At 43.9% G+C, this 288,358-nt stretch overlaps 1 protein-coding gene across 2 annotated transcripts; it reads left to right on the top strand.

The window, feature by feature from the left end:
- The first annotated feature begins 61,879 nt into the window (after positions 1-61,879).
- On the top strand, positions 61,880-262,213 carry BAK1 (BCL2 antagonist/killer 1). 2 transcript variants are annotated; one of them, XM_086923188.1, is made up of 6 exons: positions 61,880-62,112; positions 87,684-87,813; positions 162,439-162,580; positions 179,441-179,581; positions 243,865-244,048; positions 255,070-262,213. In XM_086923188.1, the coding sequence occupies exons 2-6, from the start codon at positions 87,717-87,719 to the stop codon at positions 255,172-255,174; spliced, it is 669 nt and encodes a 222-aa protein (XP_086779314.1). In that variant the 5' UTR covers positions 61,880-62,112; positions 87,684-87,716; the 3' UTR covers positions 255,175-262,213. The 2 variants fall into 2 exon arrangements, with proteins under 2 accessions (XP_086779314.1, XP_086779315.1); XM_086923189.1 differs by having other exon boundaries at positions 61,893-62,112; positions 162,442-162,580.
- Positions 262,214-288,358: the final 26,145 nt, after the last annotated feature.

The raw sequence follows: 288,358 nt of genomic DNA, 5'->3' as shown, positions 1-288,358 counted from the left end.
TAAACATTTCAAACTCGCACGTGTCCTCATTGACTCCTCGTTCGGGATTGATATGTTAGTATAACGAAAGACTGTTCATGTGTTCCACGGTACCTGAGGTGTTCTAAGTCCATGTTCTGGGTTGTCTAAATCCAATGAGACACTGATAGCTAGTCTGGTAGGGGATTTTGGATGCTGAGGTGAGTTTTGGCACACCTTAATTCACTGAGGTTTCAAGTCTCTATGCACAGTTCTGTATATGAGCAGAAATCCCTGCTACAAGGCGCCCGATCGTTGGTGGTCTTATTACATGACACTTGAGTAGTACTTTTATCGGTCCTTAACACCCTTCGCTATTGTTTCCGGAAAACAGTGGTGTTGGATAAACCTGCCTATATTAATATAGGTCTATTGAAGCTTGATTCTTTTCAAAACGGTTTCCTTGAATTACTACCCAGTTGTGCTACGTACTTTTTGTTGTACCCTTTTCTTTCTGTGTCGCTATAGCCGTGATGGATATTCCGCAACATAGTCGCATTGCGGTGCGCAATCACTTGCAGAATTATCAGATTTTTTACTTATGGGTGACCTTCCCAGCTGTGAACGCAAATACCAATGTGTTCGACACGTACACTCCCACTGCTGTGCCTCAAGACTATGCTCCATATAGGACACAGGAAGTTCTGATTGATGCTTGGCAGCACCGAGTTTGGTTTACTGTCGTCCTACCCCACTCTTTAACAGCTTCGAGGTTAGGTCCCTTATCCTTTCTAGGCGCGATATTGCCTGTTTTGGCTGGATTTACACCTCATCCTCAGCACGGGGCGTGTTCCGTTGCTGAATTATGACGACTACATGTAGTTGCGATTAGCGTGATTAGGTCGTTAGTACAATACATTACCCGCAATCTCCCGGATAGGGCCCCAGAAGGTGCGGCGCTTCCTACTGGACAGGGTGGAATGAAACTTAGTCCTGTGATGGTCAACGCTGTGATGGTCAAGCGCCCCCAGGATAAGGATGAATTTCCTTTCTGGCTTGCCGAGAAGTTTGACCAGTTGGAAGCAATATTTCCTAACACGACTCCTGGTGAAAAGTCCAGGATTCTGACAATTAGCTTGCCTAAGGACTTGACCCCAGAAATTGGTGACTGTGAGTCGTGGGGAAAGATCTTTGCAGCAGTTTATGCGAGGTGCTTCGGCAGCGGTTGAATTTGGTATGCGCCTATGACGTAGTTTCCGATCTCATACTTGCGAATGTCAAGGGAGATGCAGTGAACTTTCAGGTGTCCAATGCATTGCAGGTGGTTCCCGATGCCGACAAACCCGATAGTTACAGAGGATTATTGTGGCGGCTTATAAGACCGTGGGCCGCAATAGCGTGGGAGTCAAGCCATTTTCCACTAAAGAGAAAAAGCAACCCCAGGGGCCGAAGTCAGAGAATGACGACCAGCCCAAGACCAAAAAACCAAATTGGCCGAAAAAACAAAAACAGGGTAAACAACAACAGCAGAAACAGGAGTCTCGTCCTGCATCACCAGTGCCTGCGCCTACGGAACGTATTTATGACTTGCACGATCGCGCGACGATAAAATCACCTAATCGTTTTCAGGTTTCTGAACAATGCTCTCCTCGTTCTTTTCAGGACTCATCTGACTCATCGACCGGTGGTGGAGGTGGCGGCAGAGGTCGGGGTGGCCAGCAGGGACGCAACCAGCCCCGCCCGAAAGACCGTAAAGGCAAGCAGGATGATTCAACACCGAAGAGACCCCAGATTCAGAAAAAGAAAGTTGCCACTTTAACAGCGAGATATGCCACAGATAGTGAGAACGCAGCTTCGGAATCAGACATGGGCTCTGACCTTGCTGGACAGCGCGGCAGAGATTACCATAGTGAGAGAGGCCCTGCGCCCGCTACTGAAGGTGACAGCGACTGATCGATATGTTGTCGTGGAGACGGCTGATACTAGAGTAGCTCCCCCTGATAGACTTTATGAAAAAGTCCTTTTAATTGAAGGTGAAATAAAACGTACAATCAAGGGGGTATTTTGGGAAAATCTTACGACTACAAATGACATTTTGTTAGCGGAGGCTGACTGGCCCCCACCTTTTGTGCTCGCAGCTCTGAGAGGGGAGGAGGTGATCCTCCCTAGTTTCGCGCACACGGTCTCGAAAGAGCATGCGCTGCATTTTGCAGAAGAGTGGGCTAAGGCTCTTGCGCCGGCTCTGTACTGTACACAGTGTGGTTGGGATACATTTTCCCCACACCACGAAATACCTTTACGGTCTATGCCACAGCCTCAACCTCAATATCCCATCCGACGTGAAGCAAAGGCTTCTGTCGCAAAATCCTTGAACAATTGGAATATCAAGGTGTGATTGAAACTTGTGTGTCACTGATAAATAACCCTCTTTTTACTGTGACCAAGCCTGACGGCTGGTACCGGTTGGTATTGGATTATCGGCATTTGAACTCGCATTGCCACACCTGTGCAGTACAGAATACTCACGGCTCTGCTCTTCTGGTTGGTCTTGTGCGTAAACGGTTTAAAACCACGCTAGACATATCCAACGTTTTTTTGCCCACAATTTGGACGGACTGAGTTCCCAGTGGACCAGTTTTACCTGTGGCGGCAAACAACGCCAGTATACACATTTACCTACGGGCTATAAGAGTAGTCCAGGCGTGTTTGCTGCCCGAATAGTCTCTCTTTTAGAGAGGATAGACGCTGATGCGTGTTCGTATGTGGATGACATTTATCTCACAGACGATGAGCTTTGGGCACATCTGTGTCGCGTTGACCGCATCATTTGTAACTTTGCGGACTTTGGTTACAAATTCAACTTTGCAAAGTCTCACATTGCAGAGTATACAGTGTTGTTCCTGGGCTACAAGCTCAACAATGAAGGTAAAGGATTGGCTCCTCAATTCTTGGAGAAATGCGTAAAACTGCGCGCTCCGACAACACTGGAAAAATTACAGTCCTTGCTGGGATTTTTGAATTTCGGGCGTACTTATATTCCCGAATATGCCCAGCGTATCAAGCCTATGTATGCTTTGATACAACCTACTTTTACCAAATCTTGCTGGCTGCTGGAACATTCAGCTATTTTGCAATCTCTGCAGGCTGATCTTCTAAAATCTAAATTCTTACTGACTCGTGATAACCACACCAACCTGGTGATAAGAATCTTCCCTGGGGCGGTGGGTTTCACGTACCTTACTTTCAACAAAGGAGACACAGTACCTATTGCCTATAAGTCACACTTGTACACTTCGGCTGAAATGCGGTTTTCCTCTGTGGAAAAAGTTTCGACAGCAGTGCAAATGGCGATTCTCAAGGAACGTGCGCTGTCGCAGGGAAAACGCATGTTGGTTGTAACCCCGTTTCCTACATTAGAGGCAGTGACGAAAGCCAGTGTACCAAATTCTAAAGCTTTGCACCCTCGGTGGATACAATGGGCAGCATCATTGACGTCTCCGGATGTCACGTTTATTTTTAATGCCTCCTTACAGTCGCAGGAGTTTTTGCAGTATGAGTTTGTTCATCCTGCCCCTTTGGCTATGCGGCCTTTGGAGGACTTCCATTGCATCATATACGCTGATGATTCAGCGCAGGTTGCGCATGGCTCTAAGCACGCATAAGTTTCCGCTTGCGCTATTGTGGTAGGTGCCATGGTGAATGGTGAGTTCAAGTCCAGAGTTGTGCACATGCAGACTCTTGGGGACTGCACTGCACAATTGGCAGAGCTTCATGCTCTGATGCTTGCATTGGAGTACGCTGATCCTGGTGTGACAACTCTTATTGTGAGTGATTTTTACTACTGTGTCCAGTCTTACAATGAAAACCTGTTCTTTTGGATTCAGAATGATTTTCGTGATTCCACAGGTAGCACAATAAAACATAAAATGATATGGTTCCGAGTGGCTGAGCTTAAAGAGCAGTTGCCCCTCGTGTTTGTGATTCATACTCTCGGTCATCAGCGCGTGGGAGCCAAAGCTGTTGGCAATTCGCTTGCAGATGAGGCAGCAAAATCAGCGGTATCGACATATTTGGTTGCAGCGGTTTCACGTTCCAAAAGTAAGATTAATGATGATATCTTGGCAGCTGTTGCTGCAACTGAGAAGGCAAGTAAATAGCCAAAAGGATTCCCGTCAAAGTATTCATACCACTTAAGTCCTGATAAAGTTCCTTATGTGAAAATTCCTGACGTTGGTCAGAGGCTACTTCCCAACGCGGAACGCAGGCCTACTCTGGATACCGCAGCCCATGAAGGTGTTGCGTTTGCGCATGCGGGCACTTCGGCTACTGTAGCTCAGTTACAACAACATTTCTGGTGGCGGGGGCTGTACAAACAGACGTGTGATTATGTCCTTCAATGTGACATTTGCCAGCAGATCAAGCCTTCGACTGATGCGCGTCCGCCCCAGACACAGTTGTACATTTCTACTAAACCCCTTGTGTGCGTTTATTTAGATCACTGCGGTCCCTTTTCTTCTGATACTGCGTAGAAGTACATCTTAGTAGCAGTTGATTCGTGCACACGCTTTGTGTGGGTCTGGCCTCACCGCAGCGCTGATTCCCGGACTGTCATAAGAGACTTATGTATCTTTGTAGCGATTTTTTCATGTGGTACCTTCCATTCGGATCAGGGTCCGGCTTTCGCCTCTAAGGCGTATAGGGATGCCATGACTTCCTTGGGGGTCCAAGTCAAGTTTTTGTCTCCATACAGACCTGAGGGTAATGGTGTTGTGGAACGGATGAACCGAGATTTAAAGCAGTCTTTGACAGCTCGAGTTATAGGCACTGGCAGGAATTGGCTGGCCCATCTCAATGGCGTGCAGCGTGCTCTTCATAATCTCCCTAGAAGGTCTCTGGGTGGGCAGACCCCATACGAAATGCTCTTTGGTATCAAGATGTATGTCCCGGACTTTGACTGTCTAGACTCTGTGGCTCAAGCTGCCTCCTTTGACATAGATGAACATTGCAATGTTTTACAGGATCTACAAAAGACAAGAGACAGTCTGGCAAAGGAACATTTGCCCTCCACCGCGGATGATGCATTGCGGATCCCGGTAGTTGGCTGGGTACCCCAAGTTGGAGAACTGGTTCGTGAGAAGATCGAGAACAAGAAAGAATTAGGTCCCTCTTATCGAGCTCCGGTTCCAGGCACAAGAACAGTCATTTTACCACCACTTCCAGGTCGTAAGGAGAACAGGTATATCTCCATTAACAATGTCAAGATACACAGAGTGGCCGATGGATTCTTCTTAGTATGACACCAGCGGCTTCATGACCATCGATTTTGAGAAATTCTGTTTTGGCCCCGGTTTCCAATCCTGTGCCTGATGTTGCTCTCGAGTTACCTGCAATTTCCAGTCCTTTATTGAGTATACTGCCTGGTACTCACCATGATGAAACTGATTATACTTATCCTACTGACTTATCGATGTCTGATTTGCAAACTCGCTTGGCTACAGAATCTAGATTTTCATTTGACACTGTTTCCCACACATCTAAAAAGTCCTCGAAGATTTCTGTTTTGGCAAGATTGTTTAAAAAGCATTTTTTGATACCTCCTTGGATTTATATTTGGATGGTGCTTTTTTCGGTTTACCTTTTTTATGTCAATTGGTTTTGTGTTTTTTTTTCTGTCTCGTTGATGGACACTATGTCGAGGAGATAACTTGCATTCAACATATCAATGGAACTTTGGCTCCCCATTCCTCATCACACAGATTGAAGAGAGACTTCGCCTTTGCTTGGCCTGTCTTAGATGGGATTGTATGGGATGCTGTTTGATTTCCAATTCATGGGCCCACTGAGGTTATAAATGTCCCTAATCTGCTTAGAGTGTCTATGGGGGATGTAGTTAAACAAAATATACGCTCTGATGATTGGGATGTTCAGGCCGTTGAATCATTGTTTTCTGATTTGAAATATTATGCTGCTTTTGATGCTGAAGATTTGTACTTGGAGTCTGCTAACTACGGTGATTTGTATTGTTATCAACATTTTGGCAATCATTACCTGCATAACGCTAATACCAGGAGGCTCACTGTAAATTACACCCAGTGGGAACACTGTCCAGCTCCTATACAAGGCAGTTCTGCTACCTTTTTAAAAAGGTTCACTTACTTTACAGATTTTAATCAATCTAATCCAAATGCCTTTCATTTTAAAATGGCTGAAAAGTCAATTTCCAAAGTTAGACTTACCGATACTAAATTATTGTATTCAAAGTCCTTTCTAGACCAATTGTATGTTGGGGGCTACGAGTTGTGGAAGGATACAATTGCCCTTAAATCAGTTTGGGGTTCTAAAAGCTGGCAAGTGCAAGGCACTGAGGCCTTTCACCGTGCATATTTCATCCCAAACCATATGTTGTTTTTGAATTCTACTATTTCACAGACAACATGCTTTGGATTGGCTACTCCTAAAAAATTAAATGCTACTTCTTTTCCTGTTTTAGAGGAATATTCCGGTTGGGGTAATACTACTAAATTTTCCGTGAGAGAGTTACAAACTCTATTATTGAATTCCTACTTTAACATATCCAGTTTGGATCCCGAAGGCTGGTTGCTCTGGCACAGAAGTGCTGATTCATGCCAGCATTGTTTTCTGGGTTTAGCTTATGGCTTTACACAGGTCAGGGTGGATCCCCGTTTTGAAAGTGGCCATTCTGTGACTAGCTATTCTGTAGGCAAATTGGGTCAGAACTGGCTCAGACATTCTACCTTGGCGTCAGCTAAACTGCATTTATCTAAACTGACTGATGATGTTGATCTGAATGATTTTATTAAAGGCCCGCCTAAAGGTAGATCTAAAAGATGGATATATGCTGTTTATAACGAATTCTGGAAAGCTTCCCAGGTTGAGGCGGCTACCCGCCTTAGGACTATAGATCAAGCTAATTTAGAAAAAGTGCTGGCAGTTGTAGATAACAGCATTAACACGCTCTCTTCTCGCATTTACACGTCAGATAATATTGTGTCATCTGTTGTAGATATTGTGCAAGATGAAGTGTCTGCTTTGTACCATGGTCAGAATCAGTTGCGTTCCATTATGCAATTTGCATGGACATTGCAGACCCTTAAGGCAGGAATAGTGCCGTGGCATTACATGAATAAGTCATCCTTATTTGCCACTTTTAATTTGACTGACAAGCAACGCGTACTATCAATGAAGGATGCTTCTTTTTCCATGTTACACATTGAGAGGTTAGAGCCTTTACCTTTTTCTGTGGCAGAAGCCAATGCTGCTACATGGCTTATTCACGGTTTAATAACTCTGCCGTTTCCTTTATTTGAATTTAAAAATTGTGTGAAGTACTTTGCCATTGGCAGATACGAGCCTCTTGGAAGTTCTTATCTCCATGAAGCCTGGTCGCTTCCTTTTACACATAGATGCCTTAGGGAGGGTAGAGAAGTTTATTTGAATGGTGAAGAATGCACTGAAACACCAGATCATTCTTAATGTGTCGACATATCCAATTACATGGCTCTTGCAACCAAAACAAGCCTTATTTAGCCTGTGTTTTGAAAGGTACACCCGTGCCTGCAATAGTTCCCACATTCACATTGCTGGCTAACGGGAGTTATATACTTTTAAACAATGAGGATTGTTGTGGGTTAATAAAAGGGATTGCTTATGTTGTTACAGTCAGTGAAGGTGTAGTTTGTTGCAAGAATGTAATGTATCCACTGCCACATGGGAAACTTGATGTTTCCATCTGGCCTAAGATTCCGACCTTGAAAGCAGAGTTCAATAAGATGTGTCGCATAAGAGCTCTATTGTCCCAAAAAGAAGTTGCCTTCACATCTGCTCGTGAAACATTTGTCCTTCACCTGGCTAACACCCGCACAGAAGTGCATGCCTTATTAAATACTGATTTTATCTTGAACTTCAGTGAGTTAATTCACACTATCTTTAATGCGTCCTCCACTTCGGGGCTGGCTCACTTTTTTAAAGTTGTAAGCAGTGGCTTAGTGACTTCCTTCCAAAAGATTTTCGGAGTCATTCCAGCTTTCTTCCATTCTCTTTTTTCCAGCCTGTTTGGTGGATTTCCCTTGCTACTGGCTCTTGCTGCTGGCGTGCTAATACTGTTCTGTCTATTTCAAAATGGATGCACATCCTGTGTTACAAGACGGGCTGTCTCGGCTATGGCTCCTTCGTGCCCGGATGCTTGAGTACTATGGTGTGCTGCCTCTTGCTACACTGAGTGCAGCTTATGGATTATCGTTTTGATTTTCCTACTTTACATGCGTTCAGCCTGTTGCCTTCGTTGCAACTTCGAATGGGCCCTGGATTTGTGCCTCTGCAATACGGTGTCTCCCGATTCGGATTATAATCAATTTATGAGTTCCTTAGTTACTCATGAATTGCTTTGTTCTGATAAAGGGATATGGCCTTTGCAGCGATGCATGGTATCCTGGGTCGTTGGAATGTGTTCGCAGCGGCGCAAGATTTCTTGGCTCGCAGTTTCCTCGTGATCCCACCGAGTTGTCCTCTGATGGTGCAAGAGGCTCCGGTAATCAAAGAGCATGTATGTTCTTTCCCTTTGAATTGGATGGCTGATCTATTTTCAGATGATAACAGTGACTTCCTGTTGGAGGCTGTTGATGCATATTTTGCATATTCATTATTAGGATGAACAATGTTTGCAGTCTCTGTTTTTTGACCTAAACCTCTCGTTGGATTGTTGGATTTGTTTTGGACTCTCAGACTTTTTCGAAAGGCTTGCCTATTGCCTTTGTCGATGTCCAATACTGAGTTTTTTCAAAACTATTATATTTTTTTGCTCTCAGGTTTTTTAAGTGCCAAATTAGAGGCGTGTGTTTGAACTATCGAACTTAAACTCTGCGTTCCTAAATTTGTTTCTTCATACTTGTCCTATCAGTGCTCGGATTAAAGGGAGGGTGTCTTGTGTATTGGTTTCACCTTTGCGCTGTGTTAAGTTAGCATGGGCAGGTTAGAAGTTTAAATGCCATTTTTCCTTTTCTGCTGCCTCTGCACACAACACATTTTGTTATTTTTTTATTTTTTTTATTTCCTCATTCTGCAATAGAGTGTAATTGGAGTTATCAGGGACCCACTTCTCTGTTTTCTGTTCCGTCACGGCCCCTGGATTATGGGGCATTCACGATTCATGATTTCAGAGTGAGGTCCCCTTGTGTCCATAATACTTTCAAAATCAAACTGGGGGAGCTGGCCACCCTGACCACTCACACAAGCATACTGTTTGTGTTTTTATTGCCATTGCATATTCATTGGAAATGTGCGGGCCATAGCATGGAATGGACTAAGTAACCTATTAATTTACAAACTGAGATCCTTCCCAAATCTCCCAATAATTATACTTCCTGCTGGGTTTCCCTTTTCTATCCCATTTATTTATTCTATTTATAGAGGCCACCCATTCCAAATGTGTGGGGGCAACCGGTTTTATCCACTTAATACAAAGTTCCCTACAAGCTAATAAGATCAACATGAACAAAAGATTCTGTTCTTTAGATGTTAGGGGGTTTACCCCCTCTTGCCTGTTGACCCCAAAGATAACAAGAGCCATATTTACAGTTATTGGTCTTCTCAATACTGCTTCTATGATTTTACTCACTTCCTGCCAGAAACCATCGATCTAGGTGCACTCCCGGAACATGTGCACATCATCCGCACCTGCTAAGCCACACTTGGGACACACTTTCATATTTGGTCCACTGAATTTGGATAGTCCCTTCGGCGTCCAGTAGGCTCTGTGAATAGTAAAGAGGTGGTTTCTCCTTAGAGTAGCAGATTTCGCAATGGCCCAGCATTTGCTCATAGATACTTGCCACAGATTCCGGAGATCCAGCGACGGCAGTTCTGTCCCCCAAGTTGCTTCTGAAATTAGAAGTTCTCCTCCCCTGCTTCAATAAGAGCCCAATACCAAAATGCTATTTCTTTTTTCATCTGGGAGCTCTTTATCATGGTTGTTTCGATGATCTTGTTTCCGGTGTTTTTCTCTTTCATTGTTTTTGCCCAACTAGTGAGCTGGTAGAATTTGAACTTTGAGAGGGATGTGTTTGTTTTTTCAGACAGAGTTTCCCAGTCTATTATGTTGTTATCCACCATTAGTTGGCCCCAAACTTGGAAGCCTGATGTTTTCAAAGGTGTAGCCAGCTTGTCCTTGAGGCATTCTGGGGTTCCTGGTGAGTCCCAAATTGGCGCGAACTCACTGTGATAGGGAATATTCAAAGTACTCCTTATTTGGTACCAGAGTTTTGGGGCTGATCTTAACGTCTTCAGTTTTACTTTCTTAAAGTACTTTGGATGTCCAAATTTGAATAGGAAGCGCCCAGTGTTTTAGGTCATTGCTTTAAGGTGTTCCGGATACAGATCATAATTACTTAGCAGAATCCTCATATGCTTGAATTGAAAAGCCCTATAATATTCAAATAGGTCAGGACTGGCAATTCCACCTTCTGCTTTTTGTCTTCGCAGTTTGCCCCAGGCTATTCGTGTGCTTTTAGACGCCCAGATAAAACTCGCTAATTCTCCTTGCATTTTCTTCAGGGTTTCCCTCTTAAATTCTAAGGGTATTGCGCTAAACAGGAATGTAAATTTGGGTAAGATAGACATTTTAATTAGATTAGATCTACCAAGGAAGGTCAAGGGGAGGCCTCCCCATGTTTTTAGCAGCTTTCTTACCTCCACAGTTGTCCTATCCATGTTTGTACTGGGTATCTTATCTATGTTTTTAACCAGTTCTATTCCCAGATATTTGATTTTCTCTCTGGAAAAGCTGCTATTTACCTGGGTATTCCAGCTCATGATTTCTGTTTTTGTTCGATTTGTTTGGTAACCTGATACCTTCCCAAAGTCTTTTAAGGATTCCTCGATTGCATTGATGGATCCTGCGTAATTGTCGGTGAAGATCATCAGATCATCTGCATACAAGGCTATTTTGTTTTCCCGTGCATGATAAGTAAACAGAGTTATTTCGGAATGAGCTCTGAGGTTGCTTGCCAGGGTTTCGATATAAAAGTTGAATAAGATTGGGGATAAGGGGCACCCCTGTCGGGTCCCTCTGTGTATTAGTATATTCTCTGTTAAGTTCCCATTAATTAGGACCTTGGCTTTTGGAGCTCGATAGAGTTCTTTAATTGCTCCCTGAAAGTTTTCTCCCAGATTATATTTATTTAGTGTTGCATTCAAAAATGTCCAGTTTTCTCTATCGAACGCTTTAGCCGCGTCTAAGGTTATTATGGTGAGTGGAATTTTTCCGGTTGTCGCTAAATCTATTGACCTGATAAGTTCTTGTGTTAGGTCTTGCAGATGCCTGCCCCTTACGAACCCTTTCTGGTCTTCATTTATCAGGTTTCCTGCAATTTTTCCTAACCTTTTTGCTAGAATACTTGTGAAGATCTTATAATCACAATTGAGTAGACTTATGGGGCGATAGGATTCACATTTTGTGGAGTTCTTGCCTGTTTTTAACAAGATGCTTATCGTTACGTCATTCCAGGAGTCAGGAAGTTTCTCTTTCTCTATATAGATTTTGTTTAACAGGTTCGTGAGTGGGATGACCAGCACCTCACTTAATTTGATATATAATACATTAGGGAGGGCATCCGGTCCAGCTGCTTTCCCTCTCTTTAAACCTTTCAATGTTTCTACTACCTCCTAATTGGTAATCGGGGAGTTCAACTCCAATTTTCCAAACTTGTTACTTCTGGGAGTTCCAGGTTTTCCAAGTACTCTTTCAGGTCCTCACTTGAGGGAGATATATCTTCCGTATATAGAGAAGAGAAGAAATCAACAAACTCTTTCATTATTACGGATTCTTCTGAGCTTGCGCTAGAGCCCTCTTGCGGGAGAATATTAAGTATCTTATTTCTGCTAGCGTCGGTCTTTGTTTTCCACGCTAGAAGCTTGCTGCACTCCTCACCATACTCATAATTAGCTAGTCTGCTCGCTTCCCATCTCTCTCTTACTTTATTCTCTAATAACCCTGTTAACCTTTCTTCTTGGATTCCCTTATCTGCTAGCCACTTTCTTTTTTTTTCTCAAGCTCAGCTTCTATTAATAGTTCCACGTTTTTGATATTAGTTTCCAGCGTTCCTATTTCTTGTTTTGTTATTTTTGTTTTGTGTGCCGCTAGACTGAGTATTTTCCCCCTTATTACCGCTTTGTAGGCATCCCATCTGACTTGCGAGGTTGCTCCCTCTTTATTATTCTCAAAATACTCAACCGAGTCTGTTTTAAGCGTTTCCATGATTTGCGAGTCGTTAAAAATAGTGAGGTCCACTGTCCATCTCCCTACCGCTTGTCCCTCACCCAGGTGAATTTTAAGAAGAACGGCGGAGTGGTCCGACAGTAGGGCTGGCAAGTGTTCAACTTTGTGTGTCTTATCAACTAACATTTTATCGGTCAGAAAGAAATCGATTCTGGATTGTATACCCAGTCTTTTATTTTTGAAGGTAAAAGGGTATTTTTTGTCCCCTTTCTCCTTCCAGATATCCATCAAGCCCAGATCTCTTTTATTGATTCCCAGCCAATCCCTCATTTTAAGTAGATTTACTTTTTTCATGGGGGGCCGACGATCTATCTTAGGGTCTGGAATTAGATTAAAGTCCCCTCCTAGTATCACTGGGGAAGCAAATGACAACAATTGAGTAAACAAATTTTGTAGTGGGGTGGGGTCATCTAGGTTAGGCCCGTAGTACCAGCTATGGTATACGGTGTATTATGGATTCTTACTCTGGTGATAGCCCATCTGCCTTTTTTATCTAGCTCTATCTGCTCAATTTTGGCTTTAGCAGATTTCTTAAAAAGTAAGGCGATTCCCTTTACGACACATTCCTGATCTGTGCATACGTAGCTATCCACCCAGTGTAGTTTTCGTATAATTTCTTCCTATACCTTCTTTAACACCACCGCTGCTAAAGAGATTTTCCTCCTGTGCTGAGTCTCATTTTTTCCCATTGTTCATGACGAGCTCAGCTCGTCATGAGCACAGGAGCACTGTACTGCATGACGAGCTCAGCTCGTCATGAGCATGGAAGGGGTTAACAAGTGAGTTTCTTGTAAGATTATAATCTCACTGTCTGCCACCCTCAAATACTCCAGGATTCTTCGCCTTCTACTTGGTAGTCTAAGCCTGTTAACATTCCAAGATATTATATTTACATTTTTCCCCATCTTTTCCTCTTTCTCTTGCTTGCCACTTTTCCATATTTTCCCGTTAGTGTATGTGGCAGCACTGATATCTCCTTTTTTCCTTCTTGCATTGCGAGGATATTTTTTCAATACTTTTTTTCCCTAATTTGCTCCCCACCCCTGTACATTTTTTATTTTTTTTATTTTGTCTTTCTTGTGTAGTAAAATAACCCTCCCTGGGGAAGCCTCCCTTCTTTCCTTTCGGGCTTTATTATTAGCCCCTTTTGAGCTCTGTGGTTGCCCACTTTTTACCAAAGAATGCCCTTTTGTATATGTATATATATATATTTTTTCCCCTCACATTTGAGTTAAGCTTTTGCCTTTAGTTAATGTCTTATTATTTTGACAGATTTTGGATCCCTCCTCTCCTTCTAGAATTTAAAAATCAGGAACACGCCCCAGACTCAATTCGCACTTGGTCCCTCATCTGTTCCAGGAAATTGGCAACTTCAGCAGGCTCTCTTATGTTGTGCATTTTGTTACGCCACATAATTCGAAGGGCTGCGGGGAATTTCATTTGTACTGTGGCCCCTAGACTTTTTATTTCCTGCATTTATTGACCTAATTCCCATTGTCTATCCTGGGTGGCTTTGGAGATGTCTGACCGAATCCTGAATGTCCAATTCTCTTTGGTATGGGGCCCGTTTTTTAGTGCCTCACCCAAGATTCTCTCTTTGAACGTATACGTTTTAAAATTTATCAAGATTTTCCTTGGGTTCTTTCTTTCCTTCTTCTTACCAAAGGGATCTCGGTGCACTCTTTGAATATCATCCTCTAGGCCTATATCCTTTGTCCACGAGAAGTGTTCCTCAAGGAGTTGTACTACAAATTTTTTGAAGTCCGTCCCTTCTTTCCCTTCCGAGACATTCAGTATTCTCAGGTTGTTTTTTCTGGCCTGATTCTCTAAGGATTCCAGTTTTTCATTCATACTCCTACCGCTCTCTTTTAGCACTTTTATGTCTTTTTCATTTTTTTCCTCCTTTTTGGTTATCCCCTTGACTACTGACTCCACCTCAGTAACCCGATCACTCAGAGCAACCATCTTGGTGTCTAGGGCTTCACAGACCTCATGGATTTTACCTTGATTTAGCTCGGATACCGCAAATTTTGCCCTCATTTCTTCCAACATTTTTTTCCAAAAACTGGTTTGTTGAATTCAACACCGGTGCTGAAGATTGAGCTTGAGCCCCCATGGGATTGTTGTCGTTGGGAAGTAGGGTCAATTGATTTACTGGAGGATGAGATTCTTGGGTTGGCTTTTCCTGCATCTGTGATGTGGGGGGCGTGACATTACTTTGGATAGGTTCCATGCTAGCTCCTTCTGCTATATCAGGCACTATTATGGATTTGTGTTGGAGAGGCTGAATAGGTTTCGAGTTATCTACTGAGGGCACACATATCATTACAGGCGGAGAAGCTGTTAAGAATGCGATTGAGGAAGCTACTGTTTTTTTTGCTTGTCCCTCTCCAGTTGGAGTCGCCCGATTTTGCTCCTGAACTTTAAAGAAGAACCTGAGCGATTGAGTTACTCGTGGGGGGGGGATCCAGTGAACTACCAATCTTCCCTGTTTCTTTTTGGGATTTTCCTCTTGGTGTAAAAGTTGTTTGGGTCAGACTTAGTTTGTTTCCTAGACTTCCTTTTGGTGCTACAAGGGGCAATAGCTTGTTTAGTGTCTGTAGAGGTTGTAGTGGAGAAATTGAGAAATTGTCTATTCCTCAGGCAATAGCTCGATCTCCTTTTCTCCTGTTCTCTCTTTGTTATTAATTCCTCACTTCGTGCCTCCTCAAGTTGCACTAGTGATATTGCCCCTCTGTCTTCTTTTGTTGAAGCACCATTTACCCCCCATTCTCGATTTTCTTTTTTACCCCCTCAGTTATAGTTATACCACTGGAGTTTTTCATCCACTATTCCGCTTTCGTTTGCGCAACAAACTGCTTTAATCCCTGTGTGCTCTCCCCTCCACGCATACAGTTCAGTGCCGGGACCCCTTCTGCCTTTTTTTCAAGTATGCTAAAGTTAGATCCTTCCATTTGGCTGTACCTTGCCCTCTCCTTGGGCGTTTACTGCTCTCCACTCCCCCAGTCAGCACACCAAGACTCACCCTTGCACCTTCCTTCCCGGTCTCGTCATTCTGTGTCTTCGGTTCGCCACCGCCGCTGCCTTCGCTGCTCCTGCCAGTCCGATGATTTTCTCCTCCAACCACCGGCAGTATACTGGCGCTGCCTCCTTCGCCCCGAAACAGGAAGGGGATTCTACTTGCGGCTCTCTGGCAAGCTCTGCGAGCCTCCCGCGCGGCACACCACAGCCCCGTAAGCGATCCGATGGAAACCCTCTGCTTTTCCCGGGGTTGGGGGGCTAAAAACCAGGATCGCAGTCTGCTGGCTGCCCAAGACTCCAAATCTGACACCCGCTCGGTGAGGCTCCGTGATTAAGCCTGCTTCCTCATGTGGCGGCATTTAAGTATAACGTCTTTTTTTTTTCCTAGCTCAAAGTCGAAAGTCGAAAGATTTTCCAACTGGATATGCAGGTTTTGGGTGGAAATTACTTAAGTCGCTGCATAAAAGAGAATGGATTTTAAAAGGAGAGCATTCTCGTAATCTGCTGGGCACTTTCTGATACTATTTCTTGGTCTTCTACTGGAGCCACCACGGAGTTCCCGACCTAGCTTCTTAGCCGGCTGCCATCTTTCCCGACAGACACATTTTGTTATTACAGCTTTTCGCCTAGTTAGGTATTTTGCTTTACACGAGAATAACATGTTTGCTTATAATATTAGCTTTGCTTGGTAAGCTATGTCTGTACAGTGAGTGCCGAGGACTTCAAGGTTGTTTCAACACAACGCTTATTGTTTGGATTGATCAGCGCACAGAGTAGACATAATATTGATGCAGCTGTGGCCAACTTTGGGTTTAGGCGCAATTAATAATGCACTGCGCAAAGCAGGAGACACACACTTGATGAATATCCGTATGCAGAGAGTTGGTGCAGGAGATGATGTGATCCATTTCTGCTGAACTCAAAGGTATGGGCCCGCCCTTCTAAACCCAAAGACACCTTCTGTACATATAATATAATATACTAGCTAGTGAGGGTAAACCGAGGTTCTATTTAGACCTGTTTCCTTTAGCATTTTAACATGCTTTCACCCTTTGTATTTTATGGAATAGTAACCATGCTGTTAACCTTGTTCCTTATAATATGTTTGCTTGTACTAGCTAAGATACTGCGGTTGAGATCACTGCATTAGAAATAAACATTTCTAAGGTGTACTCGAAAATATTGGCTAATAGGCTGAGCTCGGTAATCGGAGAGGTGGTTTCGCCCCGCCAACACGGGTTCATTCCAGGCAGGGGGACAGCCGATCATATTAGAAGGGTAATTACCTTGTTTGACGGAACGACAGCCTCACGAGACTCTATGTCCTTAATACTTTTGGACGCAGAAAAAGCCTTCGATAGGGTCTCGTGGGGCTTTCTCTGGACAACAATGTGTAAACTTAATTTCGGGCAAAAGTGTATAGGGGGATTGAAAGCATTATATAGATGCCCGGTTATAAGGGTTAGAGTAGCAGGGGAACAGAGTGAAAATATTAACATCAAGCAAGGAACTAGGCAGGGATGCCACTGCTCACCATTGCTCTTTGCCTGTTACATTGATTCTTTTATAAGACACATAGAAAGAAACAGGCTTATCTGTCCTATAGTTTTGAATGGTAATAAGACGAAAATCTTGGGTTATGCAGACGACCTAGCAATTATGTCACCATCTCCAGCAACAGCGATAGGGGAAATAGAAAAAGAGGTAAAAAAATATGGTCTTCTGTCTGGGTATAAACTGAACCAGACTAAAACACAGATAGTTATTAACCAATTTGCCGTAATAAATGATGAAAGAGTCACAGATTCAGCTGTCTACTTGGGCATAACAATAAGATCCAATTTATCTAAGCTGGTTGAGGAAAACTTGACTCCGGTGATTAGAAAGGCCAAACAATATCTGGATAGGATGGATAATTTACATCTTACAATAATTGGACGCTGCAATGTAATCAAGATGCTACTTCCCAAAATTTTATATTTTTTTCGAACTACTCCTTTAATATTTCACGATAACTGGTTTAAGGACATTGAAAGGGTCTGCAATCGATTTATATGGGCAAAAGGTAAAACTCGGAGGTCCATAAAAATGTTGGCACTTGCTAAGGAAAAGGGAGGTTTAACAGTTCCAGATTTTAAAGGATATTATCTAGCAGCAGCCTTGCAGTATCTTGGAGGACTTCTCGGGGGAAACATTAATGATAGGTGGTGGGACGGTAATGGTATACCAGATATATATGATTTACTGGTTAGAGATTCCAAAAAAGGATTACTTACATTTAAGGAGTTTAATTATTACAAAAGAACAAAGTTTAAGGTTTTCGCCGCAGCTATATTAGTGTGGTCTACGGTTTGGAAAAAAATTAAGTTAGGGCGGATGAGCTATTACACACCCCTATATAAGAATGAGCTCCTCCCTGAAGTGTTTCATGATCAAGTTATGAAAAGATGGGATAACTCTGGGGTGTGCACTATAGGAGATATTATAGATGACTCCGGTATAATTTCATTTGAAAGGGCATGCCAATTATATAAGCTAGATCATAGAGACTTTTTTAAATTTCTGCAGATTAGGTCAGTAATATAAAGGAAAATGCTCGGGGGAGTTAACTTTAAAAGAGAGGATCTGATGGAACACATTCAAAATGAGAAGGGTTGCTCAATCTCACAATTGTATGGGGTGTTGAGTGAATGTAAAGAAGATGATAGGATTAAAGTTTTTGATAAATGGAGGAGGAAGCTAAATTTAGCGGGAAATGAGGGGGAAAAATCGCTGCTGTTTACTAATTCTATTGTCAAAGTTGCTAATTTGCAAGCACAATGTTATAAAACTTTTCATGAATTATATTACACACCGCATAAAATAGCACAATGGAGGGGAATTAGTGGAACATCCTGTCCGAGGTGCCAAAGTGCACAGGCTGATACTATTCATATGTTCTCAGCATGCCCAAATCTAAATCCCCTTAAACAGGCGATTGAAATATTTCTTAGTGATGAACTAGGGATATCAATTAGTTTAACAAATGAGATTATGATTTTGGGTGTTGGGAGAGAAGGGCTGGATATCCCCCATCGAGAATTTATATTTATTGCAATGGCCATAACCCGTCTTTGTATAGCAACCCTGTGGAAGGATCCTAATCCCCCGTCATTTAACCAATGGCTCTTAAGAATGCTATCAATGTATACCCTGGAAAAATCTTTGTATGAAAAAAAAGGTCGTAAAGCGATGCAATTAGGTAAACGGATCTGGGCACCGGTAGAGAATTGGAAATCAAGAATAGAGGGGTAATCCATTCTATAATATTATAATAATTCTTATTTTCTCTTTTTCTTCTTTTTTTTTCTCTCTCGGGAATTTTTTCTTGTTTAATGAATAATTGGTTGGAACTGTGTGGAACTGTATTATCTGATGATGAATAATAAAAAAAATAAAAAAATAAATAAACATTTCAAACTCGCACGTGTCCTCATTGAATCCTCGTTCTGAATTGATATGTTAGTATAACGAAAGAGTGTTTATGTGTTCCATGTTACCTGAGGTGTTCTAAGTCCATGTTCTGGGTTGTCTAAATTATTGGGGTTTTGTAAGTACCAATGAGACACTGATAGCTAGTCTGGTAGGGGATTTTGGATGCTGAGGTGAGTTTTGGCACACCCTAATTCACTGAGGTTCCAAGTCTCTATGCACAGTTCTGTATATGAGCAGAAATCCCTGCTACAAGCTCATACAAATGGTATGTGAAGCACTGGACATTCGTCAGAGATTACCTTCTGCTTACCGACCTGAGGCTTCAGGAGAGGTAGAGCAAGTCAATGGAACAATTAAGAACAGAATTGCAAAAATGTGCCTAGCGACAGGATTAAAGTGGCCTGATGCCTTGCCACTTGTTTTGATGACATTAAGAAGCTTTCCTGATAGGAAAACTGGATTAAGTCCACATGAAATCTTGATGGGAAGGGTAATGAGACAAGCATATGTGCCAGTTGATAAATTGTTGACAATTAATGATGACATCATACTGGATTACTGCAAAAACCTGTCTGACGTGGTAACTTCTGTGTTCCATCAGGTGGGAACTGAGTCAAACACAAAAGAGAAAAGTCTAGCACATGATCTAGTCCCTGGAGACTGGGTGAGAATAAAGGTACACCGCAGAAGAAACTGTCTAGTACCTCGTTGGCAGAGACCAAGACAAGTTGTTTTGGTGAGCACTACTCCAGTCAAATGTGCTGGAGTAAAGAGATGGCTATACGCAAGTCATACCATCCGTGTGCCTGAACCTGAAAATCTAGACGAAGAAGGTGAAAGCACAACTGGTTCAGATTCTGAAGGTGAATCAGAGAAAAATCCAGATACTGAAGATCGACAGGAACGTCGATATCTGGAAGTATCAGATACTAGTTCAGCGTCTGAAGGAGAGGAGGAAAGTCTTGAGATACCGAATTGTGAAGATCAAACTGAAGATCGAGAATTGGTCAAGACTGACACCAGTTAAGACATTGAACAAGGTGAAAATAATACTGGTGTAGAAGAAAACAATCTTGGGGGACAGACTGGGAACTCTGGAAGAAGGAACGAAGATCCTGAGACTGGGAAGGAGGAAATAATTCATGAAGAAGATGAAATTCCAAGTACCAGCTATGGAAATGTTGCAAACAGAGTGAAAGAACTGTCAAAAACGAAAACTGACTCTGAAAAGGAGAAAGACGCTGTGAAAATTATTATCAACGAAACTGTTGAAGACACTGAAAGTGAAACTGATTAAAGTGCAGATGAAACTCCATTAAGAAAGAGCTCAAGGAAAAGGGCTTGGAGAGTGGAATATAATACCACGGAGCCTAAGACAAAGAGATTTTGCAAAGGAGATAATTGGGCTAAAGGAAATGATGGACTGAAACTTAAACTGTTTAATAAAGAAAGACAACAAGAAGAGCAGGTTAATGAGATAACAAGTCAAAAGGAAGCATTGGGAAAGAAAATAGAAGTTGTTCAAAGCCCAAAGAGAGTAAGAAGACCAAATCAAAAATATAAATCACCTGAATGGTCCTATATAGTGCTACCTCCAATTGAAGAGGTAAATAGTAGTCAAGAAAACTTAAATTGCCCAAAGACAAATGGGAAAAGTGAGTTAAGAACTGTGCTACAAAGGAAAGTGGTTATTAATCAAGAGGGAAAAAAGGAAAGTGAATCTGAAATACAGAAGGGAAAAGGAGAAGGGCATTGTAAGTAGAAAGAAAATTTTGTTAAGTGACACAAGGTCGAAGAAAATCTATTAGAAAAACAGAAGTTTGTAAAGACATTAGGTCGAAGAAAAATTGTTAGAAGCACTAGAACTTATAGGTGACATAAGGTAGAAGAAAACTTGTTAGCAAAACTCGCTGTGTAAAAAACAAAAAAAATAAAAATAAAAATGGTTACTAACGAACATAAAACAAAATGTTCTATTTTTAGAAAATGGTGTAGAATGTGCTTGTTTTGTACTGGACTATTAATACTGAAATGGATAATTTTAGCTATTGTTATACCTTTCCGAGATAACTTAATGAAGTTGAAACATAATGTGAGTACAAGTGAAAAAGATGTGGAATTAAAACCAAATAAGCAGCATGTATTAAGGCTAGAATTACATCAATATAGTTCAATAAGTGACTTCACAAAGAATACCTTTTCAAGATTATTAACTGAATATGTTAGGACAATGGATGCCAGTGACTGCTCTGTGTGTGTAAAATTGCCTGCATCTGTTTTTGAGGGAGTCACCTACCATCATCTCCCACTTACATATGGAATTACATGTAGTGTAATTGCAAGCTTGTTTTATCAAACAGGCAAGTTAGAGTATCATTATTCCAATGCAGAGGAATTGTTTGCAAGACTGAAAATAGATAGTGCATTAAATAAGAAAAAGCCTGCTACAGTTATGGGAGAACATATTTTAGAGGTAGATGAGTTGAGTCCTGGCTATGCATTTAAAAACAATTTAACCTGTGAGATGAGAGCAGAAGAAAAGGCGTTCTTAGACATGGTTGAAGAAAGACGCATTGCTTATAAACGTAAAAAGAAAATTAAGCATGAAAAATCAAAATATTGGACATTTAATGATGTAAATATTGACGAAAGAAATGTGAATGTAGCAATAAATATAGACACTCCATTGTTAGGGAAATTTAGTATCAGGAGAGACAATACTATGTATGACAATTATTTTGTGGGAGCAAGTCAATGTAAAGACACTTACCAAATCCAAGGGGGATGGGGATTTAAAGGAGGAAATTATCCTGTTTTTCCGGGTGTATGTTTCATATGTGGTAACAAAGCGTAGTATAGTTGCCTAACCATTGGTACGGGACATGTTATGTGGGTTTGGTATTTCCTAAAAAAATTCATGTAGATAGAGGTACTAATGGAATTCATGATATAGGTAAACCTTTAAGTCGAAGAAAAAGATAAAGTGTCATGGAAATAAAAGGGATCTATGACAGAATTTCGACAGACAGAATTTCGACCTACACAAATATCGGCGTAATTATATCGATTGCAAAAATATCGACGCCCTATGTACAACATGGTAAGTACCAAAATATCGAAAAAATAATATCGATGTTAAAAATATAGTTGTCAAATATATCGTTTTTTTTGGGTTTAAAATAACATAAAAAATACTGTAAATATTACTTATAAATTACTTAAACATATTTAAATATATTTAATAATGGTAAAAAAAATAATAACACATATTTAATAAAAAAAAAATATTTACAAATCATATATAATATATACTTACTTAACAATAATTACTATTCCCACTCCAGTGGGTGCAACAGTAGGGAAAACTGACCCTAAACCCAAAAAATATCCCTTTACCCAAGAACTGAAAACTGACCCTGAACCCTAAAAATACCCCTTTACCCAAAAACTGAAAACTGACCCTGAACCCTAAAAATACCCCTTTACCCAAAAACTGAAAACTGACCCTGAACCCTAAAAATACCCCATTTACCCAAAAACTGAAAACTGACCCTGAACCCAAAAAATACCCCTTTACCCAAGAACTGAAAACTGACCCCGAACCCTAAAAATACCCCTTTACCCAAAAACTGAAAACTGACCCTGAACCCTAAAAATACCCCTTTACCCAAAAACTGAAAACTGACCCTGAACCCTAAAAATACCCCTTTACCCAAAAAACCAAAACTGACCCTGAACCCTAAAAATACCCCTTTACCCAAAAACTGAAAATTGACCCTGAACCCTAAAAATACCCCTTTACCCAAAAAAAAAAAAACTGACCCTGAACCCTAAAAATACCCCTTTACTCAAAAACCCAAAACTGACCCTGAACCCTAAAAATACTCCTTTACCCAAAATTAATTAATATTACAATTAAATTACTTCCCACCCTATTCCCCTATAAACCCACAACCCGCTCCAGTAGTAAAACATATAATTTCGTTAAAAATATACATAAATTATCAATTAATTATTCAATTAATCAATTAAAATAATTCATTGCCAAATAATATTTAATTGCAAAATAAATTAATCATTAAAAAATAATTATTTAATTACAAATAAATTACTTCCCGCCCTATTCCCCTATAAACCCACAACCCGCTCCAGTAGTAAAACATATAATTTACTTAAAAATATACATAAATTATCAATTAATTAATCAATTAAAATAATTCATTGCCAATTAATATTTAATTGCAAAATAAATTAATCATTAAAAAATAATTATTTAATTACAAATAAATTACTTCCCACCCTATTGCCCTAAAAACCCACAACCCGCTCTGGTAGTAAAACATATTATTTACTTTTATATATTTTTTATTTATAAAAACATATTAAACACATATTATAACAATTAATTTAAATACTTAACTAAAATTCTAACACATATTAGTAAATCGAAATTACTTACATCGATATATATGCTATCGATATAAGTAATGTCGATATTACTTACATCGATATATATGCTATCGATATAAGTAATTTCGATATTACTTACCTTAGGGTCGATATTCTGGCCATCGATATTCTGGACATCGATATTCTGTCCCTTCGATATTAGCAACTCGATATAAGTGTAAGTCGAAATTAAAGATTCGATATTTTGACTGTATACCAAATAAAAGGGGATGTTTTTGGAGCACTGATACCAGCAGTGGGAATATCTTTCAATGCAAATCGAATTAGAAGATTGTCAACGATAGTAGATCGTTTGTCAACAAACACGGCTGGTGGATTCCTAATGGTAAACACCGAAATGATTGCAATGAGAACTATGGTAATGCAAAATCGTCTTGCGCTTGATATTATATTAACAAAAGAAGGAGGAGTTTGTGAATTTTGAAGGTACAGCATACATTCCAGATAAAAGTCAAAACATTGGAAAGTATATTACAAATATTACGGAATTGCATAGAGAAGTTGAACCACTGGAGGTTTATGGTATCCTTGAACGATTTGGTAAAGTTTAACAGCAATTAAACATTGGTTTCAAGAAATAGGTAGTTCAATTATAGGTAAAATACTAATTCCAGTAACAGTAATAGTATTAGTCATTTTAGTGATAAGGTTATGTTGTATATATAGAAAAAGAAGGAATTTTAGAAAGTCATTAAAAAAGATGGTCAAGGAGAAATGAGAAAGAGAAAGAGAAAAAGGTGATAAAGAAATGGAAGAGTTCCAAGAAAAGAGACAAGAGAAAAAGATACTAAAGTTTTGACATACTAATCTGAAGACTTTGAAACATGTTCCGAGATAACATTTTCAACATTTTGGGTGGTATTTGGTGAAAAATCACCAAAGGGGGGAGTTGATGGAGCAAGGTAGAGAAACAACATTTTGTGTACCCCTTGTGAAATCATACTTCAATAATTATAACTCGTACTAATGGAGTGCCAAGCATTTCTAACCAACATAGAATAAGAAATGCACCTACACAAATACACGCAGGATATTAATCTTGCTTATGTTGCAACTATAATCAACTAATTATGCGATTTTGTCATGTTCTAAACTAATGAGCAGCTTTAAAATAATGGAATACAGCATAAATGTGCTTTTGTTTATGTGTCTTTGTGACAAAACGTGAGGTTAAAGTAAGTATAGCGTGTTTAAGTGTTGCTATTTGCTAGGTAACTATTACCATGGAAAACCTTAGTAAAGGGGGAGGTAAACAGAAGGGTTAAATGATTTAAAATTAACATTTATTTGTGTTTGTTTCTATGATAGTTCCCATTTTGACTTGTGAGGCCTAAAAGAAAATGGAGTCACTCGATTATTGTGGTCAAGTGCGCATGTGTTGATAAAGCCAGAGTCTGAATGTGAGCTGCTTGTGCCTGGAGTGACTACAGTTCTAGGACGGACTGGCCTGGAAGTATAGATGGCTTCCAAAAGTATGAGCACAGTGTTTCAGAACGTGAGAAAGGAACCTGAAGTTACAACTAGGGAACAGGACTAGACCGGACTCATATTAAGAACAATGGACCCATTAGAAAGCTGTGAACGGAAGGAAAATTTTAATTTTCGATGACGAAATGATGCTCATCCACCCCATAATTGTCCAATCAGAACTCAAATGTAGGTTAAGAGTTACATTTTTAGTTAGATAGAGCTAGTGAAAAGGTATAAAAACGGCTGATTTTACTGAAGAAAAAACTTCTCTTCATTTCTCTCCGGGGATGCTGCTGGACTGCTGATTTTTCCTGATATGTAAGAACCTGCCTAACTCGGTTTCTTTTTACAGGGAAATGCACTTTATCTAAGAGTCTAGTGAGGGATGTTAGGGAAATAGATGATTAGTTCGGGAACTATCTGTCTTTTGCTAATATTTGATGTATAAAAATGAAATATCTATCATGGAGTATTCCTTAAATAACTGATGTTAGCTGTCTTGAATTTAAAATCTTTATGTTTAAATGTCGATTTTCAGAAAAAATAAATAAATTTAGATGAATAAATCTTAGACATGCTGAAGTTGCTATTATTAAAAATTAGATAAATAGAGAATCAAGCTGGTCTTGGGTTTTCCTACGCCTAATTTTTTACCAGCAGATCCATTGACTTCAATGGTGGTGTGTCTAGATAAATGTTGCATTTATGAAAACCATGGTAAACGCATCTAAACTGCAGGTGTAAATAGTATAAAAATATGCAAATTAGTTTTTAGATACTCCACTTCTTTGAATTTCACTGATCCATGAAGTAGAGAGTAAGTAGACATTGGATGATTGACAGTGTTATTGGCCCACTGATTGAGAATATGTTCGAAAATATACTTCAGGGAAAAGTGATATGATTTTATAAAATATTTCCTTAGGAGCGCTGCACCACTCTCAGACCGAAAACAATGATTGGCTGAAGATGAATATGGAGGTTAATACTTAATAGTAATAGACCCATTGTATAAACACTTGTCAAGATACTATCGAAATTTTCATTTTCTGGTTCCAACAAAGCATAGATTCTACAGTTTGGAATGTCCGCACTAGAGATCAGATTTATTTGGCAAAAAAAGTCACAATGGGAAGATATAACCTCTGCAATATCTTTTTTTGTGGAGTATTTATATAGCGCAAACTAGATCCGAAAGTATCAGAGGGTTTATATTAAACTGAATTTCTTCTACATATCTTTATTGTTCACATTCATACCATTGAGGTTTAGTATGTGAAGTGATGGGACCAGATATTAGTTGTGATTCATCAACCACCATAATTGTTTTTCCCGTATTTTTAGAAATTATTGCAACTTTATTTTTTTTACCACATGAGTGTCCATGGACTTACTAGTAGGCCCAGAATCTCTCATCACCGTACCAGGTATTTATTTTTTCTTTTCCGTGTATTAAAAGTATTGAGATTCAAAACATGTATACCTTTTCTAGGCATTGAAGGAGGGGGTTCTCAAGATGTTTTAAACATTGAACCCTCATGCAAATAGAGAAGGAATAGGAGAAGTGTGGCTAAACGGTTAGAGCGGCAGACCCTGATGCAGAGGTCTGGCCTGGGGCTAGGGTTCAATTCCCTGCCTCGGCGGGTCATGGGCTCAAAATTCCACTGACCTGATAATTCTCGCCTCGGTGCCTATTCCAATCATGGGGTCCCACTCTGCAACTCTGGGCAATAGCTTGCTTAATCCCCACAACGCTAAGGATGCCTGGCCTCCACCTTGGGGGTGCCCAGGGGTGGACGCCTCACAGGGAAAGCCAGGATGGGTTCCACAGTGGTATTCGTACAAGCCCCTTGAGACCTTTGCGGTGAGTAGTGCGCTATACAAGTATAAATTTACATAAACAAATATCTGTTAAAATATTCCTGTATTTAAAGGAATACAATCATGTCTTTTAATTTCCTAGTCTATCTGCTCAGCTGCTGGCTTGGCATTCATGAAAGTCAGCATAAAAAATCACTCACAAGAAGCACAATTTTCTCTATTTTCCGCGTTAAAGATAAAGGGCGTTAAAAAATAAATAGTTTCCTGTCTGTATTTATCTGTTAAAATGGAAATCTGGGACCCCTAATTATGATGCCTTGACACATACTTCTCCTTGGGAAGTGGGGCAGTTATTTATTTTTCTGGCCATGCAGTTAAAGATGATTAATGTGTGCAAGATAACTTAAAAGATCATTATTTCCTTGCCACACCGTGATTCTGTGTCTCCCAAAAGGAACAAAATGATAATAAAACCATTTTATTATAATTTTATTTTTCATTACTCCAAGCCAAGGTTAGGGCGGGGCGGGCCATCGTGACGGAGTGTCACAGTGGGGCCGAGTTTTTGGGCACTTGTAAGTGCACATGTTTATTTGGCCAGCCGTCTCAGGCAAGCCGGACAGACATGTGCACTCATGTTTCTCCAACTCATTTGTGTTGTACAGCCGGGTTGAATAAAAAAAAAACAGGCTCCCTGGGCCTGAGCGAGCATAAAGTCAGCCAACTTAGGCCAATATGGTATAGACAGCATGAGAGCAGTGCTCTGATTGCCCCCGGGTAGCCTGTGCAGCGTGACCAGGGCCGGAAGAGGAGCACCGTGGCAGCGGCTGCAGGAGCAGGTACGTTTAAAAAAAAAATTGCCTCACCTCCGTCTCCCGATCCCCCGCATAGCCTCACCAACCCAAGATTGGAGCAGCCGCCACTGCTTATCAATAGGGAAGGAAGTGGTCCTCCTATCAAAAAAAATTTCAAATTAGAGTTTAAAGTGTTTCCATTTGCATAAAATAGGGTCATCCTGCTTTAAAAGTGGAACTGTCCGTAAGGCAACATCTCCACTTAAATATGAAATTATGAAAGCAACTCACGACAGAGCACCAGTGAAAGCATTAGCACAGCAAGTGAAATGCTTGAGCTAAGAACATCATTATTCAAACCTTCGTAAGTCTCTCCAGGGTGGCCAGGAATACCACTGAGGGAACATTACTGAAATGGTTTGTGGTGCCAAGGCTGCTGCATATTAGATGAACTTAAAGGGCATTGTCAGCATCCTGGGTAAATGTTGAACAGTTGTAGTCCAGGCTGCAACATCTTGGTGTTGTAAATTGGCAGTGATGGGATAGCGTTAGCAGAAGCCATTTTGTATTCCTGGCAGCCATCTTGTCTGCCATGTGCTGCAATGTGCTTACCATGTGCTTTGTCCTACCTTCCTGTTAGCTGCACCTGAAGTCTGCCCAGTAACAGGATATATTTAGCCTCCTCCACTTTAACGCATGCCCAGACATGCCCGGTAGGGTCTGCAGCTGGTACTGATTAGTTTCAGATAGGAATGCGTTTACTACTTTCTGAAAACTGTTAGCTCCTCCCACTTGGTTGAACAAGTAGAACTTGCATGTCCATATTAAGCATTTGTGTGTGCTCACATGAGCCAGGACTGCCCTTGCATTTATGCTTACTATGTAACTCTAAAACATATATAAAGCCCCAGGTTTCTGCATTCTTCAGACTGCCTCATTCAGTTGCTAAGGCTTCTGTGTGACGTAGTCTCAACTCATGTGAGTTTAATAAATATTACTTTTGATATTGCAGTTTCTGTGCCAACTTTTGTTTAGCTTTTAAAAGGATCAGCTAGACCCCTAAGAAGGAGTTTTGATTTCTACATTGGGACACTAGCCAGAAATCTAATCGCGTGTGGCACTATGGTTCCTACGCCAGTGATCAAGGTAAAGAATTTGGGAGTCATCTTTGATTCTAAATTGTCGTTTGAAAATCACGTGAATCAGATCACCTCCGTCTCTTTCTACACATTAAAGCTCTTGAGAAAGATACTCCCATTTATTCCAGAGGAGCTACGCAAATTAGTGGTTTCAGCACTTGTCTGTCAAGAGCTGACTACTACAATGGGCTTTTTATCAATCTTCAGAAAATATGTTTGTCCAAGCTTCAGGTAGTGCAGAATGCTGCAGCCAGGCTTTTGCTGAACATCCCTAGACACAAATCTGTGTCAAAGGTGCTTAAGGACTTACATTGGCTGCCGATAAAGAGACAAATTAAGTTTAAGGCTCTTTGTATTGTCTTTAAGGCCGCACAGGACATAGCACCGAGCTTTTTTAAACGGAATTTGCTACCTTACATTCCAACACTTTGTCTTTGTTCATCCTCTGCCCATGATTTGATTGTCCCCAGGTTCAAAATATGCTCCTGGGGGGGTTAGAAGCTTTTTGGTGGGCACAACCAGGCTATTGAATTTTCTCCCAATTAAACTGAAACAAGAAACGCACTAATTTATTTTTAGAAAAGCGTTGAAGACGTGCCTGTTTAGTCTGCAAGGTGCATTTCAAACCTCCTAGCTTCCCTCATGTTTCTGTTGAGCAAGCGCCTTGACACCCTTGGGTGATTGTTTTGCGCTATACAAGTTTCACTTTCATTTCATTTCATTTAATTTCAGTGATGCAGTCGCCTCAGGGTGTCTCTGCCTCCATATGTCCATTAAGGTAACCTCTATAATGATATCATTGAGGGCAGTGTTTGATCTCGGGTGTAATTTGCCAGACCCTTCCTTCCTGTCCATGGCATCATCAACCAGAGCATTGAAGTGATCACCCCATATAATAGAGTCGTACCCCACCATGTTTATTTTGGCCCATATCTTGTGAAAGTATTCAGGCTTGTCCACATTTGGCCCATATATCGCCGCCAAGGTTACGTGCACTGCGCCCAATTTGCCTCCCAAAATCACATATCTCTCATCTTGGTAAATATGCGACACCGTCAACGACCAGGCCACCCCGCTTCTAATTAGTATGGACACTCCTCTGGCAAAGTCAGAGTATATGGAGGAGTAGATGGAACCCCAGCGCCTACTATTTAGCTTGGCGCGCTAGGTGCTATTTAGGTGTGTTTCTTGAGTGAAGCATATACCAATATTATGTCTGGCTAGGCAAGATTGAACAAGTCTGGTCTTATGATAATTGTTTAACCCCTTAATGATCCACGTAAGGAGGTTGTAGGTTGTCATGTCAGGGTAGTTTTAATGATCAAATACTTTGGCAGTTGGCTTCGTCCAGCTGCTTTTCTAGTGTACAGTAGGGCACTTTTGTGTGTTGTCAACGCCTATGAATGTGAGCATGATTCCTGGTGAGGGCCCTGTGTAGAATGAATCACGTTGCTTCCTATACTTGTATGTCGTGATGTTGTGCTGTCCTGAATAACAAACTTAACAAACCTTTCCCTCCCCCCACCCACTTCAACCCCCCAATTAGGTTGAGTACAAAACCCCACCCTTGCAAACAAACTGTGTGCTATGTCCCAGACTGGTGCCTGGGAACAAGTAGTGGGAGTTCTCCCTTGGGGCATGAGTATGCCGGCGTACAGCCCTGCCTTGCGGCGGGTGGCGGCCCTTGTGTGTGAGAACTTAACAATTTTACAACATGTTTGGTGCATTAGAGGCAGTCACGGCCCACAACTGTACTGCTGCTGTCTGAAAAACATCATGCTGCAGACAATCACAATTTGGGAAACTATAACAAGACCTGGCAGTGCATAGCACTGCAGATCAGTCATTGTCACCGAGTCCAACTTCCGGGGGGTAGCCTAAGGTCGTCTTAGTTTTTCGTTTTGGGGCCCCTTTGTGTTTAGCAAATTTAATGGCCCATTTAGTGTCAGTAAAGTGATGAACTGACCGCTCGTGGGTGATCTTCAGCTTGGCTGGGTATAACAGTGCATAAGACATTGCTGCTTATAGTAGAATCCGTTTGATTGGCACAAATTCATGCCTAGCTGCCTGTACAGCAGGTGTAAAGTCTGGATTTATGGAGATGTTGTTCCCCTTATGGTTAATACTTCCTCTCTCCCAGGCCAGGTGAAGAATAGTCTCCCAATCTCGATAATTCAGTAAAGGTGCTGGAATTGGTTTTGGGTGGCCCCGACTGGCGGCCTTGGTCTTAGTGCCGAAAGGGCCCTTTCCGCTATGAACAGTACTGAAAGCTCAGGGGCAAATAGTTCACTCATCAAGTCCTCCACAAATGTTTCCATCTTCGCAATCGCTGTGGTTTCCAGAATGCCTGTTATGCGGAGGTTATTCCTGCACGTTCGGGACTCCAAGTCTCCATTCTTAGCCCTGATAATGTTGAGTACTTTGTCCATTTGGAGCATTTTCTCTTTGGTTTTAGGTTAGAATGCGTGTACTTCGGTGGAACGGTTGTCTAACTGGTCCAGTCGCGTCTTATGGCCTTCTACCTGCTTCTTTATCTGGTCCAGCTGAGAGCTAAGTAGGTCCAGCTTGTTATTGACGGTTTTTAATGATGGTTTTTACACTGGATTTCATATCCAGTAGCAAGGCACGGAGATCATCACTGCTTCCTTCCATACCCTCTCTTACACCCTCCTCTGTATCTGTGTCTGCCTCATCATCTCTGTGCCGAGTGAGTCTTTTGTGCTTGAAGGGGAGTTTTGTTTGTTTAGTGTTGTGTTTCCCCGTGATGCACTGTTCAACCAGGTCAGACCTCCTTTGGAGAAGCCCATGTCACTTTTTAGTGGTAGCCCTAAAACTTGATTCACCCCTTTTGCAAATCCTCTGCCACTCGATGTTCAGCATTATGGATTGTTCCACTTCTAGGGTTGGGAGAGGCTCCCGCTCATCCACAGAATCCGCCCCAGCCACAGCTCTCACAGCTCTATGGATTCGTGCAGGCACCGAGGGGACATGAGAAAGAACTGCAGAGCAGACTGAATGTTGCCCGGGAAGTGGCGCCACTACACCTGCAGGATGATCTGGAAGGACTAGGCCTTAGCGGTCAGCCTCGCTCTCACTCAATTCTCCGAAGGATCTATGCAATGCACTGCTCTGTATTCCGGTGCCGGTCTCCCCCAGTCCCCGAGCAGCAAGGGATGTCCGCGTGCGGGCCCATGCTGCGGCTAGGTCTCTCACACTGTATTTCCAGGCGCTTCCTGAAGCTACTGCTGGGTTAAGGGCTTCTGTTACAATTTCCAGTATCCATACTCAGTCTCAATTTGTGGCCCTCAGTACTTGAGTCGTGGCCGACGAGCTGCTGATCCTTGAGATCACACACCCTTCACACGGGGCCTCACATCCTGCACAGGGCCTCTGCGCAGCGGGGCCAGAGCACCTTCACGCCCGTCGTCGCTGTCCACATCAGCGAGATTTGATCATGCACTGATCGCCGCCCGATTAGTATGCACTTTATAAATGTTGTCCGCTCACCTCAGGCTTACGTTGGTAGCACCTTGACTCTCAAGCGCAGGTCAGAACCTGCTTCAGCCGTCCTTCCAGGGCCATACACCAGTCGCGGCCAGGCCCAGCGTTGCATCCATGGAGCTGCGGGAGGTCCGCCCACAGTGCTTTGACCCAGCTTCAGGACCGACTGAGGCCGTCCAAACAACCGCTGACAGGCGAGTCAGGCTATTTCCGTTCTCAACTGCAAATGTGGTCCATAGCCACGCCCGACTTGGTGCATGATTAGGCAATCCCTGCAGGCCACGTAGCTAAGCCCCAGCCCCACTCCGGCTACCTGCTAATTTTGCCGGTGTCCACAGGCTTCACACAGCTTTTCATCTCTCCGCCAATGCCTGCCCATGCCGCACTCTTCCAACGCACTTTTTCAGTCAATTACAAGCTCTCTTAACACCAGGATAGTATAGGATTATGTTGCAGCCGGCAGAGCTCTCTCAGTGAGCGGCCATTTTGCTGCTTGGCAGGCCATGCCTCCGACCAAAACCATCTTTTAAAAAAAAGCCAAGCAAAAGGACTCAATTTCCATTCATCCATCCACACAGGAAGAGCATCACTGGATTTTCAATCATCCATCGGCACAGGGAAGTGACATAACTGATTTACTTACTATCATCCATTTGTCAAAGAAGTGACATCACTGGTTTTCTCATCATACCTCTGCACAGGAAGAAACATTACTTCCTGCCTTCTCCTTTAATCAACTCATCAGCAGGGTCCCATCACTCGGGTGCCACCAGCAAAGGATGGAAACAGTCAAGTGTCTCAGCTGTTTGGGTCTGCCATAGGCAGAGACAAGTGCATCACCTGTTTTGGCCTGTTAAGGGCAGACAAGGGTTTCACCTGTTTGGGTCTGTTAGGGCCAGGAAAGGCCTTGGGCCAGAACCCCTGTTCCACTGAAACTTATAAGGCAAGATAAAATCACTGAGCACCTCATATAGCTAATCCCCACAATCACAGCCAGATCTACACAACCCAGACACTCACCTAGCATTACCACAACACATAGACCCAACCTTGCACACATCCCACTAATGACTACGTACACTCAAACTACTGAAAACACATTTCATATTATACTCAGTAATTATCTGCGGTAACAAAGCACCAGCATTGCAGACTTCATCAGCTTTCAAAAGCTTGATGCCATTGTCACCAAATATATATGGTTCACTAATATAACCTTGCATATCTTAGACATCCTTCTTCCCACAATTTACAGCCTCCTTCATACGGACAATGCACATAAGATGGAAGGAGGTCTTGCTGTCCTCCATAAGTCCTCCTGGTCCTACACCCTCGGCAAGTATGTAATGCTCAAATCCATGGATCTGATGACATACCATTTCCCACTCTCTGAAATTCAGACTGCCTCCTTCCATTTCATCTATATACCTCCCAGGCAGAAAAGGACCTTATTAGTAAATTCTCAGAACTCGTCCAATCAACATCCCCACATTACCCTCTTGAGTAACATGAGACTCCCAGACAACGCAAGCTCAAACAAAACAAGAAACATTCTCTTTAACCTCATCAACATACTCCACGTAGAACAGCATGTCACAAAAGCACAGACGCTAATGACCATATCCTTGACCTTATCATCTTAACATCAGCAAACATCCAATGCAAACCACGTATGCCCCTGGACTATACCAATCACTTTTCAACTCCTATCGCTGTTTTCAGCATCATAACAACAAGCCATGGTCAACAGAAAAGGGAAGCCCAAACCTCCAGGTCCTTCAAAGACTTCTCCATGGACGAGCTAATGCTTGATCTAATCTGTCACACAATCAACTCCACGTCCGATACTAACACTTGACTAAATAACTTCAACACTCTTTTGGAAAACTATGTGAACTTTCGTGACCCAAATAAAACACGCAAGTGCAAACCGAAGTCTTCAGCACCCAGGTAGTCTAAAGACCCTGCGGACAATACATGATCCCTCTGCAGACATGAGAGAAAATGGAAGAAAAACAGAACTCCTGATGCCTTCATGAGACTTGAGTCTCTCCATGCTGCATGCAGACAGCTCATCACATAGGTCAAAGCAAATTAGTGTTCCCACACCGTCACTGAAGCCACCAACAGAAGCAGAACATTTCCCTCTGTCAGATCCACCTATTCCTCACTCCATAGAACAGTGTGATGCCATCAACCTCTTATTCAGTAAAATTTACAGAACATCCAACAGCACTAAGCCTGCCTGATCTTTAATACCCAGCCAGTCCCTTTAAATCCTGCAACTGTCAGCCATCAAAACCCTATCTCTTGCAGATATCACCAACAAATTCAACTCCCTCAAAGACACTTCTTATAAAGATGATTTCTTACCTGCAACCTTTATCAGATCTCTCTATGCAGATGCTTTCTCACCCATACTCATCATTGCCCATGCCTCCCTCACTCAAGGCATCTTCCCCAAAGCTCTCAAGACACACCAGATTCTCCCACACTTAAAGAAATCGGCACTAATCCAAATGACCTCTCCAAATACTGGCCCATCAGTCACATACCTTTCTTCAGCAAGATCAATGAAAAATCAGTCTATGTCCAACACCAAGATCACATCAATGATAACCATCTTCTGCATGACTACCAGTCTGGCTTCAAATCACACAGCAGCACGCAGACTGTTACCTTACACATTGTAGAAGATGCACTCCTGGCCACAGAAAAAGATGACCCCTTCTTCCTGATAATGCTGGACCTCTCAGCTGCTTTCCACTGATTTGAACATCCCACCCTCAGGTGCACCCTGGAGTCACAAATAGATTCACAGGCAATGTCCTTCTCCTTCTGCCTTTCCAATAAATACCTGTTTGTTCACATGAGCATCCCAAGGTCCCAAAATATTCCTATCACCTGCAGAGTCCTCCAGGATTCCATACTGTCTCCTTTCATCTTCAGCCTTTCAATTAGCTTTTTGGCTCTCTGCTCACAGATAGCAGCATCAAGTTTCACCAATATTCCTACGATATACAAGTCTGCCTGAAAAGCTCCTCTTCTTCAGACATCCAACACCTCAAACACTGCCTCCACATCATCCAGACCTAGTTGTTCAGCACTTACTTGAAGTTCAACCCAGCCAAGATAAGATTACTGTTATTTGCCAAGAAAAGCAAAACACTCCAAATCTGGCTCACTGACATGAACCTTGATCAACTTTCACAAAGTGCCAAGTCACTTGGATTTATCTTGGACACCAACCTCAGCTTCAAGAAACAAACAGCCAAAAAACCAAGCTCCCTCTTCTAAAGAGAAAACATGTTTTCCAGAAAGCGAATTCAGAACTGTTGTTCAAGCCCTTGTACTCTTCTCATCTGGACGGTGGCAACCCCATGCATGGCATCCCAAACTGCACATTGGTATCTCAAACGAGCATCCTACATGCAGCATGGTGTCTCATTCAGGGCCTGAAGAAACATGATCACATCACCCTCATCCTACATGAACTCCATTGGCTCCTCTTGCAAGCCCACTGCAAACTAAGAAGCCTACAACTTAAAAAAACAAGGCAGCATTCCAGTTCCATCTATGCACCCAGGATCAAGAACAACTTCCCAATATCCCTTGGGACTACCCCAACGGTGCTCCAATTTAGGAAAGAGCTGAAGACTTACCTCATTAAAGAACAGTACTTCACAATGCATTAATGGTCCATAACCCAACTATCTCACCTAATACTTGTTGACTTTATGCTAGTCTTTGACCCTGTACAGCACTAAAGTGCCTTTTGGTTAGATGCACATCATAGAAATGAATTTTCATTTTTTTCTACACAGGTACTAAGAAATCAGTGCTACCTATACCTTGTAATTCAAAATCCAATGACTTCCCATTGTTCGACTGGAGATGAGTGGAAAAGCTGAGCCTCTACGAATATATTTTGGAATGGATGGTTACACCGATTGACAGCCTGCATAGGTAAAGCAAACCATTATAGTTCAAAAGTCAAATACTTTGTATACAGCACTGTATTAATAAACATGAATTAACATTGCAAGAAGTCATAGCTCAAACTTCAAAACAAGGAATTAGGGGCCAGATGTACGACCGTTTCTTGCGGTTGAAAATAAGAAATCGACCTGTTAGCGACCGCAAAATAGGTCTGTGCAAGGTACAAACCCTATTTTGCGAGTAGGTAACCTAACAGCGGCTATTAGGAAGTGGCGTGCCAAGGGGGGCAGATTTGTTTGTGACCGCAATGGGGGTTGCAAAACACTTGCAGTTTAACACTTATTTAAAAAAAGTGGTAAGCCACTCGCAAGCACGCCTTCCCCTTTGTGACTGGCACCGAAAATATTTTTTAAGAGCAGGCAGTGGTCTCACAGACCACTGCCTACTCTTAAAAATGAAACAGCTCTTAAAAAATGAAACAAGGAAGTTTCATTTTTCTTTTTCAAATGCAGCCCATTTTCCTTTCCGAAAAACAGGCAGAATTTTTAGGAACCACAGAAAGGAACAAACCCCTTTTTTGTTGTTATATTTCCCAGTCCTTTCTGGGTTTGTTTGGGAAAGCTCTCTCCTTTTCTCTACAGACTAAATAAGACATACCATGTAACAACAGAAGTAAAAGGGGCAGTCCTCATAGTGTGTTACAAATGAAGACAAGGTGGTACTAAGGAGGGACTAACAAGCCTATTAACGAATCAGAAGCCAGCATTTAAAAAGGACAGTGACACAAGCCAATGAAAAATATGGGCGGAGCTTCAAGTCCATACTCCATTACAACATTCCTTCACAGCAAAGCATGCGCTGCCCAGGCTCGACCTAAAAAACAGAAGCCAAAGAAGCCTTGACAGGAGATTAGATCGAAACAACCGACGGCTCTCCTCAGTGCTTCACTGCCACCAAGTGGTTTTATGCTAAACCAACAGAGAAACTGCAGCTCCTTCCTTTGCTTTCAGAATCTCTAGAACAGTGAACCTGAGCCGCCGGTCTAAGGTCTGATTTATACCAGGTGTAGTCCAGGGTGGCTTCCGCGCTGACTTGCATCTTGAAATCCATTCTTGTAAAACCTCCATCCTAACAATCATACGTACGTTTTTTTTTTAATGTACTTGTTTAGCAGTTCAAGGGGAGACCCAGGAGGAGCTGGGCGTGAGCCGGTCTCCCACTGGGTTGTTTCGCGCAATGGAGCGGGCCACCCAGGTTCAGGGATAGGGTTATTCGGTGAGGTACCGGGCAAGGGAGCCAAAGGTTATTTATATGGGTCTGGCAGGCGGGAAAATCACTGTGCTAGAGGGAGGCGGGAGGCAGAGGTTTTCAGTTTTGTTGGGGGCTTGCAGGCTCGCAGGGAGGGGCGGCGTGTGGTGTCTCAAGAGCGGTGCCTGCCTGTCTGTCACCCCAGCCCGCGGAGGAAGAGGAATGCGTTGCGGCTGTGTCAGAGGTGTTTGAGCAGCGGGAGGTATCTGACCGGGTAGAACCTCTCGTCCCCCTTGAGACGGCCCCTGTTTCTGTGGAGGTAAGTGTCGCGGCCCAGCTTGCTGTTGACGGGCGGCACGCTGAGGTGTGCAGGAAGAGGGGGAGGTCGCTGGGTCGGACCGGGAGGCTGCCGGGAGGTGTCCTGGGACTGAATACCTTTGGGAAAAGTAGCGGTAGTTTTATTTGATTCATTTATTCATTCTGGCGTTTTTTATATAACGCAGACTTTACCTGAGGGTGGCAGAGTGCTTCCCAATGGGGACAGTGATGATACATGAGGAGAAAATTACAAGTGTACTACTTACAAAGGCACACGTTAAGTTACATTAGAGATAACAGTGATTGCGGGGCTTGGGTACGCACAGTTGCTTAACGTGCAAGGGCAACATCATATTTTAAGCCCTGCCCCAGTGTTGTCAAATTTGTGCCCCCCAGCTGTACACATGGAGCCCCCCCCCAAGAATGTGGTACAGGAGCCCAGGAGAGGCCAGCGGGTATGGGTGGGTAGTGGAAGCGCGGCCAGAGTGGTTTATGGTGACAGGATTGGGGGCACAGGGGGTAACTCCGGGTCATGGAACAGTTAAGTCTGAGCGGCTTGAAGGAAAAGGTGTCATTATCATCAACAAGGACAGCGGCTGGCACAAGTCAGCTGGGGACGGAGCACGCTGCAGCTACGTCAGGGGGGCTGCGTGAGGGAGGGAGATCTGGAGCGGATTTTCCTTCTCTTATGTGGTAACCACGACTGCTACAACAGATATTCAATGGCAGTTTTTTCCGATGGAGGGGTTGGTGATGGGGAACTGCAGAGGGTAAGTGGGGCAAATAAGGATGGGGATGGTGACTCATTGGTATTTGTAACGGCAAGCTGTGACATGGAAGAAGGGGAATTGAGAGAAGGGGATTGTGGGGACGATGGGAAGCAACTTTTGAATTCAGTGGGGAAAAGAGGGGTGTTTTGGGGCCGACTGGTGTTATGAGTTTTTTGCAGAAGTCAAGTGCGGACCTTGCAATCTATGACATGGGAGAAGGGGAATTGCGAGAAGGGGATTGTGGGATCGATGGGGAGAAATTTTTGAATTCAGTGGGGGTAAGAAGAGAGGTGTTTTGGGCAACCAGTTATGAGTCTTTTGCAGAAGTCAAGTGCGGACCGCGCAATCTATGACATGGGTGAAGGGAATTGCGAGAAGGGGATTGTGCGATCAATGGGGAGAAGTTTTTGAATTCAGTGAGGAAAAAGAGGGGTGTCTTGGGGCAAACCGCTGTTCTTAGTCTTTTGCAGGAGTCAAGTGCGGACAGAGCAATTGTACAGGAGGCTACGTCTGTCCGTCAACAACAGGTTGACCCTCAGGAATTCCTTGAGAGAGCATTTCAGTTACCACAAGGTAAGGAAGGATGGTGGTCAGTTCGGCTGCATGGGGGTCCACTGCAGAAAACGACTAGGTCCATTGGCGTTTGGGGGTGAGAAGGTGGGGGATAAAGTTCCTGCTGGGGGCTGTGCACCAAGGTAATTTACAGATGGAGTTAAGGGAGGAGGTGTCTCCGCCAAAGGTGTTCCAGGAGCCAAGGAAGTTGCAACAGAGGATGAAGAGACGGTAGAGGAAAATGCAAATACACACAAAATATGGCCTTACATGGTGATTGGTATGTCATTAGGCGCTCAGGTGTTGGAAAAGACCAAGAGCGGAATTTGGCGTCATGTAGGTGTCGATGTTTTAAGTTCTTACATCGGGATATTCAGGCCGAAGAAGGCTCAAGGGAGGAGGAATGGGTATTGGCCAGAAGAACTAGGGTCCACATAACTATTGCGAACTGGACATCTTCCTTTCTTCTTTACGCTGGCATTTATTGTGAGAAACATCAGGATAGAGCGGTAGTATTGTTTCAGTACGTGGATATCATATGGAAAGCTCAGAGTTATTTTTGGGGGTTATGCTTGGTTGTCATGTGACGAGGAGTTAGGGCTCAGATGACCGTTTTTTCATTATAGATCCTGGGGTGATGTGGACTTAAATTTGTGGCTACGATGAATGGCGTCTTCTCAGCCGCCTACTACCACACGTACTGCAAGTGGGTTATCAGTATCTTATTGCCCCCCTTTTAGTATCATCCCGCCCAGTCTGGAGTTGGGTTTTTTAGCGACAGGGGTCGATCAATGGTTTTTCGGTGCCTGTTGGAACTTCAAAAGAAGGTTTTGCAGTTGACAGTTCTGCAGGTACAAGCCCAAGTGCTCCCAATGTGTTTGCAGGCATCCCCTCACACAATGTTTCGCAGGTCAGTTTTGGCGATTACGGAAGGGGGCAGAGGGGTAGAGGTCCGGTGTTCCAGTTTGTAGCAAAGGGCTTCTACACCTATTAGACTGGAGGTTTTGGATAACTGGCTGGGAGCATATCCAGTCACTGGAGTTGCCACCAGATTATTTAGGGGTTTCAAGGACGGGTTTGAGATGGGTTTACAGGGTCCCCGTCAGAGCAGGTGGTCTGGCAATTTGAAGTCAGCTAAGGAGTTTCTACAGGTTGTTCGGCTGAAGTTACTGTCAGAGGTAGAAGCAGGCAGAGTAGCAGGTCCTTTTGTTCATTGTCCCATGCACAAGTTCGAGGGGCATTCCATGTTGATAAAGTTCTTCCAATGGGGTTTCGGTATTGTGCGCTATTTGAAACCTTCAGCACTTGCTTATATTGGTGATTTCTTACCTACATTAGTGGACATGAGGTCATTTGTCACTATTTAGACAACTTTTGGTTCATTGGTGTTCAGGACTCAGGGCAGTGCCAAAGGCTTTACAGAATTCAGACTATAGCTCAGGAGCTTGGTGTGGCGTTGCCACCTGACAAAACGGAAGGACCTAGTACACATTTGACTTTTTGGGGAATCGAAATTGCCACTGAGGAATTGGTCGCACGATTACCAGCGGAGAAAGTGAAGGAGATTTCTGAATTTTGTCTTTGGTGGTTGAAGGACGTCAACTAGCACTCAATAAGGTGCAAAAATTGTTGGGCTACCTAAACTTCGCTTGTAGGGTGTACAGGGCTGGAAGAACCTTTTGGAGGTGGTCGGGAATGTCTATGTCAGGTGAAATTCCACAGGCTGGCTCTTGGGGCAGAATCTGGCAAGACTCAGATCTCACAGTGTGAGAATTATCGATGTGGTAGAGAATTCAGTTGCAGTCTCTACAAGAAAAGCTATCAACAAGCCTGGAACAAGTACTTAGTTATGGTAGCACGTTCGACACTAATGGGAGGACGGCGGATGATGACGAGTTTTTATTAGGTTTTGGTTACGCCTGATAGATAAAGGTTTTTTCCATCATTACTATTTCTGGCAAATTAGCAGGGATTCCATTTTATCGTCAGTTAAGGTGGGGGACAGATCCGTGGGGGGGGGGGGGTATTAGTGAAAAGGTTTCTTAGAGATTTAAACAGAGAACAGGCTGGGAGCAAACTGCTGCATGAGCCGGTGACATTTGAGTTGCTGCAGAGGATGCTGTTGCAGCTGCCTTCTTGCTGTTATAAGGAGTTTGAGTGTGGCAAGTTTTGGTTATGTTCTTATGGTTGTTTTTTTGGGGGGGCATTTAAAGCATCTGTGTTTCTAGGCTTACACATTAGAGCGGGCATAAGCAGTGATGACGTTTTTGCAGAAGGTCAAAGGCTGAGAATTTGGTTGAGGGCTTCTCAGTCGGTCCAAGTGGGCAGGGGAAGAATGTTTTTTTTCCTGAATAGGAGTGTGGTGGGGTTCGTGCTGCCATGTGGGGGAATGAAAAGTTTTTCCAGGTTTTAGTTTTTTCACACCAGGACGCCTATTTTGTCATGCACAGGGGCGACTGATTTCCATTGCTCCGTTGTAGGCAGTGAGGAGGAGGGCACTCATTAGTTTAGGTGAGAATCCGCTACGTTTTGGTACACACTCCTTCCGGATTGGGGCAGGTACGGAGGCTGCGAGTTTAGGGTGGTCTAGGTCAGACATTCGTTAGGTTTGGGAGATGGGCGTTCAATTGTTGCGAAAAATATGTTAGGACATAATTTTCAGTGAACCATTTGTACTCTTGTTAATGTTTGTTTTTCTACCTAGGTCAGATTCAGAGGCTTGTAAGTTTGAACGAGACAACGTGGATTGTAGGACACTCCTTCATAAAGTGGGCTGCTGTTTACGCTGAGCAACAGATTTGTGAGAGATCGCTGGGACTTACAAGTGTTAGCCATGAGGTGATATGGTAGGGTAAAAGGGGAATGCTTTGGGGGGGGGGGGGCTTGTTTTCTTTGTTGGGTCTGATGTGTTCTATGGGGAGTCCTCCGGATTTGCTTGTCATTCACCTCGGTGTACATGATCTAGTCGACATATCTGGCCTGTCTCTAATAGAGTTAATGAACTTGGATCTAACAGTCATCAAGTCTAATTGGGAGGGCACCACGGTGATTTGGTTAGCATGCATACCGCGGCAACATTGGAGAGGAGCAATAAACCACAAAGCTCTAGAGAAGGCGGGTAGAAAGCTTAATCGAGTCATGAGACTCTTTTGTGGGGAATTGGAGTTAAGGTTCTAGCTCACCCTAACATACTAAGCACTGGGGGCATCTTTTCGTGCGGATGGGGTACATTTGTCACAGATGGGGGCAAGCTTTATGACTGGAATTGAGAGACTGGATCGCACATATGGAAGGGAAATATATGGTGCTCTAACAGAATGTCCTGAATTTTTTCTCATGGGCGGGGCAGGAAAACTCTTTGAGTTTCCTAGATGGTGAATTTGTTCTGGGAGGTGGGCAGTCTTGAGCAGGATTGTCCATCCTCAAAGGGAGGAGGTGGGGTACACAGTCACGTGGTAAGGAAAGGAAAATGAAGGGGATATATCAACAGGAGTCAGTTCTTCTGGGTTTGCTTGGCTCAACTTTGTGGGGGTTATGTTTTCGTAAGATATGCTAAGTTAAAGTTGGGGATTTGCTTTATCAGATAATTGGCTAGATGTTTTTGAGAAGATATACTTTGCACCTGTCTTAATAAAGTGGCCTTTTTTGCTAAATAAAGAAATGTGGAGCGTGAGTTATTGCGCGAGGGGGGACCCAGGGGGAGCTGGGCATGAGCCGGTCTGCCCCTGGGTTGTTTCGCGCAATGGAGCGGGCCACACAGGTGCAGGGATAGGGTTAATCGGCGAGGCAGTGGGCGCGGGGACCAAAGGTTATTTATATGGGTCTGGCAGGTGGGAAAATCACTGTGCCCGAGGGAGGCGGGAGTCACAGGGTTTCAGTTTGTACCACCCACCCTTCCCTCTTTTTAATACGTTACAATTTTTTCAGGTGTTAATTTATAGTCATCCTTGGTTACTGCCAGAGGTATCCTACTTTTTCTGCCACGATAAGACAGGTTTAGTTTAGCTTTTAGAACTGGTAGGCAGATTTTTTCTAGGGGGTGGGCAGTCTTGAGCGGGATTGTCCATCCTCAAAGGGCGGAGGTGGGGTACACAGTCACGTGGTAAGGAAAGGAAAATGAAGGGGAAATATCAACAGGAGTCAGTTCTACTGGGTTTGTTTAGGTCAACTTTGTGGGGGTTATGTTTTTGTAAGATATGCTAAGTTAAAGTTGGGGATTTGCTTTATCAGATAATTGGCAAGATGTTTTTGAGAAGATATACTTTGCACCTGTCTTAATAAAGTGGCCTTTTTTGCTAAATAAAGAAGTGTGGAGCTTGAGTTATTGTGCGATAATAATAATTTCATATTATAAATGCTTCTCCTGAATTAACAAACGTTGTTCCTTACCATTAAAACTTCCCGGCTCTTAGGGACGCCTACACACTTTAGAAAGGATATTTCATTATATGCTTATAGGGCCTGGGCCAGTGTGGCGGGGAGGTTAGTAGAATTTATTTTGGAAGCTCAAGTAGTTTAGGAGCCGGAGAACATGACCGATATGGAGTCGGTTCGAGGTGTTCAGGAATACGCCAATGATGCAAGCAAGACACACTCATTTAGGAGATGGCTCGCATGCAGTGTCAAGCCAAGGAGTACAAGAAGAAGCTTATGATAAGTTTCTTTTTTTATTTGTAACACAGATTTGACCATGGCTCGAAATGATCTTTATGAGAGGTTTTAACCTTTCGACATGTGTTTAATGTCCGAGACCAATGTCATCTGACGATGGCACCTGCGCCAAAGGAGAAACAGGACTTCCGTCCATGCACCACTGTTGTCCATGGTCAACACCAACTCACTAATAAATCCAGGGCTTTAAGTGGGATAAAAAAACTAGACGGTGGGGGTCTCAAAGGGGTATTGGCCAATGTAATTAGGCGTGTGGCTTAAAAACATGTTAGCTAATTTATTTATTATTTTATTTATGCAATTTATATAGCACACAAATACCCTAGGGTGTCTCTTCGCTGTGAAATGATAGAAGAGCAGTGGAGATGAGTGATTACTGGTTAAAGAGCCATGTTTTTACTAGCTTCCTAAACGTCAGGAGGGTTGGAATGGCCTTGATGTGGAGAGGGAGGGTGTTCCATAGTCTTGCTGTAGCAACTGTAAAACGTCTATCTCCCCATGATGTTTTCTATGTGCGAGAAATGATGAGAAGGCGAGCTGAGGAGAAGCGCAAGGGTCTGTTGGGGGTGTACGGGCAAAGTATTTTTTTAAGAACTCAGGTCCAGAGTTATTAATCACTTTGTTTGTAATGCAAAGTGCTTTAAATTTAATTTGGCTTCTGATTGGCAGCCAGTGAAGTTGACGTATGACTGGAGAGATGGATTTAAACTTGGGAGTGCTGAACAGTACTCTGGCAGCTGAGTTCTGAACTAGTTGCAATTTGTTCAAATCAACAAATCGAAACGTCGTCGACCTAAATGCACCATATGTTGATTTGACTTCATAATTTCTGAACAACAATGGGTTGCTGTGATTGTAAACTAGTCTGTATTACCAAGGATTGAGTACAGACCGCTTTTGAGCGTTTCTACATAATTGTTTGTGTCACTTGTTTTGTCCTTGTCTCTTGTGGGTCACAGGCTGTGCCCACTTTTGTATAACTGTCATTTATACGGAGTAACTTAAAAAATTGCATAATTAAAAAACCTGTCCGGCTGGGCAGAGGTCATATATACTATTAAGTATATGTCTATTATTTATTTGATCCTCAATGTCTAGGGTCCCCTGTTCTGTAAAATAGTCTACTGCCCAAGGACCCTAGTGTGATTCCTTTTGGGTTTCCCTTGTCGTGTCAGGACTGTTCCCATGAGGCACAGGGTCAGACTGATTTGCATATGGCCATGTCTGAACTGGGGTGGCAGAGTGGGCTAAAGAACGGTGATGGATTAAACCGAGATCAGTTGACTGGGGGTGAGTACTTGTATTGTCAAAGCTCCATCCATCAATTCCTCTGGTTTTTCTTTGTTCGCCATAAGTTGGCAGGGTATGCTCAGACGTGAGTCCCTTGCTCACTTTGCCACTGGATTCAAGCAAGCTGGGCTGAAGAAGGCTGAAATGCCAGAAACCGGTCCTCAGTAGCTTGTTTCCGGTCCAGGGAAGGCATGGCTTGGCAGTTCGGGCTGGACTGTTCCCATGAGGCACAGGGTCAGACTGATTTGCATATGGCCATGTCTGAACTGGGGTGGCAGGGTGGGCTAAAGAACGGTGATGGATTAAACCGAGATCAGTTGACTGGGGGTGAGTACTTGTATTGTCAACGCTCCGTCCATCAATTCCTCCGGTTTTTCTTTGTTCGCCATAAGTTGGCAGGGTATGCTCAGACGTGAGTCCCTTGCTCACTTTGCCACTGGATTCAAGCAAGCCAGGCTGAAGAAGGCTGAAATGCCAGAAACCGGTCCTCGGTAGCTTGTTTCCGGTCCAGGGAAGGCATGGCTTGGCAGTTCGGGCTGGACTGTTCCCATGAGGCACAGGGTCAGACTGATTTGCATATGGCAATGTCTGAACTGGGGTGGCAGGGTGGGCTAAAGAACGGTGATGGATTAAACCCAGATCAGTTGACTGGAGGTGAGTGCTTGTATTGTCAACGCTCCGTCCACCATTTCCTTTGGTTTTTCCGTATTCTAAACATACACCGTAATCCCAATATGGTGAAGGTATGATGGAGGTCAGTTATGTTAAAAGTGAAAATGGGGATAAAGATCATTAGGGCGATGCTCAGAACAGTACCTCGTTGACCGGGAATCATTTCGGTGCTAGGTAATATCGATAACTAATGCGGTAAGCGAAGAGGGTTTGTGCAAAGGAAACTGCATTATTAGAAAAAGGCAAGTTGGCGTCCATTGAGGACGCATAGGTGGATCGTTCTTTGCTCCCTCTCATGGCTACTGTTTAGAAACTTGCTATGTCGCGAAATTGTTGCTCATTTAACTCACGCAGGATTCCTTGATTCTTCGAGCGGCATGGTGACGGCTTGGTGACGCCTGGAAATCGGACATTCTCACCTGCGGGTTGAACTGACTGGGGGAACGGCCGTGCAGCAGGAGCTCGGCGTATGGAGTTTTGCAAATCGGCGCTCAGGCAGTTAGGTACTCAGTGGTTGTTTGCTGACGCAGCAAAGCTTGGTACTCTGCATTTGTCTGCTGACTGATCCAAGCTCTAAAGGTCTTCAGTGGATTCAGTCTACCTGCGGCTTGCGGTGTGGAGGTAGGGCCAATTTTCCAGAGCTCCCCGGTACGGGAGAGAGAACGAAAGCTTGGAAAGTCGGTGGAGAGCGTTTGCGACTCAGACTCAGTGGCTCACCGGCGGCTGCTGGTATCCTGAGGCAGCTTGAGCGGGAGACTCGGCATACTGATGCGAAGCGCCGATAACGTGGCAGAAGATTTTTAAGATGCCCCCTAAGGGAACAAGTGGAAGACTCGAGCTTTGGTCACAGACATGGTTAATACTGATGATAACAGTGCCAAGTTAGAGGTGAGAGATATTATGGGAGAAGGGTCTGGGAAAAATGCTGGTGCTGCTATGGAGTCTGCTACAACTAAAAATAAAGATGGGGCTGAGAAGAAAATACCAGCAATTTTCTCCGTGAATAAAGAAAAGAGCAAAGGGAAAATGCCTCCCCCCAACGTTAAAAATGTTGCACAATTGAATTTAAATGCAGACTCTACAACTGAGGTATGTGCACTTGGCATGCAGAACACTGATCTCCCTGAGGCTGCGATGGCTGGGATTGGATGAGGGATTGGTGAAATAAATCCAGCTGGAGATACTGTACGGGGTGAAGGTGCTAATGCTGAAGCAGAGGGTTTGGGGGCCACAACCACAGCAGCAGAGATATCTGATTGTCCAAGCAATCGTCCACATGCCTCATCGGATAAACAAATGTTGATGCTTGATACAGAGTCTGGTGACTTTTTTTCACAGTTCGATCATTCTAAAGCATCATGTGATGACCTAGAATTGCAGTATGCAACGCAGATGAGCGTTAATGATGGGAGCGAGCACAGTAGTTCATTCCTCGAGGATGCTGCTGTTCTCAATGAAGGGAAATCTCATACCGTGCGTAAAAAAATAAGACCTAAATGAGGGCAAATGTGTAGAGTATCCTGTTGAACATCTACAGCCGCTTGGGGAAGAAGAGATTTCTTTGTCTCTTATTTATCAATTAATCATGTCTCATCGGGCTGAAACACGCAAAGAGAGCCAGAGAGTCCAGAACATATGCAGGAAGCTACAAAACTCTGTACGACGGATGTCAAAGTCACAGGCTGATTTTGTCTCTAGGGTCACCGAAGCCGAGGCACGGATCTCCAACTTGGAGGATGAACTGGCTCAGCAAAAATCCAAAACTGCTTCTATACAATCGGTCAAGGATGATCTACAATGGAAGATGGCCGATATGGAAAGCCGTGCTCGTCAGAACAATCTGAGAGTGATCCAGATTCCCGAGGGAAGGAAGAACAGGATCCACAGCGTTATATTGTTGATCTTTTTACTAAATCTTTCCCGGAATTGTCTAAGGGGGACTGGGACCGTGAAATTGAGAGAGCACACCGTTTTCCATTTAACAGATGTGTTGTGGTTAGTCCTAGCAATGCTCAACAGGAGGGGAGTCCTAGAGCTCTTTTAATTGCATTTAATAGTTTCCTGGCATGGGAGGATGTATATCGCTTAGCACGTCCTAACAACAAAAGATCAGGGGGAGATTTTGAGTTCTTCGTGCAGCCAGATTTTTGCAGGCAAACAGTTGAGCTTAGATGGCAGCTTCGCGAGCTGATTTCTAGATTTCAGGCCAAAAGCGTGCAAGCATACTTGCTGAATCCAGCAAAATTGAAGGTGATCTTTAAGGATCGCACACATTTTTTTTCCAGTGAAAGTTCCGTTAATGAGTTTTTAAAATCAATTTAAGGGTCTTGTTTACGTTAGTTATAGCACAATGTAGCTCTAGTTTAATTGTGGTTAGTTGATTGATGTTGCTATCTCTAATTTGTGCAATATCGCGTTGTGATACAGTCATAAGTAGGGGCAAGGGGTAGCACGTTCACCTGCATCTACAGGACCTTGTGTCCTAAAGCCTTGTTCAGGGGGGAAGGAGGGCAGGGGTAGTGTGCCGGGTCGTGGATGGGGATGGGGAAAGGGTTGGGGTGGATCACTGAGGTGGGGGAAAAGGGGTCAAAAAATCACGGCAACTCAAGGAGGTAATAAAGTTGGATATGTTTGGTTGGCTTGTCGAGCAAAATGTGTTGATGTTTTGATTAGTATGAGGGTGCTAAATTACCATTATGATGTCTAAGGGGGTAAGGATTTGCTCATTAAACATGTGTGGTCTTAACAATTGGCAGAAAAGAAATAGAATCTCATCAGAATTGCGTAGTATCTATCCTGACTTGGTGTGTCTCGAAGAGACACATATACCTTGGTCACAGTGGGCAATCTTAGAAACGTTGGGGTTTTCTCTAGTAGTAGTTCTCAACAATCATCATTGATTAGGGGGTAGCGATTCTAGCTAAGTCCAACTTAGTTGATGTGGGCTGCAGCTTAGCCGATAAAGCAGGGAGATGGGCCATCGTGGAGTGTGTAATAGGGGATATTAAATATACCCTCTGTACAATAAATATTTCCAACTTGGATGACGCTTCAGTTCTTATAGAGCTTAATACAGAGCTAGCGATGTGGGGGACACCTCTTACAATCTGTGAGGACATTAACATATCTTTATCCATTGGAGAATTGAAGAAGGGGCTCTGGTATTATGAGGGGTGCAAGCCAAAAGTTTTTAAAGCCTTGCATAATTTGGTAACAGATCATTGACTAGTGGTTATTTAAATTCTGCAGATCCAGGATATACTTACTATTCTTTCCCCCCCAAAAAAGTTTGCACGTCTAGATTTTTAATTTTTTATCGGCTTCACTAATGGTGGGGGCTTCAATTCAAACTCTGCCAAGAATCACATCTGACCACTCTACAATTATGCTCGGGGTTCCTGCTCCGGCTTTTGTACTTCCGGTCAAAATATTTTCTTTTGATCGGAAATTATGTTTGGATGAAGATTTTCAGAGACATATGTCTGAGTGGATCAAATAATTATTTTCTATTAATCGGTATACTACGCAACATGCAATAGTATGGGACTCATTCAAGGCATGTTTCAGAGATGAGGTATTAAGTTTTGTTAGTCTCGAGAGCAGGAATAGAAAACAGGCGATATTGGAGCTATATGCGAGATTGAGAGACGCGGAAAACAAATTAATTCAGGGGGCTAATGCACACGCAGGTAATTTGCAAGAACTAGAGGAAGCTGCAGAGTTGGCGAGGTCCAAAATTAAGGGAGTTTGGAATGTGGATAATGCCAGGAAATATTTGGTCCACAAAAAACGAATTCATGAATTTGGTAAAAACTGTGGGCTGGTGTTTGGCTCTTCGTCTACGTATGAAGGAATCCAGGCGGCGAATTGCTGGGTTGAAGGATAATGTTGGTGTAGTCTGCCAAGATCCCAAAGGGATTTTGGCTATCTTTCATCAGTTTTATTCAGAATTGTATATGCAACAGTTATCGTACGGTATATCTACCCTACATAGTATGGATTGGCTTATTGAACAACTTGAGACTAGTGAAAGGGAGATGCTAGAAGGACCGATCACTATGGAAGAGTTGGAAGCAGCCGTTAATGGATTCGCTTTGGGTAAAGCTGCTGGACCCGAAAAACTTCCTGCAGAAATATATAAGTCGTTTTTTTGTGTATTAAAGCACGACATGCTACGTACATTCAGGGCAGCACAGAATGGTTTCACCCCTAAATCATGGGCAGAAGCCACCATTGTGGTTTTTGGCAAAAAAGGCAAAGATCCTGAGTTGGTGGGCTCACATAGGCCAATTTCATTAATAAATTGTGACAGCAAAATATACTCTAAGATTTTAGCTACTCGATTGTCTCAAGTTATTACCCCTTTAGTGTCCCAGAATCAACATGGAAAAGCGGGAACTTGGCCTTATATTATTGGACGCAGAAAAGGCGTTTGACCGTGTGGAGTGGGCCTACTTGTGGGAGTTGATGTCACGGATGGGTTTTGGTACACGGTTCATAAATGCCCTACAAGTTTTGTACACTTCACCGGTCGCCAAGATTGCTTCAATGGGCCTACGTTCCGAAATGGTCAATATCACTGGGGGCACATGGCAGGGGTGCCCCTGCTCCTCATTGCTGTTTGCGCTTTATATAAATCCGTTTATAGAACTATTAAGGAATAACTCTTTGATCAAGCCTTTCAAGGTTTATAATGTACCTTATTCAGTGTTCGCATACGCAGAAGACATCGCAGTACCTACTTCTGATTCTGCTCTTGCGCTCCAAGAGATTGAGCGGCTTGCATTGTCATTCTGCCAGGTATCTGGTTATAAATTAAACGTGACTAAGACACAGGTTTTAATTACTGGTCAGGTGATCATGCATGATACTAGGTGGTAAAAGAAGTGACGTATTTGGGTATCAGAATCAGACCATCTATGTATGAACTGATTAATGTTAACTGGACCTCGCTACTACGTAGCATTCAGGATTCATTGGATGAATGGTCTAGATTGCAATTTAATTTGATTGGCAGAAGTAATATCATTAAGATGAATGTTTTACCCAAGGTGTTGTATGTTTTTCGAGCTGTACCGTTGGACATTTCTGTGGCACAATTGCAGCACTTACAGTCTATTTGTTCTAGGTTTCTTTGGGCTCCGGGTATACCCAGATGCGCCATGCGATTTTTTACTTTACCAATTGAACGGGGGCTTGCTATTCCGGATTTTGCCTTTTATTTTTATGCCTGTTTCCTGTAAAAAATGCACATTTTATTAACGGGAGAAGATATTGGTAACATCGCAGAGGCCCCGTCTATTTTTCAGATTTTGCTGGGTCCAGAGGCCCGTCGATGCTTCTTTAAACAAATTGACGGCAGCTACTACAAGCGTACAAGGTTTAAGGTGTTAATATCAGCCTTCAATGTTTGGAAAAGAATCCGGAAGATCTGTTTAGTTGGGAAATTGTCCCGCTATACACAACAAATACTGTACAGCTTCTTCCTCCTATTTTTCGGGATATTACTGCTCTGAGCTGGAGGGAAAAGGGTGTTGTACAATTTGGGGATTTTTTCTGCAATGACGGCTCCCTGATGTCCTATGAAGAATTATCTCGACAGTATAATTTGCCTAAAAATCTATTTTTTAAGTTTCTTCAGCTTAGAGATCTTATTTTCTAGAAAAAAGTTAGATCAGACTCTAACCCAGTAGTCATTGCTGTCCAACGCCAGGTTAAAATTGGGTTGCTGTATCAATTAATGTTGTCATTCAGAAAGGACGATCTAGACAAACACAATGCTAAATGGGCTCTGATTCTGGGCATTGATAATGTGAGTTTAAAGGACGCTATTACCAGATCCAGGGAGACCTTGTTGTCTGCGATTTGAAAGCACAATGTTTTAAAACCTTTTTTAATTTATATTATACTATGGCACGCATGCAAAAAAGGGGGACTGGGCAAGATGGGAAATGTTTTCGGTGTGGGGGTAAATGCAGAAATGATGCACATTTTTTTTTCATTTGGGTGTCTGACAAATTATATTCAAGACATTGAGCAATTTATGTCTAGAGTTATAGGGGTTCAAATTGTTATAACACCTATAATGATGCTTTTGGGTATTGGACCAGAAGTGGGCAAGGGTACTCCCCTTTACAAACATAGGATATCTTATATTTATAGCAAAGACTGTTGCTCGATTATGCATTGCGACGGATTGGTTACAGGTTGAACCTCCCTCCTTCGAACGATGGAGGGCAAAGCTCTCTAATTTATTTCATTTAGAACTCAGTTTGTAGTCTGTTAAAGGGGTTAAGAAACAAATATTGTCTTAGGAATGTGGGGGATGTTTTCTTATTATATGTCTATTTGAAGTCTTTTTTTAATTTATGTATATGTCCATTGAGTTACTGTGGAAAAAAATTAATGAAAAAAAAAGGAAACTGCGCTATTTAGATTGGTGACCAAAAAAATCAGTGAAGTGTAAGCTGTAATGCAGTACGTGAATAGGTATACCGGTAGTGAGTGAAATCTTCATGTGATACGGTTGAAAGAAAGCTTTTCTAAAAAAAGAGGATAACCCCGGTGAAACAAGTAAAAGGGTTGCAATAACGCAGAGAGCAGGTAGCCTGTGTAAGACTTACATGGAGAACTTCGATCAGTTTTCCAGTTTTCGATCAGTGATACTGAATAGAAAACAAACGTATACAGTGAAGTCAATAGCTGAAAATAGAGAAAAACGTTATAGATAAGTAAAGAAAGGTGATGATCCGTGCACTTACCCATGTTAAAACGATGTTCAGCATGTGTGGTCGTTCTTTCGGAGTATAAATGAGAGTGACTGGTTCAACATGTGATATAAGTACGCGCATGATCCTGGAAGTGTGGGCATGTCCAACACTACTTGGATAATAGAGGTGAGCAACAGACTCATAGTCTATTAGTGAAATCAGGACACATAGTGCAACAGTGGATATCATTTCAAGAGTAAACACCAGCAAAGTCTGGATAATTGTTTTTTTATTTAAAACAATCTCATCATTGTGTTAAATACGAGCGTGAAATTCTAACTTGATTAACAAATGTAAACGTGTCGCAGGCTACTTGGATAATGTAGTTTGTTAGAGCAATCAGAGCGCACGGTGCAACTGTGAATTACATTTCAAAAATGAAAACCCCCAATATCTATATGTCCCCCCTCGCGGCACTGGCAAAGTCCTTTGGCACCCAGATTGTCTCGTACGCCGATGACACTCAGCTTCTCTTCACATGTGATAGGAATATGGACTTTGATGGCGAAAGCATTAAGAACTGCTTGGGCGCGGTATTTGCTTGGTTTCAATTAAATCAGCCTTCCTCTTTACAATAGGCGCACTGATTAGGACCCAGAAAAGGTCACGGAACAAAAGGCTCAGGTTTCTGCAGCAACCTTTGAGACTGAATAGGTTGCTGGAACTGACGCTGACCAGAACAAGGAGGATAAGCCTGTTGAAGTAGAACTTTCGTTTTTAAATCCTTAGTCTTCTTCTCAGCTTTATCTTTTTCCTCCTTCTCCCTATTATCATAATATTGAGCAGTAGCCAATATTTGAGCAGATGAAGAAACATCCCAAGAGCTTTCCGAATCTTTTAATTTATGAGATAATTCAGGAAGTAAATTAAAAACAAATGTATTCACAAATAATTGCTGTCCCCCTTCAGTACTCAAGTCCTGACCACTATGGTCGATAAACGTCTCCTAGAACCGAGTAAAGAAATCGGAAACACTCTCATCCTTTTTCTGCTTGCACGCAGCCAGCTTATCCCAGTTGACTCGTAAAGCAGGTATCATCGTCTTCATTAAAGTTATTATTCTACCAGGCAACTGTGTAATCAAATCATCTGGCTTAGCACCACCCACTTGTGATGCATCCGCGGCAACTATATCATTCCAACTACCACCTAAAGCTTGGTCGTGGTCCTCTCTACGAATCTGAGCCCACAACGCTTGTGGAACCACATTCCCCATCAGCAGATCAATATCGGCCAAATTCATAAGACATGCATCAACAGTCTGGGACAACTCTTTATAATAGCCAGCAGGATTTTTACGAGGGTCCGGCAAAGACTGCTTAAGTGCTAAAACTTCAGCTCTCTTCCAAGGAACATGTACCCATACACGCTGAAAATGTGCAGGGATAGGTGGATTAGCACCTGCTTGGGGAACTGCTTCCCTCCATACCGGAGAAACTTCTCTCATAGGATAATTCTTCGTTTTCTGTCTAACTGCAGGATCAGGTTCAGGAATAGTCCGAAAAGAATACAAAGTCCTAAAAGCAACAACTGTCTGTATGGCATCCTGAACATCAGGGCCTTATCGAACTTATTCTGTATCTCCAGCAAAACCTGAGGAGTTAGGTCCAACTCCATATCCTACCAACCTTTAATGAGCGCATCACACATAACATAAAAAACGTATCTTTGCGAAGGTGCATTCCATTGAAGAAAGGTACTCAAGATATCAGGTACACTATATAATGGACCATTCATCATCCATTTATGAGCAAGGGAGTCAAACACAGCCCGTTCCTCAGAATCTGGGAGTTGGCTACGAGATTGTCTTCGAGAGAAAGCAGGAGTCCTATTAAACGAACCAAAGATAGGGGAGAAAAAAACAGAAACAGTATTAACTAGTCTATTACGCGTCGGAGAAGAAGTGGGGAGTAAAACTGGAGATGAAGTATTAAACAAAGGCAGAGAAGGGCTATCTGTTCCAACAGATACAAAAGGCAAAGGAGACTGAGGTACAGAAGATTGTTGCAAAGCAGGTGCTGGTGGTATTACTGGAAGAGCCAGAGGTGCAGGAGCCGGAGCTCCCGGCTGAACAACAGGTTGTTGCGCAGTAGCAATAATACAGGTGCATCAGCGTCTGGCGGATAAGGTGGAGGCAATTTCAGTAAATGAGACATTAAAGGATCTTCTTCAAAATCTTTATGTTGTGGGGGTAACACAGGATAGCACCTATCTATTGCCATCCGATGCTGCCTATCTGAGACTTCAATCACTCGATCTGTCTCATTGTCTTTAAATTGCTGGGCAGCCTGTAGAACCGTCATATCTTTCAGTTTCCTATCTCGTTTTGCTTGCTTAATTTCTTTCTGTTTGGCTTCCTTACGCCAAAGGCGGAAAGAGTCAAACATTGCCGGACTGGCTTTTCTTTTAAACAGAATCGATTCCAAATTATCTAATATGTCAGGCTCAAAACTACCATTTTGTGGCCACCGTAAGACACCATCTTTCTTTGTGTATCGAATCCATGCATCGTTAAAAGCAATAGGACCAACACCATGCTTAGAATAGAGCTCATAAGTGGGAGTTCCAACCGGAGGAATCGGACATGATTCCTCAAGCCGGGAATCCCTAGAACAACAAAAGCAACAAAGTTTCCTAAGTCCTCTCAGACCAGGCAGTTCAAGCACTCTGATCCGTTCACTAACTTCAAGGAGTGAAAGCAAGGTACACAGTACAAAAGTACTCACCCCTCGGCTTCGACTATTGCAACAGGCGAATAACAAAAAAAAAACCCAAAAAAAAAACAAAGAAGTGGGCGCTACCCACGAATACTTAACTAGATGGTCGCCAACGGAGGTCCGTCTAACGTCTCGCGATACCAATCATCACCAGAAGGTCCAAGGCAGGGCGGTAGTCAGGGCAGCAGTCATCAGCAGCCGTCGAGAAGGAGCAGCCGCGCTGCAAAAGACCTTCGGTCCACTTCGACATACAGGGGTCGCTTGGTGTGGCTCGCGAATCCTCCGGAATTTTCTTGCGGGGCTTCTCACGACCCTCGGGCTGAACCACTACCACTGAAACCACCCCACGTTGGGCGCCAGTTGGAGAATCGGGCCTTATGGGCTGGGCGGCGCAGGGCACGCACCTAATCCCCAGGCTCACCTGCCTTGTTACTAACAGAGACACGAGACACTCCGTTGAGCGTGGAAGCCAGGTTTATTAGCTGCAGCTAAGCACAGTTATCCCAGAAGTACATGTAAAGTGTATATTCTAAGGAGACTGCCACTTCAATCCGTGGCGTACAATCTCTTATACTAAACACATTTACGATAGTCCACTCCCCGCACACACAAAACAAACCAATAGGAAAAGTTGGAAAAAAAGCTATCAGGTATCCTAGTAAACGCCTCTTTCTCGGACCTCGTGTGTTACCCCTCCCAACAAATTAATCAGTGATGGTGTTCACAATACCCTCTCGCAGGTGGCAGGACATGCTGGTGTGTTTCAATGGATAGTTGTGTAATAGGAGCATACAAGGAGAGAATAGTGAAGGCCAGTTGGAAAAGATAGTATGAGAAAAGAATAGGAGAGGGCAAATAGTCAGCTGAGACAGGGATCAATCGAGCCAGACATGGATTAACGAACTCGGCCAGACCCTGACATCGGGTTTCATGAACAAGGACAATGAAGTTACTTTTTAACTGAAAGGACACGAAGCAGCTGGAAAAGCAAAAGCATCGCGTTCGCCGTGCCGCCAGTGGCGGCTGGTGACATTTGAAAGTAGTGGGGCGTAAAAGTTTGAGGTGAGTGCTCGGTGGCGAGTGAGCCTAGTGAGTGAGTCTGACTGCCATAAGGTGGGTTTGTGGGGTCCTTCTCGCCATTTTTGTAATCAAACTGACTATCCCCAGAGCTAAGCTAACCCAGCCTATCAGTATTCAGATGCTGATTAAGCCGATGTGTAATATCTGAAAAAACTCCAGGTGACAATGGTGAACACTGCACAGAGATGGTGCCCTGACTACCGAAGCGCACACGGTAATGGATAGACACACAATGCATGCACATGTGAGGTATTTGGCCACTGTGGGTAACATCAAAAGGAATGGGGGCGATTGACAGCCTGAAAACAGGCAACATATGCAGGGAACAAGCCCCAAGGCATCCTATGTGACCCAAGAACACCACCCAGCATGGATGCAGCAATAATGTAGTACACATGCAAAATTAGTAGCAGATGAAGAGAGCAGTGCCTGAATAAACAAAAAACAGTAATAAAGACATTCATGAACGAAATTAATGAATTTACCAACCATGAAAGAAACACTAAAATGCTAATTTAAAGGGTACGACTCCAGTCCATAGCATCCGAGCACCTCGCAGAACATGTCACTACCAGTGACATCACACAGCTGGGTCCTTACCAAGGCTGCACACGCACACCCCACCTCTTAAAGTTCAATAATCTGCATAAACTAGAATCATTGAGGGAAAACAAACCATGTGACAACACCATGTTAATTTTTAAATAATTCTCTCTGTGGTATTTTAGAACAAGTCCTTGCGTGCAGGTTTGTGTAACTGTGCAGTTTTGTTTACATTCCACTCGCAAAAGAAACGGAACTAATAAGCTCTCTGATTTGTACATTTAACTTCCACACACCTGTGGCACAGTATGACCCCAACTCCCAGTGCACCAAGCATATCAAGGTGTCCTGCAGCACCTTGATCTCCTGGGCCAGAATGGCGAAGAGCACCTGCAGCACGGGAACCATGTTCAGAGCAAATAAAAGACACGAGCGAGCAATGAGTTTACCGCTGCAGTAGTTCTAATTAACTGCGCTGTAAGACTGTGCGGGTGAGAAAGCAATATTAGAGGGGGCGAGAGAGCAAACAAGGGTTGTATCCTGAACAATGCGAGCCTGTGCAAAAACAGTTTTCTGCAGGTGCATTTATGTGATTTATGCTCTAATCACAAACCCTTTTTTATGATCAGCGCTGGTGTGCAGATTACCTTTTCATCAGTTAGTTAACATTTCAAACGGTTCCTAACTGAGAATATACTTAAAAAATAGAAATACCTGTTTTCTGCCATATTCTCAGTAAGGAAACACTATCATGAAAATTGCACTAACGGACAAATTGCTGGGGCAAAAATCATAGGAACTCCGCTGCAAGTGTGGCACGAGAGGAATTCAAACCTAGTGTTGCCCACGCGCACTCTAGTCTCTTCATGGTCTGGCCTCCCAGAGGTGTTTGGTAGTAAGAAGGGAGTGTGACCGGAGACAGCTGCACAGGTATGGGGAAGGAACATCAGCTGTCATGAACGAAGGAATCGGCACAGACAGTTTGAACGTCAGGCCAGCTCCAAGGGCGGCAGAAGTTTAACCACGTACAGTACACATATTTATATACCCTTATTACAGCAATTTTTATAGTGCAAAGTAAACAGCATTACAGCCCAATCCCACCCAACAGGGATTTGAAACGGTAAACAGTACACTTTTGATGTGGTTTTTTTACCTTCTATTTTTACACACGGGCGGCTGCCTGCTTCAGCGTCTCTGAGGCCATTAGGCCAACACTGACAGTGCTGCCTTGCTGCGGGCTTGCTGTGAGGCCAGGCCCGGGCCTGAGCGTGGCATGTAGTCAGAGAGATGACGAGTGACATGGTGGTGGTCAGATTGGGAATGAGGAATAAATACCACCACTCGTCTCAACTGCACCTGCACCATCCACACTTCGATCTTCGTCGTCCTGGAGGCAAATATACGCAGGAGCTGGAAGTAGATTTAAACTCCAGCGCGGCAACAGGAGTAGGGGTCCATCACTGCAAGGCATCATATTAAAGCCCTGCAGTGATTGGTCACGAACATTGGAGCCTCAAAAGATCTCTCCTATCCTCGCGTTGCCTTCTGTTCACCAGAGATCGGGCAGTCAGCCTCCAACCCACGCACGGCAGCACCATCATCCTCGTTAACTCAGCCAATCCTGGCGCAGCATAACATCGCCACTGCGCCAGGATTGGCTAAAGTGCAGGGCTAAAACTGCCCATAATGAGACCCGGCTCCCCCGGGTCTCTGTCTGTGTGACAGCTAAGGGAGGAGGAGGAGGGAAGGGGCTATTGCCTGTGTGCGCATGCGTGGGCAAGTCATAATAATGACGTGTCCTAAATGCGCACACTGCTGCCTGCCACAGACGCTGATATTCACAGTGAGTCACACGCTGCACTGCCGCAGGCCCGCCCCCCACGATCGCGATGATGTCACGTTGTGACTCCGGCCTCAATTATGACTGCACTGTCGTTTATTCTGTGCGCGCTCATAATTGTACTTTATACTTTTTACTTTTTGCGCAGTGTGCTGTGTGCAGTGTGTCAGACCAGTGACAGCAGTGACGGTCGTCCATGGCTAGTGGGGCTACGCCCCAACGCCCCCAATGGACGGCGTGCCGCCTGAGTGAGGGCAACACAAAATGGCGACAGAACACAAAATGGCGGCTAAATACGGGATGAAATCTAAAATCGCAGAACCTCAGAGGTCATCTGGGTACAGAAGGTGTACTCACAGAGAGAAAAGAAAGAGGGTGAACCGAATATGTAGATGCTCCCTGTAGCACCTTGAAGCACTAAAATTTGAGGGGTCGGCAGAGGAGACGCCTGAGGCAGGGAGAGGGCACCTGTGACAAATGGCTGGATGGGGCATAGAAATTAAACATGGCATCCAAATAGGTAGCAGTGCATGGACTGGCAGCATCAATAGACAGTTTGGGGTGTTGGAAAAGTGATGTTTGCTTCCCATATTGGGTATACCTTCCACAGAAGGAAGGCCAGGGGTGAACGTGAGGAAGGTGACGGATGTGTCCATTGAAGTAGCGCAATTGTTCGGAGTGGTAAGTGCCTAGAGCACTGAGCAATGGTCCACCAAGGTGTCACTGGAATCTGAACAAAGGCAATAGCATCTAAGTTACAGAGTACCACAATGAGAGGATCAATAATCCCTGCTAGAGTTAGAGGGACTTTCCTGATCATCTTTTATCAACCTGCTCCTCTGTATTCTTTTCTCCAGAGTCTTTCTATCCTGCTGATAAATGGTGTGGGAAATAGTCAGAAGACGTGGCCTCATCCATCGTGTTCCGACATCGCAAGCATAACAACGCTTGCCTTAACCACGCATATGTGTGATTAAGGCAGTGTGAGGTCTAGATGCTGCAGGGACGTAAGCAGGAACACCTCGCCAGGAAGCGAGCCAGAGGATGCAGTGAGGTAAGTGGGGCTATGCTGTGGGCTGGGGTAGTTTTTGGGGCTGTGGTGGGGGTGGGGGAGTAGTAGTTTTCGGGGCTGTGTTGGGGCTAGTTCTCAGGGCTGTGCTGGAGCGGGGGTTTCAGGATTGTGCTGGGGGAGACCTCGCCAGGAAGAGAGGCAGAGGACGCAGTGAGGTAAGTGGGGGTAGTTTTCAGTGCAGGGGTAGGGTTGTGGTAGTTTTCAGGGCTGGAGGGTGTCAGGGTAGTTTTCAGGGCTGGGAGTGGGGAATGAACCGCACTTACTTTGTAACCAAACGTGGCAAATGTAGGTCTTTTTTGCTTGGGGGTGGGACCAATATTATTCTGTGCATCCTTTTGTGCTATCCTTCGAATCTGAGTACTGTGAATCTCCTGTTCTTCCCTCACATGTCCAGTCAAACAAATAAATTACATATTCATGCAACCACTCAACAAACTCCTATAGATTTAACCTATCATCTTGCTATTTCCCTTACCAATACACCCCTTTGCCACAAGCACAAGGCAATCATTTCTCATTACTCATTCACTCAATCGCTGGAGTCCTCTTCAAAATATACCTAGCACACCAAACTCAAACAAGAGCTATGTAGTGTTGTGTAGTTTCCACTAATCAGTAGGAACTGCATGTTTGTGGAAGACAAACTTTGGGATGGTGACAGACTAATTCTGTGCACCCCCGCAGACTGATGTCTGCTGGATTTCACCAGGGATTTTTAAATACTCACTCACAGACGGGAGAGTATGTGTGTGTGTTTTTGTCTGTTTGGAAGGTCGTAAAACATGGTTATTTTACCAAACACTGTGTTTTAAGTACCCCTCATAATCTGCACTCCTTTCCACTGGTCCTTACGCTGCCCTTATGCACAGCTTCTCATATAATGATTAACATTTTATTTATTTATTTATATATTCGTTTTATAGAACGCAAACCAAACCTGTGAGGGTATCATAGTGCTTTACAGGATTAAGGGTGGTATACAAAGTGTTAGGAAGGGAGGGACCAATTAGGTAAAATAGGTGGATACATTATACAAGAAAAAGCATGCAGTCTAAGGTCCCGCCTACATATGGGATAAAAAATTAAAACAGGAAGATACATTATAAAAGAAGGCATGCAGTCTCAACTCTTGGGTGGGATGCCCAGGAGTGCAGGAATAGGTATCATCCGTGAAAGCCGTTGATAATGCCGAGGTGAAGGATGGAACATGTCGCTGAGGTGATTGTAATGTATAACATGATATGCCAGCGTGATTGTTGGAAAATCTGAAGCCCAGCACCCCCACTACCCCCGACTGACCAAGCTACACACCTGCCAGGAGTGCAACACCCATTGGCCTCAACGAGCTTCACCCCCCCTGTCGTATGCCTCAGCCGGGCTGAGACATCTTCGCGGGCTGGCGACCGTTTAATTGCAGCCGCACTCGAGTACCTTACAGGTCTTTTAACCACTTGCATGCGTCAGACGGCCCCGGTCGTCCGACGCCAGGTGGTTGGGTTATGCGTCGGACGGCCGGGAGCCGTCCGATCTGTGCACGTGTGGAATTTTGCCACACCGCTGCAAAATTCCGGCCACGTCCAAGGGGTTAAAGACCTTTTTCTTGTGAATGAGGCTTTTGTTGTGTTTTCCCCCCTTCTTAAAGCCACTCTGCCTATGGCTGGAAGAATTAGCCTCCACCCCCCCCCCCCCCCCCCCCGAAATCTTTTCAGCTCCCCCCCCCCCCCCCCCCCGAAATTTGCCTCTGGTTGCCCGCCTGACCCCTGCAGATGCCAAACCTGTATGCACAAGTAAGGAGTTAGAAGTTCACCAAATTAGGTGAGTTACACGCAGTATTTAAACTTTGTGGGTTTGTTACAACTGTTAAACAGGTCTCATGAAAAACGGAGGTAGTTTATTCAATAAACACAGTTGAATTTGCATATGCATTTGTCTTGGTTTATCTGAAAGGGTCACTCATAGGCTCACACAGAAGGCACGGCAATGTTATTATGTCACACATAGGACCAACACTGAAAGTAACTCGTCAAAAAACAATAATACTAAACAAACTGACAGCGTATGGGGAGAAGTTGTGGCGTTACGGACAGAGTTACCGACTTTGGAATTTGGGGAGCAGGTTCCAGTCTTGTCGCCGCCTTACATCCTGTGATTCTGGACAAATCACTTAGTCGGCTCGTGCCTAGAAAATAAATGTGCCCCTATGCAAAGTGACGGGTACTCTTGTTAAGCGCTCCAACACCTTTGGGTCGAGTTCAAGCAACAAAAAAACTGTAAAAAGGATTATATCGCCGATAAAGCGCTTCGAAGCCTCGTCAGGGGTAGTAAGCGCTATATAAATGCAATTACAATACAATATAGATGGGGCGCTCAGAAGCAATGTGACAAGCATACCTCCGGCCTCTAGGTGGGGGCCGTCCTGAAACCAACTAGCACCGTCTTGCCTGCCTTCAATTTGACGCCGCTCTTTGGTCTCGTTGTACTAACTTTGTTCATGTCACTCTGCCGGGAAATGGGCTGTTAGTTCACGGAAGGAAGAATACTGACAAAAATAAGCACAGGAGAGCCTGGGTTCAACTATTGTGGCAGCGGGTTTGTCAACAACACCTCAGAGGAACCTGTCCGCACGTTCCGGGGCTCTATCGCGATTCATGAACTTTTTCAATTAGCTGCAGCGACTCCATGAGCTGGTGAGTTGCGACTAAGACACTCCCTTTTACTCGTTTTGAATATTAACCTGTATTTGTGTGGTTGCTCGCAGTTTTGCGACTTTATCGCGCTGTACAGCAGGAGATGCGTTTACTTAATTCAACAGCTCTCATGTTATGAATCTGGGTGACTGATGATTGGCTGAGTCGATCTACCGAGGTTCTAATCTGTGACCTTCTTATTTGAATTTCACACTGATTTGTTCAAGGTGTATTTATCCTCCTGCTAATTTAGACTTTTCAGCTGATGGATAATTTATTACAAAATAAATCCGCATACATGCCAGTACTTGTCAACAACAAAGAAAGATTGGAAAAAAAATATTTTTTTTTTACAGCTATAGATATTTTAGGAAGGAGAAACTAAAAACGCGAGGAATGTTAAAATGTATGGCTTGAAAAGAGGGCGTGTCCTGTTTTGACGTTGTTCTAAAAGTTACAAGTCCAGTAGAGAGTTCTAATTCAGAAGGGGTGATGTGAACAATGTAATGTATAAGTTGCATGTTGGGCACCTGGGCAGGGAGGGAGTGATCCACTTCGTAGCCATTTAGCAATGTTCTTGCTCTTTCATGCTGAATGGTCCTCATTGGTATAGAATACTTACTCAGTGGATTGTATTTGTATTTAGAGAGTTCTTTTCCAACGTGAGGAGGCTCCGAGTACATTTGCAGACTGGCAGCAGTACGTGGGCGGACTATAGATGGAAAACGTGTGTCTGTCATGTTGCATATATGGGTAGTGTTTGAATTTGAAGCGTAAGGACCAGAGTTGTGCTCTTATTCAGATTTCGGGGCAGTGCCATGGAGTGAATTAAAGTGAAAAGGAGCGCGAGACAGGACGCTTACGCATTAGATGTTAGTTATGGATGACTAGATAATGATTCAATGTTGTGGTCTCTGTGGGTAATGTTTTTGTGCTGTGCCTGTATAGCAATCTTGTAGCTGCGAGTTTGCATGTGTGCAGAAGACCTACCTGCAAGAATATACTAATTTGCTCATGCTGATAACAACCATGTTAGCAATGGTCTTTATTATACAGTTTATGCCACAAAGAATAAGGCATTGGACCCCCGCCCTGAGATTGTTCAGCGCCCCTAATGCTATAGTTCCCGATCTATGCCATCTAGAGTTGCCATATTGATGAGATTGGCAATAGGGCCGGGGAAGCAGTGAGTGCAACCCAGTGTCAGTCGAGCCTCAAACAGAAGTGCATAGATTGTTGCCCCTAGCTGCTTGTCAGATTTCTTGAATACCCCATAAGAATCCTTTACTTGACACACCTTTCCAGCCATGGGCCTATAAGCTGCTGGGTTCGGTCTTGAGTGCTCTGCCATCTTGTCTTGGTGAGAAGTGCTGAAGGATACGGGAGCAGTGTAGCAGGACAGGGAGATCTTATTATTGCTCCATTAGTCTATTGCTGTCGAGGAAACACATGGCCCAATGCCTATAGATGGGTAAGAAGATATGATCATTGCAAGAGCTGTGAGGGGAGTGACCCGAAAGACCTTATCGGACATTCCATGTGGAGACTCCTGCAGATAAATCGTCTAAGGCAGAGAAGCTTGAGTGTGCATATATATCCGAATGGTTTCTGAACGGTTGACTAAGCCTCCTGACATGTTTGGTTGATGCCTTTCTGCAGCACTGAGCTCTTACTGTCCAAACCTTTAAATCATTTTATAAAGTAGTTAGGTTACGGCAATAGTCCTACAATACACCAAGGATGACGATCACATGCTGCAAAGTTCACCCAAATTTATTGTAGCATCTGATTTAAGTGAAAGATAAAAACCCAATATTGTCTTTCTCTCCATCCCCTCACCTAGATCTGATGCTCCCAGTAGCTCGGTCAATGACTAGCTCTCTATAACACATGGAAGCAGTCAATCCTTGTATAAAAACCTGTTTCCTATTTTCATATTGCAGTGTAGTTGAGAGCTCGCTGGCCACCTGTAATAAAAAAATGACATAGCTCCTCAACTATAATAATGTATTAAATCATTTGCTTGACAAGGAAAGTAGTGCACAGTACACATTTACAAGAGCTTTTTAGCTCTCATTGTTTGATTCACTACAGTGAACAGTCACAGTTAGAAAGGAGACCGTTATGGGATTCTGTTTGTTTTTTGCAGGGCTCTTATTCAAAAGAAAGCAGGACTCCACTTGCATGCCAACTGGTATTATCAAGTGCAACCGTTGTAGAAGGTTTCTTAGAATAAATCTCTTTCGATGTTTTTTCCAACAAATTCCTAGCTGCATATTGTTGCGTTTACCATTGTCATATTCTGCATTGATTCTATATATGTCTGCAACTGTATTCTTTTATACAAAAGAGCAACAGGCCTAGGATTTATGCTTTTTGGGGAAGGGTGATGGTGTCACCATGTACTATAATAAATTACCCTCTGCCGATGTTGAACATTAAATTGCAAGCCTCCTCAGAGTACCATGACCATATAAAGGAACTCCTCACTGACTTTATATAGCTTTATAATACATAGAAGCTGGATTTTCAGTATGAAAAGAGGTCTCTAATTTCCTTATTACTGTTGTGACGCCACCAGTCAACTGTGATAAGAAAATTATGTGGCTACTCTACTATAATAATTTAGTATAGTTGTGTTCCGTCATAATGCCTGTTGCTAGAACCAGCAGCTAGGGGTAAAGGCAGGTCTCGGGGATAATTACAGCTGGAGTTTAAATATGCAATTTTTATGGTCTGGTTGTCTAAAATGAACATTGATCAGCATAAAGGAGAGAGTTATAGATACTTGTTTATTTTTAGCATGTTCTAGTTCATTACAGGAAGAAATAATATCTCCATGTTGCAACTAACTCTGAGGTATAACTTCTTTATAGGATTTAAAATGAACTGAATATAATGTTTTGCAACAAATTACTAACTGCTTTTTGGTCTGTTTAATTTCACACTAAGAGATTCCACTTTTATTTTTCATGTCTACACCATACCATCTCTTTCATATGAAGAAGCAAAACACGAAGTATGTAAGTGGTTTGTGGACTGGGTGATAATTAGACCATGCAATAAAAAGCCCTCTGATCTACTTAGAAAGATATTGCAAGTCACAGCAGAGATCTATGACCTTATATAGAAACTGAATTAGGCTTAATTTCAGGGAGCTTCTTGATGACTTGCACTATCCTTATAATGTAAAGTAGGAGGTACATTATCCCATATATAATATACAGCAGAGGATGGGTCACACTCGCCTTGTTGGTCCCAGACATCATTTAAAGTTAATATTATCTCAGAATGTGTTCTATTACAAATTTACCCTTTTGCTAGTATTAAAAAGCATGCTGTTTGACAGATATCAGAATATGATAGCTTACTTTGTGCTTATGTGTACGTTTTGCTTCCCCTTACTAAATTCACCTGTTAACTATGGGAGAATTAAACTTTGTGAAAGCAAACAGTCAGTACCTAAATCAATCCCAGCTTTTCCTAAAAAACGCTCGAAGATAGAAAAATTGTCCATGTTCACATCACTCATTTAAGCAGGATTTTATTTTGTGAATCTCAATGAAGAAGTCATTGATGGCATTTACTCTCTGTAAGAGTATGGTCTAGGTTTGGGTTGAAGCACTGTGTGACTGCTTTAAGACTGCTTTGCCTCTGTTATTATGTCTGTGATGGTGGGTTTGTAGAAGCATAAAATAAGCTTTTGTTGTGTTGATGGGGAACCTGTGTGCAGAGTGGGGCGCTTTGATTAGGGTGAGGTCATATGGGAGGATGGTATGTTCCTGTATCTTTTCTTGTCTGCAGATGCTGCACTTGATTCCTGCGAGTTTTTAAGTGCATCACAGTGCTGAATGCTTCGGCACAGAGGATCAGATTTCCGTTAGCAGTTCCCTACACACTGTAACACTGCTCAACAATGGCCTATAGAAATGTAACCATGTTATACCAGCAATAACAAAAGACATTGGCTCCCCCCCCCCCACTCGCCCCCCCAGAGGCCTGAATAACCTGCAAGGAAACCAGAAACGATACCCTAGCATATCTAGCCAAGAAGCCATGACATCGCCAGGCTGGTGACAAAAATGTGTAAGAGAGAAAAAACTCAAAAAGCCAGAAGGCTGGGTTTTTCTTTCTATGCTCCCAGGATATGGAACAGCAGCCCAACCGACATCCAAATTGCTCCAACCCTTGGGCAAATTAGAAAGATACTGAAGATTCACCTTCTCATGGAACATTATTCCACTCATCACATTGTAGGAACTTGGTTTGCACTCAACAAATACCCCAACTTGGATACATACATAAATCACCCTTAAGCTGAACCCTTGCATTCGGCGATTAATATTTCATGTTTTTTACCCTCTTCCTAAAAGAACTAAGACAAAGCTCCCCAGGTACCTTTTGGTATCATCTAGGTTTTCCAGCCAACTTCGCAGTGTATATAGTCTTCTGCAAATATGCTTCTGAAGGCCTGACTGGTGACCATGTACTATCTCCAACATTTGTTTCTGTCACAATCGCTTTGAAAGCGATCTTGGTATTCAGGGAGTCTCATGGGATTTTACTGGTAATGGCTATGGCAAACGCTTGTAAAAGAAGGCAAGTAGCAGAAGCCAGCACACCATTAATGGTGTGCGGTTTACTGGATCTCCTAAAGCAGTCAAGGCAGGGGATCTATTGAGAACACTCTGCTTCAAGCATTATTGAAAAAGTTTACAGATGCACAATCCAGCCGTTGCATTTTTCTATAAAATGTAGAATCCCACCACATAGCTAATGCACAATGAATTTGTTAAAGAAACAACTGCTGATATTATCTCATCCTCTGTTCTCTCTGCCTTCAATTGTTTTTTGGCCGTAATCTGCTGCTAGTTGCTTCAGTTTAAGTACTTCGGGCCTCATTTACAGTTTGGTGTAATCTGTCCCCCCAAACTTTTGGTTCACCTGCCTCATTTAGACACAGGCGTACGATACTCCTTCTGTCAATAGAACCCAAATTGGCTTGTTTTAAATGAAAGCCTCCTCAGACAGTTTGACAGAGTAAGGGCTGTTGGAGGAAAGGTATTGCACTGCCTGCCTTATATAGTGTGTCCTGTGTAATGTGTTTTCAGGAGGGCCAGAAAAAAAATAAGCCCGGGCCTCGTACTCCGCTCCACCAGCAGAGTTTTACCAACTCCGCGCTCCGCTGGGAACTCCAATTTGCGGCAAAACTCTGACTCCGTGGCGGAGCGGAGTATGCCCCTCAGCCGAGTCAGCCCCCTGCAAAAAAAATTACAAAAACACTTACTTTCTCTTCAGTCTGCGGTCCACCCTCCTCCTCGCCGCAGTGTCTCCTTGACGTTTTCCTCCTCCTCTCGTCCCCCTACGTATTAAGTCTTGCGTGAACTGCGCATTTCATGCAAGATGTAATACTGAGGAGGACGACGGCAAGAAGGAGACACCGCGGCGAGGAGGGTGGCCCGCAGACAAAAGAGAAGGCCTGCACACTCCGCCCATGGTTTAAAAAAAAAAAATCCAATAATCACCCTGATAGAAGACTCCCAGCATGTGAGGTGGCATTAGTTTTTTGTTTTTCAGAAACAAACTTCTAGTTTGTGAGATTGCTTCTGAAAACAAAAATATTAAAAGATTAGAGAATAGCCGTCAAAACAGATGAGAACCGTCTACCAAATGTTTTGTTCCTTGAATGGGATTAATGCTGCTGAGACAGACGGAGATGATGCTGAGATTGTAGCATCTCAAAGCAGGGTGTATACAGGTGCCTGGTTCAGAAGAGCAGAAACATTTCCCTAGTATAGCCACCTGCCCACGTTTAGCAAGAATAGTTTTCTTTATGGCGGATTACTGTGACCAGCAACTCCAATGAGACCTATGTTGTGTTCTAGACTAAATCTTTATTCGAGTCAGCATAAACAACTCTGCCTTTGGAAGTTTTTTTATGCGGGTTTCATAGTAGGATAGTTTGCATCTTGTCTGAGCAAATGATGGTAACTATGTCAATCCCCAAAATAAGCGTTTATCTGCACATAAATGGGGGAGTTGCCTTCAACATAACTTCAATAGCAAACCTCGATTTTCCTTCTACTCCCCACTTGTTGCAAACGTTTTTTTCCTGCCATTAAATTCTTGCAAACGAACAGAAAAAACTACCACCCTTCATTGTCATTCTGGTATTTTGATACATATTGGCGATCCTCTGTATAGGTAGAGTAGTGTGGATTTGGCTTTGGATTGTTGCCTTGCTCCTACATTTTCAAGGTGATTTGGTACCTTCCTCGAAACAGACAACACTAAAAGTCAAATGCTTTCTATAATACAGGGGTCTCAAACCTTTCCTGTAATAAGAGCTATTCATGTTCAATGAAAATCATCTCGAGCTGCTATTATTTGTGTTGAAATAGTGACCACATCAGACAAAACGACAGTAGTGGCCATTCTATGCCCTATTACCAGCAATTTGAAATGCCACTGGATGAGTTATACACGACATCCACAGCTGCTATGCCCCTGGCACCAAGGTAATACTTTTAATAATAAGTCTCTGCAAAGCTGCATGATTTATCACTCAAATAACCGCTCTTAAATATATTTTGGAAGTCCATTTTTTCTCAAAACATCAGTTCTGAAACAACATACATATTCATCTCAAACACACACTTCACAATTTTGAGACCCATATTAATTCAACATAAGCAAAAGCCTCTAATTTAGTAGGCTGGGCTGCACACATGAGAGCTACTTGCAGGTTGCTCGTGAGCTACTCGTTGCAGAAGCCTGCTATAATAAGAAAACTCTTTTCTTGCCATTAAGCATGCTGGGTAGCGGCTAGTGGAATGCAGCTGGTGTACAGTGAAGGACATTTTCTGTACCAGTTTGGAGAAACCATAGGACTTGCCAACACAGCTACCTCCATGAATGGCTATGAGGTCTATACAATTATCCTGCAAACCTTTCTCACCTCTGCCCCTAAATTAGAAGGGGAACGCCTTTATGGACTACATCCTGAATTGAAATGCTGGCATTCTGTATGTGAGTAAGCAGTCGTGTACAGGGTGGAATCCAAAACCTGTTCTGCTCTCTACTCTACCTGGTTAAACTTGTTCATGAACCCTAAATTTATCTGTGAATAAAACTTGAATGTTGGGCTATGTGCCATGCTCTGGCCTTCATTACAGTAACAGGGAAACTGCTGAAACAGAAGCATGTTGTAGGCTATCAGTCAGTTCTCCAGGGCCTGGGTGACTCAAAGGCTGTTAGGTAATACTTGTGACAAGTATTGCTGGGGTTCTTTTAAATACAGAAACCAGGTACTAATACAAACTCTCTGAGTGCCACATACCTCCTCTTTAGGCTTTGACATTCATGGGGTGGCCACAGAGAACTGTCCTTGTAGGGTGGTCTGGGGACAGGCGATTTAGTTCAGGCAGCACACGTATTGCGTACAATGTTAAAAAAAAACTCTCCATTTGAAAAGAAAGGGTACTTTTTATTATCATTATGGTGATAAACGAATTAACAAAGCTTTACTGCTTTGACACTACGTCTCAAAGTAGTATTCTCCTTAACGTGTACGTATTTAATGTGCTCAGTTATCCCAGAGTACACATTAGAAGTGCTCGTCTTAATATAATTGTGAACAACAGGGGTTAGGTCCTTTGTGTGGTGTGGGCTAGACCCTATATAAGTAACAAGCAGCACACAGTGCCCACACCACAATTACTCAATACGTATTTTGAAGGGTAAGAAACCAATTTATTGCCGCTTCCCTAGACCACATTACTTTGTGTCCATTATTTTATATCTTTTTCATGTTTTCAAAAAATTCATAGCAGAAAAAAGACAATAAATTCAAATATTTACAAGACTAATTAAACTTTCTACAAACATTAAAGACAAACATTATTTACACATTAGAAAACATTTTGACATCAAGCATTTACAAAAAAAATTACACAAAAATGATAATGGTTTTATCACAAACAACAATTATTACAAACAATAAATGAGAGAAACTAGAGTTGGGAGGAAGAATATAAGTAACTCAATGACTTATGAGTTTTTTTAATACTGGACCAGCCGGTCCTAGTGTTTTTTAACAATGATGCTTTTTATCTCCCAAACAACACTGCAGACGCGTTTCAAGACCAGGCGTAAAGTCACTGGTCTGTCATCAGGGCTGTATGTATCTTGTATCTGCAAGATACAAAAACATTATTTTACTTGATCTAGCGTGTGGGCTCCTTATTTCCATTCAGTAGCTACAAACCGTTCTGCGCTACATACCAAATTTGTTCAGAGGAGGACTTCGAGAGGGGTCTTTTGAAGGTCCTTTTGATAAATACCAGACAGGGATGCCTTAAGAGATTTTTTGAGTGTGTTTAAGTTGCATTATTGGTCAATTCATTTCGCTAATGGCAAGAACAAATTAAAAGTGGAAGGGGGGGGGGGAAAGCCTACCTTATTCTTTAAGTGCTGCCGGATTACGGCGAGATCAATTTTTGCGGCGTAACCATCGGGGTTGAATCTGTGGTGTGGGGGAGATTTGCGTTATTAACTTCGCGGCGTGCAACCAGGGTAACACGGTAGATAGAAACAATTAAGGTGGCCTACCTTCGTTTTCTTATTTTCAAGGAAAAAGGAGTGTCACTATCACCATCCTAGTAGAAAACAAAGCACGACCTTAGCGGTATGTTCGAGGTTATTGGGGCACTAAATAAACGCTTACTGTTGCAGGGTAGATGATTACCTGCTGCTTTAGCCACTACTCGATACTGATGGGGTCTTCTTTCTCTCAATAAAGATGGCCGCCGCTGTTTCCTGTTTGTTTTATGTGCAGGAATGAGCTGGTGCATTCTGGGACGTGAAGTCCCAAAGATTGCAGTCAGTTAAAACATTTTTTTTATATGTAACCAGAACGAACGTAGGTTAATATCCTGCTTCTGGCACGTTGTCATCGTAAAAATAAATTCTAATAAAGGGTGCATGGTGCTTGCCCCCAGGTGTTTTAAACTTGTTATGGATATTGAAGCAGCAAGTGGCTCTGGAAACCTGTAATTATAAAAACATTCAAAGGGCATCTCAAGGCCAAGAACCAATTTTATTATCAATGTGAAGAAATAGATCACAAAGACCAATGGGCAAACCAGGGATGTCTAACCGATGCAAGTCAGGACAAGGGGGAACCTAAAATTTGATTATACATGCGCTATCTCAGACGAAGTATTCAGGCCAGTCTGTGCGCTATTAAATTTTAGAATCAGATACGCTTCTTTCTGTAGCAGAACGCGCTCAACGTCATGGCATTTGGACTTAGAATTCATGGTATACAGTACAGACCATTTGAACTCTTGTTCGTTGTGACCCTTTTCACAAAAGTGCTCATCCATTAGAGCAGACATAACTTGACTCTTGATACGTGATCGTTGATGGCTGATTCTTTGATTCACTTGGCTGGTTTTTCCAATATAAATTAATGGGCACGGACATAGTATCATATACACAACATTCTTGGTTCTACAATTAGAGAACTCTTTGTGTCTCCACTTGATAGCTTGGTGGACAAACTCATCGCCTTCTATTGTGCTCGGACAAGCGACGCAGTTGCCACACTTGTGGTGGCCCTCGATTGGCTTGAGATTCCATTGCGCCAATAAGTCGCTTTTGGGCTTGGGGATGACTATATCAGCCCGAGTGAGTTCTTGGCCAATACTGTGATTGATGACAGACCAGTGACTTTACGCCTGGTCTTGAAACTCGTCAGCAGTGTTGTTTGGGAGATAAAAACCATCATTGTTAAAAAACACTAGGACCGGCTGGTCCAGTATTAAAAAAACTCATAAGTCATTGAGTTACTTATATTCTTCCTCCCAACTCTAGTTTCTCTCATTTATTGTTTGTAATAATTGTTGTTTGTGATAAAACCATTATCATTTTTGTGTAATTTTTTTGTAAATGCTTGATGTCAAAATGTTTTCTAATGTGTAAATAATGTTTGTCTTTAATGTTTGTAGAAAGTTTAATTAGTCTTGTAGATATTTGAATTTATTGTCTTTTTTTCTGCTATGAAGTTTTTGAAAACATGAAAAAGATATAAAATAATGGACACAAAGTAATGTGGTCTAGGGAAGCGACAATAAATTGGTTTCTTACCCTTCAAAATATGTATTGAGTAATTGTGGTGTGGGCACTGTGTGCTGCTTGCGTCTTAATATAATGTCAAGGACAGGTTCCTGCTTTACTTGGTTTTATTGGTATGATTTGATATCTGTTTCAGTTCCATTTGGTCATTTTCGGGAGTCGTATGCGGAGAGTGCCGCCAAACTCATTCTTTTTTGTAAGCAGTCATCAGCTGCTTGGTGGATAAATGGGAATTCTTTGGTGCAGTATGACTCTGCGGGCAGTGGCAGTACACCAGCCCTTGTGCTTGAATAGCTGCTCAACACTTAAGAGGGTCTTACATGGACATCAAAGTTGCTTGGAGAAAGGATGTATACTACATTGAGTGCGCATACACAGGCATCACCTGGACGTAAATCGACATTGCTTGATCGCATAGAACTGCTATGGAGGGTGCAAGCACATGGCCTTTATACTGACTTCTACAACGCACGTACAAACCTGTCAACTTAAAGAAGAAAAAGAAACTGCCTGAGGCGGGGGCAGGGCCTTTGAGGAGGAGGGACCTCATAATGAGAACTACTTGCAAGCCTGTTTTGTTCATCCTGATCACTGTTCAGAGTGACTGGTCAAAAGCTAATTGAAGAAACTTCACGCCTATTTGGCCCTCAGTTGTGAGTCTTCCAGACTGGATGCTAGCCTGCTGTGAAGAGCATCAGTCACTGTCTGGAGAATAGCCTAGAGAGGACACTTGGCAGAAGAACTTCCACAAACCTGGTTTGAGATTGCAGACAGCGAATCCACATTCCTTATCTGCTTTGACTACATAAAAGTGGGAGCTACTTGCATCTTTGTTGCTCCAGTTCCAAGTCCTTTCACTAAGGAAGGGAGTATTCTGCAGCATACCTTGAGGACTGCTGTCCAACAACCAGAACTGGTGTCTGTGTGACAGCCAGCTTCCAGAGGGGAGGTACATCAACTAGAGTCTTTACTTGCTGGAAGAGCTGTACATGGCAGGATATGTGGGGCCACGGTCCATACCGCACTACAGCAGAAGGGCCTGTGCGGAAAACTGCGTATTTATGGTGGATGCTATTGGTGAAACTGCAGGTCGTCAGTCACCACTCCAAGATGACCGCCCTTGTCTCCTATGGCTTTGAACGGAATAGGGGCTCTGAAGTCTCATGAGAACAACGAACAGTTGTCGGACTCTATTTATTGTAGCTTGGATTAGAGATTGCATGGGCTATTCTAGGCAGAAGGAAGAGGAGGCTGTACACGTACCACCTTTTTTGAATTATTTCTGGATGCAGTAAACTCATTCTCCCCTAGTGTCCCAGAGGGTCTTTCCAATAGAGAGATATGCGTGCTATCGCTGTGCTGAAGCACGCTCTCCCCCATGCGTCTTAGTGTTTCTGGTCGGCAATGCAGGCTTGCGTACTTTGATTAACTGAACTATTTCCCTGCACTCTTTCCCCCTTTGCATCCCAGGGTTCTGGTTGGCAGGGTGGGATTGAGTGGTTCTGTTTCGATTGGGGGGGGGGGGGGGGCAAGTTCATTTATGTTTGCATTGTTACCTAGCTCTGTTCCTTCTTTCATTTTAAGATTTCGCCTTACCGCTACCGGTTAATTTTTCTTCTTACCGGCCATTCTGTTCTCGCTTGAGAGTGTTCCATTTCAATGCTACCTTGGCCTATCAGCTTCGCTCTTTCAGTGTTTGCATGCCGGAATAGCAATTAGAGGATTTCATGTTTCTGCTAATCTAGGTATGCATTCTCTGATATCTCTGGTTCTAATTCAGTCCGGACGAATTTCCTGTTCATCTTCAGTCTGTTATCAGAATTTTACTGGAGACTCATGTAATGCGATTGTCTCAACTTACCTTGGGTTACCATGCATTCATTACCTTCAAGACGCTTAACTGAGGGGAAAAATATTTTCTTTGGTGGCAGTTATTTTGTGAATTACAATTTATTTATTCTGTTTGGATGTATAGCAAGGTATGTTAAATGTCATTGTTACAGTGTATATAATTGATTTCTATTTTTGTGAATGTCTAGAAGTGTGCAGTACACTCTATGATGGTAACACATTTGTTAAAAATAGATTCTTTGATTTATATGAAATAAAGTCTTTGTTGCTTACTGTTGTTAGGTGTTAATCTTTTCTGTTTACAGATCTCCCTCCTTGATGTACCCTTCCTGTTATCTTGTCCCCCCCCTACCCCCCCCCCCCCCCCCCCCGTCGGGCCACTTTGTCCGTCTGTTGGACATTATCAGAGACAGAGCGGCCCAAAGGGGGGTTTCTGGGTGGGTACTGCTCCTGATGACCTATCAGCCCAACAGTACCTCTGACCTGAAGTGCCTGGAAGCCAGCCTGCTGCTGAGTGTAAAAGCCTGTCAAGCCGCAGGAGATGTGACTGTCTAAAGAGGGTCAGTGCAGTCTCTCCAGAAGTACAGTTCCAAGGGGGAATAACAAGCAGGCAGCCAGCTTTGCAATAGGAACAATCACAGTTCACAACTTTTGGATAATCACCAGTACTCCACAACACATGACATAACTCCTTGTGTTTTTCTTGACTCATAAATGTACTTAAGTTAATGTATGGTGTTATGTTGTGAGTTTTTAAGCACCATACTGAATGTTTAATTAAATTGAATGTTTCTGTTAAGTGCAAATATTAACACACTGAATTCCACAACCGAGGTACTGCCGCAAAGCAAGTCTGAATGGACATTCTTGTCTAGAGAAACCTATGGCTGTACACTTCCGGTCTCTCTGTACTCGTAATAATCATGTTTCCTCAAGCCTCCTGTATCTCTTCTGCCAAAGGCCCAGGGCTGGAATTGACAAAAACTTTGTAAACCAGATCATCAAGTGGATCTTGTATTGAATTGGTAATTGATGTAATTTATGAAGAAATAACCGTTTCAAAATGTCTATAGCTGAATGAGCCCCTAGTCAAAACAGATAGCTCATGGGAAATGGTAGGCATCGCTGATTAACCTCTTTCCATAAAGAACTTGGAAGCTGCAACTGGTTGGGAGCCTGTTTGTGCGAGAGCTGATGGGTACAGTAACCTTATTCCCAACTTACTTGTGTTTTTTGGTACCAAACAGTAAAGTAGCTCTCTTTCTGAGATTTGAGTTTCTTGCGGTTCACAAGTAAAATCCCTAGGGGCATAAGTGTGTTGGTTAAAATGAGCTCCTCATAACATTTCCTGCGGTTTATAGCACAACAAAACTGTAAGCACTATGGAAAACAAAAGTTTGTGTTAACTAATAAGGTTGATGGTGAGAGTCCACTTGGGAAACAGACATTGTCAATGGCAATCATTTGGTCTTCTATATTAAATATGTTTTTTAGCTTCAACAGTACATAGAAGAGAAAGTACAAGGAGCTGTGATGGTGCTTATTTCCTCGGGAGACATGTACAGCTTCTTCCCTTTCTGTGTTTGTTAGTGGAACTTGGTAAATAACTTTTCACTATATAAAATCATTCAAATTGATTGGCACAATCGAGTGATGGTGAATGACAATGTCATGAGTAGAGCTTCAGGGGTGGGTTGTACATACAGTACGAGTTAAAATAGCAGCATAGATTTCCAGGGTGAAGGAGAAGCACATTGTGAAAAATTATAGAAGAAGCATAAGTTCTGCAACTTGTGGGGTAGATATCCTGTGTTGTTGCTGTGCCTTCTTGACAATCTAAAGCACCCCTTCTTCTAGTCCATTTCCAGATACCAAATGGGATTTAGGGCGCAGTATTGGAAGTTGTATGTTGGATTTATGCTTCTTTTGATGTACATGCTGCTCTGCTCCCTCTTCTTCTTGAAAATCAGTCTGTGTCTCCAAAGCTGGTAGTGCCACAACACAGGCCAGGGGATTGACTTGAGTTCACACCTGGATGTCAGCCACAGGGATATGTGCCTCAAAAGTTTAGCCTTGGGCTCCCCAGACCTACTCTTTGATTCTCTTATCAGCACCATCTCCTTCTTGAGATGTGCCCAAGCCCCTTCCTTGTGACCTCTCACTGAATCAAAGAGCACCCTTTGAAGTGTACAAGGTAAACCTAGTCCTCCCCTGCGCCAGTGCTAGTCTTACCCACCTTCATAGGAATGCACCAATACACAAATCTGTTGGGCGGAAGATCTCTGTATCTCCTGTCCATATTTCAGCATGCAGTTTTGGGACTCCCAAAATGAAACCAGAGGCCCTCCGGTACAAAACATGGAGAGCCCCTGGTTTCATTTTTAGAGTCCCAAAACTGCATCCAGTATATGTGTACAGCATACGTGCATTGCACAGTACTATATCCTCCATGTACTGTACCACTCAGAATTTGTTATATACAAAACAGTTTCCACCGTGGGACTCTTTTCAGAAAAAATATATTGGCAACCCTCTTGCATCAGTTCGGGGAAGCCCCCATTCAATGTATTATTTCAAAATACCAAGTGGTGCCTACTCACTTTGGTGATCTTTTTTACAAACATGAGTGCAAACAACAATGTCAAAAAAGATATAGACTGACAAAGTTTTCTGTGGTAATTTTTCTGTTACTACAGAAAGTTCTATATGCAGATAATAATCTAATGAATAATGTAAATGCAGGCGACGTGGTGCTCAAGTGTTACAAACATATATCAAATTATACACATAAGAAGCAAGATCTACAAGTTCACTGGTTATGTATTTTTTTCAAGGAAAAACGTGTGTATTCCTTTACAAAATGTGAGGCAATCATTGCTCAAGACAACCAGGTGATAGCATTTGTCGACGTTTCGACCCATGTAGAGCCTTGGGGTCTCCTCAGTACAATAGTTGTCTGACTTATTACCAGGAGATATCCATCCACTGGTCAGGATGTAGTCCAGTCTGGGGACTTGTCTAGATATCTAGCTCAGAGGAACACATACATCCAATCCACCATATGCATTCACTCACAAGTACACATTCATCCAGCACATGCATTCATCATGCACAACACTACATCCTTCAGGTACTGTGCCACTCATAGGCACATACGCCTCCAGCAAATACTCACACCATGCACGCACTGCTCTTTGTAATTCACCCTGTCTAGGCACACATACACCCTGCGTAGATGCAGCACTTCACACCACTCTGATGTAGTAGGGTGCAGTGCCATATGTGGCCCAACGGGGACCTCTTTTGGTCACATATGGTCCTGCACACTGCAGAAGATATGGTAAACCCACCCTACCCATAATACATTCCATGCAAGACAGTACTATGAGTACATTCAAATAGCTATGTCCATATATACAATTTTGAAATGTGCCAACAAAAATTATTACAATAATTTTGGATTAGGTTGTACTCTGCGTGGAGCTGATGATAGGAAATTTATAGACGTCTCATATAAATTTGAGATGTTCTAGTGAGTGAAGTAACCACTGCCAACCTAGCTTAGGACCAAGTGTGTGTCCTGCCTGAAGCCTTTTAAGAAAATAGTACCTTGAGGCTGTTATTAAATCCTAGGGAGTAACAACACATGTAACTGGGTGTCCTCATGGGAGGTTACAAGAAGGGACAAGACGGCACTAAGGAGGGACTACTAAGCCTATTGACCAATGAAAAGCCACCATTTACAAAGGACCGAGCAGGAGACAATTAAAAAGATGGCCTGTAAGTGTGCAGAGCTTTATGCCCATAACCTGCATAGCACATATCCTGAATACAGCATGTCTCGAAGAGACAGCGCAAGCGCTGCCTAGGCGAGACCTAAAAAGGACCTATTCACTCTTACTGATCACTACCCAGGATGCTGCCACCACCCACGCATGTGCTGCTAAACTCTCAGTGAAGGAAGTAAACTTCCACCACTATGTGGGTAGTACTTTGGGTGCCCTTCCCAGTCCAACAAGATAGCAGTCAGGGAAACAGGGTTATGTCATGCCGCACATGCTTGATCCACGTTTGCACAACATTAGTACCAGAGCCGGACTGGGGGCGCAATTGGACCTGGCAGTTAACTTGGACCAGCCACATGGGGCATGGGATTGAGTGGCTTGTCGGAAACACTGTTGCACTGCTGCAAAACCGGCCCCGATCAAAAAAACGGCCCCCACCGGTCAAAAACCGCCCCCACCCTTCTGGACCACCTGGAAAACGCCTGGTGTCCCCTACGGCCAGTCTAGCCCTGATTAGTACTCAGATCAGGGGTGCACATCTGTTACTATGTAGAGCAGTGGTTCCCAAACTGTGGTCCACATTCCTAGGGGGTCTGCAGGCAGCAGTCCTGAGCCAAATCTAAGCTTTACCAGATTACCAAAACGATGTGCTTGTAATTGTCATAGGCCTGTTGTGCTGTTAGTGCTTACAGTTATGTAGTCAGGAGTTTAAGCAGTGCAATGCTAATTAGTTTACTTCTCTGTCTAGTTCCGTGGGAGACTTGACTCCATAGCTTATCTTGAAACCGATACCAGTGTTGTGCTGCAGGCAGTGTCTTTTATCATCTGTGCACCCTCTAGCGCCCACCATCTAAAAAATGCATCGCAGAATCGATGAAAGTGATGTACAAAATGAGTATCAGCAGCAGACCGGGAGGTTATCGGCGCTTGGTTCGGTCTCTCTTGCTGACAGCACAGACATTGTGACCTTAAGTGCCCGGTGAAAATCCTGATTTGGTTTACCGAAAGCGGAAGCAAAAACACAGGTGTTTCTAGATACACAACAGATCAGTGACTCAGGGTCAGGAAGTCACCTCGAAACCAACGCCGAAACAAAACCGAGTGCACGCGGTCGGCTTCTGCGTACTCATGCAGACCTCCTGCACCGGCCTACCTGAGTCATCAATTATTCAGTGCCCTCAGATCCGAAGGCATTCAACCCGAGTGCCGCCGCCGTCGTGGCCGACAGAATGAGAAGTGGCGTGACTGAGCGCGGAGAGACGACTGACTCATTTGATGTTTACCTTTAAAAAGGCAAAACGAAAATTGCTTCCAAAATATGATTCCTGTGTTTGATCCATTCCCTTCAGCGACTCCTGTTTTTTTCTTGCCTGCTATCCTTACAGATCTTTCGCTTATTTATCACTTTTGATGTACCACCTTAAACCGCAGATGTCTAGTTTCTTTTCACTGTACACTTTTGGTGCTGTTAAGCAACGCCTCAATGAATGCTATTTATAGACGTCCAAAGAATGAATGGCTACGCGACTGGGTCATTTTTGCCAGCAATCACTCATTTGCCTCCCAGGGGACTCGGTTTTCAGTGGTGTGTGCTTCCTCCTGTCTTTCTTGTGCACTTTGTTTTTCCACTCTGCGTCGTTCTTTTACCAGTCACTTTGTCACAACAATTCTTCAATTTAAGAACCGTTTTAATGCCGCACATCGAAGTAGAGCCTGGATGGTCAGTTAATAACCAAACCACATTAGCATTTGAGCAAGTTTAAAATCGCCGCAGGCTTTTTGTTTGCCCCACTTCACTCCCGTCATGACGCCTGTTTTATCACTCTTTAGCGCTGCTTAAGTGCCTCCGCTGTTGCACGTATCAGAGCTTAACCAGGCACTCACAGTTCACTCCTCAAACAGTAACATTAAACCCGATTCAAATATTACTCACAGCTCGACTGGAAGAAAAATGCTGCAGTTTATTTTAATCAAACTTTACCGGCACGCAGGCGGTCACAAACAACGGCACAATAAGCCATTCAACGCCTAGCGTGCTAATCGCCCCAAACAACGTTATATTTATTTATTTATACACACACTTCTAAATATCGCAGCAACCCAACAGGGTCTCCTGGCGCTTAACATGTGGAGGCAGAAACAACTTAGAAGACGAAAGAAAGCAAATGTTGTGATGTACACAATAATAAACTGTAGGAAACTGAAATGAATGAAAAACTAGACCTGCAACAGCCAAGATCAAACGGAATCATTAAACAGTGTCTTTAAGCTCTTACGGAAAGCTAGCAGGGAATGACAGTTTCTAAGGTCAATTGGAAGAGCATTCCAGAGCCTTGGGACCAAGATAGGAAAAGGAATGACCTCTCGTACGAACGAGTCGAAACCCGGGAACTGAAAATAGTGAAAGGCCGGAAGATCGCAACTGTCGAGCCAGAACATAAGGCGAACCAGACTTTGCATGTAAGAAGGGGCAAGGCCCCATTTGGCACTAAACATATAACGGAGGGCCTTGAGCTCAATGTGCTTATTGATTATAAGCTAGTGGAGTTGGTGGAGCAAAGGAGACACAGAAGCATATCTTGGAAGTGGAAAAGAAGACGAGCAGTAGCATTTTGACTGACCTATAGCCAATGAAATGAAGCTTTATCAGCACCCAAATACTACATTGCCGTAGTCCAGCCCGGATATCACCAGAGCCTGCAAAACCACTCTCTTACCTGCAGGTGGGATTAGCCAGATGATTTTTTTTTTATCCATCTGAGATCAGCAAAGCAGGATACCCTGGAAACCTGAGGTTTAAGGGAGAGCTTTTTATCAATAATAAAACCCAGATTTTTTACTTTAGGGAAAGAGGCAGGCACAGGGCCCAGTGTCAGGCCGGTGTTGGACACCACACTGCTCTGGGTTATTACCCAGAATAAGCACCACAGTTTTGGTGCTGTTAAGCTTCAGAGCATTACTGGTCAGCCATGAGGAAACCTTCCTCAGGTCAAGCTGCAGCAGGGAAGGATCTAGGTGCTGGGCGGCAGAAAAGACGATCTGAGTATCTTTGGCATAGGAAAAGATAGTCGGACCCAATTTCTCAGCAATGTTGGCCAAGGGGCAAACATATATATTAAAAAGTAAAGGGCTCAGGATGGAACCTTGAAGCACTCCAGAGGTTAACTCTAAAATGCTCGATCTCACTTCATTCGAGAAGACCTGAAAAGTACAGTCTTTTAAAAAAGAGATCAACCACCTCCGAGCCAAGCCCACAATGCCAGAGGCTTCGAGATGGTATATCAGAATGGAGTGGGACATCAAATCCAGCAGAATGAGAGCAGAAGTACCACCTGAGTCAAGATGTGGTCTGAGGTGCACAGTAACCCTGAGTAGAGCAAACTCAGTACTATGGCCTGGTCTAAAGCCAGACTGAGAGGGGTGAAGCAAATTGCAAGTGGTGACAAAAGAAGAAAGTAAAGTATTAATGTGTCATTCCAAAATTTTAGAAAACACAGGCAGAAGAGAAATGGGACAAAAACTAGACCAACAAGGAGGGTCAAGACCTTCCTTTTTAGTAGAGGGAGGACATGTACATGTTTGCACCCCTGGGGTACCAAACCTGTACTTGGAGAAGTATTAAGCAGATTAAGGGTCATAGAAAGGACCTTGTAGTCCAGGAGACTAAGTTAAGAAGGGAGGAGAGGGTCAAGAGGTGAGCCAGACTTAATAGAACTCAGTGACCACTTCAAAGAAGGCAAATCCAGAGGAGGCCATGAACTTAACTGTGAAGTATACTCAGACGCAGGGGCCTGGGAGAAAAAAGAAGGGGAGCCTGCTGAGAGACTAACAGGAAACATTAGGTTCCATTGTCGGATGGTATCCACAGCAATTATTCATGAATGGACCTGACTTTATTATAGATCAACAGTCTTAGCGCATCACATTTACGCAGGGAGAGTGAGGGAGGGGCAAAAATGCACTGGCAGATAAGAGTTTTGTGACTACCTTAAACTGCATTCATACCGAAGAGTCATACATCATAGTCATAAATCATTGGCTTGACAAGGGAAGTTGTGCAGTCATTGTGAGCTGAGTTTACCACCGTCTATGATGAAGCTACCCTTACAGGTGTTAGGCTTAACTCGCTACTTTGATCGTCTTCTGCCCCCTGTCGTAAGACCTGGGCTGCACCTACCATGTCCAATGTACCCCACGGTAGCTGGCTTGCTTTGCTGTGAGGCATGGCAAGGCAAGTCCAGCCGTCTTCCATACCTTCTTGACCGGGTGTGGCTTTCCGTTTCTTTTGCGCTGACACTGCCACTCCGCCTGTGGAGCTTACAACACCAGGCAGCTCCCCACACTTTCAGGATTCCTTAAAAAAAATATATATTTTGGGAGCAACCCTTCAGGGCCATGGCTCTCCAGAGGTTCGATCAGAATACCTTCATACCTGCTTCTGAGAGATGCACGCAATCATCATTGTACAACTCGGGGCGCCTCAAGTTTATCTGCCCATGTCTCATGCTCTCCTGACTGTTTGACTTACAGAACTTGTATACCGCCACATTGAGTTTCTTCCGTGATCTTTCCAAAGTGCCCATTGACCCAGCTCCCATCCAGTATTTCCCTGGGATTGTTTCGGACTACATTACTGAGGACCTGTAGCAGAGTTTAGCTGCTTCGTTTAGCCCTGGCCTTATCGGGGCTAGCATGCGTTTTCTCCCTAGGCGTGCTAGGTAGTTGCCCACCAAATGGATGATCAGGGTGTACGGAGGGGACTCCCCCCTCCAAAGGTCTCTTTAGCATCGCTAGTGACTGCTCCCAACGCAAACCTGGTAGGCCTATCCGTTTATGTCAGTATTTCGGGTGCACCTGGCCTCCATTCTGTTTGCTTTCGAACACCAGGACAGTAGCCTTCGCACATGTGATTTCCTGATCAGCCACACCAACCGACGGCCAGCACCTGCCAATTCAGTTGGTAACGTTTACTGTTTTACATTCCTTGTGACGGGGTTGGAGGGGGGAGGTAAGGGTAGGGCTAGTCTTGTTGTTACAGGAGAATCATTTTCATGTATTACTTTGATGCCCCTCACCATCGTCTCCCTATCACCATGATCTCCTTTTCTAGCAAACTGTGCGGTGCAGCTGAAGTGACTGCCACTATCCTGAAGGAGTGTGTGTCAAATTTCCCAGCAGGCAAATCTGCCTTTTGCAAAGCCCGGTCTAACATAGATAAACTCTAGAACTTGCTCAGTAGGGTCCTGTCCTGGTGAATGAAAATTGGGCCATCCCCCTCTGGGCCTAATACTTTCTCGTTAAGCACACAGGGCAGCAAGATGAATCCGACACGCATGCCAGGTGCACCTATTGCACCAGACCAGTTTGGTATGGTTTCGACTTCCTCAGCAGAATTAACATAGTGGTGTTTCCCTGCTTTATGCACTCCACTTTTATACATGTCGCGTGTCTTCGTTTTGGATGGAAACACCATTTCACTACCTGAAGTGCACAGAAAAATGCCAATGCGAAGGAGGATCAGAACAATCCCACCTCAAAAGGGGCTGAGGCTACCGCCTTGACTGTCATCAGGAGCCTGACCAGCTGTTGGCAATGAATGGGGAATATTGTGTCCTGGCAGGCACCCCTCCAGGCGCTTCCACTCCCTCATGACTGCGCTGACATAGATTACGTGGTGACCTGGCCGGTCTCCAGTTTAGGTAAATGTGCCATTGTGTAATGGTGGGCTTACACCCATGCCTTTTTTTTGCCACGAAAGCCCACTTCACAAACTTTTCTACTGCTCTGATGGTTGTCCTCAGAGGATGGTAGCCCAGTCAGTTTTTGTACAGTATGCACATATTTCCTGCACCTCATTGCGGATTCTGAAACTAAGGCATGGTCAGTTGGGTACGACTGGTCGGTCTGGCCAGCTGCCAGAGTTCCTCCGGTAATTATCATCTCCCTGTCTGCATGTGGGGCCAACTCCCGGAACCTGTCCATCTGGAAGCGAGAGGGAGAATCTGCTTGAGAGCTGCATACCCTTTGAGCGTACCTTGCCCTGACCTCCATGTTGTGTTGCTACTGTAATCTGACCATGGTCCGCAAAACCCTCACTACCTAGGGGCACAGGGAGGCCCAGATATTAATTGCGTGAACCACCCCTTCGTTATCTGACTAAAGTGTTATCTTCACGTTCTTCAGGCATTCCTCCCAAATTGTCAGGCCCGCACTATGGGAAAGAACTAGAGGAATGTTATGGGTTCCTGCCCATTACTTTGGCCACTGCTTGGTGCGCCATCCTTTACCCGGAATCGCCCCAAAACCATGGCTGCCGACTGCATCTGTGAAAAGCGTTAGCTGTTTCTCCGTTACCTAGCCTTCCTTCCAGATCGGTGTACTGTTGAATCCTGTTGTAAACATCCACATAGCTAGGTTCTGCTTCACCCTACCCCCAGTCTTACCTGTTTTGTCAGCTGCTAAAGGTACTCCTAAGTCACCAGCCAAACGTGTGAATGCTGCTAGTGAACTGCTGCATTTATCTGACCTAGGCCTCCCTACAAAGAAGAAATCATCCAAGTAGTGTATTTATCCCAGTGGGGTATTGCCCTTGTAGTTCCCACTCCAGAACTATACTGAAACGCTCGAATTAGGTGTAAGATAATTAACAACCCATGGGCATGGCTTTGTCAAAATAGGTTTGCAGCTCAAACTGGAAGTCTAACATGTGGTAGCTGTGTCGGTGTACCGGGAGTAGTCTGAAGACTTACTCTGTCAGTCTGTGCCATCTCAGCCCCTTCCCGCTGCTATCACTAAGTCTATAGCCTTGCGCTCCGGTCTGTGTTGATCATCATTCACTGACTTACACTACGGAAATTACAGGTTGTGTATCCGTCTGTACTGCCGCCGTTCCTTTTTGGATACCATGCCCAGTGGGGATCTTGCTCCAACAGTAACTGGAGGAGGCCCTATATCCACTCCAGCATCAATACTGTCTCAATTTTCTCACGTACCACCATTGGGTGCTTGTTGGCTGATTTCAGGTTTTTAACTATGCCTGTGCAGATCTCCCCCTCAAAGGGTATCCTAAAACCGTGTTCAAAACCATCCATTAGTAGTTTTTCATCCTCCTTACTATAGTAGCCATTGAGTAGTTCCCGTAATTATGGGGAACCTTGCTACTTGGTTTTTGGCCCAATTTCCCGCTCCCCAAGCGCTCCGGGGGGGGGGGGGGGGCTCACTGTCACTTCCTCTTCATGTCTTTCTTTTCACTGTGGCCCTTTCTCCTGCTGCACTCTGAGGCTGGGTGGCCCAACCCGCAGCTGGCACATACATGCTTGAATTTTCATGCCGGAAAACAGCTGCACTAATTGTTTTCGTACCTCCTACATATTGCTGTGTTCTCTTTACTCTGGGCCACCCATTTCCAACTAGGGTATGGTTTGGACCTCAAAACTCTCCTGTTCTTTTCTTCTTTCCCCCTAAAGGCTGGCTGCCAAAATAACTGCCCTCCCCGTTAACCCATTCTTTTGCCTCCCTAGCTAACATAATTTTTTGCATATAGACTGAAATATTCCCTTCATCTTAGGACAAGTCTGTGTGCGTTTGCATCTCAGTCTAAAACCCTTGTTATATTCAAGCCTGCTGTCACCCATGAGCTGTATGTCTGCTTCGTGGATTTTGGCTTCATACTGCCTTGAATCCTGGGCGTAATGAGGACATTTCCCAACAATGACGCAAGCCATGATTCTAAAAGTTTCAATCAAAGTTTTTCTCCTTCCTCACCTTTCTCCTCTTTCTTATCAACAGACAATAAGTCTACCCTTTCCATCTGTATCTCTAGAAAGGAGAAGATATTTTTGAATTTTTGATGACATTAGCTCTCATTTACTGCTAGTTGAACCCTGCTGGCTGGCCCTGTGGCCCTTGTAACCATGGATGACTGCCTCGGTGATGGTCTGGTATAGACTTCTGTAGGTTGTCCTACCAACGCTGTATTCTTGACTTTAGGCCCAGTCCCGCTGTGCAGTGATATTTCTCATGACTCAGTTGGGGAGCTTCCCACCTCGCTCTTCGTCCTACCCGCTGCTGGATCTCTTCTATCTACTAGCTGCAGCGCCATCCCTTTTTCGGTCCCTTAACCTTGCTTCCCAAGTTCCCAGGGTCCACTCTTCTCATGACCATCCCGGCTCAGTCTTTTTCATGACCATCTCTGGTCCCCTGGCTGCTGGATTGGGGGTGATGTTGCTAGAGCCTAGTTGTAAGCCTCCCTAGAGCCCCATGTTTTGGACAGTGAAAAGCATTGATGCAAACGATTTCAAAGATTCCTGCACAATTTCACAGATTTGCTCAGCATTCGTGCCTTTTTCCCGTGCTGCTCTTGTCCCTCCACCTGCGGCACCGGCCATATGCATCTTTCCCCGTCATTTCCGGTGTGGGTTTCTCCGCTTTCTTCAAGCTTTTGCTGGTGGTCCTCTGTCTTTTCTTTGGCTTCTCCCTTAACTCTCCCTTCTCGCTCAGCTCTTCCACCGGGTCTGTCTAGCCGCCATCACCAGGCCTCGTCTCACCAACCAGGTCGCTATGTCCCTTTGAGGACGTCTCAGAGCTGCCTCATGAACCAGCCCTTTCCATGCTTTGGCCACACTCAGCAATTGTTCGATCTGGTTGGCCTGCATATGCTCCTCTATGAACTGATCCTCTAGGGCAACACTGGGTGCTCTTCCCGGGCCTCTCCTGCTGCTCCTGCCACCTTTTTTTTTCCTTCGTGGCCCATGTGCGGTGTGTTGACAACCATGGGGGTGGAGGCCTGGGTCGCGTCACCACATAGTCTTTCCCCAAGCCAGTGGTTGAGTGTGTGTTTTGCTCCAACACTCTATCCGTTCGTCCTGCTGGTGACATTGCTGCGTTTGGGGCATCACAGCCACGGAGAGAAATTATCCAAGAGTAGGCGGGTTGTAGAGGGCATGCAACACTCACCTCTCTCAGCTGCCAGAGATCGGCCAATGGGAGTGCAACACAAAAAAGCTTTCCCCACCTGGTTACTCAATTTACAGCCCTTCCATCAACTGCTACTCCTAGCGGTCTAGTTTTTGCATAAGTTCACACATCTGCTGCATTTCCTTGTGGTTCGTTCTTGCTCCACACCGCAAATACAGCGCTCTTCAGAACAAGAGCCTAGATTAAGGTTGACCATTCTCTATGTATGTTTCAAAAGTCCATTCTGTCAGTACCTTTATGATATTGCGTGAATTACTCTTTCTGTCTCTGAATCTTGAATTATGGGAGATGTACTTCTCGCTTCATAAACAGAATTATTGATTGGTAAATTTGAAGATGGGGGATGTTTTTCATTGAGGGTTTTTGAGTGGCTACAGATGGACAATGAGAGTGAAACACGAGCTGTCTATGACATCACTATGTATTGCCCCCAAAATCATCTTCTCCCTTCAACTGCTGCGCAGGTGCAGAGGAATAATGGGGAGCCATAGATAACACTGATTCTCTTTTCTGTCCCAAATGTAAAAAAAGGAAAAAAATACCTGGCCACCCATCATCCACCCCGCGACCCACTGCGCTGTCCTTTCCATCTTGAAGCTGTGCTCTCTCCTCTCCATGGCTTCACTGAAAGCCTCTCTGAGAGTTTTGTCAGAGTACCGTAACCTGGAATTCCTTTATAATGTAGCAAGTGGGAAGTGCCATTTATCCACCTTGTGCTACCTTATAGCAGTGAATAGCCAGATTTCTAATATGGCGTTCACAATAATGGTTTTCAATTTGAGCCATACATAATAATGCGTTCTCTCTTGTCCTGTCTCCTAGGTAATTCTGTGCCTCACTTAATATCGTCCCACAATGGATGGAAGGAACAATCGGCCACCTGAACGCCCCCATCATCCAAGGAGAGAAACAAATGAGCAAAGGCGCCGTACATCAACAACACTCAATACTGGTGAGTACATAAAATCAGCTATGCGAGAACCACGTCAAAAGATTCCAAACCTAAGTGTAATCTAAATTTTGTAAATACTGTGTTGGGGATTGTATAGAACTATATCTTTCAGATATTCCATCGAAACCTGGCTAGCATTGGCCATGAATACATATGATGGAGTTGGGAGGAAAGTATAAATCATTTTGTTTTCTCTTTCTGTAGAACTGTACCCCCACACTTCACCTAGACCACTAAAGGGGTATTTAGTGTCTGATGATAGCTGAGTAAGACAGCCCTGTTACAGATTTAGAGGGACTGCACACATGGAGTTGTAAAACATAGTGGGCAATGTTGTTTTCTTAATTCAGGGTTGACCAGGGGGGTGCTTGTTGAGTTACACTCATTCAATCCTGACTTGAATTTTAAAAAGTTGTTTGAATATCTTTCTGCACTGACTGAATGTCTCTGGTGTAGAATATTGTGATGGCCTATATAAAGGCGGCTATGGCCTGAAAGAGGGCTCCTTTGAAGGTTCGTGTTGCCTACACTTCCTCTGTCTCCTCATGAGTAGACTATCAACATTTGTTTATGGCAGTTCCCCATGTTGGCTTCTGTTGACTGCATGACTGTGCTTTCAGATAGGAGTAGCCTGGAATTCCTTTATAATGTAGCAAGTGGGAAGTGCCATTTATACACCCCGCTGCTGGCTTATAGCAGTGAATAGGCAGATTTCATTTGCACTTCCCCAAACTTACCTGTATGCCACAGGTTTATGTGTTATGTAAAGGCGCGTTAACCGAGGTGCAATTGATCACAGCCCATTTGGTCCTCGTGTTTAATAAGGCAGCAGAAGACCTTTTTTCTTTCCCAGGCCCAGCCGACCAAAAGATTGTTCACTGTGGTTCTAACATGCCAGTTGCCATATCAGCCTTCCTTTGGTATCAAGAGGTGTTATTTTGTTACAGGGGTAGGATTTGCGAACAGACAGGTTAGTCTTCCATCAATCCAACCTGAATTGCACCCAAGACAACTTATCTGGTCACTACCTAGTAGAGGGAGGAAGGAGTTGTGCCTTCAACTCGCATGTTTGAGGTGGTTTGTCTTAGACCTTACTGGAGAGTTGCAGAACCAGATGGATCCCATGTCCCAAGGTCCTTTTCTTATAAGGTTGCTGGTCCTAGAGACAGGAGAAAGGGGAGGGAGGGTTAAAAAAAAAAAACGCAGATCCATGGTAACCGGGGTAAAGTTTCACACTATTTTTGATTTACTTAAAACCATCACAATGCACAGACAATCAAACACTTTCTTTAATAATGACTTGTAGTAAGCTTTATTAGTCTCTGCTTTAAAAAGACCAGATGACCACACAACAATAGTCAAAAGGCCATTAAAAAAAAGAAGAAACATTTCCTTCAACTCTTTAAATTTCACATTTGTTCATTCAAATCAAATCATTAATTTCCCTGTCTATGAACCAGGCAAAGCAGCTTGTTAATAGAAGATCACTTTTCTCAAGACCGTTAATACCAGTGGTTTCACTTTTTCTCATTTAAACACTAGTTTTAACGATTTTTTGCAGGCCTTCATCGAGGGCAGATCCAAGACGTATAATATGCTTGAGTATTTTATAGCCGAAATCTACAACATCAAGTTATCAGGGATATAATCTGCAACAAAAAGATGTGGTCTTTGATCCGCCCTAAAGGAGCTAATGAACCTAAGATGTATAAATTGGTGTTTCGTTACCACAGATAATGGGAGAGTAACACATTTTTGAGCTGTATCAGTTTAGGTCAATGCAGGCTTTCTTCCTGGTGCTAACTGCTTCAAGGTCCCCATTATGAGAACATTTATAAATGGGGCTCTTTAGTAATCACTTAAATTGCATTTGAGTTAGAGGCATAGGCCAGAACTAGAATAAACTTGGACAAAACTTACTACTGTCTTGTGCGCTGCTTGCTTGCAAACATTCACATGCCCTAAAAAGGCTTCAGGTGACATAGTGCTGTAGGGCAAATATTCACAGACTTTTGGTGTTTTCCTGTACTGTAGAAAGACTGTAGTGTAGGCTAAGCTTTGGGGCAGCTTTGGGCTACTTCTATTAAAGGATTCAGGATTCGATTTGTAAAGAAAACTGGAACAACTGATTGCCCTCAGCTCAGTGTCTCAGTCCTTCCATACCCCTACTATTTCAGGAAAGCAGAGATGACCTATTAAAAACTTATGTGGGTGGCTCATACCAATGCCTGCTTTGCAGGGCAGTTTGGGATATAGTATAACAATATTCAAGCTATGCAGCAAAAATTCTGTAATGGGTTACCTTTTACTATTTATCCGACCCATCCAGTCTTTCGGACTTCGTGTAATTCATGCAGTATTGTCACTGTTTTAAGCAGTCACCTCTGTCCGGGTTAATATTGGTTTATTACTTGTATGCATAATTAGGGATGGGGCGAGATGCCTCACTTTGGGATCTCAGCACGGAGGAGGCATATACCAAAATTCCATGCCCTGGGACCAAATTCTGTACTGTCAAGTGCTGTGTGTATTGCGTTTTCCAACCGATAATTTAGTGAGTTCTTTCTTTTGAGGCTAGGTGATCCATTAGTGTAATGGATTATATTATGCTCTTTGCTACCTTAGAAGTTTTGCTACTGTGTGAAAGATCCTCAAGAAGGATTATGAATAGTTTTCTGCTGTTTTTAGATTTTCTTTTTTGTGGGAATAATGCCGTGCCAACCAGAGGCTTGCTTAAACCTCTATTTAAACTGATGTCTTATAAACACGAAGAGAGTGCTTTGTTCTGATATTGTACCACAACATATAGCTTCTTAAGTAGTTAGTGCATCACTTCCCTCAGTCCTACATTGATTTGACACTGAAATGTATGATTCTTGGGTGGGGAGGGTGGAGCCTGGTGTCAAAGAGCATGGCAGTGCACTGATAAAACTCCGAGCATCCCATGCCAGAGATGAGACACATATTGTACCAAGAACGCGCTCAGTGAAAACTGAAACAACCAAATCAAGGCAACATTTGGAAGTAGAGGCCTATCCTGAACCGCGGATTAAATCCCTTAGGTAACCCGCTTTCTCTACAATACCTGGCCATGCTGCTATTTGTCAGAGACACAATATAAGGATTTAACTTTCCTGCAGCTGGAGGAAGGAATGTGAACTAACAAGCCAGATGAACAGGGACAGGGGCTTGTGGCTTCACACCAGATCAGGAAGATGGCAGGGGGTGCTATGGTATGAGGCGGGGTTGGTCTGGAGCAGCAGCAGCCCGGGCAAAACCGTCCACCACCCTGTGACAGGGTCCTGCAGACACTCATCACCAACAGAAGAGACTTATTGGTGTGAATAAACGTAGACAGAGGACTTTACCTGGCAGTCATCTTACTTAGCAGTCAGTCGGTTATGCTACCCAATATCAAGGGGGCACCTTTTCACTGTCGACACCAGATAACGGACAATAATTTGCCACTGACTTCTAAGAGCTGCTATTCTGAGATTCCCTTTAAGGGATTTGGCTACAAATATTAGCATATCTCTGTCTGGTGGTATGTCATGCAATATAACTCTAACAAGCAACTGCCTATGCCCAAAGTGAAACTCTTCGGAAAACTGCTCCTCTTGGAAGCAGTGGTAAATAATAACAAGCACAAATAAGATTGTGTACCTACGGCAAGTTAGGCTGCAACGTTCACCAACTCAATGGAAATGCTGCGTAAGGAACTTGCTGATATTAAACTGTCAATTGGTTCGGTGAACCCTGTATTGACTTCAAATACCCTAGTAGTGCAATTGTTAAGAACAGAAAGTACAACATTCCACCAAAGATTAGACACTGAAATTGAGGGGAAAAAATGAGAACATACCAAAATGGAGCCTTGACTTGTGGTCACTGCATAGGAAGGGTACTGAGTACGAAGAGAGAAGCAGAAGGGACAACATTTGGATAATTGGAATACCTGAGAACGTGAAACAAAATTACATCATAACCTTTCTTAAAGACTTCTTACCATAAGCTTGAAAGGTTGCCTTTGAGCCCCCACTGGAATTTCAAAGGGTGCACAGATTATTATATAGAAACAGATACGCAACCACAAACAGTAGGCATATTTTTGAATATTTTGTCCTTCACCAACAAGGACAAGAATGTCTTGCAGCAGCAAAAAAAAAACGGTCTTGCACATCTAAATCATAACATTTTCTTCTGAATGGTCTATGCGCAAGATCCCAATGCTAAAAGACAATCATTTTAACGCTCAGCCCCAGCCTTCACAATCTTGACATTTGATGTGGACGACTGGACTTAGTAATCATGATTATCACGGTGGATGGACAAGCAAAGAAATATGACAAATATGAAGATCTGAAGAAATTCCTTGGTGCCCTAAAACCAATGGCGGTGCAACTGTTCCTGCTTGGCGCAACAGACATCATACCCACCAGAAGGCTGTAAAACCCAAACAAAAGGAGATTAAAAAGAAAAAAAGTCTTGAGAAAGGTGACATAAATATGGGAGAAATACTCAAGGCCCAAACACATGAAACCTACTATTTGGAGAGAAAGTGCAGCTTTCCACTGGATTTTTGGATTATTCCAGGGCTCCTCTGAAGCACTACTGGTGATGTTATTTTATGATTAGGATAGTTAATTAGGCTAATGGGCGGATTAATATGTTGGTTGTGATACAGGATTCGGAGAATTAACTTCCAATGGTACTCTACACTACTCACCTCCACTGCCCACAGTTGGCACTTGCTCATAAATATATACCAAGCCACACAAAAGTGATGATCATAGATTTAGAATACAACTATAACATCCCAAAAATGTGGAAGGAAGGCTTGGGTCAAAGGAACCAAACCGCTAATAGACAGCTTTCTGTATGTAAATAGTTTCACTTAATTACTCATAAGGTGACTATGCAGTGTAGTTCCTATATTCCCAATAGGCTCTGCGCATTGGAATAGTGTATCCTGCAGTTTAGACGTAGGACTGAAGTCAACTAGGTCTCTACCGAATATACTAAACTTAATTGTGTGTGTGCCAGCTAGCTCAGAGGTCACTAGAAACGTTCTCGAATGAACAAGAAGGGATTAGTTTCTGACAACCGCTTAAATCATGACAACTTTGTTTTCCAAGAATAAGAAATTAATCTCTAGAGTCGCGGAAATAATAGATAGTTATTTCACTCAGTCAATCGTGCATGCTTAGTTTTACCAGAGGTGCATAGAAATAGAGAGACAGGTGTTTTCAATAAAAGGATTTTTATTGAACAGTCTTCTTTCTCAAGCATAGGAAATGAACTGCTACAATCGCAATACTTAGCATGAAGTAAAGTGCGTACAGTAAAAAGAGTATTACAAAATAATTTTGTAATAGCATGATACGGTTTCTAAGCCATAGAATACCTTAAATGCATAAAATACATACAGTGATAAATAATGACTAAAAGTACTCAACTGGTGCTTCTAAAATACGCCTACCCCGGTGTACCTAACCTAGGTCTAGTACAAGGGAAGACGTAAGTGAGGTGTAGCTTAAGTTTAGTATTCTTTTGCCAAGAATCTATTCCAAGAATTCTCTTAGGGTCTAATCAGCTCCGTACCTTGGTTTTAGAATGTAGGAGGTCTTGTATCTCTCTCTCAGGACTTGATTTCCCAGCAACCCGCAAGGGTAGCCTGGAAACACTGGAGCTGGATTCTTCAGCTGGAGAAAGTACAGCGTCTCTCAGTGTGTCAGCTGAGGGTGGGCTTCCTTCGGCACTTGCAGCAGCAGGGCGTCGGGCAAGTAGATAGTCGTACTGCTCCAAACCACCGTGTGTTTGTTTGGACAAATGTGGGCATATTTATAACTTGAAGGTGCCGCGTTTGACGTAAGATTGGACATAATAACGTCATTAGAGACTTGATTCCCTGAAAACTCTATGATTTCTTGGATAAATTAATATTCATGCAGGGGGAAGTTTCTGACTGCTGAAGGCGGGTTTTTCCAAGAAATCGTTGTAGATTTTCGGAACTAGTGGAAGCAGCCAAGCCTTATCAGGACTACTTGAGTTTTGTCTTAATATGGTTGTGATTTCTATGCCTATATTAGGATACAGTATTTTATATCTATATAAGGGCATGAATCGGGAAAATTACACTAAGGTCCTAAAACGCTATACAACACCCACTCCACGTATTTTGTCTAATATTACTAAATCTTTAAGCATAAAAACATAACAAAAGCATGTGTCCATAATCCCACCCAAAATACATGAAATGCATTAAACATGGTTTATACACATACATGAGTATTTGTCCTGCACACATTTTACAAGCAATAGTTGTCATTAGAAATTGCTATCTAAATAAAACATAAAATGACAGTTATGATATGGCTCTAAATTTACAGAAGAAAATGGTCGAAACCATTCCATAGCATGATATATAAACCGGTATCGTTTTCATGAGATAATGCCAAATATTTGTCTTATAGGAAGTATCAAATACATTTCTTGTTCTCTTTAGAATAATTCTACTTTAAGCAGATTACTTTGTACCAAGGAAAAAAGTTCTGCCCTGAAAAAGGAGAAAGAGAAAAAATTAAAATGTAGATTGCCGAAACATACAGTTCACAAGTTAGCGGGTTTGTTTTGAAAAACCGAAGGCCGAATTTCAGAGTTCATGGAACGCTGTGTGCACTTTCAAAAGTTATTCTTGGTGTCGGGAGAAAACATCAAATCATCCAAGCTGGCAAAGAAGCCGTCTACCACAGTTGGTGAAAGTGGAACTACTTCATCAAGTAGATCAAATGTACATAGATGTGAAGCATCGTCGTCAGTGTTATTCGCATTAGCAATGTTCGATGTAGATGGTACCTGTGTGTCTGTTGTTCCACGTACCTCTCCAATAGCTGGATTCACTAGTGAGATCTCAATGAATGCCGTCATCAGGATTGGCAGCCGTTTGGGGCAACACAGTGCATGAGTCGTTACCTGACCTAGCAAGGCGTCAACATCCTTTGGCAGTGCTGATGGGAGTGTAAGACAGATGTCTAACACGCATTCTTCTCCGCAAAGCAGGCTTCGCAGAACACGTAAAATGCAATCTTGACAGATTGGTCTGAATGAAAGGAACCAAGTGGTATTCAGATCTCTTAAACAAGCCAAGCCAAGAATCTGTGTAATTGTTTCACGATACCGCATGACTAGGAGGGCTTGTTCCATGGTAGTCTGGGTATCGTTGGTGACTGGACTTGCCATATCGGAGCAGAAGGAACAAAAATAGAATTCCTGCTATGAGTCCCAAAATGAGAGGCAGGCCGCCAAACACAGAGTGCACAAAAGTTGGAAAAATGCTGAGGACTGCTTCAAACGGTGCTAACAGTCCTGAAAAAATCGTCTTAAATATATGTGCGATGCCGCTGGTATCAGACATGTTTAAGATTTGACCTAACATTTCTGCGAAATGTACTGGGCAGTTTGTTGATAATAATGCATGCATCTCTGCAGAAGTCCTTGCAACTTGCAGATCATACGTTTCTCTAGACGAGGTCAGTGGCTCCGTTTTTTGCTAAAGAATGGCTTTCATTCTGCTTAAAGTATCAATTCGTATAGAAGAGATATTCAGTGAAGGCCATAACGCCGTCTCCCTGTCTGTATTACTCTTTGGATACAATACTTGCATACAACAAGTGACCCTGGCCGACACACTAACCCGATAGGCTTTCCCTGGCAACATGCCTTAACAGCTGTGATCATTGAGCATCACGTAGCTCCCATTTGAAAGCTGCCTGAAAATAGGGTCTATCACGGCCGCTGGAGTACCGTGCATGTGGCAAGAAATGTTATGTAAAGAACCTTCGCAGGCTCCATGTAAATTAATACCCTCACATAAAAGTGTACCCCTTAGTGAGTTTTTACACATTTTTTTGTACTAAGAAATACCTCCCTTCCCCCACTCCAACATTTGTGTGTGTATGGTAAAGTCCAGGTTGACTTAATGTATCCTTTACCCAACCTTTCATACAGGCCTGCTGGTATATGCTGTAGACAATGCTGAAATTGGAAAATCGTCACTGGTATCGAGATGGTGCCATGTATTATCCATTCAACGGCAGGCTTCTCAGAAACTGTTAACGGTAATCTTTCCAGTTTTTCAATGCTCAGCACCGTATAGTCTGCTCCTCTTTGTGCCAAAGAGATTTGTTTATCTGTAAGGTTAAAGACAGTAAACAATGACGTGGTATTGATTAGACGCCATGGCACGTAGCCTGAACAGAGATTTTGTAACATCCAGCCTAGCAGCATTATAGAACGTAATTGAGACTGGCCAGGTTGTAACATTAGCAAGTCCTGCTCTATTATGTCAGTGGCAGATGATTCAATGCTGTCCAAAGAATGAATTCTGGAAGACAGAGTTGTTAACCCATTGTCGACTACTGAGAGTGATTTCTCTAAATTAATACGGTCAATTTTTCGTATTTTTTCTGCAGTTTCCATATGTGTTATTTTCCAAGCTTCGCTGTTCGCAGCGTATATACCGGCGTATATGAAACGTTTTTGACGTTGTTTACGAGGCCCAAGTAAGAAGTCTCGTAACCCAACGCCTTCTTTAAGCAAAGTCAAGTGTTGTTTAATTTCTGGAAGTGTGGATTTCTGTAGCCAATCAAGGCATAGTTTTCCTACACTGTATGTGGTTACTATCCCTGGATGTTGTCTCTGGGAGTATGTTGGATCTGGCCTATTCATCTTGAACCCTTCTGTTTTGTTCATGAATCTATCTTGACAGTTCTTCGTTTCCAATAAGGATTGGTTCTCTTGTGTTTTAAAATATGTTTTACGTCTACCTCCTCATCTGCAGTGTCATTACTGTCAGGTGTGGCCTTGGGTATGGACGGTTTGTTTAAATCTTTTATCTTAGCTAAGCCAAGAAAGGATGTTTGTTGAACTGTGTCATTCAAAAATATAATTTGTTCTGGTATACTGCAGGCTCTGAACAAGACTTCTAAACCCTGTACCTGCCATTCTTTTGTGACCCGGACAGTTTTTTGTCTCAATGTTTTCTTTTCAAAAGTTAAAACCTAATGCAGACAGCTGAGCATAAAAGTTTGTAGAATAAATTTATTTAGTATTGGTCAACATGGTTTTCATTCCTGTCAATTTTATATTTTTAAAATAAAACGTTTCTGGATTTGTCACATTAAAACCTGAGAAATAATGCCATTTTTCATAGTGTTTTTGAGCTGCCCTTTGACAGGGTCAGACAATGTTCCCATTGGTTATAAGTAAAAACATTCCTAGGATTTACAGATTTGTGCAAATAATGGTGACCAAAATGATTATAACAATAAATTTCTTCATAACTTGTTGAACCTTCTAGGTGTTCATGTTTTTGAAATTTTGCTGACATTTCTAAGTCTGACATCATATTATTAATAGTTTCAAAGTCCCAATCATCAGAAAATGTGTTGGGTGAGACAAAGTCACTCAGAGAAACCTTGAATTGGTGTGGAATCTTTAACAACTCTACCGGGCCATAAATGTCATAATCAGTTGTCCCATGCTATACCACCAGGTATAGGAACGGCTATGATGTTCACTGATGACAGGTCTCTTCGTTCACGATGAGATGATTTGTAAGGTTGCAGCAGTAAGTTGATGTTCTGATTTGCTGTGTCCATTGTACTATATTTTCCATCTATTATTCTCCCCAAACTTAACACCAAAATGAGCCAGATCAGGAGAAAAAGTACACCTAAAATAATCCAAAATTCAACCCATGGTGAAACCAGATAAGGTTTTCCAAGTCGATGAAAGAGTTCTGTTATTTCTTCTTTTAAAAGTTTTATTTACTGGCGTAGTTTCAGGTTCATTGGGATCCTCAGAAAAGTTATCGAAGTTGATAAAATAGCCAGAAGCAGTTCGGTCAATAGTGTGTATTGCGTCCGGATTTTTTCGAGATCACTGTAGTCGCTTCCTCCTTCGACATGTTTGTATAGTCAGATGCTACATCATTGTAGACAGGAGTTTTTTGACGAACTGATATTTGGTTGTCAAGAGGGACGAGTTCCATGGCTGTATTGCAAAGTCCTTCTTTTCTCACTGCAGGTTTATCAAAGGTGATAAGTCTTTCAGTTTGAACCTCTTGAATAGTAGCTAGATTTGGTCGTCTGTTACCTCTTGGGAGTCCACTGGGCCTACTACTAATTATTGGCCACATGATGTGGTTTTACCAGGTCAATTGATACTGTTCTGTTCTCCCTTTTTCCAGCAAGCGGCGGTAGTAAAACTGATCTTGTTCCAAGAATTGCTAAGACAGGTACTGCTTTTCTGTAAGAAGGTCCAAATTCCTTCTTTACGGCGATCTTTTCCCTGACTAGATCCCCAATCTTTAGAATCCAGACAGGTCTTGCTGGTACAGGTGGTTTTTCTTCAGTGGTCGTCAGCTTTTGTGTTTTGTTACTCAGACTTCTTCTTGTTTCATTTAAGTCCTGTAAAATGGCCAAACGGTCTTTGATGTCAAGGGTTTCTGTTCCACCACTGAAGTTTGACAATCAAGGTCCTGGATAAGCATTCTAGTACCAAATAATAGTTCATATAGAGTGATTCCCCCCAGAGAATTTCTTGGCAGATTATTAAGACTTCTTTGGACACTATTTAGATGTTTGACCCACCCGTCACCCGAACCTAATACCCTAGCTGTTATAGATTGCTTTATGTCATGGTTTTTTTTTCCACTACCGCATTTTCCTCAGATGGAAGGGACTCGAAAACTGCAATGCAACGCCCAAGCTAGCCATGGCCTCCTTGTAAGCTTTCGAGCTAAACGCAGGACCCTGGTCAGAATGTAGCGTGCGGATTGCGTATGTGCCGATAAAGACTCGCAAATCTTTTATAACAGTTCGGGCGTCAGCCGAGCGCTGAAGCCACATCCAAATGAATCTTGTCTTAATATTTATGGGACCGCGTACGTCTATGGCGACGTCCGCGTGCAGATAGTCTAATGCTGTCTAACAGTGGTGTCTGTATTGGGCTGGCTACACTGTAGTCAGGTACCTGGTGGCTTTCAAAGCTATTATCTCTGTAACAGGTGACACCGTTGATACCGAATTAGTAAACATTCCCGGCCACCAGTACATCTCTTCTAATTCTATTTGAGATTCTAAGATCCCTTGATGTCTCAGATCCTCCCCCATGTGTGCTTCGTGAACCAAGCGCCTCTTTGGTTCCTGTTTGGTATTACTCGTCCCCCACTCCAGGGATTCGAGCAAAAGGAACAGAGTTTGCATCAATTATGTGTGTATACGTGAGTGGATACTTTAGAGACTTTGACTGCTAGCATTGTTTTACAGTCTATTTTTCTTTTTGAACAAGTGATTGCAGATACGGAAGCCGTTTGCACAGCTGACTTTGCGGCCTCATCAGCCATTGAATTCCCTTCAACGTGAACGCCATCATGCTGATGACTCCGTGTATGAATCACGTGAGTCTTTTGTAGTTCTTTTTGTAAAAGAACTAACTGTTCCCAGAGCATTTTATGCTTAATTGTGCCACCTTTTGCGTCTTTGAAACCGTTTTGAACCCAGTTCTGCAGATATTCATTATAAGACTGTACGCAGTATTAACGAATGGCACACTATGAGTGTGGGGAATTTGCGATCTGTATTTTCTAGCGTCATCTTGAAAGCCTGTATTTCAGCTCGCTGAGCTGTACAGTCTTCGAGTGATTGAGTTTTAGTGACCATAGGTCTAAATGTACCTTTGCGTCGGCGACCTTTAACAATCGCGCACGCAGCACTATAGGCTTGTTTACCCCCAATTGCGGGTTGTGCTGATCCGTCTGTATAGATTATACAGCCGTAATGTTCAAGTGGCAGAATTTCAGCAGGCAGAGGACATTCTAATTCGTATTGTAGAAATTCTTGTGTCTTCAAGTATGGGTCAAAAACGTATTCAACGTCTGTTGCAGCAAGAGAGTTAACCCATTGTATCCATCTCTGATGTAAAGCTTTAGCATTGGGAATGCTTGCTTTTGTTACTGCCTCTAAGGCAGGTACAGGTGTAACGATCATTAAGAGTTTACCCTGCGCGAGAGCTCTCTCTTTTACTACTGCAGTTTGAACCGCTGTCAGAATTTTCATGTAGAAGTGAATTTCATTTCAGCTTGTGTGTACAAGTGTGATTTGTGTGCTATTGGTACCTTTTCACCTTCATTAAAGGTTAGGTATGTGAATCCGCATTTCCCTGGGATGATTCGGATCACAAGGTTGCGCACGTTGTCACGTGTTTGTAATTGTGTTTTTGCTAACATGTCTGCATTGAACGAAAAATTTCTGTGTGAGTTTGAGTCCAATTTGTTGGTTTGAAATCAGGTTTGATTAGTTCGTAGAGAGGTTTAACCCTTTCTGCGTAGTTCAGAACATAAGTTCTTCCAAAATTCAGGAAACCTAGGATTGATTACGTTTTTCACTGTTTTTGGAGGTTGGAGCAGTGCAGGTTTCTCTAAGAAGTTTGCTGCCAGGCTTTTGCCTTGACTTGATAACTCCTATCCCAAAAATAGGACATTGAGGTGGGCAATTCGTAATTTCTTAAAATTGAATTTATACCCTTCAGAGGCGAACCCAAGTATTATGGTGTTCACTCTTTTCAAGTGTACTTCCAAATCATCGTCTGTAGGATAGATGTAATCGACATAGGGTAATGCCTCATTGTCGTACATTTGAAGTAACTCCGTTACTCAGGCTGAAAATAACCCTGGACTATTCTTGAATCCCTGGGAGAGACGGCAACATTGTCGCTGTGTCCCCATTATTGAGAAAGCGGTCAAATACCTACTTTCTGGTGCAATGTTTTGACAGAAGAAACCATTTGAGATGTCTAATGTTGTTTTGTATTTTTTACGCACAATGTTATTCATCAGTGCTGCACTGTGTGCATTTTGTACTGCAAATGTTTTGCAACAAGAATTACGATGTCTGTAATCCAAAACTAGACAATATGAATTGTCTGGTTTGGAGTCAGGAAACAAAGGATTGTTCATTGATGAGGTGCATGTTTCAATCCCCCCTTGGTATTCAAGTTGATTTAAAATCTCCCTGACCTGTATTTTAGCTTCCTGTTTTACAGGATATTACCTTAGCATTGTTGGTTAAGTTTTCAACTGGATTTTATCGTGAGGGGAATCCTCATCATATCCTACATGATTTTTGTATAGAGCTGGGGCCTGGGCTACAGCCCATTTCTTAGCATATGTGTATTTTTTATGAATTGGAATGTGATTTGAGAAGGCTGGCATTATTATCTCTTCGCCAAGTGGGCCCCCCCTGACAAATTCAGGTGGCGAGTCTTGTTCAGCTAAAAGAATGTCATAACCCTTAGAGAGCTTCTTCCAAAAGAGTGCTCTAGCTTTTCTTGGTTTGTCCCCCTCCATCCGGAGTGTTACCTCATATAACTTATGTGGTACACTAACCCTGGTATCTGCAGTTTCAAATTGGATACTTTCATTCAAGTCCACTGTCTCCAGATGATCCTTCAGGATCTTGCGAGCTATGGTTACCTCTGTTGCGCTGTCTAGCATTGTTTGGGCCCACTCCCCGTTCTTGAGTTGTGTCCTCTAGATCCTCAGCATTTCTGATCTTTAGATTTACTACCTTCTTTTTTGGAAATTGATTTTTCTTATGTTTGGGAATGTGCTGTTTGTCTTTGGACTTCACTCGTTCTTCTTTTTGTTCTGATCGTCCTCTTCTTTCGGATTTCTGCGAGGAAGTTTGAAAGGTACTAGAGGAACGTGTATCATTATGTTGATATCTATCAGGTTTCCTCAAATTATCCCTATTTCTAAGGTTGTATCTTTTTTCAGAGGGCTCCTGTAGAGGAGACCTTCCTCTGGACTGTGAACGCTTCTCTCTAGGAAGTGTCTCTTTGCTGTTTTCCCGCTTTTTCTTAGGAGTAGTGAGATTATTTTTAATAAACACTTTTTCAGGATTTTCGGTTAGTTGGGGTTTTACTGGTTTTCCACCCAAACTGTCTCTACCTAGTTCTTCGTATGATGTTTCAATAATTCTGGCAAGCTCATATGGTTGCTCAGTAGTATCTGTTTCTTTTAGCTTCTGGCGGATTGCCACAGATGCTGCTTCACCTTTAATGTTGGCTAACAATATAGCCGAGACTTGTTTGAAATCCTTTAGTAACTTCATACCAAGATTTAAAGCAGGTTCTGGTCCGTATTCATTTTGAATCTGTCTTAGGACGTCTGGTATTACCACCATAGACGGAACACCATTTGTTTTTGTGTAGATTGAAGCAAAGGCTGTACCCCAAGTGTCGCAGTCCTCTACGTGCGGTGAAATCCCCTGTGTTAAACAGATTGTCAGAATTCTGTGTTTCTCATGAGGTGTACTATCGGGGAATACTGCCTCCATTTGAGTAATTTTTTGGGCTACCCAAAAGGGAATTTGTTCCTGTTTTGCAGGCAATTTACCAATGACTGACTGAATAGTCTGTGGTGTGATTTTGTTTGTGTTTCCCGGATGAGGGGTGTGCTGTGGAATCCTTACAGCTGGTTGGACTGTTAAAGTCCTCATGACATATTGAACCAACTGCCTGTGTATTTTAATCAGCTGTTTTAGCTGAGCTAATAGTTCAGGAGCTGTCATTCTTTCAATGTCAGGATGTGGTGTATAGCTGGCTAGAACCGGTCATGTAGCTCCTGGTCTACCTAGTGGACTGAGCCTGGTAATGTGATTTTGACGTTGTAGGGCGTCATTAAACCAGAGCTGATGCTCTTGGTAAGTTAGTGGAATTTCAACGTCCTCGAAAGAAACGTATTGCGCTGTAGGCACCTCTACTTTGTAGTAGTGTAACACATATGTAGTTGGATTTGCTTATGGAAAGATAATCCATGAATAGAATACCTCTGTCTACCGATATTCATGTGCCTCTATGACAAATATTACTTAACCACCTCTTGATGATACTCCATTTTCTATAAGTTTGATAGCTATGGTTTTCCTCAAGTCTTCCGGGATGATTATAGCATTTTCATCTTCTTCATTAAACCCTGTAACGTCTACACCGGGTTGGTTTGAATTTACTGCAGCTCCACCGGTTGCGTTGTTGTCGCCGTTAACTGACATTGTTTAATGAAAGTTTGCAGAGCAAGTCTCAAGGAAACAAAGATTAGGTGCACAATATTTTGGAACACTGTATCCTTCAACGTTCAATAAATCAAAAACAAATACATAGGGTTTTTTGTCCTACTCAGTTTTGGCGGATATTATCCTTTTACCCACTCCAGACGTCTATTGGAGTATTTTACGGGGAAAAAGGGGTCTGTGTGAAAAGCACGACCGAGTTACTCTAGTATCTAGAGTTAAATTCTAGCCTAACCAAACGTTGGGCGCCATGTAGTGTAGTTCCTATAGTCCCAATAGGCTCTGCGCATTGGAATAGTGTATCCTGTAGTTTAGAAGTAGGACTGAAGTCAACTACGTCTCTACCGAATATACTAAACTTAATTGTGTGTGTGCCTGCTAGCTCAGAGGTCACTAGACACTTTCTCGAATGAACAGGAAGGGATTAGTTTCTGACAACCGCTTAAAACATGACAACTTTGTTTCCCAAGAATGAGAAATCAATCTCTAGAGTCGTGGAAACAATAGATAGTTATTTCACTCAGTCAATTGTGCATGCTTAGTTTTACCAGAGGTGCAGAGAAATGGAGAGATGGGCGTTTTCAATAAAAGGATTTTTATTGAACAGTCTTCTTTCTCAAGCATAGGAAATGAACTGCTACAATCGCAATACTTAGCATGAAGTAAAGTGCGTACAGTAAAAAGAGTATTACAAAATAATATTGTAATAGCATGATATGGTTTCTAAGCCATAGAATACCTAAAATGCATAAAATACATACAGTGATAAATAATGACTAAAAATACTCAACTGGTGTTTTTAAAATTCGCCTACCCCGGTGTGCCTAACCTAGTCTAGTACAAGGGAAGAAGTAAGTGAGGTGTAGCTTAAGTTTAGTATTCTTTTGCCAAGAATTCTCTTAGGGACTAATCGGCTCCGTACCTTGGTTTTAGAATGTAGGAGGACTTGTATCTCTCTCTCAGGACTCGATTTCCCAGCAACCCGCAAAGGTAGCCTGGAAACACTGGAGCTGGATTTCTCAGCCGGAGAAAGTACAGCGTCTCTCAGTGCGTCAGCTGGAGGGTCGGCTTCCTTCGGCACTTGCCGCAGCAGGGCGTTGGGCAAGTTGATAGTCGAACTGCTTCAAACCACTGTGTGTTTGTTTGGACAAGTGTGGGCATATTTATACTTGAAGGTGCAGAGTTTGACGTAAGATTGGACATAATGACGTCGTTAGAGACTTGATTCTCTGAAAACCCCATGATTTCCTGGATACATTAATATTCATGCAGGGGGAAGTCCCTGACTGCTGAAGGCGGGTTTTTCCAAGAAATCGTTGTAGATTTTCGGAACTAGTGGAAGCAGCCAAGCCTTATCAGGACTACTTGAGTTTTGTCTTAATATGGTTGGGATTTCTATGCCTATATTAGGATACGGTATTTTATACCTATATAAGTGCCTGAATCGATAAAATTACACTAGGGTCCTAAAACACTATACAACAACTACAAGGAGTACACTGACACCAGTGGAGCTGTATTACAGAAATGGAGGAGGATGGGGAGAGGGAACCTTGCTTAGTTCCAAGGGACCTCGGTTGTGTCTGTGCGAGGCACTCACCAACCAAAAGGTAAATGTTACACTTCCCCATAAGGGGCTAAGTACTATAACCCCAACCAGTGATATGTATTATCCTCTGTCTTAAACACTCCAGAAACAATAACAGATTTTGAACTATACTCCCATGTTACCTAATACTTAAAACATTAAGGGCCAGATGTAGGAAGGCAAATACCAGTCGGTAACGGCCGATTTTCGCCCATTACCGACCGGTATTTGGAGTTTGGGATGTAGGGGCATGTTAAAATACAGTTTCGGTAAATTTACCAAATCTGTATCTTGACATGTAGGTAGCACTGTAATCAGTGCTACAGGGGTTTAAGAATTTGATATTTACCACCAACTAGAAGTTGGTCGTAAATAATGAAAACCCTTTAAAAAGCATTTTTTTTGCTTTTAAAACAGTGCCATGTTGCAGACATACATGCCCTTAGGGCATGTATTTCTGCAACATGTGAACCCATGCACAATTGAGGGGTGCAACAGGGTGTCAAAAAGTGACACCCTGCCACCCTTCTATGTTTCCGGTAATTACCGTATCTGTATTTACCATTTACCTATTCGGTAATCGACATTCATTCCTATGGGCCTCCAGGCCAATAGGAATGAATGGCAATTACCGAATCGATAAATACTGATTAGGTAATTACCAAATCATACCGATTCGGTAATTCAATCGGTAAAATTACCTACATCCCGATCGCCAGTTCTTAAATACCAAATCGGTATCATTCGGTATTTAAGAATCGGTAATCTGGGATTACCTACATCGGGCCCTAAGTACAGGATTCTTCCCAGCAGAAATAGGACCATTTGGATTACCAGTGATACATGATTTACAAAAGGCCACTCTTGGCAGTAGAAATTTTTTTTTTTTTTTAAAACAGATTTTATTGTGTGAAATCACATATCATGCATATCTCTGACACCCAGAGACAAATGCCACCATCAATGTACCAGCTATATCTTTAGTCACATGCATAACAATGAATATACCCAAACACCCCCCGCTGATGAATTAGTACCACAGGATGTAATCAATATGCAACCCCCCTCCCTCTCCGCCCTCCCGCACCCTCCCTGCGTGCCAACTCGCCCACCTGACGCATAAGATAGCAAAACATTACATGCCATGTACAATCCATACCAACTGCCACTGTTCCCAGTCCGTGACCTCATATCGTCGGGAGGGGGGCCTCCTCGGGTGGCGGGTCAAGGTCCACACCCCGGTAGTCCGCCGACCGTTTCCAGATTTTGAAATGCTTCCGGGGACAGCCCCTTGCTAGGAATACAGGTTGTTCCAAGCCCATGCAATAGTCCATTCCGTTCTTCCAGGCCATGAGTGACTGTGCCTGGGGGACCTTCCATCCCTTTGCAATATCACGTTTCGCCAGCGTGAGTCCTAACAACATTAAATGACGTTTATACCTGTTTCCACCGACCCCAGCCATGACATGCAGAAGTGCTAGTTTGGGGTCCCTCTGTATCCTCCAGGCTAAGACTTCATCTAGGCAACGATTGACCCCATCCCAAAACCTTTGCAACGATGCGCAGTCCCACACCGTATGCAGTAATGTGCCAACTTCTGACCCACAGCGAAGGCAGTCTGGGGATGCCACTAGTCCCGCCTTCCACAGCCGCTGCCTGGTGTAATATGTGCGGTGCAAGTATCTGAACTGGATTAGCCGCAGGCGCGTGGATATGGCTGCTCCCCTGGGACTCTCGAGGGCTTCGACCCAATCCTCCTCGTCTAGTTCCCCGACATCCCACTCCCAGCGGGCTCTAAGGCCACTCAGATCTGTGGAGCAGTGCCGCACTAACATCTGGTAGATACGCAATAGTTTTTGTCTGGCAGCTCACCCATGAAGATTTTCGCTTCAATGGGACTGAATTCAGGGATCTGTTCCAGGCCAACTAAAGAGGGCGACAGGGCATGGCGGAATTGAAGGTATTTATAGAACTGGGTGCGGGGCATCCCATAGTCCTCCTGTAAATTTGCAAAGGATTTCAGGGTATCGCCGGACAGAACGTTGCCCAGGGTGGAGATACCAATGGCGTCCAACTGTGGGAGCCTTCCATTGCGCCAAAGGGGGGTTTCCTGCGTAAGTACATTCCACCAACCCGTCCGCTGCAGCGCCTGCCTCCACACGTGAAAGACCACCTGCGTGGCTGATGGGAGGGACCTCCTAATGGGTGCCGCATACAGCAGCGTATGCACGGACGCCGAGCCCATTAAACGGCTTTTGACGGCATAGGCCGGGTCTCCCCGGTCACCATACCACCAGTCATTCAACACCAGTAGATGCGCCGCCTGATAATACGAGAGCACGTTCGACGTGGCCAGGCCACCGGTGTATGTTGATAAAAAGTATGTCCGTAGAGCCACTCGGGCCACGCAACCTTCCCACAAAAATGCGCTCAAAGCTGAATTAAGCTGCCGAAACCAGCGGGGGAATGACATGTGGCTGATTCTGTAGTTGGTACACCAGGCGTGGGAGCGCCACCATTTTAAAGATTGCAGGCCGTTCGAGAATGGATAGCGGCATCCGCGCCCAGACCTTCAGGTCTTCGCGTACCCGATCCCATACTGGAGTGATGTTGCGTTCCGGGATATAGCTGCATCTTCGGATAAAAAGTCTCCCATGTACTTCACTCCATCCGGAGGCCCGATGCCCAGTCCCCAACGCTCCGCTGGTCACTCAGCAGCCACAGCGTGGATTTGCCCGGATTCATGTATAGGCCAGAGGTCTCGCCAAAAATCTGCAAAATGCGCAGCAGTCGCGGGCCAGAACGGTCCAGGGCAGTGAGGAAAAATAGGACATCGTCCGCGTACAGGGCTATTTTGTCGGTGAGACCAGGTGCCCACCGGAATCCTTTGAGTTGGGCATCAATGCGCACCCATGCCGCGAGGGGCTCCATAGCGAGCGCAAATAAGTATGGGGAGAGGGGACATCCCTGTCGCGTCCCCCTCCGGACCGGGAACGAGCGAGACACCGCGAGCCCGACACGCACCGATGCCGTAAGACCTTTGTATAGCAAGTGGACATACGCTGAGAACCGTGGGCCAAGAGTTAGGTGGCTCAGCAGGGCAAAGAGATATGTCCAGCTGAGTGAATCGAATGCCCTATCCATGTCCGCTATGAACAACGCAGCCGGCTCCCCCAATCCTCTCCAAGCCGACACCGCCACCTGAGCCCGCCTGATGTTATGGCGGGTAGCCCGCTGCGGCATAAACCCGGCCTGATCCGGATGTACCAGATCTGTAATATGTGGCTTGAGCCTGGTGGCAAGAGCCTTCGCAAAAATTTTGGCTTCAGTGTTCAGGAGCGATATTGGGCGGTATGATGCATGGCTCTCCGGGGTCTCCCAGGCTTCAGAAACACCACCACCTCGGCATGGCGCCAGTCCGGCGGGAGTGAACCGCTCTCGCATGATTCTTCAACAACCGGTCTAAGAAGCGGGCCCAGTTGAACAAAAAACCTCCTGAAAAATTCACTTGGAAATCCGTTGGGACCCGGTGCCTTGCCCGGGTTTAGTTCGCCCAGGGCGGCGCCCAACTCCTTGTCAGTCAGAGGCTGATCTTAGAAATGATTTTTGCCCACGTGCTGTGAGGCACAGGAGTTTAGCACCACCACTACTCTGTTGCACACAATCTCCGGTACACCCCCACACTGGTCAGTGGTGTTGAGATACCTATTGTTATGCCCCTGGTACGGTTATCCCTTAATGTAAGGGAAAACTGCATAAAAAGGAAAAAACGTACATTTCTTAGATCCAAAAAGTTGGCATAGGTCTGACAAAACATACTTATCTGCTGCAGAATACATGAAACTCCGGGTTCGAAAAATCATAAATTTTTTACTAGACCTGCAGTCTAGTAACTTGAGAAATCTGCCCGAACTAACTGTAATGCACTTGACCTCTGTCTCTGAAAGTGGAGCAAATCTAACCAGATTTACAGGCATGTTTATTGCTCATTCACTTCATGAGCAATAAAGATGCTTTTAAGTCTTGTTATCTTGTTACATTTGGTCCGCTTTCAGAGACAGAGGTCAAAAGTCAGTTTGTCTGAAAGGGCAAATAGGCCCTAAAAATTGCTTGTCCTGATTAAATCTGGCTTGCCATAGAGAGTGGGCGAGTGGATTTTTGGAGCCCTGAAACTAGAGTGTGATTGGGTTTGAAAAGTTATATATGCAAGCATACCTGGGAGAAGAGACAACCACACATATTCCTCTGAAACAGAGGAAAATTGGAGTGCTCATCTTAACACACAAAGCATTGGCAATTTCAGTTTTGAACACATAGACAGATGATCCTTGAGAGTGGGCTCGATCTATGCCCCAGTGTGAGACAAAATAGACTTGTTACACTTCCTTGTAAATACTGATCTACTCTTTTAGAAAAAAATAATTGGTAACCGGCGGGCTGGAATATAGTACTGACCCCATTCTAGATTGTTCAGGTAGACCAGATACCGGAACAATGAAACTAGATGAATATTACATGATATAATGCCCCTTCACAACCTAATCGAACCATCTAGATTGGTTGACCCATGGAAAAGAGTTATATTTTCACTTCTTGCACACATAATATAGCCTTTTAGCCCGCTGTAGCGTTAAAGGCTGAAGGTGAGGGACTTTAACAAGGAAGCAGGACTTTAATAGCCAGTATAGCCCAGCTACGAAGGGCTATAAGGCTATTGGAACATTCTGCCACTAGAGGGCAGAATATTCTAACAAATTAAACAAAGGCCTTTTGGAGTTCGAGGGGGTTTTAAATCCCCTCTGGCTCCGAGAGGCCTTTGTGAAAACATCATTGGGATGTTGCTTTGCGGGCCTTTACCGGCCCGTAGAAGCACGGAGCACTCCATTGTCTTCAATGAAGTGCTCCACATTCCAATCTTCTAATACACATTAGGATATAAATAGACTTTGTAGTGTACATGGGACTACTTAAACACTGCCATCCTCCTTCTGAAATAGCCCAGTCTCAGGTCGCAATCTCATAGACATTGTTTTAGATTTTCATCTCATAGACATTGATTTAGGTCTCTATCTTATACCTGTGCCATCAAGACAATGTCGTATGAATATAACACACTTTAGAGACCTACAGACGAAAGAAAAACTGTGCTTATTTTTGCACACACATTTGGAAAGGCAATTCAGTAGCTCCAAGCTAACCGAGAGAAAGATAGGTTAAAAAGGTTAGTACAACAACTCCCAACAACATGCACCACACGCAGGCAGCACTTTTAGCACTTACAATGCCAAATATGACCTAAACTCTATATACAAAACAAGGGCAGAAACCATGCCTTTTTTTATATTAATGCAACTGCACTATAAACAAGCATTTGCAATGCAATAGGTCTTGCATTATTAAAGTTTGAGCTATTGGTGTTGCATTATTTACCAATGCCAATAGCTCAAACGTTAATAATGCGAGACCTATTGCATTGCAAATGCTTGTTGTTGTATGTGGGAAATAGTTGAGAGGAGCTTGTTTGCGCTTGGGGCTGCTAATGCATGGCCATACACCTGTGTGGGGTTTTGCCCAGATGTGGGGGTGGTCACCGCTGGCAGTGGGTATTGATGTGTGCTATGGTAGGGTGAGGAAATGGTTGGGGGAGAGCTTGCTTGGACTTGGGGAACTCCTGGGTTTAACCTTGCACAGATGTAGGTGCTTGCTGGGGTGATGCTAAGACATAGGGTGGTCTTCATTAGCTGTGAGCGTAGAAAGGTGTTATTTTGTTTTTATGCAATAAGTAGCTTGGGAAGACCTTGCCTTGATGTCATTCCGTTTGGTGGTTTGATCTTGTTTGAACGTGGAGTCACTATGGGATATTGCTTGGGCAAGGGGGTAATTGCGAATGGGAGTTCAGGCCGTTGGGGTTGGTGTACTTTGAAACTGAGTTTTGGTTGGTATTGCTTTGGTTGCATGTGGTGAATGGCTATGAGGGAATCTGTGCTTGATAGTGAGGTTTGTTTGTGAGAGGGTGGGTAGATATGGGGGTTTGGTTTACTCAGACACAGGGGTTGTTGGAAAGTAGGTGTTAATGGGTCTTATTTCGGTTGGATGTGGGGACTGCTTAGATCGACTTAGATGACTGGAGAGTGGGGCTGGTTCCATGTGGCATGCACAGGCACGGGGGCTGGTTGGGAGTTGACCTTAGTGGCGTCTCCGTCGGATCATGTGGGTGTTAATGGCACTTACTTTGTTTCTCCGCTGCCAGCACTTGTTGGTGGTCATGCTCGAAGGAGGGGTGTACACCGTGTATTGAAGTGGTTTTGCTCGTATTTTAGAACTTACTAGCCGGTGCCCTCGGCAGACACTGTCAGGGAGTGACGAGCAGACGAGAGGGGGGCGGGGACCAGAATGGGGGTAGGGACAGGGAGGAGACTGGGGAGCACCGGGGGAGGGCAGAGACCAGAGCCGAGCTCTGTGTGGGGGCCGAGGGGGCTCCTCTCCCGTCACACCCTCGTCCCTCGGCCGCCACGTCGCATCCCAGGTAAGGGCTTAGCCGAACATTCATTCCATTTGGAGCCTTTGTCAGGGTGATGTTACCCCCTCTTTCCGCCGGTGAGGTGCTCGCTGCTGCTGCTTGCGTATTTTCGGATAATTTAGGGACGCGACCGAAGAGAGCGACAGAACGAGGGGTCATCTGAGGTAGAAAGGAGGGTGGCGGGAAGAAGGGAAGAGGGCTCATGTGGATGATGGGGTTAGAAAAGGAGTGGGGGTAGGGACAGGGAGGAGACTGGGGAGCCCCGGGGAGGGCAGAGACCGGAGCCGAGCTCGGTGTGGGGGCCGAGGGGGCTCCTCTCCCTACACACCCTCGTCCCTCGGCCGCCGTTTCGCATCCCAGGTAAGGGCTTAGCCGAACATTCATTCCATTTGAAGCCTTTGTCAGGGTGATGTTACCCCCTCTTTCCGCCGGTGCGGTGCTCGCTGCTGCTGCTCGCGGAAGATCTGATAATTTAGGGAAGCGACAGAAGAGAGCGACAAAGCGAGGGGTCATCTGAGGTAGAAAGGAGGGTGGCGGGAAGAAGGGAAGAGGGCTCATGTGGATGATGGGGTTAGAAAAGAAGGAAGGGGTAAAAGCGGGAGCAGAGGGAAGATATAAAAGAAGGAGAAAAGGAGACGGAAAGGGCGATACGGGAGGAATGAAGGAAGGAGTCTGAGAGAATGAACGGGAAAGGAAGGCGCGGGACGAATGAAAATAAGCAGAAAGAGGGAGAAGAAGAAAAGATGCAGGGACATAAGGGGTCATCGCGCCGAGAAAGGAGTTTGGAGAAGATGAAAGAAGAGGAAAGCATCAGAGAAAGGAGGCAGAAGGTACGAAAAGAGCGGAAGAAGGGAGTACAGAGAGTGAAGAAGCATGATGAACTAAAAATATAAGCCCCTGGATGGGAGAGGAGCGAAGGCAGGCGAGCACTAAAGAGAGGCAAAGTGGGACCGGAAAAGACTGGGTCCCCACGCGGGCCGGGTGCTTTGGCCCCGGCGCCGTCGGGTGCTTCTGCCCCGGCGCCGTCGGCGATTTTCGGTCTCGACGCCGCAGGGCCCTGCCGGATCCGACTCCGGATCCGGGTCTTCACCGGTCGACCTCACGACCTCTCCGGGGCCATCCCTAGACGACGTCGTCCCTGTTCCTACGCTCGATTCGGGTCCGGCGTCGGAGCGGCGCCGCTCTCGACGCCACTCGGCGCCGTTCTCGACGCCGATGGGAGATTTCTATTTCTATGACCCGGCCCCATTCTTTGACCCTGAGCATCAGGAGATGGGTGGCGAGGAGGATTGGGAGGGGTCCGAGGACCCTCTGGCACGTGAGTGCCAGTCGTCTAAGGACTGGACAGGTGAGCTTGGGGAGGCCACTGGTCTGGACACTTCGCCCGACACTTCGCCCTGAGCAATACGGGAAAAAGGTATTCTCCTCCCTGAGTTTGGGGTTGCGGTCAGTCAACACCGTGTGTCTCTTGGGACGTTACACCCACTCTCTGTGGGACACGGTCGCGGACTTGCTGCCACAATGTCCGGAGGGGGTCCGGACTAAAATCGCCCAAGCCCTTGCGGAGGGTCGAGATGCGGCACGGTATTCCATCCGCTGTGGGATGGATAGCACGGACTCTCTGCGCAGAGCGATAGCAACGACGGTGGCGATTCGTCGATGTCCAAAATACCCTTATGGACATGCCGTTTGATGGCCGTCGCCTCTTTGGCGACAAGCCAGACCATGCGCTTGAGCGCTTTAAGGACTCCAGGGCTACGGCCAAGTCCTTAGGCCTCTTGGCCCAGCGCCAGCAAATAGCTGCCTTTTGCTCCTTTTGGGGCCAAGGAAGGGGCTCCCCCACACGTCCTGCCAGCCACGGGTCGCAGACTACCATCCAGCGCGGTGGCGGACGTGGAAACCGCTGTGGCGGCGGTCGTGGACAACGGCGAGGCCAGTCCACACCTGCCCCTGCAGCATCCGCCTCAAAACCCTCTTAATCCGTGCTTTCCGGCCCCTGTGACACCAGTGGGGGGCAGGGTTCGCCATCACCACCTCCATTGGCGCACTGTCACATCGGATAGGTGGGTGGGTGGGATCACTTGAAACTTCTACAAGAGGAAGTTACGGCCCTCTTGTCCAAGGGGGCCATCGAGCGCGTTCCTGGGCCAGAAGTAGGGTGTGGTTGTTACTCCCACTACTTTCTGGTACCCAAAAAGGGCAAAGGGGGCCTACGCCCTATCTTGGACCTGCGGAACGTCAACGGCTTCCTCCGGAAGGAGAAGTTCAAGATGCTGATACTGGCTCAGGTCTTAGCTGCCCTGGACCCAGGAGACTGGATGGTAGCATTGGACTTGCAGGATGCTTATTTTCATATCCCCATCCTGCCGGCCCACCGGCGTTACCTGCGGTTCACGGTAGGCCACGAGCACTTTCAGTTTACCGGCCTCCCCTTCGGCCTTACCAGCGGCCCACGGGTGTTCACGAAAGTGATGGCGGTGGTCGCAGCTCATCTGCGCAGGTTAGGGGTTTCAGTCTTGCCCTACCTCAACGAATGGTTGTTGAAGGCGGGCTCGCCCCAAACAGTCGTCAGCTACCTCCAGACTACGGCCAACCTCCTGCACCTGCTGGGGTTCTTCATCAATGTGCCAAAGTCACACCTGTGTCCCTCTCAGGAGCCCTCTTCACCGGAGCGGTTCTAGACTCGGCCCAGTTTCGGGTTTATCCTCCCGAACAGCGGGTTCGGGATATTCAGGCTCTGATTCCGATCTTTCAGCCGTTATCCTGAGTCTCGGTCAGGTTGACGCTGCGGCTTCTGGGGCTGATGGCCTCCTGCATCCGTCTGGGGCATCACGCCAGGTGGCGGATGCGGGCTCTGCAGTAGGACCTGAAGTTTCAGTGGGCCCAGCATCAGGTCAACTTGTCCGACCATGACTTGATCGAGGAGGGCACTACAAGACACTTGCAGTGGTGGCTCACGGACCGCGATTGGGTCAGCGGTAGATGCCTCTCCCTTCCCCAACCGGAGCACGTAGTTGTGACGGACGCGTCCCTCCAGGGCTGGGGGGGCCACATGGGAGAGGCGGAGATCAAAGGCCTCTGGTCTCCGGCGGAGTCCCGGCTCCATATCAACCTTCTGGAGCTGTGGGCGATCTGGCTTGCACTGAAGGCATTCCTTCCCTCTGTCCGGGGGAGTGTAGTGCAGGTGTTCACGGACAACACCACTGCCATGTGGTACTGCAACAAACAGGGTGGGGTGGGGTCGTGGACCCTATGCCAGGAGGCTCTGCGCCTCTGGCACTCACTGGCTGGAACATCCGGGCGTGACCCTGGTGGTTCAACACCTGGCAGGTTCCCTGAACGCCAGGGAGGACTAACTCAGCCGTCGATGCATGATGGATCACGAATGGCGTCTGCACTCGGACGTGGCGCAAGGCCTCTTTCAGCAGTGGGGAGAGCCTTGGTTCGATCTATTCGCCACAGAAGGGAACGCGCAATGTCATCAGTTCTGCGCGTTGGAATTTCCAAGGCGGCACTCGCTCTGAGACGCTTTTCGTCGCGAGTGGAGCTGAGGTCTGTTGTACGCCTTTATGCCTATACCACTTCTGCCCAGAGTGCTGAAGATCAGGCACGACCAGGCCCAAGTTATCCTTGTGGCTCCGGACTGGGCACGAAGATACTGGTATCCCGAGCTACTCGGCATGTCTGTCAATCCCCCGATTTGTCTGCCTCTTCAGGAGGACCTTCTGTCGCAGCAGCAGGGGACGGTCCTCCACCCGAACCTGTCTAGTCTCCACCTCCATGCTTGGAGATTGAGCGGCGACAGTTGAGGCCATTTGACTTGCCTCCTGAAGTTTGTAATGTGATTCTGGCAGCCAGGCGTCCCTCCACAAAATCGGTATACGCCTGCAGGTGGAACAAATTTGAGGCATGGTGCACAGCAAAGGCTGTGGATCCACTCTCTGCCCCCCTTGCTGAGGTTCTCCTCTTCCTTCTTTCTCTTGCCCAGCAGGGCTCTGCTCTGGGCACTATCAAGGGCTACCTTTCTGCCCTTTCCGCCTTCTTAAGGCTACCTGATCAGCCTTCTTTGTTCAAGTGCCTGATTGTAAATAGGTTCTTGAAGGGCACCACGCATATGTTTCCCCTGTTCGTTTCGTGATGCCACAGTGGGACTTGAACCTGGTTCTGACTTACCTGATGTGTGCTCCTTTTGAGCTGCTTCACAACTGTCCTCTCCGTCTTCTTACTTTTAAGATTGCTTTCCTGGTTGCCATCACTTCTGCCAGGAGAGTGAGTGAGCTCCAGGCTCTTTCCTCCAAGCCTCCTTTCCTTTCTGTCCATCCGGACGAGGTTGTGTTGCGGACAAGACCCTCTTTCATGCCCAAGGTAGTCACAGTCTTCCACATCGGGCAGTCCATCACTTTGCCCACCTTCTTTCCGCCTCCGCATCCCTCTTAAGAGGAAGAGTGGCTCCACCATCTGGACCCAAAACGTGCACTCTCATACTATCTGGATCGCACACGCCAGTTCCGGGTGGATGACCAACTCTTTGTCGGTTACGTGGGCGCTAAGAAGGGACGGGCGATGCACAAACAGACCATCTCTCGGTGGGTTGTGTTGTGCATCAAGGCATGCTACTCTTTGGCTAAGAAGGAGCCTCCTGTGGGCTGAGGGCCCATTCCACTCGGGCCACGGCGGCTACTACTGCCTGGGCCGGGCAGTCCCCTTGCAGGACATCTGTCAGGCAGCTTCGTGGGCCTCGCTGCACACGTTCACAAGACACTACTGCCTGGACAGCCAAGTCCGGAGTTATGGCTTCTTTGGCCGTTCTGTCCTCCAGGACTTTCTGGTGTGATTATTGGTTCGCAGACCCACCACCGGGGTTGGTATTGCTGGGGTATCTATTCTAAGGTAAGGAATCTAATACTAACCTGTTTATTCCAGATGCACAAGGTACTTACCTTCGGTAACAATATATCTGTAAGAAACAGTAGTTAGTATTAGATTCCTTACCGCCTCACCCATCCTCCCCGTTCTGCGAACAGATATCTAGAGTTAAGCTCATCCTCTTTCAGGGCCCTAGTTTCATGGCACCAGTGTTGGTTTTTATCATGGCTCTGCGTTTCTGGCACGGAAAAGCTGTGTATAGGAACTGACGTCGGCGCGTGAGGGCGACGTCTAAGTACTCCGGCGACGTCATCCCGGCGCCAACGACGGCGACGACGGGCGCAGAGCCGCAGACAACGCCTACCGACGCGCAAGGGTACTGCTACGCAAAAGTTTCCGGATCCTGTCTTGAAGCCTGGGGGATATTCTAAGGTAAGGAATCTAATACTAACTACTGTTTCTTACAGATATATCGTTACCGACGGTAAGTAACTTGTAGTATTGGCCCATTGTTATACAAATTCTTCTCACATGCACTGTAACCAAGTAAGCTCCTCATTGATTTTAATAGGGCCAAAATATCCTTGATCTCTAAAATGGGCAGAGACCATCTACAATATGACAAATACACTCCTATTTTGCTCATAAATAAAGACTTCAAAATCTTAAGCAAACCATTGGCCAACATCATTTAGAAGTATATTTCATGGCTACTCCATCCAAACCAAGTGAATTTTGTGCTAGACTGGTCTTTGACCAATCACCAAACAACACTATTTTACCTGTATGGCAAATGAGAAAGGAGATTTCCGAATAAATCATATTACCGGATCCCAAGAAAGAATTGTGTGGAATTGAACTAGCTTTCTCTCTTGATGGCTAAGATTGGATTGGGTGATCAATTTATTACATTGGTCCAGTATAACAAAGGAACAGTAAATTGTTGCAGATATATTTTGGAGTCCATCAACATTCAAAAGGGGAACCAGCCAGGGCTGTCCCTCTGTCACCACTATTATTCCTTCTAGCCATTGAACCATTAGCTGCTGCCATAATGTCAGATAGCAGAATAAAGGGCTTCCACACAATGGCACATGAAAACAAGGTCTCGTATTATGCGGATGATGTTTTAGTGACTCTCTCTATCCCATCAGATTATATTCCATCAATGATAACTGAGATTGAGTCCTTCCCAAAATTCTAAGTGTGAAGTTGACCAATGACTGTGAACACGTGTACGACATTCATGGGAATTTACCTTTCAAATGAACCCCTTCTAAATTGAAATATTTGGGAATATACATAAACAAGGGACTGGATAACATGGTTTGGGATAACATAGATCCATTAATTGACAAAATGAAAACAGACTTTCTATAGTGATCCAAATTCCAACTTTCTCTCTGGGAACAAGAACAGCTCATTTAAATGAATAGTGCTCCCAGATTCAATTATATATTTGGTATGCTCCTGCACAAACTACCTAAAGCCCTTATACAAACTATAGACGAACAGATCAAGACATCTGTATGGGGATGACTACAATCTAGATTATGCAACTAGAAATTACAGGCAGATACAAATACAGATGGTCTTTGAGTTTCAAATATGAAACAATATTGGATTGCTAACTAATCAGCCTAAGCAGGCTACATGTTATAAACATGTAAATACTGATATGGGTACAGATCGAAATACATCTTGACCTCCATGTGGTGCATTTAAGTGTTCTATACGAATCATGCACAAACAAAAGAGGCAAATAATCCTATATTACAAGCTACTCAACTTGCTTTTAGAGGGCGCACAAATTATTAGCAACCCTACATATAAAAGCACTTTTTTGGAAAAACAGAGCAATGCAGATCAGGGAAAAAGAAGTTGAATTGTGCTGTTGGATTAAGAAGGGTAGAAGATTCTTAGAAGGCACGGTAACCAAAGGCGATATCAAAGAGTTTAGGGTGCCACAACAGCAATGTGGGCTTAGACAACCACAATATTGGCAATTCATTCAAGTGTCCCGATGTCTAAAAAGAAGTCTAGGATACGAGTACTCTCAAATATTTCCCAAAGGCCCAAAAAGCTTGGTCTGTGATTTGACAAGAGGACTGTATTGATGCCAGCAGGGTGGTGGTTGGTGGAGAGGAGTGTATGTGGGTGTAGGGTAAAAGCAAAATTGCACAATGTGAAACCAGAAAACCCGGGATCACTCCTGGCTTCTCCAGAGGGCAACTGTTTTATTTCAATGTCCCTCCTTTTTCTTCATTATCCCATATTAAAGGGCCTTGAAATACATAAGTTGAGGATGTGCCCTATTTGAAACGTTCTCATGTGTTTGATTTAATAAACTATAATGTTGTCCATGTATAATAGGAACCAAAGCTACCCAAGGGGGGGCACATAACAACTGACTGGCCTCTCAGTTCACTATTGCCATTGGTGCCAGGATGGGTGGAAGCATGAATGTTTCTAAATTCATGTTTTGAAACTGGAAAAAAATACTTCTCAATGCACTGATATATTTTGATGTACTAAAGTGAAGCAGTTCTGCAAGTTAATGAAATATACTTTTGGAATTTTGAAGAGACTTTATTATATTTTTACATGTTCATTGCAAGATATCTAACAATGAAAATGTTCCTAAAGCTAAGCGTGCAGAACACGTTACTTCCTTTCATTAACTTAAATTAACCAGTAAATAAACAATTGCCCATTTATTTAACATATTTAAATGTTAGTGCCGAGTCAAGTAAACAACCGCTCTGTGCTGCTGACGACCACAGAGCTTCCTGAAAAGGTCAGTAGGGCCGTATACATGCCCTACTTAGAATATCACTGATCTATGACCACATTATAAAACTTGAGCAAAATCTGCCCTCCCCAATACTTATCCACAGGGAAGGGTTACAGAGCGACAGTCTCCTAGTAGTATGCAACCTTGATAAGAAATATTGAGTCAGAAACCACTACTGGTGACACAATGTTTTGACTACGATTGAGACTTATTAATGACAGAGCATGGTAAAAAATATTGGAGTAGCACAGCTAAGATTTAGCTACATAAATGTCACCATCATTGCCATAGGTTGCTGGCGAGATAGCAGCAATAAAAAATGTGCCAAGCCTTATGCTGTTCAACACATGCAGTGCAATATAGTCCACATTTAAGGGAGTTAATGCTCCTAAAGAGATATTGGGCTCCATATGGGATTCCAATGTAGCATGGACGTCTAGAATGGAACATCTACAATATCTATCTGATTTCACATCTGAGAACATGCATTGCAACTGCTTTGGCAGTAGTTAAATTGGTAATCTCATGTCACTGGAAAACTATAGAAATAACAGTATATAAAACATAGCTAGGTGATGTGTATACTATGGCTTCATATGAAAAGATAATTTATAAGCTGAATGATTGCATCCTACAATTTGAGGAAGTTTGTGGGAATTAGTTTTACAGAAATGAAACGTGTCGCTAACAAAGATATACACATGTACTGTAGTGCAGTTATTTTTTTATTCTAAGTAGGCAAAGGTGGGTTTAACATCTCCAGACCAGTTCAGGATTGCCACTTTGAATGGTAATGAAGGCTTATGCTACATCTTGTAAGGGAGACAGGATACTTCAAAGGGAGAAATAGGAGAGGGAGAGCATCAATCTATAGACACTTGAACCCTGATGAATTATCTATAATTGGTTATTGAGATGTGCTCTTTAGAGCTTATAGTATGAATATGCAAGTTAAAGTTGTTGAAGACCAAATAAAGAAAATACAAAAAGAAATTGATCATTCTGTTATATTTTAATTTTATTTTAATCATAAGACCTATTTTATCTAATGTAAGTGCCATTCTGTTACGAAAAGTCATTAGGCTATGATAACGCTTTGTTTATTGGGGAATACTTTGGGGCTAGTCTGGAGTGCTGAAAGAGACCAAAAGCATCAAGAAATTCACCAAAAAAGGCTTATTACAAATGAACTGTTAGTGTAAGAAAGATCTTGAAAAAGCTTCATGGTATAAATTAGATGAAGCCTGTAGTACAGCGGATGGCAGACATTTCTGGCAACTTGTTGCAAACAATACTTACAACCTCAATCCTTGAGTCTCACCTTGATTTGGTAATTCCAATTGAAAGGGGAATAGCCCATTTTGGCTTTGTGGTTATCATTTCAAACATAGCATCAAAGAGTAGAGTGATCAATCTGGGAAGAAGAGGGACTATATTTCAACGTATTTTTATTTTTAGGAAGGGAGCCTTTCTAGAAAGTATGTGAAGCCATATAATTCAAACCACCTGGAAACACACAGGTCCCAATATATATTTTTTAATTTTACCAAGAGTTCTGGGGTCATTGTCTTCAAGCGTTATTTTTGGATCATTAAACCACCCAGATTCTGAGGGCATAACTAGAATCCCAATTTTTGGGAAAGATAATGGACATGACCCCTCATGTCACGAGGTGAACCACTTGCTGACAACTACAGTTAGGATTACATCAAATGTATTGCTTTTCTATAAATCATAAAAGAAGGGAATAATGCCTGTCCGCTATAGTCGACAAGGATGGTGAAATCAGGAGGGCATCTTGATAAAAATCTAACAATGTATTGGAGAAGGGCCCAGATACTGAACAAAAGTAAATTAATGTTGACCTAAATGTCAATAAGTAGGTTATTGTATGGAAAGTATTGATTCATTTAGCTTTCCAGGAACAATTTCCGGCTTTCGGTTTGCTCGATAGACCCAAGCTCCCTTGTAATTCGAATGTGCATGGGCTTTGAGGAAAATTTGGTGTGATTATTTCAGCATAGCATACTACACTTTTCGTGGGCATTGAGGCATGGCTTCAACGGAGAATGTTCTAAGTGTTGTACTGTAGCTTGTGCAGTGTACCGAAACCGTGTTAGCCTTTCTTTTTGCTTTACACAAACTCTTTGGCAAAGGAGCTAGTGAAGGTTTTAGGCAACTGCCATACAATAAGTTGCAGAGCATGAATGTTTAAGCTTCATGCTGACAACGCCATTCTGAACACTTTGAAGCCTCTAGTATCCTGCTGTGTGGCCTATATAGTCGCTTTGGACCTAAAAACCTGGTGTAATTCTGTTAATCCGTTTTTCTGTATCACTCTTCATGGGAAAAGGTGTTGTGGGACACCTCCCCCCACTTTTTCTTGGTCTCCCTGCTTGATGGATAATCCCAAAACTTTCTAGTTCTAAGAAGAATCTGAGGTGGATAAATATTTTGTTTTTAGAAGTTTTATCAAGAGTCATCAAACGGCACCAACGTTATTAGCAAAACAAAAAATCTATTTCCTATGGAAATGTGGTTCTAACTAAAACTACCCAGTGGTACCCACTGGTGTGTGTGTGTGTGTGTGTGTGTGTGTGTGTGTGTGTGTGTATATATATATATATATATATATATATATATATATATATATATATATATATATATATATATATATATATATATACATACACGCAATTTTAATATACATACAATAAAAAAACAAAAGACAAAGGTTAAACTTTTGTTATAGTTAGGGAAACTTTATTTGTTTTGTCTTTAAAATCAAATCCTAGAAAACCAAAACATTAACATTTCTTAGGTTATAGGTATACCTTTAATTTATAATTTACACAAAACCTTCAAATGAATATACCTTTATTTATTCTTTTGCCACAAACAAAAGATTAAGTTCAAGAACATTTTAATTTCTAAACTTACACCTTTTATGTATAATTCATGCAACACCTTTAAGTTATTATAACACCTTCGTACACAGTATATTCAACTGGGTAGCCACACTGTATTATTTATCCATCTACCATGCTGTGTTTTCTCTATAATAATTTAATTTCAATTGTCATAAGTGTTGTTATCAATGCTATAATTTTCATGCTAGAAGCTTTGTAATATGCAAGGGGTATAACAAATGCATGGAGAAGGGGGTTAGTTGAGGTTAATGTAGTGTGGCGAGTGACATGACAAGACTGTTCGGAGGTGTGTGACTTGTAGTAAAATTGAAGGTGGTGTGTAAATTAGAAACATAAGTTACAACTATAACATTAGAATTTCTAATGTTTATATAGTTTAAGTTGGATTTGTATAGAAAGAATCAGTAAAGTATCCCTAATAATTACTTATCTTTAACCTTTGGTTTTTTTCAGACTGAATTTAAATGATTTTTATTTCTTAATAAAAATATGTTTCAAATCGTAGCCTTCAGTGCCATTTAATAAAGTGTTAAGTGCAGTGTGTAGAGTATAGTGAAATACCTTGTCAAAGAGTCTAGTGTCATGGAGTCTGGTTTTGTAGAGTGGATTTGCATTCAGTGGAGTAAAGTGTTTTACAGTGGGGTGGCTTGGCATGTCTTATAGTGGAGTCGAGTTTAGTAGAGAGACGTGCTGTACAGTCAAATGCTGAGCAGTACAGTTGTGCTCCGTGTCGTGCAGTTGTTTGCCATACAGTGGAGTGTTGTTGACTGCAGTGGAGTATCACGGGTATTCTGTTTTACACTGGCAAGGAGTATTGTACAATTCAGTAGCACAGAGTGGATTACAGTTCAGTAAAATGTACATAATTCATTGTTGTGGAGTGAAGTCCAGTAGAGTGGCGGAGATTATTGTAAAGTGTAGGGCAATACAGTGTGGTGTTGTACAGTGGAAGTGTGCCATACAGTGTAGAATTGTAGTGTTGAGTCATATAGTGGGTTTATAGTATTCGTTTCGAACACTGACGTACGGGGGTAAATTATCTTATAGGGGAGTGGAGTGGCGTAGGATAGAATGGAGTGAACAGTAAAACTGTGGAGCCTAAATGAGTAAGGAAGTGCCACTTGATGCTATGGGAGTTGCGTGAAAGCCACAGTCGGTCATTGTGTGTGAAAGGAGTATATGGTTCCATTAAAGAGAATCCACAGGACCATGTAATCAAGGGAGAACATAATTTTGGACATTATAATTCCCAAGACACAGCATTCTTGGGAAGAGAAATGAGAGGGAGTACTCCTCACCATAAAGGGGAATAGAGTTTAGGGGCATACAGAATAGTACAGTGATGTACAGTGACAGTGTTATAGAGTGCACTTTTATAGAGTGGAGTACACTATTTTAGATTGCAGCAGCGTGCATCAGAGTGTTGTACAGTGGCGAAGATTGGGGTAAACTGTTGTACAGTTAACTCAAGTGGTGTAGAGTGGATTAAAGTATCATATAGTGGAGGGGGATCTCATATAGTACAGTGCCTCATAGTGAAGTAGTAGAATGGGGTAAAATGTTATAGGGTGGGGCAGGTTGTACAGTGGAATCATATGCTGGGTCAGAGTGTGGGAAGCTGCCATAGTTTGATTAGCATTCTGTCTAGTACTGTGTAGTGAGGTAGAGTAGAGTGTAGTACAGTGGAGTGGCATAGAGTGTTTTAGATTTGAATGGCACACAATACCTTCGAGAGGTGTAGAGTCGAGTATAGTGGAGCAGTGTGCTGTAGAGTGGAGTAAATTCTGTTGGAGTGGCATAGAGCGAGTTGTGTAGAGTGTCGCAGAATGGACTACAGTCTGGTAGAGGGGCATAGACTGGACTGTATTGTTGCATAGTGACAGACTAGAGTGCAGAGGAGTAGTTTAGAGTGGAGTAGAGTTTGGTAGAGTGGAGGGGCGTAAAAGTTTGTAGAGCGGACTAAACTCGAGTGGCGCAGAGTGCAGTGATGTACAGTGTTGTGTCGTAATGTGTTGTGGCGTACAGTGAAGTCGTATAGAGAGGAGTGGTGTTCATTATACCGGCGCACAGTGGAGTGGTGTACAGTTGAGCGGTATGCAGTGGAGTTGCATACAGTGAAATTGTGTAAAGTAGAGTGGCGTCCAATGGAATAGAGTACAGTGAAGTAGAGTGCAGTGGCGTACAGTGGAGTAACATAGAGTGGAATACTGCAGTGGAGTGGCATATAGGGTAGTGTTCTAGACTGGAGTAGCAAACAGTGGAATAGCATAGATTTGAGTGACGTGCAGTGGAATAGTGAAGGGTGGAGTAGCATAGAGTGGAGTGGAGTAGAGTGTAGTGACATACACTGGAGCTGGTTAGAGTGAAATAGATGGGAAGTGGTGCAGAGAGGAGTTTCATACAGTGAATAGCATAGAGTAGTTTGGTGTGAAGTGGCATGGAGTGTTTTAGACTGGAGGGGCACACAGTGGAATAGCATATAGTGGAATGGCTTAGAGTGTAGTGACGTACAGCGAAGTAGAGTGGAGTGGTGTAGACTGGAGTGGCATAGGCTTGTTAGCACAGTGGAGTGGGATGCATTACAATAGAGTGGAGTAGCATACAGTAAAATGGAGTAGCGTACAGTTAAGTGGCAGCGCAGTGACGTATGGTGGCGTGTCCTAGACTGGAGTGGTGTACAATGGAGTGGGGTGGGCTACAATTTCAGTCATTCCTGTGTCAGTTGAGAGCACAAAAGAATTACTTTTCATTTTCTGTCTTTTCCAAACAAAGTAAATGTAGCGAATGTTTATATTTTTTGGCAACTACCCCCCCCCCCCCCCCCCCCCCCCCAACCAAATGAATGCATACAACACAAAGTACTTACTGCATCTGCTACCCAGAGTTCTGAAAATCAAGAACCATGGGCCGAAGTCATACTGGTTGTATCGGATTGTGCCAAAAGAGTGTAGTGCCCGAAATGCTCGAGTATTTGTCCTCTGATAAGGCTACCATTTCTTAAGAATCTCCTGTCTCCGCAACAGGGCAGGGTTCTTTTTAAGAAACTCTGCACCATTCACCTTAATGCGTACATTTTGAGTGGCGACAGTTGACTGCATTTGACTTTCTCCCTGAGGTGGGGAATGCCATCCTTGCTGCTAGACACCCTTCCACTAAATCCATCTTTGCTAGGTGCAGGGTAAAGTTCGTAACCTGGTTTGTTGCCCGGGACACAGACCCCTTACAAATTAAGTTGTTTATAGTTCTTTTGTTTGTTTCGTTTTCAGCTCAGCAAACTCTTGCAGTGAGCACGGTAAGAGGTTATTTGTTCGCCTTTCGTATGATTGCCATATTACCCTTATTTAGATCACTGGTTGCAATGGTGTTTATTAAAGGTTTGATGTACATGTTCCCCTCCCACATCACTTGTGGTACCCTAGAGAGACTTTAATTTGGACTTTATATACTTTATGTGCATCCTTTGAGCCTATGCATAGTTGCTCACTGCGTCTCTTGACTCTGAAAACTCTATTTCTCATTACGAATTTGTCAGCTTGTCAAGTGAGCAAACTGCAGGAACTTTCACTGCAACTGTCCTATCCCACCTTCTCAGGCAAATTGGTACTAGAGACCCAGATGGCATTGTTGCTTTCGCTTGTGACTCCATTCTACTTTTGACAGTCAATCACTCTACCAGTGTTCTTTGCTCTCCCTCACCCCTTGAAAACAGAGAGGCTCTATCGGTTGAACCCCAAATAATCTCGGAGTTTTTATATTGATTGCAATAAGGCTCATTGAATGGATGATGGTTTCGGGGGGGGGGGGGCGTTGGAGGGGTGGTTCTTTGGAGTAAAGAAAGGGAAGGCTGTGCTGAGATAGACCATTTTGAGGTGGATAGTTCTCTGCATCAAGATGTGCTAGGCTCTAGCCAAGCCAAGAAAAAGCCCCTGAGAGCCCATTTTACTAGGGCTAAGGCTGTTACTACTGTGTTGGGCAAGGGGTGCCTGGCCTTGATATCTGCCAGAGTGCAACAGTATATATGTTCACAAAGCACTACTGCCTTTACAGCCAGGTCTCTCCATTCCAGACTCTCCACCTTTGTGAGACCGTGCTTTGGTATTTATGCTAAAGATAGGGAATTGATGGCTAGAAAAATATATCGGAAGAACAAGTGGTTTACTTTTGGTAATGCTCTTTCTTGTGGATACACTATTTAACTGAAGAATCCTCAGTTCTGTGGAGTGGTCCCTATTTAACATCTACTAAGGTCTTCAGTTAGAGTTTAGCACACTGTTACTGACAGTTCTTTTTACTCTCAATATCTGAGGGCACTGGAAGGGAAAAGAAAAACTGACATAAGTGTGCCAGGGTGGCGTTTATATGCAACTCTTCTACATCACCTCTGGAGCTTTATGGATTCAGCACAAAGTTGCAGGTTGCCACTTACGTGCATGGGAAGCATTGATGGAAAAATTAGCTGGGTCCAGTGTGGCATCTTGGAAGTATTCTAAAGGTGGGTAATCTGCTGTTAGAGTATCCACCAGAAAGAGCATCGCCAAACTTGTTCAGTGAACTGCCTATGTGGAGTTTTGCGTTTATGGGCTGTCCACTGTGATGTTTTACAATTGTATTTATGGATTTTATAAATAATTAGTGTCATGGTGTTTTTATAATTGTAGCTACTGAAACACATGTTTTTCAAAATTGAGTACATTATACACCTAGCGTATTTCCTTTGAGATTTCCCCAATACTGTATTTGATGTGGGAGCTAGATATCTACTGGAGGAGGTAACTTCTCACTGCAGGTTCAGTAAAAACGGGAAGAGCGTTTTCCCATTTGTTCATAAATATTTAACATGTGTGTATTCTTGCTGCTCTGAGCAATTTTTCGCTGGCATCTGGCTCTGAAATTGGTATAATTTAATGTGCAACATTTTCGAACTAATTAAAAACCACCTGGGATTATTTAAAGATGAGCTTGTTTTTTAATTGGAAATTGCAACTGATTACTCACTGGTTATATCACAGACTCAAAAGTCTTAGAGCAACTGGCATTGTGTCCTGTCAGTTAGTCATGTACCTGAAAGGCCAGTCTGGTTACAACCTGTATCCCTGTTGCAAGCAGTTTACTGTGGTTATACTTTTGCTAAATACATTTGCTGCTTTATCGCTGCTACAGTTAATCAATGAACTCATTTATCCCTTATGTAAACATCAGTTTGCTTTCTTTATAAGGACTTCTTGGTGCCTAAGTTTTCTGCTTCTTCCTTACCTCCTGTGACATCACCAAAGGTACATGACCCTGTGAAAATCATTATTTAACATCTATAGAACAGTAGACGTATCAATCCAACTAGCAGCAGTGACCATGAACCACATGAAGGAGGAAAGCTTTGGGTACCAATCAGGAGTGCATCTGCCGATGAAAGGATAAACCACCATTAATCGACCACAGCCGTCAATTACTCATCACATTGGGTAATAGAAGAAAGTAGCCAGTTCTCAGAGGTTGTGTTAAATCGTGACATATTGCACTAAGAGGGGCTAAAGTAAGACCGGCTCACACATTCCAAAGACCCAGTGTAACAGATCACATCTAGCCACTAAGTTTAATAGGGGACCTACCAGGGTGCTAGATGAGGCTCCCTGACCAAAGTGAAAAGTACCAGGATGCTGCTACTCCTTCTGCAAAGACTGAAATCCAGTACTAGGATAATCAGCGAAATGCCTTCTACAAACATTTTTTATACGAACTGTGAACAATGAATAGATTCTGGGCCACTTGTACTTCTTTTTGCCCTTCCACACCGGTGATCACATATCTTTGCTACTCCCTGTAATTATTATTAACGATTGCAAGGGCTCATAGCATCCAGTCTGTCCACCTTCAAAATCCCACTTAGGCAATGAACACTTTGCAGTCGTATATGCTCCTGACCATACTGACATCATCACCCAAAACAACCTAGATGTTTTCTTCATCAACGAAACCTAACTCACACCCTTCAACAAACGCATCCTGAACATCCTCATTCCTGATGGTTATATAATCCAGCACATGGACAGCACAATCAAAACATGAGGGGCACTTGTAATCGTACACAGGACATCCTGAACGTGCATTATCAGCAACTCTCACACCCACGTCTTTCAAACTCCTCTCTCAGCCTCCAAAACATCGGCCTTTGATCTGAGTTACAGATCAACTGGACCAAACAAGCACTTTCTAGCAGAAATCTCAGGCTTCCCCGTCTCTGCCTTCAACCAACACATCTTTCAGACCTTAACCTCCTGGGCAATCCATCATGAATTGCATAAAGAAAACCTTATGCGCCCTTATCAACACACTGGAAATGAAACAACTTGCCCGTACCTCCGCTCACTTCAAAGGCAATAGACTGGGCCTCATCGGGTCAGCATTCAGTAATGTTTACTTGCAGACACCTATGACCCTAGACTGGACCAATCAACTCACCATCCTCTTAAGCATCACATATAATACATTTCATCATCAAGAACAACAGAAAAGAGGAAAAAGTAACCTTCTGCTCCATCAAAGCTAGTCATCTGGAAAAAAATCCAAGAAGAACTGAACAACCTGCCAGAATACTTAGGACCTGTCAGACATGTCAATACTCTGTTCAGCATATATAAACACTATTATGAGAAATCATGTTGAATGTTGTGCTCCACTGAAAGCCCAACTGGCCAAGCCAAAACAATCAGCACCCTGGTACACTTAACAAACCTAAACATATGTGTGAGAAGTTGGCCTGGTATATGATGTCCACTTATGTAAGTGGGCACCTTGCACCAGTCCAGACAACCCTTATGTTGATTTAAGAGGTCTTAGACAACCTTAAAATGCTCTCTTAAGTGGCAGCTGTGTAGAGCAGCCTTCAGGCTAAGTCCAGAAGGAGTGTAAAGCAGCTTGTTTTACCAGAATGCAATCTTCTAGTATAGATTAAGTGAAAAGAGCCACACCAAGTATTTATAAAAATATGTATTTATTATAGAATACTCTATGTTCAAATATCTCCTACACGGAGATAAACACAATGCACACAATACTATCACCTTAGCAGCTATGGAACGTCCAGCTCCAGTGCTGGACGTTCCATTGCACAGGTGGAATTCGAACGTTCAACGGCCGACGGCAGCACTACGGAGGTAGTGGTGCCGTCGGCCGCTGAACGGGCGCAGCAGCTATGAGGTTTTCAAAGAAACGCGGTAAATAACACGTAATACACAGTGGACCCCGGGGGGGAGGGACCAAACCAAGAAAGTGGTATAAGAGCCACGACTCAGGTCGAGACAATGTCGAGAGGACGTAGAAGTGCTGGGGACCCAAGGAACTACCCAAGGTGAGTAGATAGGGACCCCACGGAGATTGTGTGCAGTGTGAGAACACAACCGAGTGCTCCGTACAACTCTACGTGTAAGTTGCGGTTGGATTTTTTAAAGACAACCCTGAAGAAACCCAGTAGAAGACAGAATGTTTGAGAGCCACCCTACTCTTGGATACCCTAGTACCCATGTTACCTACACCAGGGAAGCCGGGTGCATACGTGTGAAGTGGTGTTGGAACCTGCGTCGGACCCAATGGAGGACTTCAGGAAAGTGCCACTGCTGAAGAAGTAGAAAGTGTCCAGTGGAATCCAAAGGTGGATTCTAGATGAGAAGTACCTGCAAGCAGAGGAGACAGAGTCTGTCACTCAGGAGTGACCAGGAGACTTGGAAGACGAATACCCTCCGATGTCGGGTGTTGCAGGATGGGTGACAATGAACTTGACTCTGAAGCTGTGAGGACCAGGCGATGCTGAGGAGGAACATGAGCCGTGCACGAGCTGTCCCACGAAGGATGCTGAGTGCTGAGGGGTTGGTGTCCGGTGGAAGCACCAACAAGCCTTGGCAAATGCAACCCACACAGGAAGTGAAGAAGGAGCAACGTCGGTACCAGCAAGGTCTAGGAGACTCACCACAAGCAGGGGAATCAGGACAGGCCCTGAGCAATCAGCACAGTGACCCTCAACTGGAGCCACAGGCCGGCGGCACTGGAGTCGCAAGAGGAGCTCAAGCAGCTCACCAAAAGATGCAGGCCACAATGTGATGTGACAGAAGATTCTGGTCACTAGAGGTGTTCGAGGTTGGGGCTACTCGGAGCCCGAAGATCTTCTTGTAAAGAAGCCAACAAGCCTTTGCAACTGCAAGTTGACGCGGTGCACAGGGGTTCGGTTATTGCAACCCCCCATGAGGGATACTGGCCTCAAATTGGTGAGAGGGTAGGCAGGCCTCTGGAGCTATGGAAAACCACCACCTATGTTGCAGAGCCTTTGGAGTCCGGAGAAGCTCAAGATCAGCAGACCGGTTGACTTAGTTGCAGTGTCTGTGAATGCAGGGGAGTGACTCCTTCACTCCAAGGGAGACTCCTTCAAGTGTCTTTGATGCTTCACAGACCTTGGAAGGTTTCTGTATGATGCACAGGCACATTGCTTTGGCACCATAAGGATGCTTCGTAAAGTGCTTCCTCTGATCCCCTCTCATGCAAGAAAGCTTATGGTCCAGGCACTTATTCTTTCACACCTGGTCTATGGCAACACCTTATACCTTGGAGCCCGAGTTCGGTCCTCGCCAAACTTCAAACAGTACAGAACTGCGCCTCAAGGATCCTCATGGGGACTCAGAATATACAGTCTGCAAAACCTGTCATTAAAGCTCTCCATTGGCTCCCCGTCCGGGAAAGAGTCCATTTTAAGGCCTTATGCATTACCCATAAGCTGATAGGAGGGAAAGGACCAGAGATTATCTATTCAATGGTCAAGCCCTATCGAGCTAACAGGCGACTATGCTCGCATGAGCAAAACCTGGCAGTCATCCCCAGAATTAAGAGAGTTAGAAATGGTGGTCGGCTGTTTTCATATAATACTGCCAAACTTTGGAACTCCCTTCCTCTACAGTTACGAAATGAACCCAATCACCTGGCCTTCCGCAAGATGTTGAAAACATGGCTCTTCCCTAAGTGATTCGCTTAAGCTTCAGTTATTTCCAGCGCTGGGATGCCTAAGGGTAGCTATGCGCTCTATAAATGCTGCTTCATTCATTTATTCACAGATGATGCAGCAGACTGGAAGGAAGACTAAGTCCGGCTCAAACAAATTCCACAGTGCCCAGACGGTAGAAGAAGTGGTGTCTGATTTGAATCTTATCGCTCGACGAATCTAGAGACCTACACCCAGGTAACCCCTTAAGTACCCTGGGGAAAGGGTTGTGAAGATTCAGGGGATCCTCCCATGGGAGGCTCTGGACAAGGGGGAGGTTATTTCTATGTCCTTTGTCCAGTTTCGAGCCCGAGCAGGGGCCAGCGGCTCCCAGGACTGGTTTGAACTGGACTATGCACAGGGACACCAAATGAGTCCCTCATGCAGGCTGAGTGGTGCTTGCAAGTGCACCCACCCCAATACACGAAATCCTGTCTGGGAGGTGGCCACGCCTCCCTGTGACAGGATGCCTATTGTTCTACCTTCCCCTGCTTGAGCTTGGCTCAGCAGTAGGAGCGCAGAATCGTGTCTCTGGTCGGCAGCAGCCATGTTGTGCTGTCCGGGTCTAGCAGACTGGTACCGGGAGCACTTAGAGACTAACGGAGGCCTGTTCCAATGCTTGGAATCATACCTCCACACCGTTTAAAGTGTGGGAGTATGATTCCAACATGTTTGATACCAAACATGATAGGATTTGTTGCAGCTGATTTCGAGATGGTCATCGCGTAATAACTCGGTGTCCCTCTATATGGTATGTGGCTGATTCACTTACAATCCGGGAGAATGGACTGTGTAATCTTAGAACCAAGCACCCTGCCTTCAGGATTGATATGGCCTTCTATAGAAGTGACTTATAGGTTTTAAGTCCAGTGACCCTAGTTATAGGAAACCTATATCTTTCGTAAGTGGTGCTAGCTCCAGCTTACACAGGATGCAATGGCAGGCCTGTAGTTGCATTTTGAATGATCTCCTATGGGTGGCATAATGCATGCTTCAACCCATGGGGGACCTCTGGGGTACCTATGCCCTGGGTACCTTAGTACCATATACTAGGGACTGATAAGGGTACCACAGTATCCAATGTAGGATGTACCCAAGTACTGACCACAACAATTTAAGGGAGAAAGCAGATAGACCGGGGTCCTGATTAGCAGGATCCCAGTCAGACTAGTCAAATGCAGCTTAGCACCAGGCAAAAAGTGGGGGTAACTATAGAAGAAAGATCCTACTTTCCTACACTATGCCGATTCAAGAAAATAAATTAGACCTACTACTTTCTTGGCACTGAGACTGTCGCCCTTTAAGCAGTTGATTAATGCTTCCTCATCATCGACCCCAATCTGCTGGTACTACTTTACCAGCTTCAGGCATAGCTGACCATCACACTCTGATCAACACCCTGATAATATGCAGGGATTTTAACATTTTATTTTGAAACTGTTCACATCCCACCTAGGTTCCACAATATCGCTGACTCTTCCAGTCTCCTGTGGAGTAGCCTAGGTCTCCATTCTTTCTCCAATCATGTTTAACCTCTACTCAGAATCTCGTGGATCTATTCTTGCAGACAGCAGCATCATAATCCAGCAATACTCAGATGATACCCAACTCTGCCTAAAAATATCCTACCTCAATGACATACAGTCTCTCAAATTGCCCCTCAAGCTCCTTCAACCCTGGATGTCAATTGACTTCCTGAAATGAAACCCCACAAGGCTGAATTAATCCTGCTGGCCAACAGTCCCAAACAACCCCAGAATCAAATCTGGATGTACAACTTACCAGGATCAACCTAAAACACCCACAAATCCCCAAGCTGACACACCATGCACAATCTATGGGATTCACCTGTGACACAGACCTCTCATTTAAGCAACTCACTTCATGAAAGACCAAGAAACCTTGGTTTCAACTATCCCTTTTGAAGAAAATTAAACAATGTATTCCAGCTGAGGATTTAGAAACCACTGTATCAGCCTTAGCCATCTCCTATCTGGAGAGAGGTAATGAATACCCTGCTCAGTTGTCTCCCCAATACCACCCTAGCAACTGTGATAAGTATCCTACAAGCAGTGACACTGCTTATAGAGAGCTCAAAGAAATCTGACATCATCATCACCCTATGTTAAAATATCTATGCCTCTCCCATTTCCAGCTCTTATCTTCAAGAGGGTCTATAACAACAACTTACCTTGAGCTAGGTTTGCTCTCTACAGATACCAACACGTACATATATTGAAAACTGTATTGCAAATCTGCCTGTCCTTACCAGGCTACTGGTAAGAACAGATTTCATTTAAGATTTTAAGGATCAGTGGTTGTTCCCACAAAAGATGGAAATTCTACTGCTGGTCTCAAGATTTGTGCAGTGCTCAATTTTTTAAATCAAATAAGTGGAGGGTTCAAATGTTTCTTTTGGGAGCCCATCCCGACAGGGCCAAATGCCTCATCGGCAAAAAATAAAAACTGCCTTGTTTTTCTTCCACCTGAGGCTTCTTTTTAGATCTTGCCTGAGCAGCACATGCACTGTTTTGCTCTGCGAGGCATGCTGTAATCTAGATTGTGGCTTGAAGCACCTTCCATCTTTTTCATCCGTTCCTGTCCCTGCCCTTCATAAATGGTTGCTTTTGTTTGGTCAGCATGCATAATTAGTTCCTCTTTTTTGGTGTTTGAACTCTCCCATCAGGTTGACCCTGCTGTAGTGTTCACCACATGTGAATAAATGAATCCTCATCATGTTGTTTCAGCACGTAGGTTTTATTAACCTCAGCCACAAACGGTCACAAGTCAACTGACAGGCATAGACATTCTATATCAGAAGGTGCTATAATGGAATCTACTTACAAGTACATTCTATACTTTTAAAGAAACAAGCATATAATATACATGACACAGATCATCACATATCTTCCTTCTCAACAAAACAAAAATAAAATGAAAGAAGAAAATTATTCTAAGAATTTAATGAACCCAACACAGAATAAGAATAAACTTTAAGCAAACAGAAGATCACACATAATCTTTCATCAAATAAAGACGTGGAACCATCCGTAGAGACATTAACTGAATTAAACAAATTGTTATTAACATCAAAATCATCTTGACATGAGCCTTTAGATTTGACTACAACTACACGATTTTTGTTCCAAATTCTCCCATCTGGTGTTTTTACTGCATTTCTAAAAACATTTATAACTGGTCTAACATTGGTATACTTAGACGAAAATTTGCAACCAACAGGTGTTTTTATTTTAACTAAATCACCTATATTAACCACTTGAAATTGCACACAATTTTTCTCATCAAAATACCTTTTCCTACACAATTGTTTTCTCAACTCTCTTTCTCTCCATTCTCCTATTCCATTATCAACCAAACCTTTATTTCACTTCATCCATCCAGGACACCACAAAGAATTAGGAACTCTTCCTTTAAACAACTCAAATGGGGATCTTCCTGTGGTGGAATGCGGAGAACAACGATACGCATTGATCCTGTCTTGAAGAGCCTCCTTCCAATTCAACCCATTTACCCTAGCAAGCTATATACATTCCATCAGAGTTTTATTAACCCTCTACACTGCTCCATTAGTCTCGGGATGGTATAAAGAACACCTTTTATGAACAATTCCACATTTTTAAAAAAAAACTTTGAGATAAACTAGAACAAAATTGTGGTCCATTGTCAGACAAAATACTATTAGGAAAACTTTCCCTCTTGAAAACATCCTCCAAAAACTTAATAATGTAGACTGAAGTAATGTCTCTAACTGCGCATACTTCTATCCACCTAGAGTACAGATCTACAAGTACTATCAAATAAGGAGTATCAGAAACACCACTAAGTGGACCTAATATATCCATGGCAACTTCATCCCAAGGATAACATGGCAACTCTCTGCAAAACATTGGCATTTGCTTAGTTTTGAGAATTTTATAGCTGGCACAACATTCAACACATTCCCTAACCATTCTTTCCAACTCTAAGTCCATGCCAAGCCACCAAAATTGCATGGGCATCATTTCCTTAGTTTTAACGATCCCGAAGTGTCCACTATGTGCATGTGACAATAGTCTACCAAAAACATGCCATCTGTAATTGAGAGTTCTTCACAAACAAGAGACCAGGGTTTTGCTAAACGTTTATTCTCCTTCAATAAACTCATGACCTTGATTATTTCTTCATTCTTCTCCAATTCTTTTTTCCATTCACCTTCCTCCACAGCACCCTCTGTAACTTCACACACATTAATCACCTCTTCAACGTCATACAAATCCTCATCATTGACACAATACCTATCCACTAATCTTGACAAGCAATCAGCAGATTTATTTGCTACACCAGGAATATATTGTACATCAAAGTCAAATTCTTGCAAGGAAATTATCCACTTCCTAATTCTTAAAGATATTGCATCTAAACCTTTCTTCAAAAATACCTCTTTCAAAGGTTTTATTGTCAGACAAAACACAAACTTTAGTTCTCCAAATCAAATTTTTGAATTTTCTCAGTGCCTAAAAAATCTCCAAGGATTCTTTCTCTATTACAGAATAGTTTAACTCTGAACCTCTAAGGCACCTCGAGGAATCACCAATTAAAAATTCTTTCCCATTATTTTTTTTTTTAATCAGTACTGCGCCAAGTCCCTTGTCACTTGCATCAGTGAACATATATGTTGGAAAACCAGGAATAAATGCATGGAGAGGCGGAGCTTTCTTCAACTCATCCTTTATACCCTCAAACTCACTCTTACACTCACTTGTCCACTCAAATACCACACTTTTTGCTGTAAGTTTTCTTAAATTGTGAGTCTTATCAGCAAAATTTGTTATACATTTTCCATAAAATTCTACCATGCCAAGAAAAGAAAGAAGTTCCTCCTTATTAACTGGCTCTGAAATTTTATCAATTGAATCAACGAGTTCTCTCTTCGGAAAAACACCTTCACACGTTATTCGATGCCCAAGGTAATTGACTTCTTCCCCTCCGAACTCACATTTTTCTTTTTTGAGAGATAAACCTGCCTCACTCAAACGTTCCAACACAGCACACACACGTTTATTATGTTCCTTAATGTTATTGCCATAAATCAACAAATCATCCTGGTAACATTTTACACCCATCAGACCTTTGAGAATTCTCGACATAATACGTTGGAATACTGAAGCTGCAGAAATGAGCCCAAAAGGCATCCTCCTAAATTTAAATGTGTCCATCGGAGTAACAAATGCCGTTAACTCCTGCGAAGCTTCATCTAACTCCACCTGGTGGTAGGCGGAAGCCAAATCCAGTGTTGTAAAATACTTCGCACCTTCCAGTGTTCCAACCATTTCATCTATGTTTGGTAATGAGAATTTATCCACTACCACCTCCCTATTTAGAGAACGTAAGTCAATGCATAAGCGAATCTCGCCTGTTGGTTTTTTAGCTATGACGACAGGAGCCAACCATTCTGTGGCTTCAACTGGCTCAATTATCTTATTATTAACAAGTTTCTCTATTTCTTTCTGTACAGCCACTTGTTCACCTAACGGGATTCTCCTTACTTTTGCCACCACAGGAACTGCATTCTCTTTCAATCTAATGTGATGTTTGTAACCTTGCAAACACCCTAAACTATCTTTAAAAACATTTGGAAACTGATTAGAAAACATGGAAGACATATCCTCTATCTCCTGTACTTGCACTTGAGGTGACGCATTTAGTTGTACCCCAAGATGTCGATGATGTGGCCAACCTAACAAAGCATCTCCTTTTTTAGCCACATAAATCTTACCTGCTATTATTCAACTACCCAACTCAATGTTGGCTAAAAAATATCCCAGCATTTTTATGGGGTTTCCTCCATAGCCCAATGGAAAAATGTCACTCCTTAACAATTTTACTTTGTTTTCAAAATATTGAACATACAACTTTTCATCAATCATAGTTATTTGTGAACATGAATCAAATTTAAAATTAATCAAAGCATTCTCAACATTTACTACATTAGATGGATGTTCTAATAAATCTCCATTCACTTGAAAAGTCACAGTTTTCACCTGTGGGTGTGACCACCTTTTGGTAGAGTTATCCCCTTTATACATCTTAGTTCTACAATATTTTGCGAAATGCCCCTTTTTGCCACAAGTATTGCACATAGATCTTAACGCAGGGCACTAGAAGAATTAACTAAATGGCCAAATTGTCCACATCTAAAACAGGAGAGTCTTTTACTTTGATTAGAAGAATTTGGGCTTGTTTTTTAATGCCTTGAGATTTTGATACTGCTCAGAATCACAGGATGGTGAAGTGGCACTCAGACTCAAACCCTTTGTTCCTTAGTTCCGTAGTCGGCTGCCCGGCGCATAGTGCCACATCCTTTTCCCCCTCCCTACTACTTCTTCACTCAAGTTGAGCATAAATATCAAAGGGCACCACGAACAAATGTGCACACAGTTTGGGAACCACTAGTAAATAGTACATTGCAGTATGCGCATCTGAATTCTACACCGCTCCGTGTAGTCGGCCTGCTTTGGTCGCCCTGTGCCTAAAATGGCAGTGTAACCTCACTTTCAAGGCGTTTAGTTAGGGTGACCAGTCGTCCCGGTTTTCCCCGGACGGTCCCCGTTTTTGGAGAAGTGTCCCCGAGTCCCGACACTTTTCTCCAAATGAGTCAAATGTCCCCGTTTTCGAACAGTGTCCGGGTTATACACACAAATGTCCCGGTTTTTCATTAATCCGATTGGCCGCATGCTCTGTTTGCACTGCGTGCGACTTCACTGAGGTGAGCGCTGTAGGAGGAAGGGAAATCCTTTGAAGAGAGACATTTTCTCTCTGGATTTCCCTTCTCTTTGTCCACCCAGCGCCACCTACGTACTTTTGCTGACTTCCAAGAGGTGCCCCCACAGGCGTGTTGCAAAGATGTTAATCAGGCCTCATTTGCACATTAGAAGAAATCCTCGCACCCTGCTTGCGGCACCACACGGGCCTTTTAACTGCTGTGACCGCCTACTAATACTGGTCCGGTACCTGGTGTAAACACAAGTCTCTGCAGTTAGGGGGGGGGGGGGAGAATAGCGGGGGAAATCGACAAAGGTTTAACTAGTCAACCCTGTAAATACACTGCTCAGCCATTGTCCGTTTTTAGGAGGAAAAAAGTAAGATATCATTTACTGGAACGAGTGGGTGTTGCATTTTTTGGAATATGGGGCATATTCTTTTAAACAACAGGTTGCTACTGAGAACACTAATATTCTCCTTTGATAACGTATACTTGCTCAGCTTAATTGTCCATTTTGTCAGGGATGTTCGGTGAGGTTTTCTGCCACCCCACAAATGACTTTCATCTGGTCGAACTGAATAATGTGATGATTTGAAGTGCATTAAAAAAAAGTGTTGCAAACTGATGCTCCTTATAAAGTTTTGTGCATCTTCCTTAGGACATTTACCCAAATCGTACTTTAAAAAATTCAACCTAAACACGGTTACCACCTGAGGAATTTATCTGCACATTAATATAATGCATGATGGATTCACCGGTGGGGACACTCTTTAGCCGAGGCATACACCTGTAGGGAGAACACCATGCAAGTTGATGAGTGCACATTCTGTGACACCAAGACAAACTGGCTTTCTTTTTTACATATCCTGTATACGGAACACCCATGAATTCCCTATGTGACATACAGTATAAACCTCTTGAATGAATTAATAAATGTTCTCGAGTAGCCCACATTGTGAACTGAGGCACAGAAAAGGAAATTAAGTTACATTTGTCAGCGCCAGTCTTCTGCTTCCAAAGTATTCGGCAAGGAATTAGATTGCATCTTTATAATTTCCATCATGCTTATGTTCAAACGTTGTGCCTGCTTACATCCTGCCCTTTTTTTGAAAAGTACATAAGAGCAAGTCATGCGTAGGATCCCACAATCCGGTCCAGTGAGGACAGCCAGGATAACAACACAGGTCTTCCTAATCCTACAGGTGACATATCTACTAAACCCTTTCACCTGAGGGGCATTCGTGTGAACTGCGCTGATACCCCCCCCCCGCAAAATTTATTCCACTCAGGCTGCAACACACCACATATACACTCCAGCGAAAGCACGGGCAGTGATGGGGCAAGCACCTGTCTTGTAGAGAGCAGGTATAATGCACGCAGCACCAATGCAAGCATCACACACACGCACACTTGCCTGGCAGCATGTGCAGTGGCAGTGCGCGTTTCTCTTATACAGTACAGGTTCAGCACAGATAGTGGCACTGTAAGTTTCCGTCACAGATATATGTACACCGAGGGTTCTGCTCAAACAGCCTGTGACAGTGTGAGTTTCCTTCGCAACCTACAGGTTCTGCATAGCCAGTGCCCACTCGGTCTGTGGAGGGAGCGGTCATTGTAGTCCCTTTTCTATGTCTGACAGCTGTCAAATAGTCCTACTTTTATGTCGATGGTTACTGCAAACCGTAGTCCTACTTCTATGTTTATGACCTGTCCCAGTTTTTTGTTTTGAGAATCTGGTCACCCTACGTTTAGTAGCAGAACAGGAGGGAGACAAGGATGTTGTAAGGCAGTTGCTTTAGCACAATCCGGTGAGGTGAGGTCCATTGTCTGACCTAACCAGCAGAGACCTCACAGAGAAGCCAGAGGGTCTCTTTGCACTCAGTGACAAGCTTTTACCTACGGTGGGAGTCAGTTGTCTTCATTAAGCTGTAGGATGCGGGCTAATGCATTTCACGCTCCCTTTACCGAAACGTGAAGCAGGTGTCCGCTTTCCAAGAGTTCCACTGAGTCAGACTGCCCACAGCTCCAGTCCTGCACTTGTTTTCTGCAGAGTTCTCAGAAAAGACGGCTGACTAACTCTACCTTTACCATGATGACAGCCTTTAACCCCTTCGATGCTGATGACGAGCTGAGCTCGTCATCTAACGCAGGTTTTTGATAAACCCAGCTCACAGCGGGAAAACCGCTAGCGCGCAAGGGGTTAAGTGGCGCTCACTGGGAGTGTGCCTGCACCTCTGTAGTGCTGTCTACCTCCTTTTGCTGTTCTACCCTAGAGGGTCCTTGCCCACGTTTTAGCACAGCTCCACCCAGACTCTCCGGAAGTCTGGCTAAATGTCAAAGCTGCAGCTATAACTAGAGATAGGCGGTAAGAGAAAGTATCTCTTTGAAAGAGGGACATATATTGTGCACTTATTCGGATGAAGGTGGGTGGGGAGTAGGAGGGGAAATTAAACACTGCGACTTGCAGGTTACAGGCTCCAATCTCAGATAACTCAGAGGGTTGAGGCTGCTGTACTGATCAGCGTGTAACAGACTTATAACAAAGGAGATAATGTGTGTGGCTCCAATAAAGTGCATGTCACATTGGCAAATCTGTGTTTTTAAAATGTGTGATGTGTCAGGGGCATCTTCCATGCCTCCGCTGCGCAGTACTGTGTAAAAATGCACACCCTGTGTTGCACAAACGGGAGCAAGTTCTGCACCATTGTAAAATACACTTCACTGATGTTATCTTCTACACTTTGCGTTAAAGCTGCTGTTTATATAGACATTAAAGCATTGCGCCTCCTGATACTGCATCCCATAGAACACAATACAGGAACAACACCCTTTAATAGGCTACACTAATGGTGCATTGAATATGTGGCTAATAAAGGTCACTTTAGAACTTCAAAGGGACACCTAGTAACAGCCTGTGCTACTGCACCCTTTCCTTGCTACATGGATTTTCTTTTATTGCTTATGCTACTGTTTCGCCTTTCCTTTCTTTTAAAGCACTACTCATACCCCCCATACTTTCCACTGTTTCCTCTCCAATTTTCTTTCCTCATTATCTCTTAGGATAGGTCAAATGATCACTCCTCTGCAAACAAAAAACATAATTAAGAACAATTGTTATTTGCAACTCCAATTGATCTAACTTTCACTAATGCAAGACCGATTGCTTTGCAAATGCTTGTTTTACCTTTACTCTACACTTCTTGACATTTTACCTTATCGTTGCATAATTCTTTTTGTCATCCCCGCTTTCTCTCTTTATCACTGTTACCCTGCAACAGCGCTAGGGTCTGTGTTCTAACAGCATATCTTAAGAGCACACAGTTTTGAAATTTCTCCATCACATGATCAGGGCAGTTCCTTGGAAGCCGCTTGTTCTTCACTGTTGACACATTTGTGTGTTATATGCCACCAAACTGCCTGGTCATCCACCACTCTGTTGTCCATCTATACAATTTAAGATGTATTTCTTCACCCAATACCCATTCTAATGAGCCCTCACCCATAGTGTGACACCGGGGTGTTGTTTACTCAGCCAGCCGATGGCAACACACCTTTTAGCCAACAATAGGGCCAAATGCAGGAAACTTTGACAATTTCTTTCCTTTTGTGGTCGACTAAGGAGGCTCAATAACCGATTCCCGTCACTCCTTGTATCTTCGCCCCAACCCTGATCCAGTAGACATTGACTATCGGGTAGGACCAAGCCATGTTTATGAAGTATGCTCTCTCTGCTCCGTATCTCCAGCATGCCGCAGGTCTACGCAGGTATATTTTGGTTGCAACAAAAAGGGTCATTATTCAAAGGTCTATCACATGTCACTGAATTCCTTGATATCTAGTATTTATGAAGGAAATGCTCTGGGTGGGGATGATAGTGATGTTGTCCTTAGTGTGACAGGTCATGAGAAACCAAGTGTTTGGAGATGGGTCGTGCAAGAATTTTATTTGTAACATAAGGAGAAAACCTCCTAATTGTGACATTCGTCCTAATGGTGTTGTAATCCAAGTGATAACATATTTGATTCTGCTTTTACCATTGTGGGTTTGATGATCTTTAAAAAACATACAATCCTTAAATTGATACCTTCAAATGAAAAGTTGTTTGCTTATGGGGAGAACAAATATTAAAGTTGAAGGGGAATTCGATTGTGAACTAGAATTTGGGAAAAAGTTGCAGATGCTGTTATTTATGTCACTATGTGTGGATTAGATCTACTAAATATAGATCCAAACCATCTGAATCACAGGTTATATCTAAAACTCCGTTTTTGGAAAGAAGATGTGAGTGTTGCATGAATGTAACATCTAGCATACAGTGCTTCTAAGAGTTTTTCCATAGTGTTCAGTGGTATATTGAGTAAATTAAGTAGTTTTCCTCACCAGATTCTATTCAAATCCAATGCAGCACATGTGGTTCACAAAGTTTGCAAAGTACGAGATGATCTTAAGAAAGAATTAACCCAGTTGTGTGAGTTTGATATCATTGAGCCCATTGAAAGCTTGGAGTGGTTGGCAACAATTTTACTAGCCCGTCAATCAGACCAGAAAGATTGGAGTGAAGAAACAATTGAATTTGCTTCTACAGCTTTGCAAGTGTCAGAATTGACATATTTTTCCGTAGTGAAGAAGTCGACTGCTTTGTGGTGGGGTACGCAACACTTTATAACATCCGTGTAGGCCATTCCTATTGTTTTCCAACTGTAGGTAGACTGATTCGGTACAAAGGGTGGGGGTAGCGCTACATCCAGAATTCCCAAATGGCAATATCAGTTACAGGAATATCACTACAATATAGAGTATGTTCCTAGGAGAAAAAATCTAGTTGCTGACTTCATGTCCAGGTTGCCATTGGTGGTTGGAGATGAAGTTTCCAATCATGAGTTTGTAGTGTGCACTACATATAAAGTGTTTAGTATTATCCAGTTGTGCAATTTCAGAACAAGTGTGGAGTGATGCCTTGGATCAAGATACTGTTTTGCCCCACGTCAGACACTGTATTGAGAAGGGTTGGCCCAACATTAAATGTTTGAGAACTGACTATTTTCCTCATGTACATTTTGTATCAGAATTGACAAGTGAAAGAAGTTGTCCTCTTGAGATAAATACACGAAAAGCTAAAACATAGCCTCAGAGTTCACACTATAGTCAAAAACTAATGCAAACAAAAAAATATAAGATACAACATATTTATTATGCAACCGAAAATTAAAAACAAATAATTACATACCTATACATATCATGGTTACCTAATCAAATAATTAAAAAGAACATGAGAATAATAACACAATCTATTGTGGCCTGCACAATTGAAAAGACAGACAAAAATTGTAAAACACAAAACTTGTAAAATACAGTTTGTACATTTAAAGCTGCCAGATATTAACACCTATATTTTACCACTATTAATCTTGAATATAAACATAGGTGATGGAGTCTTAAATTGTACAAAAGTAAAAAGCGGCGATGCGTTTCGGTGGTTCAGTACAAATGGGGTCCACCTTTATCAAGACCTTTCTTTGTTGTCTGTCGTAATGAAGGGTCTGTACAAATTCCCTACAATAAATATACATACAATTATACATTCATACACGATATTATTTACACATTATTAACATATTCGTCTTATAGCGTCTTTGGTAAACATCATGGGGGGTATTCATCTGAGAATACACTCAATCGCTATATTTTACAGAATTCTAAAATCTATATTTGTATCTATATAGTCCCCCCTATCATCTGCTGTGTTTGGTAACATTACCCTAGGAAAAGTAACGTATCTACACATACAATATATTGCGGTCTCTGTACATATTATCTGCAATACAGTTTTCTACTTTTTAGACAGTTTCTATGTACTTCTTTCTATCCTGGGGAGGCACACTGTTAATCATTGTTCCCTGTTAGTTCTTGTTTCCTAGCTACAGAGATTCTTTATAGGCTTTCTTACCTATGGAGTTATGTCCTGGAAGTCTACGGTTCTCTGCTGTACGTGTACTAACGCACTTATTGTTGTGGTGTCAATATTTCAGGAATTCTCGGAAAAGATCCTGTAAATTTATTAAAGAGAGTGCTTTAGGGTAATGTTCTGTCTGATCTTTATATCTACCCTACTTATATCCCGCGGCAGTGCTGTGGGAGCTTGTACCTGTATCAGATCTGCACCTTCAAGGGCAACTGGGAACGGGTTTCTGGAAATCACGCTCTCTATTGGTATATCTTGTGGATTTATGTCTCAGCGTTGGTAAAGAGTACTCCTAATGAATGTGGGAGAGATCGAATTTGGAGATTATAATAATTGTGTCACGGCTAAAGGTGCTATTACGCTTGCTGTATAACCCCAGGACCTCTAATAACATACCTGCTCTTGCAGGGGCTCGCAGGACGGCTCGCAAGTTTTGATTGAGAGGAAGCGGGGAAACTGCCCTTTTTTTTCCTTATAGATAATGGGCCTGGCAGAGTCCAAAGAAAAGAGCCATACACTCATAAGGGATTAATTGTATCCCGTTTTGCTGGTTATACTACGTAAGCCTGTAATAACATACCTGCTCTTGCAGGGGCTCGCCGTAAGTCTCACAGAGTATAGTTGAGAAAGAACTGGAAAGCTGCCCTTCCTTTTTGTAGATAATGGGCCTGGCGGAGTATAAATAAAAGAGCCAACCGCTCATTAGAGATCTATTCTGGTCTGCTTTGCTAGTTGTACTCTAACTAGTAAGCCACCTAGGTTGAAACAAATGCATACCTGAATTCGAAAAGGTTTCACATAGACCTCTCTTAAAGCGCTATGGCCGTCAATACAATCTTGACGTAATAGCCTGATATGTAAAGAGAAAAGGCATGATATAGTCAAAGATTTAACTGAAAGCGGCAATAAGGGCTCACTACTCTATCTACTTCTATGAATAACACAGGCAGAATCTTACCTTCGAGGGAAAACCGCTCCCGCTATTCATGGGGGTTCTGTATCAAGTACACAGGACACGGCTTCCCGCCGGTTTTTAAATATGCCCAGATGACTCGTGATTGGGCTAGAGTACGTGACATTAGGCCAATCAAAAGGCAGGAACTTGGAGCAGGAATATTTGCACACTGCGCCTACTGATGCTCGAATGTTATTGGCCTGGACTGGAGCTATCATAATCCCTCCCCTTCACGAAAATGCGGTTGCCTATCTGGTCCTCCGCCGTTATGTCAGCGTGTTGCCGCATCATACTATTGACTTAAGATGCGGAAATCCATTGTTGGTTGGTTTAAAGCCCCTATTAAAGGGGACTTACCACAGTAAATGGGATGTTTAGATTGGTTAGAAAGTCAGCCAATTGCGTCATCACGTTGTGTAATTGTCGGACTCAACTCGTACTTTTTGGGCAAACTCCCGTCATATCTGGGCTTTTAAATTCTAATGTGGGCTCTACGATTTGCGTAAGTCATAAGTACACCAAACTTTATTTAGTTATACAGTTTAGGGATAAATGTCTTCAAAATGAACCGATCTAATTCTAATTCTCAAATTTTGGGTACATGAAAGCTAAAAATAGAGAAAAAACGTTTTTTATGAATAAATCACCCTATGTCCAGCATTGCATTTTTATGGCTATTAAATGTATTTAAATGCATACTATGCACTATTACTACATAGGGTGGAAACTAATAGCAGTTATCCAATTCTCTCTTCCAAAGTGATAGGGTCTACCGGGTTCAAGATTCACAAGGTTCTGTTTACAATTCCCATTTGTAAGGGAAACTGCTTTAAAGTGGGACACAGCGAATATGTCTTGCTGTACGTATTCTTTATTGTGTTGGCATCGCCCAATATACAACCTGAAAAAAATTACAAACTTTTGGCCCAATCTTCCCGAGTATTTAGACCTTTTATTATAGTATTTAGGTAACAAAAGTACCATTGTTCCCTGACTTTTTTTATTTTTTCAATGTCCCTTCCTCTTCTGTTTATCCTAATATTCTCTAATATAAACCACCTGATATCTTAACAGGAATGGTTCATTATTTTCTGTTAAGGGTGCATTACATTTGTCAGTGCGTATGGCGGATTTGTGCTCTAGGACACGTGTTCTCAATTCTCTACTTGTTTCCCCAACATAACCCAAATTACATGGGCACAACAGTAGGTACACCACGTTCTGACTGCGGCAGTTATTAAATGTTGATGGTATGAGTTTCTTACCATTATATTCAAAGTTGTTGCCAATGATATATTGGGGTCATACGGAACAGGTTCCGCACTTGTAGTTTCCTGAGGCCAAGTTGCCCGTCAGGGTACTTTGGTTCTCAGTTGGGAGTTTATACGTATGTACTAAACTATTCCTGATTGTTTTGTTCCTGCGGAACGAAAACAATGGTTTGTTGAGTTGGGTTTCACTATTATGGTTCAAAATTTTCCAGTGTCTGTTGACAATGTTTTTGATATGGTTGCTCACATGGGAGTTTTGCATGACAAATACTATCCTATCGAGGGGTGTGTTCTTTTCATTCGTGTTTCTTTGTGGGTCTAGCAGAATTGATAAGTGACAAAGGGTTTGTTCGAGAAATTGAGCTGGTAGTGGTGCCAGCCAATTTGAGAAAACGGGTACTTGAGTTAGCCCATATGGGGCATTTGGGTATATGTGCAAAGAAACGTAGCATTAGAGAAAAAATGTGGTGTTCTGGGATTGATAAAATAGTGGAAAAATATGTGCGTCATTATGAGAGTTGTGTAGTGAGTGACGAACCATTCTACCAAACTTTTCCCCATTTGTTTCACTAGAGATGTCCATGCCTCCATGGTCCAAGTTGGGCGTGGACAGTTCCTGTCCTTTTAAAGTTCCTGGTGAAGGTCCGAAATATGCTGTGGCAATCATTGATTATGCGTCCAGGTGGCCTGAGGTTACATTTGTACACAACATTGAAACCTGCACCATTATTTACTTTTTGTAAAATGTTTTCAGTAGGGAAGAGTATCTGACTAATTTAGTTACAGATAATGGGACCCAACTGGTTTCGGAGGAATGGTTGTGTGAGTATGACATATTTCGCACCCATATGGTACTCTTTGAATCATCTCAGAAGCAACATATTAGTGTAACTGTCTAACCGTACACTGGCCGATCAATTAAAGTTGGCACTGGTCAGAAAGTTGAATTGGAAACATGCCATGAGTTTAATTTTATGGCAAATACATTCCACACCCAATGAGACCACTGGTGTCTCTCCTTTTGTTTTACTTAGAGGACGTGTTCCAGGGTCTAAGTTAAATAGAGAATGGAAGGGGCATATCAAAATTCACTCTAAATTAGGGAGGGTAATAGATGTCAGAAATAAGGTCATGGATAGATATTGTGGTATTACCAACAATGTGGTGCAAGTAAGAGAGGGTTGTTGGGTGCAGATAAAGAAACCGGGTAACGTGTCCAAGGGTGAATCAAAGCATTTTCCTCCAGTGCACGTGTGGCCTCATGCAGTATATACTAGTGATGGTTGTGTTTGGAACAAAGACCAACTTCTATAAATTCCAGGCAACAAAGTTGATGTGGTATGCAAATGCTTGGGTGATGTTAATGATAAGGAATGTGATGATGTCAATCCAAAATGTTCACCTGATTCGTTGCGCTTGCCTAGTGGATTTGATGATTTTGTCACTAGTTAAAGATCAAACTCTTTGGCTTGTGTAATGAATGACCTATGTATTTGATATATGCGCATGTTATATAATTATTAATATATTTTAATCTCTATTGTGATTTTAACATTTTATGTAGGTCTGTTTATCATTTATGCTGTTACTGGTGTGTAGTGTTTATTTAAATGCTTTTCAATATAATGAAGTGAGATATGTTGTGTCAGCGTCAGTGGATTACAATGCATCCTAGACTGAGGATTCCATGTGACACATTTGGGCAATGGTGAAAGCTGGCTCTCTTTCCTGCCTGGAAATAAGTGTGTTCATCCACTTATCTGGAGTTGTGCCTCCTTTTCACGCTCCCAAATAAATAGGAAACTGGACATACACCTTTACGTAACCGTGTTAACTGCCAGGTGTCCCTACGACTATTAGTTGCCTTCGGGCATGCTCCTTCCGGCAGACCCCATGTACACTACCTTATGCCTGCAACTTGCCGCTGAGAGCCCTGATTGAATTGTATTCCCTCACTGATTGGCACATGTTGTAGGACTGGAGGAGTGCCGGAATCCTCACTTTGATGGCTCTTCACGAGAACACATTGAATCAAAGAGATAGTACTGTCTGGCACATGACCATCCAGTATTCTATCCTCAAGTGGAGAGGACTCCGGAATATCCGCACTCTCAGTAAAAACCGAATGCAAGGCATGGCGGACCTGAGCATATCGAAAATATTCCCTGTCACTAAGTTGGAACTCGGCTTTCAATTCCTCAAAAGTTTTAAACTTGCCTTTTACCCAGAGGTCACTCACCTTACTGATACCAATCATATCCCATTTCTCAAATCCTTTCGTTTTCCACAAGTTACCCAGCTTCTCGGAAGCAAAAAGCGGGGTCGCTCGGGACAGTCGATCTTTCCAACCCATAGCATTGTTTGCCCAGTGCCAAACCCGTACAGCAATCTTTGTGGGCCCGGAGAGTTTCCCTCCATTTAATCTAGAATAAAGCGCTCTATAATAATTGCCCCCCGGCAGCAGCCACCTGTCCATGGCAAACGCAGGGTTCAATCCGGGACCATACATGCCATGATTAATGGCCCCCAATTGAGACGCCCAGTAATATCGTTTGATGTCAGGGAGAGCGATACCACCATCATACCATGGAAGCGTCAGCTTGACGAGGGCGATACACGAACGGACATCCCAGATCAACTTCCACTGGAGACCCTCAATAGTCCGAAAATAGCTTGCGGGAATTACATCAAAGGTGTTCTGAAGAGCATACAGAAAGCGTGGCAACGACATCATCTTGAAAAGCGCTGCACTGCCGAGCGGCGAAAGCGGCAGCTTGCGCCAGTGTACCACGTCCAGCTTCAACCAGTTTAGTGGCTGGAGCAAATTCTGTTCATATCGGGCAGCCGGGTTCAACGATACATAGACCCCAAGATACTTAAAACCCGCCTGTGTAACCTGGATGGGACAATCGCGCGGCAAAAGAGGGACATCTCCCGAGAGGACGTATAAGTAAGATTTAGTCCAATTAATGACTAGACCTGAGTTCCTACCAAAAGAGGTGAGGACATCAAACAAAACAATTAACGACTTCCGGGGCGATGTCAGGTACAACAGTATATCGTCCGCGTAAAGCGAAATACGATCTTCGAGGTCTGGGGCCCACTGAATACCCTTCGACGGTTCCCATCTAATCCAGGCAGCAAGGGGCTCAAGAGCAAATAAGAGCGGAGATAATGGACAACCCTGTCTTGTACCCCTTCCGAGAACGAAAGGCCCCGAGACCTGACCATTCACCACAACCTGTGCCAACGGGTCTTCGTAGAGGAGCCTGGCCCAGCTAATGAAGCCAGGACCAAAACCAAACTTGGCAAGTACAGCCCACAAATACGGCCACTCCACCGTATCAAAAGCCATCGTGGAATCCAAGGAGGCCAAGATGGCTGGCTCACGCAATGACGAAGTCCTCGCGAGAACACCATGCAAACGTCGCAGATTCAGGGCCATATTCCGATGCGGGATGAAACCGGATTGGTCTGGATGAATCAAGTCACTAATCACCTTTATTATATGATTGGCCAATAATTTAGCAAGAATCTTGGGTTCCCCATTAAGGAGTGATATAGGCCTATAAGAGGCGCAGAGGTCCCTTGGCTTCCCTTCCTTATGACTCACCACTATGGTCGCAAGACGCTGATCACGGGGAAGGGAGCCACTATCTCGCTATTCCAAGAACATGTCACGAAGATATGGCGCAATTTTGTCGGGGCGCAGTTTATAAAGTTTAATGGGGAGACCATTAGGGCCCATCGCCTTCCCCGAACGAATGGAGCGAATAGCGAGAGCCACCTCGTCCGCGGTTATTACGGCATCTAGCAACTCTCTTTCAGAATCAGATAAGCTGGGCAATGCAATGTCGCGCAACAATAAATGGGAGTCTTCCTCCTGCTTATCAGATACAGGGGAATACACTTCCTGGAGATGTTCCGCAAAACTCTGGACGATCTCCTCAGGTTCAGTCACACGCATACAATTCACTCACTCAATCACAGGAACCACACGACTAGCCCACTCTTTTTTATCTAACCATGCTATCAGTTTGCCAGCTTTATCCCCGACATCATACAATCGACCCTGCTGCTCCCTGCCCATGACTTTTGCGGCACCCGTAACCAACGCCCTGTAGTCAACTTGTTTAAGATGCAAAACATGCATCTTCTCACGGGTGACTCCTGATTCCAGATCACGCTCCAGCTCGGTGATCTCGGTCTCGAGTCTAACTACCTCCTCATTTCTACTCTTCTTCCCACCAGCAATCAATGACAACGCCTGACCTCGGATGACCGTCTTAAAAGCCTCCCAAGCGATACTGCAGAAGACACCGATCCCAGATTCTCAACAAAATACTGGTCAAGAGATTTGACCAATGCCGCGCGGGTCTTAGGGTTACGGCGATACCACGGATTAATTGGGGCTACCCGCCCCTCCGAACCTACACGCGACTCTATCCGAAGCCACAGTGGAGAGTGGTCAGATATTCCCCGAGCTAGATGTCGGACCTCAGTTACGGAGGGGGCCTGTGCAGCTGGCATCAAAATGTAATCAATCCTGGAAAGGCTACCGTGTGCACCAGAGTGGAAAGTGTATTGATTCTGGGCCGGGTGTAGCAGTCTCCAACAGTCCACCAACCCCAGTGTGTCTATAAAGCCACTAAGCCAATTCTGTAACCCTGTAAGGTCCCTGGGTGGGTGCCGATCCTCCCTGACAGAGACAACCGAGTTAAAATCTCCGCTCATGACCAGAGTCCCCTCAGGAAGTCCCAATACTATTCGCCCCAGGTCAGCAAAAGTTGTCGACTGTAAACCCGGGGGTATGTAAACAGAGATCAAGGATATAGTTCTACCCTCCCATCGTCCAGTAAGAGCTACGTAGCGCCCCCTATCATCCAGGACCGTTGCATCTATTTCTAAGGGGAGAGAATTCCTAACTAGGATACCCACCCCACTGGATCCAGAGGAGAACCCCACATGGGCAACCAGGTGATACCCTTTCCGGTTCATGGCATGACAAGTGTTACAGATCAAATGTGTTTCCTGCAACAATACCACATCAGGGGAAAGTCGCTTTAACAATTGTAGCACAACCCCTCGTTTTATCCTGTCCCCCAACCCATTCACATTCCAACTCATTAGTCTCAATCCCCTACCCCCATCCCAAAAGTGAAAGCAGATCCACCCCTCCTCGGAACTCAACATCCAAATCAAATGATAAAACAATATGTTGCCTTGCACTGAACCAAAACACACCCACTTGAACACCCCACCACCCTCGAACCAGAAACCCGTTACAAGTCCCCCCACCCTGCACCCCTGCATAAGACTAAATATCCACCCAACTTGCAGTGTGCCTGTCGCCCTAATATCAAACTAGTCTACAAAAAGAAACCCCAGAGGAGGAAAGAGTCCACCAATCGCCCCGCCACTCCCGGGTATGACACTTCAAATCATACAGTAAAAGTCATCGAACCATAGTCAGGGTTATCAGTAAAGTTCAGGGACCGGAAACCATGCTCCTATTCCTGCTCCGTCGGGCCGCCTTCTGCTCCTCCAGAATGTTCCTCCCGGCCACGTTGGTGTGGCAAAGTGTCGAGCCAGTCTCCCGCCATCTCTGGACGATCAAAAAAATATGTTCGTTCCTCGAATTCGACGCGCAGCCTGGCTGGAAAAAGCATTGCGTATTTCAGTTCCATCTCCCTCAGTCGTCGTTTTACGCCCAGAAATCCAAGTCTTTGCTTTTGGACTGCCTGTGTAAAGTCCGGGTAGAAACTTACAGTGGTATTTTCGTATTTCGTGGGTCCACTCAACCGTGAGGCCTGCAGGATAGCGTCTCTAACCCGGAAGTTAAAGATTCTGGCGATGAGAGGGCTTGGCGGGGCACCCAAATTCGGTTTACCACCCGGTACTCTATGGGCTCGTTGACCCGCGAAGAACTTGCTCAGACCCTTAGGAGCGAGGTGTTTGGTGATAAGATCTTCCACAAACAGATCAGCTGCCAGATCCTCTACTTTTTCCGGGACCCCAATAATGCGTACGTTGTTGCGCCGGGCCCTACTTTCAAAGTCCTCCAACCGGGGTGCAAAAAGATCATTAGAGGTCCGCAGGTTGCGGACCTCTGTCTGGAAGTCGGACACATCACCGTTAGGCTGGAAGTTTTCAGATCTAAAGATTTGACCTTTTCATTGGTTTTTGATAAATCCGTATGGATCAAATTAACATCGATCGAAACGGTGTCCAGCTTGTGGGCGAGAGTCTCAAACTGTTGGCCGATGTATGCCTTCATCCCATAAAGGGCGCCCATGACGTCTTGTAAAGTCAATTCTGCCGATGAGGCAGGGCCCTCCTTAGTACCATCAAGTGATCTACTCGGTCCACCAGGGGATCCTTTAGATTGGGCATTAGCGATCCATATTGTTTGCTTGGGTGTAGCCACCTCGCCGAGTGGTCTTGGACTTTTGCTTGTCGCCATCAGGTTTGGTCGCCATCACGAACAAGGAGGCCTTCCAAAGTGGCGGGCAACGAAAGAAAGTGGCCGCATCGGGAACTGCAATCAAATCAGCGGCGACCAGACGACAGTCAGTCCAGGCCCAGTATACGCAGTCAGGACATCACCTTATGATCGCTAAGCCATCAAATAGCTTCTGCTAGTAGTAGGCTCTCTCTCAAATAGGATCAGACTGGAGCCTCGAAAATGAAAGTGAAAGTTCAAGTCAGTGACTCCTCAGGCCGCTGTTGTTCAACTACTGCCCGGGCACCATACCAACTCGAGCTCCGGGCATCTCCGAGGGGAAGGCCGCAATATTCAAATCGTTGTTATTCCGGTTCCCGAGACCGATTCAAATTTGGACAACGGTGTCCGCCGCAGCTATGGCTCGTCTTCGATAACCCGTCAATGTGGTCAGGATAATTTTCAGGATAGATGCGGGAGGTTGCGAGGGTCTCGGGAGCCCTGTGCTCACGGGGCCATCTTGGGTGCGCGCGAAGCTCCTCCTCCCGTTGTTATTATTTTTAATTGCTTAGTTCACATATATGTTTTTTGGGTTGCAATTGCAAAACATGTATAAAAAGGAAAGATGTGTAGTGTTGGCTTCCCAGGTTATTCACTGCGGTCATCATTTGGAATGTGATCATTCATGATGAAATATTAGAATGTTGGGTTCTTAGCTCTAGTCAGTTGGGAGCTTGGGACTGAGCTGAAAGGTGACAGCTCCTTGTGGGGTTTTCCTTTACTTATTATCTTAATATTTATGAATGACCACCTTCTACCATCTTACTCAATAAATACCTTTTTATTACAAGACCCTACGTGGACCTGATCATCATTTACTTTAATACAAGCACCCCTTCACCCACGTGGTGCTCGCTGATCTCCCTCCCCCACCCCCCTTCCTAGTCTTCTCCTTGCATTCTTTCCGCTCTGTTTCTATGTGTTCCCTTTGGTCTGTATTCACTGTTTCCTTTCATCTTCAACTTTGTATTTTCGCCTTTCTCTTCTGCTCACCTTTCTTATTTATTTATTCTTTGACTTGAACTCTTTTAATCTCTTTTCCATTTTCCTGCCATTACTGGCTCTTGCAGTTTTTTCTTTTTTTCTTTTCTTATCCTCTGTTCTTAATAATCTTGGAGTTTTCTCCCTCTTTCTTTGCCCTGCTCTTTATTTTCCCTCCTTGTGTTCAATGGTGATGATAGTGCTCTAAGTGGGATACAAATAAGAGTGTGGGGTCTATAAAAGAGTAAAGAAGGGGTAAAATTGCACTGCTTGCTATATTGCTCAGTTTTTGAAAAACGCACTTCTGGGACTGTTATGGCCTCGTAGCGCAAGTAACTGCTGCTTAGGGAAGTAGTCATACGGCCGGAAGTATTTGGCAGAACGAAGGCTGTTACAGAGAAGCTTACCGCCGAAGAATATAACGATCTTATCCTGTGGGTGATGGAATGACCAGTGCATACAGGATACCTTGAATCTCATAGAGATAAGAGGAGGAAAGCAGAAACCAATTAAGTGGAGCCCAACAAAAGGATAGCACTTGAGACTAGAGGCTATGTACGAACCGTAAAGGCTAGAAGGTGGCAGTTTTAAAGATTTTGCACACGGGACTCCGAAGCAGGAACCCTATAGGATTTTTTTAACCCAAACGTAGATGCAACAAATAACTTTTGCAGAAGGATTTTTTACAACGAAAAAACAAGAGATAAGAATCTATTTGTTTTGATAAAGATGGGAAGATTGTGAAGAGACCATTGAAACGCGTCAACGCTTTGTAAATGGCATAATCTCTAAGGGTACATGGTCTTGGCATTGGAGAAATAGAAGTTTGACCAGACCTTGTTTGCACTGATTTAGATGATATGTCCTCGCCAATGACTAATTTAGGAGTCTAAAATCGTTTTTAGGGCTCGGGCGGAGCTCCGAGATCCTAATGTTAAAGAAAAAAAAAAAGTTGCTTTAGGGCTTCGGGAAAGACACATTCCTTAGTTTTTTCTTATCTGAATGTTGATTGGTCGTTGCGGTGCTGTTTTAGTAGTAGTCTTGATGCCATAGGGCATTAGGCGGCCATGTTGGCATTTTCTCGGCGGTTTCGCGCACGGCCGTCCATAAATATCAGTTAGGAGCTGTCAGGGTGGCCGTGTAATGCATTCCAGATGGTGTGCGCGCGTTCACCATCGAGCAGTGCGTTTGTCGGGCGCGCGTCCTCCTCACGGACACACAGGCATAGCGAATCAGTGGCATTTTACTCCCTCCCCATATACACCCTTCCCCCACCCGCCACCCCACCCCAGCCGTGAGTCAGAGTTGAAGCCGGGACTGGTGCACACAGCTGGAGAGGGCCGTTTTTATTTGACTTTTTTCTCTTTACGAACGATCTTCCCTTGCGGCGGTGACCTCATGTGGAAGAGGTATCGCGCGTGAGAGTTGTGGGTATGCTGCCCGCTGAAATATCTATGTACAAATATCTTTGTCCAAAAACTTTGATTTTCACTGTCCAGTTGTGAAGCACGTGCCCTCAAATAGACTAGGAAAGTAACTAGTCCTTATAGCAAGTGGAAAGTGAGCTTAGCTGGCTGTAGGATTTTAAACTATGTAAACAATGTATGGGATTGGATGTTTTATATTTTTATTCCGTGTTATTTCCAGACTGCGCTTCACATGGAATGGCACATTCAACATCATTATGCTTCCCATGGTGCACTTCGCAGCACAAGTCCTCTCAATTGCGCCACTGTGCCAACTTCTAGGGCCTAAGTACTGTGCACAACGGGGCATTGTGCATAGATCTCTCATCATTACACGAGTCATCGGAGCCCTGAAGTGTCACAGTGGAAACCGCCGACTGTATAAGTTTACTCTTTTTTGTTAGTAGACATATACTTATATCTCGGCATGTGTATCTATACGTTTGTGTATTTTGTATTTATGGGTGTTGTTATTATGGTTTATAATTTAAAACATACATCGGATTAATGCAAAAGAATTTGTCTATTCATACCCATGTTCATACTTTTCTATGTGTTTGCATTTCTGTATGCTGGTAATATTTGTTGTAGTTATGGTTGCGCTTTCAATAAGAAATTATATATATTTTTTGTTTTTTTATATGATTATGTCTATGGTATTGTTGGGAGAATGGTTCTTGTACACTGGAAGGTTCACGTGCGTGCGTACTGCCTATATGTTCACTTCCACAGAGTGGGATTTTCCCTGGGCCCCCGTGATGTCGAACCTATTGCGTTAGTATGGGTGCGAGCCTTGCTTGGATCTTAAAAAAAAAATATATATATATATATATTTTAACTCGTTCGTGCACAGAGCAACACAGCATGATACAATCATAGTTCCCACGGTCATAAAACACATATCCTCAGAATATAGATCAGGGACAATGCAGTACAGTATCGTTTCTTATACCATATACTGTACATCCCCCTAAATAATAGGATCCTAAAGAACAGCATCAAACACCAATACAAATAACCAAAAAACTCCCTCCCTCCCCACCCCGCAGGGTCAACCAGATACACCCCACCCGTCGCCTATATATCCTGAAAATCGGTATGGAACCAGTGTGATAACTCAATGTCACCATGTGCTCCCTAAGCCACCTCGAGTGATGTGCGCCTTGCTTGGATCTTGATAACTTTCACCGAAGCTGTGGCAAGTGGCCCGAGTCGGTCCCGTCCGCGTGACGTTAAATTCGGGGCTCTTGTTTCTCTTGTTAATGTCTTTGTATTTTTAGGAAATAGTGAAATATGTGTTACAATGATTCTATGGAATGTATTTTATGCATTCTTTGTATTAATTTAGTGGTTTAATGTAACTTTAATTAAAGAAAACGTTTTGTATTGTTCTAATAAGTGTTAGAAACTTTTATTCTTATGTTCCTTGAGTTGAGTAAAAAAACTCTTTTTTTATGTGATTGTTGCTTTACTTGTGGTGATAGTGTACAATCCATCTTGAGCCATTCCAAAGGGAAGTAATTTTGAGCCTCTTGCTATAGCTCCAAAGTGCCCTCAAAATCTAACATCTGTTAATTCTCCCCTAATATCAGGCTGTTACTCAAATTATAGTTCACGTACTATTTCCCAACCTCTACCATCCTGTTGTTTATATCCTCCCCATCCAAAACAACAACAAAAACCTATAACAACCATTCAAACAGGCTGGAAAAAGTTGTGAATACTAAAAAAAACACAACATTTTTTAATATGATTTTTTTTTAAATAAGGTTTTTCACTTAGACATCGTCTCATCTTAATTATAGAGAGGGCAAAAAAAATGCTTAACATATATTTTCTTATAACTTTGCAATGTGCTGCACCCACACCACACTACTCTAGAACAGAGCTTAAACACATTAGCTAAGCCAGCAGCTCTGGTTAAACACTCATAAGGTTCCAATTTCGAGACCTATTGTCTTTGCCAATGCTTGTTTCTGGTACATGCAGCATTGCAATTTATGTGCACGATCACGGAAAAAAAAGCAGGGCAGTGAACCCCTCAATAATGCGGTGGTACAACAAGCTAAGATACATGTGTAGAACCACCGAACTCTGGTGGGGGAGGTGGGAGGCGGAAGGGTCGTCACTACCCTACGTACAGATGTAGACTGGGACAAGATCTTGGAGGGGGCTCTGCGTGTCTCCGGGAATCCCCCCATGGGTCCGAACATCGGACACTGACGAGCAGAGGTTCTCAGGTGGATGAAATGTGAGGGGGTGAACTTGCGCAGACGGGCGAGTAGAGGACTCTACTCCCAGGAGCATGCCACAGCTTGGGCCACTATTTAGTGGGACTGCCCCCCACATGGATGCGTCCGTCTCTCTCCTCTCGCCCCCAGGCAGCGCAATGGAAGACCGGGATTAACCAAAGCGGCACCTTGGTCCCCCGAGTGTTGGAGCCTGTGGTATTTGGGCCTCAAGCCCTCATACTCGTAGAATGATTACACAGACACCGATTGTGTGGGTGCATAACTGGCCAGAGCACGTGCGCTCGGCCCCTTTTATTGTCAGGGTCATCTGACTGATGACGCCTGTGGTGCGTGGGTGTTCAGTGTGTGTTACAACATGCTGAGACACTAGAACGTATCCAGCCGGATACTACATCCCTCCCAAACTTTAATGAAAGTCCAAACAAATGAAGTCCGATCTTGTGGGAGAGAATACAATTTGCAAAGAAAACCATAACACAATTATGACGACTCCCACGTAGTCTCTTTCGCTGATGGTCAACCACTGACGCTGGTGTCCTTGCCTCCAGGACCACTAGTTCTCCTTGGCATGATGTCAGGGTGCTCTGTGGGTGTAGTCCTTTCTTGGATTTGCAGACTTGCAACCTTGAGGTGGGATCTACAGTCTCTCTTTTTCTGGTCCACATCCAGTGAAAGTGCAGATGGAATAATGGTTATGTGTTGTTTCCACTGTACAGTCCTGGGTGAAGTACATTCTCCAACTGGTGATAACTTCCAACAGGATTTGCAGTTGCAGGATATCCGTCTCACGGATACCCCTCTCTCGTGAGTGTCCCCTCTCACTGGACGACCGGGAGGCCCTTTGCTGCCAGGCTTCCACCGGACCGGTGGGCTGCCGCCTTGTTGCTCCAAACGCGTTGGAGGAGTCGCTTTGGGTCCCTTCTCCGTGTCCGAAGCGTTGGCACTTGTTCCTTTGAATGCTACCTTTGTTCTCCCAGGATTTCCAGAGTGAGCGTCAACATTCCATCTCTCGTGTTGGGACCCTCTGCCACAGGTGTCCCAGAGGCCTCTGCCCCTTGGATTTCTGCGGTCCTGTGTCCGTTCCATCCCAGAGGTGGTTGTTGTCAATGGACCGGCTTGCTCGCCTGTGTCATCACCGGATGATCTTGGGATTCGCAAGTAGAAGTAGATATGTACTTCCAGTGACATGGATGTTTTCCAGGCACCATGCTCCGATGTTCTTGCACCTTTGCACTTTCTTCTTCAGGTGTTCCCCCTTCTGGTGTGTGTGTGTGTGTGTGTGTGTGTTGATCTGTCACGCACATCTCTTTACTCTTCTCTCCCTTTCATCTTTCGCCATGGCGTCTTGCCCATAAGTTCTATTTTTGCTTTCTTTCGTGATGCGGTCGGGTCTTCTCTCATGCTTGTTCGCTCAAACCAGGCTTCTCCGTGTAGCGTGCACTTCACATGTTTCCCCCTGGTCTTGTTCAAGCACTAGGACACTGTCTTCACTTCGCTCTGTGACTGGACCTGTCGTCGCGACCTTCTTACGCTTGGTTACTTCTGACTTTTAGTTGATGTTGTTAAACTTCTCTTCCTGGTCCTCTTCGCAGACCTCTTGTCAGATCACTTCGCACGCTGACTTCTTGCAGGTCAGCAGCATCCTTGCGACCATCTGGTAGGTTGGCTTCTTCTTCCTTGCGACCAAACTGGCAGGTCGGCTTCATCCTTGCGACCAAACTGGCGGGTTGGCTTCTTTCTCCTTGCGACCAAACTGGCAGGTCGGCTTCTTCCTCCTTGCAACCAAACTGACAGGTCGGCTTCTTCCTCCTTGCGACCAAACTGGCAGGTCGACTTCTTCTTCCTTGCGACCAACTGGGTGGTCGGCTTCTTCTTCCTTGTGAGTCTTCATGCTTCTGGTGGTATGCGCACCCACTCCTTCTCTCTGCAGTTTCATTGCTTTGGTGCGCTTCTGACTGCGCTCTTCTGTCCCTTCAGTGACTTGCTGCTTTGGACGGCTGTCTTGTAGTCTTTCCTCTGCGGTGATCACCTGTGGCCACTAGGCATCACTGCACTCTCCGTCTTCGACCCTGGTAGTCTGTGAGATTGCTTTCACTTATCCATTTGATATCCCCAGGCGTCTCCGGTTTTCCCTTGTCGAAGGGGGTTGCTTGCTTACTTCCTTTCCCACTGAATGACTATATCTTCGGGGTCTCCCTGTCCCTGTTCGCTGTCCTCGTCTGCTTTGGGTAACGTACCGACAACTGCCTCTGTGTGGAGTTCCTGCACTCCTGGCACATTCCTGCGCACTCTTTTCTGTACTTGGCAGTTCTCACTGTCCAGTGTTGCCTTTCTGTTTGTTTGCCACTGATGCTCTTAGTCCTTCAGTCATGTGCTGCAAAGCAGCCTGTCCTGTGCTGCTGCTGTGTTTCCTTTGTTTGTTACAGACATGTTTGTCCTTCTTTCCTGCAGTACCGAGAAATGGCCACTAGATGACAGTGTTGCTTTCTTTCCCTTCAGCCTCGGAAGCTTTTCACCTGCTGCGGGCTTCGTGCTCTGTTTCAGGGACCTCACTGCTTTACTCCAGGTCCTTCTTGCACCACGCTGGGATTCCTGCCATGCCTCCCCAGGTAAGTACCTTTTCTTTACATTTCTCTCCTGTTCTTGGGACAGCGTTGTCTCGTGCTGCCACTGGTCATTATTACTGGCATTGCAGTTCCGGTCTCTTCTTTTCTTGTGCTGCAAAATTCACTACAGTGAGTCTCTTTAATGACATTTACCCGGCCCGTGCAGGAGGGCACAATGAATGTCCATTGCCTGGGAAGGGAGACCTCTTTTCATTCCACCTAAGCGCTCACGTCTCGGCAGCACACAGTTCTCCTCTCCTGCTTCGCTCCTTGCAGCAGACCCCTTTCCACCATGGGCTGCGCAGGGAGAGGGGTGTTGGCGCCGCACTGATCGCCCACGGGCCTCTCCGCATGCTCTGCCTTTCTCGTGGCTGCCAGCCATGCGCTCCTGATCCTAGGGGCAGGGCACTACCACCGACAGATGCTCCTCGGGACACGAGAACTCCAGCTTCACTACGGTGAGTGTCACTTTTACAACCTTCCCGCCCCTTGTGGCAAGCCTTTTCTTTACACTGGCTGCGGGGGAAGGTGCTGGTGCGGCTCCGCTTGGCCGCGGGCCACACGCTTTCTACTTTCTACTCCCCCTCCACCTGCGGCAGCTTCGTTCAGTTTGCACGCTGCGCGGGGTGGGGGTCGGAGCTGCAGCCAGGGCACTTAGCAGGCATACATGCGCGTGTTAACCTTTTGCCGCTTTGCAGCCGGCTATGTAGTTCACAGGGTGCGCACTGGGCAGGGGTGACTCTACAGCTTCTTTTGCACTGCACCACGCGGGTTCACCTCATGTCCCGCAGGCTTTCACGTTGTGCATACGCGGGGTGGGCTCCCGCTCCGATTCCCGGTCAGGACCTCCGCAGGCCAATGGCACCAGCCACGCCACGGCCTCGCTGCTGCCTCCACTTTTGTCTACACACAAGGTAGTCGCCACAGCCTCTTTCACTCACCGGGCTCGCCGCCTGCCTGGCGGGTCGTCGCGGCTGATGCGGGTGGGCTCTGATCGGCTCTCTCTTCTCCCTGGGGCACTTCACACTCCCCCGCGGGTCATTGGGCGCCTCTGCACAGGGGCGGATTTCCTGCAGGCACACGAGGTGAGGGGTGTGCTCCCGGTCACCTTGCCATCACCCTGGGGCCTTGCACACGCCCCGCGGGCTTTCGGGCGCGTTCCACGTCGGTTTCAGGGGGTGCCCTTTCGCATGGGCAGCTCTCTTCCCCCTTTTCACAGCTGCTGGGCTGCTGCACACATGGGCACAGCCCACCTCGTTGCCAATGTGGTATTTGAGCCTCAGGCCCTCATACTCGTAGAATGATTACACATACACCGATAGTGTGGGCGCATAACTGGCCCAGAGCCCCTTTTATTGTCATGGTCATCTGATTTATGACGCCTGTGGTGGGTGGGTGTTCAGTGTGTGTTACAACATGCTGAGACACTAGAACATATCCAGCCGGATACTACAAAGCCCTTCAACCGCTCCCCCCCCTCATTCACTACCAGTCTTCTCCTCTCGCCCCCAGACAGGGCAACAGACGTCACCGGTTAATATCCGCCCCGGGGCACCTGGTTCTCACCTGGGTGTTGGAGCACTTCCGCCGCCACCCCCCATGTATTCTATTCCACATCTTCTTGTACCAACTGAAATATCTACACTAATTGTATTCCTGCCTAAAAATAATTTAATTGTGTATAATAAAAATAAAAAACTGCCAGGCATCCATGCATTCCGATGCATTTAATGACCCGTCTACATGCAGGATGAGAGCAGGGAAGGGGTTAACTGCAGAAGCAAACTTGAAATGCCGGATACTTAATTGCTGGGCCCGTCTTATCTGGCGCTGTGGAATTATTTTGAAAAAGCAGCTGGAAAAGATCTGTACAGGGGTGTGCTTCGCTATAGTCCCGAAAGATATGGCACACAATTGACTACACAGCAAGAAGTATTCAAAGTTTATGGGAGCAAATTTAAAAGTGCATTTTTGTTTTATAGCGTATATTTATGTTTTAGTTTGTCTTCTGCATATAATGTAATTAATTGAATATTTGCTGACACTCTAAGACCTAAGGGATCAAACACTAAAGATCACTGAATATCAGTGACACAGAATATCAGTGACACGGTTTCGACGACACCGTAGGCCCACGATCCCTTCAGTACTTTTGGTCTCTCCTCCTGCATCCTGTAGGTTTGAAGTTTTTAACCCTTTCTCTCCTAACTAACAGTGACTGTGATTTGTACTATATACTCCAAACAATGGTTCTTGAGCAATATTATCAAGAAAAAAAGGGGAAACAAACCCACCCACCAAGTGAAGGGTAGAAAAAGCCTAGGAGTACCACAATGTCACAAAAAACAAATACATAAATAAATATTCAAATGCATTTAATGAAGTAGAATGAAAACACAAGGGCGCTCAAACAATTATACTCGCAGGAACTACAAAAAGACATAAAAATATAAAATCAAAAAACAGTGGCGGAGACTAATAAATCACAAAATACACAATACACAGTGGAATAATAATGTGATCTCTGATTTAGGCCATGTACAAAGCGTCAACGGCGTTTCAACCCAAGATTTCTTTCAGGGTCATCATCAGGACAAATTAGCTTGGGGAGCAGAAGCGACCACCTGATATAATTTCTTGATGGTCTTTCAACATGTAAAAGATTTCTTCAACTGTTGAACCAAATATATTCCAACAGGGAACCTGGCAGTATAGAAGTGCCATGAACTTGCAAACCTCCAGATCAGAATTTGCAAAAAAATGATGAATTCAATCTTCAATAAATAGCATGGGCAAACCACTGGGACGAAGAAATTCCAAATAATTTAATACATTTCAGGGATTCAGTCTTGCGGTCAAATGATTCACCGGATAAGCCATTGAATGCTGGCGTATCGGGTGAATCAATTGAAAAGTTAAAACTATTGGCATTGTAAATGACAAAGCTAGTAATTTCGCTATTTTCAAAACGCATAAATAAAATATTTGTCACATAACACACCCTCTCTTTTCTTTTTAGCAGAGCAGGTGGCTCAGCAGACAGCGGATGTGTTCCGGAGCTACGCCTTCTACCGCTACCAGCACGAGCAGGAGCAGGCCGAGCACGTGGCCAATGTCCCCGTTGATCCAGAGATGGTGGAACTTCCAGCGGCCCAGAGCATGTATGTATTACACACTCTTTTATCCAAAAGTCTATCAAAGCATCTACAGATTAACAAATTGTGTGTTTTAAAAAGCCCATTCTGTGCGTTGTGGAGCAGAACCATGTGACACTTCGCTCCAACAGAGGCTCCCCTCAGTAGGGGAACTGCAGCATTGAAGCATGGGTGTAGAGCCCCGCCCCCCATATCCTCTAATAGAAGGGCGAAAAAATTAGCCCAGATGTGCATTTACCTTACTAGACACCGTTTCCGTTTTCCGCAACCCCTGATGTATTTCGAGCGCAGAATAAGCCCTAGGACAGGGGATTTAAAGTGAATCACCTGCAACTTAAGGAAATATTCAACACATTCCAGCAGTAATTTCTTCTTTCAGTTTGGAAACAAAATTCCAATTCAAATGAGTAATAAACTATTCTTCATGTTGTGGTTATACCCCTAGCTCGTTATAGTAACTGTAATGTAAACAAAAAGCAACTAACCTATATAGCCAGTGTTCGAACCAGTATTAAATACCAAAGATATTATTTACGTGATAACTGATGATGACAATTTAATAAAAAAATGCCAAAAAATCACACTTATCAGAAATGGATAGCAGTCCTGCCTTCTACTGCCGTATAAATAATCAACGCAACACTAGGTTGTGTTTGAATTGCTGTTGCTTTGATAAGCAATTTTAATCCTCCTCAATTCATTACCGGTATTAAGTTGTATTGTATTGTAATTGCATTTATATAGCGCTTACTACCCCTGACGAGGCGTCGAAGCGCTTTTTCGGCGGTTAACACGCTACTCCGGGACCCATAGAGGATTTGTGTTGAATTAGTATAGTGAAACATGCAAGTACATTTTAAGTGGTGGATAGGTTAGTCAGTTATTTGGATATGGAAGGATAGAGGAGGACAAAGGTTTGTATTTATTTATCGCTTGTTGCCGCAAGCTATTCTGGAAGCCTATAAGGATTAATGGTGAATTAATATGGTGAAATATGAGGTAATTTCAGCTGTGGATATTAGTCTGTTACTTGGAGTGAGAAGGATAGCGGAGAGATAAAAGGGGAAGAAAGATTAGCATTTATATAGCACTTGTTACCCCTGATGGGTGTTGAAGCGCTTTTCTGGCGAGTAGCACACCACTCTGGAACCCATAGAGGATTAGTGTTGAAAATTAGTATAGTATATATATGAAGTAGTTTGAGTAGTAGATATGTTATTCAGTTATTTGGGCAGTATATTAGTATAGTTGAATATGGAATTTGAGAAGTGAACATTTTGATTGAAAAGGATAGTGGAGGGATAAAATTGAAGGATTGTTTTTAATTTTTTTAGGTCTTAGCAGTAGTAAGAGGCTTTTGGGTGAGTAAAAAGGAGTTTTGGAGGAGAGGAGTCAGAGGGGAGAGTTTAGAAAGGTTTGTTTTAGAGGATCGGTGTAGTAAAAAGAGTTGTCAGATGATGCAAGGAGGGGTAGAGCAGGAGAGAGTCTAGAAAGGGTTATTTTGGCGATCATAGTAGTGGTATAGGGTTTGGGATAAATGAGAGAGTGGATGTAGAGGATATATTGATAGATGTATAGGATGAAAGATAGGGTAGTGCATTGGAAGGAGTAGTACAAAGAAGTTTGAGATGAGTCAGAAGGTTGGGCTAGAAGATTTATTGAGAAAAGTATAGGTTGAGAAATAGCCTAGTGCATTGGAAATGCTAAATTAGAAGAACGTGATAAATATATAGATCCGTAAGTACATTGAAAGTATATAGATACATAAAGGAAGTAAGTATATTTAGATTAAATATATTGATAGAGGCACAGGATGAGAAATAGGGTAGTGCATTGGATATGCTTTTTCAGGAGAAGAGTAACAGACACACAGATCCAAGTAAATGGAAGGTACATAGATGCACAATGGAAGTATGTACATGTAGACCAAAGATGATTTTTATTTATTGATTAGTATTATTACTATTATTATTATAAATTTTTTTTTCTTTTCTCTTAACATAATTATTTTACATGTTTTATAAAGTAATACACAAAGATAGGTACATATCTATAGTGAAAACAAATGCTTATATACAGAGGGATATGCTGTAAATTTCTATTTCCGTATGGTGCTTATGTGGGGAAGAGCCAAATCTTGATTAGTTTTCTGAAGATAAGGTGGTTGTCGGTGGATCTTATGTTGGGGGGTAAAGAGTTCCATACTTTGGCTCAGAGAAGAATGTGCCACCCATGTTTTTTTTTTTCTTGTATGGTGGGATTTTGAGGTGAGATGCTCCTTTCGAGCTGAGGTTCCTTTGTTGAATGTGTTTGGTGATTGTATTCCTGACGAAGAGTTGTCCTATTCCATGTATTGCTTTGTGGGTAATACAATGCAGCTTGAACGTGGATCTTCTGGCAACCGGTAACCAATGCAGGGCTTTCAAGGCAGGGGAGATGTGGTCTCGCAGTTTGATAGACAAGAGTAGTCTGGCAGCCGAGTTCTGAATCCATTGTAGTCTTTTCATGGTCGTTAAAGGTGATCCATGGTAGAGGCTATTGGCGGAATCGATTTTGAATAGAACAAGGTAGATGGTAGCTTGGACCTTGTGTGGAAATCCCAAATGAGGGAAAATTTGTCGCAGCGTTTTTATAGTAGCAAAGCTTGATCTTGCTAGTTTATCCACTTTGGCATTTATCGACAGCTTGTAGTCCATGGTCATTCCGAGGTTTCTTACATCCTTCGATACTTTAGGCAGTGATCCCAGTTCATCAGGCCATGCGGCAAGCGGGTTGTAATTTTTCCATTTTCCACACGTGAGTATTTCAGTTTTTGAAGCATTCAATTTGAGATGGCTCCAAGTCATCCACTGATCCACGGCTCTGAGACAGCTGAACATTGGTGATTTTCCAATGTCTTTGGGGCATTACAGTTGAAGGAGTATTTGCGTGTCATCTGCATAGTTGTAGTACGTGAGGTGAAATTTATTGATCAGTACTGGTAAAGACTTCATGTAGATGTTGAAAAGCATGGGCGAGATGATAGAACCTTGAGGGACCCCTGCGTTTGTGGAGTACGGTTTGGACGAGAAAGGTGGGGTATGGATGACATTAGTTCTGTTTTGAAGGTAGGACGCGATCCAGTCTAGAGCAGTTCCCTCTATGCCGCCTTCATAAAATCTTTGTTTCAGAGTGTCATGGTCAAACGTGTCAAAGGCAGCTGAGAGGTCCAAGAGGAGTACTGCAGCAACCCCGTTAGGGTCAACTGTATTCTTTAGGTCATCCCAGATGGCAAGGAGGGTAGATTCAGTGCCTCTTCCCGAACGGAATCCTGTTTGGAAATCTGAAAGTGTGTCATTCTCCTCAATGAATTGTGACATCTGTGCGAACGCTGCTCTTTCTATCAGTTTGCCCAGGAAAGGTCCATTTGTAATGGGTCTGTAGTTGGAGGGGTTCAGCAGGTCCAAGTTTGTTTTCTTCAGTAAAGGGCGTATGTATGACTTTTTGAGTTCTTCAGGAAATATACCAGTAGTTAAGGAATCGTTGATGATTCTTCTTACTGGAATGGCAGCAGAGGTTGTTAAAAGAATTGTCTTGAAAGTTTGTGGCGGACAGGGGTCAGAAGGGCTGCCGGCAGGCCTGCTTGCTTTGACCAGGTCATAAATTCATTGTGTGAGATGTGTTGAAAGGAACGGAGAGGCTTGATTAGAGCATTCTTGTATAGTTGTTTTTTACAAGGGTTAGTGCTGGTGCTTTGTTTCTGTTTTAAGTACAAGTGCAACGTGTCTGCTTTGTCCATGTAATGATTTTTGTCTGTGAAATCTTGAGTAACAGGATGAGTTCCTTCTAGGCAATTTGGTTTTCGAAATTCATTGAGTATTTTATAGAACTCTTTATTTGCACATTTAGCGTTTTGAATTCTGCCTGAATAGTACCTTTTCTTAGCATTTTTGATAGCTGACTTATATAATCTGTTAATTTTCTGTAGGTGAAGTTTGTCTTGTTTGGCGTTTGTTTTGAGGCAGGTACATTGCAGCTTTCTAATTTGTTGTTTTATGTCTTTTATTTCTGTTTCTCCAAGGTGCTTTTTTTCTTTTGTTCTGTTGTGTGGTTTTGAGTGGTATCAGGATGTCAAAAGCTTCCTGTAGCCACTCCTATAGATTCTGAACAGAATTTATGGTTTCCAGATTTATTCTGGATGTTAGTTGTGTTTCCAAGTGTTCCAAATTGAGTTTGCTCCCCGGCCGATAGGTGGATGGATGTAAGGTAGTTTTAGGTGAGTCGCTTAGTGTTGTTTTATGTTGGAAAGCAAGCATGTGTTGGTGTGACCATGTGACTGGAGTTATAGTTTGAAAGGTAACTAGTTCAGTATTAGCAAAAATGACATCTAGGATATGTCCAGCGGTGTGTGTCGGATTGTGGACAATCTGATGCAGGTTCTAGGCCGGTGATTATTGTTTTTGGATGGGCCATATTGGTTTTATCAAACCAAATGTTAAAGTCACCCAGAACGCATAGGTTGGAGTGTCTTGTTATCAGGTTTGAAACTGTGTCTTGAAGTGCGTCTGGGAATGTTGCCTTGCTAGGTGGAGGTTACAGGTGGAAGACGGTGTAGGATTTCATCTTGTTAGAAGAGCCTCACAATTCTTTATGGCGATGTTGTCAACTTTAGTGATTATGTATTGTTTGCCTGAATACAACAGCTTGACCACCTCCTTTTTTTGGCTATACGATTTTGGGTGATTATTTGATAGCCTGGAGGAATGGCTTCATGCAGGACTGGAGCCATATCCTCTCCCAACCATGATTCGTTTATGAATAGTATGTGCGGTTTTGCATCGGTGAGAAGGTCGTAGATGTTATTCTTGTTTTTAGAGAGGGATCGAGCATTTATTAGTAGACCGTGTAGAGTGTGGCCTATGGTGATAGTGGGACTTTGTTTTGTAGAAGATTGATCAGTATTGTGTGGGTGTGTAGCAGGTGTGTTTTTAGTGCTGGTATTATCTGTATTAGGAAAGCAATCGTCTAGCTGTTCTGTATCGTGTTCCTCATCCAGCATGCTAAGAAGACTTTTTGATGGGTCTGCATGTGTATGTGTTGGAGATGGTGTTTGAGAGTGAGTTGGAGTGCTGTGTTGCTTTTGTGGTGTAACATTGTTGTGAGGTAGACTTGGGGAAGCAAAGTTGTGAGGTGTGGCATGTTGCTTATATTTTTTGCGTGTGTTTAAGGCGGAAGGTGTATGAGTCAGGGGAGGTGGTGAAGCATGTGGGTCATGTCGTAATGTTCTAAATTGTCCAATGGATGAGAGGCGGTTAGAAGAGAGGTGCTGTATTGCTGTATCTATGTTAGGTGTGGTGGAAGAGTGAAAGCTTGGCATTGGAGTTTGTTCCTTTGTGTGGTTTGAAAGGTGGGTATATGTATGTATTTTGTGATGGTAAATATTATGAGGTGTTGTGCTCTAAAGATCTTGCTGTGCTGGTGTGTGTGATATGTTTTGCGTTTGAGGTGTAGTGAAAAGGGGTACTGATGTATGTTTCATGCACCGGATTTGGTTGTGTAGTATTGTTTGTGAGAGGAGGTTGTGATGTAGAGGGGGTGGTGATATGTTCAGGAGGGAATGAAGTAGGAGGGAATGAAGTAGAATGTGTGTAGGAGGGAATGAAGTAGAGGTGAGAGTCTTTATCTTAGACTGGTTAGTTTCAAGAGTTACATAGTGTGGTGGTGTGAAGTGTGTGTGTTGTTTGTTAGTGTTATTATGGTAGAAGGGAGAGGAGGGTGTTTGTTGGACAACTGATGGAAGGATCATTATATGTTTGTTAGTGATAAAAGGTGGTCTGTTAGGTGTAATTGCAGCAGGCAGAGTGTTTCTGAATGGCATGTAGTTATGTATGGTGTTGATTGGCGTTGTGCTAGTGATGAGTGTATTGGTTAGTGGTATAGGATAGAGTTGGGTACTGTATGTGGGTGATGGTGGATATGTGTCGTAGTTGGGATAGTAGGGTGTGTAGTTGTGGTTTGGTTGGGTTGGTGGTGCATGCTGGTACATTAATCTGTGCATAGCGTTGTGCGTGGTGTGCATTTGGTGTGAGTATATTGCTCTGTGGATGTGGATGATGTGGGCTGGGTATTGCTAAATGAGAAAACGGGCAGCATTTATGGCCCTAGTCCTGAACAGTCTTGAACAGGCTCAAACAGGCAACTACCCTTGTCCTCGACGCCCGGGCTGAGACGCCCTAAGCCTGGCCTTTTTTATAGCCCTAGTAATCAGGTGACCCCTTCAGCCAATGGGAACCTTAGCCCTAACACTATCCAATCACAACACTAGCCCTAAAATCTAGAACCAATAGGAGACCAGGACCTTACTGCCAATCTTAGCCCTAGTCCAAGCACCCAATCAGTTTAAAAACTCTGATCTCTACGTCCAATAAAGGCCTTAGCCCTACCAGTAGTCCCAACCCAAGTCCAAGCAGCCAATGGTACAGGTAGCCCTAGTTCCTACTTCCAATAGAAAGCCTAACCCTACTCTTAGTCCCAAAACTAGTCCAACAACCAATTACACCAAAAGTCCTAAATGGCTACTTCCAATTAAAGGTCTATCCCTAGTCCCACCCTACTCCCAATAACATAGGAAGCCCTAGTCTCTACTTCCAATAGAAATTCTAACCCTAGCCATAGTCCCAACCCTACAATGATTGAATCACAGACCCAGAAACCAATCGGAACCGTCAAATACCAAACCAATGAGGACATTAACCCTAACCCAATAGAAACACCAGATACAACCACCAATCAGTGTACACATGTACCAACCACTAGGAGACTATATAAGGTCCCAGCGACCTCAGACAACTTTTGCTGGCCAGGGAGTTGGGAGGTGGCGGGGGGGGGGGCAGGAGGGCTGGCCTCACTGGCTTGTGAACACAAAATGGTGGCTGGGAGTGCACTGTTTTAACACACAGGTCTTAGCACAGAGCAAAGGAGAAATTTGGAGGGAAAACAGATTTGTCACCAAGGAATGAGAGGGACAAACTACAGAGGTTGGACTGCAAATCCCACAATTCAGCACGTTAAATGCAAGCAATCATGGGCAGGGAAAACCACAAGTTTAAAACACAAAACAGGTTATAAAATATGCAATCACAGGCAGGTCAAAACTGCAATTTTAAACTGTAACAACCACATGCAAAGACCGTAAACACAGAAAGGGAAAATCGTTTCTTAAACAACTTTTGTTTTGGGAAGAGACAGCACTAGTCTGTCTCCTTACCACTTCCTGGACTCTGCTCACTGCAATCTGGGGCACAGGTAGGCTGCAATTCACAAGATGGAGGAGAATGATTTGGGGTGCACCCACCAAGGCCTTAAGGGGCCTGGGCAGGTGTGAGAGGAGGGCTCAGACTTGCCTGGTAGCTGAATAGCCTATGGTCTGCTGGCCTGGGGGTGGGGGCTGGGAAGCTGCTTCTACTGTTCAGAATCTCCTAGGAGACAGACGGGCTCAATCCACACTTTGGACTTCTGCAGGTAAAGGCTTCACTAGCTCGAAATCTAACAATACTGTTTGAATAAAACGTTGCTCCCCCTGCTGGCCAAAAAACGATGGTCATTTGGAAAGTTGACTCCAAATTCATTGAGTTTAGTTACAAGCAAGCATGTAGATTCTATGTCAGGACCGGAGGCTTCAGATTATGCTTTTCTCTCTTCGCTGTTTATTAACATAACATCGCACAGCAGCCAGAAAAGCATCAAAACTTGAAAAATTGTTTAGTATTCTCAACACAGGAATATCAGAAAACATCGTAATAACATTGTTTAATAACTACAAATCCCATGAGATCAACATTAGGCAGTCCTTTTTTAGTGTCCATAAATCCCAATATAAGGCGTCCAACCAACGAACTCCTCCTCTTTCTTCGCTGCTTCACAGCCAGTTAAGTGCTATTCTCCCTCTCTTGCACATTTTGTGTTTGTTGAGGTTTTGTGTTTTTTCTCATATTCTTTTAGAATTGACTGTTGCTTTGGGGGGTCTGTGGGTTTTTTTCCCTTCCAGAGCCCCTTCCATCGCGGGGACGCCTTCGCCCCTTACGCGATGTCCCCGTGTCTTCCGCGGTGTTGAGTTCACCGCTAGAGGGCGCCATTGCGTCTCGCCTGCCCGCGCGCAGCTTCCGTCTCGCCGATTGGAGCCACGCTGGGGAGTCGACATCGCAGGTGCCCCGCTGCCGCCTAACCCTGACGCCCTCTTGGGTTGTACTGTCCTGTGCTTGAACGCCCCGGTGGGGTCTGTACTGGTGGTTGTAACCACGTTGAAGCCTGCGGGCGATTTTTCAGCACCTTTTCCTACATCAGCTTCCGCTGGGTTGTTCCCCGCTCGAGCGCGCTGGGAGGCGGTGAGACCCGGTCTCTGGAGAGAGGGTCGGCGCGCTGTGAAGGCTGGTGCTGCCTCTTTGATTGCCCCGTTCCACCGGCCTACAACCCTTGCTAACCTTTGGTTGGCCCACACGTGGCTGTCTGTGTACGCCATCGGAACCCTCAGCTTCCAATTTATTCTCTACTGTGTGGTAGACGCCATGGCTGAGGGGTATTATGTCGAGGAGGAGGAGTCACACCAGTACCTCCAAGACGACGAGTTCTACGCGGCTGTGGACCAGTCGATTTACCGGTGCGTGCAGGAAATCGTTGGGCCTATGGAGGACAGACTTTCAGCCCGCATTGTCGAAGAATGTGCCAAGTTGGCACCGGCCCTAGGGGGGTCACCCGCCAACAATCCTTACCGGCCTGCGGCGGCCAAGAAGCCACGCGGGGACGCGGGTCCTGGTGGTTCACAAGGTGTGGACAAGGGCGCCTACGCGACGCTTTCCTGGCTAAGGCATCCGGGTCGGCCTCCGAGGCGCCTCCGCCTCAGACCCCTTCAACGCCGGCGGACGTTGTCCCGGCCTCCCCGGGGGGTGTTTCCCCCGCGGATACGGACGACGACGAGGACTCCGTGCGGTCATGGCGGCCGGCGTCCAATTCAACGGAGTTGCCCAAAGACACTTCAGGCATGCTGGACCCGGACGAAATCATGCACCCGCGGTCGGCCGCTTGGGCGCCTGGTGACAAGGTGGCGCAATTTGTAGCGGGCCGCCTACGCAAGCCCTTGGAGAAGGAGGCGCGCAGCTGTTTGAGGGGCGAATGTCCCCGCCCGACTTTGGATGGGAAGGTGGCCATGACGCCAGAGCTCGATGGGAAAATGGCCACCTTCATGGCGAAGTTCGTGAAGGACCCCCGGAAGGGGATCGACCGTTCCTGGCGCTCCTGCCAGGACAAGCTCTTGGACACCATTCGCCCCCTCACCAAGATCCTCGATATGGCCGAGGAAGCCAAGGTGTCGGGCAGCGCCATTTGCCCGGAAGTACTGTCCAACTGGGCGCAGCGGGCTGTTATCTTCCTGGGGAATGCCAACTGTGCCCTTTCGACCGAACGGCGTCGGTCGCTGCTGATAAAACTGGATCCCAAGTTGGGCGATTTGGCTTCGTCGGAAGCTGGCGCTGTTGCCCAAGGAGGGCTCTTTGGCGAGCCGTTCATAAAAGAACTAGGGAAGTTTGTTTCCACCTTCACCTCCCTGGATAAGGCCCAGTCAACCATCAAGCGGGTCTTCCACCAGCGTTTTTCCCGGGGGGCTGGTCGTGGTAGGGGCCTCACGACCGGCCGTGGTGGTCAGCAACAGCCCGGAAAGGGGCATGGCTCCGGCAGAGGGGGCTACAACTCCTCCGCGAATTACAACAACTTTTACCCCACCCGAGGTCAGCGTTTCAGAGGACACGGAAACTTCCGGAACGACTCCGGCGGCAACAATTCACACGGTGAGTGTTATCCCTGCGGATCAGGTGGTTATTGGGGGAGGTTGGCGTGTTTCCCCCAGGCGTGGGAGGCTATTACAGCGGACGCATGGGTCCTTCAGACCGTGCGGGGGTTCCGCATAGAGTTTTACGACCAGCCACGCCAGGTGGAGCCTCCTCGGCCCATAACGTTCTCTCAATCGGACGCGCTCTTGATCGACGAAGAAGTCTCGGCGCTGCTGCGCAAGGGGGCTATTTGTCGAACAACGCGCCATCCCTGGGGTTTCCTGAGCAATATTTTTCTTGTGGAAAAGGTGGACGGGGGCAGACGTCCAGTCATCAACCCCAGAGAGTTCAATGGCTGGGTGGTGTACAACCACTTCAAGATGGAGGGCATCCATCTTTTGAGGGACGTTTTGCTACCGAACGACTGGATGGTCCGTCTGGACCTCAAGGATGCGTATCTGGTGGTTCCAATTTACCCCCCGCATCGTCGTTTCCTTCAGTTTTGCTGGAAAGACGTGGTGTTCGAGTTCAAGGCCCTTCCGTTCGGTCTTTCCTCGGCCCCTTGGTGCTTTACAAAAATTCTGCACCCGGCCATCGAAACCCTGCGGAGTCAGGGGATTCGGCTGATCGTCTATCTGGACGACATCTTGCTGTTTGGCCAGGACCCGAGCAAGTTGGCCGCTCATCTGTCTCAGACAGTCTCCCTGTTACAAGGTCTGGGGTTTATTGTCAACAGGGAGAAGTCGGTTTTCACCCCCGCCCAGCAGATGGTGTTCCTGGGCTTTGTGGTGGACTCGGTGAAATGGACTCTCAGTTTGCCGTCCAGAAAGATGGCCAAAATCAAGCATGTGCTTCGGCAAACTATCTCCAAATCGCACACCTCCCTCCGGCAGGTGGCCAGAGTAGTAGGCCTCCTCTCATCGTCCATTCAGGCGATATTCCCGGGCCCTCTTCACTATCGGGCGCTTCAGCGATTGAAAGCGCATCATTTGCGCAGAGGGCTCTCCTACGACCGCTGGATTCCCCTGTCGGTGGAGGTCAAAGAGGAAATGTCTTGGTGGCTCGCCCACATGGAGGCGTGGAACGGCCGCGCGATTTTCGGGTCTGTTCCGGACTTGGTGATCAAGTCCGACGCCAGCAGGTCTGGCTGGGGCGCCCGCTGCGGGGATTTCTCCACAGGCGGCGCTTGGTCGTCCGATGAACAGCGACTTCACATCAACTGCTTGGAGCTTCTAGCAGGTTCGTTCGCCGTCCGTTGCTGGACGAGGGACTCAGTGAAGTCATGCGTCCTTCTGCGGATGGACAACGTCTCAGCGGTTCGGTATGTGAACCACTTAGGGGGTCCGCAATCAAGAGCCCTTGCGGATCTGGCGAAAGACTTTTGGGATTATTGTCTCGCCCATCAAGTCTCGGTTACGGCAGAATACCTGCCGGGTCGGGCCAATCAGGTGGCGGATTGGCACTCGAGATATCTTCGGGACTCCAGCCTGTGGAAGCTGGATGTTCAAGTGTTCCGCTGGCTGGCGGCATGCTGGGGACCGTTTTCCATAGACCTGTTTGCGTCCCGTCTGGACTTCCAGCTCCCGAGGTTCTTCAGCTGGAGACCGGACCCCTCGGCGGAGGCGTATGCCTTCCCGCCTTTCTCCATGATAGTACGGGCCGCGGCCCAGATTCGCCGTCAGATGGCGGACGTGGTGATGGTGACGCCCGTGTGGAGGTCGCAAGTGTGGTTTCCAGTTCTGCTGGAACTTTCCTGGGATTCTCCAATCCTACTCCCCCGGCTTCCTCGTCTTCTCCTCAATCCAGACGGGGTCCCTCACCATCTCCTCCGGGGTTCTCTCCGCCTCATGGCATGGAGGCTTTCAGGCGACGTTGGTCGCTCCCGGGCCTTTCGAACTCAGCTCAGCACTTTTTGTCCAAGGCCTGGGCAGGCAGCACTGCCAAGAGGTATAGATCGGCTTGGACCAGGTGGGTTCATTGGTGTCTTCGACGGGATTTGGATCCCATGGTCGCAGGCCTCGTTCCTATCCTGAATTTCCTTGCAGAACTCTCTACCGCCGGCTTAGCATACCGGACGATTAATACGATACGTTCTGCCATATCTGCGGCTCATGTGCAGCTGGATGGAGTGGCGGTCGGGGAGCATCCCCTGGTATGCAGGCTCCTTCGCCGAGTGCGTCTGGCTTTACCGCCGGAGCCACGGTATTCCGTCCTGTGGGATGTCAACGTGGTGTTGAACCTTTTTCTTTCCTGGCAGCCTAACAAATCTCTTTCCTTAAAGGAACTGTCAGCTAAACTGGCGATGCTCCTGTGCTTAGTGTCTTGTCGCAGGGTGTCTGGCGTGCGTGCCTTTGATGTCACGGCGAGAACGTTCTCCCCGGATGGGGTGACCTTTACCGTGGGCCGACGCACAAAATCGGCTACGAGGTCTATTTCCTATCCGGCATTTGCAGATGCCCCTAAGTTGTGTGTGGTACAGTGTTTGAAGACCTATGAGGATGTCACAACGGAACTTCGCCCTCCGGGCGAAAGGCAGTTTCTGATTGCGCTGCGCAAACCGCACAAGGCTGTCTCTTCCCCCACTTTAGCCCGGTGGGTACGTTGGGTGATGCAGGAAGCTGGTATTGATACGAGGCAGTTCGGAGCTCACTCAGCAAGAGGGGCCATGGCCTCTAAAGCATTTGCCCTTGGGGCACGATTAGAAGACCTCATGCGCGGTGCGGATTGGTCTTCAGATTCCACCTTCAAAAGGTTCTATTTTAAGCCAGTGGTGGATATTGCTAGTTTGGGTGGTGGACAAGCTTTAAACAAGCATAATCTGAAGCCTCCGGTCCTGACATAGAATCGAAATTTGCCTAGCTTAGTAACGGTAAGTTTCAATTCTATTAAGGACACGGAGGCGAGGATTATCCCACCCATACCTCCTGCGGAGATCCCGCCCGTACTGAAGTAAGTAATCCGTTTTCCGATTTGCAGTATGGTTACTGTTTTCTTGGGTTGCATGTCAATTGACTTGATGCTCTGCTTTGTTGATTTGCCTTCATGCTTAGCGGGTATGGCTTAGCTCATGCTGTTCTTTTTCCGCCAGGGAATGATGGTGCGAAACGAGATGCTTGAGACTTTGGCCTGACTCGCCACGAAGAAAGAGGAGGAGTTCGTTGGTTGGACGCCTTATATTGGGATATATGGACACTAAAAAAGGACTGCCTAATGTTGATCTCATGGGATTTGTAGTTATTAAACAATATTATTACGATGTTTTCTGATATTCCTGTGTTGGGAATACTAAACAATTTTTCAAGTTTTGATGCTTTTCTGGCTGCTGTGCGATGTTATGTTAATAAACAGCGAAGAGAGAAAAGCATAATCCTCGCCTCCTTGTCCTTAATAGAATTGAAACTTACCGTTACTAAGCTAGGCAAATTTCGATTCTAATGGATGTAAAATGGCGCACCATTAATAAGTGTTTCCCCCAAAAGGCAACAGGTTTCTGATCTGGTGAACTGCCAATGACATATCACCTACAGGATGTACAGTCCAAGATTATTTAACAAATCAAGAGGTGGAGAAATGCCAGTCACAGTACATGAAGGGGTACTTGAGAGAATTCGGAATTAAGCATAAGCAAACATCCCTAGATCATACTAGTGACCGTGTCCTTGTGGAGTAATTTAATAGTTATAAAAGGAAGGGCCTAGTTGAAATGAAACACTGATGAAAATGTTGTGGACCTCAAGGCTTTGTGTACTTGAAGAAGCAGGGTCTCCAGCTCTAAAGTTATTCCAGGTTTGATTAGACATTCTAAGATAGTAGTGTGGAGGACAGATGAGGTTAGAAGCAAGTTCATGAGCCTAAAACAGATACAAAATTTGTCAGAAAAGTAAAGCAGTTTGGCATCCTGTGATCTTGGTGCACGAGTGGGAAGACATTTATAACTGTACCTAAGGATGTGGCAACTTATCCTGAAATTAGGAAAGTGTTTGACATATTTTTAACTTTATTAATTTGGGTGAAGGTAAGGTATGGCACATGAGCTGGCTTGTGCCAGACGCTCTAGACGGTGGATGGGTTTTAGAGGAGTACTATAAAGTAGTTGAAGGTGGTATTTGGAAGCAGCATGGAATGGTGAAGATGGCAGTGTTACAGGAATCAGTTGGAGAGGCAGTTAGAGGAGGTCCCTGGGGTTACAGATGAAAGTGAAAGTTGACCTACTATCCCTTATTAAATAGCAGCTGTGTTTTTAGACTTGAGTGTTACTATGGAAAATGTTGTTGAAGAAGAAGGGCTTGACACTCTGGGAAAACAAAGAACAAGAAAGTCCTGTGACGAGAGCACTAGTTGTGAAAAACAAGGGGTAGGCTCCCTCCTTTTTTCCCTATCTCATAGCAGGAGCTGGGCAGTGTGCTGCGTAGGTCATCAGCAAATGACTGACTTTGATGATTACTTTGACCATTTAGCTGTCTATTAAATATTGGTTTGCGGTGATCAAGCTATGTATTTATCAGATTGGAGAGTCAAACAATATCCTGTCCTTTTTGTTTACATCTAAGAGGGTACTCCAGAGAGGAATAGTCCAGGGATTGCATACAGGATTACCCAATTACACAATCCATAGTTGCAAAAACGTCTAACATTCAGCCACTGCAGTAGGCCTTGCAGTCATGTAATGGGAGGTGCAAGCATAGCGCTTGTTCATCCTCACAGGTTCAATGCAAAACATGTTTGTAGCAAGTGGATGCACATACTTTAAAATTATTAGACATTAATTGTCAACATAGTTATAATCAATCAATCAATCAAGAGTTGGTAAAGCGCTCTACTCGCCCGCAAGGGTCTCAAGGTGCTGGGGGGAGGAAAAAGCCGCTCAGGCCAGTCGAAGAGCCAGGTTTTGAGGGACCGTCTGAAGGTGTGCAGGGTTGGAGAGCGTCTGATGTCTACCGAGAGAGTGTTCCATGTTATGGCTGCGGTGTAGGAGAAAGCCCTCCCCTTTAGACCCTGAATATATACACTTGAGAACACAGAAGCAAATGAAAAAATTGTATTTCAATTTACAGTAAATCAGAATTTCCATTTTTTGGGTTTGAGACCTAGCATCGTCCCTGAGAAACAGATTTGCATTAATCTGCATGGTCATTTGACTGGATTTTCACTTGTGCTCCTTCGTTTTACTGCGGACTGGACGAAGATTGTCCTAGACTAATAAGATGCTTCCTTCTGAATGCCTGAAAATTTAAGTTAAACATGAAATAAATAATTAGCAGCCTATAGTCCATCCTCTGCAAACTGAGGAAACAACCACATTCCCTAAACAGAAGGGGCATCCAGATTACAAGAGCCTTGAAAAATCCCCAGGCACACGCGCGTTCAGGGCCCAAATCGCGTGTTGGCTGTACAACCCAAAAAAAGTAAGTTCTGATTTACTGCAAATTGAATTCAAGACATTATTTTTCATTTGTATCAATTGTTTATGTTCAGTGAATAGCATTTTATAACCAAAATAAATAGACGTACTTTGACAATTACTTTATAATAATTGTATGGTATTTGCATCCACCTGCTACAAATATTGATACTAATTATGTAAAAGGGATCCACCTAGAGTACATGAAAGCTCCATACCAAAATTACTGATTGTATAACTAGCCAGAAGTAGGGTATCAAAAAGCACGAGTTGGAATAAAGGCTTTTACCTTCGCTCCATTCAAAACAGGAAATTGAGCTCAACGTTGGTCCCTCAGGCCAAACCTGGTACCAGTTATAACATTACATTTTTTAAGATGCATTGTGCGCAAAAAATAAATCCGAATCAACATAACATTGAATATAAGTATGCATGTGGTACTTACCTAGCCAAAAGCCCACTGAGCGCATTACAAGGTTCAAAGGAAAGACAAAGCCACCATATGATTAAAGGGGTAGTTGGCTTCGAAGTCTGAAGGTTTTCTTTGAAGAGGTCTGTCTTCAGCTCTTTCCTAAAATGAAGCAAGTTTGAGACTGTTCTAGTGAATGTAGGAATGTCGTTCCAGATCCTGGGTACATAGCTGGAGAAGACGTGTTGCCTTGTTTTTTTTTTTGCCTTTCTTCATCTGCAGCCTGATGGTGTTCTGGCTGCAGGTGTAGATGGAGCCACTGGAGATGGGAAACTTGTCGGTCAGATAGTCAGGGTTGCTCGTTGCAACGGTTTGTGTTGATGATGCAGACTGCCAAAAGTAGCGAATGGAGTTCCATCTGGGAAGCTTGTAACTTTTGATGAGTTTATACTGGGGACAAAGTTGTCATTTTGTATTAACATTGTCTGTATTTCTGGATGTTTATTTTATTCATTTACTTGGTGGCCTTAAATTCACCCAGACTAGGCTAACACATTAAAATTAATTGACTAGTTAATTGGTTCTTAACCTTGTGGACGTCCACTTAATCATTACTGGTATCGAGATACTCCCACTGAGTCATTACTGGAAGAGAGACCGGAGCCTAAAAAATTTAGATGATTTGAACAGCAAAACAGAACACAAAAAAAGAGAAACGAGCATTCACCAACAAATACACAAATGATGAAATATTTTATGTAACTCACAAATAAATGTAGAAAAAAAAATGGTAATTTTAATGTGAAGGTTGGAGTTTTTCTAAATTCAATTTAGGCTACCTATCGTCTACACCACATCTCTCCTCTTCAGGAATAGGGATTTTACCTATTTCTTCTGTGAAATGATTATTTCATAGTTTGAATTATATGCATTGCATTAGTAGTTAGTTACTGAGTTGATGAATGCTAGTGACTATGTTAACATGCGCATCACTCTTGCATCCAAATTTGGGAATTCCTCAAGTTTCAGTGAGGAATATTAGGCTCAAGGCAAACTTATCCTATTTCTTTGAAACCCTATGTAATAACTGGATTTCCAAGCAAAACTACACTTGGAAATGATCAGAGTTGGTTAAGTATTATTATATTTAAATCACTATATGTTCTGTTGCCTGAGGGTAATGTAGGAAATGTGGTTGGACTCTAATTTAAATGCCTGACTTTGCCTACTTTGACTCCATCGTCCCCTTTCTGCAGTACTATCGATGTTGGCAGGCAACTGGCCGTCATTGGAGATGACATCAACACACGCTATGAAGGTCACTTCCAGGACATGATACTGGATTTGAAGCCAGACATGGACAATGCATACGAGTACTTCACAAAGATTGCTTCCAGGTAAAACAAAAAAGTGTACATTTCCTCACATGATATATTTAAAATGTTATGATTTGAGTTTCACTATGGACGTTTAGGGTCCGCATTTAGTTAAGCTTCAGTTTACCCTTTACTGTCAATCATAATAGCTTTGCTTGAAGATATTAGAAAAGCTAAAACTAGAATACCCCATGCGATCACCCATGAAATGTCTTACATCCATTAAAGCTTTGTTTAATGCAGCAGGAAAGCTCCCCTTTAAAACATGCATCCTGAATAAGTTGCTTGTCTTAAGCTTTTTTGTATTTTCAGGCGCTTTGTGTAGAAGCTACAACCCTTTGTTTTTATAACATCTTTTCATTAATTTTAAACGAGATGTAAGCACTCAACAAATACACATCTGGACATGCAGCACAGAAATCTCTCGGTCAACTGAACCTTTGATATAAGTCTTTCAACATTTCCAGGCTCATGCAGCGGTACAGCCCATTCTTCCATTGCTCCAAGGTTGGAGGATTACAGTCTTTCCAAGCCCTAGCAATGTCCCTTTTTTTGCCCACACTAAGACCAACCACAGCAGCGCAGTGAAGTATATGCCCGTATCGGTGTCCCCTGAGACATGAAGAATAACCAACTTGTGATCCAGGGTCGAAGCCCACCCCAGCACTCGGTCCATGAATGACAGTACCCACTCCCAGAATGGGGTCACCAGTTCATAGGACCAAACCGTGTGAACCAAGGTCCCCTGTTGCATCAGCCAGCGTTGGCACGCCTGAGAAGCCACCACCACCATTTTCCACAGCTTCTCCTTTGTGTAATAGCGCCTGTGCAAATATTCTACTGTGATACAAAACGTTGAGGCAATGGATGTTTTGCGGGGATGGACAAACCTCCCTTCAGTCCTGATTGGTGAGGGATCTCAGGTCTCCGTTCAACACCCTTCGTAGACTATTAAAGAACTTAGGAGTGTGGATCACCATTGAGTGGTATACCTTGGAGATTTTGTGACTAGCACGTCACCCCTAAGTATTTTAGTCTTTCAGGATAATCTGGCAGGTCGGTGACCCCTTCGACATACTGGGTAAGGGCATGCCGGAGCTACAGATACCGGGAGACATTGTTAGCGGTGCAAGTTGTTGTCTGCTTGCAGCTCCAGAAAGGATTTCAGTGTAGTGCCCAACATAATATCTCCCAGTGTCGAAATACCTATGGTGTCTCACGATTTGAAGCCCTTCACAACTGTGACTTGCGGCACCCATGTTGCATTTCACAGTGGGGTATCTTTCGTCAAACGTCCCACCCACGCAAGGGTACCATGTGTCCTTTTCCATAGTTGAAGGGTTACTTTCGTTGTGGACAAGAGATCCTAAGGAGGGTTCCAGAGATAGCAAGTGTAGGAGGGGAATCTCCTGCATTGCCCATCTCTCTGTATGGTATGGCAGGTCCCTTGTATTACTCACCACGATTCATTTATTACAAGGAGGTGGGATGCCCTGTATGTAAAAGAATTTTGTGGTGGCAATGACACGTCATAACTGGATTTGTAACTTTTGGTGAGGGTAATCTGCAGTGTATGGTGGCTCCACAGGAAGTTCTGTAGTAATGAGTCGATTTTCTTAAAGAAAGAGGATGGTATTTGGAATTAGTAGTTCTGCAACTGATATAGCACGTGGGGCAGAGTGACCATCTTATATATAGCCAAGCGTCCTAAGTATAGAGAGTTCCAGTGGCTCCAGTTGAGGCTGGGTATTGCGTGTCCAGGCTCAATTTGTAAATGGAGGGTGTAACTTTGTTCACTGTATGCCTCATAAAGGCCCTCAAGACTCCCAGAATCTATAGCACACATGGACTGGACTCTTGTGGATCATCAAGAAATATGAGGAAGTCATCCACATATAATGTGATCCTAAATGTCACCCCATGGATATCCAGGTTTGTGTTTTCCAGTCTGCGCTGGACGGTTATATGGCTAATGATGACCCGACACCTGGTGGTGACCTTCAGTGCTTTCCAGAGCATCACCGGGGATTCGATGTGCTGTCATTTGTCGCTAGGTATTCCTGTATGACAGTGTGTACATGAGTCTTGATTTCAGCTTCCTGTAGCCACCACACTTTAAGGCGCTAACCCTGCTGTGAATGACACGGGCCAAGGTGCAGTTGTACTTCCAATGGAGAGTGGTTGGAGAGACCGCAAGCATGTATGTGTGCGTCAGACCAAATGAGAGTCTGAGGCAGGGAGAAGAAAGTAGTTGGTCCTTGACCAGACTTTGTGGGCTCCAGAATAGAAAAAATATCTCTGGTCCCATGGGTGTAGTGCACTGATCCACCATGCCAATGGCCTTGAGGAACCATGCAAAGAAAGATGACCCACGGCCAGCACCCCCAGCTCTCGATGTCCTGTCCAACTCCCATTCCACTACCCTATTAAAGTCAACTGCCAGGAGTCCGCAACTCATGGGTAACTGCATCACGAAGGCTCCCAGAGTTACCAAAAAGTCTTGTGTAAGCAATGGGGGAGGAAGAGGGGGGTCCTCTGTGACCCTCGGGCAAACCCATCACGATAAACCTGCAAATTCCCAGGCGAGCAAAGAATGGAATGCCCACTAAGTGGGTTTCTTGTAGGAGGAGCACATCTGCACCGTATCATTTGCCCTGTTTCAGCACCGCCCTCGCATAACCGAGCCTAATATTGACATTTCATGTCAAAAGGCAGACCATTTCTCATTGGTAACTGGATCATGTCATGAGACATGTTGAGGTGATGCTGGGGACTTACCAGGAGAGACAAACCAGGCCCAATTTGGACTGCTTGTGTTGTCTGGTGGAGGTGCAGAAAAAGGAAACCAGTAAAACAACAGTATCCCCAATTCTCTTCCCCCACCCCCACCCCGAAACCTCAAGAACATGAAGTGCCTATTGTGGAATAAACTAAGAACTGGGCGACTAAGTCCCTAATATTGTTACTTTGCACCATTCCCTAAAGCAATCCCAAAAGCACAGCACACAATAAAAGAAACTGAAGAAGAGACGAGAACAAGCCAGGCACTGGGGCACCAGCCGCCATCGGACAGGGAGATTTCCCCCATCTAAAACCCTATCAGTATATTATTTGCCAACATACTCTTAGTCGCAATAATGGATTACAACGGTCCTGCTGGGCTATTTGTCTTCCCTTCTCAGTTCCATATAGGGAGGGCAAAGGGCATCGGAAATGTTGGGCGAGAACAAGAGCCTTGCCAGCACTCAGCACCACTTGTAGATTTCACTAGGATGTAAGCAAACTTAAGACTGGCGCGAAAGGTATTTTCGAAACAATCATGAATATGCTGCCGAATACTCAGACTCAGTTGAACGGCTGTTTTATAACTCGTAAGAAATTACTTCTCCAGAACGCGCTCCGTTGCTGGATATCTTTGAAGAATATGCACCATTCATGGTCTCACAATCCACCCGTTTTCCTATGTCAGGCAGCAAATATTTGGGGACTGGCAGCTGCTACTAGACCTTTGCAGCTATCAGTGCGAGGAGGTGAGCAAAATTATGAAGAAAACCCTCAGGATGGTTCCTCGCTCCTAAGAGCTTACAGAGCTTTTTTTCTCTTTCTGATCTTTATAAATTCACTATCCGCGCCTCCCACTTGTAAAGCACTTGCCACTGAATGCTAGGGCATGTAGAGCAACATTTGACATGTGTTTTAGCACCACAACCTTAGTAATCAATCCTCTGGGAGGTATTTGAGATTCTCAACAATATGGGTCAGAACTTCTTTTGCTTGGTGGTTTAAATAAATTAGTGCAGTATACTTTTGAGTGTGTGATGTACAATATTGCTTGACATTTTAAGGTATGGGTTCGTAAAATTGCTCCTAGAAAACGTTAACCAGAGTAAAATGGACTAGTTGTAAAATTTGTTAGTTGCTCGTCATATAAAGTGATTATAACCTGCAGAATGAGAAATCACAATAATATCAAGTCATAAAAGTTTTAAGTTGCTAGTCTTGTCGACGCAAATTAGAATTAACAGTTCCAAGTAACAATGTTGAGTTGAGATATTGTATATTGTGAAAGTTAGAAGTTCAGGTTACACTGTAAATTGCTGCAAGTCTTAAAAATGTGTAGTACTTTGAGAAGATATGTAATGCCACAGTATTATTTACATCTTTCCTACATTAACTGTTGTAATTTGAGAAAGACACCACCCTAGCAGTTTAGATGTTCGCCCAATCTGTTGTTGCTACATGCTTGCTACGGTTAGGCAGACACTCAAATACATGGATGTGCCCATGGGCAATGGCAGACTGCCTGGCTTTGTAAGGGTGTTCCCAGGAACAGAAACTGTGCTTATACGACTTGCTTACAGTCAGTTGGAGTGAAATGTATTTTGCAAGTGTGTTGACACAGTTGAATTCCAGAGACAAGTATGGTCTTTGTTTTAATTAGCGGTACTCTTGGTTTCTGAATTATGTCGTGTTGATTCACATGCTTTTACCCTATCAGACCTTATGTTTAATCATTATTAAAAAATTGGATATCACCTTCTTTTTTTTACTGGTTTACTGTAATAAAGATATTTGATCAAGGTACGGTGCTAGCCGTGCCTCTCTCATTCTCCTGCAGCTAAAGGTGGTTCGTGGTTGGCAGAGAAAGGGAGACTATGAGCAGAATATTAATATGGAATGTGGGCCCCAAAATCCTGAAGGCTAGCTCAATGCCCGGGCAACAGATACAGCCATTCAAAAGGCCCAGAATCGCCTCAGGGTAGGCCAGGCCTGTTCTGTGACTGTGCTCTTGCCCCTTTCTTTTTGCTTATGTGCTGTCTGAGGGATAGGTGTATTCTTGTGATTGTGTTTTATGTTCGGCATGCTGAGAAGGGCTACCATGATAGAGATGGCTGAATAGGAAACAAGTGCACAAGGACAACAGACATTGAAGTGGTACATTTAAATGGTCATGCCAATGAATAACTAATTTAAACCAAGGGGAGAGATGTTACTGTTTCTGGTGCAGTCAACCCAACCTATTAGCTTGTTGTGGTAAATCTATTTAGATGACCTCGTGCTAGCAAAAGCCCCTACCACCTGTGCTATGCACAAATCGCATATCTCCACTTGCTGAGCTCAACCCTTAGACTGGAATAGAGTTCCGCTTTCTGTCAACTTGGGTTGTTTCTGACGTTCTAAGAACTCTTGCTAGAATGACAGCTTGTCATCTGTCACTGATGATGAAGGGGAGTTGACTCATGATATATCACTGCCCATTGCGTCTACCCTCGATCAATTCTTACAAGAAGTAGAGTTCAACTTAGAGTGCATACTGTTGATCTGCATCAGCCCTGTTCTTTGGAATCCTGTGGGGGTGGGGGCGTCCAGTGCAATTAGGCAGTCCTTGTTACAGGTATTGCAGCAGTTCTTTGAACCACAGGAGCCTGGCACATAGTGAGCTTAATGAATTGCTGAATACTTCCTAGGCTTTCACATTGAGGGTGTACCGAGGTTGAACAATCAATGCTTACTTTTGGTGGGTGCTGTGGGGTGGAACGCATAGCTCGGGTAGTTCAGGAGTCACAGACAATAAATGCAATATCTAAGTAGTGGTATTAATTATTTACAATAAGGAAATATGCTTAGTAACTTCAAAAAGTTTTAACATAAACAACTATTCAGGTAAGTAGCACAGTTACTCAATAACATTCTCCTTCAAGACTCGGGAGCATTTAAAGCAAGGATACAGATGCAAAGATGAGTCTAAAAATTAAAGCTAAAGGACAGTGTTCGATTACTGCAGACACAATACACACTTCCTTGGGTGGAGCATGTTCACAACTCTGCTTACACTGCATCTTGGAGGAGGACCAAATTACCCGGGCTCTGTCAATCCCCGCAGCAGTCTCTTCAGTTCCCTCTGTCGTTTGACAACTTGGCGGGTGGAGGAATGTAAGGCAGATTTCTGAAATGGAGTAATGGCAGAGGCACAGGAAATTAAAAAAAGTATGCGAAGAGGCACAGGGAAATTGAATAAAGTATGCTGATGAGAAGTTTATGGTATTGAATTGCACCTGCAATTTTTATAGGTAGTTGACAAGATTAATACTTCACTCTTTAGATAAAATTGTTTACACATTTGAAGAGGTAGTGCTTGTGAAGCATTTCAACTTCTGTATATGTGGTGCCCGAACGTTAAGATGCATACATTCACAACACGGTATTTTACATTGCGTTCGTTACAACACAAGTTGTTACAACAAGTTGCGCTGGACTTAGGAATAGTATGATTTACTATTCCAACTCCAGCCTACTTAACAGTAGGGAAGATGTTGGAATAGTAAATAATACTATTCCTTAGTTTAGAGCACCATCTAGCGCAAGCCGTTCTAACGACTTGCATTGTAATGACCGTGATGTAAACATACTGCGGTGTAATCACAGCTTTGTAAAGGTTGTTTTCTGCTGTGCCCTGTTGGTCGGTCTGAATACACTCAGATTGCTGCTAAATTTGCTATACAATTAGCCAGACCAGGGGTAATAGTCAAGGGTACATATTACAATTCATTTGTTTATGCACCCTTTTGGAAACTGAGCAAATTAAAGGGAGCTTCTTGGAGCCTTTAAAAACATTCTTATTTAAAGAGGCTCATTGACCCTCATGCCTGGGCTTGCTAGAAGAGATCAGAGGTGCAGCAGTGAGTGCAGTAGCAAATAAGGCTTTAGGATGAGGTTGCAGTCACATATAGAAGGATTAGAACCCTTTGCTGTATTGCAGTCACCTAACTCTGGCTCTTATCTAAGAAACAGAAAATTCCCATCCCACAAGCGATGTTTCTTTTTCTCCCTAGGCTGCAGAGCACATTAGTTCCTTTCCAGGGTATATTCGCTGCTCCTTAAGGAGAGACCATCAACATTTCCGCCTGCATTTCCAGGCTTGCTTCTTCAAGTAAAAGTTAAACATTGGATGCATCAGCCTATATCAGTATTCAATAGCATTTGTGCTTCAACCTACTAGTTACTCTGGCTCCAAACCTTTAGAGGTAGCCAGTCATTCACAAGTACATTTCCTTTACCCGTGCCACACTTATATGACAACCAGCTACCAGAGAAACTGTCGCTGTCAGATTCTGGATTATGTGGATTAAATGGTGTTGCTGGGCTCGGGCTTCTGTACCACAAGGAACATTCCTCCTATGTATACATGTATGTATGTGATATTTCACGAACCAAGCCATTAGTCGGTGGAGAGCTGAACCTATTTAAAGGCAATCTTAAAGTCAAAGAGTAATATGAGCTAAAGCAGAGTTGTGGACGGATAATGCATTGTAATGTAGTGTTGTTTTTTTCTAAAGAAGTGAGTCTTCAACTCCTAAATTGGAGCAGCGTTTGGGCGGTCCAGATGAATATGGAAGGTTTTCAAGGTTCTGTGTGCCTAGATCGAAAATACTTGTTGTCTTTTTTTCACAACATATAAATCAGTGGAGCACTCGAAATTAAATCCAACCTTAAAAATAATTTAATTCCTTTTAACACTTAGCGTGCTACATTGGAGGGCATTATGTCCAGCATGTCTAACATATACCTGATGCAAACAATCAAGTATGTATGCCTGGACCAATGTGCACTATAGCAAAAAAGCAAATGCCCACAATTTTATCTGGTTCATCAGTTTCTTGGTATTGAAATAAAAATTGTTTATACTTGTTGATTCAAAATTCTATATTCATTATTATTTCAGCAGTGAATTGCATATAACATATGATTCCTAATCTGTTCAAATCACATCACAGAAAACGAAAATCAGTCTTTGTCAATCAAAATCTTGTTTCTTCCAAGGCAATCCTAATGCATTTCCGGGATGATGTCTCTTCGTCAGGGGCAAATTGCCAATCTGGAAAATATACAATGGGCTGGGTGAACCTTTCTACATTCTTACACAACAGCACTTTTCCATGTGCATTATACATGCAAATAAAAGTGAACGTCGAAGGATACAAAAAGAAGTAATCCAACACACACCCAATGTGATAGTGGCCTCAGTCTTTTGAAGTCCATGATCTCCTCGAGGCACCACATTTTGCTGGTAGTTGTTGGGGTATTTCCTTTAACTGGGAGCTACAGCGTAAACTGGTAGTGCATGGGACTACTGCTAAGGGTCATCTGTCGAAGCACAGAAGCTCAAATCTGAATAACTGTCCACTTTGAGGATGATCTAGTTGCCATTAGAAGGTGATGCTGAAGCATTTGATGGTGTTCTGTGGTAACCGTTGAATTGCAGGGGTTCAATGCTGGCTGATGTAAGCGTGTAAGTAGAATGCAAGGAAATGAACAGGAGACCAGGATTAGGAGAATCAGCCAGTACATTCTCTTGTATTGTTTACCCTCTGTAGTGTGCAAAGGTAGTGTACTTTGTCAAAGCAGAGGAACGGCACATAGGAGGTAAGGAGATAACACCAATGTCATAGATGGTTGTCCGAGAGACTGCTAATGAAGATTCAGTACTGCACTGAGGAATGAATCCTCTCTGATAGCGGGAGTGCATTGTTCTTTTTATTTTTTCACCTAACATTAAAAGTTTAAAGAAAGCTGATCTTTTTGATGAGTTTGTCTAGGAAGGGACCATTGGACATTGGGCTGAAGCTTCATGGGTCAACATCTTGTTTCTTGAAGATTGGTTTGATGTAGGAAGTGGTCAGTAATGAGGGAGTTGTTGATGATGGCTGAAATGGAAAGAATGGAACTTTGAAGGAATGTGAAGGGCAAGGATGTGCTGGGGATCAAGCACTGCCACTGACTCTGAGGAGCTTTGAAGATAATTTCCAGTGAGCAGGCTGAAGGAGTGAAAAGTAGGTGATGAACTATGACAAGGAATCATAAAGAGGGGAGCAACTTTTAAGCATTCTTTGACACATTTGATGTGGAGTTAGTTATCTGGAGCTCAGTACTACCAAGGAATATATCCAGACTTTTTGTAGCAATTTACTCCCATAGCCCAGGCTCTCCTGTCCTGTGCCAAAGATTCCTCCACCCGCAATGCACCTCTCCATTGCTAGGTCCACATTAGAAGTACAGTTTGTACCTGCATTGTCTACAAATTCTTCCCCTGTTGGTCTCATAAGAGGCTTAGTATGCACAATGAAAGAATTTTACTTTCTCATTCTGTAGTCTCATTTGTTCGATCTTAGAGGATATCTGCCCCAGGAATTAATGTGTTCGATTTTGATGCACCCACTGATCCATATCAGGACCTGCCGTCTGTCAGACTACTCTGTCTCCCAATTAAAGGAGCTGGTTAACCTAAACTTTTAAGGAGACCATAATCTCAACTATTGTCACCAATCCCCTCAATATCAAGGCCAATTGTTAAGACGAATCAATACCCAACAGACCCTGCCAGCTGCATACCGATCTCCAATGGCCTGTTCTTAAAAGAACAGCCCATCTACCTAGGTTCCTAGAGATTCACTATATCGGTCTTGATTTCCCTTTGGGATGATTTGAAGACTACAGTGGACCAAAATGTAGTTGCTGTGCTACCAATGTTGAGCCTGTCCACTGTCTTTGACAGTGTCCACCACTCCCTTCAAAACAGACTAGATTAACTTAAAACTAACCGAATTGTCCTCATATGAATCTTCTTCCACCCCTCAAATACACCAAGCATCATCAGCAAGTACTATACTTCACTGATAAAGTTGTTTGCAGTGGACCACCTGGACTTATATATTTTGCATATTGTCTGTGTTTGGGGGAAAAATACATTAAAAAAGTGCCAGCTTTTTTTGGGCAGACCTACTAGCTTTACCAATGCTGGTCTCACCATATTGTCTGACATGCCAACAGTCGCAGGCTTTTTATTGACCCTTAAATCAGCCTGTCTGATCTGAAACAGTTTGATCTCAAACGCCTCACAAACCCACGCGTCGCCATCTGTTAAAAAAATGAGAATATATGCAAAATAGCTTTGCTCCACTCTATAGCTGGTAAACATAAATCCAGCGATGTGTATTATTTCCCACAGAATGTTTGTGTTTCACAAAAAATACTTTATCCTTTATTGTGCTGTTGAATTCTACATACAGCGTTTATGTGCTTAACTAAAAAAAGAAATCCTGTTGTAAAACCATTTGCCTACAAAAGTAAAATCTAATAAATTGACTTCATCACTACTTTTGCTCATAATGTAGATGGACATTTCCGAATTGCAGCGCCGGCCCTACAGAGAGCAACTGCCCGATGATGAAGCATGACACCCCCTGGGGTGTGTGAGGGCATCGGAGGACAATCAGTGAATTCTCACCTCACATATGGGTCCATCTTACCTAGGATTCTTTTCTTCTCCTTCTCTCTTGTCTTCTCTTGAATGCTTGGGTGACATGTTGCCCTCTGCTATAGGAACAGTGTCCTTTTGTTAGTTCAAATGTAGTTATAAGGAGCATGGACACGGGACCTTAATTAGCTCCTGGGTCCCCCCTCTTTTTGTGATACATTTCCAAATCCTACCAGCAGAAGACAATAGTTACAAAACAGTATTCTGCAACAGGGATGCAAAGTTACCCACTAAGATTGGGAACAGGCTCTCTGGGTTTAAAAATGAAAAAATGGATGTTTGTGCAAGGACGTTGATATCAGTATTTACTACTACTACTTAGGTTTTTTGACGGCACCAAATGCTCCCTTACCTCTCCTTTAAGTACACTCAAATAGACATTTGTAAGTGTGTATAGTTACATAGCTAGCTAGATAAATAAACGCAGTGGCAATTGTACCAGTCTAGTTCTTGTTACGTCCAAGTTTCCGCCCGAAAGGCATATTTTGTTTTCTTGATAACTTTGGCTTCTTTTTAAAAAAAGAAGACATGCTCATAAACTGAGTCATCCATGGCAAGTTTCGAGCAGATCCAGCAGGTGGGAGCCAAGAAAACCAAAGGGCAATTTTCCATTTTAATTTCCAAGGGGTTCTTCACTTTCTGATATAGAAAAATATGGTTGAACAGAATTACACCAAACTAGTCACAAAGTGGACTGTTACTAAAGAATTGTGCTTTTGTAGTTTTGATGTATTGATTCGGACATGAGGAGGCTAATTGTCTAGCCTCCAGCTTCAGGCCTCCTACCAATACAGAAGAATATACATTTGACTGTCAAGGAAGAGCCCCCACTCACCTCCTCATCTACTACCACCAGGCCCTAAAAGGGTTAGGCACATAGTCAGTAGACCCCCTTGCTTCCCATCACTCCCAAACAATTCCTTCACCACCTCCTTTCCTTCCTTTCATCATTCTCTACTACCAGATTCTCAAGACACTGACTCATACCAGGTGAGCCCTTATTATGCTGAGGACACAGAAGAGCTGTCATCTAGGGGTGGCGTGGGGGGAACCTTATATCATGTTGTCATACAGCGGGCAGCCTCTCACAACCAGGTTTACATGGACATTTGTGAGTATGAGTAGATTTCCTCCTAGGAACCGTCTCCAAAAAATAAAGGTCTGTTACTTACCTTCCTGTTCTGAAGTGTATGTTAAAACCACAACCAACACCTTTACTTTAAAGAGACAGTTAAGGTCAGAGGTAGCACCCCAAATAGAGAAAAAAAATACAAAGTAGCCCTTCAGGATTGACCCTACATTAGAGGAATCGTACCGGATTAAGCACGTAAGGGGCCTGCCACCGAACCTACTGAAGATAGGGCATCTCTAGATAAAGAATCAGAACATACAGGAGCAACTGGCAAGAGTGGCGCTTTCGAGCAGCTCCTTATTGGCGCATTGCCAATTCAGTTTGTGTCCTGTCAAGATACGACTGGTGTCACTGGGAGATTGTGGGGGAGCTTCTTAAGTACCTCTCTGAAAAGCACAGTAAAAGATGAGAACTTGTTGCTGAAAACGAGATAATCAGAAACACCAGCATAGGTGTGTCAACACAGCAGCCAGGAGAATTAATATGCTGCTCCGGTGTCATGGTTGGCTTGTAATGTCAAGGTTTTGTCCAGAGGCAAAGCACCGCTTTTTAAATGTACAATTTGTATGCGAAGTACCATTTGGACATTAGATTGACCAGATGTTGGAAACATTAACAAAAGATACTATCATAAAGTTGATGGTTATCTTATAACATGGAGTGGTAAGTCGTTCAGACCATATGCAACTTATGGAGAAATTGCTTCAAACACTTCTATTAAAGGGTGCCATAGAACTTGTGCCGCACACCAACAAGGACAAAGGGCTTTCTCCCTTGGGTAAAACCTCCTTTTCGTGACCATACACTAGAGGTGGTAGGAAACAAGTGGGCTAGCAGGACAAAAATTTCCACCGGGGGGCCTGCAGAGCCCACAGTAAAGAAAAGGTAGAGTTGGGCCCACACAGGCCTCCTGTTATGTTATGTGCATTGTTAGTGCACTATCAACCATGATGGTATCAAGGTGGCCTTTTGGCAGATATGTTAGTCTGGCCTTGGGAGGGGTGGGGCAGTTACTTGAATAGCCAGGTCTTCAACTTTTTGTGGAAGTCCAGAAAGGAGGAGGAGGCTCTAATGTGGAGAGGAAGCTCATTCAGACCATATGCAACTTCCGGAGGAATTGGTACAAGCACTTCTATCAAAAGGCGCCATATAACTCATACCTGCACACCAACAAGGGCAAAGGGTCTTCTCCCCCCACTACGGCCCATCCTGGAGATGTAGCCATTAAAAAAAGTTCATTCAATCAAAACAATTTTAAATGTTTACCTTTGCAAGACATTATCCCATTGCTACAGAAAGCCGACTTCATGTCTGCTTCAGACATCAAGGACGCCTACTCTCACATATTTGTGCATCCAGCACACCATTGTTACCTTCTGTTTCATAGTAAGAGGAAAACAATGCAAATTGAAATTTCCCCCTTTCAGGGTAACAACAGCCCCAAGGGTTTTTACCAAGTGTTTGGCAGTCATTGCAGCTCACCTGTACAGATATACCATCCACATTCTTCCATTTCTGGACAATTGGCTGATAAGAAGCAGTAGTGTAGAACAGTGCCTAACATGCAGTGAGCAAGAAGCGTTGTCATTGAACAAACTCGATTTTATGATCAGTGAGAAAAAGTCTCCACCGCAGCAAATTCAACACTTCTTACGAAATCCATAAACTGGCAAGGCATGCGTAACCTCACAGAGGATAATGGCATTCCGGCAGCTGCTGCCGCTCTTTTAGACACAAAGTCCCTTTACTGTAAGAACCAATCAATCAATCAAAGACATTTATAGAGCGCACTACCTACCCGTAGGGGGACGAGGCGCTTTGGGGGGGGGGGGGGTGCCGCTACTGCTCGAACAGCCAGGTCTTGAGCTTCTTCCTGAAGGAGAGGTGGTCTTAGGTCAGGCGCAGGTCGGCCGGGAGGGAGTTCCAGGTCTTGGCGGCCAGGTAGGAGAAGGACCTTCCTCCTGTGGTGGCTCTGCGGATGCGTGGAACGGCGGCGTGGGCGTGGCTGGCGGAACGGAGGTGGCGTTTGGGAGCGTAGAAGTTGATTCGTTTGTTGAGGTAGCTCGGGCCTTGGTCGTGGAGAGCTTTGTGTGCGTGGGTAAGGAGGCGGAAGGTGATTCTCTTGTTGACCGGGAGCCAGTGCAGGTCTCTTAGGTGTCCGGAGATGTGGCTGTGTCGTGGGACGTCGAGGATGAGTCTGGCTGAGGCGTTCTGGATGCGCTGGAGTCTCTTCTGGATCTTGGCGGTGGTTCCGGCGTAGAGTGCGTTGCCGTAGTCCAGTCGGCTGGTGACGAGGGCCTGGGTGACGGTCTTCCTGGTCTCTGTGGGGATCCACCAGAAGATCTTCCGAAGCATGCGCAGGATGTTGAAGCATGACGAGGAGACAGCGTTGACTTGCCTGGTCATGGAGAGGGAGGAGTCCAAGATGAAGCCCAGGTTGCGTGCGTGGTCCGTCGGTCTGGGTGCGGTGCCCAGGGCGGGGGGCCACCAGGAGTCGTCCCAGGCGGAGGGTGAGGAGCCCAGGATGAGGACCTCCGTCTTATCTGTGTTCAGCTTCAGGCGGCTCGTCGTCATCCACTCGGCTACCTCTCTCATCCCTTCGTGCAGGTTGGCTCTGGCGGCGGCGGGGTCGTTGGTCAGGGAGAGGATCAGCTGGGTGTCGTCGGCGTAGGAGATTATGTTGAGGTTGTGTTGGCGTGCGATGGCCGCGAGGGGGCTCATGTAGACGTTGAAGAGAGTCGGGCTCAGTGAGGATCCTTGAGGGACGCCGCAGATGACTTTGGTGGCCTCTGACTTGTACGGTGGTAGGCGGACTCTTTGTGTTCTTCCGTCGAGAAAGGAGACGATCCATTCCAGCGCCTTCCCCTGGATTCCGATGTCGCTGAGGCGCTGCACTAGAGTGCGGTGGCAGACCGTGTCGAAGGCCGCGGAGAGGTCTAGGAGGATGAGGGCCGCTGTTTCCCCGTTGTCCATCAGGGCTCGGATGTCGTCGGTGGCGGCGATGAGGGCGGTCTCGGTGCTGTGGTTGGCACGGAATCCGGACTGCGATGGGTCGAGGGATCCATTCGTCTCGAGGAAGGTGGCCAGCTGTTTGTTGACGTCTTCTCGATGACTTTGGCTGGAAACGGGAGTAGCGAGATGGGGCGGTAATTCTTGAGTTCGGTGGGGTCTGCTGTAGGTTTCTTCAGTAGAGCGCTGAGTTCGGCGTGCTTCCAGCTCTCCGGGAAGAACTGAAGTGAAGATTTGGGCACGATGGCTGCCTGCATAGCAATAGTACCCTATGGCAGGCTACATTTACAGAATTATTTGGCAAAACAGTAGGCACAAGTAGAAAGCCATTGGGAGAATCTCTTGTTGGTAATGACAAGGGCCCAACATTTTCTCCACTGGTGAAACACCTACAACCTCTTAACCAGCTGGTTCTTTCTAAATAACCTTCAGCATGTGACCATCACCATGGACAGCTCTCAATCGTGTACGGAGCCCACCTTCATCACTTGATAATCCAGGGCATTTGGCATTTACAGTACCAGGGTCGCCACATCAACTACCTGCTACTAGCCATCAAGTTAGCCCTCAAAGGTTTTCTCCCAATGCTTCAGAACACTATACTCATGCAAACTGACAACATGATGGCCATGTTTTACTTTCAAAGCATCAGGAGATGCATTCCTCCCACCCCACCAGCTCTCACATTTAGAAATTTGGTATGGGGCAGTCGATCACACATTCACCACTTGGAAGAGCATCTTCCAGGAGTGGACAACAGCTTTGTGGCCATCCTCAGCAGGGCACATTAAGTGGTTCAAAAGTAGAACCTCCACTCACCAGTGCTTCACAAGTACTTTCATGTTTGAGAACTCCCACAATAGATCTGTTCTCCACTCCTGAAAATGCAAAAGGACAAAAATTCATCACCAGGTACCCACATTCTCAGTCCAAAGGCAATGCACTATGGATCAACTAATCTGTGATATTTGCTTCCACTTTTCCACCTCTACTCTCAGATCCATGTGCCACCAGGAAGATGCAGTAGGCCTCAATTACCCTAATCCTAGTTTCACCAACATGAGCAAGGCAATCTTGGTTCTCAGTTCTTTTACAAATGTCAGTCAGCTCTTAAAAGATGCCTCAGTACTCCTGGACATCTCAGACAATACCAGGGTCAGCTATGCCACCCAGATCCCCAAACAACTAAATATCGTGATTTAGCAGCTGAGTACTTAGCGTTTGAGTACCTTAATATCCTTAAAAATGTATGGTTATTTTGCACAAAACTAGGAAACCAACTACTTGTGCATGCTAAGCTCCTAAGGGGAAAATGTCTGTCATACTTTTTGTCAAAACAAATAGAACCATTTGCAGTTTCAGTACAAGAAATTATTTATCTGCTCGACTTTTCAAGTACAGAAATATCATATACTTCAATACACTTGTATCTCACTGCAATTACAGTATACTTTTCGTGTCCTATTGTTAAAGGATTTATAGAAGGGCATAAGAAGATTACCCATCCAAAAACAGTCCCTGCGATCACATAAAACAGAAGTATTGTACTTGCTCGGCTCATGGGGCAACCTTTGAACCCTGTCACTTGTGTTGTACAATACCTATTATGGAAAGTGGCATTACTAATAGTAGTCACTTCCCTCAGACATGTTAGTAAACTTCAAGTACTTACAAATCAAGAATTATGCATTCGGTACATAAGGATAGGGAGGTCTTGCGCACTAACACTAAATTCGTACCAAAAGTTATCTCCTCTTTTCACATCAACCAAACCGCTAAGCTACCAGTCTTGTTTTTCAATCCCCAGAATCATTAGCTGAAAGGGGTCGCCATACTCTTGATGTTTAAAAGGTGCTAATGTACTACCTTAACGGAACAAAAGCTTTTAGATTGTCCAGGCAACATTTTGTCACTTTTGCTAATCCTTATAAGGGCTGTCTTATTTTCAAAGCAGATATTGTTAGCTGGATAGCGAAATGTGGTGAACAGCCTTTACAACAAAACTTTTACAACGCACTACCATTACGTCGCAAACCATTACAACGCAAACCATTACAACGCATTGTGCTGGGGGGCGCTCTAGGATAGGGAATAGATTTAATTTACTATCCAACACCTTCCCTGCTATCCACGGGGATTGGAGTTGGAATAGTAAATTAAACTATTCACTATCCAGCACCCCAAAGCGCTATGCGTTGTAATGGTATGCGTTGTAACGGCATGCGTGGTAAAAGCAAGCGTTGTAACGTCATACATCCTCGAAATGTATCCAAACCTGATATCACATAGCAAAATGCACATTACCAGTGCCTACAGGTGTGCAAACTGCACGTAAAAAAGAGCCACTCTGTCTTTCTTAGGAAAGATCCCCATCATCAAGGCTGCTACTTGGTCCACACCACACACTTTCACACAACATTGCTGTGCAGATGTGCTTGCACGTCAACCAGCCTTGATAAGCTAAGCAGTTTTAAGGACATTGTTTCAAACCTCTGCCCCATCTGCTACTTAGACACTGCTTTCTAGAGGGACTCCTTTCCACTCTATGCGAAGCATGTGTATCTACAGCTACACAAGCTACAAACGAAAATCTTTACTTACCCTGGAATCGTCTATTCATAGCATGTAGTACTGTAGAGGCACATGTGCCCACCCTCGTCTCCGGAAGCAAGGAATTATTGTAGATATTCTCTGTGTACTTTAATTAACTTCCTTTGCTGTGCACATCACACTCTGTCTTCGGCACTACATTCCACCTACAGTACTTGTCTGTTAAGCGGGAAAGCAATCTGAGGTGGAGCCAGTGTGCTGCTGCATTGTGGAGAAAGGATGGAGTCACACCATCTCTTTTTTTAAGATAATCAAGTTGCAGTCACCCAGACCCATCACTAGTAAGATATCTATCTATCTATCTATCTATCTATCTATCTATCTATCTATCGCCCTCACTCTATCGGCCTCACTCTATCTATCTATCTATCTATCTATCTATCTATCTATCTATCTATCTATCTATCTATCTATCTATCTATCTATCTATCTATCTATCTATCTATCTATCTATCTATCTATCTATCTATCTATCTATCTATCTACACTAGGTAGTTAGGTCACCTGTTCCACAGTTAAAGCGTTTTTTGTGTTGCTAATAACTTTGACCTCATTTGACAAATCTCCACAAAACTTTCCAAAAAGGTGCTACATTTTGACTAGTATGTTCATGGTAAGGGTTGTGGTGATCAGCAGTTTTTTTGTATTAAGCGTAAAAAATATTTGTATATCTGGAGGGTTGAGTTCGCAAGAGACTCTTGCAGGAGCGTCAATTCAAAAATCGAGCGTACTAATTTGCCCAGGGAGCTTTATTTCCCTTTGGCCATTTCTCTCCAGCGGAAGTCAGACTCCCATGGGAGCGAGCCCTCTGATTGGCTGCCAGCAACATCAGACATTTTTTGCTGGGAGCCCTTACAGGACACAGGGACTTAGTCACCTGTTCTGAAGTTAAACAAGCATTTGCAATGCAACAGGTTTTGCATTTGCAAGAGTTTGAACTATTAGCATTTTACATGATAATGCCTTTAATTTATGTGTTTACAAAACCTGCAAGTGGTACGTAAACACTGTTAGCAGGTTTTGTAAACACATAAATAAAAGGCATTGCCATCCCTAATCCCAATAGCTCAAACTCTCCCAAATTTGAGACCTTAAGCAATCGCGGCATCGTGCTGTAGCTTAGGATGTTGCAAAGCTAAAGCATGGTGCAGAGATTGCTTTAAAAGTAAAGAAATCGAGAAAAACTTTTTTCCTATTTCTTTACTTTTAAAGCAACCGCTGCACCTGCGTTGTAACTTAAGATGTTGAAAGCTAAAGTGAGGGTGCCGCCATTGCTACAAAAGTACACAAATAGAAATAAATGACAATCAATCGCTTCTTTTATATTTATTCACTTTTGTTACAGTGGCAGCACCCTCGCTTTAGCCTTCAGCATCTTAAGCTAAAGCGCGGGTGCCGCAATTGCTTTAAAAGTAAAGAAATAGAAAAAAATTGTTTTTTTTATTTCTTCAGTTTTAAAGCAATCGTGACTCCCGCACTTTAGCTTAAGATGTTTAAAGCTAAAGCACAGGTGCTGCCATTAAAGTTTAATAAATAAACAAAAAAAGAAAGGCACAGGCCACGTTCTGCAAACATATAAAGCTGGATAAATGATTTTTGTGTTGATGGGTAGCGCGTCCTGCCTGTGTCATAGGCAGGCCGTAGCTATTTAGGAAAATAGTGCACAGAATCTGTAATTAAAACCTAATGAGTAACAATACATGTAACAGGGGTGTCCTCATGTTAGGTTACAAGGCAGCACTAAGGAGGGACTACTAAGCCTATTGATCAATGAAAAATGGGAGTGGGACACACACAGTACCCCATCTCCAAACCTTCAAGTCCCTATGTACCCCAAGGCTGACTAACTTATTAACAGGGAAGGGGATTGCATGCCTCCCCCCACCGAGCCTTTATTGGCCCCCAGTGCGGGTCCACTTGCTGATGAGTGGGACACTGCTAAGTGTGTCATATGCTGCTGGTTGGATACAACTGACCCAGTAGGCAGAGCAGTTTCATCGTCTGTGACCCTTAGGCGCCATGCCTGGTTGCGAACCACTGCCTTTTTGGGGGATGTCCAGGCCTTGCTCTTTGACATGCCTTTTGATGGCTCCCATCTCTTTGGAAACAAGGTGGATTCGGCGCTAGTGCGCTTCAAGGACACCGAGCAAGGAACAGGTTCTAGGGCCTTTCCATAACCCCTCACTGACCCTAGTCCGCCTTTCGCAGCCTCTGAAAAAACTTCCTGCCGCGTCTCTACCCACCCTGACTCCACGGCATGCAAGCTTCCCAGCCCCCGCATGGCCAAGGACGCAGTACCTATAGACTTCGGGGGTCAGACAGCCAGAATTCAAGCCAGTCCACCACCCTCCAGCAGTCGCAGGCTCCAAGCCTCTTTGGTTTGCCCTCCGACCATCATGGGCATTTAGTGGTTGGCAGGATATGCCATTCCCTGTACCATTGGTGGTAGATAACATCCAACCGCTGGTTTCTCCAGATTGTTCAAAGGGGCTACTCTTTCCCCTTCATGACCGCCGCTACACCAACGCCACCCATTCACGACAGGCTGACATAGAATCGCAGCTCATTACTCTGCCAGGAAGTGGTGGCTGTCCTGGCCAAGGGAGCCTTACAGAGGGTGTGGGCCTCAGAAATAGGTTGTGGATTCAGTGCACCCTCACATGATATGTTGTCCTAGAGACCTGCCAACTCACAGTGCTACCATGTTCCCCTTGGACCTAGATCGGTAGCAAATGGTTTTGGCAACCGCAAAACAGGACGCTGACAAACATAGAATTATGACGAAGGCTAACTTGCTATCCATCTTTCACTAAATCAGTTTCAAATGAAGCCTTCATTTTAGACTTTCTTCTGTTTCTATCTGAAATGAAACTCTGATAGACTTTTTTTTAAGTTTCTCTCTCTCTCTTCTGTTAAGTACAAATCCTATTTTATGGGGATAAATGTGGCAAGCACAGAGTCAGTGCTCCTCTTCCTTTCAGTCAGTTGAAAACAGCCTGTAAAAGCTTTCTTTTTTACGTGCTAGTCTCAATTTGAGCTCTGCATATTTGTACAGCCACTGTATTGCACCTGCTTCACTTGGGCTCTGCTGAGAGCTCTAGGATGAGGAACTGTGCTCTGCCCCACTCTACATTTGTGTGGCTTTATACTCTTGTTAGAGCCTGCAGGTTTGCGCCAGTGTTTTCCCAGGTGCTATGGGCAGATGAGCACCACACAGCCTTTCATTCTTTGCACATTTTAGTGGGAGAATGACACTACAAAAGTGCAGTACAGTAGTGCTAGGAAAAGACTGAACTTTGTGCCAGCACCAAACTGCTAGGAAAATAAATCCAATCCTCTTCTCTATTAAACATGTATATAAAAAAATGTGAAGACTGCTCCTAGGAACTATGTGCATTTCAGTTGTGAGCTTGATGTTAATTTCTGAACCGCAAGATTTGAAAACTTCAATGCAGGCTTTCTTAACCCCTCCCCTGCTGATGACGGAACTGCTCCGTCATCAGCCGCGGTGGCGCTGTGCTGATGACGGAGCGGTTCTGTTATGGCCCACCCGACGCTCCTGCGCGGCGCGAATTCCGCGCCTGCGCTGGGCGTTCTATTGAGCGGCCGGGGCCATGACGGGACCGCTCCGTCATAAGCACAGCGCAACCGACGCTGGTGACTGAGCGGTTCCTTCACCAGCATGCGCCCGCCGCTCTTCCGCCCCGCCCCCTTAGCACTGCGGCGGAATAGCCGCCGCAGTGAAGGGGTTAAACAATCAAAGTGGTAGCAGGCAATTGACTTCATGTATACCAGAACATCTTTTCCAAACAATTACATTCTCTTAGAACTACAAAAACATCTAATAGTATGCTGTATCAAAAGAAGCATTAGCAAAGACAATAGGTCTGGCTTACAACTTAAAACGCATTCCAGTTGTACTTTCATCACCACATATACAAACAGTTCTTGTGCATGCCTGTGTTTACATAAGTGAGCAGATTAAAGGCAGACCTTTGAGCTTTCAAAACTAGGCTAGTCCAGCTGAAAGAGTTACCTTCAAGACCAGGGTAACAAGTTATGTGCAGTGGAAGGGGGCGCAAGGACCATGAAGATCATCGCAGATAGCCCTCGAGGTAGTGCCATGGATAGTCCTTCCTGTTGCTTCGCGTTGGTAGTCTTATCAATTGGTCGATGCTGTAGCACAAAGAGTTGGTTCGCCGGAACTTTGCGTTGATGAGGGGCACAAGCGGCCAGGCTTTGGCACCAGAGGGCCCGTTCACGGTTACGAAAAGCCCAAAAACTTCAAGGGAGCTAGATTGATGCCACACCAATGGTCCTAAGGGGCACCACTTGGGGGTTAGGATCCCACGCCAGCAGAGGCCTGCAAGGCTCAGGCAGGTCCCGTTACAGTACCAGGCAGCTGGGCAGTGGCGGGGAGCCTTTGGAGCTTATGTCCCTGTAGCTCAGGCTCAGTCAGCTAGTTGACCCTTTGAGTCCCTTCAGCCAGGATTAAAAAGCGCAGATTCAATCTTTGTTATGATCAAGCAGGGCAGCAGAGTGGCAGTCCTTCTTGCCGCAAATCGGCACAGCAGTCCTCCTGTAGTATCTACATGTCCAGGAGTGTACATAAGAGTTTGTGTCTGGGGTCCAATATTTTTGCAGCATGAATCCTTTTCTGGATTCGCCCGCTGTGCATTATTCTGCCATCTAGTGGTTGGGCTCAGAATTTTCTTTGTGTCCTATTTTTCTTTCTTTCTTCGACCACCATTTGGTGCTAGGTCCATCCCTTGTGTGATGTCAGATAGATACATGGAAGTTTCTGTGCGTGGTAGCCATCTATAGATTCTTTTTTCCGCTGTCGGGTCGGGAAGCAAAGGGAGACACTTCAAAGTTTTAGATGAAATCCCTGAAAATTATCATGGAATTCAGGGGAAAAAAACATATTTTGTCGATTGAGAAGACACCGGACGCGGAGAGAGTCCTCCCGACGGAGCAACAACACAGATGGATCAAAATAAGGCACGGTAGAGACCATGGAAAATACCCCTTTCAAATGTTGCCCAAATTGCCACCACAAGTTTGCACAATGCCATCCACATGACTTTTGTAACCTCTGCCTGCAGAGGGATCACAAGCATAAGGACTGCAAGGCCTGCACAGTTTCTTGTTGAAGACTCTCAAGGCCCGTTGAAAGCAGAGGGAGGACCATTACACAGCACTGCCCAAAGTCATAAACCACAGACATCGCTGAGGGACTTGAGCCTCTCAAGCGACAAGGACGACCAGGGGGTGGCCACAGAATTGACACACGGAGGGTCAGATGTCGAGATCCCTGAAGGGGACGCCTAGAGGAGGGTACCACGAAAATGGCAGCAAAGGAAATGTAGAAGGGGGGACCTGGCACATTTTCTGACCTGGGAGGTCACCTGGGGGATTGCTGAGTGTTGCAGCCCGAGCGCTGCTCCCTTCTTGCCACCGGACCTTGCTGCCTGACGTTTCCCGATCACCGCGGCGAAGCGGTAGATCGGGAACTACAATTCCATGCGCCCAGGAAGGCGCACATCCTGTATCCTGACCCGCCCCCGGAGGTGCGCTTAAGGCCAGCGCGAGCCCCCGCATCGTGGGACCGCGCGCGGGCTAAGCTCGGGCAAAAGGCGGGCCCTCTGTGGCCCTCGGAGGCACGAGGAGGACGGGACGGGCGCCCCCCCCCTTTTCCATTCTATTTTATAAAAGAGGTACTGTGATTCCCCTTACTATTTCTATTAGCCCACTTTTTGGAATTTCACATCATACCATGTCTATCTGGGAGGAGCTTAATGCCTTGTGTGGAACTAAATATATCCCTGACTATTTACCCACCATAAGCATAGCCGCCAATCCAGACGATGTTAACGCCACCCTGCAGATGTCACCTCTTTGCTCTAATAAACCCCAATCTCCAGTCATAGCACCACCGGATGGGCTCAACACCAAGAGAAAAAACGATGATGCCATTATCAACGGGAAGCCAGCCCAAACTCCAAAACTATGCCCCAGTCCCTCTCAGCCCCACTCCAACCTCAGCTCTGTGTCGGGGGATATGGAGCATGAAAAAATGGAAAACTCCCCATCATCCCCTCAACCAACTTTATTGGCCCAGCTCGAGCATCTATTAACCTCCCTAATTTCACCACTGGTGGAAAAAATTAACGATCTGGGGGACAGGATATCTAACATTGAACTGATAGTCAAGACACACATTCCATCAGGAACCAAACCAGCTTCATCAGACCCTCCTATTCCCCTCACTGTCCTGGAAAAACCCAAACTGAATTCCTGCAGGAATGCGCATTCTCAAACTATACCGTTTGTACAAACAAACCACATCGAGGCTAAACTTGAACCTGTTAGAATGCCACGAATAAATTTACCCCCTGAAGCGCCCCCTATGTGACCGTTGTCTCTGGGATCCCACCACTAACTCACGGAAAAGTTGAAACACGCCAAGATTTATTACATAAGGCCATGTTTTGGTTACAGACTAATAGACCCCCGCCACCTGACCTAGATGGGGGGATCCTAAGTGTTAGGAGGGTGGGGTGGTTGGGCACTTTACCAAAAGACATTCCAGGGGACTTGGTCCTAATTAGATTCAAGCACAGGAAAATAGTCCCTTACTTACGATCCTGCAAGTATAAAGAGTGGGATGGCCCAATTCGTATCTGGGACTTACATGACTTTTATCCGAGCTTTCCACCCACCCAGTTATCAAGAACACAAGGGCCAACGTAAAAATGCTGTTTCTTCTTTCATTAGAATTTCGTATAATATTTTTTCTAGATATGAAAAGTTTTGGTTCCCCTGATCCCCTTTTTTAAAAATGTTAACTTTTTTCTTATAAAATTTTTTTTTTCTATTTTTATTTATTTTAATGAAGTGACCAAATGTATTGTTGTATTTGTTTTATATTTTTATTTTATTATGAATGCTTGTATGATATTCTTTGAAATATCGAATAAAGCTTTGATGATGATGATGAAAATAGAGAAGAAAACGGACAAGGTAAAAATCCTTCACCCGTCAGGGGCCCTAAAAAGAAGGTGCAAAAGGCAGCCCAGGTGTCGAAGAAAACGACGACAGAGGGTCAGCCGCGAATGAAAAAAAACCACGGACCCCACCCCAGAGATACCGACGAGGGAAGGTCGTCGAAATCGGCAAAGAGAGGTGCCGAAAGAGAGGCCACAAAAAGAAAAACCATACCATTGGAGGCAGAATCCACCACACCCAAGAAGAGGAGCTCCCTGGTTTCAGACGCCGAAACTGTCCCAGAGGTGTAGAAAAAGTAAAGACGCCTGAGGCAGAAATGGTGGCATTCCAACAGTTCTACAAGGCGCTGAAAGAACTCAAAATCCCGGCAAAACCCTCTACTACTGCAGACACAGAGGAAGAGTAGGATACCCGTAACATTTCGGTAACCCCTGAACCTCATGAAGAGGCAGTTGAAGAGAAACATGACGTTCCAGAAGAGGAGGAAGCCTCCTGAACTTTCAAAGAAGAATGGAATGACCTCGACTCAGAAAGCCCAGAAGAAGAGGTCTGTTGCTATCCCTCGAAGGCTTAGCCACAAGACGACATATCCTTGTATAATAGCCAAATCAAGAGATCAGTTGATACCTTTGAGGTTTCCTCAGAGGAGGAGAAAGGATTTCCTTGCTTTTTCGTAGAAACCTTAACACCATCCACCAAGGGGACCCAATACATTCCAATGCTGCCAAGCATTCTGGACCAATGCAAGGAGGCTGTCAAGGAGCCTACCTCAACAAAGGGAGTAGCCCCAAGGGTTGAAAAAAAAGGGGCTTTACTATACTATCTACAGGCGATAAAACAATTCCGTAAAGGGAATCAATTGTTCATCTCTCACGCCAACAAAGGAGCACCCGTGACAAAGGTGACAATTGCACATTGGATTGTAGAGGCAATTCAAGTATACTATTCTTCAGCAGGAAACATTTTAAAGTGGAGAAGTGTGGCTCACTGGTTAGAGCAGGCAGACCCTAAAGCAGAGGTCAGACCCGGGACCAGGGTTCAATTCCCGACGCGGCAGGGTCTTGAGCTCAAATGTCCATGGACTCGATAATTCTCGCTTCGGTGCCTGACCTAATCATGTGTTCACACTCTGCAACTCTGGGCATTAAGCTTGCTTAATCTCCACAACGGCCCCCCGCGGCGGGATGCCTGGCTTTCACCTTGGGGATGCCCTGTAGGGGCTATCTCACAGGGAAAAGCCAGGACGGGTTCCCAAGGCAAGCGCGGAGATACCCCTTCGGGGGTCGATTCAGGCGCTATATAAGAAACATAATAATAATAATAATAATAAAGTCACATCCCAAAGCCCACTTAACAAGGGAAAATGGAAAAAGGGCACCTCTGGCCTTCATGGCCACTGTGCCAATAGACACTATATGTAAAGCGGCAACATGAGCATCTTCGCACAGCTTCACCAAACATTACTGCGTGGATATACAGACAACTAAGGAAGCTCAAGTGGGACAGAAGGTACTTAAACACCTGTTCACAAAGTCTTCCTCACCTAACCACAAGCACCCCAAGGAGGGGGAAACAGCTCCATAATCTAATACACAGCATGTGAATCCAAAAATTGATTCCTTCTGCAAAATTAACTGGTTACTTACCAGTAGGAGTAATTTTGCAGCTTGAAGAGTTTTCTGAATTCATATGTGACCCACCTACCTCTCCTCCTAGGGGGGAATGCAAACAGGTGGGGGAAAAAGATCATGTAAATAAAGAACTAACCACAAAAGACAACACAATTTAAGCCATAGCCTAATTTACCAAGTAAGGAAGAAGAGGAAAATAGAATGTGAAGATGGCTTCTACGCACAGGACCTTCCGTGTCACCATCTGACATCGCACAAGGGATGTACCTGGCACAAAATGGTGGTCAACGATACCCCAAAGAAAAAAAAAGGATACTGACAATTCCAGACCCAACCACTAGATGGCAGAATAATGCACAGCATGTGAATCCAGAAAACTCTTCAAGCTGCAAAGCTACTCCTACTGGTAAGTAATCATTTAGTTATACCTGGTTCCTTCTTTGAAGAGGGAGAAACTTCTATAGGATTCCCTTTGAAGTACTCAAGTTTTCTGCCTCTCCTGCCTCCAAATTAACTACATGGGGTATGCAACCACTTTTCTGAAAGCAGGACACAATCTATTCAGGTGTAAGTGTGGCTGTTTCTAACTCCGTCCTCCCAGTGATGGCCCATTCGGGCAATTAAGCTCTCTATTGTGTGTTGTTCTCTAGGAGGAATAAGCAAAGACCAAATGCCATGTACACCAAGTCTTGTGACCCAGAGAAAAGCTGCAAGCATGAAATGGTAAAGGCAGGAAAATGCCAAATTTCTAAAAGTGTTACAGCAAACAAATGATGGACGGAATTCTGACAATGCGAACATTCTCCCCCAGTCTAAAGATCTGGATTAAATCCATTGTTCTTTTGCCCACTATGCCACCCCAGTTTGGACCGAGCCATATGCAAATCAGTCTTGACCCTGTGCCCCATGGGAACAGTCGAGACCTAACTGCCAGGCCAGGTCCTCCCTGGACCGGAAACAAGCATCCTGGGACCGGTTTCAGTGTATGTCACCCTTCTTCAGCCAGGCTAGCTTGTATCCAGTGGCACAGTGAGCAAGGGACCCACGTCTGGGCATACCCATCCCACTTTGGGCGAAAAGTGTTCCAGCAAACAAATGATGGATGGAATGCTAACAATGTGTGTACAAAAAGAGGGTATCCCCGAACCGGGACTTCCTCCGGAGACGCCACACAGAATCCACTATTGTATCGCCCTCGGAACCGTCGGAACAGAATTCAATATAGCGGACCTGAGACCGAGGCCATTTCATCTCTTTTGCACCGGGACTAAATCCGGAAACACCATACAGAATCCATTATTGGATTGCTTTGTGTACCGTCAGAACAGAATTAATGTAGCGGGCCTTCAACACGGGGCACCACATCTATTTTGGAAACAGAGTGACCAATAGAAAAATTCTGATATTGATGCACCAGATATAATTAAAGATAGGAAACCTCCCCCCGTTTTTGCATCCTTTATCCGAATCTACTTTTCTACCGGACACCAATATTGGAACACGCCACACAGCTTATGGGCAGAACTAATTAAAATCCCAGTCTTAAGAACGGCCCAGGCAGATTCCAATCTACATGCAAGGGTAACTGGAAAGAGTCATGGCTTCCTGATGAAGGCTCACAGCCGAAACGCGCGTAGTACACTGTAACCTATAGCCATGTTTTAATATGTACTGTAATGCACTTTAAAAATCCACAAATTGGAATCTACAGTATGCAATACATGTAGAAAGTTCTTCACATGTAACTCTCTCTTTTTTAAACTTATCATGATTTAATAAAGAACAAATATTTTTGTACCCGAATTTTGGTTCAGATGTAATGTTTGTTGTCTAATGTCAGTCGTAGTTCATAATTTAACCTGTTCCTAATTTTTCGTATTCTCAACGGAATGCTAACAATGCAAACATTCTCCCCCAGTCAAAACATCTGGGTTAAATCTATCGTTCTTTTGCCCACTACGCCACCCCAGATTGGATCCAGCCATATGCAAATCAATCTTGACCCATTGCCCCATGAGAACAGTCCAGAACGTACTGCCCGGCCGGTGGGGCTGGACTATTCCCGTTTGGCACAGGGTCAATACTGATTTGCATATAGCTGCGTCCTAACTGGAATGGAATGGTGAGCAAAAAAAAATGGAAATGGATTTAGGTCCAGATCTCTGTACTGGGGTGAATGTATGACATTGTTCTGCATTCTGGCGTCAATTGTTCTTTTTGCATTTGTCACCCCGAGTGGGACGGGTATGCCCAGACGTGGGTCCCCTGCTCTCCATGACCCTGGAATCAAGCTATTCTGGCTGATGAGGGCTGATGAGGGCTGATGAGGGCTGAAAGCCCGAAACTGGTCCTAGGATGATTGTTTCCAGTCTAGGAAGGACCTGGCCTGGCAGTTCGGGCTTGACTGTTCTCATTGGGCGCAGGGTCAAGACTGATTTGCATATGGCTGGGTCCAAACTGGAATGGCACGGTGAGTAAAAAAACAATGGATTTAGGCCCAGATCTCTACTGGGGTGAAAATATGACATTGTTCTGCATTCTGGCCATTGTTGGACTTGGCAGGTTCACCCCTAAACTTTTTGCTTTGTGAATGTGAATTGGAGGTAGTGATTTTTGGTTTCTGCGCACTTTCACTGTGTCCCAGTGGAAAGTGCATGCGCACTTTGAGTGCGTGGAGTAAGGTTGGCCTGCCCTCCCATAGGAATGCATGGGGAATGTATGTGTACCTGGTAGTTCCTGATGCGTGGGGTGTACAGGCTCGAGTCTGGTATGTGCGGACTCGTGTGATTGAATGCTGCGAAATTATGTATGCAGCGTGTATGTGTCTAGTGTGGAAGTGCCACTTCTAGACATAACTTTGCGGGTGCTGTAAAGGTGCTGGCGTGTGATTGGCTGGGGCTGGCTGGTGAGCCTTGCTCCAGGAGTCTCGATGGGAGTCTGGTATGTGCGGACTCGTGTGATTAAATGCTGCAAAATTATGTATGCGGCGTGTATGTGTCTAGTGTGGAAGTGCCATTTCTAGACATAGCTGTGCGTGTGCTGTAAAGGTGCTGGCGTGTGATTGGCTGGGGCTGGCTGGTGAGCCTGGCTCCAGGAGTCTGGATGGGTCTGCCCGGTGGTGAGTGTGGAGATTAGCATGCTGATGGCTGGGAAGGAGTGCACTTGGGTCCTGAATAGGGCTGGGCTTTCCCCACTCAATATTGGCTCCGCCCCCTGTGGTGCGTCTAATGACCCTAGCCTCCCTAGTGAATAGAAAGGGTGGTTGAGCACATCAAGGGTGCTCCAAAACCAGCTGCGACTGGTTTCCCCCCACCCTGCACCTCAGACAAAGGAATTTACAGTATAAGAAGGGGCTATGTCCCCTTACAATTTGTTTTCTTCCAGGATCCTGAGGGGGCTGCTGCTGGGCAGGAGGACCGCCACTTGGATTGCCTCCCTGCCTGGAGGCCCAGTGAGCTGGCTCTGGGCCCAGCCTTGCCCCCCTGCCTAACTTGGAACTTTGCTGGAACCTTGTTGGGCTTATAGCGCCTGGGAGCGCTGTATTTGATTTCTAGCGCGGAGATCGCTTTACTTTAACCCCTAGCGCCTGGAGCGCTTTATTCCGCCTCTAGCGCTGAGGAGCGCTTTATTTTGCTCATAGCGCTGGGCGCGCTTGTATCTTTCCCCCGAGCGCTCAGTAGCGCTTTTATGCCACTTCCAAGTACCCACCTCGGGTATTCTTCATTTAAAAGAAGAGCCGGTGCCCACCCGGCCTTTGCCCCGAATCTCCGCCGCAAGCACCGGGACAGAGAGGGTGCAGCCTCTGACGTCACCCGGGGAGCCGCGCCACCATTGGTTAAGGCCGCGGGAGGCTCACCGGGCGACGCGCGCTGCGATTGGCCGCCTGCCTGAGAGGCAGGAAGCACTGCAGCACTCAGCGCATCGTCCGCTCCGCACCGGAGCACAGGAGAAGTCCGGCCGCGAGGCTCCCCGAGTGAAGGGAGAGCCCCGCAGCCCGTTAGGAGAGCCGCCCCAGCAGCTGAGTAGCAGGAGGAGCCCCCCGCCACAGGAAGCCGGTGAGTGGGGCCCGGGGGCGCATTTTCAGAGGAGGAGGGCGTCAGGGCACATTGCCAGTGCCCGCCCCTCCCCTCCAGCATGAGTACCTGGGGCCGCTTTTGATTCAGAGTCCCCCGAGCGGGACTCCAACGTTAAGGGCATTTGTTTGTTTCCAGCCTCCTGTGAGGGACTCCAGGCATACCTTCATTTTCGAGCCTGAGAGGCTCCGGGGGCAGTACTTGTTTCAGAGTCACCTGGAGGGGGACTCCAACGACGGGCCATATTCGTAATTAGGAGCCCCGAGGCTCCAGGGCACCATTGTTGGTTAAGAGCCCAGCGAGGCTCCAAGGGGCCAGTTCTTTGTTCTAGATCCCCCGAGTGCTCCAGGGGCCATATTTTTGCTGAGAGTCCCCAGAGAGGGACTCCCCCATCCAAGCGGCATTTCTTGTTTTGCGAGCCCAGAGAGGCTCTTGGGGGCATTCATTGATTTTGAGTCCCCAGAGGGGGGACTCCAACGTTGGTGCCACATTTGCTCGAGCCCAGAGAGGCTCAGGGGGACAGTGTAATTGTTCAGAGCCAACGAGGCTCCCACGTTGGCCCCATCAATTTATCCCCAGCTGCCCAGCACTTCGTGGGCAGCTGCTACGTTTAGGCCCCTGACATTGGGACACAGGGCGTCCTAGCCCCCACAAGGCCAGAGGGCCTAGGGACTGCCACAGGTGGTGGCTCATGTGAGTTTTGCGCAATTGTTCTTTTGCTGCACCTCTGAATGTGTTTTTATGCGTCATGTGCCTTGTTCTTACACCTCTGAATGTGTTGTTTATGCATCATGTGTTTTCCTTCCCTACACCTCTGAATGTGTTGTGATGCATCATGTGTAATGTGCTTATACCCCTATAGGTATTGTGATACTTAGGTGGTTGTTCTTGCTAGTACAGGTGGTGCTAGTGAGGTCCTGGTTCCCTGCGTGACCTGTTCCTAAGGTGGTTAGGGTTGTTTAGGTGGTACTTATCTCTTACCAGTAGTTACTGGTTGTGTGCTTTATGTTCTATTTTATGCTACAGTGATTATTACTATATGTGCTATGTGCTAATTATTTTTCCTACAAGTGCGAATTCTACCAAGTACTAAGTCTGAAAGTGCATATTCCTGGCAGTGGTCCATGTGGCCCTGTCTTGTACATATCCCCTGTAAATTCTGCCCCTACCTGTTGGCACATTGTAAAGTGTGTGTTTTTATCTAATGTGTTAGGTATAATACAAAGGCTATTTTTATATATAACCTTGTGTGGAGTTTCCTTTGTGGTGGGCCTTGGGTGTTGTTGCTGGGGTGCGTGCGCAAATACTTAACTCACATAGCCTCCAAGTTTAGCCTTGCTGCTCGTGTCACGTTACCTAGAGGGTGATCATGGGTTATCTTGGCGTGTAACTCCCTTGCCCTGACTTAGGAGTGGTGGTCTCTGACTGACTTTGGCGCGAGCCCTGGCCAGCCAGGTATCCCATTTCTAACAGCCATCAATTGTTCTTTTTGCATTTGTCCCCCCCCCCCCCCCCCCCCCCCGAGTTGGACGGGTATGGCCAGACGTTGTCCCATGCTCTCCATGCCACTAGAATCAAGCTATTTTGGTTGATGGAACTGAAAGCCCGAAACCGGTCCTAGGATGCTTGTTTACTGTCTAGGGAGGACCTGGCCTGGCAGTTAGGGCTGGACTGTTCCCATTGGGCGCAGGGTCAAGACTGATTTGCATATGGCTGGGTCCAAACTGGAATGGCATGGTGAGCGAAAAATGATGGATTTAGGCCCAGATCTCTGTACTGGGGTTAATGTATGACATTGTTCTGCTTTCTGGCCATCAATTGTTCTTTTTACAACTTTCTAAAAGTGGCATTTTCAAAATTGTAATTATAAGTCTGACTTTACCTTAAAAGAAGATTTTTGTACAATTCCTAAGACCCCAAACATGAACTATTTACCTCTTCCCATTTAGAACTTACAGCTTATTAAATGTAATAAGGTAACTCCAATGTGAAAAATTAATTTGAGTTTTTCCCTACCGACTTATTAAATCCATTGCACCCTGCTCTGTGGGCTGTTTAGAGCTACTCTAGAGTTGACTTATGTATATTAAAAAGGGAGGTTTGAGCGTGACCAAAGGTTTATTTTGCCAGGTCGAATTGGCAGTTTAAGACTGCACACACAGGCTGCAATGGCATGACTGAGGCAGGTTTGAAGCTTACTTAAGTGGGTGGCACAATAAATGCCGCAGGGCCCCAAGAAGCCTTTAATTTACAGATCCTGGGTACATGTAGTACCACTTAACTAGGGACTTATACGTAAATTAAGTATGACCATTGGGGATTAGCCATTGTTATGATGTTTTAAGAAGTGAGCAGATGCACTTTAGCACTGGTTAGCAGTGGTGAAGTACACCGAGTCTAAAGGTCAACAAAAACAAAATCTGAAAAATATGGAGGAACAAGGCAAAAAGTTTGAGGGACGACCACCCTGAGGCTGAAAGGTTTAACATCCACTCATAGATCCATAAATCCCCCCCACCCCCCCTCCCACCTCATAGTGGCAACACGCATGACCCATCATGACCGTTAAGATTTATAGAAACAATTGCACCCAAGTGGTTGTCTCACTTGCATGGTTGAAAAGAGAAAGCCCTACAGTACACTCCTAGCATACATGAACTTTCGGAACGTTACCACGATATCTTTTACCGAAAATGAAAGTCCCTTTCCATAGTCACATTTGATAGACCTTTCAGAAGACACACCGGTTTCTCAAACACAGTGCCTCTTCTGGGTAATTGTCCACCATGATTACTGTATTACCTGATTTGCTATCTAACCTTGTTCTGTCCTTTGTTTCCTGCCTTCCCACCTGTCTGGGATTTGAAGTTCTGTATTATATGCATAAAGCACCTCAGGACGGCCAGTCCAAAAGGTAATTGATGAATGAGTCACAGTCTCCTCTATAACCCTTCCATAGAGTATATTGCCTTACTTGCTATATTTCATCTTTCAAAATACCACTGCGGTAAAACAAATGTATTAGCTACTGGTAATTTATTAAACTGTTTTCTGCTTCTATTTCTGCATTCAGTTTGTAAAAATAAAATAAGCCTGCAATGTATCTTAAACAATGTAATCAGCAGAGACAACATATACTGGGATGCAACATGCTGTGCACCCTTAGACTGGTCTTTTTGATACGTTATCCGATGAACATATTTAATGTCAGTCAGTGGTTTCTATAATGAATGCCTTGTAATAAATCAACTCCCAACTGCATTATGCAAAAAAAGTTTAATAAACTTGAATACATATATTATGTTCTTGAACAATTACCAAGGTTTTCCTCTTCCTCTGACACTGCTTAAAAATAACACACAAGTACATGAAGTGGAGGGCCAGCATCCAGTTTACACACTATTTACTGTCAGATATGCTCTCATGCAAATATTGGACGCTGTCACAATGAACTTGAAGCCCGTATTTATCATTACACCACTGCATGCTTTCACATGTCAGCACCTAAAGTGGCGTGACTTGTGGTGTGATTTCAGGCCAGTAGCGGCCGCCTACATTTTTAAGTAGTGGGCGAAATGTTTTACCTACTTACAGGCACTGAGAAACCAGCAAAGCTCTCAATTGTTCTCCGTTATAAACACGTTTACAAATGGGCCACGATTGAGAGCTTTGGACACTAAACTAAGGCAGTGCGAGCTTCTCACACTGCCTGCAAGTGGGTATGAAAACAATTGTATTAAAAAATAAAATAACGACTTACCCACTCCTCTTCGGTCCTGCTACAGTCCAAGGTTTGCAAGGAGTCTCTGAGCTACTCCCCTAACTAATGCTGCTGTCATGCTGATGATAATGTTAGACAGCATGAGAGCAGCACCAGAATTGGCGTGACCAGACTACCTCGATGCTCCTGCATGCAAGCTCTGGGTGACTGTGCCTGCTCTCCATCCAGCTGTGTGGAGAGGTTTAGAATGCGCATGTCAGGCTTGCTGTCGCAAGACAGCCGGCCGAAATGACATGCGTAGTTTAAACTGGACCAGCCAGCAACACTGCTGCCAATCAGCAGCTATAGCCGCTCCCAGTGCTGACACTAGGCTCGGCCAAACTGTAAAATAAAATGGTAATGATGCTCATTTGCTCTAATGGAGGAACCGCAGCTGTTTCAGGCTCCTTTTCATCCAGAGAATTTTGATTGATATACAGTTTGGTTGTCACCCCCAAAAATAGCTCCTAATTTATTTTTATATGGGATCTGTGGATTTTACTCTACAGTAGTTCAGAGTCCATATATATTTTTGCATTATGCAGTTTCTAATGTAGTGTTTCAGGGGGAAAGGGAGGTGGTTCCTTTTGTCCTCTCCATTGTCCTAGGACTCCTAATTGACTTTGGGCTTCTGCAGTGTTGTGAAGTGAGGGTGGCAGTCACTGCAGGAGCGGAGATATTAAGATAATGGACTTTCAAGCGCTACAATAAGCTCCACAGCCTCCAACCCTGCGTTACAGGGTCCAGCTTGAGAAAAGAAGTTCTTGCCTCCTGTCGAGGCACAGTTCTTGATGACAAATCAGTTCCTGACAAAATTAATTAATTAAAAAATATATATGTTTGTATATGTGGGTTTTGCATGGACAAGGAAGAGGAGAAACCATTTATTTCCCAGTATTGCCTAAAGTATTGCAGATGGGTAAACAAAATATTGTTGCAACGGCCATTGTTACATGAGTGACTCAAAGAGTAAAACACACAACACTGCACTATAGGATTCTCATTTGTATTAGCACACAAGGAACCATCCAACAACACTTACAATGACTAGGAGGAGGTGATACAGCCGTACTGTATCGGGGCCACATCTGATAGAGGTTGAAAACAAATTCATTGAATAATAAGATGTAGGCTAATGCACCCTCTGTAAGTCTTGTTGCCAAACTTAGTCTCCTGTTGGCTATGGCTCCAACAGCTGGAAGATATTTTACAGAACTAACCTTCAGTGAACAAGAACAAAGCTACATCTGTCTCAGTGCAGCTGTAGGGAGACAGCTTGTGACATGCATGGTCTGTTTAACACATGTAACTGCATAAGCTTGGGTTTAGACCCAAAGTTTAGGCTCTGTTTATTGGGTCTCGACTGGCGATAGTAGCGCGCATGCGCTGCTCTCTGCATTCGAAAGCTTCTTGAAATCAATGCGGTTGAGGAAGAGGACTTGAAGCCGCGCCCCCTCTTCCCATTGGCTAGCGTCCTATTTCAGGCTAAACACTAGCTTTCTATTGTAAAGGAGGCTTCTTGGTCCCTCCTGGTTACAACCCTGTCCAGTTTTAGCCCCGCCCACCTAGACTGGAGGCTTTACTAGCGGCGTGACACTCTCCCCTTCGTTACTCAGTGTAGGCACTTTTTTTTGGGAGAAAGCGTCTGCCGTTCCTCAGTGGCGACAGCTTGTTTTTAAAGTCTTTGCTTGCAAATTACTAAACTCGAGTGGTGGCCTAGTGCAAAAAACGTAAACAATATTGGATCGATAGTTTAGAAAAGTTATGAAAATATACGTAAAGTCTTACTAGCAAAACCCCTTTGAAACATATTGAATACCATTCATTTGTTTCAGAACACCGAAAAAATATATGTTATTTGAAAATAGCACAATTAGTCAGACAGATGGAAACCAGTGTGCAAGTTCTGTGCAAATGGCAACAATAAGTCTACCACACGCACCAGAGAGCCCTGCACATATGGATCTGTGCGCAGTCATTGCACACCCCGTCCAGCACCATGGAGAGAACTGCATTTAGGCCGGAACATAGACTTCCTTTGAATATGAACATAAGTAGCATTTTATGCTTCAATACAGCACAGTTTAGTAATTATGGTACACAGTGCCTGTTGTTCCAGGGAGGTTCCCATCCTCTCTGTAGGGAGAGGGGAGAAGGGGCACAGCTGCAGCCTCAGTTCTTATCCTGGGCGCAGCTGCTCACTCGCCCACTCGGAGCTTTGCCTCTCTGGTCTGGGTGGTGAGTCCAGGGCTGCCCTGGCCCCGTGGATGTGCCCAAATCTCTTGCTGTCATCTGCTCCAGAAAGCGGAGACGATACCGAAACTATGTCCATTAAATTTCAGGAATGGATCTTAAAAGCAGCGAACAAAGTTGCTCCTGAAAAAACTTATCGCCCCAATAGAACAACTCCATCTGCCCAGTGGTACACAGAAGAGCTGCGACTCCAGCGTCAGTTCTGTAGAAATTTAGAAAGGCGCTGGAGAAAGCACTATAGTCCATCGGCTAAGCAAGAATACAAAAGTGCTCTGGCGATATATAAGAAAGCTATTACCACACAAAAGAATCTTTTTTTCACTGGTCGTATTGAGCACGCCCAGAACTCAGCTAGGATGCTATTTCAAGTGGTGAACACTCCGTCCAGTCCTCCAGCTGGATCCACAATAGAGAACTCGCAGGAATTCTGTACCGCCCTAGCTACATTTTTTACCACTAAAGTAATGGATATCTACTCCACTTTTTCTAAAGAACCGGTAGCAACTCGCGAGCGGGTGCTCTCCCGGGCGGGGGGTGTGCCCGCCGAACAAATTCTCGCTGCCACAATCCTTTCACAATTTACTGTGAATCAGAAACAGCACTCACAGGGGGGTAAAAAGCCAACAATCCTTTATTTTGGCATACCAGCACAGACAAGACGCGTTTCGGCGATGAGCCTTTGTCAATTGTCAAAAGCTCATCGCCGAAACGCGTCTTGTCTGTGCTGGTAGGCCAAAATAAAAGATTGTTGGCTTTTTACCCCCCTGTGAGTGCTGTTTCTGATTCACAGTAAATTGTGAAAGGATTGTGGCAGCGAGAATATATATATATATATATATATATAGTGCATATATGTGTGCGCGTAGAGAGAGTGAGTAGAAGAGAGTAGTAGAGAGTGAGTAGTAGAGAGTAAGTAGTAGAGAGTATAGAGTAGAGACTAGTAAGTGAGTAGTAGAGAGTGAGTAGTAGACTGAGTAGAGACTAGTAGAGAGTGAGTAGTAGAGAGTAGAGTAGTAAGGAGTAGTAGAGTGAGTAGTAGAGAGTAGGAGAGTAAGGACTAGAGAGTGAGTAGTAGAGAGTGAGTAGTAGAGAGTGAGTAGTAGAGAGTGAGTAGTAGAGAGGGTGTAGTAGAGAGGGAGTAGTAGCGAGTGAGTAGTAGAGCAGTAGAGAGTGAGTAGTAGAGAGTGTAGTAGAGAATGAGTAGTATAGAGTAGAGAGAGTAGTAGAGTGTAGTAGAGACTGAATAGTAGAGAGTGAGTAGTAGGGAGTGATTAGTTGAGTGAGTAGTAGAGTGTATCTATCGGCTGAAAGTCCACAGTTTTAATTTGGCCCGCCGCCATCTTGGGGGAATTTCCGGTCAGCGGTCTATCTTTTGAGACCCTGCTGGTATTTAATCAGATGCAGTCACGGACGTGCAGCGGGCGCGCCAAAGGCAAGCTCGTCTGCGCCTGTCCGCTCCAGCTCCGTGCTCAGCGCCAGCCCCCCTGCCCAATTTTCACCTGATAGTACCAATCCCCTGACATGCTCGAGCGCCGGACTCGTAGCCCTAAAGGGGTCCAAGATGGCCCAAAACTGCCATAAACTTCTCCTCGATGGCAAACCCCATCAAACCTGCATGCTTTGCCCTGGTTGTAATGTTTCTCTACCTAATATTATCGGTCAACCTGTGGCGGCGTATAGGGAAAAGTAGGAGCGGCAAAATCTCCCCTAATACTGCGTGGAAATGCGACCTCATTAATGCTAGATTCCTAGTTAAGCCCAGCATAGAATGTGCCTCCTTTCTTGAAGACGAGGGGATAATGATTGCCTTCATCACAGAGACCTGGACTGATAATGCTTCAGGCCCAGACGTAGTGGAAGCAATGCCTTCTGACTACCTCTGTTTTTCGCTTAACAGACCACTCAAACGAGGGGGAGGGTTTACAGTGATACACCATAACTCCATCACTTCATCTTTTCAGCCACTAAAAAATGAAGAATGCGAAGCATTCGATTTTTGTATTTACCTCTCTCACCACGATTCTTTTAGCGGTTCTCTGATCTACAGCCCCCTTGGGCAGAGGACTCGCTTCATTGAACAAGCCGGCACCCTATTAGAAATAGGACTAAACTCCACTGCTTATACCATTCTAGGTGACTTCAATTTCCACTTAGAATCAACCTCAGACGTAGATACAGCCAGCTTGCTAGACCGTATGTCATCTGGGAATTTAAAAACGCTAGTCACTGGTCCCACGCACCAAGCAGGGCATACCTTGGACGGCATCTTCTCTAACCATCCTCCGATATCTTTTACAGACCTTCGCCCCCTTTCTTGGTCCGACCACTCAGCTGTTCTTTTCGAACTCACCTCTTCAAGCCTCTCAATCCACAAACCCTCCAAAAGATACCTCGAAACTAGGACTTGGAAAAACATTGAGGCCGAAGATCTAAAAAAATTCCTTGCTGCTTATTTTCCGCTTCCTTCAAACCTTGACCAGGCAACCAACTGCTATACTAATTGGTTAACTAAAGCAGGAAACAAATTAGCCCCTGTGAAAAAGGTACGCATCCACAGACGGCGCCCTTCAGCTCCCTGGTACTCCTGCGAACTTAAGGACCAAAAGTTGGTTTGCAAGCATCAGGAAAGGTACTGGAGGAAGGACTATAGTGAAGAAAAGAAAATAGTATATAAACAGGGGCTTGCCCAGTACAAACAGCTACTTCACAGTACTAAACAAAAATATTTCACAAAACAAATTTAGGAGGCGAAAAACCAGCCGAAAACCCAGTTTAAAATTTTTAAATCCTTAGCTCATCCTGTCACTGCACCCACCCCCACAAGTCAAGACCTGTGCAACAACATAGCAAAGTTCTTTTTTGATAAAGTTAATGTCATTTTCTCACCTACCACTTCTACAAAAGACTCTAAAAATAACCGTTTTTAATTCTTTCAACCCCCTTACAGATGAAGACACCTTTAAAATCCTCATCCAGGCAAAGTCGGGCTCTCCTTTCGATCCTTGCCCTATTGAAACTGTAAAACCTGCGGCTATGATAGTGGCAAGTAAACTCACATCTATTTTTAATACTATGTACAAGGAAGGGTTCTTCCCAAAGGACTGGAAACAGGCCTCCATCCTTCCCCTTTAAAAAAAACCTAATTTAGACTCCAAGGATCCAAACAATTTTAGACCCATCTCCAGACTGCCCCTTCCAGCGAAGATTATTGAAAAAAACATGAATGTCCAGCTCAACCAATTCCTCATTCGTTCCAAGACACTCGACCCCACACAATATGGTTTTAGAAAAGGGCACAGTACGGACACGGCACTTATCAAATCCACAAAAGAGATTAGGGCCATTCTCGATCAGAGAGGAAGTGCCGCCCTGATCATACTGGACCTCTCGGTGGCATTTGATACGGTCCGCCACACCCTGCTGGTGGACAGTTTGGAAGAAATAGGTATCAAACATACGGCTCAATCTCTCCTCAAATCTTTTCTTTCAGACAGAACTCAAATGGTTAAACTAGATAAATTTGAGGCGGAAGCTTTCACCCTACCTTTCGGAGTTTCCCAGGGATCCTGTCTAAGCCCCACACTTTTTAACATTTAGGTTTCCTCACTTGCCCCGCTTATTGAGACTTTCGGGTTTAATCTCACATCATACGCTGATGATACCCAAATTGTGGTCAATATTCGACCCAATAAACAATGTAACACTGCTTTTAGGCTTCAGAACTGTATGCATACAGTGAGAAAGTGGATGACACAGAACTGCTTAAAGCTCAATTCCAGCAAAACGGAGGTGGTACTTTTTGGCAACAACCCCTCCTTTTGGACCCTAAACTGCTCGACATCTGCCCTTCGCCCTCTGCCACCCCCCACCAAAAAGGTGAAGAATTTGGGAATCTGGATTGATGACACTTTAAGCTTTAAAGACCAGATCAACGCAGTGACCTCAACCTCCTCACTCATTCTCAGAACCTGTAGGAAAATAATCTCCCTACTTCCGAAAGTTGCACAACAAATAGTAGTTTCAGCCCTGGTATTGTCCACGCTGGACTTTTGCAACGGTCTATACCTTAAGTTGCAAGAAGGCTCCATGCATAAACTGCAAATGGTGCAGAATGCTGCGGCGAGACTCCTTACAGGTATCCCCAAGTATGCATCTATCTCCCCATCTATAAAAAAACTCCACTGGCTACCAGTCAAAAAACGCACCCAATTTAAGGCACTCTGCCTGGTGTTCAAGGCCCTGCAAGGAGCTGGTTCTGACCTTTTAAGGCAACAATTCCGCTGGTATACACCAAAAAGAACACTCCGTTCATCAAAGGCCAAGCTTGTAACAACACCACAAATAAAAAAAGCAAAATGGGGGGGGGCAGAAGTTTAATTACCAATGCAGCTGAGGCCTGGAACAAGCTTCCCCTACATCTAAGAAGTATGACCAATTTGTTGGCCTTCAGGAAGTCCCTAAAACGTGGCTCTTTAACAACTAACCAGCTACTCCCACTCAGACATTTCACGGGTAGGACCTCACCTTAGTGCCAGGACACCTTAGGGTAGCAGTTGCGCTTTACAAATCCAGTTAACATTAACATTAACATTAACATTAGTAGAGTGAGTAGTAGAGAGTGAGTAGTAGAGAGTGAGTAGTAGAGCATTAGAGAGTGAGTTGTAGGGAGTGAGTAGTAGAGAGGAGTAGAGAGTGTAGTAGAGAATGAGTAGTAGAAAGTAGGCAAGACCTAAAAACGTTGTTTGTGTGGGTTAGAGGTAGCCTTGTGTCTTCCCCGGTACAGCCAGCACATATTTGGACTTCAGTTTATTAGCTGTCTAAACACAGCAGCCGGGTGTTCTGTGTCTTGTTGCGTCACTTTGAACAGCTCTAGAAGTCAAATCACGCATTGACAGGTTGTAGCAGAACAGATGTACAATAATTGGTCAATGATAATTACCTAGGTAAAAAAGATGAACAGTAACGGAATAAATAAGAAATACACGTCACTGTCAGCATGGTGTAGACTCTGTTCAGCATCAGCACAACCAGTCTCAACAAAGCAGGTGGTGACACGTGGAGAGGAGGGAACCTTGTGTGTCACTCAGACTCGATTACTTTTACTTTCGAACGGAGACGGGCCTTGTTCCCTCTCTATACGCTGCATTAACAGATTGAGAGAACTATAATATCATAGCTTAGATCGCGGTTTCAGGTTTTCTAGGGTGTGTGGCCTCCTTCCTCTCCAGTGTGTGTGGGCCTTCAGTCTGGAGAGCAGAAACTTGAACTCAGTCTGTGCCTGGGGAAGTCTGGCCCCCTGAGAGGGGTTTTGTTATCCCTCCTTCCCTCTCAGGCCTCCATCCAGATGTGCTGATCTTGTTTTTCCGACTGAAGAATTAAAGCTTTGTGTGTTGCACTGCTCGCCCCTCCCCTCCCTTACTGACGCACCGGCTCTCTGAGAGGGGAAAGACACAGTGTGAGCGAGTCAATTAAAAGAAAACACTGCGGCAGGAGGCGAAAATAAAGCTCCCGCCTTCCCAGGACCCTTCACTTGGAAGGACAGGAAGCCACACACACAGAAGTAGACAACTGGCATCTCTCCAGATAAGAACTAACGCGAGTTCGGAACTAAGAAACTGAATATGTCAAAAATGTACACAACAGACTACAAGTATAAGCTATAAACAGAAACGGTGAGAAAAATAGAAAGAGTGTGGGGAGAATGACAGAAATGGAGAAGAGATGAAAAAACGGAGTAGCTAAAGGACTGGAAGGAAGAAACGAGAGACAAGCCCCCCTCCGCTGCTAGGCAACCTGCGACGCTGGGCCAATCCCAGCGCGTCTCGTTGTGACGTAGGAGCCCACAACCAATAAAGCTCCCGGCAGTGATCTTTTGTCTTTATGGAGCCATATGTTTGAAACACATGGCCCCATAAAGATAAGAAAACGTTCGCGACGGGAGTAAAACAGGCGAGCCCGTCCGCAAAAGCCAAAAGTACACGTCATGGAAAGGTCTTTTCCATTGGCTGGCCATCCTTTAGCATAAACGGTGACGCCAGCCAATGGAAAAGAGGACCGAGGCTTAAAGCCCTTTACTAAAACTTCTCAAAATCATTAAATCTTGCTGAGCATATGCGCAGCAGCGCTAGCCGAGACCTAAAAAAATTACGCCGGCTCGTTTCCATCTCAGTCCTCTAATCGGTACTTACAGATTGCCCTCCCTTCACCCGCTGCAAACCCATCTACCCTTTCCTGTATCCCCACAGCACCATCCCCCCGTTTGTTAGCACCTGTGGGAGCCTCACTTGGGTTGAAGTGCTTTTAACATAGTGCCAACATGCGGCAGCTGGTGCTTCTGGCAGCCTGAAGACTAGGAAACAATTTGCCATATGTAAATTTAGCAGTTTGTTTCTCAACAACACCCGGTGTGTCCATCAGCCGCCCCAGACCACGTGCTCTCTACCTGTATTTCCTTGCATTTAAAAGCTGTCCCAAGTGTGGAATAGATACAGAAGCGGCCTGGCTCTGCAGTACCACACATGCACACAATGGGTGAGGCTCTTGTCTCCACAAAGCGCCTTTGTTGGCTCCAAAAGGTTGTTGTTTTTTTGCAGCCACTCCTAGTGAATTTACTATCCGTAAGTAAGACTTCTATTAGGGAAGGTATTAGGGTGGCTGTCTGGATTTTACAACTTTTGTTTTCACCCCTTGACAATATCAATAAAATCTCTCCAGATCAATTTGGTCGCAGGGAGTCCCGAGACGTCCCAAAGGTAATACTGCATGCCTTTGTTGCTGATTGGGGTTGCACGTTCTAGGTCTGCAGCAGTTATTTGGGACTTTTAAGGGCACTTGGCTCTAGTGGTAGTTGTGGTCGCCAAAATGTGTGCATAAAGTATTTAGCAGTAAGGAGCTATTAGTGCTGGGCCTGGCTTTTTTATGATTTGTTCCTTTACCTGTCTCCATCTCCTTCCTTAAGTGCAACTTACCCATGCATGCAAACCCAGTTAAATCCATCCTCAAGCACACCCAGTCTGAAGGGAAACCTGACTGTAAGTGCACCCAAGCTTAGCCCCTAGTGAACCCATCCCTCAGTGCATCCAGTCCTGAATACCCGGAACACAAGTGCACCCTACCCTGAATACATCCAGCTATAAGCGCACCCAACCCAAAGTGCATCCAACACCAAGTATACCCACCCCAAGTGTACAGTGACACAGGTAATCCCAAGAGCACCCTCAAAGTGAACCCATCCCAAAATGTATCTGGTCCAGAGTGCCCAGAACAACATGTGTACCTGATCCCAGGTACATTCAGCGATATGTGCACCAATCCCAAGTTCATTCAACTCCAAGCACACCCAACTCCAAATGCCCCCAACTGAGAGTGCTCTAAAGTGTATCCTGTTTAAAACAAGCATTGAAAATGCAATAGGTCTCGCCTTTGTTTAAGTTCAAGCCAGCTTTGCTACACAATACCATTGCAAAGCAAATGGCTATAACTTAATCAAAGGCGAGACCTATTGCATTTTCAATGCCTGTTAACAAGACTGGTAAAGGCACTCATCTATTCAGTATTTATTGCTTTCTTATTGGGATAACCTGACCCTAAGATGGACAACCCCGAAGTCTCACAAGATCTCAGCTTTTTTGTGTGGATCTTATGTGTTTGGGTAAGGGGGGTCCTGATGCTCCACTACACAGGTACTCAACAAGCCAAGACATTGAAAGTGCTAAAACAAAGAGCATTCTTAACAGAGGTGTCCACCATCAAGACCGGTGTTATATTAACAAAGATCTGTGACATAACCTCACCATTTCAACTTGCAGAAAAAATCAGATTAGCTCATGGCAACAGGGCCCTACCTCCAAGACTATCCTTCCAAGCAAAAGGCTGAGACATAAACCGTAGAGTTACCTCTAATGCCCTTCATATCACCTCAGTCATTGGGGTTATCAGTAAAGGATTAAGATGTATTCACTTTATAAAAATATGACTTCAGGTAACTGGGTATTGCAAACTTTACAATATGTATAATGCATACAGTTTGTACAAAAATCAAAGAATCACAAACCCAAGCATACGACGTTCAAACATGACTGTACATCTTAACTTGCTAGAGGAGGTTCAAGCTTTTCTAAAAGAAGTGCTTCAACCAGAGAGTGGTCAATGAATAAATTAAAGACTGCTACTTGATCTCCAGTCTTTTAGGAGACACATGTGCACAAACAAGTTAAACTTAAATAACATTAAAAGAAGTCATACAGTTGGTAGAAGAGACAGGTATCAACATACACAAACCCTTAGCAGACGCACACTTTCACAGATCTCTGCAACCAAGACACGTGAAATGTCTGCACTTTGTGATAACTAGAAAATATGTTTCATTCCATGTCGTGTGGCTATAGATACAGAGGCCCGATTCGGGTCACTCACAACTACCTCTGCCTTCTATGAAATGAAGATTCGGTCAGACAGTAGAGAATACAAACCAATAACAGTTTATTCAAAGTGCGCTCAGCCCTGTCTGCCCAGTTGCTAAGAGTGCTGCAGAGAAAGTCTAAGTTCAACAAGCATAACAATACATTATGTACATTTCAGAATCCCTGAAAACATGCCCACCATTGAATTTTCCCGAGAGCTGCAGCTGGACAGTAAATTACAAATGAGTAAGTTTCAGTTCTGAAGCCGGGCTCACATTATCTATAATTCATGACCATTCTGCCTGTGCCCGCCACTAGACAAGTAGGAGAAGGTTTACAGCCAAGGAAAGGTATGTGCTAGTGCTAATAAGAACAGTGCAGCATTCATTAGTGTAAGAAACTCAGTTCCAAAGAAACATAACCTAGAGAAGCCCATTTCCAAGAAATGGCAAAGAATTAGTTTGATGAAAGATGGAGGGCGGAGACAGAAACCAGGTGCTTGAATTGCGGAACTAGGTGAGGACGCAGTATTTGGACGGTTGTAAAGTAATCTGGAGGCAAGCACAATGTCGAATTTAGAAGGTAAAGGATTGGGTAAATAATATCTGGGTGTTGGGCAATAACTTGTTTGTAAAAGAGTTTCATGCATGTTTACGAGAACGGAAAAACGTGGGTTTAAATGATGCCATTGAATACGAGAGAATTGAGGGAGGTGAAAGAGGTTGTTTTGGGCATCGATTTACTGGTAGCGTTTTGGCTACGTTTAGCTGGAAGGCGTTGATTATGATAAAGAGTTACCCAAAAAAAGGGAGTTGAAATTTATTTGTGTAGTTATTAACCTGTTTAATAAGTTTAACCCCTTCCATGCTGGTGACGAACCCCAGCCGTCACGCTCTGCGGCGCTCGTGTGCTGATGACGGCTGGGGTTCGTCACGGCCCCGCCCTGTTCTTTTGTTTACCGCACAGCAGCGGAAACATGGAAGGGGTTAAATACAAGGTCTCACAATAATGTTTTTCAATTGTAGAATACCCCTGACGAAGGGCCAGGACTAGGCCCGAAATGCATTGGGTTACCAGGATAAAACTTATGAGGATTACTTATGTACACTCCGGGCTACAGTTTAAGGCCTGGATTGGCATTCTGCAGCTTTTAGGACACAGTGTTAAAAGAAAGACGCCTCTCATGTGACAAGGCCTAATTATGGAAAATGTGGAACTTTGGATGAAATTATAATAAATAATGATGAAATTGAATGAATTGAAGACATCAGCATTATGCTTGAATCAACGCAGTGCGTCCAACATTGGTGTGAGATGTTGCCCCATCTTTTCAAATGGTCAATTATGCACGTGTTTTAGGGCACACCACATTTTCGGGCTTGCATGCAAGTGACTGAAAACAGGATAACAGCAAATAAAAGGAAGAGATCAGTGTGCACTCTGTCACCCCCTTATTCTTAAAGAATTAGTTTCGATCATAATACAAAATGGTGCCGGTACACAAGATGACGCCGCGAATGCTGATTTACGTGAAACAATACGAAAGCATAATTTTTATTCTAACAGCAACATAATCCTCTTCAACAAAGAAGAGATTTCTTTCTTTTAGGAAAGAACTAGCCTCCGCATCAAACATTGTGTGTCCCGAGATTGTTATTGTTAATGATAATTCAAAATAGTTTAGACCACATTTTAACACTTGATTTCTAGAGAACCTCTGCCTCCAAAACCCCAGCACAACACCTGAATTTTGTAGCTTTGAGAGGGGGCATGCCAGGGACTCTCCTACTTGTACAATGGGCTGCAGACTGCCAGAATGCAAGTGTTAAGCCTTCTTTCCAATGAAGCCAAATATGCCGGTCTCCTTTTAGGGGGTTTGGAGACATAAGTGGATAAAATAACACCGAAACCTCCAATTAAACAGTGTTCAGAAAGGGGGTAGGAATCACCGCAAACGCCTTGAATTATTATCACTAGTTGATATAACAATCAAAAACAAATCCTCATACTCTTGTTTCGTGGACTTCAAACCAGCTTTTGATTCAGTTCCGCATAACGAATTGTGGCAGAAGTTTGCTGCAAGAAAAACAGGCATTGAAAATGCAATAGGTCTCGCCTTAGATTAAGTCCGAGCCATTTGCTTTGCTAATGGTATTGTATAGCAAAGCGAATGGCTTTAACTTAATAAAAGGCGAGACCTATTGCATTTTCAATGCTTGTTTCAGAATGTTAGGGGTGAACAAGGTTGTATGTTTCTCAAGCAAAGTGAAGAAGTGAAGGAAGAGAGCGGGGTGGGGGGGAGACCGAAACAAGGCAGAGGGGGAGAGTGACACACGGGGGTGTCAGGCATCAAGGCAGAGAGCGAGGGGAGATGGAAACAAGGCAGAGGAAGAGAGTGCCACACGGAGTGAGGCATTGAGGGAGGGGAGACGGAACCTAGAGAAGAGAGACGTACACACACATAGAAGTGGAGTGGAATAGAGGGTGAGATGGAAACCAGGGCAGCGGGAGGGAGATATACACAAGGGGTCAGAAGTGGAACGAGATAGAGAGGGGACGAAGAAAACAAGGGCAGAGGGAGAAAGACACCGCTGGAGGTCAGAAAGGGGACGAGAGAGGGGGGGAGATGGATACAAGGGCAGAGTGAGACACACACCAGGATTAGAAGGGGAGCGAGAGAGAGAAGGAAACCAGGGCAGAGAGAGAGATGCGCATGGAGGTCAGAAGGGGAGAGAGAGACAGGGAAGGGGGAAACAAGGGCAGAGAGAGAGACACAGGGAAGTGGAGCGAGATAGTGAGTGAGGGGAACAAGCATGGAGGTCATAAGGGGAGAGAGAGATACACAGGTGTTCAGAAGTGTCCTCTTACAGACAGGTCATTTCTCATGTGAATCATCTGTGCCAGTGTGAGGAGACTGAAGGAATACAATCCCTCGCTAAACAAAAATGTACGCTTTGATTCTGTGCTTTAACCTCGCAAATAGAGTCCGACGCTAAACCCGGACTGTTAAGGATACGAACTTCTCCCAGGTCTTAGGACAGTATAAACTTCTAAAAAAGAAGAAAAATATGCCCTAAATGGGAAGTAAATCAAACCACTGCTATAAGCATATGTAGTTGCTGGTGTCTAATCCTAGAAAGCAAGCCAATCGGAAAGGAAAGCTGCCCGTCAGTGGTCACGTGACGCACTCATGGGAAGCGCCGAATGGCGCGTGGTGGGCTGCACAACAGTTTGTTCACGGTCCACGACCCTTCAGTGCACTCCACTGCACTCAGCGCTGTCTACTCAAGGTTGTGAACTATGCCACCAGAAGGCGGGGTTTAAATAAATACACAACGTGCACTGTCCATTTAGGAGCAGCTCACAGAGGTAAAGTAACAAGAACAGCATAAGTTTCGATATGCAGTAACACAAAGTATATAATACCCTCCCATTCCACTGGCTGAATCATGCCGTCAGCTCCTAAAACCATAAACCCCCCAATGAACAGAGTTTTTTGTTTTTAACATGCATAACAGTGCAGTTAAACTGTGTGTCGATAGGTCAACCTATTTCTAGTCTTGGGCTGTTCTGTCACAGGTCTATTGTTATCAGCTGTGTTATGCTAAATGTTTTGGTTGTTGCCCATCAGGACTACAACTCCCAGAATACATTTGGTTGTGCAGTGACAGCCAAGCAATCGAAAACAGTGTCCTTATACTAGCATCTTCGTAAAGGTCGGTAAAACACGTACCAATGAAATGAGCAATATTTGCAAATAATTGCCCCGAAGACTAGCTCCGTGTTTAGTGTAACGAGAACTAATTCTCTGTGGCGAAAGACAGCTCAATTGTGCGGCGTGTGGCTGGGGTTATTGGCTAAAACAAATGGAGCTTTTCTTTTCAGTGCAGCTGACTGGATCGCTGTACTGCTCCAAAAACTTGAGACTTTGTGATTTTAACAGGCTCAGTGTGTGTGGGGCTAAATTGGGAGTTATAAAAAGTATTATGCACAGGGAGGAGTTTTGAATAGGAGCTTTATGAATCGTTTGGACTACCCAAAGGGATGCGGCCTCAGCTGCCCGTTGTGGCTCTATTAATATACTGCTGTGAAGCTATTCCAAGCACGTTCTGGCTAAAAGAACTCGTCTGCCTTCTGAATATAAATTGCTATCCTGTGAAAGCGGCTGAGCCACCCTGTTCTTGACTAGCTTCATACTAAATAATGTGATGGTATAGCTGGGGCCTACTCCGGGCGTGAGAGCACGTACAGCGTCCCCAATCCACAAGAAAGTGCTCCTAGATGTGGGGCATTTAACTGGATGGTCTCCAGTTTCGGCCGCATGACGGCGTGTTCTCGCATGCTGGTGAGGCAAATGTACGCGACCCCCCATGGGTAATAAAGTCAGCTAAGCACATTCTTAGTTCACCAAAGGTATGAGTTTAACGATAACCTCGCACATAAAGACCAGGGTGCTAGTAAATAGTATTCCCTATATGACTCACTATGTACAAGTGCCTAAATCCTGCGGCAGGGGCTTCAGAATTCCCGTTCGGTGCAAAACAAATTTTTAATCGCTACTCCCTATTTGAATCGTGAACTATGTAATGCACGCCAGAAGTGACCTCTACTGGAAGGGGACAGAGGTTGTTAGTCCCCTTGTTTCTTTCTACCACTCAGGCAGCCATATTGGAGAGAGGTCATTCTAACTGAAACTATGTTAATAAATTCGATTTGTAAATACGATTTATCGAGTGAGCATTAAAAAACTCCAATATTATAATATATTTAGCCAGTATTGACTGACAATGATCAGGGTTAATATTGTTCCGTATTTTGTTTGTACGAGGCATTAAATATAAACATGCCCAATAAATACGTTTACTATACTATAATTACACCCGAAATCAGAAGCTTGATGCAAAAAAGTATATATATATATATATATATCTGTCACTCGTTAGGACCAGTGTCAATTGAGTGACATAAGAGACCCCAGATACCTAATGTAAAGCATTGCCCATAAATACAAGCGCTCGCCATGATGTACACTTTTCGCACGGCCTGGCCTCCTTTGCTTCTGCCGCAAAAGGTTTATTATTATCTTTATGGGGCCATGTGTTTAGCCCCATAAAGATAACAAACCTTTTGAAGCAGAATGAAAGCAGGCCATTCCGTTCAAGTGGGACGGACAAAAAAGAGAAAAGTGTACGTCACACTAAACTCTTTCCCAATGGCTGGCCACCGTTTAGCAAATGGGAAAGAGGGGCGGGGCTTAAAGCCAGCTAGTGAAAGCTCCTCAAGATCATAAGATCTCGCCAGCGAGACTGCGCATGCGCTGCCTAAGCAGGCAAAACCTAAAAATCACACCCTACCTCTTAAAAAGCATTGTTAACCTGTTCTCTAACACCTGGCTCCAAGTTAAACTGGGGCCCAGCAAATCTTTGTCACAAAACATACAAGAGCTGATCTTAAACAAGGCTGTGCCCGCGCTAACCTTTTAATATTTCCCTCGTTGATCTCGCCATAACCCTTGTGGAATTGAATGTGCACGCCCCTGAGTTGGGAGTCAAGTCAGTCTGCTGTTTCCTTGAAGCAGATGGCGACCTCCTACTCTCTAGGGCTAGAGTGGGGCTACAGCGGCGTCTGGACACATGCCATTCCTACACGATTCAGAAAAGGCTCCCCAACAACCTTGCGAAAATAAGTATTATGATCATAGAAAGAAAGAAAAACAAACCAGGCCGGTGGCATCTAAATGGTTTGAATGTCAGCAACACTGAAGATTATAAGTATCTCAGTGTTATCGTGGATATCTGTGAATCTTTTCAACCATATAAAGGAGCCATATAGTCAAAATTAGCCACGCTCTTACCCACGTTCCTCAAGCTATCTAAAAAGCTCGCCGGTTCCTCCCTTGAACCTTTAATAACGGTGATGCATGCTAAGCTAGTGCCTACCCAAGCGTATGGTTCAGAAGTCATGTATGGAAGACACTCCCTCCTGCTGGACAAGCTAGTAGTGAGCACCATAAAAAAAAGTCTTCAGTCTACCATAAAATGCCTCTCCTGTACAAAGCCGGATTGTATAGTCCGATACTAAAAAAATAAGCTGCTGTCCTGAAAATCTGTTTCAAGTACGGCACAACAAGCACTGAGACATTAGAAAACAAACTCTAGATAGAAATTTCCAAAACGGCTAGCCTTCTCCGCTTCCTGGTACTACCTGGATCATTCGGTCAAGAGAATACAGGCAGCTAGTGTATGGGCAACCCCCACCTCCCATGCAAATTCAACAAAATTAATCATCAAAATGGCACATCAGATGTCTTGGCAAGCCGGCAAACAGAAAACGGCTTCATGCTCACATGCCTAGCCGGTTCTAGGAAGTTGCACCATATTTGGGTAACACCCAATCACAAACATATGCATGCCAACGCATGTCAACAACTCATTCAATACAGAATTGGAGGGTCACCGACCTTGGACGGTCTACCCACACAAAAAAGATAAAGACTAAACAACCTTTGCAGGCTCAGCCATTCTTACATGGAAACTCTTGTGCACATCACTTGCATTTGCCCTGTCCTCCAGAAAGACAGGCTCTCTTAAAACCACATTGCTGGCACTGAGCATCCACTTCTTCAGACCTGCTGTGGTTGCCTGTCTCTCAGCCAAACACCCCATTTTGGCAGGGTGATTCATGAAATTCCGGCAGATGTTTGAGAGAACATTGAATAAACTCCACCCACCCTTACCAATTGCTTCTATCCAGCATTCTCCAGAGTCTGTGCTTGGATTATCACGCCCCTTACCGACGGGACCATTCAGCAAGGCCAGTGAACAGTGCCTGTGATTTGTGAGGAATTAGTAACAATAGCATTCAACATAGTTCATGCTTCTCCAGGGACTGTGCTGTAATTTTCGAGGAATCGCTCACAATAACATTTTACACACATTGCTATGCTCTTTTGTGGATTCAAACAATGCCTCAGTGAATCCACTACACCCACCATGTCGAATACATCCATCAGGCACTTTCTGGAGTCCACGCCGGTTGATAACACCCCAATACGAACTGGACTAATTCAGTAAGACTTTTGAACTGCACCTGTGATTGGTGAGGAATCCGCCCTGACAGCACTTTACATATCTTATGCTTCTCCGGGGACCCAAGCAACATGGCAGAGAATTTCTGTGGCCCCCCTGTACCACTTTGCCCGCTTTTCATTGAATTGAGATGAGACTTGTGAGGATTCGGTCGAAGCAGCACTTTACACTGCCACATTATGCACCTTGGGGGCAATTCACGTTATTTGTAAGTTGTATTTTGGGGCATGTACACCTTGGCATTAATGTTTTAAATGTGTATGTATTAACATGTATGAATTTTTTATGCTAGCCTGTTAACAATGTTTTTTAATACAAAGAATTAGAGAAGTTTGTAATGGCAAAGTATTACAAGGCTATTTTTTTCTTAAGATGTTAACATGGCACATAGGTATCCAGTTCCTTACCATCTCCAATTCCGCATACATCCCTACAGGAAACGTAGTCTGACTCTCAGCCCATTGTTAAACTGAATCTGTTAGGATTTACTCATTTGGATTATCCTCATTTGGGCCGTAATAGACCCCACATAAGAGTTTAACAGGGCCCACTGATACCACTACCGCCAACCACCGCCCTGACTGATCTGTAGCCCAATCATGGACAACAATTCCTTTATTGGCACAAATAATAATTGCCACCCCCCTAGTGGTACCCGATTGTTTGGAACAAAAGATTTCCTGAACCCACTTGCATTTTATAAAAACATCTCTGCATTTATTGGCTTCCAAATGAGTCTCCTGCAGGAGAATTAATGATGCTCCGGCATTCTCTAAGAAATGGGAAATGTTAAATTGTTTCTTATAACTCCCTAATCCATTCACATTCCAGGAGAGGATTATAGTTTGGCTAGCTTGCATACTCTAGTTTTAAATTTTGAATGTGGCTGATAACACACCTTAATACCTTATCCGAGTGATAAGTGATCACAAAAAATAACTTTTTTATGGTGTCTGAGGACATTTTTTGTTTTTTTCCCCCCCTTCCCCTGGAGCACCCACCCCCCCACCCTGCGGGGAACCCTTCCCTCCTGATTGGCGAAAACGCCCTAGGAGGCCCTGTTCCCTGATTGCCCCACTCAAAAGTAAAGCAAAACATATGTCTGGGTCTCATCCCCCTAACTTTACTGTTCACTTTCTGCAAAACTCTCTAAAAGAAACTCTTAACTTAACTAAATATGTAAGCTGTTTATTTTTTTTTTTTTTTCTCTTTTTTTTTTTTTTTGTTTTTTTTGTGTTCCCTTTTATTTATATACATATATGTTTTTTTTTTTTGGTTTTTTTTTCTCCCCCCTTCCCTTCTTCCCTTCTTACCTCCCCCTTTTTTTTTTTTTTCCCCCACCTCACGCTCGCAGACTTACTCTACCCTACACTAGATACATAGGAAATAAATTTGATACGTGGAACATCTAAACCACCTCTACCTATGCTATTCCTCCTGAGCCTCATTCTCCTGAGCCTTCATTCTATCAAGAACAGCATCAACTTCTTCTGGAAATTGGCACGTGTACATTTTATTGTTCCACATGATTTTAAGAAGTGCCGGAAATTTCATCTGTACATTTGCCCCCATTGAACGTAATTCTGGCATTCTGGACCCTAACTCCCACTGCCTTTTAGCAGTTCTACCACCTATATCAGATCTGATGTGATATGGATTAGCTCGAAAGTGTAGGGAAGTGCGTGATAAGCATCTATTCAAGATCAGTTCTTTCACACTGTATGTTTGGAAGTACACCAAAATCTTTCTCGGGCCTTCCTGTCCGGATGCAGCCTATACGGGTCTCTATGTACCCTCTGAATTTCTGATTCTAGGTCTATATCTGGACGGTCTTTAAGAATATCTTCACGCAATAATCTGCAGACAAAACCTTTTATGTCCTCCACCTCGGCCCCTTCCGGAATTTTCAAAATCCTCAGATTATTCCGGCGAGATTGGGTTTCCAATCTCTCCAGGTCCATAGCCAGGGATCGATTCTGAACTTTCAGGGCTGTTATTTCTTTAGAATTAATGTTTGAGGTCTCTGAGAGTGTTGAGATCTTACCTTCCAATGCACTAGTTCTAATATTGATACCATCAATTTTTGCCTCTAGTAGGTCAAATCTATCATGTAGACGCTGTTGGTTTTTTTCAGAAGTCTCAAATTTACTTAGTAGATCTCCTCTTAAGGACTGCAGTAGAGATCCCAGGCTTTTATCTGAAAAATCGCTACCTCCGCAAGCTCCTTCTTCCTCTGTGCGGAGAAGTTGGAGTTCGACATCCTGCGTAGTGTTTTTTGACAACTCACTTCCATGACTTTTTTCCTGATTAGTGGCCCTTGGAAGAGTCACTGAAGATTGTACAATTTCATCGATTACCTCGGTTGCGGAGACCCCTTCAACCGTTATCACTGGAGTGTTAGCTGATTCCGAAGCTGATTCCAAAGCCCCATATTTATTACTCAAGGGAAAGGAAGCTAAAAGTGGGGAAACTGTTACCTGAGTTGGATTATTTAAACTTGGTTCCCCTCCACCCCCTCTATCCATACCAGTGCTATCCGTCGTAGAAGACAGTGCATGCTCCATTATCTTGAAATAGCTCTTAAGTGAGGGAGTACCTTTAAGCAGTTTAGACTTAGATTGCTTTGAGCTTTTAGCCTTACCCCCCTTTGCTCCTACTTTTCTGCTCTGTTTGCCTGGTGAAATTGGCTCTGGACCCTTACTACCAGCTTCAGCCAAATCTGCAGTATTCAAAACTCCCTTTATCTTAAGTTCCTTTCGTGAGCGAAGTTGATATCTATTTTTAATAGCACTTTTCTGCTCGCCAATGGCTACTCCCACCTTGGTAGGTGGTTCAAGTACCTTAACTGAAAAGAGCCCTTTCACTGTGTCTTCCTTCCTGGGGGGGCTTGTGTTTCCCAGGTTAAATTGCTGAATTGCAGGAATTCCCCTATCTGCATCCATACAAACTGTAGACTCCCAACCAGATGCAAAGGCAGGGAGATAAGAGCGGTTTGTGACTCCTGTTAACCGATACCAAAGGGCAGCTTTCACACGAAGCCCAATATTATAGCCGCCTACCCATGGTTTTATGAGGACTGCAGTCCGCTCTGCCTGGGGTCGTGCATCACAGCCGCAGCGCCCGTTCTCAAGACGCTGATATCTCACACCAGACACTTCACCTGAAACCCGGTACAGCTGGCCGGTGGATGACTCCCTGGCATACCGCCGTTCGTGAATCCAGTCGCGTTGCTCTTTCATCCGACCTGCCAAGTCCCAAGTCGTCCGCGTAGGTCCTAGTGCCTTCTCCTTCCTTCCGTCTCCCTACTCTTGATCGCGGCGTCTGTCTCAGCTGTCACACTCCGTGAGCGCGGGGAAGCCCGGGGGGAAAGGCGAGAGAGAGAGAACTGAGTTGCCGTGCAACCGAAGCGGGGATAAAGTACGGCTTCTCACTCACCTATACACACAGCACAATCCATTTTGATTTCTGCTCGCAAAGTAGAAGAAGGAGACCCATATTAACTTGAACTAGGGCTCCAGGGTCAGAGCCTCGCAGCAGCCGCTAGCCTGCCGCCGCCATGTTCCCCAAGCCCCGCCTTCCGGGTCTCTGTGTTACGGCCCAAATGAGGATAATCCATGCTTCCTTCATAAATTAGCAAGTTATTTATTACAATTTCCAATTCCTATAGTACTAGGGGGAGACTTTAACTTGCTACTGGATGTAGAACTTGACCGCACTTCAAAGGCTAAATATAACTGTCCAAAAAAATCGATTTGTACGCTGCAAAATATTATTAAGGAGTATGCGCCGTGCGATGCCTGGAGAGTCAAACATGGCTCCCAGAGAGAGTACTCGTTCTACAGCAAAAAAAACCATCAGTTCTCCAGGATAGATTATTTTCTGCTGGATCGAACGATGTTATCAAATATTCATTCTATTGTATATATCCCGAATGGATTATCAGATCACTCCGTGGTTAAGTTGAGCATTAGTATTCAAAAAAGGAACCCACTAGATCATAGGTGGACTTTGGATAGGACTATTTTATTAAAAGCCGATTTCAATACTAGCACCAAGAAAAGTATAAGAGAGTTTTTCCTATTTAATAATGATTCAGCCCCAAATCGAACTATATGGGATGCTCTTAAATCTTTCTTGAGAGGAATATACGGCTCCCAAATGGCTCTAAATAGAAAGCTAACTAAAGAAAAAGATGTAAACAATCTCAATCTAATTAAAATAAAAGAGCAGCAACTTCTCCATGCCATCTCTAATGATCGAACAGAAGTATCGAGGCTAGAAAAAGAATTAAATGACCTACAAACTAATCACAGACTATGTTCTGAAAAGATACTAAGAGATAAATGGGAGGTAAGCAAATTGCGTAATTTTGAATATGGGGAGAAATGTGGATCACTACTTGCCTGGAAAGCCAGAGCTGACAGGTCCAGAAACAACATTAAAACTTTAATACAACGAGGAACTGGTGCAGTTTTATCTGAGGATGAAGACATTAAAGAGGAGGCCAGATCTTTTTATGAAGATCTGTATCGTGAAAGAGTGAATACTTCATCGGAAGAAATAGATAATTTAGACATTCTGAGAAATCTAACTCGTTTAAGTAATGAAGAAGTAGCCTTCTTAGGAAAAGAAATCACCGAGGGGGAAATTAGATCTCAAGTCGAGAGAATGGCAAGAAAGAAAGCTGCGGGTCCAGATGGGCTCCCAACAGAAATTTATAAGGATAATTTGGATGAATTTATTGTTCCAATGCTTAAACTATTCAATGAAATTTTCATCCAAGGTCAGCAAATTCCATCTTCTTGGCTGGACGCAACCATCTCATTAATTATGAAGCCAAACAAAGATCCACAAAGGATAGAATCATACCGACCTATATCTTTACTGAACTCAGATTTAAAAGTTTATTCAGGTATCTTAGCAAATAGGCTCGCTAAGGTGATCAAATCCATTATACATCCGGATCAACGCGGATTTATCCCGGGCAGACAACTGAACGAACTCACATTTCAGGCAATCGGAGCTATTGACTATGCAGTTCAAAACAAAAAACCTTTGGCCATAGTCGCAATAGACGCTGCGAAAGCGTTTGACCAAGTAAACTGGAAATATCTATGGTCAACAATGAAGAAATTTGGTTTTCCTGAAATCTACATTAAAAGTTTGGTGGCTCTATACAGAAGTCCCAGGGCTAAGATTCTGGTCAACGGAGGACTGTCAGAATGGTTTAGTGTTGGTAGAGGAACAAGGCAAGGATGTCCCTTGTCTCCGTTGTTGTTTGATGTCTACATTGAGCCTTTTGTTTGTTCTTTAAGGCAGGATTCTATTATTTCTTCATTTAAAATTGGGGACTTATCAATTAGGACAGCGCTATACGCAGATGACCTCTTGTTGTATACCTCAAACCCCCTCGAAGCAATTCCCAGGTTATTTTGGCTCGCGGAGAGCTTTGGCTTGGTTTCAGGTTACACTATTAATAAGGAGAAAACCGAGGTAATGTGTTGGAATAACCCACTCCCTATTCCAGAAGCCAAATGCAAGATGAGATATCTAGGTATTTATTTAACCCAGAATATAGATGACACTCCGAAGGTTAGTTGGGAAACTGTGATAAAGGAGATTAAAAAACTTCTCTCCAGGTGGAACACTTTACCGTTAAATATCTACGGCAGAGTGAATCTTGTTAAAATGATCATTCTACCTAAGGTTACGTTTTTGTTTAATTCCATTCCCTTAGTTTTCAGTAGAAAAGATATTCTTAATTTACAAGGTAGAATAGGGTCGTTTATTTGGGCAACCAAATCTCCAAGGATAGCTTGGAAGAAGCTAAGGAGAGGACTAAAATTAGGTGGTTTAGCTCTCCCTGATTTATTATTTTATTGTTATGCTTTCCAGCTTAAAAATTTTAGGATACTAGCTAATAGATTGGATTTTACTTCAAATAGTTTACTATTCCAGGCTATGCTACAGGATCTCCCTTTTGGTACTGATTACTTTCTGTTTAAATTTGGTGACAAAAAATTTTTCAAAAAAGTTAGGTTGAAAGTTTTAAAGGCTGCTTTATACTATTGGTCGCAGACCTGTAGGCTGCTGTGTATTCAATATTACCATCAATACTCCCCAATTTGGGACTCACCAGGCACCCCAGAGTGTTTATTGGATCAACTGGCTCTCCCCTTAAAAAGAGCAGGTCTCCTGAAGTGGGGGGACTTATGTGATGAATCGAAAGTTTTAAAGTGGGAATTTCTTGAGGGGGTAACCGGAGGGACATTAACGAGGTTCAAGTTTTATCAACTATCGGCCTGGTGGGGAAGCCAAAATTGGGTTTCAAATGATGAGGAATCATTCTTAGAGTTATATAGTAATTCTAGAGAAATAAAAAGAGAAACGGCACAATGGTATAACATATTACTGAACAATAAAGACAATTTGGAAACAGAAATTAAGAATATATGGGACCCCTCTTCAGTCCAGATAGCGGAGGAAGTAGAGAAATTATGGATTGATTCCTTTTCTTTATCCCAAAAGATAATTAAACCTTCTTATTTAAGAAGGAATCATTTATATACATTGCACAGAGTGTATTGGACCCCAGCGAAACTCTCTAGAATCTCTGGGGCGCAATATTTTTGTCCTAGGTGCAATCTAAGGAACGCAAATGATATTCACATGTTCTTTGAATGTCCAAAAATAGCTAATTTTTGGGAACAATTGTGTAAATTCTTAGAAGAGGTTTTGTCGGTTCCAATTCAGTGTTCACCCAGATTGGTTTTCTTTGGTTTATTGCCTAATTATGTGTTTAACAGTAACTTGTCACAGTTTATTTTTTATGTTATGACCATTGCTAGAAGAGAGATCTGCAAAGCATGGAAGTCTGCATCCCCCCCGAAATTCGCAGACTGTCTTAAGTATATCGTGGCTGTGAGTAAATTTGATATTTTATGTGGGGGTGATAAAGCTGTTAGGTTGTGGTCAGCATTGAATGCCTGGATCGAAAACTAATAATAGTCCAATGATTATGCCAGAGGTAAGTGGTCCTGTCCTTCCTTAGTTGCAAGAACCAATCCGAAAGGAAGTTGGACGGGTAACGACCTTTCCTCTGGGCAATCTTCTACAGCTATCCACAAACACGAGGGCTGGAAAGGATAGTTTGTGACAGTGGCTTGAAGAGCGCCTATCTTAGAGCAGTCATTAACTGGTGGCATATATGAGGACAAGAAAAAAAAAAAAAAAAAAAAAAAAGGATTTACTCATTTGGTTGGCTTCTCCACACACACAACGGTTGCCATGCAGGTGACCTTTTGTTGGAATATTCATCTAGTCAATCTTAATCTAACCACCACTCCTTGCTCTGATAATACTCTAGTGTTTGTCAGTGCCTCAGTATGCCCAACACAGAGCACTCATTCTGTGACCCAAGACTGCTGTTAGACCAATCAACAAGGTCAGACACCCTGATCTCGACACAGTAATGTGGACTGCCATTAACAACTGGTAAACATGATTTCCAACAACATCTCTACCAAACATAACTTGTCCGTCCCTTTCCAGCATAGGACCCACAAATTGGCAATAACAGCAGCAATAAATGATTTAATGGCAATTTTGCAAAATTAAAAATGATAGGATTTATTCATGAACACAGATGGAGAAGAACTTTTTCTGAATCAGACATGGCAAACTCCGCAGGACAGGGTACAAAAACGCTGTGAAGCATGCACAGTCCACTTATAAGTGGAGCTTCAAATCTTATCTGTTGCATTTTGCACCATTTTTCAAAGCTTGCAAAATATTCAGAGGAATTCCAGTCCAAAAAGCCTGAAAACAACATTTAAAGGATCTGCAGTTTTCCATGTGCCTATCTTCACAATACCTGATGCAATCACAAAGACTCTCAAACCCTCTTCTTTCCCTCCCCAGAATCCACTCACCATGTTGAGCACTTTCAAACCAAATCGAAATTTTGGAAATAGTGAAACAAATTTGGGCCTATTTATTCTCTACACACTGTCTCAAAACATTCTTCCCCTCAGTTGCCTCTGATAGTACTTGTAGATCAATTCTTCTTTACCACAGGAATTGGTACCTACACAATTAGGTAATCACTTTCCTGTTGAAGATGCTTCATGCAGACCAAGTGGTCTTAGCCAGCTATTGACTTTAATTGAATCTATCAATCTTAAGCAAAATATTGTAATGACACGAAGCCATTCCAAGAGTACTTGAAAAGCAATAATATCTTTAAGATTGTCAACCATGCTTGTCTTTTTGTAGCAACATTTTGGCTGCAGATCTTGTCTACAGCAAACAAATGATGGATGGAATGCTGACAATGCAAACATTCTCCCCCAGTCAAAAGATCTGGGTTAAATCCATCGTCGTTTGCCCACTATGCCACCCCAGTTTGGACTGAGCCATATGCAAATCAATCTTGATCCTGTGCCTCATGGGAACAGTCCAGACCGAACTGCCAGGCCAGGTCCTCCCTGGATCGGAAAAAAAGCATCCTGGGACCGGTTTCAGAGTATGTCACCCTTTTTCAACCAGGCTAGCTTGAATCCAGTGGCACAGTGAGCAAGGGACCCACGTCTGGGCATACACATCCCACTTAGGGCGAAAAGTGTTACAGCAAACAAATGATAGACAGAATGCTGACAATGCAAACATTCTCCCCCAGTCAAAAGATCTGGGTTAAATCCATTGTTCTTTTGCCCTTTTCGCCGTAAGTGGGATGGGTATGCCCAGACATGGGTCCATTGCTCACTGTGCCACTGGATTCAAGCTAGCCTGGCTGAAGAAGGGTGACATACCCTGAAACCAGTCCCAGGATGATTGTTACTTAGAGTGAAAAGTGCTGCGGCAACAAATGATGGACTGCAATACTGAATGAGTCAAACATTCCCACCTAGTCAACAGATTTGGTTTAAATCCATCCTTCTTTTGCTCACTAGGCCACTCCAGTTTGGAGCCAGCCATATGCACATCAGTCTTGGCCATGCTCCTCATGGGAACAGTACAGTCTAGCCCGAACTGCCAAGCTGGGTCCTCCCTGGGCTACACTTCAGAGCTCTACATGAATTTCTCAAATTACAGTGGCCATAATAATATGGGCCACTGGAAGGATAAAGGGTGTATGTAATAAAGTACACAACTGTCTAGATGTTGGACAAACAAACCGTTCCGCAGAGGCAGATCATCATACTCCATACCCACTTTGACTATAAACACTGATTCTACTTTAACAGGTTGGACTGCATATATAAAGGGCTCAACACTCAAGCGATAATGTAACATAATGGACAATTGGGGTGTTGGGGTTGAAAGCTTTTTATTAGGTGCAATGGCACTACAAAGGCATTCAAATTCAGAAAGAGAAAGACCAAACTCAAATGTTGTACATAAAAAGGAGGGGTGGGGCTGACAAAGACCCTACCTCTATGATGGATTACACAAGATATTTGGCACTGGGCCGACAACATAGTTTTTATAGTCACAACACATGCCAGAAAAATGCACTGCACTCAGGATTACAATGGCAATAACCAATGGGAGAGGAATCAAAAGATTGGACACAACATTTTCAAATAAAACTGCATTACACCCATGAAAAACGTCCACATATTAAGCATTTAGCTTCCCTCAACACCATGACCAGTGCTTTCTGGATCGGTTTGCTCAGGATACGGTCTTAAATTCTCCCGGACACCTCTCTCTGCCTCCTCTTACAGTACCTCGAACTCACACTCATCAGTAATTTAAAACTGCTGCCAATCCTACAGAAAGTTGATAACAACAGTGCTCATATGAGCCAGATAGATCTTGTTCTCACATTTGATGACCATGTGACAGAAACCACATTAGAGCGTAGTCCTAGTGCAGGGCTTCTTATTTGTTAAGTTTGAATGATGAAAAAGTTGTGCATCAATTCAAATATACCTAGCTGTAAAGATGCCATACAAAAAAAAAGAAAGCTGATCCTTTGTTGAATTGAAATACTGGCTTAAACGGCCATTCTGTCCCAGAGGGCTTCAATACCCAAATGGGATCTAACCATTCCTCACTGGAATGAGTCTAATAGAGTCAATCATTCCTTATTTAATAATAATAATAATAATAATACTAGTATTTATAAAGCGCGAACAGCTGCCTCAACTAGGAGGCGTCCCGGCGCTGTGAGGGCTCGACAAGAAAGCTAGCTGGGAGTCTGCAACTTATAGATGCTCCGAGAACAGCCACGACTTAAGCTGTCTCCTGAAACTTGTTTCTGATTGGGCCTTTCGCAGCTCAGGAGGTAGGGAATTCCAGAGACGGGTCACGTTGGCTGAAAAGGTCCGACCACCCAGTCTGGCCCTTTTGACTCGCGGCACACTCAGTCGCACCTGATCATTTGAACGAAGGGAGCGGGACTGTGTATATCTAGGCAGACGGGCTCTCAAATAATTAGGACAGGTGCCGTAGAGGGACCTGTATGCCAGAGTAAGAGTTTTAAATTTTATTCTACTGGCAATCGGGAGCCAGTGTAAGGCCCGAAGATGGGGAGAAATGTGCTCTTTAAAAGGAATATGTTTGAGCAACCTGGCTGCCGCGTTTTGCACCGTCTGCAGCCTTTGAACCAAGTATTTCGGGAGGCCGCTATACAGGCCATTAGCATAGTCCAATCTCGAGGTGATGGTCGCATGGATCACGGTTTTCCGGCAAGACTCGGGCAAAAGCTTCAGGACTGGGCGGAGATTCCTCATTTTGCTCAGGCAGCAGCCTGTGACCTGATGGATCTGGGACGCAAAGGAGAGATTTTCATCCCACTTAACTCCCAGATTTTTAGCCCATTGGGAAGGGGAAGGTGGAGTACCCATCTCAGTTGGCCACCAGAGCTCAGCTGGAGGGTGACTGCCTTTACCAAAAAAGATCACTTCCGTTTTTCCCGGATTCAATTTCAGCTTATTAGTATTCATCCAGGAGGCCACATCCTGAAGGCACCCCTTAAAGTTTGCAAATGCCGCCTCTGTCACCTCAGAGTAGGGAAAAACCAACTGGGTGTCATCCGCATAAGATATTGCGGTGACTCCCCAGTTGGCAATGAGGGAGAAAAGAGGGGCAAGATAAACGTTAAACAAAAGGGGGCTAAGGGCAGATCCTTGCGGGACCCCGCATCGCAGTGGCTTACGCTTTGAGTCACAAGTGCCTAGAGTGACCCTCTGCGTTCGGTTTGACAGGTAGGACTGCATCCAACCGAGTGCCTGATCTTGTAGGCCAATGTCTGCCAAACGTTGGATCATCCTAGCATGGTCCACCGTATCAAACGCGGCCGAGAGATCCAGGAGCATCAGCAGAGCTGAGTCCCCTGAATCTAACGACCACCTCAGAGAATCAGCCACCTCAATCAACGCCGTCTCCGTGCTGAAGCCGGGTCTAAACCCGGACTGAGTCTCATGCAGGATGTTATTAGATTCAACATGAGCATTCAGCTGGCGATGAATTAGTTTTTCCAGCATTTTCCCGGGAGCTGCCAGCAGAGAGATAGGACGGAGGTTAGTTAAATCCTCCGCATCCCCGTTTGGCTTCTTTTTCAGTGGAAGAAGCGTCGCATGCTTCCAACTCTCCGGAAATTCCCCAGTGTCTATGGAAATATTCCAGATATGTTGAAGCATAGGTGCAATAGCGTCCGCTAGAGGTGCCCACAATTTAGGCGGACAAGGGTTCTCTGGGGAGCCAGACTTACACCGGGTTATCTCTTGGCTTGCCTCAACTAGCGGGATAGGTTGAAATTTCCTCAGGGAGGCTGGGGGCCGGCCCCCATTCTCTCTATCCTTATTTAAGTGCATGTTGAAACATTTGACACTTGTGGCAGCATTTGTAATTATGCCATTGCCTAGAATGAAACATTCTGTATTTAAGGAATTCAAATACAAGTTCCTATAAATATATAATTTGGTTTGAGGATACAACCTAAGTTTGTCCATAAAGTAGTATCTGTTTTCCATGTAAAACCAATTATATTGTTGCCATCATTCTTATCAAATCCATAGGAATATCTCTTCAAACTCTGTGTTAGAATGCATTTAATCCTAATCTTTTACATACAGGACAAGGGTTTCTAGAAACGTGAATCGCATAGATTTAATTTCAACCTCAAAACAAGGAAAATCATATTAAAAATATATGTACTGAGTAGTGAATCGTGTTCATTTGTTATTTGCTTACTGGATAGAATGTTTGAAACCAAATGCATCTCTTATTTTTTGGAGAGCTGAATGCTTAGTTTTCATTTGCAACCTGCCACTGTAAGACGTAGGCGGTGAGGTGACATGGCCTTCAGTGGGTTTGTTTTGTGGACAGTCAGGCACAACAATATGCAGAGGTAGGGACGTAAACATGGAGAAAGAAGTTTGTCTTGCTTCAAATTCATATCCACTTCTAGAGAAGAGAAATACTGATTGGCAAACAAATCGGAAAATGTGAATCTTAGCGGTTTCAGGCTGTAAAAGAAGCTTTGCAGCTTGAAGCAATTGTTCATTAACATGCAACCTCCACACCACCTCAGTGAAACTGAGGAGTCGTGGAGCAGTAAACAAGATATTTACTACAAAAGTCATTATCACAAAATTAGACCGAGAACTAGATGGCTTGATAATACACACCATATCAATCTATGCTAGTTTCTAGCTGCTAACCTATTAATAAAGGTTACTAACTTAGTTCAAATATTTAGTATCTTCTACAAATAACCATTGGCAACCAATTTCGCCTGTGTTTTTCAGCCGCACAAGGTGCCATAGTCGTGTCAGGGAGGAGCCCCAGAGAAGAAGGACTACTGCAGAAAGGCCACAAACAATTCATCAATTTTAGGTCATAAATTCTGCTAGCTGTTCAACTTGGCACGAATAGAACCAGGAGTAATGAATGATGTCAAGGTACATAGTTTTAAGATGAAAGTAGGTTGCTCATGTAGGCATTTTCTGAGGTACATCCTTGCTAGACTATCTAAAGGCCATTTTAACCAATATGCCCTCTCTTGTCTTCCAGTCTTTTTGAAGATGGCATCAACTGGGGCCGAGTGATTGCTCTCCTAGGGTTTGGGTATCGGATGGCCCTTTATGTCTTCCACCAGCATGGCATCAGAGGATTCCTCAGCCGCATCGCCCAATTTGTGGCAACGTTTGTACTGCGAAATCGGATTGCACAGTGGATCGCAGAGCAGGGTGGATGGGTGAGTTGCAGACTTTTCGCTTTGATTTGTATCCTCATAATTGGGTACGTGTGAATGGTTATCTCCAAGAAGAGGTGGACATTACCTTTTAGTAACCTGAATATCTCAAAAGTAATGAATTGATTTACACCAAATCACAAAAGTTCTAGTTTCATGTGAGGTTCTGTGTAATTATGTTCAGTTATTTTTTGCTTAAGTCAAGAGTAAACGTTTCTTGGGAGCTTAAATGGGAAAGCCTGTTCCCACTCCACCCACCTGCTTCTTCCCCTTAACCTCCGCCAAATAGATATATCTGCTTCAAACTTGACTCGCCAATTGAACTTTCTTTCTGTTTCGCCAAGCACTGCTGTTTTTAACAAACAAGAAAACACCTTTTCATTGGAACGTGAGATATAACTAACTGCGGAGGTGGAGCCGGACAAGTCTGTAACTAACTTTATTCCAACTTAATGACTTTCACAAAACCTATCAAATTACTTTTGGCTTTCGGAGTATTGTTTTTTTTATTTTTTATTATGAATTTTGAGGGGAGCAGTATTTTCAAAAATTAGTATGTGCAAATTAGTCTCGCAGATTGTTACTGAGATTTCAACATCTAACCTATAGCTATCCAAATTCAGAAATCTTATCCTAGGTTTGCAAAATCAAGAAAACAGTCAACACTTCTATTTGGCACAAAGCTCCTATATTTTACCAATATGATGTGCCAGAATATGCTCAACTAGCAGCTGGCAAAATCCTTCCAAGGTAATTTTGAGATGTAGGAATAGCAAACGTTTGCATTGCTGCCTTAATCAGGAAACATAGGCTTTTTAAAGGCTGTGCTAGGCAATCTGTAGGACTTATATTTTTGACTTTTCAGGGTTTTTATAGAATAAATGTTACCATTGCCTGTTTATGAAAATATATGCCTGATCCTTGCATACACATATATATGTATGTACACATATACCTGTGCATTCCTAAACAGGTATGCAACTGCAGTTAAATATATTGTTTTCTATATGCTGGCATTCTTCTGCTTCCTGTGGAAAGTGGAACATTATGCATGTGAGTTTCAGGTGGACTGGTTTTATCTGGATATATGACGTTACAACGCGTCCTTTTACAACGCATACCATGACCACGGATCTATTACAACGCAGGTCATGTTACAACGGATCCCTTTACAACGCTATTCACTACAACGCAGGTACTATTACAACACAATACCATTACATTGTAAGTATAATTACAGGTAAGTAAATAAAATTATTTAATGTAAATAATTATTAATGTATTATTAATTCAAATTATTTATTAAAAAAATAAAACATATATTAATACAATTAATTTTAATTTTTAAAATTGTAAATATATATTAAAAATAACCCTGTACCCCAAAATCCAACCCCAGCCCTAAAACCTAAAAATACTCCTGTACCTCAAAACCCAAACCCAGCCCTAAAACCTAAAAATACCCCTGAACCCCAAAACCCAAACCCAGCCCTTAAACCTAAAAATACCCCTGTACCCCAAAACCCAAACCCAGCCCTAAAACCTAAAAATACCCCTGTACCCCAAAACCCAAACCCAGCCCTTAAACCTAAAAATACCCCTGTACCCCAAAACCCAAACCCAGCCCTAAAACCTAAAAATACCCCTGTACCCCAAAACCCAAACCCAGCCCTAAAACCTAAAAATACCCCTGTACCCCAAAACCCAAACCCAGCCCTAAAACCAAAAAATACCCCTGTACCCCAAAACCCAAACCCAGCCCTAAAACCTAAAAATACCCCTGTATCCCAAAACCCAAACCCAGCCCTTAAACCTAAAAATACCCCTGTACCTCAAAACCCAAACCCAGCCCTAAAACCTAAAAATACCCCTGTACCCCAAAACCCAAACCCAGCCCTAAAACCTAAAAATACCCCTGTACCCCAAAACCCAAACCCAGCACTAAAACCTAAAAATACCCCTGTACCCCAAAACCCAAACCCAGCCCTAAAACCTAATACCCCTGTACCCCAAAACCCAAACCCAGCCCTAAAACCAAAAAATACCCCTGTACCCCAAAACCCAAGGCCAGCCCTAAAACCTAACCCAAAACCCAAGGCCAGCCCTAAAACCTAAAAATACCCCTGTACCCCAAAACCCAAACCCAGCCCTAAAACCTAAAAATACCCCTGTACCCCAAAACCCAAACCCAGCCCTAAAACCTAAAAATACCCCTGTACCCCAAAACCCAAACCCAGCCCTAAAACCTAAAAATACCCCTGTACCCCAAAACCCAAACCCAGCCCTAACACCTAAAAATACCCCTGTACCCAAAAACCCCCAAAAAGATAAACTTACCCATAACTATACTCACGATGTAGTTGTATTGCGTTGTAATAGTACCTGCATTGTAGTGAATAGCGTTGTAAAAGGATCCGTTGTAACATGACCTGCGTTGTAAAAAATCCGTGGTCATGGAATCCGTTGTAAAAAATCCGTGGTAACAGTTGTACACCGTTTTATCTTGTTTGTTGGCCCTTTGCCATGCATTTGTCTTTTCATTCCTGCTAACTTCAGTACTTTCTATAATGATTTGAAGACATAAAACAGACACTGACAAAGTTAGTAGGTTAGTCTGTGATCCTGGGGTGCACAGCTACTGTATTTGCCACAGCTTGTTTGTTTTTCTCATTATTTATGGCAAAAATCAAAGAAAGATGGCTGACTATTTTTGAACAATAAGTTAATCTTAATGTACGTGTGGGACTGCCACACGCATAAAAACAAGCAAGCAGCCAGAAGGGAGTGAGCAACAACCAATTCCTTTCACACAAAAAAGCAACAAAGACAATTAAGTGGAATGGAAGACTGGAGTGTGGATGAGGAAGGTGGCAAGAGAGTGAGCCATGTCTGGGTGGGGCGGGAGAGCAGTGGTAAGCAGACAGAGACTTCAGGGAAAGTATTCCTCCATACACAGCGAATGCAAGAACTCCATAGGAGGTAGAAGGACAAAGAAACCACTGATGGAACGAGGTGAGAGCGGGCAGGGCACCTCTCTGCCGATCTGTGACGTACTTGACATCGTCTGATGCCAATGGCTAGAAGAGGAAGATCAAAGGAAGCCAGTGTATTTTGAGCTGGCGCCTTGGCCCTTCCACCTTAAAAACAATAGGTCTGTTGAGGATACCTCCGTCTGTGGGTGAGGCCCAACAAACAACAATAAATTAAAAAAAAATGAATTGGGCCTAAAGAAGAAAAGAAAATTGAGAAACGTTTTACCTTACATGATTTTACTTTCATAATTGATTGATGCATTGTATATAGGGAATATGTCCTTTTTAGGTCGATGTAATGCAAAAAAAAAATACAAAATCCAGAGTTAAGTTCTGTCAATAATGAATATATGGGTTGCTAGATGACAGAAAAAATGAAGCGTAAGAATAAGTAAAGCAGTGCATAGTTTGCACCCCAAAAAATCTACATCAGTGTTCAGACTAACTTTTTGGAACAAAGTCTGATCATACCTAGAGACTGCATTTCGTCTATCGATCTCTTTGAAGTAAAAAGAAGACATCAGCTATAAATATAATAGTTCAAGATGTTCCACTGTAAGACATTAAGTTCGGCACGAAAATTAATAATTTCTTTTTGATTAATTTCTACATGCAGCTTCTCATTACAAATGATGAAAAAGGTTTCTTCTACAGTATGCAGCTTAATATTTTGGCAGATTCTTAAAGAGGAAAGGGATGTTTCAGGTTGTAAACAGGTTTATCTCCATCCATTTAGGTTGTACACCACAAAGTGCTCATTGACTATCAGTAACATTTACATTTTAATACACTATGCTTTATGATTTCAAGTGTTTCTTCTGAAAATCATTGGGAAAACCTCCTTATAAATAATAGTTTTAGACGGCCAGTCCTTTTAAACGATAAAAACAGGTCCACTTGTTTATACATTTGAAATCATCACAAAAATCGAGTTAAAATCACAGCAAATAAAACTGCGTAAAAGGGTACAGGTATTTACCTTTTCATTAGTACTAACAGAACTAATACTACAGCTTTAGCAGAATTCTGTGAGTATAAACTAAGCAAATATTCAGTAGCTCTTCATAATGTTTTGATAGGAATATTTTTCTGTTCAGTTTCTGAATAACAGTTTAGAGGCACTGTAGAGCCATATTTCTGATCACCCTAAGTAACCACATAGGTTTCAGAATTCTTACAGAAGCCTTTAGTTTTCCTCTTAACCTATATACTTTTTTCCTGTTTATAAAAGGTGAAAACCTTTAGGGACAACACACTTTCCAGCTAAATTGTTGCCAACTGAGAGCTGTCCAAATCAATAATTATCTTGTCGGGAAGCTTATCTCACTAGCAATCTCTCTCTCTCTTAGTTCGCTATCCGTGCCATAAACACATGGATGAAGAATAATGATTTCAAATCCAATTCCACAAAGACACAGATTATGACCTGCGGACAAGGGCAAAAGTGCCAGTCTACCACCATATGGCCAAAGGAACTTGAAGCTCCTCCAACAACATCAAGGGAAGTTAGAAATCTAGGAGTAACCATGGATTCAGACCTATCCTTGATACCACATGTTAAAGTCAGAAAGAAACCCTTCTACACAACGAACATTGTGATGCATCTTCCCATACCTTGCATATCAAGATTTCCTGCTAGCTAGCCTTCCTCACGCTTGTGATCGCCAAGTTTGTCCATGCCAACATTACACATCTTGGCACACCCTCATTCATCATATGGAAAATACAATACATCCCAAGTGCTGCAACAAGGCTTCGTCCCTAACTTCACCCGAGAGACTGCATCACTCCATTCCTGCAATCGCTCACTGGTTACCTGTAGCTAGATGGGCAATGTTCAAGGGACTTTGCATTGTCTACAGAGCTAGCCAAGGAAAAGCACCGCTATAAGTTAAATTCAAGCAATGCAAATCAAACAGAAAACTGCGCTTTGGCTTGCACCACTTATCATCAAACTACTGTACTATAAGCAATCCATCGTAGTCACTGCTTTCTCAGTACAAGCCACAAACCTCTGCAGCTTGCTACCAGACAACATTAGAAACACTCCAGTCTGAAGACAGTTGAAAACATGGCTATTGCCCAGATACCTGGCACCACCACCACCCACACCCCAGCAAGAGAGACCAGAAAACAGTTGCACTCTCAATGGCAATCCTCCACTTACGACACAAGAATTGGAAACAACTCAACCAGGAAACCGCTTTCTATATATAGTAAGATAGGAAGGGCTCACCTATGGTTCGCCTTGACAGGCTGTAGTTATGGACTTGCATATATAACATGGTCCACAATAACACTAGGACCATATACAGCAGTTGGCATCAAATTGTAACTTATACCCCTTACATTCACATGAAACACCTCTACTGTGAAGATTATCCATCACCAACCGTGTACAGCCAAAAAACAAATGTCACAAATTAACAGGCATGGAATAACTGAAGAGATCTGTCATACATAATGGCCAATCATATAACGTTACTATAGCCCACCACTGACGCCCTCAAATATCTATACTGTCTGACCATTTCTTTACATCTCACAAAGACACTTTGATATGGAATGATAAAAAGGCCCGTCTAACCATATCTCTCCACTTCTCTCTCTCTCCCTCCAACCATTCTCGCTCAAGACCACAAGTACACATAAAATCTCAAATTGGACAACCCAGTGCAGTAACCAGCTGACCAGACTGTATCATAAGGAATTCCGTAAAGAGGCATACTAAAAACCATACAACTGCACATCTTCTCTCACACTTCATCATCCACCACACTGCTATACATTCCATAACGGAATAACCGCAACTTGGTGGTCATCACGCACAACATGGAAAACACTGTCCACATAGGATCAAAACAAAGCAGCATTCTTGCAACCACACATTCTACATTGTGTAGTGTGCTACCTATGTATGCAAGTACCTCAGCGCCCCACATAGGGGTAGTAAGCACTATAGAAATGCTGCAATGCAATACAATACCTTTAGTGACTGTGATGTATGTATGTTTTGGGAGGGTGTATTGGCCAACCTTTAGTCCTTCCTCTCCCCCTTTTGTGGGTAGATAACTGAAGCCTTTCCACCACTGGCTGATGTGCTCTTGCCCGGCAGCCAGAGACTCACATTGTTTGATTATTTTGATTTTCAGATGCCCACAGACAACCATTGTGGAAAACTTCAAAATCTGGCTGGAAAACATCAATGTCTGTAGCCAGTATTGTTTCCACTTGTTTAATAGGCATAGCCGTTATCCGATTGGTTCAGAGATCCACTCCTATGTGTTCCTGCACCAGTAAATTTATTATCAAAGAATTCCTAAGTAAACATCACCAGTCTGATAACTCTATTTAAAGCTTATGTTCTAGTTTTCAAAAAATCACCCACCTCCATTCTTAATTGTTTTAATCAAAACTCATCTTTTATTGTAACCGCCCTTCGGTGACTATTCGTACTCCTACTGAAGTACCTTAAAAAAAAATCCAAAAATTATGTATTTCATCTTATGAGATAATAATCAGAAAATCCAGAGGACAGTCCCATTCTGCACCCTGTTTTAATCTGGATTGAGAAAATTAAGTAGGCTAACAGAAGGGCTAAATTCAAGTGGAGAAAACACCAATTTCCACTAGACAAAGGACTTTATCAACTCCAGGTAAATCAGTTTTGAGAAGCTTACAGTGAAAAAGCAAAAAATATAACTCAAGGACTCTTTAAATTGATTCACATCCATAACACAGCCTTCGTACTGTACCACTTATGTTATCCCCCACTAAGGCTGTGCAAGACTCTTTACATGTTCTTTGTGTAAAAAGTAAGATGGTCTTTGTGTAAAAAGTAAGATGTGGGTTGACTGTGGCTGCTAATTCCCCAGCTAAAATCTCACACATGATTTTGAGCCCGATCCTGCACAATTGTTTCCTGAGAACCACTACCACTAACTTACAAGTCTCTTCAGTACTCTCAAACTCACTGACCCACATACATTCCTGTCTGTATGTAGGTCCTAACAGAAAAAGTGCTTCCACGTTTTTCCCCTACTGCGTGTTATCTATTCCAGCTTCCATTCTGGACTGAAGTGTACAAAACATTCTTATAAAAAACAAAATGCTTTGGTGGGCACCTGTTTAAAGAAAAAAAAACCTTCCTACACTCCCTAACTTCCAGCCTGTTAACCTATTACCACCCTGTCATTTTTGGCCCAACATCTGGAGAAATAGTCTGTGGTACGGCTTCAAGATTCCTTTTCAGTCTAATAATAATAATCTTTATTGCGTGATTTAAAAATAAACCATTGCAAGTACAAAACATTTAAAAAGTTCAAGATTGCATTTAGAATGTTAAATTCATTAAAAATCAGTATGTATAGATGATAAACAAATGAAACTTCCATTTTAAAAAGTCATATTCATAAAAAGCCAGCAACAGCAAGTAAAATTTGGCAGCATTATTCCAATGGGGGATCGCAAACTCTGGGCAGCTCAGCATGTTTTTTTGCAGCGCGCTCCATGAATCTTACTAGGGCACAATTTAATTTAGTGTTCCTAGGGTCGAAACAGGCCAAAACTGCTGCTCTACAGCTTCTAATCATGTTTCTATTCCAATGATGCTTTAGTAGGGCCCGTCTCTCTGTCAATAGTAGAGGGCACAGGCATATGATGTGTATAATGTCTTCTTTGTGGGTCCCACAAAGTCGGCATTGAACTTTTCCATGTTCTCTTTTCCATTTTGGCCAATGAGTTAACAGGTTAATAACTCCCAGATTCCTTTTCAGTCAGCGTTTAGGACCAAGTATAGCACAGAAACTTTGTTGGTCGGTTTTTGAGAAGACGCTTCCAAGTGCCTAACAGAGGAACTGTGAAGCTGTCTACTGACCATGCTAGATCTTTTGATTTGACACTGTGAATCACCCTTTTCTGATTTATCGTCTGTCCGCTGTTGTCCACATCCTTTTCGTCTCTATCAAATGATTATCTTTCTCTTGTGTATAGTGGGGGTCCCAATTTTTTTAAGCAAATTTCTCACCACTTTGAGGATTTCCTGTGTAAGTACAGACCTATGCAGACAATACCCAGAATTATTTTACATTCTCGTAACGCAAAACCTTGATGTCAGCTCTGTGAGAAGCCCTTCTAGGTATTACATCTTGAATGTCAGAAAGGTATGTCCATCATAACTGCGCTAAAATTGAGCTCATCCATGATAGGCCCATGGTGGTCTCTCTCTCATCTTTGTCCAGAGTAACAAATTGGAGGAGTAAATGTTGATTCTGACCAGATGCAAAAATCAGCTTTGTTGTTACTACCAGCAAACATGCCAACACATCTTATTCAGACAGAAGACGTCTGATTTTAAAGCCAAAAAATGGCTTTAGTCTACTTTTCTCCCACCTGTCCCCTCTTTCATAAAAAGGAAATGGAAACGAAATCCTCCTGATCCGTTTAAAAAAAAAAAATCCTCTCTCTTCTCTACAATTGTTGGCATGTATGCTAGTTGCTTTATCCAGCTACACAGACATTTTGCATTGGCTGGGTATGCCAAAAGCCTATCTTGCAGTGGACGGACGTTTCAACTCTAATGGACTCCTGAAATGTCCTTTATATGCGTCACTGAGTGAATCACATTTACTGCATGTAGACGATGTAATATGTGGCTTTTCATCAGATTCTGAGACTTCAAGGATGGAGCAAAGTTGACGCAGAGCTGTACAATGGCACTTACTGGCACGTAGGGTATATGCTAAAAAATCTTTCAAAATCCAGCCTGTGTCTAGGATATTGAAGTATCTTATAACCTTTCTTGCCCTAACTCACTCTATTATTGGCATGCTTAATCATCGGGTCTCATCCTGATCTCTACAAACCAGGATGGACTCTGCCATATTCCAAGGACTATTTTGAATAGTTTCTTACAGAAAAAAAATCCCTCGGGACACTGAGGTAGCCCTTCAATATAGGGTGCCCTTGGTATGATTAAAAGAATAGTTTATATGGGTGTCTATGGGAAGGAATGTCTTTACACCCTCTTTAAAGTCGACATATTTCAGTCTTTATTTTATTAGCCACTACAGGTCCAAAGCTTTCTTCAGAACTATCTTTTTCTTTTGCCCCTGAAAGTACGTACGAGTCAGTAGTCCTATCCCTACTAGTCGGGACAAATTACATAGTAACATTTTATGGGATTACCTGTCCTGTGGTTGATTGAATGTTTGAATCGGCCTCTGGTAATTAATTACTAGTTACCTAATTACTCTCAGTCCCTTGTTGTTAGGTCTCGCGGAGATGACCTTAAGAAATCGGTCTGCTCCTTTTCAAGCACACTCGGGCTTGTGCTAGCATCCACCTTGCGGGAGCGAGCAGAGGCGTGCGTGCTAATTGAAAACATGGCCTGCCCGCTGCTCGCTGTCGTGGATGCCAGCCCAAGCGCAAGCATTAACATGCCAGTGTGTTTATACCGATGCTTGCAATATTAAAAGTGGCCACATGGTGGCATCAGAACATCATGCATTGATCTAGAAAATTCATGGGTTTGCAAGCGGTGAAACTGAGTTCTCCCTCGGGCAAACAGCTTTTCAATCACATTTTAACAATTGAGAACTATGAGGCAGCGGCAGGTTTCAGCTACTAGAAAATAACCTCGGGACAACATAAATATCTTAGCACAAGAACCCTTTGAAGACCACAAAATGTGTGACAGTAAAATGCATGACAGCTGGATACATTTTGTAGTGAAAGAGTTACACACAATCTTAACCACTTTCCTGTTTTTCTTTAAAGACAGTATGAACAGTTTGTGACTTTTGCACTCAAGTAAATACTACAGAGTTAGGGTCTTGCTGAAATTAGGCTGCTGTACAGATGTCTTTTGGGACTCCCTGAAGATGGGGTCAGGGGTGTGGAAGGTTATAAAATGAATGTATGACGCTACTTAGCATGTTATTACTTAGCATGCCTTTGCTACGAAGTTTTTACTTCGCAAATGCCTTTACTTAGCAGTTTTTTATTATGCATACCTTTACTTCGAAAAATCATTAAATGGGCATTACTTAGCAGTACTTTACTTCGCAGGATTTTACTACGCATAAAGTTTATTTATTTATTTTTTTCCCCTACACAGCAACACTACCCTCCACGCCCCCTACACTTCCAATAACACTAAAACACTACCCTACACTACAACACTACCCTAAAACACTACCCTACACTACACAAACACTACAACACTACCCTAAACCCTTAAACACTACTCTACACTACACATACACTACAACACTACCCTAAACACTACCCTACACTACACATACACTACAACACTAACTTAAAACACTACCCTACATTACACATACACTACCCTAAACCTTAAAACACTACCCCCTACACTACACATACACTACAACACTACCCTAAAACACTACCCTACACTATACATACACTACAACTCTAACCTAAACCCTAAAACACTACCCCCTACACTACACATACACTACAACACTACCCTAAACCCTAAAACATTACCCTACACTACACATACACTACAGCTCTACCCTAAGCCCTAAAACACTACCCTACACATACACTACAACTTTACCCTAAAACACTACCCCCTACACTACAACACTACCCTAAACCCTAAAACACTACCCTACACTACACATACACTACAACACTACCCTGTTTGTCTTAATTTTTTTTTCAATTGGAAACCTTTTTTTCTTCACAATTCAGCAGCTTTCTAATCCTAGTGAAGAGAAGGCCCAGGCAGTCTAAGATATAATGGTTGTTTCTAAACTGGGATAAAGAGAATGTGGTGATGTGCTGGCCACGAAACCAGTTAATCTGTCAATTAATGCTTGTCTCCTCTCCTAATAAATGTATTAATCTTGATAACTGATACCAAATACCTGTGTCCCAGTTATTTTTCTTCTCTTAGCAACTGCTTAATCCCAAGCATTTAATGGTTATAAAAACATTACATTTACATTTTCTCGACAGACTGCAGCACTGGACCTGGATAATGTCTACTTCAAGTATGTGGTGGCGGCACTAGCTTTGGTTCTCGTTGGACAGTTTGTACTACGCCGCTTCTTCTGCCCTTGACGCCGCTGAAGAGGGGGCAAAGACCACAAGCTGGGCATCGGGGACACCACTCCAACCTCCTCTTCCCTTCCATGATTCTCAACTATACACCTACCCTTAATGCTATGCCCACTGCTCACAAGCTCCATATGCATCTGAAACCTGCAGACCTGGAGACCATCAAGGGAACAATGTCTTAAAATGCCAAAAGACACCGTGAAGGGAATACCTTTCAAACACCCCAAAAAAAATTGGCAGATCCTGGTTTTATCAAAATTGCTGTCTCACTAGGCTCCATATACCGTACTGTGGTATTAATACCAGAACCAGCTTGTGCCAAATTCTTTTGAAATCAACATTCAAAAGTATTACATTATTGCCCAGTTTCCTTATTTACCAGGAATACCAAAAGGCACTTTGAACAAGTCGTCTGTAGACGAGAAAAATATTGTCACTCCAAGGACAGTCACTCTACGCTTAATCTCACCATGGAGAAATGAACGCTGATCTTGGATGCGTTAGAGTGATAAGTTGTGCTATGAGAACTTGGCAGTGAGGCAAGAGAGCGCTTAAGAATGCTTTACGACAGCCTAGACAGAAAAACCAAGGCACCTCCATGATGTATGCACCAAGTCACGACAAGCTTTATTCCAGACTCACAGCAGGAAAAAGCGTTGGGGGAAAAATACATACTGTGGACATTAACATCTAAACAGGAAACTGCCCCTGAAGCACATAACAGCATCTCTTCTTTGACACTGAGTAAGGGAGAGGTCCTTGTTAAATGAGATACTAGCAATACTGTTTTTTCTTCTATAACAGTTAAGCCATTCTTGGTTATTTTAAACTAAAACTTGAATTGTGTAAAACGCTGCCTGTGGAATACATGAGCCATACTGGATACCAGTGGGCAGCCTGAAAGCAGTTTTGTACCAGATGAATGACTTTCTACATAAGACAGACTGGCTTTCTCTTAACCTTGTAAAAAGACTGTAATCTCCACAGCGTGAGGCCAACGAGCATATTGCCAACCTACAGCTTTAGGATTGTAGCACATGGGTAGATATTTGTGGACCATACATTTTATCCACTCCACGCACTACAAGGGTTCTACAAATTACCTAACTGTGTGATTGCTCAGGGAGGACCACTGGCAGTATGTTGATATGTTTACGCTGGTAGCACTGTGCTGATCTACAAGAGGGTGGCAGTTGAGAACTTCACCACAAATGGAACTGCAGTAGAAGAGGGACATGCCTTGGGTATCACATAGTTTTGATTGTGGGCTTCCTACTCTGCACTTGAAAGTAGAAAGCAAAGCCATGCTACTGGCTTGAGGCAGTAAACAAATCCACAATGGCCAAAATTATGAAAAAGGGAACTGTGCAGTCTGCAATGCATACGCCGAATCTAAATTATAATCATGTTCTAAATGCGAGATATTTATATTGGGCATCAATTAGGTCACTGTTATAACCATCTGGTGACCTATTGAGCTCCTAACCTCAAAAGTGATTTCTGAAACAAGTCTGTTTATCAAAATATTAACCCTCACTAGTCCTTGGAGTGGATTATAGTGTGAAAGCAGAAAAGGCCGATTTCAGCAAGTTCTGCATTTTCAGTTTAAAAACGTTTGGGGTTTTAAAAAGGAACATCTCACGTTTTTAAAAGGTTGGATTTGTTTACTCTACCAAAAAATCAAAAATATTTTTAAATTAGTTAATCAAGTGTATGTAATTTAAAACATAAATGGTTTTAGAACATTTAAATAAACAATTCAAAGTTTTTTTTTCACATTTAGATTTTAACCCTTTCAACATGAATGTCCAATGATCGTTTTGTAATACACTGAATAACAGTTGCAAAGTTTTTAAAAAGAAGTTTAAAAATGGACTTGACCCAAATATTAAATAACTTAAAATATTTTCCAATCCCAAATATATATTTTTTAAATACAGTAATCTTAAATCTATTTCTAATAGTCTCAATAGTTTCAAGTACACGTCTTCCTGGTTAAAAATTCCCAAACGTCTTTGCTTAAATCAAAAATCCTGATTTCTATTTACGAAATCCCAAAATGTTTTTTTTTTAAAGCAATGTTCAAATTTAATTGAGAATATTTTATGAAAACGATTCCCCAAACATATTTTAAATAAAAAAACAATATCAGCACTTACAAATTCTCGAAATAAGCAACTAAATATAACTTGTGAAAATCCTTGAGAGAAAATTAGATCATGGCAAGAGTTTCAACTTTTTAGTAATCTTTAAATTGACTTCTAATCTGTGACCCATATGTCTAGGTTGAGCCAAAGGGAGTTTTCTGAGTAATTTCATAGTCAACACAAAAACCATTAAAACTACTTCCCACAAGAACTGGAGATGGATTTCCTGACATTAGGCAGGGGTCTAAAAAAAAGTTGCAGTACGCTCAGATAATGGGCTTCCTATACTTTGAATTAACAAGCCATTGTACAACACCTTTTGATTTATTATGAATTGCTTGTGAATATGTCCTTGGTTATGATTAGGGATATGCATTGGAACTCAAACTACTCAAAACAATTAGTCCATCACATATTCGGTTATACCACTGCCCCCATAAGATTGCATGCAAACCAGTAACCGCTTTTTCTTTCTTGTATGTTAGTTCTACTCTGATTATTATTTTTTTATGTTTCATCCTCTATAGTTTCCTATTGTTACAGTAATTGTCTGTAAAAAAGGGGCTTGACATTGTTCGATTCTCCTTTTCTTTGAATTCAAATATGTTTTTTACGTTTGAAAAGTGGGGGTGAGTTAGGAATGTTTTCCCTTTTGTCTTTAAACAAACGTGTGTTCGATGTTTCTGTGGCTAACACTCCTTTTAGACAGTCAAGGAAATGAAAGCTGTTTTGGGGTAGGCAGTTCTTGAATAGTTTTATAGAACCACATGTGAAATGATGGGAACACGCATGGGTCATTGTGTGCAGCTGTCCGCTCATCTGTAACCAGAAAAGTCCCAGATAAGTCATTATGGCAATGGTTAGGAGGAGGTATGTAATCCATTTTGAATGTCTCGTTATAACCTGGTACTCAGTAATCTAGTTACCCCACTCAGTCTGAACTTGCCCAGCAAGATTTCACAACTATGCCAATGTCATTGGTAAAATACAAACTCGCCTGTACTGTTGCTGCCCTCCATATGTGCAATAGTGTACCGCCTCCTCTCTGACCCACAACCATGCCACAAACATTCTGAAAACTACAATCTTCTTCTAAACTTTCTCCTATGTATGAACTAGAGTGCAACACACACACCCCACTGGATCTGAATTAAGTGATGGTTTCCTCACTCACCATTCTGCAACACTTCATCCAGTGGTCTTCTCATCCATGTGCTCCGCACAAACATTGTCCTCTTCCACCTCCAAACCAAAGATCATGGTCGCTGGTTCACCTGCTCCTGCTGACAGACATCTCATTCCCCTCATGCTGTCCACTTAGTATACATATACACCACCAATTGATTTTATATGTTCTTATGACAAAAGCATGGCGACACCAATATCTACACTCATTTTTGGGGACCGACACTTATGTTTTTTAAAGGGGAAAGACCGGAAAACCATCACAGAGTGAGAAACCAGGAACCTGCAAGAGTAATATGAAAGGGCGGTGAGTATCTGATAGTCTATTAAATAGGCATGAGGAGGGGATTCTAGACTATGCAGCCATGGTGTTTGACGTGCCGAAACTGACTGTTGACTTCCGAGCACACCTTTGGACACTGGCATTTATTCTTCTACAAAGTGAACACTTTGTGACAGTGGCTTAGCCTTGGCGGGGCCACAGGGGCGGTTGCCCCATGGGCAAAATTCTTAGGGGTGCAGGAGCATTTATAGGGGTGCACATTTTAAAAAGAAAAGCAGAAGGATACTTGCCTTGCCCTGGGCACTGGCAACCCACGCTACGATGCTGCTTAGTGATATGCTGTGCTATGCAAACCAGAAATACATTTTACAGTGGGCTCTAAGGCTATAATAAATGTTTGTGTCTTCTGCATATATTTTAGAACATAGGCCAGCATGCTTCGGTGACTTAATCTTTTCAAGATGCAAAATGTAGGCTTTACTCTTCCATGTGCAGAATGTTTACTGGTCCTATTTGTACTTTTAAAGAAGCTCGTCTGGCCCAATGCACCATCTAAAAACAATAACAACTTGATTCTACATACATCCTAATGCCACACTTCTGACACCTCTAAGCACTAATAATAACAGCCCGCCTGTTACCCAAGGAAGGCTAAGTTGGCATTGCCGAGATTCAGAATGCTGATCTGCATGACCGAACAAATTTTCTCCATCAGGGTTTAAGTCACCAACAGAACTTGCTGGCACTTGACATATTGGGGTGCCAGTAACTATGAAGGCATTTTTTTAGGAGATTTTTTTCAGAGTATCTCAATGGTAATTTAGTAAGTGGGGTGTGTCATACAACAGGACAGGTGGCTCTGGTGTCTCACAGATAATACCTTTTCAAGGCGTGAGTCACTGCATTTTAACATCTTACATGAACTCTGTGCTTTAATTTATCATTGCAATATACTCTAGAAGTTTAAATTAGAAACCTGGTTATAGCCTAATGTGAAAGCGGGTACAAACCGAATCTGTTTCAATTCTTGACTGCGATTTAAAGTTGTGCCCCTTTTGCAACATGTATCATCACAAAAATAAAAAGACACGCAGATGATGGACGGAATGTAGAGCAAATCAAGCATTCACCCCCAGTCAATAGATCTTGGTTGAATCCATTGTTCTTTTGCTCAAAATGCCTCCCCAGTTTAGACCCAGCCATATGCAAATCAATCTTGATCCTGTGCCTCATCGGAACACTCCAGACCAAACTGCCAAGTCAGGTCCTCCCTGGACCGGAAACAAGCATCTTAGGACCAGTTTCGGGGCATCAACCTTCATCAGCCAGGCTAGCTTGAAACCAGTGGCACAGTGAGCCCGGACCCACATCTGGGCATACCTGGTGCATTACAAAAATAATCATGTACACTGTAAACTGTTTTTTGTTTGTTTTCTTTAAATAGTTGTTTTTTAAAAAGAAGATCTCTCAGGGTTAATATTGACACTGTGATTTTTCAGACGCTAACATCTGTCCTCCTCAAGCATTCTTCCTATACGTGCTAGAATGCTTAAAGCGTTTTATTTTTAGTTGGCTATTTAAACATAACTATTTATCGTCTTTTAAAGAAGTAACCAGCGTTGCTAATCTCACTCCCACACATTGTTTCTATGTATTTGAACTAGGATGCTTTTATTTTTGCAAAGTATACCTGTGTGCCTTACAAAGTTTTGGAACAGAAGTCTGCCCGACTGGTTCCTACCTCAATATGAAAACTTCATTGTCTAGGCTATCGACTGCCTTTTACGCAATGTTCACATGTAGGGTTTTGTTAGGAGAACTTAGCTCATATGTTGTGCAAACAGCGTTTGATAGCCACCTGAACGCCTTTGGTATTATGGCGAGTAACAACAGTAAGAACTAAAATCTGCTGTGGTGTGGATCAGAAAAAGGTATGCCTCTTGATCATTCTTCCCCCAAGACTTTTATCACGATATTTGCCTCTAGTAAAACCACAGTAGGATGTTCAAGTTATGCACGTTTTCTGAGGAATTTCCGTTTTTTCTCAGAATTCACATCTTCCTATGTATAATTAGGAGCACATTTAGCCTGTCCTGGCTTTTAGGATGCATTACTTTGCACCCTGTGACTTCTGTTTCCAATGTTTCTTTCATAGGCATGCTGACAAATAGTATTTATTTGTATTTCCATTTGCAAGCGCATGTGAGGTAGCTCTGTTAACCAAATCTTTAAGTATGTTTAAGCGATTTATTGTAGTATATTTGGCATGCCTTGTGAGCACTGTAGCATGACATTATAATACCAGATCTCTGAAATTTACAGGGGGTTAGAAAGAAATAGAAAATAAATTTTCCTTTAACAACTCTTCATCAATTGATTTCACGAATGAAGAGTGTTTAGGTTAAGCATACACTTCAACGTACAGCCCTCGGTTCGAATTTAAACCTCAAACAGTATCTATCACCTGATAGTAATGTACACTTTCATTTGGCATTACAAACATATTTCATTGTAACCATTTCCAAAGAAGTGCTTTAGAGATAGCCAAAGACTGAACTAGACATGTAACAGTTAAAGGAGCCTGGAGCTTACTAGAGCTCAAACCCACAGGGGGTGAAAGGCGCATCTTGGGTTTGCTTCCTCTCGGGTGTGACCCAGATAGATTATATTTCACTTCAAAGGAAATAGCACCTGCCCCACAGCAAGCAATACTGTGTTTTTGTGTGTATGTCTCATTTTTTGGGCCCTAGAGCAATTGCCCCGGTTGGAACATCTAGTGTGTGAGTCCTGATAAAGATAAATACGGTTTTATAAGGATACGGGTTGAACATAATGTGGCAACCCTATATGCAGAAGGCGATTTTCTTCTACCAAACATTTTAATTCTCAATTAAATACATTTGCCTTGTGTACAGAAACCTAAAGACAAAAGTAGCATCATTTTAGGGGAAAAAAGCTTATTATTCATGAAGCCTTGAATGTTACTGGAATTGTCCCTAAAATGTGAGGGCTTAAAGTAGTGCAGCTTCACCACAGAATATTACGCCATGTCATTTAGATCACAGAGCCTTAACCCTGAGATCTCATTAAATAAATGTGTGTTCTGGGTAGTGTAATCTTCGTTCCAATTAGACTAAAGTACCAAATGTAATGGTAAGAGGACATCTCGGGGACTGAAAAATGATCTCACTGGTTACATGGAGTCAACTGGTAATCCTGCAGATATGTAGCTGTGTTCACCTAGTGCTATGGGGGGAGAAGGAACCTGATGCTCAGGTTACAAACTGACTTGCAAGGTGTTCTTCTATGCAACTGCATCCTTCAATCAATGTACTACACGCTTGAGGTAAAGATGTACACATGGATTCCGTTTGATATGTGTTTTTTATAAATACATTTTCTAACTAAATAAAATATGTCTTGGAAAGTAAAAGTTTTGAAGGTTTGGAGTCTGGTATCCTCTTTTATTTTGTAAAAACATTTTTTTGCCAGTTTTCAGGATCAGTACAAACACCCTAACTCAAATGCAATGAGCCCGGCCCACAGTACTGACTATACACTGAAAGCCATATCTCACCTTACCCTGGAGTGTCAGTATGTGCTGTTATTATCTCTTCAGGTGCACTTTAGACCAGAATCCAAGCACATTGGACCAACCACTTCGAAAATATTGCTCGAGAGAAGAGAAGCTGAACACTAGGTAAGGTTTTTTTATGGTCATGAAAGCCTGCAAATGAGTGCTTTGTTGATCTATCACTTGAGCCTGAGAGTCTGCTTCGATAGGCATCTGATTAAAGTCAAACACAAGGTAAGGTATATACACCAAGCAACCACGTTTTCAAAAACTGACTTTATGCACTCTCAATATATAGTAGGTTTGCCTTCTCGATATACACTCAAACTCTAACAAGCATTGCCATAGCCAGTAGGTCTCGCCTTTTGGACCTTATAAGTGTTTAGCCATGCAACAGTTGATGTTGTTGCACCAAGGATATTGTGCTGCATAACTAAATGCTTATAAGGTCCCAAAAGCGAGACCTATTGGCTATGCAAATGCTTTCATTTGCAATGTAAAGGTCTCGCATTTCTGAAGGTTTGAGCTAATGGCGTTGCAAATAATGTTTATTAGTTTTTTTTGGGTTAAACAATATCCTAGCAGTCTTATAAGTAAGGGTGCAGAACCTTGTGACCAAAAGAGGTCCCTTTTCACCTCCACAGGGACACTTCGAAACAGCCTGTGGTATGGCATCCTCTTCTTGCTTCGTGGATTTTATGTTATTATTTAGGGTACTGCTGGAATATATTTTTAACAAAAAAAGGAACCTAACACATTAACATTTGTGGAATAAGCAGTAATGAACCACTTCCCTTACATAAACGCAGATGTAAACTACCTTTTATGAGGTTTGTGAGTTCCAAGTGGCTGGCATTGACTCGCAGGGAGTGGCAAACCAAGGGCTAAGAAACTCCTGCCTCCAAGCCTAATTGAGGCAATCATTTAGAGGTTAGCGGATGGCCCAGTGACCAAAATCGCAAGCATTGATTCAAGAATCTATCAGCATTGCCAAAAAGACTTTTGAAAGGGACTCTAGCCAGGATCGCGAGCCCATGAATTTTCTGGAGCAGCGATTTAGCATGGCTGAATTTGCAACTATGTTATTAACGAGCTGCAGGCAGGACGGCTGAAGGATTTAGAAAGTGCTAGGCTAGCAAGGAACAGACTGCTAAGCATCACTGTGCAAAGTATGAGAAGATGGAGTGAACAGTCTGAGTTGTGCATCATTGAACGGAAGCAAAGGTGCTTACCACACCCACAGGGCAAATGAAAGATCCCATGTCTTCATGACTAGACTCCTTACCCAAGTAGAACTGCTTTCAATACAACGTCCAGACACTGCTACCACTGCCAGGGCTTTGAAGATTCTTCCCGATCAAGCAACAGTTTTTGACACTATTGAGGTCCTGCTGTGCATGAATCGTTGACGATTTCTAGAAAAAACAATAAGCTTCCTAAGCCACACCTCGCAGATGGTGCCGGTTTATAGCTCACTGTGCTATATTGTGAGGGTTGCAGCTTAAGAATTGCAAGTAACAAAAGGATATCTCTGTCAAAAGCAGTAACCCACTGACCTATCCACAGAAATGCAACTTTGTGATCTGCATGATGAGGGTGGTAGTGCTTACGGAGACCTACCAAAAAGTACAATTGAATGTGTTCTGAATCATAACTGGCGAGTGGGGATTTCGCGTAAAGAAGCCACTCTCACCTTTCTTAAATAATGATTCATCTTACTTCAAAATTCTGAGGTTCATTTTTAAATTTTTCGTACAGCTTTTTTTCTTTAAATAAAACTGTCTAATGTTAGAGTTAAAATACAGTGTTGCATAAACTGTGTGAATGTTGTCGACACTGTATTTGACACCGGGGTTTTATTTGTCTGACATGCAATTGGCAGGACAGTTTATAAAAGTTCCTACGCAACTGCTCTGCTTCCCTAGTAGCATTAAGTGTAATGGGGTGACCCTGTAACCCTCAGAACCCGGGCGGGTAGTTAGACAAATAATAGTGGTTCTGTCGGGAAGAGCATTTCAATTTACCACAATTTATTTATATATCCCATGAAGGATTAAACAAACCAATTAAATAACAAAACACTGAATCCAATCGAAAGAAAGTAAAACTTTAGTATTCAGATTACTCTTGGATCATAATTATACAAAATATTAGGGGTGCTGTCCAATATACAAAAATGATTGTGAATACGCAAAGGGTGTAGATAGTGACTTGTGACTGAGTGTGACAAGTGAAACAACATATATATACATAAAATGAAAGTTTTTTTTCAAAGTATCCACTGCAAATCACAATAGTCTTAAGGGATTGAATTAGTTCTTTAGTTCCTCGGGACTTTGTACAGTCGGATGTGTAGTGAAGTACGTCGACGTTTTGACCCTAATATTGATGTGCTGATTTATGCGCATCTAGAGCGGGTCTTCATCAGGGCTGGCAAGGGAGTAGGACAGCCTTCTTGTTAGGTGTGTCATTCATCACATACTGCTTTACTGATGGGGATGCTTGTCAGCCGACAATACATGTATTACCTCAACAAGCAGGGGGGCTCGAGATCACGCACTCTGTCTCAGGAGGCGCAGGCATCTGGCGCTGGCTTCTGGCCAGAGGACTGACGATAACGGCTACCCATCTACCAGGTGTGAAGAATGTTCAGGCGGACGCACTGAGCAGACTGATTCAGGATAACTACGAATGGGTAATAAACGACGAAGTACTAGGAGAAGTCTTCGCAAGGTGGGGGACTCCAGACGTAGATCTGTTCGCCACCGCCGAAAACAGCAAATGCCGAGACTTCGCCTCCGGGTACTACCAGCAGGCGACGCTGGGGAATGCGCTATGGATCAACTGGTCGAACAGCTTTCTGTACGCTTTCCCACCCATTCCTCTGATTCCGGCGGTGCTCATCAAGCTGTCCCAGTCGTGGCCATCACATCGGACCGCAGGGTGAGTGAAATTCAGGCGTTGTGTTGCCAAGAACCTTATACTATATTTCATGCTGCTAAGGTTGTTATGCGTACTCACCCTAAATTTCTTCCAAAGGTTATCTCTGATTTCCATGTTAACTAGACCATAACTTTACCTATGTTTTTTCAGAATCCTTCGTCTCCAGCGGAAAGGTCTCTGCATTCCCTGGATGTTAGGAGGGTGTTGAAATTTTATCTGGATAAAACCAAAGATATTCTTAGGTCAGACCAATTGTTTATCAACTATGGATCAGTCAGGACCGGTCTTGCTACCTCAAAACAGTCTATCTCGAGGTGGAGTGTGTCCTGTATACGATTGTGTTACCAGAAGGCTAATAAGACCTTAGGGGGTAAACCTAAGGCTCATTCTACCAGGGGCAAAGCTGCCACGACTGCTTTGCGACGTAATGTTCCAATTGCAGAAATCTGCAAGGCGGCCACTTGGAAGTCGGTCCATACCTTTGCTAAGCATTACTGTCTGGACACTGATGCCAGGACAGACACTCAGGTTGGGCAGGCTTCTCTGCGAAATCTGTTTGCAGAGTAGTGGTGTTATTTCTCTTCTCTCCACCGCCTCTTTGGTGTGGGGATGGGCTTGCCATTCTATTCACTAATGACTATACACAGAGATCCCCCTACTACAGAAGGAGTAGTTTCTGTCCTGTAACTCCAGTTCTGTAGTAGGGGTATCTCTGTTAGTCATAAGCGCCCACCCTCCTCCCCGGTAGAGAAAGATATTCATGTAAGGAATGCTACAGGTCTGGCGTGTTACGCCTTCAAAAAGAACTGAAAGTAAAAGGCACCTGCTGTGCATTCTGGGATACTGAGAGTGTTCTGGAAGGTTCTCTTAAAGGCACAGTATCCTGTTCTGAGCCACATAATGGCAGCCTATGGGGCTTGTCTGTCCACGATTTTCTCTATCATTCCAGAGGCTTCTGCTGGTAGGGGAAGGATTTTCTCTGTGGAAAACACTGGACAGGCTGTGCTGTTTGTGGGTTTTTGGTGGAATTTCTAGTTGAAGCACTGGACAGTGTAGCCTGTGGATATAGGCTGCATTATCTGCCTTTAGATTCTCTCTTAAGTGTCTGTGCAGGTCTGCAATGTTTGACGACTCAAGAGATTATTTTTGATTGCTCCGGGGTCCACGCATATGGGCGGGACTATTCACTAGATGATGACTATAACAGAGATACCCCTACTACAGAACTGGAGTTACAGGACAGAAACTACTCTTTCATAGGTTCAGATGAGTAGAGAATCATGACTGTGGGAAGTGGCACCATGAACTGTACTAATAAAGTTGCATTGACAAAAACCAATCCACATTGCAGAAATCGTGTTACGTAAAACAGGAGCACTCTAAAAACAAGCATTGGCATAGCCAATAGGTCCCGCCTTTGGGACCTTATAAGTGTTTAGCGATACAGCTATAGCATCTACTTACTTCATTAGCTTTGCCCTGTCAGGCAATTCAGATGGGCTTTAAATACATATGGAAAAGTACGCTGTACGGACGCCTCCTGTAGTATGAGTTCGGAGAAAATGGACCCATAGTCTTTTTGTCTTCGGTATTATAATTGAGAGTGGGGTTTAGATGTATACATGAAGTGTGATTGAGATTGTAATTTCAGCAGAGATCGTGTATGGTTAGGTTGAAGACCAAAGAGAACGTTTCACGGTACAGTCTACATAAAGCCCTGTCCCTTTGGTGTGAGGGGCCTCTCTCATAACATTTTATTAAATGTATAGGTGACATGGAAGAGAAAACTAGGGCTACTGGTTTGCATTGAGGAGCACTGGAGGAGCCGTCCGTCCAGGAATTGAGGATGTGTCAGAGGCAGCTCGGACTGAGATGCATTTGGCTGCATTGTCAGAGCTGTGTGTGAGGGGAGAAGGGGGGTCTCAGTACTGGAGTATGTTGTAAATTGATGACCGGATACTTCTAGTTGATTACATGTAGATTTATTGTAGGACACAGCTGAGTACAAACCTCGCCAGCTGACCAGACCATCAACTGACCAAGTAGAACACTCTGGCACAGGTTAGAACACACACAGGTATTCTGGGTGGCTGAGGAGGTAAGAACACTAAGGAAGGGCTAATGACTATTGTCAGCCATATTACATGAAAAATCAATATACAGCACATCTTCCTCCTTTACAGAAAAGAAATTAAACAAAACATAAAAAATAAAGCTTAGAGTATGGGAGACAGCAATAATAATATTAACCCCTTCACTGTGGCGGCTATTCCGCCGCAGTGCTAAGGGGGGAGGGCGGCCGAGTGGCGGGCGCATTCTGGTGACGGAACCGCTCCATCACCAGCGTCGGTTGCGCTGTGCTCATGACGAAGCGGTTCCGTCACGGCCCCGCCCGCTCAATAGAACGCTCAGCGCAGGCGCGGAATCTGCGCCGCGCAGGCGTGCCGAGCGGGCCGTGACGGAACCGCTCCGTCATCAGCACAGCGGGACCGCGGCTGATGACGGAGCGGTTCCGTCATCAGCAGGGGAGGGGTTAAAGACAGATAGAAGGTCTAAGACGACTTGAACTATTTTAGTTCATGAAGGCAAAAGAGCATTTTGGGGCAAAGAGTGTAAAAGTGAAGTGTGAGGTGAGACACAAAACTCAAAACAACTAATAGGCATCACCACTACCTACTCCCCTTAGACTGACAAAACAGGAAAAGACAGTCCATTCTCTCCAATTCGTCTTTGACCAGCAAAACAGGAAGAGACAGTCCACTCTCTCAAATCTGTTTCTGTCCACCAACACTTTACGCTCTGAGTTGAAGATAGTTCAACGTACGCCTTCATGCTTTACAGATACCACAGTCTTAGACAAACTTTGAGAATTCCATACTTAGGCACTCTTCAAGATTACTAAGTGCAGTAATGCATGTGATGAAAAGAGATTCAAATTTTGGCTTGAAGTTTTCACTTCAAAAGATGGATACATATTCCTAGATGTGACTAGCTTTAACACTGTCTGGACAACTGTCAATCCTTGATGTTAATCCTGGAACTTTTGTCCCCATTTTAGGCTTTCCATCCAGGCTCTGTTCTGGAACCTTTGTCCCAATTTTGGACTTACTGTCCAGACTCTGTCCTGGGACCTCTGTCCCCGTTGTGGACTTTCTGTCCAGACTCTGTCCTGGGACCTTTGCACCTGTTGTGGACTTTCTGTCCAGACTCTGTCCTGGTACATTTGTCCCCGTTGTGGACTTTCTGTCCGGACTCCGACCTGGGACCTTTGTCCCCGTTGTGGACTTCCTATCCAGACACTGACCTGGGACCTTTGTCCCCCTTTGTAGACTCAGGGCCATATGTATCAAGGCAAAATGGGTTCGCAAACGCCGAAATTCGCAGAATTCCGGCATTTTCGAACCCATTTTCGCTAAATGGTATGTATGAAACATTTTTGGTGCAAAATAAGGAATCGCTAAATTTGCCATTCCTTATTTTGCGATTGCATTTAAGGAATTGCAAAGTTTGCGATTCCTTAAATGCAAAGTATCAAGGAGAAAAACATTCCAAAATTCCATTAAGAAATTGCAAATTACCACCAACTTCTAGTTGGTGGTAAGTTGCGAATTCTTTTAAAAAAGCATTTATTTAAAAATCAAAAGGTGCCAAGTCACGCTCATACATGCCCTTAGGGCATGTATGTGCGCCATAAGCGCACACATGTCATTTTCAGGGGTGCAGCAGGGTGTTCTTGAGACTGCATCCTTGAAAACATTCACAATTTGCGATTAGCAAATTCCGATTCGCAATTTCCCCTTCGTTCCTATGGGCCTCCTGGCCCATAAAAATGAATGGGAAATTATTCCTTAATTGCGATTAGCAATTTGCTAATCGCAATTGTGGAATTTTAAGGAATCGCTAAAAAGAAGCAATTTTCTACATACATACCATTTTGCGATTTCTAAATAGCGATTCCTTAAAAACCGCTATTTAGGAATCGCAAAACGGAATGTTGATACATATGGCCCTCACTGTCCAAGCTCTCCAAGCTCTCCGACTTAGTACTGGTACACTCCGCTCCTAGTTCCGGGACAACCTTGTCTCCTCTTGCACGACCATTGTCCATACTTTGCATTTGGAACGACCTTTGTCCAGTCCTGTTTCTTTTACCTCTGTCCCCTCGCTTCTTCGGCTCAGTTATGGACTAATTTTGCTCTGCTCTTTGGCTTTCTGAAGGTTCTGTGCACGGTTAGTTATTGGACATTTGTCCTTAAGTTCTCTGTCTTTTAGATCCTAAGGTACATTCCTGTACTGAAATGTCCTTCTCACGAAACTACAATAAATAAGAATTGCTTACTCAGTTCTTAAGCTCTGTGCTGATCCTAGTTTTGATAAAACAAGCCAAACAAAAATACTTCAGTCCACAAGATGGCACTGTTGTGAAGGAATTCAGACCAAAAACTGTCTTCGAATACACACACGAGTGCACAATACTGCTGTGTTGAATTTGTTGAGTGAAAGATTATTCGTACCGATTGAACTAAACACTAGCAATGAATATGGCAACATGAGAAATTCCTTTTGCAATGTGTGAGGCTTAATTGCAGCAGTTCAGCAAACACGGAGACATTTCAACATATAAATTTCATGAAGAATGCCAGAAATAGAAAACAACATGTGACCGTGCTCGCTTACTTAAACTTTCGGCATGAACCTTGGAGCGCAGTACATTCTTGCCTTTGGAAGCTCAAAGTTTGCATCTAGGGACGTGCGCTGTCTCAAGAAAGTGACCCTTGGTCTTAGTTCTCCCATTTCACACACACGAGGAATTGCTTTGAAGCATAAATTCTGCATAATTAATTAATTAATTGCAAGTTTATATAGCGCTAGGATCGACTCCCGGAGGAGTATCTCCGCGCTTCGACCGCTGCGAAACCCTTCCTGGCTTCCCTGAGAGATGGTCCCTTAATGGGTATCTCCAGGGTGAGACCAGGCATCCCCGGCGGTCTGGTGGGGCCGTTAGTGCAGATGAGGCAAGCTTATGCCCAGAGTTGCCGAGTGTGATCGCTGATCAGAGTGGGCACCGAGGCGAGAGAATTATCGAGTCCGCTGACCCTGGTCCAGAAACCTGCCGCGTCGGGAATCGAACCCAAGTCTATTACATTGAGTTATGCTCCCGTAACTCCGTTGCCATGGAAATAAAAGTACACGGTGAACATAAAATGGGTGCTTTACGTCGCGCAATGGCGTTTTACGGTGCGCGAACTAGCGGGATGATGCACGCAGCCTGGCAACAATGAATGATTACCTTTCACGCTGAAATGATGCAGGGGACACAACGTCACAATTGAGTATGCTGCCCCTCTGCTGAGACCAGTGGAGATACGAATACGTATCATTTTGAAATGTGCCATGGAGAAGTGCGGATCAACACGGAGGCACAATAACGGTATTCACAAGTAAACGTAAATTTCACTGCACAAAAGACTCACGGTAGATGGATATTGTTTCTTCCGTTCGTGTCTCTAATTCACATCTTTTTGGCAGCATATGTCAGTTTTTTGCTTGTGATTCAGTCGTTTTTGGCAGCATGTGTGTCCGCTTTTGATGTCATTCTCTCAATGTTCTGACCTGTGCCAGAGTGTTCTACTTGGTCAGTTGATGGTCTGGTCAGCTGGCCAGGTTTGTACTCAGCTGTGTCCTACAATAAATCTACATGTAATCAACTAGAAGTATCCTGTCATCAATTTACAACAGAGTAACCGGGTGTGCTAGCGGTTAGATAAGGAGGCACATTTGAAGAGCCGTAGCAAAGCCAGATGTGGGGGTCAAGCATACACGAGTAAACCCTGGACCCAGGTACCCAATCCTGCAAACAATAACATGGAGGAGGGTCGACAGGAAACATCATCAATTGAACGCGAATAAACTATACCTGTTCGCAAACATATGCCCAGTATAGCCGAGTGACCATGAAACAACGTGTCCTAGTTTACGATCGAAAGAGAAAAGAGAGTTTGTTTGTGATGGAAAGCGACAAAGGGGGCGAAGAAGAACAGCGACGTACATACAGTATGATAAATCACTGCCTGCGCAGGCTCCTTTTGTGCCTGCGAGTACAGCTTCAGATCGTTTGCATTACTCTGATATTTTGAAACTTACATGAGTGACAATACCCAACATTGTTCAATTAAGTGGTGTGACTGCAACAAGGACAGAATGGCACCTTCCTGCCCGCGCATGGTTTTGCGGATCTCACGTCCATCATTGCACATTCCCTTTTCACGCGAAGCAGGTTTCTCTGCTTAATCCACAAGGTTTCTACTAGTCAGTACCTCGGTTCATTCAAAACACTGAGCATGATATATTCATTGTTGCTCATAAACAACTCTAACACAGCCCAGACTACCAACATGGGCAGCTATTGAACCTTCCTCCACGCCCTCGGCTGTACACAAGAACGCCTGTTGCACACGTGCCTCCGTAAAACAGACACTGCTGCTGTACCCCGGATGCCAGGGCTCTCCTCTTTGTCCCGGATACCGTGAATCTTCACAGGCTTTCCGCTCAAGGTGGCCAGCACGATCCTATGGTGGAAGAAGTTGCAGCCTTCATAGCAGAGACAGTGCGCGGTGACCATGGCAAGGAGGAACTGCTGCTGGCTTCAACGGGGTCCACTCCAGCTGCTGCAGACCTCAAAAGCGCGTCCACGTGCTGCCTCGGCTGGAAGGGTGGGAACGCTGAGGTCAGGTGTAACTGTAAGAGGAGTGTCGAAATAAAAGAAGACTCACTCGCGGTATGGACGGTACGTCTGCCATTTTCAAATGTCCATGTGTCCGTTTCAGCAAAGCGATAGCTCACTAAAGGAACTGAAAAGCGGAATGGATGAAGTATCAATGAACAATGTTGCTCACTTTTCCAAACACATTGGTAAACATTACATTTATAATTCAAAGTCCGGAATAATTATTAAATTCTTCCATTAAAACAGTGTAACTTAATTGAAACCATAGAAACCCCTATTTGATGTACAGAAGATTACTTCTAAACCTCAGTGAAGGTAAACTCATCCAAAGACATAGCTACCAAAGTTTCAGATTACTATGTGTGACATTTCCATAATTTCAGAGTAAATAGTAGTGACATTTCACCAACTATGAGTGACACTTTCTCCCGAGAAAAATAAAGCAGATCAGATGAGGCAAACAAATACCTGAAATTACACCCATTTGAGCAACGTGACTGCGTTAGCAAAAATACATTTTCATAGCAAGTCAGTGCAACAGTAGATCTTGACTTACACACTCTTCCTGCTTCGGGCAACGTAGGTCCGAGACTGGCCTGATTCACCAAAGCACAGTAAGTAACTGTATGTGTTATAATCTGGCACACTGTACAACCAGCACCAGCTGCCTGATCGCGCTCTGCCAAAAAGGAATTTGCTAATCAACACACACATACCTCCCTCCCCCACCCCCGCGCTCAGGCTGAATAAACTGAAGCACTATATTTAGGCCTTAACAAGAAATATTTTAATATTTCCTGCCAGGTAATTCAAAATTTGCAAACATTCGTGACAAGAATTTTGAATTCTATTAAGGACTAGGAGGCAAGGATTATGCTATCTCATTTCTTTAATGAAATGCCCAGCAACCATAGAAAAAAATAAACTAAAATACCCAGAAACACATGGGTAACAACCATAGAGTATGTGGTATATAAGGTCATAGAGAGTCACTCTTCCTCTTTCTTTCGTGAAAACATATCCAATAAAGCAGAACAAAGCCAATCCGGAAAGTCAAATAAGGAAAACAGCATCACCAATCCAGGAAGGCCAAGGAACATTCAAAAGGCAACCAAGTGACGAAAACTGAAGCCAGGAGACTCCGAAGGAGCAGGTAGGCAGACACCAGGTAAGCTGGAAAAATATTCATTTGGGATCTGATCCTGAAAAGAAGACAAAGCCATAATACACAAGCTATGCAGGATAATGAGCATGAAAGCAAGGGAGGGTGAATAACCAGGATGCATATAAAGAAAACATCATAAGCATAATGCAGAATATGAATAATAATAAATGCATACAATAATGGGTGGGATAATCCTCGCCTCCTTGTCCTTAATAGAATTGAAAATTCTTGTCACGAATGTTTGCAAATTTTGAATTCTATTGCAGGACAGGAGGATCCGATTATGCTTGTTTAAAGCTGATCCAACACCACAGAAGCAACATTAGCAATAGGTTTAAAATAAAACGTCTTGAAAACAGAGTCAGAGGACCAATCAGCGGCCTTCATAATGTCAAACAAAGTGACCCCCATAGAGAAAGCTTTAGAAGCCATGGCTCCGCGAGCAGAATGTGCCCCAAACACAGAAACATCAATCCCAGCCTCAGCCATGAGCCAACGAACCCATTTAGCCAACTGGGGTGACAGGGCGGAAAGGTTTTTGCAAAGCAATTAACAACTGACCCTGCATATCTGAACGAAAAGAAGCAGTACTTACTTCGTAATCTTTGAGACATTGGACGACACACAGATTTGGACGCGCAGGGAAAGCAGGATAAGAAATAACTGCCGTGTTTGTCTTAGTACGCCTGGTGAGGTGAAAAGTAACGCCATCTGGCGTGAAATGACGGCGGCAAGATCCAAAGCACGGACATCAGACACTCGTTTGCAAGATATCAGACACAATAGCATAGTTAATTTGGCCAACAGTTGCTTACGAGACAGTAAAGAATTGGCAGGCCAGGCCTCCAGAAAACGGAGGACAACCGACACGACCCAAAACGAGACATACTTAGGACGCGGGGGATTCGTAGACGAATACCCTTGAGCAGTTTAGACACCAGCGGGTGTTCACCTGCAGGTTTCTCGTCCACCGGGAGGTGGCCTGCTGAGATGGCAGAACGAAAATTGTTCCCCGTGCGATATGCCAGACCAGAGAAGCCAAAAAATTCACTATGACAGAGACATCCGCTGAAGCGGGATCAACTTTCCGTTGAACACACCAGTCACACCAACGTTTCCAGGATCCCCTGTAATGTTTGGGGGTGTTGGAAGACCAGGCGTCACTAATGAATTTCCGCAGAAAGGCCTGGGACCGACCAGCGTTCCCCGAAATCCACCACGCTAGCAGGTGGAGAGAGCCTGAGAGAATCAGGGGATGCGGATTTCGAAGAGGTTCTAACAGGAGATTCCACTTCTGGGGAAGAAGGAGCGGCACTGCACTGCATCTCCAAGAGAACCGGGAACCACAGATGAGCCCGCCACAGAGGAGCAATCAAAACGATCTCCGACTGGAACCGTTTTGTGTAAGCCAGAACCCTGGGTATCATCATGAAAGGGGGAAAGGCATAGCACAGAGTCGATGGCCACTGCTGAAGAAAAGCATCCGTGGCCAGGCCTCCGGATCCGGTCTCCAACTGAAGAACAGTGGGAGTTGAGAATTGAGCCGAGAGGCAAACAGATCCATGTGACATGGGCCCCAAGTCCGGAGCAGAGCGCGAAGGGCGCGGGAATGTAACCTACAATCGCTGAAGTCTTTCAGGTGTCTGGAGTGCCAATCCGCAACTTGATTGTCGCGGCCGGGAAGATATTCTGCAATAACCGTCATTCTCTGTTACAGACAAAAATGCCAAAAGTCCTTGGCAATCTCCGCCAGAAGCTTCGAGCGAGTACCGCCCAGCTTGTTTATGTAACGGACTGCGGACACGTTGTCCATGCGGAGAAGAATACAGCACTGGGACTGAAGGGGAGAGAAGCACTTGATCGCAAAGGACCCTGCCAGAAGTTCCAGGCAATTGATGTGCAGGGAAAGCTCCTGTGGAGACCAACGACCCCCCGTCGAGATGGGACCTCACCGGGCTCCCCAACCCCATTGACAGGCATCCGATTCGATCACCAACTCCGGTGAAGTGCCGAAGAGAGCCCGACCATTCCAGGCCTCCATGTGGTCCAGCCACCACTGCATCTCCCATTTCGCTTCCTCCGAAAGGGGAATCTGGTCTGAGTACCGAAGACCTTTCCGGAGATGACGGATCTTCAGGCGTTGTAATGCCCTGTAATGTAGGGGCGCCGGGAAGATCTTTTGAATGGAGGAGGCCAACAGATCGACGACTCGTGCTAATGACCTCAATGACACAGTTGGTTTAGAAATAACATAAGTCAGCTCTCTCTTGATATAACGTACCTTCTGAGCGGGCAACAGAAGTTGACAGGTAAGAGAATAGACCTGGAAACCCAAAAAGTCCAACACTTGAGTCTGGACCAAAACAGACTTCTGGACGTTCACAAGGAACCCCAGAGACTGCAAGAGATCGATGGCCCAGTTCAGATGGGTCAACACCCGAAAAGGGGAGTCCGCCAGACTGAGGATGTCGTCTAGATAATCAGACGAACACCCCGCGAGCGTAACGATTCCACTACTGGCCTCAGAAGTTTCATAAAGCACCAAGGTGCTGAGGATAGGCCGAACGGGAGAACCTGGTACTTGTACCATTTCCTCAGCCATTGAAACTGAAGGAAGCGCCGATGAGTTGGAAATATCGGGACCGACAGGTAAGCGTCCTTGAGGTCCAGACGAACCATCCAATCCTTCTCGCGCAGAAGATCCCTAAACAGATGGATGCCCTCCATCTTGAAATGCCTGTAAACTACTCCCCCGTTGAAATCCCTTAGTTTGAGAACCAAGCGTGAACCTCCGCCTTTCTTTTCCACCAGGAAAACCGTGCTGGCGAACCCTTGTGGATGGCGCACGGTCTGAACTATGGCCTCTTTCAAGAGGAGAGATTCCAGTTCCGCAGAAATGAACTCCTGATCCTGCTTGGAAAAGCAAAGAGGAGAGGGAGGGTGGGGCTGATGCGGGCGGTTATAGGATTCTATCCGGAAACCCGGAACAGTCTCCAGCACCCAAGCATTGTTGGAGATCAATCGCCAATTGTCTAGGAAAAACTGTATTCTGCCCCCAAGAATCACACTGCATGCAGGAATCAAGCTCACCTGATGTATTGGAATCTTGGTATCCACCATAGGATCCTCCAGAACTACCCGTCTGGTACTGGCCACGTCCTTTCTTGGAAGGATAGAACTTGGATCTGTTGGAATAACCGGAATCCTGCTGATTGCCTCTGTGGGACTGGTTTCCCCTTTGGGTGGTCTGACCACGGCCGGACGAACGTCCCCTACTTCGTCCGGCCCTGCCGAAAACCGGACGAAAAGCTCAGCGTAATGAGGCCTGAGCCTTGTCCAAGCCACTAAAGGTGTTCACAAATTTTGTTAGTTCTTTTAAGAACGGCTGGCCAAAGAGCAAACCTTGAGCTTCCGGACCCGCCTCAGAAGTGCAAAGCTCAGCAAGCTTCTAGTCCAGTTTCAGAAGAATCGAGCGACGACGCTCGCTGGAAAGGGCACAATTTGCGTTGCCAAGTTGGCAAATGGCCCTCTGAGCCCATTCAATCAATTCATCTGGATCTACCATCGCTGAAGATTCTTTTGCGAAAAATCCAAGGTCCAGGATCTTGGTGAGCGGACCCATGAGATCCAGAACTTTATCCTGGGAAGAACACCAAGAGCGGTCCAGGCCTTTCTTCGGGTCTTTTGCGTATTTGCGAAGATAAGTAAGCATCGTGGGATCTACCTCGGGGGTATCAGCAAGGTGATCCGCCAGGTCTGGACGCGGACATTCGGAACGAAGGCGAGCTCTCACATCTTTATCAAAAGGCTGGCGTATGTGAGCTTGCACGTATTCCGCCACAGCAGGGGATGGATCCCAGGCAGAGGAGTTGGGATGGACAATGTCCGATGGCTCAAAAGTCAGGACAGGAGGGTGCGAGGGCGCATCCACAAAATGTTCTTTGCATATCTTCTTCTTGGGAGGAGGTCTAGCATGGTCAGAGGAGGAGGAAGAATCCTGATCGTCAGTATCCGCAGGGGAAGCAGCCGAAGATGCAACCACCTTGGGCACAGGCTTCACAGTATGCAAAGTTTTAGCCAACTTCTGGAAATCCGAAGAATGTGGGTTATTAGGGGAGGAAACAGACTTGCGCGAAGCAGGTACCCATCCTTGCTGCTGCGCATATTGGGTCAAATGCTGCTTTAGAGGCGTAATGGCTCTAACCAAAGCTTTATTGACCGAGTGCTGCACCCCTTGATCAAGAGCCTCCACCAAATCATATTCCAAGGACTCAGGGGGCTCGTCCTCATCATAATAGTCATCCCCATAATAAGAAGCACTCATGGTTCTCACTGAATGAGAAATTAATGTAGCCCACTGGATGACAAGAATCCGGTTTGCCAAAGGCAAAATGCAGGGGGAGTGCAAAAACCCCGACAGCAAGCCAAGGAAGCAGAAAAAACTGCCAAAAAACAATATAATGTGGAGGGAGGGCTTGCTGTGCACAAAAAAATACACTCTAGGCAGAGCCTATGCCAAATTATCCAGCCCAAAGTCTTTAACTAACAATGGGCGTCAGAGGGGTTAAACAAGCTGGCCGTGGGCGTCGACGCTGAGAAGAGGCGTCTCTCACGAAGCTCCGCGTCTCAGAAGAGGCGAGGAACGAGGAAATAACAACCGCGCATGCGCGGGATTCCTTTCAGCCAGGCGCGTTCGTAAAGAGCTTGCGCTGCAGTGCGCGAGGCTCTAAAACCCCGTCTTCCGCTCCACTATCAAGAATGTAAACACAGGCGCCGAGTGCCCGGGTTAAAGGAAGGCGGAACACGCGCTTCCACGGGAAAACAAAAGCTCGGGCAATTACGAGCTACACCGCAACTCCGAAGCGGAAAAACTGCGAAATGACCACGCGTGCAGCACAAACACCAAAGTGCCTAAAGTGCGAAGAGCAAGCACGCAACTACAATAAAGTAAACAGAAAGACAATACCAGCAAACATGTAAGGTAAGTCAAAAGCACTTAACTGGCTGCGGAGCAGCAAAGAAAGAGGAAGAGTGACTCTCTCTATGACCTTATATACCACATACTCTATGGTTGTTACCCATGTGTTTCTGGGTATTGTAGTTTATTTGTTTCTATGGCTGCTGGGCATTTCATTAAAGAAATGAGATAGCATAATCGGAGCCTCCTGTCCTGCAATAGAATTTCGTGTAACCAGCACTGCTCGAATCACTTTCATTAACTACATAATGTATTCCAGGAGCTGTATGTAGTGTTGACTGGTCCGGATTAGCTGGTCCAACTGAACAAAGCAACAGTGCTTATTATTAAAAGAAAAGTCCAGGGTAGGCACAAGTGTGAGAGAAAGGGAGGGTGGCAAGGTGTAACTGCAGCACAAGGGAGTCTGGAGGGCTCACAGGTGCTTTCCAAATTAATGTAATTTGAACAACCTGCTGAACTGAGTCAAGAGCCATAGAGTTTGCTGGGAACCTTGCAAAACTTAGGTACATAGAAGACCTTAGCAAGCCTCGAAGATAATTAACACTTCCTTGTTTCGGAAGTTAGTCAGCACACAGTGTTTCAGTCAATGAATTTGGAACACGCACTGCAAGCACTTCTTTCCAGCGGTAACACGCCTACTGGTAGCCGGTGCCCACAACTCTGACTCTCCCCGGCAGCCCCGCCCACACAGCTTCTGTGCATGATTTAAAGCTGCGGGCTGCTGATGTACACTGTGTAGAGGCTGAGGGTGCAGCTGAGGAACTCCAGGGACCAGGTTCACTCAGCTGCCAGTGTGGGTCCCACAACGGTGCGAGCCAAAAGTTTTCTCGGGAACTGTGCTGACTGCGCCTCGGGCGGCAGGCAGGAGGGAGAACCCGACCCGCCTTAAATAGAGTTGTATGCGAGGTGCGTGCAGTGCGCCGTGCCGTTAGATTGAGCAAACAGTCAGTGTCCCTAAAGTGGGCGCCACGAAGTAACAAAATCACAAACACGCAATAGTAAACAAAAAAGTGCGGCCAGTCATTATAAACCCCACCGTCTCATGCTGCTAGTGAAAGATGCAATCCTGGTGGGCGTGGTCAAAAGAAGACAAGGCGGTAACCAGGAGGGACTGAAAAGCCTCCCGTACAATGATCACACTGTGTGCGGCATAATCAATGATGGTAAATGACGCTCGCCAATTAAATTTAGGGGCGCAGCAGAAACTGAACTTCTAGAACCAAATTGATTCCAAGAAGCCTCACATGCGCGCTGCCAACGTCAGGTGAAACCTAAAAACTCATAAATGAATAAGTAGGGAGTCCCTCCTACCGACATGCAAAGGAAAATAACGGTGCACTACTAAAAAACGATTTAATAAAATATGAATAGGAGCACAGTTGAACCAGTAGGTGGCAGCCTTGAGCATTTGCAACACTGCATGCAGGCTTCCTTCACAGCCCATTAGTTGATACAGTGCAAATAAACAACACAAAGAAAATCACAAAGTTCGTCTATTTTATGAAAAAGGAAAAAAACGCAAATGAGTGACAAATCGTGTGCAATACCATTTTTTTAAAAGCCATGGTTAAAACATATATATATATTTGAGCTTTATTTTTCTTTCCATATTTGAGATGGTACAGTACAGTCAATGAACTTATGACAGTAGGAGTATCAGAGAGGCAGAGCAGCACAAGTCATCATAGAAGGGTGGAATGATGGGACATATAGAGACACTTAACATCGTCATTGTCTTGGGCAATATTAGTCATCATCTCATCAGGTAATGGGTATTAAGAAATTAATCAAGTGGAAACTACAAATGACCTGCGGCAAACGGCTGTACGTCGAAACTGAGCAACTAGGAAACAGGATTGGGTGTGTATGCACCAGAGTAGCGCGTGTTGGCTGTAGGCCCCATTTTATTATAAAGAGATTTTAAAAGACCTACCGGGTGGAAAAAAGAAGAGGCAAATGTGTTAGGCCAGTTTAATTAGACAAGCTCATTGGCAGTCTCTGGTATCACTTGCGGGCCCAGCTCAGGGTGGGCCAGCGAAGATCGCAGGGAGGTTGCATCATCCTCACTGAAGGAGCTGTGTTGATCGGTGGCCATAGGAGTAGTGGTGCCAAAGAAGAAGGCAGAAACAGCCAGGGCAATTGCAGCATTCGGTGTGTGCCTGGCTCTTTGAGGGAGCAGCACCTGAGCTGTGTAGTGGGTTATTCCGCTGCCCAGGGGATGGCTTCGGCACCGGGAAGACCTTTGGGGCAATGGCTTGAGACAGTCGGTGTTGCCGTGGTCCTAGTGATGTTCAATACAGTTACATGCTGACTAAGGTTCAGGGAAAGAAATGAGTTTTTGGCCGCAGATCATGTATGCGGCGTTTCACCCCCAGGAAAGTATAACGCTGTTGTTGAATGGCGAGAATATAGTTGTGGAACAGATGGATTTTATTATTTTCCAATTCTGTGGTGGTATTTGTCAGGCCACCCAAAGGAATGCATCCCTCTCCTTAGAATGAAGCAGTCTGACCACCATTGATCGTGGTGGCAAGCCCGGTAGGGGTCAGTGGGCAGGGAAACGATGCACTTGCTCTACAGAGAAGAACATTGATAGCGTCTGCTCAGTTGTGAATGTTTTTCAGGCATGTTTCTGGAATATCACCATGTTGGACTCCTCTGTGCCCTCCAGGAAGCCCACAACTCTATTGTTTTGGCAGGGTAGTTTTTCCACATCTATGGCCCTGCTCTCCAGGAAGTGTAGCCAGTCCAAGACCTCTGAGAGTTGCCTGGTGTTGCGTCTTTACAATCAGTATACAAAACAGTGATGGATGGAAAGCTTGAAATAATCTCAGCAACTGATAATCACTTGGGCTGCATCCCAATCCACTGGAATTCTGCACATCATGCCACCTCAGTGTGAACGCAGCTTTATGCAAATCGTCTTGACCTTGCTCAAGTAGGAACAGTCGAGCCCGAAATGCCAAACCAGGTCCTCCCTGAACCGGCAAATCAAGCAACCCAGGACTGGTTTTGCCCTAGTTATGGGCTCATCAACCGGGTACAGCTTGGTTTCAGTTGCAGTGTACACAAGACATACGTCGGGTCGTAGCATATCCGTCCCTCTTGGGATGACATAGAACTGTTTTACCATGCATGTTTTTGTTTCATTCAAGACTACTTGACACACACTCAAACAAACTCAAGCCTAGACAACAATTTGTATGTACACTTTCTAGTGACACTTGTATTTTCCAATTTTAATCCTGTCTTCTATCCCTAGAGACAATTTTAGATCTTACCAACAGTATCAACAATATCGCCTGCATAAAAATAGTAATTGGATGACTTCGAGAAGTTGTGGATGAAACTGTTGTTTCTCGAGATAGGACCAGAGGAGTTGTCTTATCAGTAGTGTTGAATGCAGTGCTTAATTAGAGCTGGTGATTTTTGGTGCTCGGTACCGGCATTAAATTGTCAACACCGGTGCTTTAACAGGCTGCCACATGATGGCGCGGTATGCCTAATTTAAAGATGAGCACAACAGGTGTTTAATAATTTCCTGTACATTAAAAATTACTAATGACTGCCATCCAAGCCATTCTGATAGCTTTGACTGCCCGAAATTGACTCAACTATCACTTGTAGGAGTGTGATGATTAGTAATTGTGTTGGTACTGTCATTGGCAGCAATGGGAGGGACCTGGCACTTATTTTATTACAAATTAATCAGTGGTTGAATGCCATCTCTAAATCTATGAAGATGCGAAAGAGAAGAGAAGAATCTTTCTTCAATTCTGTCTTTGCCATATTAGTAAGAACCAGGGAGTTTTTCATGGGACCAATTCTCGCTGGAATCCAGCCTGTGTAAACAGTAAGATCTAATTTATCTTGAACAACTCTTGGAGGTTTGTGTAGCAGAACATTTGCCAAAACCTTTGCTGTGAGAAATTGGTATGGTCAACATTCAATAGTGATTGTGTTCTATCAAGTCCTCTTTTGATGGGCTGGAAACAGGACTGGGTCAAGTCGGGTTTCTGGCTCCATTCTTATTGAAAATAAATTACCATATAAACTGGGAGCAAAACCGTTTTCTGCCACTATGAAGCTCTCTCAACTACAACTCCACCTTGTTATTTGGACTATTGCTTTGGATGGCTTTAACTAAGTAACTAGTAATGACAATGTCTTGGGCAATCATAGGGTAACTGAGAAGCTCCTCCTCTAGTGAGTGTATTTGATTGATGTGATGTAAATTTTCCATGGTGTATTAGAGATGGGAGTAGTTTTATCTTTCCCTTTATTTCAGATAACCTCTGAAATCTTCATTGCCCCTAATCATCAACATTTTGTCCCATTTTGTTCCTGTGATGCCTAGTTTTTACTAACTTTCAGGGATTGGCAGGTTTTCTTTATCCTGGTATATTTTTCCCATAATAAAAGTTGTCTGTCCTTGTAGCCTTCCTACTCTGCCTCAATAAAAAATGTTCTGTTATTCCTAAACTTCCCAATTACCCATTCCCTAATTTGGTTGAAATGACCTCTTGTGTTCACTGTTGAAAAGTTGGGATTGCTTGCAAATCTTAAATGTTATAGAGAACTATTCTATGATATTTGAAGGTTGTGCAAAAAGATTAACTAGCTCAGACCATACTTCACATAGCTGGTCAGTTCATGAAAGCTCCCAGGTCCTTAAGTCACTGTTCTGTCCAGGCCAACTCCGTGGATCTTCGTTAGTCAACACTGGGTGACTGATTCCAGTTTATTACTTGGCTTTGGGATTACCTAGGGAGAGTGATCACCCAGTGATTTTAAGATTTTGAAAGACTGTAGGATTCTTCTAGGAAAGGTGTAATCCAGCAGTGAAGAGCTTGAGGCAGTAATAGAGTATCTCTGCCTGGAAAATCACACCTGATGGTTACACTCCTCATTCTTAAATTAGATTGTTCAAAAACAGCAAGACAGCGTTTCCCCGGGAATCCAATTTAGTGTTAGTAAATACTGGGTCAGAAATGTGCTATTCATCATTGCAGTCATTGACCTGTGGAACAGAAGAACATCGGTATTTTATTCTGGCATTATAATCTCCACTTGGGAGAATTGTAACAAATAAACTGGTTCTGTTCAAGTCAGTCAAATAAATGATCTAAGAAGGCTAAGAAATAAAAATGCATCCCTTCCTGGTGCAAAGTAGGCTTCCATAATGACCAATTGGCTACCAGGCCGACCAGAATGTTTCACAATAAAGAGACAGAGTGGCTTGGTTAGTCCCACCATCTATAAATAGGGGGTTCTACAGCGGGACTCCAAAAATACATTCTAAATCAACATTGCCATTTCCCTGAATCCTAAGAACACAAATTCATTCCACAGTGGGGTCCATTACACTGCACACTTTCTCTGTTCATTTAACTCGACTTCAGAGATTTGGCCAAAGAACCAGGAGTCCTACCATAACATTGGCGGGTGTCTAGATTTAATTAACTATTTTATTATTTACACCTTTAGTTTAAAACGATTTACCATGGTTTCATTAAACACCTTTTTATTCAGACACACCACCATTGTGGCAATGGATCTGCTAGAACGAAAATCAGGCGTAGGAAAATACAAGACCAGCTTTTATTTCTCCATTTATCTAATTTTTATTCAAAGCAAACTTTTAGTATGACTGACATTTAGGCATTTATTAATTCTTTATTCAGTAAAATCTTCAAAATGATCATTTATTTAAGAGCTCAGAAATAGACATTTATTTAAAAAGTTCAGTTGGGAAGTTTTAGCACAGAACAGATAGTTTCAAATTCACTTTCTTCTAACATCCCTAACTAACACCTTCACCTTATTCTTAAAGTCCTTCAAAGAAAACCAACAAGCATTAAAGAAATCTTACATCCAAGAATCGATCTTGAGTCCAGCAGCATCTCCAGAGGAAATCGAAAGGAGCGATGCCTCTGAGCAAAATCAGGGGTTTTTATACGCTAATTTCCTAACTTAATCTATCTAAAAAGTATCTAACATCACCAATTCGGGTTCTGATTGGACAATTTGGGGTGGGTGAGCATCTCCTCACCATTACAACATCATATTCACGGTGAATCAGCAAAATTATAATACTGCTTTGTTTAGGACAGTCTTTGGCCTGGTCACTTCCTTAACTCGCAACGTCGCATTGCTTTCCCATGTTTTGAACACTCGACTGTCCATATTTTGGCAACCATCCTGGCTTCCAGGGCAAGGCAGCCTTGAACCTCCCATCCGAGCACAGGCAGCTCACTCGCGCTTGCAGGCTTTGGATGCACATGCGCAGTTTATCATTCGCTCGCAGTTCATCAGAACGGCCATTTTCTTAGTAGGCCTCAGTGGCCACTTTTGGAACTATCATAGAAACAAACACAAATTTATGTTAAATATAGAACTAACGCCCTTCTGTTTACCTCCCACCATACTAATGTTTCTCCATTAGTTATTACCTAGCAGGTAAGCCACATAAATGCATTTTATACTCTCATATCCGATGACTTTCTGGCACAAAACATATACAATAAGCATATTTAAACTGCATATATTTATATTCAAGCTATGCATTATTTCACATCACAATTACAACATATATTAGTTAATTATATAGCTTCATGCAGGCAAGATTAGTATTCCCGTGTATATTTTGTGTATGCATCTTATACTACAGTTGATTATTTCACCACATCACACTATTAGTAAATTGTTAACGTTATGGAACATTGATTTTACTGGGGGTATACAAAATTTGGTTTTTGCCACCTCGCTCCACCAGGGGTGTTTTGATATTTTCCCCTCTCGGCCAAATAATCCCAACAATTGAAAAATTACCAGCTACACCAGCAATGTGGAACGCTGTAACCAGTTACATCAATGGAGGAATTTAATCCTATGCTCCAACCCAAAATTCTTGTGCCTGAAGTGCTGTTATGTTGAACCACTATCTGCAACCCTAGTCGGCTTTTTGCCTTGTTTTACTGGACCCAGGGGGGCACGACGTCGCTTTCTTGACATCTCCCCCTGCACTGTAAGGTATGATGACATTGTCAGTGCAAGTGCAACACCTCACTGATGAGAGAGGGCAAACTTGCAGATGCGGTACCGGTTGTGTGTGTGTGGGGGGAAACTTGCATGACTGTCACCATCATTGTGTGTCACTCCTGCACCTGTTCTGTGTACAAAGGAAGCTTGCACTGATGCTGTACCTGTTGTGCTGGGGCTTGCACTGCTGTCACCAGTGTTGTACCTATCCTGAGTGTGAGGGACACTTCCACTGCTGCTGCTTTACACTGAAGGGGGGGGGGGGAGATTGTGTTACTTGCCTTTTTCCTGCATCTGTCATGCATGCATGCGAGGGAAGCTTGCACTTCTCCTGATTTGTGCGTGAGGGGCGCTTACACTGCTGCTACTTGTGTGTGTGCTTGCACTTGCCCAGCGATTTTGAGCGATCAATGCCTTCCTTACTCTCCTATGTGTACTCTTCGCTCGGCTGAACTCCATCTGGCGCAGGTCTCCAGGTTTCGCAGAACCAGAGCCGGAGGGCGCTTATTTGAGGAGATCGTGTCGGCCCTCTGGAACTCCTTGCCTCCCTCCACCAGAAGTATATCCGACCATTTGCACAGAAAGTATCTAGCAGTAAAAAAAAAACTCTAATCCCAAACAACCATTGACATGACAAAAAAAGTTGTGAACTAAATTATTCAGTGACACCACGTGATATTATATAACAAAATTCATGTGATTACTGTACTGGGAGACACGTACTCAAGGTGAAAATTTTCCCATCAGTTGTCGATCTGTTCCACCACTCCCGTGAGGGTACCATCTCCCTTCTGACAATTCTAATCTCTGTTTCTTGAATCTTGTAATCAAGTAATTTTTCTGTTCTGTCCTAAGAAAGATGGCCACAAATTGTGGTTTAGCTTTCGAAGATGCCGAAGTACAGAACATCCTTGATGAGAATCCTAGTTTACTGGACTGTATTCCCATTGTAGTGAGAAATAATGATGATGGGTGAAATAAGATCTTATTGTTAAAAAAATCACACTCAAGGACTATAGTCCACGGTATAACCATGGCAGAGTACTTACGCGGTAACTGTGCACGGTCAGGACTAATTGTGACCAATGCACCAAGATTATTCTTGGACGATAAGGAGTTCCTTAAAGATTGGTCAATGATTGCCTGGCGGTGTACAAGGGACTGGCTAGTCCTTATTATAAAAACCGCAAAACGTGTTGCTGACAAAATACTCATAGAAATACAACTACTCGAAGGGAAAATCAAAGCTACCATAAAGTCCGCACTATTTAAGACTGGACAAGATGAGAATAACAAAAAGAACAATGAATTCAAAGAATCAATTATTTTCTCTAAATTAGAGAAATTTAAAAAAGATTTGGCTATATTTTCTACCATATACCAGCGACACCTATGTGGCTCCATCATTTAACCACAACGGACGCCGAGGAGGTTCTACATATGCCACCTTGAGCTCTGACGAAAACTCAAGTGATTCTGACACATCACAATACAGCAATGGCTCTACCCCGATTAGGGGACGTGGCAATAGTAGAGGACGAAGAGGAAATCCCTTTAATTTCAACCAAAACCAATTCCAACCGTTTTGGCAGCCAGGCCCATGGATGTATGGCCCGAACTTCCCTCCCCAAATGGGTCCTTCTTTCTTTCCCCACCAAATGCAACAAGCCCCAGGAGTCCCGCCTTTTTTAGGGTTTGGCCCCAGGACGAACAGAGGCAGGAGAAGACCAGGGCAGGGACCACAGGTCCGCTGGACCACACCGGTACAGCAACCGACAATGGACCTGAGGAATGGCAAAAAAGATACCGCAGGAGAATGCAGGAACGAGCAGCGGGACAAACCAGCCAGCCTCGTGATTAACCTCAGTTCCTACTCTCTATCGGATGATGAAGAGAGTCTCTTAAACCGAGGGTTAGGCTTTGTAGCCACTAATAATGGTGACCATTTCACAGCACAAGTAAACTAGCTAAGTTCTTTAGGAAGATCAGGCTGCACTATTTCTTCGCCAAACAAGACTCAACCGAAATGGCACAGCCAGATGTGAATACTGGTTTAAAAAAACCATCTACTTTTAACCCTACAACTATTGGTTTACCAGCACGGGTCCAGACTTTTGAAGAGGCAGTTGAGAATGACATTGACATACTCTTTAAGACCAAATCACCTAGTCCTTATGTGAACCTACCCAACAGAGAAAAACTAGCCTTCGTTCTTTAACATCTAATGAAACCATCACAATAAAGCCCGCGGATAAAGGCGGTGCGATTGTCATTTTGGACACTGAAACTTATCGTACAGAATGTCTAAGGCAGCTCCAGGATCGAAAATCATACCTTCCATTAAAAGAGGACCCCACAGACAAATTGAAAACCAAGATCGGTCAATTGGTGGAAGAGGCCACATCGGAAGGATGGATTACTCCCCAGGAAGGTCAATATCTGTGCACTTCTCATCCATCAACTCCATACTTTTACTGTCTCCCAAAGGTCCATAAACAACAGAGACCACCTCCTGGGAGACCTATAATTTCCGGAATCGGTTCAGTTCTATAACCTTTATCCACTTTTGTGGACCATTTCTTGAACCCAATAGTAAGAGAAATGCCTACTTACCTTAAAGATACCAAGGACATCCTGCGGCTCCTTCCGGACATTGACTTTGACATCACAACTGACCTCCTCGTCTCATTCGATGTAGAATCGCTTTATACATTGATTCCCCAGACAGAGACTCTTTTGGTCATAGGCACTATTCTACAAGAGAAGAACTTACAATCTGTAACACCGGTTCCTTTTATCATGAACCTAGCTGTTGAACTAGCAATGAAATAAAATTATTTCAAATTCGAAGACACTACCTACCTTCAAACATCTGGTACAAGCATGGGTAGTGTCTTCGCTCCTAGTTTAGCGAACCTCTATGTTCATGTATTTGAACAGACCAAGGTGCTCAACCACAACAACCCTTACTATGTATCGCTCCGAGTCTGGAAGCGATATATAGATGACATCTTTGAGGTTTGGAGAGGTTCAGAGTCAGATCTCATGGATTTTCATCAATGGTTGAATTCATGCAACATCTATTTGAAATTTACGGTTGAATTCAGTAAAACCCACCTACCCTTCCTAGACCTTACGATTTCG

This window comes from Lissotriton vulgaris, chromosome 5, assembly GCF_964263255.1.
Source record: "Lissotriton vulgaris chromosome 5, aLisVul1.2, whole genome shotgun sequence".
Lineage (NCBI taxonomy): Eukaryota > Metazoa > Chordata > Amphibia > Caudata > Salamandridae > Lissotriton > Lissotriton vulgaris.
This window is presented reverse-complemented; position numbering and strand designations above follow the sequence as displayed.

Excerpts from the sequence above, each read along its gene's own strand:
- BAK1 (XM_086923188.1), top strand. The coding sequence starts at position 87,717 with ATGGATGGAAGGAACAATCGGCCACCTGAACGCCCCCATCATCCAAGG. Across the intron at positions 87,814-162,438 it reads ATCAACAACACTCAATACTG|CAGAGCAGGTGGCTCAGCAG; the intron begins GTGAGTACATAA and ends TTTTCTTTTTAG. Across the intron at positions 244,049-255,069 it reads TCGCAGAGCAGGGTGGATGG|ACTGCAGCACTGGACCTGGA; the intron begins GTGAGTTGCAGA and ends TTTTCTCGACAG.